The sequence below is a fragment of the Ixodes scapularis genome, unplaced genomic scaffold, assembly GCF_016920785.2.
Source record: "Ixodes scapularis isolate PalLabHiFi unplaced genomic scaffold, ASM1692078v2 PGA_scaffold1__304_contigs__length_218370807, whole genome shotgun sequence".
NCBI lineage: Eukaryota > Metazoa > Arthropoda > Arachnida > Ixodida > Ixodidae > Ixodes > Ixodes scapularis.
In genome coordinates, this window is record NW_024609846.1 from 80311854 (window position 1) to 80600211 (window position 288358).

Consider the following 288358-nt stretch of genomic DNA (forward strand, 5'->3'; position numbering starts at 1 on the left):
TGGGTTCGAGCCCCACCCCTGCCCGTTTCGATCTGGATGAGCATCGTACCGGCGTGCGGTCGTGTATCACTACTGCGTGGTGCACGTTAAAGACCCCAGGCTAGCGGCTGTACCACACTGGCTAAATTTCTCATCTACAGCTGGGAGACTCGTCGCCCCTGTGAGGCAGACCAAGTTCTAGGCTGTATAAACACACACACAACCCAATTTTTTTTTTTCACGAGCGGCCAACAGCCCGCGGCGAACCGGCGTCGCTCGCTGGCGAAACGACGCAACTGTGAGAAAAAACATGAATATAATATCTCGTTGCCAAGGTACCAGACGAGCACGAGCTCCTTGCTCAAGGGCGTGCGGCGGCTGCACGAGAGATGCCATGGAAACGAGATGTTTTAATTTGTTTTTTTCAGAGTTGTCTCGTTTCGCCAGCGAGTGACACTAGTTTGCCGCGGGCAGTTGGGCGCGCGCCTGCGCTCGTGAGAGGACTTTATCTAGTCAATCGCGTCTCATTGTTCCTCGCGCCGGGGTCCTCATCTAATGAGTATATATATAGTGTATATGCATACATATATACCTTACACCGTGGCCCAAGCATATCACGACGGCGTGATTTCTCATTTCGTTTTTGAGTTGAGGAAGACAGCTAAGGAGGAAGAAGTTGTAAACAATGCCAGAAGCACGAGAGCTCGAGGTCGCTGTTTAAAGAGTTCTTTCAGAGAGCGATCGCTCGCGCAGAAATGCATGTCTCAAAGGCAGGAGCGCGCGCTAGCTCGCGCTTGTAGCACTGGCTGCAGTCTCAGCTTGAGAGGAAACTGAAGCGGCTTTGTATTTGAGTAAAAACACTTAAATCGCCTTTATTTGACCTGCACGCAGGCTGCCGAAGGACAGTTTCGAAGAAAGGGTTATCGTGTTTTCTCGCGTTTAGTTACATCTTCGGGGAAAACGAACGTGATATTCAGATTCACGGGATAAAAATACTGTAAAAGTCACATTTAACTAGTTCTTTTTAAACGTTTTTAGTTTTTTTTGTGTTTTTTTTTTGCCATGTTGAAGAACATTATTCTCAGTAATTATGAGGAGTATTCTTGTCATATATATATCATTTTGCTCCAGAATTCGTGTTTTTTTCCGCTGAACTAGTATTATTTAAACCAATTGAAAATTGAAGTTTTTATTATTTTATTTGTACTAAAGAAATTGTAGCTCTCTTTGTGTATTAAAAGCTGTGTAACACAGAAACTGTTAGGTGCATATTTTTCATTCTAGTTCAGTAGTTTTCAACACCTACGTAGGTGGCAGGAATAAAAAAGCAACCCTCTATGATGGCAGGTTAAGGAAATAACGATACACTCTTTTTACACAATTCAGTTTAAAGTAAAAAATACAAGGCGAATAACGAACTGCAATTGGCACCAACAACCTCAGAGTGATTTTTTTTCAATAGCCGCCAGCAATTGGTAGTCACTGCTAGAGACATGTCTTCGCTTATCCGTTTCTCGCCTTGGTTGCCGGGCCTCTTTTGCGACTTGTTGTGTCGCTCGGGCCGCAAAGTATATTCGAGTGCGGTCAATCCCTCAGCCACTTGATTATTTTCCACCCAGGGTTCAATCAACGGGACCTCAAAATAGTGGCTCGTGCAGTGTTACCACAATTGAAGGAAATAACAACATCCAATGTCGCCATTTGGTTGTTTAAAACACAGATGCTTAAAATATACACACGAAAAAAAACAAAAAACGTGCACAGTGTCTTGGGATTGTTTTGGTTAAAAAAAGAAGAGCTATGCAATAATTTCGTAACTTTTAAAATGTACCTCAGTCCGGATATCCTTTTCGATCTAATGTTGATTTTTTTTTTTTTTTTTTTTATGTTTATGGATAAACAGGGAACGGCTGCCAAAAGCGGTCGTGGTCACCCGCTACTTGCTTTCGGAAAAGTGACTCCACCCCGAAATATGACTTTCTAAGACCAGTGTGACAATAAAAAATGTGAAGAAAAAATTGTAACTTTTTTTCAAATTGCAAAGAAAAAAACAACTAAACTCAATATTTTTACCTAAAAAAACAAACAACGTATAGCATGCACTAGTATAATAACCGTAAATGTTTTTCTTTTTGTTTTTTTCTTAAGTTTTTTTGTTTAACAAAGCCCCGAGACAAACATCCGCGTATATTAAATAAATAAATAAAAAAGAAAGAGGTCGGATATACCCCAGGATTGTCACGCGATCGCACTTAAAAAACAAAAGAAAAACACACACATTTGTGTCGGTTGCGTTCGCAGCAACCAAATTGACAGCAACGACAAGGTCACCTGTACAAGTGTTCGTCGTGCTCAACGTGGCAAGCGAAGCAATCATGAGTCACGCTTGTTCCGGTCCTCTGTTCGTTTCTGTTGTTTTTGGTTGGTCTAAACGAAACCGTCCCAAATGTGTAAACCAGCCTTTAGTCTGTAGTTACAGCGCAGAAGCAGAACTCGGTATATAAAAACTACGGCACGCGAATTGGAACTGGCGCGTACTGTCTATGTGACTATGTCACGTCCAGTATTAGGGAATCGCGCGAAACACTCCTCCAACCTAAAAGGCCCTTGATGATGCGCGATAACTGCGTGCCGCGTTTTACACGCAACGACAAACAACATGCGCGACGAAGCACTTTTTTTTTTTTTGGTGGGGTAAACGTTTTGGTGTTTTCTAGATCATTCTACTGCTATACACTTCGTTACCAAAAATGTCTGCACCGCTCAACCAGACGACGTCTCAAAGGACGTTGCTACTCGGAACAAGCACAGCGTGCACGCTAATGCTGAAACCCGTCCGAAGAACAGGAGTCGAAAGTCTGCCCAAAATCGAAACATTCAAAAATTGTTTAACGCTATTAAAAAAAAAAAAAAAAAAAAAAAAAAAAAAACGACTACGAGGAAATATACCGCATGGAAATGATTTGGTACAAAGGATGTTCGTGTTTATTATTTTTTTTTCTGGAGTTAATTTTAATGTTGATATTTAGTTAAGATAATTGCAGTTTATTGGAGATATGAAAGTAGCGTCTCTAAATATTTTCCCGCAAACTATATGGTGTATTTAATAATGGAATTCACCTGTACAGAACGTAGCCTTTATTGCTACATTAAGCTTTGCAATTTGTTTAATAAATTATTCATTATTACTGTTATAGTTGAGTATGACACTTAAAGGGGAACTCCGCCGATTTCTTCATGGTCCCCGATTTATTTGAAATTTTGCTAAACTCGCCAAACAACATCGCCAAAATAGTATCCCAAATATTAGGTCAAAATAATTTTTTTTCACGAAGTTATTGAATTTACAATTTTGGTCCTCACCGTGTTTTTCAAACTGAAAGTCTCTACTGGCAACAATGAAAAAGTGACGTCATTGGAAGTGCAGGGGTTCACTCTTTGGACTGTAGAATTTGTTCCCAACTGATTTGAAGCAGTTTCATGGTGTGAAATGAATGCTTTGGAAGCTCGCTCCAGTCCCCACGCTCCATCACGGAACAAATGATTGACATATTCTATTTTTTAGACTGCTCGCCCGACTGGCAAGCTGACCTTCCACTGACGTCACGGCCCTGAAAAGGGCGGGTATATTTGAATGTTTGTTTTTGCATGATTTTCATTTGCCGATTTCGCAATAACTATTATGAATTTCACGATACTAAATAGCATACCAGAAAGGGTAAAGGCCGGGGAGTCAGAAAATATAGTTAGTTGAGGTAGCTCAAAAATCGGCGGAGTACCCCTTTAATGCCAGTCCCGTAAACTTCGATTTCAAAACTCGCGACGCACATAGCGCAACCCCGTTGGCGATAGCGAATTTTTTTTATTCTTCTGTTTTTCCCATCAAATCGTAAGGTTGTCATCAAACTAACTGTCTCAACTGCAAGCAGCGAAAGTATACGCAGGCTAGCTGGTCAGGAAACATCAGAATCTAAACCCTGAGACAAGGAGAAATAAGATAACGAACAAGACGACACAGAATCTTCCCACTCCGGAAAGAAACCTAAGCGGAACATTTTGGTGTACCCCCGTACCCGGTCGTAGTAAAATTAAAAAAAAAAAAGAGGCACCTAGCTTGTCTTCGCGCCAACTGTGCCATTTCGCATGTGCAGTTTCAGCTCTTTCTTCGTCCGCCAAATTGCGTACTCTGTTTGACCCGTTAATAAACGCGTGCCGCGGAGGAATAACGTTTTCGAACGACGAAGCAAAGACCTTTTATGAGATTTTTTCTTACCTATTTTTCAAGGGCATGTCAAAGGCTTTCCGACTACATGCCTTTATATATATACAACAGGTGGTTCGGTGCTCACTGCCCCGATGCTGCTCATGCCACTCTGTTTGTGCTGGTTCGCGGATTCTATATAAAGGCTTTGTATGTACCGACAGAAGAACAATTTCTTCGAAACACGAAGGTAGGAATTGGTCGAAGATTGAATGCCGAAGAACCAGAGAGGTCTTCGGCATAAATGCCACGGTGACCAAGGTATTACTCGTCGACGACCAAAGAATGTTATATTGTCACGGATGAAGGTGACGAAAAGATGAACAGTGAACTGAAAATAAAGGTTTAATCGGCGAACTTGTGCAGAATGGCGGCACACAGCAGAGGATTGAACGGAAGGCCGGCATTTGCTTCCAGCGGATGTTGGTTGTTACTTGTAAAAGAAGTGTCAAGGGACTTTAGTCGAAACAGCAGACAAGCGGGCGGCGATTTGACGGCGTAACAGCAAACGAGAGCGATACTGACTCGACCAGGTCCAGCGCAGCTCCTTATCTATAGTGTGCGTCAGCATCTCGAAAATTCGGCCCAGAAGGTTAGAGCGTCGAGCGTTCGGGGTGACAATGAGCCGGCACTTTCGAGAACAAGAAAGTAGGACGAAATGATAAAAGTTGCGTCCCGCATAAGAATTGACACGAATCTTCTAGAAGTCCATGACCGAGCGTTGCTTGCTCGGCCCTGCGTGCGGCAATATGTATATCACGGTCGTGGTAATGTCACGAGCGGCCAACAGACTGGGATTAAACAAGCAAAGCGACCAAGCCGTATACTAATACGTTTTTAATATGGGGCTGGTCAAATAAAACGAAACAGTTTGTTGGCTATCGCATACTTGCGGCAGTACATAAATATTTCGAAGCAAACCAAAGAAAACAAACTTTTCAAAGGAGTCACCAAAAACGATCATCCTATGCTCCCCTCCCCGACAAAAAAAAAAAAAAGCGGAGTCACGTTTTCTACAGCACTACGCAGAAAGCGATTATTAGAACGGTCTGTAAATATGTACTTCGTGGAAATATATTAAATACTTTCTCTCAAGCCCGTCGCTTTGGGAGGGCGAACGCCCTTCACGTCCCAAGATGTTTGCAAAGTAGAATAAAAGCACTCTTTGAGTTGATAATCGCGCTGCCAATATTAGGACGCCGAGGGCTCGATGGAGAAACCAAATTCCGATCGGAAATCAATGCCCAGGCGTCCTCGTTGGCGAGAGTTCACAATCGCGGTTCCTCGATGTCCGAGGTTCGTAGTTTCCAAGTGGGACACTCTGTTGGACCTCGGTGATCAGTGTGTTTTTCGTTCCACTTACGAATTTACAGTAAAAAAAGTAACGTTAAACGGATCTATGGGACAATATCGCTGAAAAGAATGAAAAATAAAGAAAGGCATGGTCGATTATTGATTGATTGATCGGCCGAACGAGGACACCGCTGATGCTGTACCATCAGGACGGAGAGCGACTTCGTGCTGCGTCTCACATATGATTACTGTTATTACTGTAATCAGTCTGATAACGACGGCGAAGAGTACAGTTTACTTTAGGGGGGTATACTTACTAAACTCCGCTACACTCCATCCAATAATATATATATATATATATATATATATATATATATATATATATATATAATATTGCAGCGCGAACCCCCCCCCCCCCCCCCCCCAGTTCCCAACGCCACGAACTTCTTTATTTCAGTGAACACCGCAAATTGAAATTGCGCTGGAATTTTATTGGGCACTGACTATAGTGTCAAAAGTCAACAAAGCTGTAAACCACGGAAAAAAAAAAGAAAAAAGAAATACGAATGCGAGCACGCAGGATTGACTGTTCCCAATGGCTATAAAATGAGCTGCATAGTTTCTCAAAGCGAGGGCAGAGTTTGAACATCGCGATTCTGAATTGCAGCTCGATGCTGAAGAGCGACCTGTACTTATTTTATTTTTTATTTTCATCGTTGCCACCGAAAAAAAAAATATATATATATATATTTATTTGTTGTGTGATTTCCCGATGAATTTTGGGTTCGCGACCCACAGGTTGAGAAGCACGGCACTAAGTTTCATTCGCACCACAAAAGACACGGTGTTGGCTGCACAAAATAAATAAATAAATAAATGAGATCACTACAGAATTAATTTTGCCGACACGTCTTAATGATATTCGAGGCACATTTCCTTCATACATGTCAACGCTTCCAACATGGTTTGCCGACAGTTCTTTGTACGGCCACTGAGACATGCAGGATTACCGTACAAGAAGCAAAACACGCCTCAGACAGTACACTCTAAAAAAAAAGGGTATCACCTTACACCCTTTTGTCCCATATAATACACCCCAAAACTTCATTTCGAGCTACAGCGCCCTATAGTCGAACAGACGGGCCCAAATTTTACTAGGGGCTTGATAACGATGCGATATAACTTATTAAATTGCTAAAGTACGTATCAAAGACCAAAGAAAGAAAACACGGAGCTTTAGCAGTACGGTCAAGAAAACTCCGATAGTCTTTTTCGTTGTGAATAATACGTACATCAGCTATCTTAATAAGTTTACCACACGGCTATCAAGCCCCTCGTAAACTTTGGGGCCGCATGTTCGATTATGGGGCGCTGTACGTCGAATTGAAGTTTTGGGGTGTATTATATGGGACAAGGGGTGTAATAATACACCTTTTTTTTTCTGAGAGTGTATAGGGAGCTTTCGAGAACCGTTTTGAGCACATCCGATACGGTACGAACTGCGCATGCGCTAGCGCCGAAATCTTGCACATGCGCAGTTCGTACCGGAGGGCCCATGATACCTTGTCGGATGTTCAAAAGCAGTTTCCTAAAACTCTCTGCACACTGTCTCTTGTATGATGTATTAACAGTGTGATCGCGATTTTATGGAATGTGCGGTGTCATATGCGATGGCACAGTGAAATGCGATAGTGACTCGAACGTTAATAATGATAACCTTGTTTCTGGTGTTTTCTTCTTTTTGAGAAAGAGAGAGAGAGAGAGAGAGATAGTTGTCCAGCGATACGTAAAACATTATCGGAAATAAGAAAATTTAAAAAGAGAGAGAGATATATAATTTGCTGTGTTTACATGTAGATGTGCGATAATCTAATCGTGGCGAGTGCGATTTGATTTTGGCGTGGCCAACGGCCATTGCTGTCTTGAGAGGTTACGAAATTAGACATCGATTGGAAAAGGGGGCGCGTTTACGACGATGACGACGGCGGCGGTACGGTTTTGCATCGTTAATGTCACTTACAAAAAGTAGGAGAAAAGAAAAGAGAACTCAGAATTAGAACTGTTTGTCCCGCGTGGTGTTGCATACTTAAACGTAATCAAATGGCTTTTTTTAATTTATTTTGTTTAACTTTATTTCGATTTTAAAAGGCGGTAGTTACATGTATCTGCTCCCGCGGGCGCTTTTAAAAGCAAAGTCAAAATAATAAAGCAAGACGTGCACAAATTTACAACAACAAAAAAAATAGATTACGATAGACACTGAAAGACTTGCACTGTATACAAAAAGAGAACTCTGCACTTACCATGTTTTGAGTTCCAAAATAATGGAGAGCTAGAAGTTCCTTGGTAGTGTTAGCAAGATAGCAGACAACGGTGCAGTAATCCTGTCCCAGCACGGAGCAGATGACGACGGCTGTCGAAAACGGTCGAAAACGCAAATCAAAATAAAAAAGAAGTAGAAGAAAAAACACCTCCGCAAATCGACGACTACGACGGGTCCCACCGTTGGCGAAGACAACCAAGAACTAAAGTTAGCTTCAGTGCACTTTGATCGCAGAAACGGCCCGAAAAGCTGAAATTTCGTAGGCAAACTTTGCCCGGGACATGGGACTTGCACTGGTTGAAGTCTGGAAGAGCAGACGACGCACGCTGTAGCAGACGATCCCGCAGTCAGCACAGATCAGCGGCGGCCGCCCAGCGAGCGGAAACCGGCATAATGTCGAAACTCGGGGTTCCTGTGGGATCCTTTCTACCTTTTGTTGGTGTTGTACTGTTGTTTCTTCCCGCGGCACGGGGACAAAACAGTTCTTCCCTCCGACTGGCACCCTGTGCTCTCAAGTAAGTTCTATTTCGGTAGATCCAATTACGAAGGACCAACAAAAAACGATGTGGTGCGCGGCAGCAGAACCGCTTTTACTTTTCTTTTTTTTTTCTCGCAAGGGGAGCGATTGCGATACCGCCTTGCGGCTAACGCTACAACTGACAAAACTCGAAAACGGTCTGAAGTGAAACCGAAACTATCCCTTTTATGCCAGTGATCTGTTGCAGAGGCTTTTTCGAACGTCCGACAAAGAGTTTCATTGACGTAATGGACGTTCTTTTTTGCAGTACCATTTTATCGGCTTTTTGTAGCGACAGTGTGCCCCTTTTTAATCGATTCGGATTTACCAGTCGTAAAAGAAGTTGCATAATTTCCTTGCCCAAGGAAATTACGTCACTTCTCCTGGTGAGAAATTTCATCGGGGGTATATTTGTTGTGTTTAATGAAAATCAATGCACACTCGTACAGGTATTTTTTTTATATATATGAGCGAGTGTTTTAGTGTCATACATGAGTGTAATCGCAACTTTCAAGTCTAAGAGTAAGAAGAAAAAAAAAATAAAATAAACCCACTTTTTTTGCCCCGCAGAAATGGACCACCCTTCGTAGAAAGCTGAACCTTCTTGTGAACGTGACGCTAGCGGTGGTGATAGTACAGTGGCTTATAAATACCTCAAAAACAATTATTTTCTTTTAGTGAACTTCCAACGACATGGTTTGTGTTCGTAGGTGAATAAAAATGTGAAACTAGTAGACGAAAGTGTAGTCGACACCTGCGAATTGACTCCGTAAGTGTGACGTCATGGGTACAAACAAACCGTTGCTAGGGTCGTTGTTATGGACAAATACATGTAGCTAGGTTTCGCTACGAAAAACCCGACCGTTCAAAAATCGGGAGTAGGATTTAAACTTTAAAAATAACAGATATAGAAAGCTTGCATGTCATATATGTTTCGACAGAAGTGTGCCGGTAATCACTTGTTTCTGAAATATTTACGACTGCAACTTCCGGTCCTCAAGATGCCTGCAGCAGACGACGAATGCACGAAGTATGCCGTCTGCCACACGCCCGCCGGCCAAGCCGGCGCCGGCGTCTGAATCGTGTGAATAAAGACGATATCCTGATGTTGCATCTGTTTGAAATATAATGAGTTTCAGACGCTTATAAGAATTCATAGTGGGGTGCGATGAAAAATATGGTTTATCGAAAGTCCGGGCGTCGATTGAGATGATCGTCTGCTAAAAGATCGCATTGCACCCGTGAGAAAAGCACTTCAGTCAATCGGTCTAGATCCCAAATTTTGTTTGCGGACTCGGCTATGAGAGGGTGCTCCGTACCTGGTTGTAACCATCGCGTGGAGAAAGATTCTTGCTGTTTCTTCAGAGTCCCGCAAGACCCCAAAGCACAAAAGAACTAAAAAAAAACATAAGGTGACTTTATTACAGATTGTGCTCGCATCGCGGGTTCGATAGAGATCTTCACCAAAAAAGCACATCCACAAATTTTGATGTACACCAAGGAAAAAAGAGATACTGTGAAATGGCGATAGACATGCAATTCCTTAATAACCTGACAACCTCAATCATAATAACAACAAACGACTTACCTCGGCGGCGTACGATTTGTTTCTTATGCTGGCCTGCACTACGCCGGTAATGCACTTCAGGTCGTCGTCGTAACTGATCTCCATGGCGTGGTTTGATTTTATGGCATTTTCATCCCTCTGAACTAAATTGGATTCTTCACAGAAAAAAAAAAAAAAGCACATTGCGGAGGCCTTTACAGCCATGGCGATGCACTTGTTTTTGTCGCTCGTTTACCGACGCAATTCAATGAAGACGCCCGCTGCAACAGAGGCCAGCGAACCTATCGTGTCGTCTGCTACCAAAGCAAAACGGAGTGTAATACTTCTGAAATGGCTTTCATCGTTGCAATACGACACTGAGACGACAAAAACATCTTCGTAATTAGATATCAAGAAGTTAGGTTGCTTACAAAAAATTATTTACTTACTTGTAAGCAAAAGTCTAGCCTCAGGTGGAGTCTCCATGCATTAGTCCATAGCAACGTCCCTAGCAACGGTTTGTTTGGACCCAGACGCCATGTTGTGACGTCATCACTTACGGGGTCAATTGGCCGGAGCTGGCCGGAGCCAAGCTGACCAAGCGCTTGCAGCACCGGAACGACGGTGCTGCAAGCGCCAGCGCCACCCGCGGCCGTCTTCCAACGCTGTGCCGCTTCTCCGGTTTCGTTCGTTACACTACCGCTTTAAGCCACTGTAGTGATAGCATGTTGAAGCTTGAGAACATGACATTACCCGGATCAAGGGATAAAGCAGGAAGACGGAATAGACCATGATCAATCATCAAATTTCCTCCATATTGGAGGGTTCCCGTACCGATAATTTCGCCCGAGAGACAATGGTTCCGGCAAACAGCGGCATAGCCAGAATTTTTTTTCGGGGGGGGGGGGGGGGGGGGTGGGGGGGGGGCTGAGGTGGCTGTGATGACCATGATTTATTGGGGTGCGGATGGGAGGAGAGGGCGTCAAAATGCATGTATTTGTTGCACGGTCGGCTAGATTTCGGCTTCGGGATGCAACCCCATAAGCCTCTGAAGATGTGGGGTTCTGCCGGGCACTGTTAGTGTATGAGTAGGAATATGAAGTGAAATATGAGTGCCAAAGGAAAGGAGGAGAACGACGGTTCGAGCAAACGCCACTGCCGGCAAAGTGAGAGCCGTAGAACAAGAATATGATCACCTGCTGCGAGTACAGTACGAAACCTTCACCGCACACCTTCGATAAAGTCCATTCCCTTACCTAGATGTCCCAGTTCACTGCTTGAGTGACGAGTCTTGCGATCTAGTTGCTGTCAATTTATTTCGAGAATTTCGCGGCGGTCCTTTTATTGTTTTTTGAACCGCGACTGAACAGAAACCTGTTGAGCGGGTACCCAAATAAATTGTCCTGATATCACGTCCACTAGTACCACTACTAATGATGATGATGGCTTGCAAGAATTTTGCATATGGCCTATTCCTCTAGGAGCCGACTTGGGCCTAATATCCGTCAAGCCAACAAATGGCAAGCCGGCTATGGCCTACTCTTCGACTGGCCAAACAAAGCCGCAAGGAGGGGATCTTTTGTCGAATACTAGAAAACCTTGAGGACTTTGAAGGTCCTGCGCATGAAGCGTTCTCTGGCACAAAGAAAACAGTGACTCGGGACTTCCCCACTAAGACCAAATTTAGTAGTTACATAGCGTGCTTGAAATACCGGGGGTGTATCTAAAATGGGCTGTAAATACGATGATGGCACGTAGCAATCTAAACTTTTCGTCAAAGGTGTATTTCACAGGTGGGTTTTACCTTGCAAAATGACAAAGAGTAGCTCCCTCTCTGTAAAAAATTGGACCAAAAAATGAAAGCCGTTTACAACTCCCTGTAACGCCGAATTAGAGCGCAGCTAGCTCTTGAGGAGGAGGAAGGAAGGGTACTGAGGAGAAGATATGCCCCTCCTCCTCACCTCCTCATCCTGTCTGCTACTCCTCCCTCCAAGCGGCGCCGCCATCTCCTCACGAAGGTCACGTGACCTCACGGGGGTCACGTGACGTCACCAGGGTCACGTGACCCCTGTGAAGTTACGTGATGATGACGTCATCGTGATAACGTCATCGTCATCATCACTGATTACGTCATCAGCATCGTCATTGATGACGTCATCAGCATCGTCATTGATGACGTCATCGGCATCGTCATTGTCATCGTCACTGATGACGTCATCGGCATTGGCGTCGGCATCGTCACTGATGACGTCATCAGTGACGTCACGCGTCCATAATGCACCGCGCGGTTACGCCGACGGCGACGCCGCTCAAGCCGGAAACGGGCGCCTAAGAGCTGAGCTCTAAAAACTTGCCAGGGTCATCGGCAGACGGCGACGAAGACAACCGAGTCGAGTGGTGGGGCGCGTTTGGCGCACTTATTGATAGATGACGCTTCCTCCTTATCGAGACCGTTCGCAACGACCGTGTCTTATGTATCAGAACTGATCTTAATGTCGAGTTTCAGCCAGCTGTAATGAGCAGTCTGGCAACCTGAATAAAACAGTTCATCGTTACAAGACAAACTCGATGCATGGTGTCAGAAGGGACCAGTCCCGTAAAAAAGGGTGGTGAACTAAGAAGAAAGCCAAACCATGGCCGTGCTCAAGTTTCCCGAGGGCCTGAACTTGCGGAGAACTGGCAACGATTCAAACAACGAGTGGAACTGTGCCTACGGGCGACGGAGACCACCAAGTGAACCGATACAACACCTTTACCTTCGCACCTGAAGAAAAACAGGACTGCCAGACGGTACTGAAGAAGTTGAAGAGTACTGCATGTCCCGGAAAAATGAAACCTACGAACGGTACGTGTTTTGTTCACGAAAATAAGAAAGTGGTGAGCTGTTTGAACAGTTCGTGCGAGAGCTACAACTAAAAGGGAAATTTTGCAACTTCTTGACTTTGTAGGGACTCCATATTACGATATCAAATCGTACGTGGGGTAACAGAGAAAAAACTGCGAGAGCGTTTGTTGCGCGAAGATCTGACGTTGGAAAAGGCCATACAGCTCGGGAAGGCCTATGAGGCTCTTCAGGCACAAAATGATACTCTCGACAGTCCCCGACGTGTCGACACAGTAGACAAAAAGAAGAGAGCGGACATGCATGAGCGGAAAGTCCAACCGACGGAAAACAATTGCCTCAAGTGCGACCGGAAGCACGACCCACGGAAGTGTCCGGCATACAACAAAAAGTGCAACAAGTGCCACAGGATGAACCACTTCGCCGGGTGTTGCAAAACGATCTTCGGTAGATGAAGTAAAAGAACAGGACGACAGCGAGACAGCGACTTCGCCATTCTTCAAGTCAGCACATGCAAGACTAAAAAAGGTGACGAGTGGCTGGTCAAGGCTAGCCAACAAGGAAGTGGAACTAAAAGTTGACACAGGGTGCCAGGCAAATCTTTTGCCAAGTTCACTGTTCCGGAAGCTACACAAGGCAGCGAGCCTGAAACAAAGCATTTCATTCCTAAAAAGCTACAACGATGGTGTGATTGCACACCAAGGGAAATCACTGCTGAAGTGAGACCCAAAGGAAAGAGCGCAAACATTGAGTTCTTCATCCTAAAAAGAGGACGCCACACCATAATGGGCTTAGCAGCTTGTAAACTCCTGGGGCTGGTCCAGCGAGTGCACACAGTGAAAGAAACTATGGCCCAAGAAGGTGTAACAGAAGTTTCCTAAGTTGTTTAAAGGACTATAATGCGTGGGACGGGAAACTAAGATTATCCTTAAAGTAGGAGCAAAGCCAGTAGTAAAGCCGACGAGAAGAGTGCCATAAGCTCTCAAAGAACCACTCAAGAAAGAACTTTAGAGAATGGAAGAGGCTGGAGTCATCACCCGTGTCAGTGAACCTCCGGATTGGGTAAGCCCAATTGTGATAGTCAAGGAGAAAGGAGGTGCTCTGAGAATTTGCATGAATCCAAGGCAAGAGAATGAATGCATCAAACGGCAGCACTACCAACTGCCACGCTGTGACGACATGGAAGCAGAACTGGAAAACGCCAAGTTCTTCTCAAGGCTGGATGCACCCAGTAGTGGGTATCACCAAATACCACTATATGAGAAGGATGCACCCAATAGTGGGTATCACCAAATACCACTAGATGAGAAGGCCTCTCGAGTGTGCACGTTTGGTACGCCATTTGGACGCTGCCGATTCCTGAGGCTACCATTTGGCATTTCATCGTCACCGGAAGTCTTCCAACAGATCACGACTGAAGTTTTTGATGGTAAGACGTTGATGATGTACTCGTATAGGGTCGATCCAAGGAGGAGCACGACAAGAGGCTATGGGAAGCGCTCAAAGGAGCCCTAAGAGCTGGAATGACCTTCAACAAAGAAAAGTGTCAATTTGCGGTTCAAGAGATTAGCTCTCTGGGTGACCGAATCGCTAAAAATGGAGTGGAGCCGGGTCCATCACTAGTTGCGTCAGTGCTTTAAATGTCTACTCCTCAAAGCAAGAACGAAGTACAGCAGATGTTGAGAGTCATCAACTATGTAGGCAAGTATTTGCCACACTTGTCGCAAAGAACAATCTTCTCAGAAGCCTCATCAAGGATGATGTAATATTTGAGTGGACTGAGGCTCACGAAGCAGAATCGGATAAACTGAAGAGAGCACTGATTAACAAGCCAGTGTTAGCATTTTTTGACCCTGAAAAGAAGACAAAAGTGACAGTTGATGCATCACAGTATGGACTGGGAGCAGCACTCCTACAGCTGAATGATACAGAGTGGCGTCCAGTAGCATATGCGTCACGAGTGATGGCCGACTGTGAAGTGCGATATGCACAAATTGAAAAAGAGACGCTCGCCATCACGTTTGCCTTCGAGAAGTTCCATGATTTCATTTATGATCGCAGGTTCACACTGGAAACCAACCATCGACCATTGATCTCCATAGCAAAGAAAATCATTGGAGACATGTCACCTCGTCTGCAGCGATTGTTTATTCGTCTGATGAAGTACTAGTTTCGCCTGTGCTATCTGCCTGGAAAGAACTTGGTGCTAGCCGACACATTGTCTCGCGCACCAGTAAAAGAGGCCACAAAAGAAGTGGTAGAACTGGATAATGTTGAAGTACACGCTGTCAACATAAAGTGTCCAAAACACTGAGTCAAGCGACACTTCAGAGATAGCAAGAGGCCACGGAGAGTGATGACGAACTACAAGGAGTTATCGCACGGATCCACGAGGGTCAAGAACAACAGGGAGACCTCAAGGGATACGAGTCAGAGTTGATCCTGGTACACGGTGTCTTGTCAAAGGACTCAAGAGTAGCTCCGAGAGCTTGCCGTGCAGACATACCTATAAGACTGCATAAAGGACACTTAGGCATGAGCAAATGCAGAGCTCGTGCTAGAGCTTTAGTATTCTGGCCAAGAAGGAATGCTGACATTGACTCAAACATATCAAAGTGTGCAGCTTGTCGAACATTTGCATACGAACAACCTGCTGAACCACTCATCATGAAAGAAGTACCCAGTAAAGCGTGGGATATGGTTGGAGCTGATCTGTGCCCACATGCAGGATCGTCTTACCTTGTGGTATATGACCCCAACACCAATCACCCTGAAGTGGTGCAGCTAACAGTGACTATAGTGCTGCTACAGTGATCGACCATATGTCAAGTGTTTTTGCCAGACATGAAATCCCCAAAGAAGTTTGCACCGACAATGGTCCACAATTTGCAAGCAGAGAATTTGCAGCATTTGTAAGAAAATACGAGTTTGAACATATCACCTCGAGCCCAAGATTTCCAAGAGCGAATGGACTCGCAGAAAAAGGGGTCCAAGTTGCGAAAAGGATTCTGAAGAAAGCTCAGTATGCCAAAGAAGATTTTTGGCTAGGGTTGCTAAACTACAGGTTCACACCACTCGAGAATGGACGGTCACCTTGCGAGTTATCCATGGGGCGACGATTGAGGTCTCGACTGCCAGACTTCTCATCAGCACAAGGGCGGAAAGTGGAAAAACACAAAGTGTCAGTGCTGGCAGGCATTTGGAGCCACTGGGCACTGGACTGGCGATGCGTCTGAGAGATGACAAAAAATGGAGAGTCAAAGCACAAGTCAAAGAGCAAGTGGCGCCAAGATCCTATTTGTTGCAAGCTGAGAATGGTGCTGCGTGCAGACGGAACAGACAGCATTTACTTGTCAGCAAGGAAGCATTTGAACCCATCTCCGACTCTGAGGACACGGACGTTCCACAAGTGCCCAACGAGGACAATTTGCAGCACCAGGAAACTCGTGACCATGAAAGTGAAATATGGATGGTCTTACAGACTATCCAACGCCGGTGTCTGTGCAACCTCCCACTAGAGTGTCATCAAGACTAAGGAAGAAGAAAGTGAACCTTACTCATGATGAACACTTCAACCAAGCATGTTGTCAAGTTGTGGTGTTTCAAGTTTGTTCTTTGTTAGAAAGGAAGATGTATCAGATCTGATGTTAATGTCCAGTTTCAGTTAGCTGTAAAGAGTAGTCTGGCAGCCTGAATAAGCCAGTTCATCGTTACAAGACAAACTCGATGCAGTCTATGAAAGGGGTACGGAAACGAAATGTTTGCACTTTTATTTCTATGTGTAGATGTGGTCTGTGTTGTGCTGGCCGCCCAGAAACATTAGCCTGGACTAGTGTTTCTGGGCTGGAGGCATGAAAGTTAAGAAGTAATTTTAAAACGAATGAACAGATTTCAAAAATGCATCTGCATGGTGGCGTTCTGTGAAGCTCTGTTGGAATGCCGTCACGTCGTGAATTCCTAAGAAGCAGCTCGAGCTCGTGGCAGTATGGCTCTCTCGTGGAGTTAGTCCTGAATATGACTTGGCGGAGAACGGTCATAAGCTTAGACTGCAGCCAAAGCTACAAGTGCGAGCTAGGCCGCACTGCTGGCTTTGAGTTTGAGACATGCATTTCTAGCGCGAGTGGTCGATCGTTCTGCGGAAGAACGCTTCAAAGCAGCGACCTCGAGCTCTCTTGTTTGTGGCAAAAACAAATTGGGTTGTGTGTGTGTTTATACAGCCTAGAACTTGGTCTGCCTCACAGGGGCGACGAGTCTCCCAGCTGTAGATGAGAAATTTAGCCAGTGCGGTACAGCCGCTAGCCTGGGGTCTTTAACGTGCACCACGCAGTAGTGATACACGACCGCACGCCGGTACGATGCTCATCCAGATCGAAACGGGCAGGGGTGGGGCTCGAACCCAGGATCCCTGGGTTCTGCAGCGCGAGCTTTCGCTCCACGTGCTCCGAGCTGGGGTGCTATAGACCCTTTCAGAAATTCAGTGCCATCTGGTGGTTCGTAAAGCAGTTTAGGTTTTGCCCTATCAATGGCGGAAATGAACTTGTATCGGCACCGTCACTTTCGCAAGTCGACGGCACGCGAGGAATTGTTCAGTGTGAGTTCTTTCTCGATCACTTTCAGGTCGATGGTGACCAAGAACGTGCATTCAGAACAAAGCTCCAACCCACTGAGATGCCTCGAGAAAATTCTATACACCAAAGTGCTTTAAAGCCGATTGTGTGCCACGACAGATTGACTGAATCTGAGCAATTAGAAATAAACGCTTACGTAGCTCTTGTGTTCCAGCCCTACTTCGCTTCGTACTGACACCCGAACGTACAGGCCTCGCAATATCCGCTTAGGAGCATCTTCAACGTCTTCCTTTATCAGTCACTAGAAGGCCGCCATTCGTATGGCACAGATGCCGTTCCACAGATGATGATAGTGATCAAAGTGGCCAGACTGAATTTCGGAAAGGGTCTATTCTGGTCGCAAACGGGTATCTTTCGAGTTGTGACGTATCGAGAAAGAAGGGGCGGAGCCTCAAACTAGAATGATTCTTGTTTGAGGCTCCGCCCCAACGTTCGGGTTCACGCACGCGGTCAGCTAGAATCTGACGATCCCCCTACGTCGCGATGACGTGTCCACGCAGTTGGGGCGCAGAAATCCCCGCATTTCCCCCTGTTCTTTTTGTTCTCTTCTTTCTTTCCTCCGGGAGTTAGAATGAGCGAATAACGGAGAAAAGGCTACCTTCCGGAAAATGGAAGGAAACAGAGAAAAATAATATGATTTTTTTATAAAATACGAAAGATTATTTTAATAATTATGACGAAAAGTAAATTTAGCTAAGATATCTCAGCTTGTTTTCTCGAAGTCTTTCGCTACGGTCTTCGAAAACAAACATGGCGAAAACCGCGGTAACGACCTTGTGGTGTTTGTATCTCGTTTGCGTCTTTCGTTGTTTTCCCTGCTTCTGCACGATACGGATGGCATTACGAGGCACCGATCATCATTTGTGAAGCCGCCGTGAACATAAGCTGCAAATGAAATTTCCTGTTTGCCTGTGAAGGAGCCTTCAAATGGATACAAGGCTGACGAAGACTCTGTGGTAATATATGACAAGTCGAGATCGACGCAGAGTGGAACGGTTGTGAATATTCTGTGGATGATGCAGGAAAGTTTCTTCGGGCAGTTTTAATAATGCTTTGCTCCCTTTGCTCACTGCAGTGATTACCACGGTATAATGTCCATAAGCCATGCTCTTCTCTTTCGGCGATGAAGAAATGGACGCGACGGCATAATCTCGGGCAGTCTTTTTTACTTATTTTTATTTGCAAAATAGCTCGTGCAAAAAACAAAAGCGGCTTTTACGTTTTTACACGTCCCTACATAGGTACCTCGCTATCCCATTGGCTTCATTGCGCGTGACGATTCAACGCTATTTGCCATGGAAACGTTCGTGAAACTAGAAAGCCTCTGTTTGCCGCTAACAGTCATTTTTCGAGTTCGGGTTGTGACGTCAAAATGACGCAAGAACAAGAATGCACGGGACTATTTGCATTGTTTTAACTCGACAACCGTACCCTTGGCGAGTTAAACTCGAAAGAACATGGCCGCGATGCTCGTCGGATCGACCGCGGCTGGGGTTTGACATGCGATCGGTCACTTGATCAACGCGCACACGAATGCTTTCGTGCTGTTGGATGAGCCCATTCGGCGGCAGTACCGGGTCGAAGAGCACAGTGAGCTGGCGTTTAACGTCTCCGATGTAACGCTTGGCGAGATGCAAGACTTGGCTTCTATTTGTGCCGGTGTTATGAAGCTTGAAGGTGGTGGTGTTGTTGTGGCTCGTACGGTAGCCTTGCTGAGATTATGAAGACGGTAATATACCTTCATTCAGCGTTGCCATGCATCAAGATTCAAAACCTCCGTTTTACGCAAAGGAAATCACGTTTCCGCGAGCACGGAGGAAGCAGCCAACGGTCTGAGAAAGAATTGTGCCGCCGCCACGACCGCCAGCGATCGCCCCAAAGGCAAGAAAACAAACCACAACCTCATTGAGGTTTGTGTAGTGCTGACTGCTGATTCATCGGACGACAAAGGTGAATGATGTAAAACGCAACGTAAGTTTGCCAGCGTTTTGCAAAACTAATGCGTTTCGTTGAAAATTTAATTTGTGGAATTCGTTAACGCCTTGAACGTTTGAGGGTGACTGCATTGTGAACGCAGGCTTCACACAAGTGTTTTCTACAGTGTGTGCTTTGCCTGCACGCATATAAAGACAGAAACACTGCCTATATGGTGCATAAAATAAAGAACATTTCGCTTATCTTGATAATGTTGACTATCAATTGAGTGCTGTTGAAAGTAGTGGCGTAGCCAGGAACTTTTAAGGGGGTGAGGGTGGAGGGGCTTTGAGGTGGCTGGGATGTTTATGACTTGGGGAGCGGGGGGGGGGGGGGGGGTCGAAATTTGTGTGTATATTCTAGAGCCCGCCGGATTTGGGGAGAAGGGGGGGGGGGCGAAGATAAGCCCCCCCCCTCCCCTGGCTTTGCCACTGGATGATACCATAAGGGGAGCATCCTACATTCACAGAGTGCCATAATCATGTGCAGAGCCACTGAGCTCGTACCACAATGGCAAGATAGTTGCTGACATTTTTCACGTTACGTAGCGGTTCTTTCTTTAGTACATATGCTCGTTTTTCCTTCACACATCTACTCTGCTTCAACAGTGCGTATTTGCTCTGCATCACAGGCAAATTTTAAAAAAAAATCCAGCTCACACTACTCTATAATTTCAACGAGTTACTGTCACTTTTGAAACGACAATCTTTTTAATTTCTATGATAACCTTTACATTAAACACACGGGTGTTGAATGGAAGACAATTGTATCTTCATTATTTTTCTTGGTCATGGAGATGACGATCATCCACAAGATTGCACTGGCTAAATTTCTCGTCTACAGTGGGTAACAATGTTGCCATGCTCCGTCAGACTAAACTCCTGCTGTCTAAACAACTAACGATTCATTTTAGGACACACCTGTTCGTAGTTCATTGCAGGGCATCGAAAAGTGTTTCTTATGACTGTCCGATGACTGACATGCAATTTTAGAAGCTTGGCGTGAAAAGGTAAAATATCTAGTTGATACAATATAATGCCATCAGCAACCCATCCAGATTTTATTGCGTGATTGACAGTAGTTACAAACCGCAACAAATGGTCAACTGAAGACATAGGTACTAAGCGTGCAGTAACTTCGAAGCGGTAGAAACCCTGCAATTTTAACGCAAACTTACCACCAAGTTGTTAATGACAGAGTGGTGTTTGCGGAAAAGTGTTGGAGTCCTTCAGAACGGTGACGATCTCCTTCAGACCGATGATGATGGTGACGAAGGTTCTGTTAGATTCTAGGTTCCGTCAACGCACCCCACGACGTCGGTGTGCTTGTCGTGGTGGCGACAAAAGCCTTCTTTTGCACATGCCTCAGCTCAGTCAGCTGCCTCGGTTCGGGGTTTCGTCGACCCAGCCGTCTCTTCCCAGCCGGTTGACAGCGACACTCGCGACGGCCGTCACGGCTCAGATCACCATCCACTGGGCATTAGCTATGTGATCATCAGTGGCAACCGCGCCCTTGTAGTTCCCCGCCGCGAAAAATCTCAGTGCGATTCAATTAGTCTGCTGCTGCTCGACGATCATCATCCCTCATCGTCGCCGTCTCTCGTCGCGCAGCTGTTCACACTGCGATCACACGATGCTTTTCGACAAGCGATATTGTCGTCAGAAACAGTCGTCGTGCATCGCGAAGGCTACCGGGTGCTCGCGGAAAACCCGTCATTGTACGCGTTAATCGAGCCATCGTTGCGCAACAAGCATCGCCGCCATTTTCTACGCTCTAGAATCCTGCCCAAAGCTTGTTCCCCTTCGTGCAATAGAAACAGAAGTTAAAAGCACGAGCACATCACCCCAAACGATGCTTGCACGAACGTTGGTTTGCACTGCGCAAGCGCGCCTGCTCGACAGGGAGTTGAAAGCCCGGAGCACGTTCCTGTAGCTCCTACACCCGCACTAGCTCGCACTCATAGTGAAACAGAGAGTAGGGTGTGTCGAGTAATACCGCAGTTAATCTAGTTACGCGACTTCCGCTATGTGCTACGTAGGTCGGACGTGGTCATACGTCACTTTGTCGTCACGGTCCGAGCTCGAAGAGCGACAGTTACGGCAAACGGTTGGTTTCGTGTTTCGCGAACGTTCCCATGGGAACCGCGTGGAATTATCACGCGGGCTGTGGCCAATAGGAGCGCGCGGTTCGTAGGGGGGAGGAGTTTTCGAGAAACACGAACGTGACTGTTTGTGACCAGAATAGCACCCCTGGTGTGCGCTAGACCACTCGGCCACCGATCCCCCCTTGTTTGTGGCATTGGCTGCAGTCTCAGCCCCACAGTGCTTCTGCAACGTGCATTCCACACCATCAAGATCGCCGTTCTTTGCAGATTTTAAGTAGGAGCTTGACCTGAAGATGCGGGGATCTCTGTCAGGCCAACCATATTGCCGTTGCTGGGTAATGACGGATATTTCTACTTAACTGGTTCCCTCGAGCCACTACTTGTGCGGTGTGACGCTAACACGGTGAAGCGAACGTTCGTGGCACATAAAATACCGGCATGGCCGCAAATGATGTTACGGGCAAGATATGGACATACAGTCCTCGGATATTACTACTAGGCGAGGCTGTCACGCGTTGACGCCACCAAGGGGCAAGGCTCGCAATTACAGCACCCTTGACTGTGCGCAGTGTTGACCAACGCTACTGGAGCAAGCTTGCTCCAGTAACGTTGGTGTTGACCGTGCGAGAAGTATTGACGTCACGAGTGCGATGCGCATTGCGCCTCTCGCTTCTTAACCTATCGCGCTACGATTTTGTGCAGCTCCACGCTGCACAAAATCGTAGCGCGATAGGTTAAGAAACCGAATTTTGAGGTCAATTTAAAGAGCCTGGCCTCCCCTTGATTTCCCAGTATAGGCCTTCTCTGGAAGAAGTGCTCAGACCTGGATCGCTAGGTTGGACATTTGAGAAAAGGTACATGGAAGTGACGTAATGCAAAGGAGGAGCGTATCCTAGCAACACTCACGTGTCGGCTCTGCCCACTTTGACGCCGCTACGTCATCGCAAACTTGACACCCGTCACCCGTTTCAGCGACGTCCGGAGCCAACCACCGACGAGCGGAAGTAGCTACGCATTCCCTGAGGCGTCCCTACGCGCGGGATACCGGGTAGGATTTACTACGACGCGGGGAGCAGTTCCTGCGTTTAGCGAAGGAACGACAACCAATCCTGTGCGTCGCTGGCCGTCGCATCTGTTCTAGTACAGGTAAAAGTATTGAAAAACAATCAAAACCTTTTGGGCGTTGTTAAAACAAACCGCTTTTTTGTACCTTTTTGCAATACATTTAAGAATTAATTGGAGAGAAAGTTGTTCCAATATTATACGGGATGTGCGCTACGCGCCTTCTTCAAACCAAAATGTCGAACCACGAGGAGCCGGGTGTGCCGGGACAGCGGAGGGGTCGGCGGAACCAACGGGGAGCGTGCGAGTGACGGCTGCTTTAGTCAGAAACAATTTTTTTATCTTTCGAGAACTTGCCATTGCTGTGCTCAAATAAGAATGTTTGGCGCAACATCTGTGATAATTCTTTCAAAATGGTCCAGTGTTTATATGGTGGTATGCTAGTCAGAGAATATATATATATTTTTTTTTTCCTTTCGAGATTTAACTATTGTGCTCAAATAAGACCAGAGTGTTCAACAAGATATCTGTGATATATACTTAAGATTGCCCAATTGCTTACATGGTTCCAGTCGATGCTCAGTTTTACTTCCAAGAATGAAATATTACATTCCATGTTATCACACTTTTATTCATGAAGTCACAGGTTTTTCTTTAAGAAATAAAGCAATTTTCAAAACAAACTACATGTGCACTGTCTTGAGATAACACAATCACCTAACTTTGATGAAATACCATAAAAGAGATAATAAAATGGAGCAGAAGGCAAGACGCTTTGAAGCATTTGTAAAATGAAACAATGTCCATGACAACAATATCCCTGGTTCAATCAGCAACTAAGAAAGCAATCTCTGCAAAAGCAAGCATTTCTTTCTAGAGGTAGTCTAAATTACTTCTGAGTTCTTTGCAGGGGCAATCCAGATGACCTGTTGGTCTGGCAACTAAACCTCCGAACCTTTTCTGCCACTGTCGACTGCGTCTCGTGCCTTCTGCTCATAAAAATAAAAAAAAAGGCTGTATCGATTTCACCGCGATGCACTCGACACGTATCCGGAGGCAGCATGCTGGCTGTGCGACGAACTTCACAAGGTGTAGGAGCTGAAGAGAGTATGTAGCTTGTGGACGGCCATGACTGTGGAGCAGGAAGCGAAGTGTGCACTTTACGGCTTCCACGGGGAGGGCTTCACTGAGGGCAAGGATGTGACGGGGTCCTTGGTGGTCAGGACCTCAGTCGTGGTGGCGAGAGGTTCCCTGTCGCTGGCGGCGTCCGTGCTGGGCGCCACCGCAGCGAGGGCGCTGAGGGGCTTCCCGACGGTGTCCCTGGTGGTCGGGACTACCGTCATGGCGGCGGACCCCTTGCGTGTGGCGCTCCGCACGGGCACGTCTGCGGCGGGTTCCGAACCGGGCGACAAGGCGCTGCCTCAGAGCCTTCCCCCTGTCCGAGAGGCCGACCGGAAGGCTGACCGGAGGGCCGGCAGGAGCCAGCCTCTCGGGAGCCGACGCTGACCTCTCCGAGCTCGGCTCAGAACCGTCCGAGCTCGGCTCAGACTCCAACTCTGACTCTTCAGGGTCGGAGTCTGACTCCGGTTCTGGCTCGCTCGATGCAAGGCAGATGTTGTGGAGCACTGCACATGCCGAAATAATGGCGGTGGCTGTTGAAGGGTGGTAATACAGAGCCCGGTGCCTTTGCAGACACAGGAATTTGTTTTTCAACAGCCCGATGCAGCGCTCCACAACAGACCTGATCGAGGAATGCGCCTTATTAAACCAGCCGCAAGCGGTGGAGGTCGCGTGCTTCCCGGGGACAGGGGTGATGAGCCAAGGCTCCAAGGGATAGCCGCTGTCACCTGCACATGTAGAGGATGGAACATATTACATTCTTTACTTTTTAAAATGAAAGGCAAGAAAACAGCTGTGTGCAACTATGTCAATTATAATGTAACTTAAGTGTGACTTAAAATTGTGTTAATATTTCTGCACTACAGTATCAGTTTACATTATAATTAATTAGCACCAGCTTGCCTGCAAACTCCCTGTTATTTCATGTAACTATGTGTTTTCCTGGTGGGTTGTATGGGATGTGTGCACGATTCTTTAGAGCTGCTGTGTTGTATGCAAGTGCATTATTAGGCCCTTGCATCCGACAGATAAAAGCTCTGTTGCTTTTGGGAGTGTGGCCGTGACCTTAGGCACGGGCAGAGCAGAACACGCTGGCCTTGTCTTTGGCAAGCAAGGGGATAAGGCGCCAGTTCGACGAACCTCTTTCCTAATCCTCGGTGGAGTTGGAGATGGGGGAAAGCGAGGGGGTGGTTAGATTGGAAAGGAGTCAGGTCCTGCTGGGACACAGAGGGTCTAATAGGAGGAGCTATATAGGCAGACCGAAGAAGAAGGGTCAGGGAAAAGAATATAGTGTGTGGGACAGAGACGACCTGAGGACAGATTTGGCGAGCCCCAAGTGGCCAAGGAGGAATTGATCCCATTCCGTACAAACTGACGACCGTCAAAGCGACCAGGCGAGCCCCCAGGGATCAGCGAAAGAGCTCCAACTTCATGCAAAAACCAACCAGCAAGAGGGTACAGGCAGACAGTAACAGTGAGTGGGCCGAACCGGACAGCGACTCGCACTGCGGTCGCATGCCTTGCATAGTCTATCAATGTCGTGAGATTGGTGTAGTGTGGCTTTCGTAGCCTGCAGAGTGTGAGAGTTATATGGACATAAACAGAGATTAATGGCCAAACTTTGGGTGTTGTCTCACTTTAAGGAGTTCCAGCAACTGTGTCTGTGTGCCTCACAACAAGCACAGTACGTGTGGTACTGTGGCTTTCAAGCAGTGGGAGCCACCGTGTGCGCAAGGAATGGATTTAGTATGCTCACCAAGCAGGAACCGGCCGTCGCGTGGCACCTACCCTTGCTCGAGTTGGTTTCGGAGCCAGGAAAATTGCCACACGAAGGAGTCGTGCACCGACCCGGGATACCGTGGGTCGATGCACATTATCCGGCAGTCGGCGTCACACACCTGAAAGTGAGAGAGATATTGACATGTAATTACCTGAATCCACAAGTAGTAGATTGTACTTATGGTTCACAAAGCAGTCGCAATTTCAGAACCTTTTAAGTTATTTTGTCTGACACATGCATGTCAACACACCTTCCTGGATGCAAGGTACAACTAACTACCTTGAAACAAAAATAATGTGTTTCTTTTTTTTTTAACGCAAGCTTGCACGTTTTAACAGACAAGTATTATTTTTGGGAGAAGAGTCTCACGGCTCACATGCTACGTAGAGCACACGCTCGCGCAGTCGTGAGACCCCCAGCCCGCAGTCATAAAACGGCATACTTAAACCGTATCGGCAGTATGTTCTTTTTTTCTACAGATTTGGGGCGCGTTTTGACAACGTAACATGAGTGTACTTACCACCATCACGTTGAGGGCGTAGAAGTACTTGCGGCACCAGTACGCCGCCTTTGTGACGGTGGGGTCGTTCTTGGACGGGCCGGCGATGGAGACCATGGTCCCGTCCACGCAACCGATGACGCCGGGTATCCTGCCGAGCAACCTGAAGCCCTTTTCCGCGTCGAACCTCTCGCTCGGCGTCTCGGGGGAGTGGATCCAGCCACGCTGGACCCCGAGACGACGCACGATAGCGACGGACACGGCGCGGACCGCAACACTGACTGTCTTTTGGTCCCGCGCTACGTGTTCGTCGCTCGCCACCATGCCTTGGAAGCTCCCCGTGCCGTAGAAGCGCAGTGCACACAACACTTGAAATTCCACAGTCATGACGTGGTACGCACTCTCCTCACCTCCGGTTCCTCGCGAAGTTCGTCGCACAACCACCGCACCATGATCTTGGGCAGGCGGTATTGCTTCCGAAAGATCTCCTCCGGGAGCTCGAATGCATCGCGGTGTTCCCGATACAGCCTTTCTGGCGAAAAAAAAAAGCTCTATTAAAGAAAAAGTCGAAGTGACGAGACGGCGACACCTCGCCGCCGAAAACATGCTGCCAATGACACCTAGTTCCGAGCAAGTACCTTTTGAAACGTACTCGGTACAAAACGAAACGTCATTTTGTTGTCACGTCCGGTAGCCGACTCCGCCCACATTTTTCTAGGGAAATTACGTCACTTTTGTTTCCAACCAATCAGACGTGATGACGTCACTTCCGTGTACTAAAAAAAGGTACATGTACAATGTCGAACCTAGCTATCCTGCATACCATCAATATCGACCTCGTTCTGGAGTTTGTGAACCTAAGAAAATCTCTAAACTCAACATCTTGCATACTTCAGCCAAAATATTCGACCCTCACGTATAGTCCCAGTGATCGTTAGAGTGAAGTTGCTTTTTCAGCGACTCTGGGAGCAAGCGATAGCATGGGGTGACGATCTTCCTGATGGCATCTACAGATATTGGGTTGAATAATTGGGTTGTGTGTGTGTTTATACAGCCTAGAACTTGGTCTGCCTCACAGGGGCGACGAGTCTCCCAGCTGTAGATGAGCAATTTAGCCAGTGCGGTACAGCCGCCAGCCTGGGGTCTTTAACGTGCACCACGCAGTAGTGATACACGACCGCACGCCGGTACGATGCTCATCCAGATCGAAACGGGCAGGGGTGTGGCTCGAACCCAGGATCCCTGGGTTCAGATATTGGGTTGACTGGTGCTATCAACTGTCAAACCTTAGCGGACTAACGATACCACGCAGATACTCGAATCTAGACGAAGAGCGTGACGAAACAGTCGTCACAACTCATGTATTCTCATATGATAGACCCAAAGCATACGGTGCATTCCCAGGAACAAGAATTGGAGCAACGTCACAACCTCTTTGGTTATGACCAATTCCAGGGTACCACCTTTAAAGATTCTAAATCGTCCAAGGTTTGAATTAATGAGGTCCTTAAAGTCGATTCTCGCGTGCAGCGAAGCGCTGATTACGGTGCAAGAAATACATTTAGGTGATGGCTCTGGCCGCGCTCTTCCCGGGGGGAGCTCTAGGGGGAGCGAGCGACCAGACACTGTTCGGAGCTATACTTCGTTTCACTTTATGCTGTACCGCAGCGAAGGCTAGAAGCGCGAGCTTATAGCGTTGGCAGCTGCTCTTAAGTCACGAGAGCTTGTACCACCGCGATGTGCCCCAGAGTAAGGAGCTCGCGCTTGTAGCCTTTCCTGCGGTACATCATAAGATGAAACAAAGTATAGATCGTTCCATGCGTCATAGCAGAGAGGGTAAAAGAGAAAAAAATGCACTCCCCCTCTCACCCCGCATGTCGTCCGCTCCGCCGAATGGGCTGTAGCTAGCGCCCGGCTGGCGTGCAAACTCTGTTTAAAATAGCGTCATTTTGAAACTTTCAAGCGCAGATGCGCAGATTTTGGTATGCCAGTTATCGTGTAATACTATGCTAGATAAAAATATTCACAGGGTCCAATTCCGCTGTTACCTGCGTGCAAATAAAAAAACAAAAATAGGGAAAACTGTCAGATTGGCTGGTTTCTTTGGCGAAAAGAAAATCCGGTTGCTGTACCTTTTTTACTATACAAAAGTTCGTACTGGTGTAGGCCTTTGGCGACCATGAGTAGAAGTCTGAACTAATAAATAAAACGTGCTCTCCTGCCGCTATACAAGCAGTAGTTGAGGGTAGTACTGCCGGCTGACTCAACTGCTATTTAAGTAACGGAAAAAAGATATGCTAGTTTATCATTTAGCAAAATAGAACAACAGAGAGCTATAGGCTGATTTTGGAGTAGCCACAACTATTCTAAGAACGCGAACCACTTCACAACGGCAGCCACGAGCGAGAGTTCGATGTTCGGCAGGGCCCGCCGATACAGCCCAAAGGTGGAGAACGGCAACCTCCCGGTTTGTCGTCTGCTAGCGGAGTCGGGCGCGTGCCCTCTCTCTCGTTTTACCCCGCCGAAGCCGCTGAACTTCCCGGATGTGTGGAGAGGGCGCTGCGGTCGAACAAAATGGTGCCGCCCAGAGAGCGCTAAATGGAATGGTTTATAGCCTCGAACCAGGAGTAGTTAGTTCCGCGCCGCCGCGGGAGGCGCTGAGGTGTGAGGATCGTTAAAGCCCCTTGATAAAAGCGTTTTTTACAAGTACCGCCAACCATTGTTGTGGAAGCGCGCGAGACACGTGCCATGAGCGGGTGCTCCTCCGCCATTCGCTTCCAAGGCCCGCTCATTTCAGTGCTGCGCCGCCATTTGCCTCCAAGGGCCGCTGGAGACGTGCAATCGCGCATTTGACGCTACTTGCAAGACAAGCGCAAACACATCGAGGGGCTTTAAGGATCGTGGGTATGACGTCCCTCCCCGGCGGCCACGATGTTGACGGCGTAGCGTGCTTGCCTTTTTCGCGGTGTGGTGGTGGTACGCTGCCAGTGGCTGGCCTCGTGTTTTGCTTTAGTGCTGTGTCGATCACAGGTGCCACCATCGTGCACGAAGGTAAGCCTTAACCCGCAGAAGGGGAAGACGAAGAATAAGAAGCTACACTCACTACAAGCACAGGCACTCAGAGTTTGTCTAGGTGTTCCTAAATGTACATCCACCATAGACACAATAGCAGAGTCCCACTGCTTTTCCATAACAGCTCTTCGTACGCAGGAAACTCTTCGAAATCATATGCGCCATCTTACGAGGCACCAAGCCCATCACTTAGCGGACATCCCGGAAAGGTGCTTCTACAGCCGCATTGCACAAGAGATCCTCGATCACACGCACATTCTTCCAACATCGTTTCAGCGATACAATTTAATCTCTACTCCTCCGTGGTCATTACCTCGAATTAAGATCTACAGCACTATTCCGGGTATTACAAAGAAATCAATGCTCCCCGCTGTCGCTCTTCGACAGCTCTCTTTATCTTACATTCATTTTGAACACTTATCTTCTTGTCACATTTATACTGACGCGTCCACAACGCTCAATCAGTCCTCTATTAGTATGGTAGTTCCCGCACATTCCTTAAAAAAGGGTTATAAGCTCTCCCATAGGATGTCGTCCACAGCCGCCGAGCTGGTAGCTATTCGTGAAGCGATGAGATATATTCTAACAATTCCTCCTCGACCTTGGACAATAATAACAGACTCTAAATCATCCCTTCAGTCACTCCAGCACCCACGTAAGAAAAGCCCATACGGACAGATATTATTGGAAATCCTCAAACTACATTGGGACGCAGTTTGTCACGGTAATGAAATATGTCTTCAGTGGATACCAAGTCACTGCGGCATTCAAGGCAACGAATTGGCTGACGCTGTGGCAGCAGATGCCCAAAGCTCTATACACGAAGTTCAAGCCCCATTTACTAGAACGGACATAAATAGTACCATAAGAGTCCTGGGGAAGACTATAACTGCACGCCTCTGGGCTAACGCAACCGATCAAGATACACACTTAAGAGCTATTGATCCTCACCTAACGTTTCGCGTACCTCGCGGTCTCACCCGTCGGCGCCAAGCTGTACTACACCGAATACGTTTAAAAGTAGCTTACACCAATCAATACTTATACCGCATAAGTAGAATTGCCTCTCCACACTGCGATCACTGCAGAATCATAGAAGACTTAGGACACGTCATGCTGGAATGTCCTCAGTATGAAGAACAACGCACTCAACTGCAGAAAGAAATGCAACTGCGTTCTGGAGAAGACCTCACCGTCTGCAAGATACTGGGACCGTGGGAAAACGAAGCCTCTGCCACAACAGCAACAAATGCCCTCTTGCGATACCTATCGGCGACCGGTCTCAACAAGAAACTCTAACGCTGTGACAAGATATACACTGATTTTAATTTTCTACGTTTTATTTTTATTTATTTTCGTGCGTTTTTAACTCTTACTATATCTTTGTACCCACATCCCTTCCCCCTAACCAGAGTAGCAAGTCAGGAGATACTTCCCGGCTAATTTCTCTGGCTTCCTTTTTTCACATCAATAAAAAAAAAAAAAAAAAGGAAGAGATCACAAATTTACGGGCTCTGGCGATTTGGGGGCGGCGCGGCGGCGGTGAGGTACAACAAGAAGCAGTGAGCGAGGGAATGGCGGGACCACCGCTGGGAGCAACTACCGGAGCGGTCGGTTTGGGAGGGATTCCATACTTGGGTGCCATCTATCCCCGTGCGAGTGAAGCGCGCTCGGTGCTCCGAACTTAATGTTGTCGCCGCGTCGGACAGATTGTCATCACATAAATATGTTTCTTCCACCGTGGGTACAACAAGAAGTGGTGAACGAGGGAATGCGGGACCACCGCTGGGAAAAACCACTGGAGCGGTCGGTTTGGGAGGTACCCTTGAGGTACCCGATACTTAAGCGCCTATCCCCGTTAGAGTGCCTGTATACACGTGCGCTTTTGCTTGAGTGGTGACATCTCAGCCATTTTTCCGCCCAATCGTTTTTTATGCATTTTGAAGTGCGCGCAATCCGGTGCCACTCAGCTCGAGCGCGTAGCTTTGGCTAATGCATAGACGCCATTTTACCGCCCAAGTCACGCACCTAGTGCGCCAGAGCGTCACGCGCTGGCACATTCAGGGAAACAATGGATGTCTTCACCCTGAGACAGACATACATGTAGGCACCCTAATCCCCGAGCGAGTGAAGCGCTCGGTGCGCCGAACATGGTCGCCGCGTTGGACAGAGAATCATCACCTATATGTTTCTTCCACCGTGGCGCTTATGCAGCGCTGTTCGCGCGCCGTCAGCTACTTTTCGTCTGCCATTCCCTATTGAAAAAACCAGCAAGGATATCAAGCTGGGCAATCTGGTTTTGAAGCTGGTTCGAGCTGGTTCGAGCTGGTCTAGGTAGTAATCAAGCTAGTTCAAGCTGGTTCAAGCTGGTTCAAGCTGGTTTGAGCTGGTTCGAGCTGGCACTGCAGATGGGCAATCTGGTACTTGAGCTGGTTCAAGCTTGTCATGCTGGTTCGAGCTGGTTCTGAATCTGGCCCAAGCTGGTTCAAGCTGGCCAAGCTGGCCAAGCTGGTCATGCTGGGAGCGCGCACGCCAAGGTCGGCGAGAGCTTGTCGAACTGGTATTGCCGGGAGCGCGCTCGCCAAGGTTGGCTGGGGTGAAGACGATGCCACGTCCTGTTCTTTGTCCTCCCGTTTCAGGTAGACGACCGGGCGCTTCAGGCACGCTGCGAGCTTTCTTTGTGTGCGAGAAAGGAGAGAGAGAGAGAGTGGTAGTAACGGAGAATTTGAGACACGTTTGGCTATCTTGGGCAGATTTTCGAAGGGACGGCTGTGTGCGCGTGGTTTGGCGACTATACTTGAACGGCGGTGCAAGCGCAGCGGGATTTAAGGAGACAGCGAGCGGCAGTTCGTTCAGCGCGGGAAGAAGTTGGATGCCCCGACTGAGGCGTCGTTTTGTGTCTTCGAACATCCGTGTGCTTGTGAATGACGGTGGTGCCGGGGAGTATTGCAAATGCCATCCAAGCCACACGGATTTCCTCGCCTCTGCCGACTACGCAAGAGGACGCTTCGCCCCCATTACGGGCGGGACCCAGGTTCGCTTCTCTTATTCGTGTAGTATTCTTTTATTGTTATTGCATGTTTTGGCGTGTGTCTAGTATTTTTCGTGTTGAGAGATAAGCAATCTAGTTTTAATAGCATTGTTTGTTTTGCACCGAGAACCACTGTCTGTGCACCGGTTAGTAGTGTGTCAGCGCAGTGGATGTGTAGCATCTGAGCTCATGTGAGCAGAACGCGAATACGAAAATAATAAATTAGATGCCGAGCTAGCTTTTCTAAAGAGTTTTGCTTGTTTATCCTGTGTATTCATTTAAACTGGTTAAACTGGTGGGGAAGTACACCAGCCTAACCAGCATGAGCAGTTCACCCAGCATGACCCAGCATTTGCCCAGCATTCACCCAGCACGGCAAGCTGGGCATGCTGCAGCAATAACCCAGCATGAAGCTGGGATGCTGGGACCAGCTTGCGCTGGTTTTTTCAACAGGGTTAGCAACAGTTTTGACGGTGCGATACAAAGCTGGTGAACGCTACCGTCAGCACGCGGCTAGCGCGAGGTCACCGCCATGCTTGTAGTGTTACGCCGCATGTGTGAACAGGCCTTTTCTTGCAGCAAGGCTATATACAACGAAGCCTCCTCGACAACTTGAAAACTCTCATACATGTTGTTTTTCTTTGAACTGACTCGAATGTCGCTTGGTTCAGGATCAAGGGTTCAACGGCGAGATGAAAACCTTTCTTTGCTAATCAAGCCTTTGAAATTCAGCAACTAACGAAACCCACGCAGTGGAGAAATTGTCCTGGCTTCGAAAAGCTTCCTAATCTTTTGACCAAAGAATTTACTGCTGCTTCACTTGAGTCAATTACGAGATGGTGGGCATTTTCCGAATGGTTAAAAAGAACATCGAATGTCTGGCCTGAATACTTGATAAAACACGAAAAACCAAAGGAGACACTGTGTTCAGGAGTACATAAACTACCTTGTAGCACTCTCCTGATCGTCGAACCCCTAATAACTCTAAAACCTCATAGAAATTTTTATCGTCTTCTTCAAGAAACTGCCTGGGTCATTCGTTTTATACACAGCTGCAAACAACTGACAATGGAAAGAAGCATGTTTGACCGCCAGAAAAATTTAACAACGTGGAGACCGCATTGGTCAAGCAAACCCAGCGAGACAGCGAAGATCTTGCAGACGTCAAGGAAAGAGTACTCTTGACAAAATCTCCCCTTTGGGTTTTACAACAGTTCTCAACTCCAATGTGGTCACCCGATTCAGCGGAAGACTACAGAAGACACAACTGTATATAAAAGAAAAGCATCTTATCATTCTTCCAAGCAGCCAGGACCTGCCCTATGGGTGGGCGACCTGAGCGGTCACCCAGGGCGACATCAATAGAGGGGCGCAGCCTCGCCCCCCCCCCCCCCCTTTTTTAAATTCTTTTAGAGTTTTTTTTTTTTTTTTTTTCACACAGCGCACTTCGTTTTTGGACTGTGGCTTTCGTCTAACAGAACGCTCGTGCTGGCTCACTACTCACATGTTTACTAAAAACGTGATGTCGTACATAGTAGATAAGGGCGTATAAACAAAAGAGGGGGGAGGGGGGCACGGCCGAATTTTGCTTAGGCTGCATGATGCTGTAAAGCCGGCCCTGCTAACAGTTATAAGTTCGCTGAATTACTGATTCGCTCTACTCATGAAGGTATCTTACATGCTGGTCTGCGTGACTCGCTAACGAGTCTTCGAGAAAACTATTGTAAAGTAAGATCACGACAATCCACGACAAAGGTAATCAAACAGGGTGTATCTTACGATTGATATCGCTGCAAGCCAGCAAGTGAACCAACTCCTCTGCCGAATATGAGGGTGAACCAAGCTGATCCTTTCGAGGCTTTCGGTATGAACTTTGCTGGTCCTCTCTTCTTGTAAGGACTGCGCCAGGGATAACAAGCGCTACTTTTTTTCTTTTTTTGTTATTACTTGAGCTGTAACAAGGGCTGTGCATCTTGAACTTGTGAGTGATTTGTTGACTGAAACGTTCGTTCTAGCTTTTAGAAGATTTATTTCTCGTAGAGGAGTTTCTCGTGTGATAAGGACGGATGGCGCGCAAACATTCCACGTTTCAAACCGTTAACAAAGGACTATCGAACGAGATGCGCAGTGAGGGAGTGACAGCTATATTTGCGTCTCATCGAATCGAGTTGCGTTTTACAGATGAAAAGGCGGCTTGGTGGAGGGGAGTTTTGGAGCGGATGGTTCGTTGTATCAAAACTTTCCTAAATAATTTTTTAGGACACAGTACCTAATATTTGAGGACTTGACCACCATATTGATTGAAACCAAAGTTTTAATCAACTCCAGCTCCCTGTATTGAGAGGCTTCAGAACCGTCCCCCTCCCTCCAGCCCACTTCCTCGTAGGAAAGCGACTGACCACACTGCCTCATAAAGAACACCCCAGAACTGCAAACCCTAGTTCTATTGACTGGAAAAGTAACCGTTCACTTTTGTAGGAAGGAGGTGGAGGAGAAAATATCTGAACGAGTTGCTATCGGCTAACCATTCTCACCCCGCCTCTTCACGTGGCCTCAAAAGTCACCAGGTTCAGCGTTGTGATTGGACTTCGAAGGAACTGTATCGATAGTGTTCTGACTTCGTTCTCGTAGCAACTTGGCTGCTAGCCGCGGACGTTCCGTCCGTAGTCGTCTGGCTTACAGCCTGTTCGCTCCGTATCATGTCGGGGAGCGTACGCCACCCTGCTGGCCTACTCCCTCCCACACCTCCGCGCGTCTCCCGTTTTCGGGGGACCCGCGACAGATCGCGCGAGACAGTCGGGCGTTCCCTCTTCCGAGTGGACGGCCGTCTGGTCGAGAAGCCCTGGATTGGACTCCGGGCGACGGGCCGAGTCACGGCGTGAGCTCGTCCGACCGGCGATGACTCAACGCTAGCGATTCCCCTGGCTCTGACAGTCGGCGTCCCCTCCTCCGAGTGGACGTCCGTCTGCCGAGAGCTCTGGCCAAAACTCCTGCCACGGCGGGTAGCGGCGTGAGCTTGGCCCACCGGCAAGGACTCCGCTCGCGATCCCCTTTGGCTCTCAGGCCGGCGGGCGCTGAGGGCACTCCGTCTTCACGGCTTGCTTGACCGCAGTGTCTTGTTGAAGACCCCTGTTTCTCAATAAACGGCTTTGGATACCGGGATCATCGCTGTTGGCATGGCGTTGGCCGAACCCGGCTCGGCGACCGCCCTCGCTGCATGTAGCCGTCGGCCGCGAGTTGGGACGGGTATTGCATTCCCCTTTGAGCACCGGTACCCGGACGTAAAGGTACGTAATCCCCACAAGAACAATTTCCTTTCTCGGTTTTACGTTTTTATACGGGCAACATCTGTTTTAAAACTTTCATCACAGCGAGGTGGCGTTGCCAGCCGAACTCCCCGGAGATCTAGTTGACCTTTATACATATTTTGCCGCGTGCGCAGTTAACAACGCACGTGGCTTCCACACAAAGGAGCGGAGTTTGAACCCAACTGGACACTGTTTTCTCTGTATTAATTTTGTAGAAAGTTCCAGCGCAATCTCGGCTGTCATCATCTGTTCTGGTTCAGAACATTTCTGAACTAATCGCGCGTGTAAAAGCAGTGTTAACGAGATGCTTCTGCACAGTCGCCCTTCCGTGGCCAACGCAAGAGGCTGATACCATTCTCTTAAAGTTTTTAGGCACAAGTTCGCCTCATTAAACGTTTATTTTCAGTCTTACATTCGTTTACCTTTTTCCATCTGTGACAATATAAGGCGCCGACACCCCCCTCTCTCCTCCGCTCTCAAAGTCATAGAAATCATTGCCCCGACCCCCGCCCTGTCAAAGGTATTTCTGGCTTTCCCGCTATCACAGCGTATTGCAGAAGCAACACAGAGGTGGGTCAGGTGTAGCCATAAATCTAGAGACCTGTTTAACAGGGAACACTCCACAAGTTAAAGTAATGAATTTACTCCACACGCCAGGATCTTTACGGGATCACCAAGACGATGGGGTTGGCTCCAGAGTAATATCATCTCTCACGACAGCACAAGCAGAAACCTTCACACTCGTGGACGCAGGCCACAGAGGCGTCGCTGCAATGAAAGCTTGCGCTCGCGTGTTCTTTCGGTGGCCAGATTGGATAAGGACCTCGAACACACGACAAACACGTGCGCTCTGCGTCAACAGCACCGGCGAGTACTGCCGAGAACACCTAGTCTAGAGTGGCATCGAGAAGCAGGACCATTTGTCTAGACTTCGCTGGATCACTCAGAGGCAAGATGTTCCCGATTCTGGTCGACCAATAACGCCACCTACACTCTTATTCTTCACAGGAACCGTAGTAATAAAAAATAAAACAAAAAGACCGGCTCCTTGCTGAACATTACATATTTTTCTCCCTTAATGTGTTGAATTAAGATATATGTAGGTACAGTTCAGATGAGGCTTATGTTATTTTATCAAGACGTAACCATCACGTACGCCCAAAGCTAAGCATCGCATCTTCCCCCAACAACCAAATTCTGTAGGAACTACTTCGCGTAGCGCAAGAAAGATACGCAGACCTTCAACTCTTCTTTGTCCAGAGTACGTGATGATACTCGAATGGCACCAACTCTCGGCAATTGGACCCGAGCCCGACGCCGAGCGTCGTTCCGCTGTAATTAGATTAGTTTTATGCGAGGTATAGCGAAGAGAACGCGACTTTTAGAAAGGTAGATACATCATTTATACAGTCCGGAAGTACCGGGTTTTAGAAGTGACGCGTTGAACCCTTACTTCAAGTACATTTGAAGAGCAAGTACACACCCTTTATATATATTTTTATACTATAAACGGAATATGCCGATGAATGAACCGTACTGATCGAATGGGGATATATGTAACAAAGCTGCCGAGAGACAAACTTTTGGCAAGGCCGGGAATCGAACTCGCGGTCGCATGGTTCACGGTGATGTTTTCTAAGCTCACATCGCCATACCTCGCAAATACCTTAAAATACCAAGCGAATGACGACCTAAACTTTTGAGATAACCCTAAAAAAACTGGGTGATGGGTCCTTGTTAGGTCCAAGAGCGATAATGCAGAGAGGCAAAAAATACGTAGACTTCCCGGTTTTAAACAAAAACACCGATAAATATCCGTCGACTTGAATAATACAAAATTGGTTCCTACTTAAAGAACACAAACAGAAAACCGTTGGTGTAAAAAAAAAATACAAGATCGGTTAAAACCGAAAAACACCAATTTCTGGACAATTTTGCGCAAGCTGGTATTGAGAACGTGCACGTAACATTTGGCGCCACGTTGGCGTAAATTCTCGTTATTACATCGCAATGCAGCGGGGTGTATAGGGCTGTTTTTGACGACACCCTTTCCTCTTAGACTTGAACTCTGTTTTTCATGAAATGTTTTCACCAATGATCGCCGTTTCTAGCATCCATCCGAAACGAACCATAATAATACACCGATGTAAAAAAGAAAGGCCTAAGCACCGAAAAAACATCGGACGATTTTCTTTTAAACAAACTAAAAAAAACAATCCACTGCTTTCCTAATGATAGGGCGGGCTTCACCGCTTTGCACCGGCGCGCACGCGGCAAGCTTCTCGGCTTTGCCCTGTCGTGCTAGGAGAAGTTAGCTATCGGCTCGGAACACCGAGGCGGGCGCTGATATAGGTAATTTGTTTATTTTTCAAACGTTTAAAAAGTTGAAGATGGACACGGATGCACGCTTGGCATTTCACGGTAATGAGAAAACCCGTCTTTTGATTCCTGTCTGGTAAAAAATGTTGTATTTCGTTGGCTCTGTAACATTTACTCGATCAGTATGGTTTGTCCATCTGCATATTTCGGCTGTTTCTTTGGAACTGTGAAAGGACAACGAAAATTGTCCGTGATATATATCGCTCTATATTTACAAATAGCTAAAATTAAATTCAAGCAGTATTTTTTTAAGGGGGGGGGGGGGGGGGAAGAGATAGATTCAAAAAAGTTTTTTTTTTTTTAAAGGGGGGGGGGGGAGAGAGATTTATGCTAATATTGTCTTCAGCGTGTATTTATCAGGCTCGGCGGATATTCGATGAGTGAACAATCGCCGGGGTAAATCGCCAAATTACCTCAAATTCTTTCATTAACTTATTATATTGGTTTTAAGGGTCAGGTTGCAATTGCAGTACTGACGGTTAGGCCAGACCAATTAAAATAATTTGCGAAAATTTGATGGTTCCTGAGATCTTAAATTATCAATTTCAACGTTTATAAACCCAATCTAAATATGGCGCTAAAAAAAAGAAAAGCGCCGCAAGCACTGTTTACAATGACACTTAGAAAAGTGACGTCGTCGTTTTAGTGACTTCGTCAGTTGCATCGTCGGCGCACCCAAAAGGGACACGCTGCCAGGATGGTGACGAAATGATGGAAACGACTACGCTACTCTTCAAAGCGTAATGGTAGTCAGGACTTGCGGCACCGTTTTTGAGCGAAATTTTTTAATCGGGCTAAATACGTGACAATCGATCAATTTCAAGACTCGCATTTTTGAAAATTATTTTCATTGGTCTGGCCTCGAATAGTAATTTCCGTCGAAACTGAAATTGTAATATAACTCCTAAAACCAACAGTTAAATAGTTAATTAAACGAGCTTTAGTTACTTATCACACTTACCATGCCCATTATCTCCTCATATAATGACCCATCGAGCCCGATATATGCACGGTGAAGACGACATCTGTCTAATTCCAAACCTTTAAAAAGACACTATGTTCGAATTAAAATCGAACACTCTGTTTATGCAAGGCGCTTCATCTTAATTTGAACAAAATTTATTTTTAAATGTTTGAAATTTACAGGAATAATCGATGAGAAGATAACCGTCATTATTGGTAGGCAAATTAACTAAACTCTGGTAACATTTAATGATTTGTTTTATGGGTCATGTTGCAATTGCAGTATTGACGGCAAATACTGTTGCAGGTCACATTAATTCGAAAAATGTCCGAAAAAAAGAATGTTTTTTTTTTATATTGGGTGTTAAATTTTATTTCCAAGAAAATTTAAAAAAAAATGGTTCAGAGTTAGATTTTCACCATGCCGTTTTCAGGCTCGGCGCGAACATTAGATATGTGTTATGGTAAGTTGGCTGATTAACTCAAATATGCTAATTAACTTTGTAAATATTGGTATTAGGGGTCATGTTGCAATTGCAGTATTGATGGCGATTGCTATTGAAGATCAAACCGATTGAAAACGTAAAGAAAATGTAATTGTTTTTCTAAAATGTTACTTGATAATTTTCCACGTTTTTAAGCACGATTTAAGAATTGCGCGCAAAAAGAGCGCCGCAACCCCGCAAACTCTTTTATTTGGTATCGTCTCTAATGGTAACTGCCGTCAATACCGCAATGGCAACATGACCCGTAAAACCAGTAATCAAAGCGTTAATTAACGAATTTGAATTTATTAGCAAACTTACGATGACGATTGTCCCCTCATCTTATGTCCGTCAAGCTTAATAAATAAGGTGGTAAAAACGGCACTCGTCTAGCTCTCACAAATTTTTTTTCTAATTTCTTCGAATTAAAATTAATAATTGATCAGTTTTCGCGTTTCTTTCGCCCGATTTCAAAATTGCGCACAAACAGCAGGCCCTGCCCACGGTGACGCTTAAAAGAGTGACATGGGTACTCTTCGAAGCTCTTGAGTTCGTGACATAGCAAAGATATGTTGGAAGGTGCTCCGGAAAAAAAAAAAACATTTCTAAGGACAAACAATTTTTACCGAATAAAAATGCTCCATTCTTCTGACGTCAAAAAAATGGGACAGTAACGTATCTAGAAAAAAAAAAAAAAAAAGAGCGCGAAGAAAACGAAATATGTAAATCACCAAACCTCTCAGACCAGAGTTAGAAAAAAAAAATGATTTTTTTACGCCGCATACATAGCGTTGCTTTAAAGACACCTGTACATTGTGGCTCGCCAAAGCTAAAGTCACTGCCAAAGCTACTTTCTTTCCCGTGTTTTAATTGTGCACATCTTTTTTTTTTTTTTTTTTTTGGTTGGGGGGGGGGGGGGGGGTAAGAGAGATGTGTGTGTATTCTGTTCGAATGTTCAGTTAAAATACTGCAATAAACGAGTCCACTGAACGTATTAGTCTACAGGGATCCAGTTAAATCTATGGCAGACAACAATGCAACACCATTTCCAGCTTTTAATTATTCAATCTACAGCGTCGAGCAAAGGGATCGGTCGTTGTTTAAAAGGTCTGCATAAATCGAGGGACGTGCGTTAAGGGTATACAAATTTGACTGAACTAACCTACCCGAGTAAGGAGTCAGAAATGGTAAAGCTTGAAATCCTTCCCTACGGCGGCCGTCTGCCAGGTTTGACCCCAAGCAGGCTTCAAGTCAAACCTGCTTTTTAGCAAAGGGGGCTCCTCCCACTGCAGCTCACTGCGTGGTGACCTTTCTGTGTTTGTAGAACAGGCTGATCAGTCCACGCTATCCGCATCGGAAATGTTTGTTGTGTCTGCTTGAGCGGGCATCTCGACACACTCAGCGCCATCTTCCTCGTCCGGCGAGATAGTCCGCTCCGAGGGTGTGCTGTGCGAGCCTTGCACCAGCCACCTCCTGGACAGACTGCTGCAGGCATCGTTGGGACTGAGCGGTGTCTGTGGTGGTGGAGGAGCGACTCGGGCAAAGGCACCGGACTGGATCTCAGCGGGAACGACGAGGAGCTCCGTCTCTCTCGAAATTTACACTTTTTATTTACATGATGTATACTGTACAGTTTGTTCAAAAGTCAGAGAATATTCAGCAGTAATTTGCTGCCCCTTTTCAAAGAGATACTGAAAGAAAAAAATGAAAGCCGTTTACAACTCCCTGTAACGCCGAATTAGAGCGCAGCTCTTGAGGAGGGAAGGCTACTGGGGGGGGGGGGGTCAGTCGACCTCGGAGGTCCTCGGAGGGGGGGTCAGCCGACCTCGAGGGGTCACGTGACCTGGGAGATCACGTGACCTTGGGGGTCACGTGACCTGGGGGTCAAGTGACAATGACGTCATCATCACTGATGACGTCATCAGTGACGTCACTGATGACGTCATCGTCACGTGACCCCCCAGGTCACGTGACCCCCCCGTAGGTCCTCCCGAAGGAACCTGAGGTTCTCCCGAGATCCTCCCGAAGGAGCACGAGGTACTCCCGAGGTCCTCCCGAAGGAACCCGAGGTCCTCCCGAGGTCCTCCCGAAGAAACCCGAGGTCCTTCCGAGGTCCTCCCGTAGGAACCCGAGGTCTTTCGGGAGGACCTCGGGTTCCTTCGGGAAAATTTACCCATAATGCACCGCGCGGTTACGCCGACGGCGACGGCGACGGCGACGCCGACGGCGACGCCGACGCCGCTCGAGCCGGAAACGGGCGCCTAAGAGCTGCGCTCTAAAATTGGAATACACCTCTCCCGTTTATAAATAAGTTAAACATAATAAACGAAATCTGATAATAGCAATCGCACATTTGTATATTGAACTGATGGCTGTATTTTTCGTTCCAAATAGCCCGTTCAAGCGCGCGCTCGAAGAGTCGTCATCGGCGAGCGCACGATGTGTCTCGGGACTCGGGAGATCCGGCGTCTTCAACCAACGTTGTCTCCAACTAAACTCCAACGCGTTCGTGACGCCATGTTTTAATTCCTTCTCGTGGAAGCGTGCAAGGCTACAGGAAGGCTGGCGTGGTTGTGAGCTTCGCCATTTGGTGACGTTACATTCTAGCAGACGACGCGCCAAGCAATCGCGCAGTGCGGTTATGCTCGCTCGTTTGTATGCCAAATGATAACGGTTTATTTTGTTTTAAAAAGGTGTATGACGTTTTGGTAAGTTCTTTCCGTTGTATTACAGCGCCAACGAGCCGCTTTGTTTAACAAAAACCTTTAAAATGTAAAAAAAAAAAATGTGAAAGCCTGAAAAGCCGAATAGGAGCGCAGCTCTTGAGGAGGAGGAGGGAAGGGTACTGAGGGGAGGGTAGACCCCTTAGTACGGAGAGTAGACCCCTCAGGGGAGAAGGAGTCTGAGGGTAGACTCCTGAGACTCCTTCTCCCCTCATTCTTGAATATGCTCGGGGGGGGGGGGGGGGGGGGGGTCACGTGACCTCGGGGGAGGGGGTCACGTGACCTCGGAGGGGGGTGGTCACGTGACCGGGGGGAGGGGGAGGTGGGGTCACGTGACCTGGGGGAGGGGTCACGTGACCTCGGGGAGGGGTCACGTGACTTGGGGAGTCACGTGACCTTGGGTGTCACGTGTCCTTGGGGGCTACGTGACCTCTGGGAGTCACGTGACCTCTGGGAGTCACGTGACCTTGGGTGTCACGTGACCTTAAGGGGTCACGTGACCTCGCGGTTACGCCGACGCCGCTCAAGTCGGAAATGGGCTCTGCACGAGAAGTGCACTACACGTTTTGCACTATTATTCGGGTCCGAAAAAAAAAACAGAAACGTTAGTAATACATAGCAGCCTTAGCTGCTTAATACGTAGCCTTAGCTGCTTTAGTGCCACAAAACCCCAATGTACTACTACTACTAGCCTTCTAACTCGGGACGTGCTGAAGTTTAACCGACTTGTTATATATTACATGTCTCGATCGCGGAGGACCTGAGGTGGTTTCGCACGTTTCTCGTCAATGGGGCGAATAAATGGGCAATGAAGCGACTCCGGGAGCCACCCACCGCCACTTACAGCCATTTGTTTCGGAGAAAGAGTTGTTTACTGGTTTACAAAATGTAAAAACGAATTCGGAACTAATAAACAACTAGCACTAAAAAAAGAAGAAGAAAGAACAGAGGGGTTAGGACACGAATTCACTTTCATCAAAAGGCTTACTACACACGCGAGATTGTTTTTATTATTATTATTTTATTGCTGCACACGCGAGGTTCTTGAGTTTGGCCGGCCAATTTTCAACCCGATTAACCATTACTTCGTAACTTTCCTCTCGTTAAGATAATAATAAAAACTATACCATGCTCACCGTTTTAGGTGTTCTACTGCGCTAAAATGCCGAATCTTCTTTCTACATTATCCAGGTCTCCGTAGTCACAGGAAACATTATGCCTGCATTCCGGAGCTTTGGCATTAAAACAACAGACATGTTTGAATGGCACGATTACTAGGCGTAATGAATAAATTTATTGCGTCAGGATGGCTCTCTGGTCGGTATAGGGAGAGGGGAAGGACGGTGGGGGCAGTCTGTAATTCATGCTCTGCTGACAAGGTGGGCCTCCTTGGCAAAGTCCCACAATGCAATCAGCGTTGCGTTGGCGCGGTCATTGGGATATATCCATTCGTGGAGTGTCTGGACTCCTGGTGGCTTGTGCTTGTCGCGAGTGGCTGCTAGAGCCGGGCAGGACCATAGTAGTTAAATGACCGTTGGCGGTTCCTGTCGACACTGCTTACGAAGTAGTAGAGCTGAGGGGATCTGCGTAGTTTTGTGTTGCTAATAGTATTCCCATCTTGTGATAATGTCTCCTGTAAGGGCAAATCCGGAGCAGGCTTTGGTAAGGAGAACTTGTGCCCCTCTGGGGATGTTGCAGGGTATGGGGCGTTGCAGTGGGCGATGGCGTTTCGTAGTTCCTTGTTTTCGTATCTTATTACCATTCGTTGCTCTTCTGGAAACGGCTTGTATTGGAAGGTGGGCGTTGCCGACTCCGAGGGGTGATTGAGAAAAGTCTACCTCGCGAGTCTGCGTGCCTCCTCGTTGCCTGCGTTCCCGCTATGGCCGGGTATCCACTGCACTTAGACCACGATATTGTAATTCCTATGGATTTCTTTGCAGAGTTCCTTGATGTAGTAAGGAGTAGAGCCCCGCCATGCTGGGCCTCGTAGTGCTTTGAGAGCCTCTAGGCTGTCCGTGAGAGTGGTTGCTTTGGTCACCGTGTGGGGTGTCTGTTCCATCAGTGTCCTTATTCCCAGAAGGATAACCTGCAACTCTACCTCCCTCGGAGAAATTTTGATCCTCGTGGAGAGGCACTGGGTGCGTGTCACGCCGAACGAGTCCGTGGCAGCTAGAGGTTGCCGCCATCCTGTCTTGCTCCGTCTGCGTAAATCTGCCTGTCCTCTGGGCTAGCAGGAGGGGCTGCTTGTGCGTGCATGTCCCTTTAGTGAGCGTGTTGAGTGGTGGTTACTTACACAGGTGCAGGCTTCGTAGTGGTCACGAGTATGTCTTCCACGGGGGGTACCATGGGGTATAGCGTTGTATAGCGTGGAACGTACGGTCGTCATATTCCAGGAGACGTTAACCTTTCGGGGTGAGGAGCCGTCGTGCCTGATCATTGGTTGCTCTGGTTGAGATAACGTCCTTTAGTGCTGGGAGTTCACGGTACCTGTAGAGTTCTTCCGTGAGCGTGTGATAGGGGAGGCGTGTAATAACCCGCAGGGTTTGTTTATAGAGGCTTTCAAGTTTCTGTAGTTGCACTCGAGTGAGCTGGTAGTGAATAGCCCCGTAGCACACGCGTGAGACCAGGACGGCTTGCACGAGCGCATGGGTGATGTCCTGCGTTGCTCCTCCAAGCTTGTTGGATATCAGTCTAATTAGATGCAGGAGCTTCTTCCATAAAATGTCATTCCACAAGTCTCACTCCACCGAAGAAAATACAACGCGTGAAATAGGTTTCGTCGCGTTACCCGAACAACACGTGAAGCGAGCTGACGAGCCAAGGAATTTGTGCCATCGTCTGCCCTCCCTCCTACTTGTTACGTCACAAACGATGATGAGGATACCTAGAAGAGCGCCCCCTGTAATTCGCTCACGCCACCGCGGAGGCGAAAAAGTGATTCACCGCTGCCTGAAACTCCTACCCCCCCCCCCCCCCCCTCCCCCTCGCCACAGGAATTGAATAGAAGGAAAATCCGGTTCGGCCAAGTTTGACAGACTACACGCGCTCAAAGCTCGGCGCCGTACTTCCGCGGAGCGGCGCTGCTTTTATTGTAACTGGGACGTCCGAAATAGCTTTGGGAACATTCACCAGGTGCAATCTTGTAAATGTAATCGGTTTATTCGTTTTAAATAATGTTTCCGTGTCTTTTAGGACGGATGGATCATGGATGGATGTTAATGGCCATAAGCTTTGCAACGAGCGGCAGCTTACGCCACCTAGCGTAAATCTAAAAAGACAAACATGTGATTCCTCCCGCTTAAGCAGTCTGGGATATCACCATAATAACCTTTAAAAAATTAAGCAAAAAACTGTTTTCCGTTTTATTTATTTATTTATTTTTTTTTTTTGGTGAGGGAGTCGCCAACTTTCCTATGGTCAAACCTTGTCGCATTTAGCCCAGCACCGGGCCCACTGGGAGACAGAGTTGAGACTATGGGCCGGAGCCACATGGGAGGGAGTCTCAATATTCCTCTGTCCCGCCTGTACCCAGCTGTGCTAGTTAGTTGTGCCCCTTGGGGCCTTGAGGGTAATTGTAAATAAATAAATAAATAAATAAATAAGTATCATTCAATTTTCCATAGATAATTTCCACCAATATTCTAATCGCCTCTTTGTGACTGCAATCTTTTTCTCTTCCGTCTTTCCATCGTCGCCAGTAAAACCCAGGGCCCCGGCCAAATCCATTACCCTTCAGGGGGGCAGGGCGAAGCCCCGCGCACCTCAAAACCAAGTGCTCTACTGCCTCGCTATCATTATGGCAGGCAGCGCATAATGTGTCTCACTCCTGAAATTTAGCCCCCTATACGTCCTCGTCCTCAAAACTCCCTTTCTAGCCTCAAACAGTACATTACTTCCGAGTGAATTGTCAACACACATTTTCCTTTCTTATGCATTATTTTTTTGTCCTGTACATTGTTAGAGCTGATTTGTCCTGCATTCTTACTTCTCATAATTTTCTTTCTGCCTCTTTCACCTCTTTTTCTACTGAAGTAGTCTGCTGAGCCCCATCACAAGTGTGCAGGTATTTAAATGTAAGATTTCGGATTCGGTTTGTTCATTTTGTGTTTAAACGTTTCATGTATAAATACTTGAATACCTTCCGTGCCCACCGCGTATCATCTACTTCGGTCAACCTTCGTTCAAATTTCAACTCACTAATTGCCTTCCTGCTCTCAAAGGGTGACCAGCCTATGTTCCCTTGTACTCCCTCATTTGGTATCTTCCCATGTGCTCCCAGTGCCAATCTGCCCACTTTTTTTTTTTATCATGATTGAACCTCCGATTTCATTCCCAGTACCCCATTGCAAAAATACAGTCCTGGCATCATCACTTCTTTCCAAATAGCCCTGACCACTTCATATCTATTATAGTTCCATAGTGCTTTGAGCTTCGTAATAGATGCATTTTTTTCCCTTTTTTATTTGTATTCTCGTCATGTTTCTTTAGATATTTCCTTCCCTCATTGAGCCAGACTCCCATATATTTGTATTTCCCTACATGGTCAAATACAATGTCTTGTATACTTACTCAGGGGTTTCCTCTTTTTGGCGTTAAACAGAATTATTCCTGACTTGCCACTACTAAAACTCATGTTCAATCTGTCCCCTTCCTCTCCACATATTCCAGCTAGTTCAAGCCACTGTACTATCCTGGTTATCTGCCATAAGTACTATGTCGTCTGCATACATCAGGCCTAATATTACCCGTACTACATTTCTTCTTCCTTCCATATAGCTCACATCAAAACCTCAGTCGCACTGCTCTAATTTCTTTTCCATTTTACTGAGATATATCATGAAGAGCAGAGGTGCCGTGCAGTTATTACATTCATGAATATGTTCTGCTATTTCCGAGTTTTGTGCACTGTTCTTTACATTTATTTTAGGTGACAGGAGCCAACCCTGCCTGAGCCCTTTTTTTATTGGTGCGGGCTGTGTAGATTCTGCTTCCCATATTATAACTACCTTATTGTCTGTGTGCACTTGCTGAAAAGACCTAATCAAATTTGCATCTAAGTTATAGAGCAAAACATGGTGTCTTTGTGGCGTAGCCACTGTTGTCGCACTTTTCGGAGGCGCAATGGGGGACAGCGGGACTCTGGGCGCCGGCGGCGTGTACTGGTGGGTCAGGTGGGTTAATATTTTTTAGTTAGCCATCTGCAGACTGTCGCCGCCAAGCGGCGTAAACGAGGGGGGGGGGGGGGGGGGGGGGGGGGGGGGAGGGGTACATGCGCCGGTGTGGCCAGAACAGGGTTTATTTATTGAAATATTTATTGAAATAACCCCACAGCGCCCGTGAGGGCATTATAGCGGGGGAGGGGCAAATACAAAATGAACATGACGACAAAGAACACTTAAATTGCTTAAACAGTCAAAACTCAAAATGTGACTTACCAGGAGAAATCAACATGAAAATAGAGACAAACGTAAACCCAAACCAGCGTAAAACTAGACACTGCACTCGTGAATATATATAGAAAAAGCTGAAGTTTGTAGAAATAACAGGTTTTAAGAATCTGACAATGCCTGATAAAATTGATAGCTTACGCTTGTTGAGACGATCTCTTCAGGTAAATTGTTCCAGTTGAGTATTGTACAAGGAAAAAATGAGTATTTGTAAATGTCTGTTCTGCTGGAAAAAGGCCTAATTTTTCTGCTATGATCCAGGCGCCGAGAGATAAAGTGAGGTGGAAGTAAATAACGCATTTTGTCAATTCCACACTGATCGTAATATATGCTGTGAAGGAGTTTCAGGCGGAAGCATTTACGACGATTCAGTAGAGGCTGCCAGTTAAGATCGCGTTTCATGGCAGTTACACTTTGACCACGCGAGTATGTATTAAGGACAAATCTGGCGGCTCTGTTTTGTATCAGTTCTATACTATTTATCAAGTACTGCTGGTGGGGATCCCAAACTTCTGAAGCGTACTCTAGAATGGGCCGAATATTTGTGAGATACAGGGTGTTTTTGACCTCTTGAGGAGAATTTTTGAAATTACGTTTGATGAAGCCTAGCATCCGATTAGCTTTAGCAGTCATATACTCAATGTGAAAGCGCCATGACAAATCGTGGGAAAAGTAAACGCCTAAATATTTTACTTGTGGTGACATGTTGATGGGAATGTCGTTAATCTGGTACATGGTGGTGATAGGGTTACGCTTTCTAGTTACACGGACAAAGTGACATTTGTTAACGTTCAAATCCATTCCCCAAGTACTACACCAGTTTGCTATGCGGTCAAGGTCGGCCTGCAGAGTGATACAATCGTTGACCGAACTTACTGCTCGATAAATTATACAATCGTCAGCATACAGGCGTATACTAGAAAAAACGTCTACAACAATGTCATTGATAAATATTAAAAATAAAAGCGGCCCCAACACCGAACCCTGGGGTACACCAGAAGTGACGGAAATAAAATCAGATGACTTGCCATTAATTAACACTGCTTGAGTCCTGCCACTTAGGTAATCTGCTAACCACCCAAGAACTTTACCATCTATTTTTAAGGACTTCATTTTATGCAGAATAAATTTATGTGGCACGAGATCAAAAGCTTTCCGGAAATCAAGAAAAATACAATCTGCTTGAAGGCCTTTATCGTATGCGTTTGCTAGGTCATGGTAAAATTCTACTAGCTGAGTAGTGCATGACAAGCCTGGGCGGAACCCGTGCTGGGATGGAGTGAAAAAATTATTTGACTGTAAATGTTGAGCGATACTTGTGTAGATCACATGTTCCATAAGTTTAGAAGACGTGCTTAGCAACGATATGGGCCTGTAATTTTCAACTTTGTTTTTGGGGCCGCTTTTATGCACAGGCACAACATGAGCTTTCTTCCAGTCAGAAGGCAAAATACTATCTGATATAGATCTGGTAAACAGGACGTGCAAGAACATAGCGAGTATACCTGCGCATTCCTTAAGAATCTTGTTAGGAATGCCATCAGGACCTGGAGACTTATCAGTTTTAAGTGACCCCAGAAGTTTAACCAGTCCGTCAGAGTGGAATTCAATTTCCGGCATGTCACGGAATTCATTTACTGCGTTTGGCAGAGCCAAGTGCACCGCAGTTATTGGGGGAGAAAAAACTGATTGGAAGTATCTACTAAAGTATGTAGCTTTTGCTTGGTCATCGTGTATGGTCTGTTCAAGTTCTTCAATTGGTGGTATGCCAACCTGGTCCTTCTTGTTGCTTTTTACCAATTTCCAGAATTCTTTAGGGCTCCTTTTAAGACGGTCACTTAAAGTGCTCTGAAAAACATTTTTAGCTAATTTAAGTTTTCTTTTGTAGAGTTTACTTAGGTCGCGTAACCGATTAAGGGACGCGGCAATAGAAGTCCTGCGGAAAGTTAAGTATGCGCGCTTCTTTTTCCTCAAAATTTGCCGTAACTCTCTATTTATCCAAGGTTTGTTTTTTTGCTTTCTTGGAGAGAATAGCTTGTGTGGGATGTAAGTGTCGATTAAGGCAGTAAGCTTAGTTTTAAAAATGTTCCACAGGGTTTCAACGTCCATCTCATAGCTGTGCATTTCAAAAATGGCAAAAAACGCTACAAGTTCGTCAGCAAGGCTAGCGTAATTGCCCTGGTCGTAAAAATAAATCCTGCGTGGGGACTGCAGAGCCGATAGCGGACGTTTACACTGTATACTTGCTGTAACTATGTCGTGATCGCTAATGCCCGGAAGGTTTGTGACTGCAGAAACAACTGTTCTGGAATCGCAAAGAAGGAGGTCTATACTTCGTTTCAGCTTCCGTCCGAGCGCGGCAGGTGTTACGAGCAAAAGGGCCAATCAAACAGCGTAAAGAGCGCAACGTCATGGCGCGCGCTCTTTGCTTGATAGGACTAGCCGGCGAAGGAGCACGCACAGAGAGCACGCTGGTCCTATCAACTGCAGAGAGCACGCCGTGACGTTGTGCCTCTTTCGCTGTTTGATTGGCCCTTCGGCTCATAACATCGGCCGCGCTCGGACCGAAGCTGAAACGAAGTATAGTGTACTTGATCTATTGAAGTCCACTCTGGTTGGTTCAGTGACGTATTGAGACAACCCAAAGCTTGAGACAAAGTGAGAAAATGCCGTGTATAATATCGAAGAGCCGGTAGTTAACATTTGCTTATCGTGCCATGTTATGTCAGGCAGGTTAAAGTCACCCCCAAGTACAAGATAATCACTTGAGATGGAAGACAGCTCATCAGATAGGGATAACAGTGATTCATGGGTTGCGCTGGGGGGCCGGTAATATGATCCGATAGCTAGGGTTTCCCCGGAATTTAGATAAATCTTATTATTGACATTTGACAATAAAATAGGCAACTCATGACGGTAGGGCGAGGGAAAGGAAGGTGGGAGAGGAGGAAATGGACGCAACGCTGGCAAAGGGGAGGAGGAAACTCCCTCCCCTTGCCAGCGTTGCGTCCTCTTCCTCCTCTGACCTTCTTTTCTCTCGCCCTGGGACTGGGTTCGAGACTAGCGCGCAGGGCCTCTCCCACCTGTTCGACAACCAAAACGTCAGCTACATCCTGCTTGCCCATTGAGCCACTGTGTCCTAGATACAGCTCCCCCATACTTTGCTTCGCCTTTGTCCCCATCGTAAGTTATCTTCGACCCCGAAGTTGATACAAAGACCAGAAAAAAGAGAGGGTGGGTACCAAATTTGTTGATACAAAGTTGATACAAAGGCCAGAAGGAAGAGAGGGTGGGTACCAAATCCATTTACTTTAGAACCAATATTTCTGCAAAACGACATTTTACCCACGTCCCTCGCCTCTTGAGGAATAGCGGCTAAGTCAGTCTCAAACCGCTCAAACGTTCGAGCCCCGCTCATAACCTTTCCACAACGGCACAGTCGACGACCTTGACGTGTTGGCGCCGAGAGCACTGCTGTGCCAAATTTGTCGTTTGGTAATGCGGTGTTGTGCATGCGATCAGAGGTTCAGAGAGGATTGGAGGTCAGACAGAGGAGTGTGGGTAGTTTGGCACTGGGTGCGCATGGGGAGACGCCAAATCAAGGGGTACAAGGAGACATGGGCTGGTCGTCTTTGAGAGTAGAGAGGCTATCAGCAAATTGAAATTCGATCAAAGACTAACGAAAATCGAGGACGCACGATGGGTGAGGAAGGTGTACAAGTATTTATACATGAAGAGTTTAAATACAAAATGGACGAAGCGAACGAGAAAACTAAAATTTAAATAGCTGCCAACTAGGGAGGAGACTGAGCGGAACACAACGGTGAAAAAGGGCGTAAAAGAAGCCGAAAGGAAAATGTTGAGGGGAAGAGCGAAATACATTAATTTTAAATTATGTAAGTGAACTCCTTGATTGTGTCTCCTGTCTTAACTGGTAACTTTAATATTGACTTGTTATCATCAGGCTCATCATGCCGGCGTTTTCGTGACGTCATAAATTTTTTTGGCTGCTCAAATGTCATTACTATACCAACAAAATTAGCGTCAGAAAGTGAAACTCTAATGACTTGTGCGTTACCAGTCATTTTTATTTTTTTTTTATTTGTCTTGTGTCCAGAAACAGATTGGTACACACTCACGCACAACATACACTTTAAAAAGAAAAAGAAAACACGTACAAATAATGGCAGAACACATATAAAACCCGAACACTGATGTTAGTAAATGTGAATGGTTAGTGCGCTTTTAAAATTCCCACTTACTCCCGAAAACGTCAACCACCGCGCTCAGGGCATTAAAATTTCTCTGAATTTGTAAAATTGGGGAAATGAACATATGCCTTGCACGTAAAACGTGTTTTGGTGTCGACAGTTTACTGGGGGGACATGTATAGAAAGCTGGGAAACAATAGGGCAACGTAATCTACTATGCACTAGTACATAATCACGAGAGCTGCGACGAGCCTCCAGTGATTGCAAGTTTAGTCAATCTAACATTGACTCGTAGCAAAAAAAAAAAAAAACGAAAAAAAAAAAAAAAAAAAAACGGCGATTGTAATAACGGTTGTAAACAATGCGTGCCAACTTTCTGTGCACACGTTCCAGTCCATAAGAGTTGGTCACACCCAGACAGTTCCAAACTACAGAGCCAAACTCCAGTTTGAGCGCACAATCGATGTGTAAAGCCTGACGAGACAGGACGGCTCTTTAAAATGACGGGTAATACCTGAACACAAGCCTAAAAGTCGCAAGCAAGAGCTATTCGGATTTGACTCGTGATTTGTAAAACTAAGGGATGAATCAATATACACTCCCAAGCCACGTACGCAATATTCGAGTCGCAATGGTTGGTTGTCCAGCTCATACAAAAAATTAAGCGCACACCTCTTCCTTAATAAAAATATAACACATGTTTTTTTGGCGTTCAGACGTAATTTATTTTGAAGACACCATGGTGAAATAGCAGTAATATTTTCCTGTAGCAGAACGCAATCAACATGTAATTTTATCTGTTTGAAGATCTTAAAGAAACACTGACACCTCCCAAAAAAAATTTTTTTATTTTTTGCCAGGCGCTTCATTATGGTGTCGGAGGACTACCCAATTAATATTTTGCAACAGAGTAGCGTATTTCTTTAATAAAGCCAAAAGACGCAACTGCTCGAAACCGAAACCGAAACCCGACGGAGGTCGGAGAAGTGGAGAGAAGAGAGTGAGTGGCGGAAGTCACGTAACTACACCCGACCGTGCGGTTTTTTTTTTTTTTTTTTTTTTTCTCCCTCCGGTAGCAGACGACACGACATGCGGCGTGCGATGCGGCGTGCGGGAACTGCTTGCCGTGCGATTATTTTGCAGTTATGTTTGTTCCGCTCGTTGTTCTGTACTCCGAGATGAGTTGTTTTGTACATTGAGGAGTTGGAGATGAGTAGTGAGTGCCCGTGGTGAATTTCCATGATCGGCTCCGAAAAGAATACACCCAAGATGTTGCGTGAAGAGCTGGCTCACATGTCTTGCATCCGAAAAAAAGTGGCATTGTGCGACAGAGTTTCCGAAAGATCAACGGTATCGGGACCAACGGCTGGCTGCAATTCCTGTAGAACATTTACGGGCACCTCGGAAAGCGGACGCTACCTGATTTATATGCTCCTTCCATTTCGTGGAAAGTGATTACATTGAGTTCGCAGGTGTCAAAACGGAAATCCCATACCGTTTAATTCAGCGAAGTATCGTCCGCAACATTTGTTTGTTATTTTTTTTTTGTTCGTTTCTTCAGAGATGATTGTAAAAAAAAGAAAAAGATATGTAAACATCGGAAAATGTCTGAAAAAAAAAAAAAAAATTAACGGGGGATCGAACCTGGCCCTACCGCGTGTGAAGCGGACGTCTTTCCCACTGAGCTACTGGGGCAACTCGTTTCTGGTGGATCTCTTTCCTTAGTAATAATTCAGCCGGTAAACTGTAAGTTGGAAAGTTTGCTGTCGATTTTTCTCTAGCAAAAGCACTCCCGGGTCGAAGTCGGGAGGCACCACGCTTTGGGGACATTCGCACCTAGTAAAGAGATCGTACGCGTACATACTCAACTCGAAGTAGACACGTCGTGCTTGACGTTTGCGCGAGCGTTGTCTTCAGCCACGAGAAGGGAGCGACGGCTCGGCGACGTCTTCGTGCAAATCGGCTTGGTGGCCGGGCGTGTCGTGCGGGATGAATACCAATTCTTTTGATCAGTCCCAAATTTCTCTTTTAACGGTAGACAGAATTCGCCGGTACCGCGAACGACAGTTCTGAAATAGAGGTCCCACGCCCGTCGTCCGCTGCCATCGCCGTCCCCGCGAGTCCCACGATACGCGAAACGACGAACGCACAGAATACTTCCGGTAGTCTGTGGAACTTTTTTTTTTCAATCAACGTATTTACAGCTTTTTAGAAGCCACAAAAAATGGGTTTCATGTTTTTTTCTATTTTTAATATTGAGTGTGTGCCTTCAGTGACCCACGACTTTGATTAAATTTGGTGGTCGCATCGATACCTTAGAAAACGGCCCGTGACCGCGAAAAAGAGAGTGAGCGAGACTCGAACCGGCCAATTCTTGATCGGCGGTTTGCGGGCGGAAAGAAACCGAATTTCGAGCCGCAAATTCTGTTCTGGGTAGTTGAGCTCTCATATGTCACCTACAACTAAAAACCTCTGCGAGCATAAATACCCTGTCAGTGTCCCTTTAATATCATCAGCGAACTGCAGCAGATTTGAATGTTTTACGCAAAGAGAGACGTCGTTGGCAAAAATATTAGGGAGTTTTAGAATAGCGCACGCTAAAGCTTTGCGCACGCAAAGAATAGCGTGGTCGCCACTGCGCATGCTCCGAACGCAAACCAGGTTTTGCGCTTTGCGTGCGCAATTTTAGCGTGCGCTATTTCTCGGAAATAGCGTGCGTACGCAAAGAGTCTTTGCGCTTCTCCAAGGAGGATTCGTGATGAGAAGTTGGCTAAAGCCAAGACGAGCAGAGTTAAAATATGGCGGCTTCCAGGATTATGTCGGCGGCTGCTTTGGGGCCGTCGTGAGTGCGAGGTCGGCGGCATCCTCGCGACTGCGATTTTCAATACGGGACGGCATTGTACTCGGTTCGGCAACGATCACCGGCAACTTGATGCTTGCGACGTGCGAACATTTCTCGGCGAAGGTACGGTGTGCGAAGGACAGTACACGAGACCTCTCTTGCCGAGGCGACGCAAGCGGACAGGACCGGTCAACTGCTGGCGTCGCATTCTCATGTTTAAACAAATCTAAAATGCTACTCTGGACCAAAAAACTTGTTTTTTTCCTAAAGTTACAGCATTTCGTGTGGGAAATAAAAATTGTTACTGTGTCTTGGTGGCGTTGCAAGCGCGAGATGCTTGGGCTTTTGCGTCGCGACGGAGAAACGCTATTCTAAAACTCTCTCGCGTCGCGTGCGGTAATACAAGCGCTAAATTTAGCGGTAGCGTGCGCTAATATTGCGTACGTTATTCTAAAACTCCCTATTAAACAGCAAGGGTCCTTGAATAGAACCCTGAGGAACGCCGGATGATGATATGTATGATCTCGGCAAGACACCGTCAATACGAACATTAATATTAATGCGCCCGGACAGATATGACTGAAACCACAAACATAACGGCAAGAACACTCCATATTCCGATGCTTGTGCACTAATAGGTCATGGTGCACAAGGTCAAAGGCTTTACTCAAGTCAAAATATATGGCGTCAACCTGCCCATGGTTGGCAACAATGGGCCAACGTGACTCAAATACTCAGCTAAGTGAGTTTCAACACTTTTAAATTTAACAAAACCGTGTTGAGATTCATTGAATATTTTTTTGTAATAGCTAGAAAGGCGTACTTCTACCGCAATCGCAAACAGTTTCGAGGATGTGGTTAGTAAGAAACGGGTCTATAATTTCTAACATCTGCAGAGTCCCCTAATTTGAATATAGGCACCACCAGGGATGGGCAAAATACATGCAAATATGTATCGAAATACAAATACAAAATACTTCGTTAAAAATGTATTTAATTACAAATCTAATTACATTTCCAAAAAAGCATTTAATTACAAGATACAAATACAACAAAATGTATTTGGTCTCCTCTAAATACTTTTCCAAATACATTCCTCAAAGTTTACGTCAGCGACTTCAGGGCACCTGCAACGGGTTTCTGGGTATCTCATTTTAATTTTGCATTGCACACTCGGGAGTTAGTGTGCGAGGCTCTAGTAACGTAGTAGAAATATAATCACACAAAAAGAGGTAATTAGCTTGGACGTAATAGGTGAAAACAAATACAGAGCTTCAAGCAGCTTTTTTTTTTTTGTCGATTACATTTTGGTATAGACCTACAAAGAACCGAGACGACCAAGACGCGCAGCACTAGCTAGAGAATTTTTCATTATTGCAACTCGCACCAGTTACGAAAATCTGGACGACCCGCGCGTTTAGAATGTTCCAGGCAAAAATATGGATGGAAATCAGGCTGGAAAGCATCACAAGTTGTCACAGGCACTTATTTAGCCAGTCTGCCTGTGAACGTCGATTTCGTCTCTAGTCTTGCCCTGGACTAACACCGTAATCACAAAGTCACTAAACGCTTGTGCTTAATTGAGAGACACTGCATTCGGTGCAGAACATAGTTTTCTTTCTGCTCTGGACAGTGACAATAAATTTGAGGGATGTATTTTCGCCCACAAAGTTGTATTTAATTACAATTGTATTTGAAATACCCACGTTTTAGTATTTAAATACAGACGTCAAATACATTACCCAATTTGTAATTAAATACAAATGCAAAATACACAAAGTATTTGAAATACGTATTTTAAATACTTGTATTTGAGATACTGCCCATCCCTGGGCACCACAATGGCTGACTTCCACTTTTCTGAAAAGATACAGTTTTGAATAGACAAGTTAAAAAGGTAGGTAAAGACCGGCACAAACGCATCGGAGCAACCTTTAACAATAAACGCTGGTACGCTTTCGGAACCCGATGAAAGTTTAGGTTTCAAACGTCTAATACAACCGTGCACTACAGAGTGATCGACACTAAACGGGACGAGAACACTCAGTCTTCGCCATGATTAAGCGGTCGTGGCTCTGAGCTCGCAGACTGCATATCACACAAAAATACACTTGAGAAGTATGACGAAAAAATTTCGCCGACAACACGGGGTTCAGAACGAAAATCGGAATCATTTGACAACGTAACGGACTTGGCTTCTGTGCTCAATATCTTATTTTTGTGCTTCCAAATATTGTTAGGATTTTTTCAGCAGTTCGTTCACACTGTTATTCCTGAAGTTTTCTTTATCTCGCTGATAAAGAAACTTTACTTCGGCCGGCCCTTGCCCTACTAAAATGCGCGTACCAAGCGTCACCGTGGCCATGCTTATAATGACGATGAAACCGTGATTTTTCTTTCATTGTACGCTTCATTTCAGATGAGAACCGCCATGGAAACTTCTGCCTTTTACTCGTCTTAAGTGGAACAAAAAGCTGAATGGCCATCTGTTACAATGTCAGTGAAAGCATTTCAGGCTGAATTTATGTCAGTGTTTGTTACCACCGGAGACCAATCTATGTTCGTGAAATGGTGGTAAAGACACAGGTAATTTCCCTTTAAAGTCGATAGACACATGGCGGGCTTAAGCTGAAACGGCAATTTTACGGTTGCTACAAACGGATCGTGCCAAACATCAGCTGGAACCACTGAAGTGTCAACCTTCGAAACTACAATGAAACTACAACACGACACGGGCCTTTTCTGCCGTATCGTTGCTCGTGGAAGATTAGTCTCCTAAAAGAAGAATGCGATAACGGCAGGGATCAAGTTTTGCCTCAAGTATACTAAAAGAATGTTGGAACTGTGAAGCGCTGAATCCTGGTGGAAAGTAGTAGTTTCCAATTAGCAGATCAGTTCGACCCTCCATCGGCACCTCAACCCACACGCATTCTTGATCATCTTCAAAGTATTCTTGGCGAAAAGAAATAAAATCGATATTTAGAGCAGTCAGAACCCCGCTTTTAAAGCGTTTGCCGGATTTAACAGGGTCCCTGTCATGACGATATACGTTATAGTTTTCACTGAAAGATTCAGAGGATGGAATTTCTGTGTGCAGCCACGTTTCTGTAAGACAATAAAGGTCATAGCTATTTGTATTCACGTTAGCTGAAAGTATTTCTGATTTACTTCGAAGACCGCGAACATTTTGGTAGTACACGGTCGCACTTTCGTGGCAGAGATGTGGCATGTTCAAATACCTTCATTGCTCAATGGAATCGAAGTGTCATCCGGTCTAGTTTTCAATGCTCAAAAAAAAAAAAAAAAAAAAAAAAAGGCCGAAAGAGACGCCTAAATGGCCAGACCTTCGAATCATGAATTAAGTCAAAGTGGTCAGAGTCCACACAGACGTGGAAAGATGTGTAGCTGTCGTACTTGTAGGGGTTTTGTGCACCGAACTGACTTGCCTTGCACGGTTTCCTCGATGACCTCACAGACGTCATATGTCGTTGTTGTGGGGGACAGTCCTGAGACGAAAAGAGCACGCTTCCTTGGCGGACTAGGGACAACACTCAGCTTGCTCTCTGGCCTGGACCCCTCAAGCACTTTCACTATTTCTTTACGACGAACAGGTGTGTATCGTTCATTGTCCACAGTCGGTCGACGGCGGGGCAACAAATGCGCCTTTTCAGGTCGAGGTCCCGATGCATTCTCCGGGGTTTTGTCGTAGCACCGATGTAGCTGCCTCCGCCTCTGGCTGTCGAGAATTAGGCACACAACTGATGAAAACGTTTTCGAAGAAGAGCGACTCGCGGCCTCAGGGACGTAGGGCACAGATTTCCGCAGCAAGGCATTGTTTTGAGCTAGCTGCACCCGGAGGAATTCGTTATCGACCTTCAGTGACTTGACATCGGCGGAAAAACCATCAATCTTGTTCAGAAGCATGATTATAAGTTCACGAAAGTCACCTTCATTGCTGCCGTCACGTAGAAATTTAGCACTCACAGGATCGAGATGGGAGAGGAAAGCACTCTGAGCATTGTCCTTGTCACTCTTCCGTTTCGTGGAGCATGAACACTTGTACGTGCTTGACCCATCTTTCATGAGCAAGTCATAGTGCTCTTGTGCGACGTTGATGCACCGGCAATGGAAGCGCCGACCACAGATGCCCGAGCAGTGCAGGAATTGTTGTCTGACAAAAAAACTTTTTGGAGCAGCTGCCGCACACGTCCTCGTCCGTCGCCATCAGATGCCAATCTGATGGCGGACTATCTACAGGCGCGATTATACAAGGATTTTTTTTTTCAAGACGGTTTGTTATGACGAGATGTGGATTTTGTGAATGGCATGTTACGTTAATGATAATTTCTGTGTTTCATTTCATTTAATTAATTTTCGACCCAGGAGAGACCGGGGGGGGGGGGGGGTAAAACGTAAATCCCAAAAGCAAAAAAATAAAAAAAAAATGGGGGAGAGGGGGGGAGAGGGGGAGATAGAGAGTAATAACAACTACTATGTACACAGGCGCAAATGATTATGGTAGCGAATGGCGGAGGTGATAGTCACTTCGCGGCGGGCGTAAAAGTATAATTTCTTCCCGTGACGTGGGCGCGCGCTCAGGGTGAGGCTAAAGTCCCTTGATACTTTTACAAGTAACGACAACCAACACAGATGACAAAGCACATTCCGCTGGAACAAAATGGCGGCATTCGGTTCAAACTTCTGCCGTGCGCCTCCTAAAACCTGCACCGTCACGCAGTCGGCGGTGTCTCCGTTCTGGCAAACACAGGCTGCAAAGGTGCAAAAACGGTTTTGACGCAAGGCACCAGGGAGCACATCCGGCTGCATGCTTAAAATGTAAAATGCATTCTTAAAATACATGATACAAGCTTCAATTTGTTGGTTAATACGGCAGGCATTTGTCCAGGTGTGCTGCGTACGATAAGGTTGGGATTAGGTACTAAGTGCCGAATATGCACGGCGTGCGGACTATCTAAGCAAAATCTTTTATTTGTGACTCAAAAGTTGCCCTTGCGGACTAGAGTCTGCAACATACGGTACTTACAAATAAAGTGACCAAGCAACCTTACTCGTTACTCGGACAGAAAGTAACGAAAATGCGTTACTCAAATGAAGCCCGAGTTCGAAGTAACTAAGTTACGAAATGTAATTTTTTAGAGCCTTACATACAACTCCGGTTGTACTGCGTTTCAGCTTAACGTGGCGAACGGATAAAGCTATGGTTCCAGTGAACCAGTGAGAGCGTTTGAACGAAGCAGGTGGGAACTATCCACAGACGTTCACCCACCATCCAGCAATTTCTTTGCCTTGCTGCGGCGGTCTATAGCCCATCTGCTTTCACCATTTCCCGAGTTATGCTCAAACGTGCTTTAATTAAAACGATGAAATGTGTATATTACGTATGACCATATATCGGTTCCAGATGGAATATGTCGAGAAACGACCTGTGCCAACGATGGGAACCCCACAAAAAAGCGATATCTCTGTCTCTTTTCCTATCTCTGTACTTTTACGTTTTCGGAGTCAAAGCTACACTCAGCGGCACCTTTTCTTGGAAATACAGGGGAGAGGAGGAGAGCCCGCGCACAGCTTTATTCAGCGCTCAACATGGGAGAGGGAACGCGTGCCTATGCCCTCCAATGCATTGCCAAGAAAAGTTGTCGCCGAGTATGGTATCATGCGCCAACTAGCTCTACTGAAACCACCTACAAAGAGGTTCCGAAAGTCGCATAGTGATCCTGGGGTTGTTGAGGTAACCGCAGTCAAGAAGGTCGAGAAAAAGGTAACGTGTTTCCTAAAGACAGAAAACAAAGAAATCGTTATGAAAAAAAAAAAGGAAAACTTTTTTGCATTATATTTTGTGCGTTTTACTTTTGTCAGCTATTATAAAACATTTTATACGCTATACATTTTATTCTTGACTTCAATGAAAAGCAACCACTGCACACAAAAATTAAAAACCTACTTCGCATCATTTTACAAAAAAAAAAAGCACGGCTTATTATTATTATTTTTTATTACATGAGGGGGTTAGTTTTTACTTATAATCCTTTCAAATCGGAGCCCATGGAGGTGGTCAAAGGAACGCTGTAACTTCCAAAAACAGGAAGTAACGTCATCAAAGTTGGCATATTCTCATTATATGAGAGCGTATCAAAAAGTAAGTTACAGTTTTGAACAACTTGAACATAACGAAAATTATGAAAGGTACATGTTTATTTTCTTACGATTTTTTTTTTCTTTTTTCGACTGAGTGGTTTAAGCAATCCAAACACTTAACAGAACGTGTGGATAACGTTTTTCATAACTGCAAAGAATGTTTCCTCTCTAGTTTTCTGATGACACAAGTTAAAGGACAGCGGTACGGTTTTGACAATATCGTCGAGTGGGCATCTTCGTCCACTATGCTAGTTTCTAACTGCATCGAACAAATGGTGGTGGCATGATGGTACGACGAGGCGCTGAACTACACACGTTGCCACATCTCCAGACAACGCTCCTGAACTGCACGGTTGCCAAAAAAGTGGAAGGCACTTTTTTTTTTTTTTGTACCGACAAGCGCTAACAGTATTTAGGCGACTATGCTGACAAGTGAATAAACGTTGTACCTTGAAGGCAATAAACGCGACGTAAAACTATTTCTCTGTTGCTCAAGTTGAAGCTCGGGCGGGTTGCTACATACCTGAGAATTAAAACTTTACAATTAGTTCGAATTAACTCGAATAAATTAAATCAAACAAGCACACAAACAAAATTATCTATATATATTTTTAGAAGTGCCTATAAGTTATTTTATGAAACGCGTGTACTATATTGCGCCCTTTCCAAAAAGGTTAGCGATTTAGCGCGCCGTCCAAGGCAAGAAATCCAAATGGAAGGCGACCATTCCTTCATACTTCCGTTTTTATTTTTTTCTATATAGATATTATACAAAAAATAGCAGGGCATCACAATTTGTTGACGCTTGCTGTACAACATAGCGACGTAGCAGACAGCTCAAACAGGCAACGGCGCTCACAAACACGCGTCATCACCCATGTCTCCTCGGCTAACGTGTTGTCGCTTCCACGTAGCTTAAAATCTAAAATAATAATAATACAAATACAAGAAGAAAAAAAAAGAAAAAAAAATTAAACAAGGGAGCAATATTACGATCCCGTGCAACATTGCTTAAATATCCGATGAAATCTGCGGTTCGATTCGGCGCTTGCACCACTTTAATGACGAGCAATCTTTCGAAGTAAAAGAACCCCCTTTTTTTCAGAAAGATAGTTATAGCAGACAGTAAATCGAGTGATGCCTCGCCGCCATTTTTGCATACAGTGAATCGCTCGGCTTTCTTTCTGCGCGTTGCGTTCAGAAAGGGGGGAGACGAGGATAAGTATAGGTATAAATATAAAGTAGTTGAGTATACGGTCCCCCGTGCCTTCCCCCATTTTTCTCCTCTCCACAAGTCCCTTCTTTCTTCTCTTCTCTCCCTCATTTTTTCCCTCTCCTCGCGTTGCAGCTATCTGTCTCTAAATATCCGGTCCTCCTCCTTCTCCGCTACCCGCTCCCCCACTAAGAGAGAGAAAGGGAACCAAGAGAGCAGACCGACGCAGTTGTTGGCCAAAAGAACCGAACAAATAAAAAAAAAAAATAAAAAACTATATATACGCAAAATGTGTAGCAATGGTTGACGTGTGCCACTAACAGCTGCTGCGCTTGTTTTTCAACGTAATGTTGATCGAATTTGATTATCACTTATCGATTACGATCGTTTTGTCAATATAACAGAATAATTCCGATTGATAAAATATGCTGTGCGCAAGGATTATTTTTTTCTGCAGCGCATTTCTTAGTGGGCTCTCAGTTTCTCGCGAATGCAAAGCGTTCTCTAGAAGTGGCAGAAGCAGGACATTAATTATCTCGAACTGTAGACCTAGGTCATGTAAAATTTCGTGATCTTGGGCTTCCGCGCGATCTGCTCTCTTCAAGTGTTTGGGAGATGTGCGTGAACGGTAGGAATCGTAAGATCGCCTTATGTATTCCATCGTGAGTAGAGAGCCCCTGTGACTATGTCGACGATTTCAAACGTATCCCGAACCTGTGAATGACAGGTGCCTATTCAGAAAAGTTAATGACCCCACACATTTTATAGGCCAACAAAAAATAACAAAAAAAGAAAGAAAAAAAAAAATCTCGCTTTATTATTGTATTATTTAGACGAAAACCGGAACGCGTATTGCTAGTAGCCATGATTCGTGCTTTTTAAAACTTGATTTTTAAAGAACCCGAGTGATGTTTAAGTTCGCGACGCAAGTACTGTACGCTCCGAGGCGCCTTCCTCAAAAAGAGGCCTATTATTATTTCTAACTGCAATCACGTGATTCCTTTTCTTTTCTTTTTTGTATTTTTATATTTGTTTTTACCCCCCTCCCCGCGGTGGGGTTATCTGATGTGCGTGACGTCACCTTCGCGCATGCGCAGATCCAGTTTTCCGACCCCCCCTCCGTTTTCATCCCCCCCTCCTCCCTCCTCCACTTTTGTAGCGAGGAAGGAGCGGAGGGAAAGCGAGAAAATAACGTAGACATCTTTACGCCGATAGTCCTGTGTTCGGCGGCGGCTGCGGCTCCCCGGCCCCACGAGAGTTTTTGGACAGAGGTTTTTTTTTTTTTTCTCGCCACAGTGCTATGCCCACGCCGCCCGGACGTGACGAAGATCACTCCGAAGACCAAGAGATGGCCACCGAAGAAGCAGAAGACGATTCTTTAGCCGGTGAGCAAGCCTTTCGCACTCGGGCTTTTGTGTGTGTGTGACCCGACGAGACGCTGTCTGCGCCTGCCCTACCTGTCGAAACGCTGGCGGCTTTTGATGGGGAGCTCCCCGCACCCCCGACCGCGGCTCGCGTTTTCTACCGTCGAGATCGCCGTCCGAGCCTACTTTGCCGGCCTCGCTCGAATCCGCGGACATGTGCGGACGACCTGTGCTCGATTTCGAGCCCAATCCGAGCGCGAGCGGTTCGTTTGAAAGCTCTTTAGCCGGGACGAAATTTCGCGCCAGCGCCGCGATCGCGCTAGGCCTAGTCGCTCCCGGCGTTGTGCCCCGCAACCTTTTTTTCACCGGCGCCGCTGCGAGCACATGGGACTGTTGTTGTGGCCTCGCGTGGTCGTCCCGCGCCCCTGTCTTAGCCCCGGGAGTGTCGGTGAGGTTCGAAAATGCAGTCAGAGTCAAGATCGGGGCCTCTTTTGAGACCCGGGTCTAATCTTTCTTTTTGCTGCTGCGGATCGTCAATGGAGGAAGACGGCGGCGGGGGGATAACTATCCGGATATATATATCTCATTATCATATTGATTCGAACCCAGGAACGAGGCTAGGAAAGCTTTTGTCTGTTTTTGTTTCAAAATGGCTGTTGCGTTGGAAATAAAATTTCAATTTCGAAAGTGCAGCGTCAAGCTGGCAACCTATTTCTAAATTTGATTTTTCTTGGCAGGCAGACTTTGTGTCGCTGGTGGCGAGGTTGCCAGCTGGGACGGGCGTTCTCTGCGATTTCGCTGAACTGTCGAAGCGTCCAATCTCTAGAAGCTTCTACATGCTATGATCGTCTGCTTTGCGCGGGTCATCGCCAATCAGCCAGGACTTCACACGATATTAAGATTTAGAAAGTTTAAGACGTTCCTGAGTCATACTTCTGGGTTGAGAGCTGTAGTGTTTGGAATCAATGAATGACTCTCTTGACATTACTGACGCTGTTCGCCGTCGACATAGACTAGGATAGGACAAAAGCCAGTAATTGCTTCACCGACTAACAAAGAAAGCGAATAAACGTGAAACTTGTATGAACATGACCTGATCTCGCCTTTTCCGTTGGTATTTCCTTTTTGCTTACCAACTATGCAATTTCTAATTTGTTTGACAACGCTTACAGATGTCCTTGAAGAAAGTGAATGTTGTAGGTTTTGCATGACATTATAAATCATGTCAGATGATACTAGGCTATAACAGTTGATGATCACACATAGATGTGTTTTGCAATGGCACATAGATGATCCAGACTCAATTTGCCTAGGATCTTCAAGATTGTCTTGGTCATTCTAGGCAGACTGCAGTTTACAACAGCAGCATATCTCAGGAATTGAGGTGCAATACAAAGAAAGTGCCAGTCATACAATAAAAACATTCAAGGGAACTAATCACATGGTATTAAAAGTCAAACGAATTTGAGGCACATTCACAATCTGTTGCCGATTGGGTCTTAAGAATATTTCCTGACTGAACGTTGCATGGCTTGAGTAAGCAATTTTAGGAGGCAGGCACCTGCAAATGTGACACGGGTGACATTTGTTTTGGGGGAGCTTCTTTTAAAAAAATTAATCTCGAAGGTTCTTGTTTATCGGATACTAGCTCAGCAGGGTTTCTATGCCTCATTCATTTTTATGCAATAACACTACTGTTTTCTATTTAAAATAAATTTAATGGAAACTTTTAATAGTTACTAATGCAATCATTGTAGGGTTGTGCAAATGAAAACTTCCTTTGGGTAGTACTTTTATCGTCTCTGACCCCTTCAGTTCAAAGACTACTGTAAAATTCCAATCACATTTAGCTAAAGGACTCGATTGCACTCTTATTTGTGCGAGGTGCAAGACTGATGGCAGCCAATCACATTAGTGGTGTGGCATTTATTTGGGAGCGTCCATGGGCTCATGGGGAGTGTTATATGCGTGTAACCATTCCTTCAATGACAACATAGCAATGTGAAATCACCTAGTGTTTTAACATTTCATCATAGGGTATAGCTACAACTTACGCACATGAGCAAAAAATAAGACAACATACTAATTTATATTTTCTTAAAATGGAAAGAACAAAAACATTGAAGACATTCACAGACAACCACAAAACATCCTGTTTTTTTCTTTCTATTTTAAGTATTCATAATTACAACACTCGCTTTAACCAATTTATCTTTTCCTTCGCAGAAAAGCATGAAAGTCTTTATACAAGAGCACATAAAAAGAAAAAGGTGGTTTCTCTGCCCTGAGCTTATCATATCACTATGAGAGCTTGGAGATTGCTGGTCTTGCCCTCACATATATCAATGTGCCCAATGCAACACTACTGATTTGTCTTACTGGCTGTTGTCAATCTAGCACCAATCTGAAGTTTTAGTGGCCATGTGGTTTGGTTAGCTGGGTTTGGAAACGTGCATTGGATGTTTTGGATAACACAGTGTTTTTTGTTTTAATCTTTGGCACAGCATCGTCTATCTAGCCTTCTACACCATTAAGCACTTAATCATAATAATAAATTGTTTTAATCTATTGTTCCTACCCTTTGTTTTATCTGCCTATCATCTAGATCAGGGCTGCAGAACTCCAAAATGACGCTGGCCAAACTAATCCTTATTGGGAACTATGGAGGTCTTTAATAACTGGCAGACACGTTTCCAACATCTGGCATCATCGCACAGGTTGCCGCCTTAAGCATATCTCGCAGTGTAATGTTCGCGGGCCACACAGGAAGTGTCCGCGAGCCAGATGCGGCCCGCGGGTCGCATGTTGTGCACCCCTGATCTAGATGGTTGCAGAAGGTTAGGAAAAAGCCTTGTCTGGGAACCATTATGTTTGTTTTTGTGCTGACCAGTGCAAACAGTTTTTAAAAATTTTGTGATAATTTGTTGAGTTCACACATATCTGATACTTTGATACATTCCTGCTGGATAAGCCATGACATAACTTACTTTCAACGAATAATAATAATTTTTTTGTTACCTACCTTTGGAACGTTAATGTAAACAACCCGTCTTTTAGGAACCTAATCTTAGAATTGTCAATCTTAAGTGTGGCTCAGCAAAACATGATTCGTTGCATATGTGACCTTTCTGCATCTTTGCTTTTGTTCAATTTACTGCCTTCAGAATGCCCAAAACGTTAGTCCGGGTTGATTCCTCATAATATAGAGTTTATGAAAATGAGGCCCTTGACAGTATTTTTTTTCTGTTTTGCACATAGTTTGTGTGGAAAACCCTATTCCGATTTACAATAATACTGATTCCAGTGTAGTCTGTTGTGATGCTGACCATGCACAACCAAATGGTACTGTAGTCTTTTCCAAATTTGGCTCTAAACAAAGCAGTCACGCGATCAGAACAACAGACTTGCTATTTCGAGACTGGTTTTCATTGCCTTGAATCCGATGCCGCGCCAAAACCAAGTCAGATATTGCACTCGTTCCATGTACCACAAGGGTTGCAGAACAAATTTTACACTGGCTTCGTAATGCCAGAGTCCCAAAAGAGCGACAGACAAACAGCCGACACCGATACCAACAAGCCTCAAACACTATACTAGTTTGCACGTTTCCCCGTGTGTGTGGACAATTAAGATATATGTAGGTGAATTTTAGATTAGATATATATGTTATCTTATCAAGACGCACAGAAGTGCCAGAAGCATCGCCTCTTCCTCCAGCGACCAAATCCTGTAAGACATCCTTCGCATGGCGTATGAACAACGCACAAAACTTGCATTTTGTTTTTGAGGTGACAATGAGTATAGCATCACGCATGCTAAGGCATCTTTGGCAGGCTTGCAATCACTCATGCTTACTTCAAGAGCACCGAGAGACTGAATGCCTGTCAAACATGCCTTCGCTAGCATGCTGCGCGTGCTTTAGGCATGTGGGCATCTGTTGCTTCTGTTTGCCACTCTAGTAGGACTCCGACTTAACTGACTGACAAGTTTGAACCAATGGATCGGTGATCTTTCATGTCTTGATTAATTGGCCTAGGTTATCTGGAAGCTGAGGTGGAATTGCTCAAGTATTGTGGAATTATACATTTTTACATTTGGGGAACAGATTTGCTGGGATTCATGTAGCCTGAGCAATGTGGGGACAGTGTGTTTTTGATTATGCTGTTTTGTTTTGTTTAAAGTGGTCTTTGGAATGAATTGAAATTCCGTGGTCAGATGTCAGAGGTAGAGGACAGCAAATCTTTATGCTTCTCTACTGATGTCAGGTTGCCAGCTACAGTGTTTTTATACGGATGACGGGGCACAACGCCAATAAGAAGTGCTGTCGCACAGGAAGCTAAGCAGGATTTATATTCCTTGAGTACATGTCTGAATAATAAAATGTGCAAAATGACTAGCTTATATGGCTGGGCAAGATTGACAAGTCAAGATGAATTACACTTTCACTGGTTGTTCATCACAATTGTAATGAATAACAGTACGAAGAAGCAGGGCATTAATTTGAACTGTTAATTTGCTTGCACCTTATTTTGCCAGTTAGATAAACAGCAGTTTATTTACATTTGTCTGACATTGCTAGTTCTTTTGTTTTGTAATTTATTTATGTTTTCAAATACAGCAGATTACTGTGTTTGTCAACTACGAGTCTTGTGCTAAACACTGTTTCACGTGGCGAAGGTGGCTGAAATACTTGGGATTTGTGACAACTTCATTGAAGCTTCCACCTTTGGCCAGTTAATTGGGGTCATAAGAAATCATTTAGCTACTAATGCAATAATCATTTAATTGGTAGGTCAGTCAGATTTGCAACCCTACTGTCAACCCCCCTGAGCAGCTTGCCTTCACTGATCTCAAGCAGAGTGTTTATGATTTTCTAGTTTCTGTTCCAAGAAGCAGTAACAGTTGTTGATCACCTAGACTAATTTACTCTAAACCAGTGGTAGCTCCATTATATAAGCATCCCATGCGCAACAGTGTCGATGCGTGTCCATTGGCATTGCCTGCTTCATGTTTTTTTTGTTTGATTTTTAATGGTGTGCTTTTGTTGTAAGGTATCTAGTGATATTTTGTTTGAGGGATAGAGTGAGCAACTTTGGTTTAGCTGAACCTCACACATTATTTTTGAGGTGACAATGTCGGCCCAGTACTTTCTCGGTCTGTACCTCAAGATTGGTAAGATTGGTTCCTCTTGTCAGTTCCATCAACTGGTGCCACTTGAGGTTTCTTTTATTAAGAAAATGAAGATAGGTGCGTCAACACGCCCATCAAAATATTAATCCAAGGGTTTAGTCGACTGTTCTCCCAAACGATAGATAAGTGCTGGTCCTTTAAAAACTCTTGTCTAAAACTGATTTTTCAGGGTAACCGGTACTGACAACAACTCAGACTTCAAATTGGGCTTATGCTGTGGTTATGAGTACACGGATAGTTCTGCAAATGTTTGCCTTTGAAGCTTGCATTGTATTTTTACATGATTTTTCTTTTTTTTTTTTATAACTTTAGAAATAGGGAAGGCTTAGGAAAAGGGGTAGGCTTTTTCTGAAAAGTTGAGTGCAGTGTTGTTGAAGGCATAGGAATAACTGCGGCTCATTGAAGTGTTTTCGTGTGCACAAGTACAAGGAAGGCATTTTCAAAAGCCATTAACTCATGCTCAAGCCTCAAACAATAATGTACAGAAGTCCTTTTTTTGGTGTTTGGTTTATGTCAGATGACACTGGTTCTCAGGATGAGACTGTAGCTTCTGAAGCAGCCCATTTCTTTAAGGGAAACGTGGACGTCCAAATTAACAGCTTTCTTTAATCAAGGCACCACACATTACATTTGGACTCTCGTGTTTGTATTCAGTGAAGTGTTTTGCCAAGACCTACCTCACTTTCCAAACATTCACCATTTGGTGGCGTCGCACCCAAATGCCTTGTATCTTTTATTGGTATTGAAAGAGTTGCAAATTGTGTTCCAAAGAAGCTAAAAATATTTTTAAATTTGAATAGAGTACCATAGAATACCATGCATCTGTCCATTCCGCACTAAGCGCCCACCCCTAAAATTGGAAACATCTCGGTATTTTACGGTAAGTGCCGAAAACGTGCATACAAACCAAGCTAGGCTTTCTTGTATTTTCATAAAAAAATGTATGGGACATTTGTCCTTGAATTTTGGCAACTCGCTAGCTTCACTATGTCCAAATTTGCATTGATTTCATGCAGCAGCAGGTTCAGAGCCCAGTGAGAAAATGGAACACTGCAGTTAATAATAATAATAATACTAATAGCTTTATTTACCATGTATAAGCATGGTGGGGGCTAAGGAAAAAAGTTGTTCAAGCAGCTTGACATTACAAAAGATGAATTAGAGTTTTAGGGGTGAAACATGACTTTTAACAATATTTAACAGTGTTGGGAAGTACTTTAAGTACATTGTACTTAAAGTACTACTTCAAGTAGGTTTGGAAAACTTGTACTTTACTCGAAAAATGTTCTTTGAGTGCTTGTACTTTATTAAAAGTATTTTTTCTGGTACTTCCTGAGGAAAGTATAACTTCCAACTTCAAAGTACATTTCCCAAATTTGGTCTCGGTGAAATTAAGCTCTTTCAAGAGCCATGCGCTCAAGTCCTTGGCTTCCCCAGTACTATACACAACTTCTGAGGCCGGGTATAAAAATTCACCAACCTTTAACAAAAAAAAAATAAATAAATAAAATAAAGGCATATAGTTATGTGGAAACACACTTTCGTCTTCTAGACAACATCTGATCATTTTTCTTAGTGAAGTAATGGTGGCTATAAGACAGATACAAATAAGTGCCTTATAAGTTGATTGTGTTAAATAGTTTGTATGCAAGAGTAAACAACTATTCTGTGGCCACTCAACTTAATTCAAAATTCGCCGCCATTTCCTGCAATAATTGAGGTGTCTCCCCTTCCCCCTCAAGGATTGGAAGGACACCATGAAAGATTGTGTTAAAAAGTACTCATACTTTAGTTGTATTGGTAGTTATTTACTTCAAGTATGTTACGCCTGGTGCACTTACTTTATTTCAAGTACATAACCTCTCGTTTACTTTCCACTTTACTTCAAGTACTTTTGAGATGCACTTCACCCAACACTGCTTTTTAATAGTATCTTTACGCGACAGGCAGATGGGATAAGACATTCTACTGATCATCCGGTGTAGATACTAAGTAATGAAGGTTGTTTTTGCTATTTGGTTCTATTTTCATATCCTGCTCATATGTTAACAGGTCGTGTTTTTTTATGGCCCCTTCTGCCATCCATGTGTCACAACTCCTGACCTGTACACCTTTTCTTTTCTTCTTTTGGCGAGATGTTTTAAAACATTGTATTAGAAACAATATTTTGATGGGCCAGAGGAAATTTTTTTTTTATGCTTTTTTCCACAATTGTTACAACTGTGTTTTAGTTGCTGTTTTTGATAGTTTGCATTTAGTAGTAGTTTATTGTTCAGAGAGAAAAGAATACAGGAGCATAGTCTGTCTAGTAGGAAGGGTCATCTTCATCTTCCTGTGTTCGAGAAAATGGAGAGGCATTTTGATTTTTTTTTTTTTTTTTGTGCTGCACCTGTGTTATTCGTCTCAACTCACTCACTTTTCTTGTCATTCTCTTTCTCTTTTTCACGCTGTTTTATCATAAAAGGTACTCTTCAGCTGCACTTTCATACTTAAAGAATCACAAAACGTCTCTCAATTAAAACCTCTGCTGCTATTTTAACTTTTATCCCTCTGTCTGACTTCCCTGGCGAAGAACATTTATTGGTACAATGCCAGGGGGTCTCTGCATGGACCCCCAGTGTTGATACCATTACACTGTTAAAAAGTACTCTTCAGCCGCACTTTCAGAGTTGAAGAACCATAGATCAAGAGCACTGCACGGGCCTACTTTTTGAGGCCCGGCCTGGGCCTGCTGACTCTTATGTTACTTATCTTACCCGACCTGGACTCGGCCCGATGGGTAGCCTACCTGATCAGGTCTGGTCTGGGCCTGGCCCGGGGAAAGGCCAAAGCGTGCCTCATCTCAAAATCAAAGCTGCCCTGGGAAGGTGTTGGTGCATTTGATTAAATTACTAATTTGCATGAAATATGGTGTCATCTTGCAGTCCATGTGGTGAGCATTCGAAATCTTGCACAAACATAGAGGGCATAACTTATCTTTGGTAGCCAGAGGGCTTTTTTTTTTTTTTTCTTCCCGAGTTTAAAAAGAAAAGTGAAAGACAATCACACTGGCCCCTGTGACCAAATTGCCCTTCTTGCCTGCTGGTAGTTGTCCCTTTATGCTGATGGAATCCCCAGTATTCATCTGTTTATTTCTTTCAAAGATTTTTTTTTTTTTTTGAGCACAGCTTTTAGGCACTTGTTTTTGGTTTTTTTTTTGGCGTCGGCGTAACCGCCCTGCCAAATTGAGCGGGGAAAATGACGTCGCATGACTTCGTGTCATGTCACCCATGAACAAATTCAGTTTCTCCGCTAGATTTAGCGGGAATTCCGACGTCACGTGACCTCAACACCTATATGAGTTGTACGGAGGAGGAGGAGGGGCATACCCTCCCCTCCTCCTCCTCAACAGCTGCGCTCTAATTTCGCGTTGCAGAGATATGTAATCATCTCATTTTTTATTGGCGTCGTAACAAGATCGCATTTCGGCTTTTCATTTTTTTTCAAATTAGACAATTAATGCGTTTGTGTTTCCTTCCCAACGTTTTAGAAAGTGCGCTTTTTACCATTGCCCAAGGGGAACAATTTGTGCCACCCGGCCCGGGCTTGGAAACAATCCTTGCTACCCAGCCCTGGCACGGGTTGAGCCAGGCTTTCAGGTTGGCCCGGCCTGTGCAGAGTTCTAAACAAAACGTCTGTCAATGAAAACCTCTGCTGCTGTTTCAAGTACATTTTTCCCTCTGTTTTACTTCCCCATTGAAGAATATTTAGTGGCCCAATGTTGGGGAGAAGCTGTCCCTCTGCGTCGAGCCCTGACGCCGTCGCAACTTTCGTCGTTGCAGGTTCGGAAGCGGCGGAGGAGGACGAGAACGACGAAGACCCGGGCGGGCGCGGGGGCGGCGGGGGGGCCAGCCAGGAGTCTGACGGGGCATCGACCAGGGCTCCCCCGACGCCGAACCTGGGCAGTTCGGGTGGCGGGGTCGAGGAAGACCCCGAGGGCCCGGGCGGGGGGCCCGACGAGGACGAGGAGCCCCCTGAGACTCCCCCCAAGCCCAAGAAAACCAAGGGCAAGAAGCGCAAGGGCAAGAGCGGGGACGGAGAGCGCAAGAAGGGCAAGAAGAAGAAGAAGAAGCGGGCTGCCTCTGAGGAAGACGACGTGAGTGGACCGCCGGTCGCGGTTTTTCGGTCCGACTCTTCCATCTGGTTTGCGCACTTGCGACTACACACGACTGAGCTCTCTAAAGAACCTTTTAAAATCTCTTAATGATGGAGAATGTGCTGGCGCCATCCGTCGGGCGGAACACTCGCATTTCTGCATATTCCCTATTTTTTGCGCATCGTTCGTTCACCATTGCCACAAAAAACTTTTGGCGACAATATAAACAACCATTATTCATCGATGTTACATACATTTGATCTCGCAACAACCGCTAAACTTTTACTCTGGCGAAACGCAGTTGCAGGGTCGTGTCGTTGACGGCACCAGCTTGCCAACGTGTTCGCTCGTCGTAAGACATCGCAAGAACTTGGTCGTAATGAAACACGTGTGTGGACGAGGCTCGAGCGTGGCCTTCTGGTGGCTCTAGTCTTGGCGTCGGAGCATCGTCATGCTTGGTGTTGGCACTTGTGCACTACTTTGTCGAGCCCGTCGTAGTTTTCGTACTGCTGCGGCCCCGCACAGCATACTGCGCGGGCATGTGGCTTCTTCTTGTGGTTCGTTCTCCCGCGCTCATGCAAGTGGCATTGACAGCATTGCGGAAACTATACCGACCTTGACAACGTAGCGCAGTAAGCTGACGCCAAGTTTAGGGACACTTAGAGCGCCTCAGAGAGGCGGTGAGCTCACAGCCCTCGCCTTTAGAGAATCGACAGAGTAGCCTAGATACAGATGCGAGTCCGAGAGGGTTGAGCAAGGTGGGACGAGGAGTAGGGGATGAGGGATCCCCGGGAAACTTTAAAAGGAGCAATCGAGTTTCACCTTGTGTAGGAGAGAATTCAGAGAGACTGAGGACATTGTGCGCAATTAGGTAAACCTATTCGAGTTTCTTTCGGATGGCGCCCGTTTTGCATGCTCCAGCTTTTTCTAGCTTCTCTTACGTGCATGCAGTTTCTCTTAAAAGTTCTATACATCCCAATATTTTTTAGAGCGCAGCTCTTAGGCACCCGTTTCTGGCTTGAGTGGCGTTGCCTTTGGCGTAACCGGGCGTTGCATTATGGGAAGTTTCCCATAATGACGTCACACGTGACGCCACGAGGATTAGCCTTGCGAAGGTCACGAGGGTTACCCTCACAAGGTTATCCTCACGAGGGTTACCCTCACTATTGTCATGAGGGTTACCCTCAAGAGGGTCACGAGGGTTACCATCGTGACGTTGCACGTGACGTCACGTGTCGTCATTATAGAAAGCACGGGACGTATGACGTCACATGTGACATCGGGTGACTTCACATGCATCTAACATTGCCAATATTCCCGCTAAATTAAGCTAAAATTGTCAGAAAAAATTCCTGCTACATTTTTTCTAGTGACATCACGTGTGACGTCACGAGGGTAAGGTATTCCCACTAAATGTATCGGGGAAGGAAGAGGGGGCATACCCTCCCCTCCTTCTCCTCAAGAGCTGCGCTCTAATTTGTCGTTACAGAAAATCGTAAACCTCTTTATCTTTTTTTTTTTTTTTACATTCCTACTTGGCGTTTTAGTTGTTTGGAGTGAAATGCAAAACTGTATCGGAGCTGCTCGTGTTTCTTTTTTCGGGGACAGCAGGACAGTGACAGTCAGCTCCTGGGGGCCCAGTCGGATAACGACAGCGACTATGTCATCGACAGGAAGACCGCCAAGAAGCCCCGCATGGAAAAGGTGAGGGCCCGTTTGTCCGACTGGCTCCAGACCGAAGCCCAATTAGACGTTTGGGTTTAGATGGTGCAAGGTCGGTCCAACTTTGAGGTAACGCTGTCAGGGCTGGCTCTAGGCTTGGGTGACTTGGGCGGTCGCCCAGGGTGCATCAAAAGGAGGGTGCCTCCGCACATAAAAAAAAGGGAGGGGGGCATTGCTTCCCATAAAAAGGTGAGGGAGAAGGCAAAGGCACCACGGCCAGAATTTTCCCAGGGTGCTTGGTGGTGTAGAGTTGGGCCGTAGACGGGAAATTTAGCCAGTGCAGCACCACTGGTACCTTGGAGTCTGACGTGCGTCACGCAGTAGTAATACACAACCACCGGTACGATGCTCAGTCAATCTATGGTGCCTGGAACGCGTCTCAGACCGGTGTGTTTAGCGTCCTATTCTGCCCTGCATCGAAAGCAGTTCTGAGGGGGCAACGAACGATGTCTCTGAAGCCAGAGTTTTTTTTGTCAAATGTTGCGATCCTGGCAGTTGGGTATAGAATTCCTGGAAATGAGCGCGAGGAAACGCAAGCAGCGGCGTCGTCGCGGCATCTCCCGGCTACCAAGGCTTCCGTGGACTGTTGAACTGGAGAGCGATGTGCAGCAGAGCAGGCATCTGCAACATTCACCGCCGCTGCTGCAAACACTGCCAGGATCGTGGCCGGCGACACTGTGATACTTTTATGACGTCGTTGGGCAACCACTTTTCGGACGCAGTAAGCGCACTAGTAGGAAACGCGTTTGAGGCACCGTACCATTCTGCGCCTCAACCTCTGTTGCCGTGGTGCAAGCGTCAGAGTCGAGGCACCGCTCGTCACTTACTTGAAACGAGCGTGATTTACTCACGCATGTCTCGTTGTCGGGACGCGCGTTCCAGCAGGCTCCGGAGCCCCCTCCGGCTCCCGCTCCGGAGCCGGAGCAGCACAAGAGCTCGACGGAGGTGTGCGCGGAGCTGGGCCTGCAGGACGTGCCCATGGAGTACACGGACGCGGACTACCAGAACCTGACGAGCTACAAGCTCTTCTCGCAGCACGTGCGTCCCCTCGTCACCAAGGTAAGGATGCTTTCCCACCTGCGTTTCTTACTTGTGGCAACGCGGAGCGCAAGTTCGCCTGCTTCTTGCACAGGGGTTGTTGCGACGTCGGAACGCCAAGTTGTGATTGACTCCGATTGGAGGGATGGTGTGTAGCCCTCAATGCTAGCTGCCTTGAGGTCTACCCACTATCCTTCCGGTCAGAGCCAATCAGAGCTCGGCATTCTGACGTTGCCGCAATCTCTGCGCAGCCGACAAACTTGCGCTCCGCATAGGTAGGGCACCGAAATGACGTCAGTGCCTCGTCCTCGGCCACTCTCCTCCAAATAGCACTGATGGTCTTCTGGCTACTCCACAACGTGGGTTCCCCGAGGTCTTGAATCTTTTAGACTGTCCCTGCCCCTAGCTAAAGTGATCTCTCTCTAATAATTTGGCCTATCTAAGCCATCCTTCGATCGATGCTTGGGATGTCGCGAACCTGGCAAGGCTCGAGCTCAACCAACTTCGACTTCCTTGAACTTGCAATGTGAAGTTTGACCGAAGTTCAAATTTCGTGCACATGCGCGAAAATTTCAAAATGATTCGACACCACCTGGCGGAGGAAAAGTGCAACATTTGTTGGATGTGTTGCTTCACTAGTTCGTATTACTAACTAACAAAAGTATTTATTTTTGCTTTTATATCGTGTAATCATTGGTAATCATTTTATAAAATATAAAATAAGCTACTTTCCAAATTTCTTGTAATCCAGAATTCGAAATCTTGGGGTAGAAGCTGGGCATTGCTGCCCATAAGTTGAACTTCATTGAGCTTTTTGCGAAATGTTTGAAGGTTTGACAAACCAGTGGAACCTAGAGGTTCAACGTGGAACCTTGGGTTCTACAGAAGTTTGCGACATCCCTAGTCCAAGCACGTCGCCGGGGGGGGGCATTTTGTCATTGGCAGCTCCCCCCCCCCCCCCCCCCCCCCCCCAATCAAAATCCTGGCTGCCTGCCTGCCCTACTCGATGCATAACTCTGAGCAAAGCACTCCATAGTATCATTGTGTGCAAACTCTTTGGGTTCCTGAATATTTTTTTACTGTATCAGTGTCAAGAACGGAGGGAAGTTGGAGAGCCCCTGCTCAACCAGAAGATAGACTCTGAAGCTTCATTCATGAGTTTCTCAAGCTACTACTGTAGGATGTTGCAAGGACCGGGACTCGCTCTAAAATCAGTCGGAAAAATTTTGCATGTAGCGATCTGAAAATTTGGTCGAGGCGTACCTTAGTTGGGAATCTTCCCTTGTGGAATTTTAGGGCGTAACTCTGTGCTCTTGAAAAACGAAGTCGGCACTCTTGATGCGACCAACGGAGGACTCTGCTGCAGATGACAGAGTTAAAGTGACCATATTTCTCGGGCCCCAAAGCTGGACGCGTATCAGAAGGGTGTTGTGAGACTTGAAAACTTTAGGTAAAAAATATCTCCTTTTTTAATTACCTATTTGTATACACCGCATGCATTTTTTTTCCCTTGCAGTTCGCTTACTGTTTAGCATGCATATGTAATACATTCGGTTTGAATATTTCTTTAGCACTAATGTATTTATTCTTGTAGATACTATGTCTATAGTACTGTTCACATCTCATACTTAAGTTAACGTTCAGTATCAGCATCGGTTTAAAGCATATCTTGTTTATTGATCAAAGAAAGAACCTTTTCCACTGTATCACTTCGTTTAACCACATCTTTTATCTATTCGGGGTTCGGGGGAGCCAAAGCGGGACAAAACACTGTCCCACAAGCACGTCAGCAGGACGACGGCAGGACCCGTCACGCCTAAATCAGGATGTCCGGTTACTTTAGAAAGAGTTAACCAGGGGTTGTGGCCTGTGGCACCATCTCCCGGTAGGCAAAGCAAACGGACGACGGCGTTGTCTTGCGGCGGCGTCAACCATGCCAAGGGGGTTGGTCTCGTTCCTCACAGGAAGGTAGATGTGCCGCGAAAAATTAAGTTTGAGATTGCCGAGTGCAGGCGCCGATTTATTTTGACCAATTTTAGAGCGAGCCTTGTCGTCGACGGTGCCTTTTGTATGTGGGACAATGCGCGCGATGGTCGTCTCAGCTAGGATTTGTTTCGCGTCGGTGTTGGGGCAAGTTCGAACTTGCGGTGACCCTTTCACGGTCCTCCGTGTGGCAGGCCAACCCCAAAATCGCGATGGCCAAGATCGTGCTGCTCATCTCGGCCAAATGGCACGAGTTCCTGCGGGACAACCCCAATGCGGACGACGCGCTCGACGAGGACGACCGCCCCGTGCGCCAATCGAGGGTGGCGCCCTCTGCCGCTTCCGCCGCTTCCTCCTCCAAGGACAACGGTAGGTGCTCGTGCTTTCCTGGCACCGGGCTGCCTCAGGGTGCTACGGTACAGTACCTGGAAGGTGTCTCTGATTAGTTTGTCTAGCATCCTATCTTGCCCGTGCGTCTAAAGTGGTCCCGAAGTGGCAACAAATGACGCTGCATAGGCCGGCGCGTCGCGCAGTGGGACGTCGCGATCTCGGTAGTTGGGGGCTAGGCGTTCCGGTAAAAGGCACGAACAAATGCGAGCATCACCATCGTCGCGGGGCCCCGGCTGCCGAAGCTTTCGTGGATCGCCGAGACGGAGCGACCCACAGCATAACGGGCGTACGCCGCCGACCCGCAATGCCACCAAGATCGCGGCCGGTGACGACGCGACGCTCCTGCGACGTCGTCCAGCGGAAATCGAGGAACCGCTTTTTAGGACGCGGTAAGCAGACTGGTCGGAGACGCATTTTAGGCGCCATACTTCCGATTGAAATGCTAGGTTAGTGCCTCCGTTGCGGCAGAAATGTTTTCCCGAGCACCCCAACCTCTGCTGTAAAAAATAGTAACGGAAGATGCGGTGGAGGTCTTTCTTTATTTCTGCAGGCCGGGTTTTTTCTCGGTTTATTATCGAGCAGTTTACACATTTTAGGGAGATGGCCTTATATGGGAACCTCCACAGACCTTGTTTGTTAGCATTGGTTGCACCCTAAGAGGAAGGGAGGGGGTGAGTGTTAGCACGTCACTTGCACTCTTCCTTCCTCCATCCCTTCCTTTCCTCTTACGGTGCTGCGACCAACGGGAGTGAACCCTGTCCCGTCAACTCCATGAACTGGTATCACCTTAATTACACTTGACAGAATGTCTCAGCCTGGCAACTTTTTTTTTCGTACATGTTAGTAATTTAAGAAGTTCTGCCCCGGTTTCCCCTTTGAACAAGCTGGTCGGTAGCGAAGGTTCTTTGCTTTTTGTTGCCACTGGGCTGCTTCCTACTGAGCACTTGTCAAATTGCGGCTACCATACTTTGTTTTACGTGTTGCATCATAGACAGGAAGTGCTACAATATGGGTGTATAGTAAGTAGAGTAGAACTTCTTTGTCGTCGAGCAAGTTGGTCAACACAGTTTTTGTTGTCTGTACACTAAAGTGAAATATGGGATTCTTGTTTGGCATTTACAAAAAAAAATGTGTACTAATGATCTGGTTTCAGGTATCTTTTCTCTCGGTATTTCGGCTTCTTGGTATAACATGCTGACATAATAACCTGTACTGCTTATTGTTCACTTCCCTCAAACCACCAACATTGTGTCGCAGCAGGGTGTTGCATCTACTACTTGCTTTTCAAATACAGAGCCATCATCGCCCATCCCGCTTTGACTGTTGCAGTGTTTTGTGTGGCATGGGGGGTGGATTTTTAATTGGCTGAATCCCGGTCTAGCCAATCCACTGCTTATGCAGCATATTGTGTTCTGCTTGTCTTTTCCAATTATAATGAGCCGACATGCTTGATCAGTCATGTCTTTGACAAACTGTTCTGCTTGATTGAGGCCCTAGTAGTGTCCTGCCTGCTTTGTGTCAGTGAGAATGTACTGGCATGACGCCAGGAGTCTTGCATAGTGTCATCTTAAGGGTCAGTGACAGATGAGAGCTCATTGCATATTTGCTCCATCGAAAAGTTTATTTAGGGAATATTAGAGAGTCGCTTATCAGTAAAGTGATGTTTTTGAAGTACATCTGAGGAAAATAAAACTGAACTGAACAGCCCTTTTTGAATATCCTAACACACTTTGGAGGGACACGATCTGGCACATGCCACCGGGCAATCTTTGAAGTAAAAAATGTTGCAGTATTCAGGTTGGATATATCTCTATATTTCACTCTTGCATATCTTCTTATCATTGTCAAGGTACACAACAGTAAAGTGGAGACTAATTTAGAGAATGAGGTGCCATACTTTGTTGATTGTCTTAAAGGGACCGTGAAACGATTTTAGAATTTCACTGACTGTATATCGTTTGTGGGATCAAAAGAAAACTAGCGCACAAGATTAGGAAGGCGATATCCTAATTTCTGGCATCAAATTTTGGCAAATAAACATGCACTATATCTTACACTCTTTCCCTCAAATGCTTACAACAAAGCTGAGTGTATGAATGGTTAGATTAATAAACGAGTTGTGGTGAACTTTCTGTAGTGGGCGGTAGCTTGCGCCACCTAGCAAAGTGACCGCATAATCCACAATGATAGAGTTTTATATTTTTCCTTTTTCCAAGCATGGCAGTTGAATTTAGCTTCCGTTTTGAACACGAATAGTGTGTCACTCGAACTGTGCTTGCAAACAATGAAATTGTCCTTGAAACACCCTCCACGGAAATGACCGAGTTCAATATTCGGTTGCATTAGCCGCAGCTTCAACGAGAGCATGGGAGGTTTGTTTCTAACGTTTTGTGTTCTCAGCCGAAATGTGAACCTACCATTTCGTACTGAGTAATCGCCACTACTCTGCAGCCGGTTCCGGCGCCAAACTTCTACAGCCTTCGTTGGGCGAGTTCTCGTTTTGCCGTCTGGGCGTCTCGGCATACGGAACAAAAACCATACTTTCACTATACCGATAGTGCCGGATATATTGTTAATAAAGTTTGACACCACCACTATACCGAAACATTTTAAGCTGCACCTTACTCAGCTGTGACACATCTATAGCCATGAAGTTGATTGCACAAGCATCGAGGACCTACGAGTCCTATGAAGCAATCCGCGTTCATAGAAACCTCAGCAGGTGGGATCGTTCCGACGTCCTCGCGTCAAAACGTTAGAAAGGCATACTTTACGTCATGGCCACGTGATTTCACATGTTGGGGGCCGAGTCTGGTTGATGAACCTACGAACCCGGAGCAGGGTTCATAGAACCCTGCTCCGGATTTTATGAACATTAAAGATTAATTAGGGTCTTAATTTGAAAAAACGCTGGAAAATCCTTTCATGGTCCCTTGAAGCCTCAGCACAGGTTGACTGTTTACAAAAAAGTAGGCGTACATTAGTAACAGGCTTTCTGCCTGTTGCCAATGTGCACTCTTATGTTCCCATCTGGTTGCTTGGTGCGTGCATGGTCCTTAGTAAGAAGCACTCTTTTGCTGCTGTTTGATGTTTTATTTTTGCCTTCTCCTCCCCCCCCCCCATCCATTTGCTGCCCCGCTTGATGCTCTGCCATTGTTTTTTTGTTGTCTCTTGCCAAACTTGGCGCCCCTTCTAGTGCGTTGTGAAACGCAAACTCCCACGGAGCGACCTAGGCATGAGCGCCGACGAAACACTGATTCTGCCCGAAATGCTGATTCTGAGACTCCCAGTACGTTGCCTGCGGAGAAGCCTTCTCCTTTTTGGGTTGCACGAAACATCTCGGGCACTCTGCCTGTCTCTGTCTCTCTCTCTGACGCGCAACTGATGCCCTGCTGGAATCTTCCGGATACCTCGTGCACTTGCTCCCCGTCGTCACTGCCCAGTTCGAACTGGCGTACCGCAAACTTCAAGAAAAAGGGTCGTTGTTCTGGACTGAAGTGAGCGGTAGAAGGCTGGGATTATGTGCCTGTTTGACATTGGAGCTTAGGACTGTTAATAGGATGTGCACAAGTGTTTAGTCTTATTTCATGAACTAGTATGGCAGCACGTCACTGCTAAGCGACAGACACCCATCCTAGCATCTCTCCCTGTTAGAAAAGTAGGAGATACAGTAGAACCTCCTTGATGCGTTTTTCAGGGGACCGCAGAAAAAAGGTCATTTAGAAAAACGTAACAACCGATGACGGACTTAGGGGGGTTCTACAAGAGATAGAAAGCAGCTCTTATACAATGGTTTTTTTTATGTGTACTTGCAGAACTGTTGAGGACTCAGGCACTCAAACTTTGCGTGTTCTGTCCCCCGAGCCTGTTTAAAGCTTGGTTAATAAAAAGGAGATTTCGCCTCAATCTCCGTTTGGGGACGATGCTGTTCAAAGTTGACGGCACGAGTGCGAGGTTTCTTGCAATGTCAGATCTCTTCCGGTTGGGATTGTGATGCACCATGTGAAGGTATATCAAACTTCTCTTTAAAAGAGTGCCTTCCTTTTTCGCGATGCCATGACCGTCGTCAATGGGCGCAAAGCGCACATATTCCGAAACGCCACGGTTCACGCAATCGAGCGGAACAGAAACTAGAAGCACAGCGTGCATGCGGGTGCACTTCATGCCAGAAAAAGAGAAGGACAGATGAAAGAGAGAATGAGCGTTTGCCGCCTCTCCAGCCTCGCTCCCCATCTGAGCGGTGCTCCAAGGTCACACCCGGGCAAGATGGGAAGGATGGGAAGCTGCGGCAAAGCTCAGCAAAGCCCAGCGAGGAGGCGGAAAAGAATGGGAAAGGAGTAAAGGGAAGACAGGCGTTTGCGTGCCCACACGTGCCGTGGGAAGCACATTGCATGGTTCGGCTTTGTTTCGCTAGCTTTGCTTCGAAGCCAGCGTGGCAGCCTGGCGCCCAGCGTGCCGAAGCGCCACAATGCCGACACTTCTGGATGTAAAAACCGGGAAAGCAAACGTAACAGGCGGGAAACTAATACATTTATCTCCATGAAAGTAAAACAGGACCGTCGTTTTTGAACGTAACAGCTGGGAAAACGTATCAACCGAGTATCAATGAGGTTCTGCTACATTAATAAGAACATGATGCAATAGATCCTTTGGCCTTCGCTGTGGGAATCGTCCCAGTTCCGCACTGGGGCTCGACCACTTTTCTAATATAACAGTCCTCTTTTCAAGTGTTCTTGTCATATGTGCTGCAAGATTGCGCCGTGGCAGTTTCATCTTAATGCTAGAGCACGTCTTGGGAGCCGGCACTTTGCACATCCGTCCATACATTCTGTTTTTTAATCGGGTCCTTGTCTCGATTGGCAGAGGCAAGGAATGCCGACTTAATGACTCGTACATAAAACTGGTAGAAAATTTAATCTGGGACAAGAAGAAAATTGGGAACTGGCAATGCTTCGAAAGTAAAATGCCTTCCGATTGACTTGGTGACAGTCACGTGAAAGCAGCTGGCAACGCCGTTGTTCAACTCGCAAACTAACTTGTCTCGCATTTGCACGAGGCTGCCGGAAAATTCCTGCAGGCTGCTTCTCTGTTTTGGGGGTGTGGAGATACACGGCATCCCAGTATACTTCATTTTTTTCATTTGTTTGGTGCAATTGTTTCATTCCTTTGTTGCGGTTGTGATGGGACGTAGATGGAGAGCGGTCGAGTCGGAGCAAAACCAAAAAGAAGAAGTCGGTGCCCCTGCTTAAGATCAAGCTAGGTGGCATCGGCAAGCGCAAGAAGCAAAGCTCGGTACGTACTTCCACATTTGGGTCCTGCGTGTGCCGTTTGCTAGCTATGCAAGCAGCCTTTTGTGGTGGACGGTATGGGCGGCACACCATATGGGCGGCACACCATTTTTTGTTAATGGACCATGTTTTATGTTAAGGTGCATCACATCATTTGTGCATATCAAAATTAGCTGACTATACCTGTAGAATGTGGCATGCATCAACTCAGATGGTTGTGTCACTCATAAAATGGCAGCTCAGTTGTCTTAGTTAGCGACTGTACAGAATCATTACATAGCCAAGGAGCTTTTATTTGGGTAACACAGATAATGAATGTCAAGAAGAGGGTTCTCTATTATCCCATGAAAGTTTGATTTGGCCAGTGTAAAAAATAGACTTGTTTTTTGTTTTTAACAACTTTCGATTACATTTTATTCTTAGATCTGGGCCCTGCATAACACTAATGAGTGGTAATTAGGTAAATATAGTTGCTCAGCCATTTTTTCTTAAGGTGAGGGCCTTTATTGCACTCTGTTGAGGAGAAATTTGACTATAGTTTAGTAAGCTGTAGCGAGCATGGTCCAGTGTGCATTGATAGTAACTCAGCGATGTTCTTTTGAAAGACAGGGGCCTGCAGTGCACTTTTTTTAGGGGAAATATGGCCATTTTTGATAACCGGGCTGCTGCCTTCAGATCTCTTAGTTCAGCCAGCACGTCCCTGTTCGTCTGAACGACAAAGGCAGAATTACCCATTCTCTTGTCCGCCTAACCTAGGTTGGTGCAGTATGGCCTAATATGCCCTTTTACCAGAAAACCCGTAATCACTATCAAGTCCACCTGTTCCGCCTTCACTGCTAAGTTGACAGTTCAGCGGAAGCTTCGTGCTCGGTGGACCAGTCGTACGCCAATCTTCCGCCACACAGTCGCACTCTGGCCCACACACCCACGTGCAGAAAGTGGGGTCGGGCGACGAAGGGGAGATGGTCAGTGGGTCCGGCGAGCTGCGCAGCTCCCACCACACCGTCAGCCTAGGGGTGAACGGAGCATGGGAGACGGTGGAGGTCGGTTGTGCGGCCTTGCTGACAATGCGTCGCTCGTGCCGCAGGAGGAAGAGAACAGCGTGAGCGACCAGAGCGACGCTGACTTTGAGGCTGCGCTGGAAGAGGCGCAGAATATGACTCCTCCCCCTGCCAAGAGCGACAAGGCCTCCTCGTCCTCCTCCAAGAAGGGACGCGCCAAGAAGGCCAAGAAGAAGAAGAAGACCAAGACCACTGCGAGCTTCCCAAACTCGGACGCCGAGAACGACGGCTACGAGGTAACGTGCATACCCCTCCTCCTCCCTCTCCTCCCCCTCCTCCTCCTCCTTCACCTTTTCCTCCTCCTTCTCGCAAAAGGGGGTTGGGGAGATAGATTTTGTTGTGACAGCGATGTAGTGGAGTGCTCAAATTGATTTTTTAACCTCACTGTAGTTGGATACAAGTTAAGAACACGTTGCCACTGTAGTTGGATACAAGTTAAGAACACGTTGCCTGCTGGAGCTAGAGCTCGTGCTGGAGGAAAGGTTTTCTGGCACATTCTTGACTTGTATCTGAATATAGTTGCATTTAAGGTTACTGTAACTAGGTGGTGAATGCACATTTTGTAGCGTGGGCTACACCGGCCGAAGTTGAGCAGTTTCGCGTGGCTCCCAAAGAGCCTTGCTGCGCATGCGCGAGGAACAGCCGCCGTCGCAGCAGCTCGCCTTTCTGCGCATTCCAGAGGAGTGACATTATAGCCGCGGCAGACGCACTGGCACCGCCGCGTGCCCAGCTGTGCGCCTTTGTTGCGCAGTAGCCAAGTCTGACGCTGCACCGGAGCCGCTTGATAGCGCCTCTCATTTTGCGCGCATGAGCTCATGCTACGTATATCCTGGCATGGCCGAGCTAAGCCACTGCAATTTTTTGGAGGCATTCTTCATTGCATAGGTCAAATAAAAGTTAGATGTGTTTTTTTTCTATGGCTTGGTGTTTTAATTTACACCAGTCGTGTTGACTTTGTTTTTATTGTTTTGTCAAAACAAACACAATTAACACTTATTTTTTAAATTTTTTTTAAAATTTTGCATAAAGTATTTTAGCAGGGATAAATAAGTCTTATTTTTAACTTCCTGTCCCAGTCATAAAATTTGGTGCAGTTTAAGATCCTGTGCTATTTGCTCAGCTGTATGTTTCTGAAAAAAAATTGCATGTGGCAAAAGAAATTCTAATAAAACAAATAACCTTGTAAACCTTTCCATTGAAAGGGGACCTCAGAAATTCTTTCTTTTATTATTCTTGATAGCCGACTGAAAATTTGTATAGAGCTTTATATTTTCTCTTCAAATCTGTAATTAGTTCCGACATAGCTTGTTTCGTTGCTGTTTGTGATGTTGTGCCCTCTAAAGGGGCATAAACCACCTACTGCAATAGTCTGTTTATGGTCATAACTCAATCTCTGGGCTCTAAGTATCCTAAAAAAAAAATGACATTAATGCATTGCCAATTTTTTTTTATTAAAATAGCTATCAAAGATTGATTACCTCGGAATAGACGGAACGCTAAAGAGAGGAGGAGGTTTTTCCTCTCTTCTCCGGCGTTCCATCTGCTTTCTCCTCCCCGGCCCGTCTTACCCTCGCCTTACCTTCTTGAGTTGTGAGTTGCAACAGACTATAAAGGGTGCCCTGTGGTGTCTAGATTTTTTATACCGATTTTAATAAATAAATTGGTCATGCGGGAGCCCATAGATTCAATTACGGCCATAAGTAGACTATCGCAGACAGTGGTTTAGCACCCCTTTAAAGGGATACTGAACCGAAATTTGTAGCTCGCAAAACACGGCTGGAGCGATATGCAGGATGCTGCAGTACCCAAAAAGACCGCTCGTACAGCGATACCTCGAACGGATGGCCGTATTTTTTGGTAAAAATTGTGCGACTGAACGCGGCCGACGAGGCGGACGAGACATGTGACGTCACGATTCTCATTCCCTCTCCTCCTCGCTTCGTCCCGTCGAGCTGGTGAACAGAAGTGAGGAGGAGAAAAGTGAGGCCGTTTTCCCTCATCCTCAACTTTCTCAGGAGGATCATGACGTCAGAGTCCTCGCTTGATCGCACCCTTCTTTTCCAAAAATAAGGCCCTTTGTTTGAGATATCGATGTATGAGTGAGGTTTTAGAGTTCGTAGCCCCCCCATTCAACGCTTCTGCGGCCTTATTTTTCAAAATCCAAATTTCGGTACAGTATCTCTTGAAAGTTGTTTTGTGCACTTTGGGGCGTAGCGTGAATACAAAAGAGCATCGTAAAAGAGTCCACTATTTTTTTTTTTTTTTTTATTATCCACTGAGTGCAGGATGCAACACAAACAACCTATGTGTCTATGACCTGTTTTATGGTAAAAAAAACAAAAAGAGAAACTGGAAATGTTAAAAATATTGTTGTTAGAGTGGTGACAAACGTTGCTTCTTAAATTTTCGTAACTGTAATAATGAATGAGCATTGCTGTCAAACTTGAAGGTTGCATTCTTGAGGTTGCGCATGCATTCCAAAGTTAACACATCAATAGGGGAAGGCAGCAATGCAGAGCTCAAGTTTGTCTGCTTCTTGCGGTGACATCAAAGTGCCTAGCTCTAATTGGCTCTATTGGAAGGATAGTGAGTAGACTTTGAGGCTGCTAGCATTAAGGTCTACTCACTCTCCTTCCAATCGGAGCCAGTCAGAACTCGACGTTCTGACGTGTCACCGTGACCTCCGCTCAAGAAGCAGACGAACTTGCACTCTGCATAGACCCACATAAAGATTTCTAGCACGTAGGATGCTTTCCCAAGCGAAGACGTCTGCTTGGATTCAAGAGCAGACGCAAACGTCTCCTGCGTTTCGGCGCGAATTCGCCGTACCCCGTGCATTCCTCTTGAACCCGTCTGGTGCTTCTCCCCGCAGACCGACCATCAGGACTACTGTGAGGTGTGCCAACAAGGGGGTGAAATCATATTGTGCGACACGTGTCCACGTGCCTACCATCTGGTCTGCTTGGAGCCAGAGCTGGAGGAGCCCCCCGAGGGAAAATGGAGCTGTCCCCATTGCGTGAGTGGACCCCTCCGGCGCGCCCCTCCTCCCGGGGACGAACCCCTCCCCCGGGCTCAAAGTCTAGCTCTGCTTCGTTTAGTGCAGAGGTAGACGGCCAGGGCGGGTACGTTCCGCTCGAGGACATCTTTCTGTGCCAGTTTTGTGGAATTGGTAGCTGAGCGGCGGCGACCTCTGACGTTGGGCACTTTCGGGATTGCGCTTCAAATCTCGGAAGGCGGAACGGCACAGCCACCATGCAGATGCGTCATTCTTGTGTGCAGTGTGCGTGCGCATCGGTCGTGTGCTCTTGTCACGCGCAATGCGTGCATACTACTGTGCAAAGGCAGTAGTGTGCATGCGATAGACTGGACCGTTTGCTTTCTTTTTTGGGAGAAGTGGAAGGGCAGTGAAAGAGTGGCCTTGTGTGCAGTTTGGCAGATGATCGTGCTACGCTTAAAAATTGGGAGCTTCAAAAGAAAAAGAAAGAAGAAAAAAAAAAAAAGAAGAAAAGTTTTTACATTGCCATTTTGTGGTGTATTGGAGAACCAAGTTGCCTCTGAAAGTTGTCCTCGAGTTTATTTGAACAAGTTCCATTCTCAGCAGCTTCCGCAAGCTCCACAATTGCAGTGAAGCGCACATTGGTGGCGGTAGTTGTAGGTGCAATAGCAGTGGAACGATTAAATCTTAACTTTTTACTATTCCAGAACCCTGGAGGAGCTTGTGCTAAGCATTTATTGATTCGATTAGTGACACGCCCGAGTAGAAATATAAGACCAGTTTTACTCCACTATACGTTCTATCGAGGCATGTGGTGTCTTGCAGTTATAAAGCGGCAGCTTTTACAGGCCTGTTCCCCAATTTCGCGACTGCGTGAGTGTAATTGAGAGATTTCCCCGCTAAATTTGGAGGCAAATTTGATATCACGTGACCCGACGTCACGGGACCTACAGACAAATTCATGTTCACCGCTAAGTTTAGAGGAAAAATTGATGTCGCGTGACCTATGCACCAATTCCGTTTCCCTGCCAAATTTGGCAGAAAAATTTGGCGACGGCGGGAGCATGAACGAAATAAAACAAAAAGGAAATTACAGCAGGAGCTGTTAGTGGCGCATCTCCCGGTTCACGGTGGCGTGAGCATGAACGAAAATAAACAAAAAAGCTGCCGCTGTTTGTGACAGTGCCTGATTGGTTATCCTGGTTCTAAGGATGATGAGTTCGGCTAGGCTTGGTTGGGGCTAGATCAGGTCAATGGGTCAATGGACACCAACAACGTGTTCATGCTAGCCAATATTTTAACCCAAACACAACGTAGGAAGGTCCATCTACCCAGAAAAAGAATTAAAGCATATTTGCGGTTCGAAATTTGTTTTTTCGCCACACGAAAACTGCCGTTCATGAATCGAGTGTTCAGGATCGCTCTAGCTCTTGAATCCTCGGTTGCGCGCGGTTATAGCTCGGAACCTGAAATATTGACGTTCTAGGCCATCCAAGGCATACATTAAGAATTGAAAATAATAAAACCTACAAAAGACAACTTTATGGCCACTGAGATACCGCAAACACGTTGGTTTGAAGCAGGGATGGGCAGTATTTCAAATACAAGTATTTGAAATACGTATTTCAAATACTTTGTGTATTTTGCATTTGTATTTAATTACAAATTGGGTAATGTATTTGACGTGTGTATTTAAATACTAAAACGTGGGTATTTCCAATACAATTGTAATTAAATACAATTTTGTGGACGAAAATACATCCCTCAAATTTATTGTCACTGTCCAGAGCAGGAAGAAAACTACGTTCTGCACAGAATGCAGTGTCCCTCAATCAAGCACAAGCGTTTAGTGACTTTGTGACTACGGTGCTAGTCCAGGGCAAGAATAGTGACGAAATCGACGTTCACAGGCAGACTGGCTAAATAAGTACCTGCGACAACTTGTGATGCTTTCCAGCCTGATTTCCCTCCATATTTTTGCCTAGAACATTCTAAATGCGCGGGTTGTCCAGATTTTTGTAACTGGTGCGAGTTTCAACAATAAAAAATTCTCTAGCTAGTGCTGCGCGTCTTGGTCGTCTCGGTTCTCTGTTGGCCTATACCAGGGGCGGCCAAGCTGCGGCTCGCGAGCCGCAAGCTGGCTCTTCGCGTCTGAAAGTGCGGCTCGCGGCTCCCTCCCCTACCCCCCCCCCCCCCCCTTCCACGCCTCCCTCCTTGTCACACAAGCACTTCCCCAAATAGAGAAATGAAACGCGTTTTAAATCGAAAGACAGGTTGCGGTTTGGTAGTCTTGCGCTACTGCTACCTTACGTAGAGTTGGGCCGCTTTTGACTCGGATAGATTGAAAGTAGTTCGAGTTTCGTTTATTGCTCTGAACAAAAGTTTGCGCCCCCTCCCCCCTCCCCTCCCCCCTTGCGGCTCTTGGAAGTTTCGTGATTTTGTTTGCGGCTCTGAGACCGGGTCAGCGTGGCCACCCTTGGTCTATACCAAAATGTAATCGACAAAAAAAGCTGCTTGAAGCTCTGTACTTTTTTTACCTATTACATCCAAGCTAATAGCATTTTTTTTGTGATTATATTTCTGTTACGTTACTAGAGCCTCGCACACTAACTCCCGAGTGGGGGATGCAAAATTAAAATGAGATACCCAGAAACCCGTTGCAGGTGTCCGGAAGTCGCTGACGTAAATTTTGAGGAATGTATTTGGAAAAGTATTTGGAGGAGACCAAATACATTTGGTTGTATTTGTATCTTGTATTTAAATACTTTTTTGGAAATGTAATTAGATTTGTAATTAAATACATTTTTGACGAAGTATTTTGTATTTGTATTTCGATACATATTTGCATGTATTTTGCCCATCCCTGGTTTGAAGAAAACTCTCAATGGGCCGGGCAGTTGCGGGAAGTGATCACCCGATGTCAAATGTCATTGAATCATACTTACTAGGCTCGTTCGACTTGGCAGCGAGCTCTGAACCAGTTCAGACCCCTGGTTCAGCGAAGTGCAGGAGCCGTGCAACACGAAAGCCAGCTAACTGTAACTTCCAACCAAATCAAACATACCAGTTCCCGAATTGCACGAACCAGTTTGGCCGGTTAGGCAGGTCAAATGAACCCGCCTTCAATTTGCTCGTACTATTGTCGCCGACAGAACGAGAACAGGAGGGTGTCTTTTTCAAAGAATGTCCGGCCTCCGGCACGGGCTCCTTGCCTCCCGTCATGCTCGTTCTCGTTCTGTCAGTGGCTATAACCGGGGTTCCGTGTTTTCGGTAAATACCGACAGACCCCGAAAATTCGCCCCCGAGCCAGTCTTGTCAAAATCGGGGAAAACCGAAAAGCCTAAAATTCGAGCCGACCTTTGAAGAGGAAAAAAACCGAGCTTTGCAGGAAGAGATCATAACCTTCGGCGTTGTTTTTGGCTTGCCCTGCCCACGGGCCCTAACAAATTCGCTTCTTTCTTCGGAACCACTCACATTATTTCGTTTTCCTCTATTGTAGATACGGAGACATTTTCCAAGTGTTCGGGCGGCGTGTGTGTTCCTCGAAGGTTCCGAAGTCTATATCTGTGCCCTATTTACTTGCATGGAAGTCCTGAGAAACTATTTTTGTCCAAAAATTGAAAAACAACGAATCCATGAAAAAGATGAAACCCGAAAAAACACCCCCGTATTAAACCCCGAAAACACGGAACCCCAGCTATAACTGCTTGGTCAGTTGCGTACCGTGCAAACCATGTTGCGGGTGCGAGGGGGAGACCAGGTCGGTCCCCCCTCCCCCTTTGGCTGTGTTTCCCTTTCCCCCCACCCTCTCCTCTCCCCCAATCTGGTTGCACTGCAGGAAGGGGAAGGCATCCAGGAACAGGAGGAAGACGAGCACATGGAGTTCTGCCGGGTGTGTAAAGACGGTGGCGAGTTATTGTGTTGTGACAGTTGTCCTGCGGCCTTCCACACCTTTTGTCTGAACCCCCCTCTGAAAAACGTCCCCACCGGAAAGTGGAACTGTCCACGCTGCTCGGCAAGTGGTCTCCTTCTCCTACGCCTCTCTCTCTGTCTCTCTCTCTCTGCCCTTGTAATGAGGAGAGTCGCCTGCTTTTGGCTTTTCACTGTCTCTCTCTCTCTCTAACACACTCGCTACTCTCTTAACGCACTCCAGTTTTCCCTCTTTGGTAACCAGAAGTCGTTTGTGTGCTGTCCGTTTCTCTCATCTCGAATAAATAGTAGATAAGGTATTGACGACTTCTGTGCGAGGTTTGGCACGGGGTGTTCCCTTTAGAGTCTCTTTTTATTTCATGAAATAACAAAACGTCCAAGTAAGCAGTCCTTTTTTCTTTTTTTTTTTTACCTATGTTTTTTGGACTTGCGGCTTTAGGGTTTGTATTTGAGGCAATGTGTCAACTGTTCTGCCAGTGTTCTAAATTTCAAAGGGTACTGGGGGTTTCATCGAACCTTCAAAAAAATTTTGTATTTCAGCAGCAATATTAAATTGGAATGGAGTCTCATTGATTGCAGTTTTGTAATGTAACAGTAGTAGAATGTTTTGTTGTAAAACTTTGTAACACGCTAAAAGGAACACCCTGTGCAAATATGTCGAAGGATCGAGGCTATATATTGGATGCATTTGAAACTGGAACAATGCAAACTAAATGGCAGTGAATACTGTTTTTGTTACCAAACGTTTAGGACGGAGATAGGGAATCATAACAAATGGTGCAGTCATTGTGGTTGAAAAGTGACATGTCTTATGCTGTCTTACAGGGGTTACTCTATTCGGCAAAGCTGGTGCCGAGTTTTATAACTTCAAGCCTGAATAGGGGTACTAAATGTTACAAGGTTGCTGCCAAACCAAACTGGAAAAAAAAAAAGAAAAAGAAATCTTGTTTACTGTATGGTTAGGTGTTTGTCTTTTGTTCAAGGCTCTACATCATTCAGATCATAGTTTTCCTAAAAACAACTGCTTAGTCCTCTGAAGCTGTAGTAGCACCTCTGGATGTCTAGGTAACACTATTTTTCTTGCACCCACAACTATGGGGTCATTTGCATGTGCATACATAGTACTATTGTGATCTACCTTTGTGCAAGAAGTCATAGATGTTTTAGGCCTGCTCCTTCTGGTCCCGATTACATTTTAGTGGGGCTGAAGTTTTCCAAGGTCACATCGCAGTGTTTTGCTCTCATAAATCTGGGATGGGAGTCTGACAGTGGTCAGACACAAAATGGTGCATTGCCTGCCTGCTGCTGACTGCACGAATGCCCAGAGCTTCCTAGCTGCTTTCTTTTTTTGCGCAGATAGCACTCTTTGCGAGAGTTGTCGTGGCTGAGTTTTGGTTTTGTTATTCTCCGCATGCCACGCTACGCATGTTCTTGGTCAATATTAACGCCGCTATTGCGAACTGCCTGGTCCTGTACTTTCACCTGTGAAAGCCTCTCCTGCTTCTACTAGAGCTTCAAGTATGCCACAAATCGTGTGTTAAATTTTTTTGTTTTTTTTAGTGTGTTAACATTATTTAACGCTTGGCCAACAGGGTGCAAACTGACAGGTGAAATGGGGTTGATTTACCTGTCTATGATCGGCATAACGGGACGGTAACAAAGCATTTTGTCCGTGTTCTTGATCGAGTTGACCAACTGTTGCCTCGATGTAAACCGGCCTTTACTCTTCTGTTTGTCTCGCTTGCGTGTGTGTGAACGTTTTCTTTTTTTCTCTGATTCTTTCGGCCTCTACCCTTTCGTATTCTACGGGACAAGGTTTGGACGTTTGGGCTTCCTCTTTCTGACCCTTTCTTCGTGTTGTCTCCTTTGCTCCTTACGTCTCCCTTTCTCTGTCCTGTCGGCCTCTTTTTTCTTTCTCATGTCTCTTTCTCTTTCTGTTCCTTGCAACTGCAGGAAGAGAAAGGCCTTGCAGTCAGATGAAACGGTGACAAGGGACAGTGTCGAATTTCGTTTTTCATTCTCTTGAACTGTGCCAGTGGGAAGCGTGACATCGCAATGATTATGTCGTGGGATTTCTCGACTTCTCATTGAGAAAAAGAAAAATAATTGCGGCACGATTTCTTGGGCTTTGCTTCATGGCAATGTGGAGTTTCACCGATATGTCAACGTACGCCAGTGCAGTCATCTGCCTATGCTATTTTATGAGTAGCCACTTTATAGGCATGGCAGGCAAATTATTTTAATATTGCGTCGTTTATTCATTGTTTGGTACTGCAAAATGTAGCAAGCTTGTGTTTTAACATAACCTTGTTGTTGAGATTCCTTGTCTCTTTTTCTTTCTTATCTGTGCGTTCACTGTCAGAACTTAGTCTAGAAAGTAAAATAAAGAAATAAATTTTTGGCTATGTTGGTATTCTTTTTAACACCGTATTTGCTCAAGCAATAGCCGTGCTGCTTATGAACAAGACCTCTGGGTCGGATTTCTGGCGGAGCACAGGTATAGTGATTCACCACGATCGGCAGAAAAATGGCAGTGGTTTATGGGACAGAGATGATGTCTTCACGCGAAAATGCTATCTACCCTGATCACATTCTTACAGAGAATTGTGTTTTTGACCTCGTTATTCGCTGCATTTTTTATGCAGAATGCGATGATTGGCTGTATGTGTGTTCTGCAGAAAAGTAGACGCAAGGTCCTTGTTCATAAGAAGTGTGGCTATTACTTGAGCAAATACGGTATAAGAGAAATGTTACTTTAGTAATTTAATAATTATAATAATTTATCCCTGTAGGCACATACCTTTGCAGTGTATCATGAATTGGAGAGCGAAAGCTGGATCAGCTCAGACATTTTGAAACAATACAATGAAATCTCATTGTTTTACTTTCTATTTTCTTAGATGGTAAGGTGTTTGGGTAAAAATGACTGCACAGCAGTGTTTTGGTTTGCTTCATGTGCCTGTGAAAATGAGAGAAATTATGTCTATAAATTATGAAGCTTATAGCATTGTTGCAACAGACTACTGTTAAGTTCTTTTTTTCTTTTGTTGCTCAGAAAATGCCAGTTCCAGTTTGGTTGGCTTCATTCTGCTGTCTTACTTTCTGCATGTGGTGCATCAATACGAGTGTTGAAAGGGGGATCCAGTAGCAGATACGTCCAATAAATGGTCTACTAAATTGTTATGGCCATTATGGAAAGCTGTAGCTAGGTAATTCAAGGGGGGAGGCTGGTCTTTAACTTTTTGTTTTTTATTTTTCATTTATCAAGCTGAAATTCAGTATACTGATGTATTTCTCAGTGGTGATTTCAAATATGCAATTCATTTTTAGATAGCTTAACTAGATCCTGAGTTATTAACAAATTTGTAATTTTAATTAGGTCCTCCTTACGGGCCGTTACCATAAGATTGTTCAGAATATATCACAATTTTTTATAGAATTACATTCACCAAGACATGTTTTGTGCGGTGATGCTATTTTAAGCCTAATCTAATGATATTACATTGGTAGAAAACATTTAAAATGAAGTTGCACAAAATGGGAGGTTATATCTTTTTTAGATTAATTAATTAAAATTATTGTATGAGATATAAAGCGACAAAAATAGCATCACCGCACAAAACATGTCTAGGTTAATGCAATTCTATAAAAATTTCTGAAAGATTCTGAAGAATTTTACGCTAACGACCCGTAAAGAGAACCTAATTAAAATGGCAAATTTATTAATAACTCGTGATTTCGTAAAGCTATCTGAAAACTAATTGCACATTTGAAATCACTACTTATAAATACATTAGTATCCTGAATTTCAGCACGATAAATGAAAGATAAAAAACACAAAGTTAAAGACCAGCCTCCCCCCTCAATAAGGGACTTGGGAGGAAACAATTTGCTATTGGCATAATGCCTTGAATGCTGGAAATGTCTGGAATAATCTAAGAATAGGAAAAATGTAAGCATTCCTTTTTGGTTTGGCAGCATTGTTTCCTTTTATGTATGTGTGTGTATTGCACCAGAGAAATTTCGTGATCTGTCAGCTTTTGTGATATATTCTACTGTGAGCACTGCAATACGGCTGGCTAAAGTGCAGAAGAGCTGGTACAGCGACAGTTCCCCCCCCCCCCCCCCCCCCCCTTTTTTTTTATCAACTTTGTCTTTCTTTTGCTTTAGCCTCGGGGTAATTAGTGATTGCGGTGCCCAGAAATATTTTTTTTTGTTCTCTGTTGTACCATCTCTACTGCTCATTTGACTTTGACCAATTTCAAACGCCTCTGATATGCAACAGAAGGGTCTCACAATGCAGAGTTTGGGAGGCACTTTTGTTGGTTTTGCTTGCACCTGAAACAAAAGTATTGTTGGCCCTCCTGGGGTTGTGCAGGAAGGGAGATTCAGGGATATAAACGAGGACCAATGCCACATTGTAGGGGGATACAGAGGTTCACTATATCTTTCTTTAGGCCATGGATATTGTGTAGTGGCAGCAGTCTTTTTCTGGATTTGTAGATGCTGTTGCCATCTGAGGTGCTCTGACCACACCTGCATATAATGAACCTCTTTTTTATGCCCGGGGACACTTGTATGGTGTGTTACAAATGAAGGGGGCACGCCATAGAATTAACTGGAAAAATTGGCACCTGCGTGTAACGATTACAATCTTTCACCAAATGTGTATTTAGTGCTGTATTACACCCTGTGAAATTTCAGGAGTATCTTCATCCCCTTTAGTCCCTCTGATTGCACACCTTTCAGACAGCATTATTGCTGCTATCTACATAGCTGTAAAACAACTTTGCCGTACATTCATCAGTGTTTTCCATTATCTATTGAAAACAAGAGACATTAATTATCGTCCGTGGCATGTGTATCTCCTTTGTGTCCCTGAATCGCTCGAAAGCCCCTCGCCGGGTTGCCGCCATCGCTTTTGCGTTCGGCTCAAAGGGTGGCAACAGCGTTCTCGCAGCATTCCACAACGCCGGTCTCCTCCTCCCCTTTTCCCCCGTGTCTCTCCCCTCCCCCCGCGACCGCTGTCCCCCCTGTGCGGCGGTGGCGTCACCAGGTGGAGCCACTCAAGGGCAAGGTTCAGAGAATCCTGTTCTGGCGCTGGGCCGAGGTGAAAGGCGACGCAAGCGGCCCTGACGTCAAGAAGGAGGAAGGCGGGAAGGCCGAGGACCCCTTGACCAGCACCCCCTCGACATCGTCTGCGGCCCCGCAGCCGTCGACGAGCAAGAAGCCGCAGCCCAAGCCGCTGCGCGAGTTCTTTGTCAAGTGGCACGACATGTCCTACTGGCACTGCTCCTGGATCTCGGAGAACCAGGTGGGTGGGCGAGGAATGCACGCGGCGTCCGAGCCCGCGGGCTCTGCTTGCCGGGGAAGGGTTGGGGGGATGCCTTGGTGAGGAGCGTTCCCACCAAAGTTATTAAGTAAGTATTTAAGTATTTAGGTGAGTATTTAGGGAAATTATGGCTGGTAACTATCCCTGGTAAATCTGGGAAAAGTTGGGGAAGCCTCGTGGATAATTGTAAGGGACCTTTCCTTCAAACGTAGTAAGGGTAGAAGGGGGAGAAGTATTTATAGGAAAATTGGGGAGGTTGGATAGTCTGAGGAAAGGACAAGGAGTTTTATTCCCCAAAGCTAGAGAGTTGGGGAAATTTTGGTGGTAACAGCTTCCTGGGAAAAGTTGAGCAAGGGTCAAGAGAATAGTTAAAGAGGTTGGCCCAAAAATAATTAGATTTAGGAAAATTATTGGTAAATATTCCTGAGGAATCTGGGAAAGGTTGGGGAAGCCCCATGGAGAATTTGCCCTAGAAAGTAGTGAGAGTTAGTGAGGTGTATAAAGTTTGTTGAAATCTTGGGGTAAACTTCCCCTTCCCCAGTAATGAGAGTGAGGCAAATCATTGGTGGTAACTGTTTCCTAGGAAATGGAAGAAAAGTTAGGGAAGTCTGCGAGGAGATTGTTTGGTAGTTTTGCCCTAAAGTATGGAAATCATTGATGGTACATATAACTCTTCCTAGGGAAATGGAGGAAAGGTGGGGAAGTGTGAGGGAGGATTGTACTTCGGAAGTTAGGAGAGAGTTGTAGGAGAGTTTTCTCCCAAAAGTGGGGACAGTTGGGATAAATCATGGGGATAACTATTTTCAGAAGAATGGGGCAAAGTTGGGGATATCTCTGGGTGGATTGTTTGGAAACTTTACCTCAAAGTAACAAGAGCTAGGCAAATCATTTATCGTAACTTTTTCTGAGGAAGTGTGGGGAAATGTTAAGAAAGTCTGAAAAGGGACTGTTGGGAACTTTTGCTTGAAGTAAGGAGTTGGGGAAATCATGGGTGGTAACTTAGAGAAAAGTTGGGGAAGTCTCAGTGGTGATCGTTAGTGTTTGCCTCAATGTAATGAGAGATTGGAAAACTATGTATAAAAACTACTTTAGGTGAAATGGGGGAAGTAGAAGATTTTATGGAGTCTGCCCCCCAAAGTAACAAGGCAGTTGAATTGTAGGTGCTAACTATTTTTGGCAAAACTTATTGAAGATTTGGGGTTGGGAAAAATGAAGAAAAATGGGTCCGAAAGTGCAGTTACACGGGTCATTTTTGTCTTCTGTTTTGAATAGATAACCCTTAATATTGCTGCCAAAAAGTTGCTTCACAAACTGCAGTTCCAATTAACTCTTCATACTTGAAGGGACATCCATTTATACCACGTCTGGCGTCCAAACCTTACTTTTATGTCAGAAGAGGTTCCTATCGATATTCTGCGACCACCATGCCTGACATTATATAGAGAGGAAGTCTGCCGTTGTCAATTTGGCAACGGTAGAGCAAAGCTGTCCCTCTGCTAAGGTTACCTACTGCCATATTGCCAGTAGGGGCATGCGAAAGCGGGCGTTCAGAATATGCTGTAACGACCGTGGTGGCGCGCAGCTGGACGTGTACCACCCGGGGCTGTACCGCAACTACTGCCGCAAGAATGACATGGACGATCCCCCACTGCCGGACGATGGGAGCAACGGCAGCAGCGACAAGAGCAACCGGGAGGAGAAGCACTCGGGCAGCAAGAACTACCAGAACCTGGAGGAGAAGTACTACCGCTACGGCATCCGGCCCGAGTGGCTGCAGGTGCACCGGGTGATCAACCACCGCACCCTCAAGGACGGCTCGACCCTGTACCTGGTCAAGTGGCGGGAGCTGTCGTACGACCAGTCGTCGTGGGAGGCACCCGACGACCCCGGGGAGTTTGAGATCCCGGATCTCCAGAAGGCCACCCAGGATTACTGGGACCTGAGGGCCTCCATGGAGGCACAGGACGCTCCCCCCACGAGCAAGAAGGCCTCTGGGTGAGCACCTCCCCTTTATATTGCCTCCTTATTCCCCCTTTAGCCCCTGTCACTGACTCCTTCCTTTGTACATTGAGGTCCTCGATGGACCTTGTGGACCGAAAGAGTAGCTAGAGAGGAGGAAACCATCCCTCGATTTCCGTTCATTCTGATCAGAGACCCCGCTTGGGAGCAGTAATTTTTTTTGTGGGTATGCTTATACAGTCACAAGTTAGTCAGCCCCAATTGTCTCCCAGCTGTAGATGAGAAATTTAGCCTGGGGTCTTTAAGTGCACCACACAGTAGTGACACACACCCGCTTGCCGCTACGATGCTAATCCAGATAAAAGCAAGCAGGGGTGGGGATTGAACCCAGGATTTCTGGGTTCTGCAGCACGAGCTTTTGCTCAACGTGCTCCGATCTGGTGTGCGCTCTAGCCCGCTCGGCCACCGATTTCCCCTTTCCTTTTAGGAGAGGAGAACAGGTTGCGACCAGGAAGGGTTTTCTGCTTTGTAGAAGGAGATTCCGTAGATTGGCCTTCACAATCTGACCTTTAAGGTGCTGTACTTCAGCTTATCATAGGTCCGTAATGCCAATGCCATAAAAATTGCGAAGATAACCTCTCTTGTTTTTACTATCCTCAGCCAAAAGAATCAGTCACAACAAAAGCACCTTGACCTTGCATTTTTAGTGCGTATGTTTCTGTTTGTATGCCTACAAGTCTCCAGCTTTGCTCTGCGCTACGGTTAAAGATGTATAGATCTAATGATCAGTCTCAGCCATGAATTGTTTGTACTTGAATACAAGTTTATGTGAAAGGCGGTGCCAGAACTATTTTTGAGGCAAGATAATTCCATAGCATGGCAATTTGTTAAAATTGGTGTTTCCATAAGGGTGCTTGACTCGTTGCGAAACACCCTTAGGGAAGCATCGATCTTACAGCACATAAATGTGATGCAAGATAAAATGGGTGACTATGGATGACTGCAGATACAAAGCAGATATTTGATGATATTCTTTACACAGGCCTACAAATCATAAACAGGTATGTCGCACGTAAAACATTGGTGAAATGTATGGGAGAAGTCTATTAATTCCTCAAAAATGTTGTCTATCGTGGATTGTTTAGGCTGACATGACAACCCTACCCAAAATTTCGCTCATCTAGCAAAAAAGTTGTCCATTGTGGACTATTAGCCCCGTTGAGCGTGCTTCTTACCGAGGACCGGCGCACTGCAGGGCACCAGTGCACTTCTCTGCAGTGCACTGGTGCACTGCAGAGAAGCAACACCCGCGGAAGTGAGCTCCGTGGTTGTCACTCCCCCCCAGTGCACTGATGCTGGGAAAGAAGTGCATTCAACCGGGCTGCCAGAAGAAAATGTATGAATTACACAAAAAAAGGCTGTTTGAATAAAGCGGCATCTACGTTCATTAAAAACAGCAGGACAACCAAATTTGGATTATTTCTTCGAATTAATCGGTTGTATGAAATATCCGAGTGAATTATTGCGAGCCTTCTGTAGGTGAAAGTGGGACCCTACTGTGGGTTTGTTGATTGCAGCTTGCCGCAGCAAAGTCTCTAACCATTAACATAAGGCTCTTTTTTTTTTTTTTTTTCTCTCCTGGATGTGTTTTTAGGGGGAAGAGCAAGTCTAAAAGCAAAAAGTCTAGGGATCTCCGGGACGAGGACTCCCGTGGAGGGGGCCGGGGCTCCCCGATGCCCGAGCGGGCCCCCGTGGACCCCAAGAAGAAGTATGAGGTGCAGCCCCCCTTTGTGGTGGAGAACGACAATGAGCTGCACCCGTACCAGCTGGAGGGGGTCAACTGGCTCCGCTTCTCCTGGGCCAACCACACGGACACCATCCTGGCCGACGAGATGGGGCTGGGCAAGACCATCCAGACCATCGTGTTCCTTTACTCCCTCTTCAAGGAGGTACGCCCATTCTCTCTCTTTGCTCCCCTGCTCCAGGAGGACAGAGCAGTGGCGTAGGCATGAATTTTTCTCGGGTGGGGCTTGAGATGGCTGGTATATCCATGATTTGGGTTAGGGGTTTAGAATGCATGTGTAGTATTATAAGGTCGGCTGGACCTTGGGGGGTGCGGGGGGACTGGTGCCTCATAAGCTCTTTCCCTGGCTACGCCACTGGGACGGAGTAGGGGTTTTGCTTAAATTGGGGACATTCAGGCTTAGTTCCCAGTTACCTTAGTTTCCAGATACCTTAATCCTAGCCATCTTAGCACCCGGGTATCTTAGTTCCCATGTAGCTTAGTCCCCAGCTACCTTAGTCCTTGGCAGCCTTAGTTCTGAGGTGCCTTAATCCCTAAGCACTTTAGTTCACAGGAACCTAAGTCCTCAGATATGTTTGTCCCCGAGTATGTTTATCCCCAGATATGTTATTTCCCAGATTCATTAGTTCACACACAGGGACCTTTGTCCCCAGGAACCTTAGTCCCCAGTTATCTAGCTCCCAGGTATCTTAGTTTCCGGGTTCCATAGTCCTGGACCCCAGGTGCCTGGGTTTCCCGGTGCTCGAGATGCACGCTTGCCTCGGACTTCACAAGTTCAAGCAGTTCTGAGTAGTTACTCCTTCAGCTTGGGCGCATCTTACTGAGCTGTGCATTGGTGGCCCAACCTCTGTCGCCATCGTATACATCGCTGTACTAGAGCAGACTTTGTTTGCTGTGACCGCTGCAATACTACCAGTGCCGTAGAGCAGGCGCTCTCGGAAACACCGTGCGAGAAGCAGGGAGTGTCACTTTGACGTAGAGGAGCGCTTCTCGTACGCCGGGCATGTGGTGTTTCAGCGAGTAGCACCTGTTGACTAACAACTACAGCAAATAAGCTGTGCCATAGTGCCTGGAACAAGCACGACCAGCAGGAAGTGTTTACATTTGTGAATATAAACAATAGTTATGGCTCTGTCTAAGGATTACACATTCAACCTCGAATTCAGGGGTAAGTATTGTCAGTCTAAAAATTAAACATTCAGCGTTGGATTCGGGGCAAGTATTTTGCGCCACCACTTCCAATAAAAAGAAATTGAGCGTCGTCAAAACCTGGCCAGTGTGTCGAATCAGTTGGATCGACGTTGGTAGATCGACAGTTTGTGGCGTGGTTCGTGCGCCTTCGTTCTGCCTCGTGGCGGCGGTCTGAGCAAGCGAGTCCCCCCGTTCTCGTCCCCAGGGCCTCTGCCGGGGCCCGTTCCTGGTGAGTGCCCCCCTGTCGACCATCATCAACTGGGAGCGAGAGTTTGAGCTATGGGCGCCGGACTTCTACGTGGTGACCTACATTGGGGACAAGGACAGCCGGGCCGTCATCCGGGAGCACGAGTTCTCCTTCGACGAGAAGGCCGTTCGGAACCCCAACAAGGCTTGCCGCATGAAGGTGGGCGACCCTCTCTCCGCTCAGACATGCTCGCCGCATGGCTGACTCCATCCTTTGAAAGGAAAGTGAAGCGGTTCTGCATTTGACTAGAAACACTTGGAAACGTGGCAGTTAAAAATAGTTCCGCTATTTATGCACCAAATTGAATGAAATTTTGTACAAATACAGTCAAAACTCGATTTGACGGACCCCGATGTTACGAATTTCCCGATCTAACGAACAAATTGTGTTTCTGCTGAAGTTTTCCTACAGGGCTTAACCCTTGTATGAACTCATAATAGCAAAGTAAATTGACTCCCAAACCTGAGTTAAAGAAGTATTCCCGAAAAAACTGTATGCAAAAAGAAAGCTATTCTGCATTTATTTCACCCAGTATACATGGCTTGCATTGACGTCACATCAGCCGCCATTGCTCCGTACCGTTCTCCTGTGCCGTAAATTCTGCAGCCTACATTTGACACCATCGAATTTGTTTTTCTGGTCAAGGCTTGCCGACAAGAGCAGATTCGATGGTGCCAAATGTATGCCGCAGAAGGCTCCGTACAGGAACCTGGTACGGAGAAATGGCGGCTGGTACGGTGCCATATGACGTCACGTGCAAGGCATGTATAGGTCAAAGTTTGCCGTTCGTGTGTCAGCGGTAGTATCGAGGTACCGGAGGTACCCTACAAAACGAAACTGCGCGGAACACTGATTCTCCGCATGGCTCTGAATCGACTACCCAGACTAGATGGCACTAGCGGCGGCGACGGTTGCTTCGTGTCGCGTGCGACAGATGGCACTGATAGTCTTTGTCTCTCCGCTCTTTGTTGCTTTGTTAGGATTTTCGTTTTCTTTTGTTGCCTGTCTCTCCCCACGACCGGTTCTTTCTGCATATGGTATCAGTTTTACTGCGTTCTGCACTGCTGAGAAATGGAGCTCCCAAAAGAAGAGTGCTGACCCTTGAAGAGAAGGCGGATATCATTTGTGCTGTCACGAGCGTACGGAAGTAATGTGAAGTTGCTGCAGAGCATGTCATCTCAGCCAGCACGCTTTTGACAATCTCGAAATCGAAGGACGTTAGTGTAACACCTTTGTGGTGTGACCCCTTTGAGGACTTTTCCGTGCATTTTTAAAATTTTCAGTGCGTGGACACAAAGTATTGATACTATGGTAGTTCTATCGATGCTGCTGCTTTAAAGACTTCGCATTTACTGAATGAAATGTCAGAAAAATGACTTTCTCGATTTTACGAAGTTCTCGATTTAACGAAGGGGCGATTTTGAAAACTATAATTTTCTTTTGAACTGCCAAGGTTATTATTTTGTGCATCACTATTTGAGCCATAATATCAATTTATAATGCCCATGCTTGCTGAAATTGTACTGCAGTTGATGCTAGAACAGTCCTTTCTCATGATACAAATTGTGGACTTTGTGCAAATGTTTAGGAAGGACATCTCGGTCATCTAGGGCACATATAAACAAACTTTTTCTGCAACATGTAGCTAAATGTGCAGAGCTTACAATGTTGAGAGCAGATGTTTTAGTATAGGTAGGTGTAAAATTACTTTTTGCTGATAATGGTTCAATCCATGAAGTACTTTCAATATTGTATTCTTCATACTTTGTAGATCGTAGCCATATGTTAAAATATGATCTTTTAAGATAGTTTTTTCCCTGTTGTCTTTGCAAAGAATGGCGGGTGAGTAATAATTATTCCAAGGACTAATCCACAGATAGAAAAAGAATTACCAGATATTTGAAATCGGCACAAACATCCAAACAAGCTTGTGCAGTTTCATCAGGTTAGGTAAAAAAAAATAAGAAAAAAGGTCCTAGAGTAGTTTTTTTTTTGGCTGGGTACCCCTTCAGTGTCTACCCGGGAAATAAAGCTTCTTGATCTGAATTTGATATAGTCTGTGCAAATTTTTTTTTATTCAAAAAGTGATATTTCTTGGATATTTCATTTGCGCTGCCGTGCAGAAAGACGCTTCGGTGAAGTTTCACGTGCTGCTGACTTCATACGAGCTGGTGTGCATCGACGCCACCATCTTGGGCTCGGTGGACTGGCAGGTGCTGGTTGTGGACGAGGCCCACCGGCTCAAGAACAACCAGTCCAAGGTCGGCAGCCTCCTTTTCTCCCGTCTGTCTTTATCTCTATCTACCTGTGCAGACTTCGAGTTGGCGGTGCCGCCTTTCCGTAGCTGGTGATGGAACAAGCCCTGTATTATGGGCCTGCTCATGTGCACTTCATACCGTACTTCGAAGTGGTTATGTTAGGCTAGAAGTGAGGCCATTGATAGAGTGTGAACATTGTTGAAATAACACTTTTATGTTTTCTAGTTAAAACGAAACATTGTTGCTGCATATTCTTGCGAGACTGCTTTCATGACTTTGGGGTTCTGGGCTTGTTTGCATATAGGCATATCTTTTTGTCTTTTTGAACAAACTGAAACATAAAAAAAGTACCAACAAGAGTTACAAGAACCATAGAGTTGCAAAGGACGATTCTGAAGAATTTTTTAATATATAATTCAGTAGGATGTTCGAATCATGGACAGTGTATGGGAAACATTAGTGAGTAGGATGTGCTATCCCAGTTATATGTGTGAAGCAATCCCACAGAAGTGTTTACAGTTTCAAAGCACTGTATACCTATGAAGCAAATATTGTGTCTCTTACATTGTCCACTTTCCCTGTATGGTACGTTGCAGTTCTTCAAAGTCCTGAACAACTACAAGATCAACTATAAGCTGCTGCTCACAGGAACACCCTTGCAGAACAATCTAGAGGAGTTGTTCCACCTTTTGAACTTTCTCAGTCCACAAAACTTCAAGTGAGTTTCGTATACACTTCGTTGTTAGTGCCATCTATACTCCCACCTCGCGAGTTGTGCACAGTGCTACAAAAGGCGCTGGCGTCGCAGCGCAAAAACTCTTGCGACGAAAGCACATTCTGAAGCCATGCACTCATGCCTGTGCCTCCCACTACACTGCACATAACTCTGGAGATGGGAATGTAGCGTTGGGTTGGCACGAGAAGAGTTCTGATGATCTCGCGTTTTTGCAGTGACCTTCAAGGCTTCTTGAACGAGTTTGCTGACCTGGCCAAGGAGGAGCAGGTGAAGAAGCTTCACGATTTGCTGGGATGCCACCTTTTGCGGCGGCTGAAAGCAGATGTGCTGAAGGTATGCACGCTTCCCCACAAACTCTTTGTTGGGCGTCACGGTGGCAGTGTGTCACATGATGCATGCCGCAAATAGAGATCGGAGCTAGGGAGAGTTCTTGGGTAAACTAGCATACTAGCTTTCTGGACGCTACGTTCAAGCACATTACTTACGAGCCCCTGCTTGTCAACTGCCAAAATTACGACCTCAGTAGTGTGCGATTCACATTGTGTTAACGTTAAACGAGCTTTTTGTTGGCATGCATTCAGCAGCAGTGAACTGCTATGGTTGCCAATGTGCCAATGAAAATTGCCTTTGCACGTGTAAATGTGCATTTAGATTGAGCTTTGTAGCCAAGCTTCGTTTAGCGCCTCGGCCTTGACCTCTGAAGTCGGCTTTGGGCTCGTGTGTACCTGATGAAATCTTAAGATAAAAAACGGATTGTTTCTTCCTGTACAGAGACACGGGCAATGGCTTTACACAACTCCTTATGTCTCTGCATTCATTCCTTTACCAAGCAATCTTGCTGCGACACTCAAACGAGGCACATTATAACTTCCTTTCTCCTTTCATTCTCCCGTCAGGGAATGCCCTCGAAGAGCGAGTTTATCATCCGTGTGGACCTGACACCACTCCAAAAGTGAGTTTGCCTGTTCCGACGTCACTCTTTGCACTTGAGGGGTTGCCCCGCCCTCGTGAGGTCGACCTTGCGGTCGAAGAATCCCGTCTGCGACGTTTTTCTCTCGTCAATCCTTTGATTGAGCATGGCCCTCCCTCTCCCTGTGCAGGAAGTACTACAAGTACATCCTGACGCGCAACTACGAGGCCCTCAACGCCAAGGGGGGCAGCCACTCCGTGTCCCTCCTCAACATCATGATGGACCTCAAGAAGTGCTGCAACCACCCCTACCTCTTCCCGGCTGCCTCACAGGTGATGCCTTCGGTGGCTGTTCTTATCTAGAATTAGAGAAATACGAAGATGCTTATCAATCTCGACGAATTGGAGCAGGGATAAGTCGGAAAGCTACGTATAGGACGTTTTGTACTGTCTCCATCATATACAGTCGCCGACCAATTTTTCGGACGCTAATAATTCAGACTCGTTCAATATTTCAGACCTAAAGGAGGAACTGTGACCTACCTGACAATACTGCATATTCACAACAAATGTTTCGGACAGCTTGAAGACCGAAAGTTTGATTTTTTAGGCAAAATCATCTCGAGTGATTTGAGGGAAACACCACCGAGAAGCCGCTATTTTAGATTTGATGTTGGCTGTACATGGATTGGCTTAGCCAATCTATGTACCCGCAAAGACCTAATTAACAGAAAATGAGAGTTGGACCAAATTTCAGTCTGTAAAAGCTTGGGAAACTGTCCAACTCTGCTCTTCACCTGCTCATGACTATGCTAGCTGCCCTAAATCCAAACCAGGAGCATCTCAATGTTTAAGAGACTAGGAAGAACTATGTGTTTTCTCTTGTACTTGCCCTGGCGTCACCATCAACGTCAAAACCTTGTTCGTCCGTCCTGTTTGTTCAAATTTCACAAATGCATGCGACACAATTTGTAAAATGCTCTACCTTTTATGACTTAAAAAAAACAAACAAACAAGAAACACTGAGCTAAAAAGAAAGCTAAACAACTAAAAAAATATATATATCTATTTTTCGAAATTTAAAATGGGGTTTTGGGTGGTTCAGGGATGAATCGAAACAATTGCAGACCTAACAAAATTTGAATGGGTTAGACTACAGTCAGCCATTATGAAGACATTTAGAACAGACGGGAAGAAGCAAGGTGCATGCACGACAGATGGGCACCTTCGTTTTTGCTTCTTTTACTCTGATTAGAGTTTGTGCGAGCACACTTGGCAGTGGCCGGTGCTCACCGTCTGCGTGTGTGATGCAGGAGGCACCGCGGATGCCCAATGGCGCCTACGAGGGCTCGGCATTGACCAAGGCTTGCGGCAAGCTCATCTTGCTGCACAAGATGCTGCGCACGCTCAAAGAGACTGGCCACCGGGTTCTCATTTTTTCACAGGTGAGTTCCCCGAGATTCCCTGGCGTCTCTCCTCTCTTTGCCCCTCGTTTCTGGTGCCATACTGTCGAGGATCAAAACGTAGGCTCGTGTAGAAACTAAGAACAAACGTCAAGGAACTAAGAACAAACGTCAAGGAAGGCGAACCTGGGCCTACAGACTTGATGAGAAAGGTACCAGCATCTATCTTGTGATGGTGGCAAAAGGGGGACTGTCCCAAAGCAGCGTCTTCTTGTGCTCTTGTACACTTCGTGCGTTTGGGAACGTTCTGAAACAACGCACGATGACAGCCGGAAATGGGCTGAAACTTTCCAGAAAAATAATGTTTGAGAAAATAACTGTTCCTCTGCGTGGCAGCCGCTTGCGTTGCCAACTCTGCCACGCACACAGCAATATTACCATGGTAGCCTTTGCATTTTCTAAAACACCAGTCATTATCACTCTTTACTTTGACAAAACAACCTAATAAAATTTAGTCTCACATTTTTTTTTTCTTTCTTGCGGTCAAGTTGGGAACATTGGCGTCCCATGGGTTAATGCTTCTATGTACTGCCAGCAAAATCGGCCTTGATACAATCTCTTACAACTGAATTCTGATTCATACCAATAACTTTCCAATGTTGTTATCGAGTGTTATTATTGTATTGAGAAAACTAGGTAATGTGAAATGCATTCATTACAAATGACCTTGTAGTTTAATATCCAGCTTGGTGCAGACCCTCTAGATGTTTGTGTGTGTGCACATGAACTGATGCATACTTCCTTGCCTGTTGCTCTCCAGATGACCAAGATGTTGGACATCATGGAAGATTTCCTGGAGGCAGAGGGCTACAAGTATGAACGCATTGATGGTGGGATCACTGGCAGTCAACGGCAAGAAGCCATAGACCGTTTTAATGGTGAGGTTCTGCGTTCGGGTGAATTGAGTTTTCGCATTGCTTTCGGCCTCATCTTTGAAGCCAATTCTTTTCTGATGTCGTATATATAGCAGTTCTTAAATTGCAAATTCGTCATGAAAGATGGGGCTGCAGGTTCACTGGCTTTTCGACGCTGATTCCCGAGAGACTGACGATGCTGCTTAATATTTTATTTTGCCATTCCATTGCCACGACAGGGCCGCAGTTCGTGTTTTTTATCGATGCGACTGCAGGAGCCAGCACTTGAATTGAACTGCAGATACAATTTGGGTCTGGCATTTAAATGCAAACGGCGGTCAGAGAGGACCGATGTACGGTCACAATCAATGTGAAAGGGGACATGCGATTGACTTCTCCACACTAGCAGCATCGCGCCTGGTTGGTTTGCAAAGCACGTGTGCTGCCATGGCCGCCGTTTGGCGGTGGGGTCACTGCTACATAGTGGTCGACGACCGCTTGCGCACACTTATATGGATTGCGACTGTACGTTATCATCGTAGGTTCACACACAATTTAGCTACTATATCTTTTCTCACATCAAGGCCAATCTCCATGTTCTTTACACATTGGAACAATTAGAAATGAACCGTCACTTTTTTCCCTCCCGTTTCTAATGGTGCCCCTTGTTTACACGAGTTTCCAACCAAGGAATCCTCGAACCAAATCTCTGACGGGGGGTGGTTTACCAAAATTGGTGTGTTAAGAAGATAAGTTCTTCATTATTTGGCGACTCTAATCCAATGATGGGCAGTACGAAAGACCCGTTTCCTAACAGGCAGAAAACGGTGTCATTTTTAAAACCTGAAGTAATCGGGAGAAGTAACGGTTGTGTTTTCAAGTAATGTCTGATTCTTTTTCTTGTAGAGTAATCACATAGTCGAATTGAACATGTTTTAAGTGGGATTAATTGTAATTGGGACAGATTACTTTTTTCGAGTGACATGTACCAGACTGACTTTTGGACTCCATTTCACCTTGTGCCGAACTCGCGTACGCGCCGTAGGAACAAATTCACTGCCAAACGAGTGTCACATGAGCTTCAGGAGGGGCGCAGTGACACGTGGGTAGCGTAGTTACACAATATCTTCAAAGCACCGGGTCGGTCAGAATGGCTTGGTAACGTCTGCCGCGGTCCGTCGCGAGGCAAAACGGAGCGTAAGCGCAATGGCGTCTCATTGTTACTTTATTTCCCGTCGCAGCACCCAATGCTCCCCAGTTCTGCTTCCTCCTCTCGACGAGGGCGGGCGGTCTGGGCATCAACCTGGCTACAGCAGACACAGTAATCATCTACGACTCGGACTGGAATCCGCACAACGACATCCAAGCGTTCAGCCGTGCCCACCGCATTGGGCAGGCGAACAAAGTGATGATCTACCGGTTTGTGACGCGCGCCTCGGTCGAGGAGCGCATCACCCAGGTGGCCAAGAAGAAGATGATGCTGACGCACCTCGTGGTGCGGCCGGGCATGGGCAGCCGCTCCAACACCATGTCCAAACAGGAGCTGGACGACATCCTGCGCTTCGGCACAGAGGAGCTCTTCAAAGACGACGAAGGCAAGGAAGACACAATCCACTACGACGACAAGGCCATCGGGGAACTGCTCGACCGCACCAAGGAAGGCATCGAACAGAAGGAGCTCTGGGCCAACGAGTACCTCGGCTCCTTCAAGGTGGGCTTGCCCTTTCTTTTGGGAGCGCCACGGTGTGGGCGGTGGATTGAGTTTTTATGGCGCAAAAGCATCTAAGGCTATGACGCGCCGACCTGCTGTGGCGCCCATACGGGTGCGTTTACCACATTTTCTAAAGTTGTCCCTCGATTTGTGCTCGATGACAAAAAAGTGTCACGCTTTCGCCCGCCGCGGTCGGCGACGGCGCGGCGGCTAAGGTAGAGGTGGCAGACGTCCGTTTGCTCCGGGTCGCTCCGTGGCCAAACTGTCGACGGGAATAGAAGCGCACGCAAGACGGGACACCACGACGACGGAAACCTTCGCATCTACGCTTGCCCTTTTTGCCTGCGCTTCTACGACCGACCGCCAGAATCACGGCAGCACAACGTGCAGGCTCCCGCGACGCCATCTGTTGACACTTTGGACCTCTTCGGATTTATGGGCGAAATGGGACAGTCAGCCGTAGACGCATTCCTGGCAACATAGCCACGCTTATTGAGGGACAGTCCGCGGGCGGTCGATTAAATGAGAAACTTTCCGATCTCTATTGGGCGGCTTAGGAACCCCTCTCGGTCGCGGCACTGATGCAGTAAATTGGAACAAAAGCGTACAGACCTTGTAAGCTGTACTGCGCATACTACAGTAGACTCATTATTTCAGACTGCAGGAAGCCACAAATTTCATTTCAATTATCGGAAGCTGGAATTATCAGAAATCTAAAATACTGTAAAGCAAGATAAAATTGTTACTTGCCATATGAATGACGGCTTCACACACAAAGCACATATTTGATGATTTCCTCTGCATAGACGTACTGATCAATAACAGACATGAAACATTTGTGAAGTGTATTACGTAAGTTACTTTATCCCTGAAGATCGTTGTTTATCGTGGCCTGTTTGGACAGCACATGACAACTCAAAACAAAATTAAGTTTGTTGATCAGGCCGAGAAGTTGTCTAATTGGAACTAGTATTAAAGGGGCCCTCCGGAGCGCTCTGCGATGGTCTATTTATGGCGGTAACTCAATCTACGGGCCCTAAGGATCCTAAAGATCAAAAAATTACGGTCATGCGTGGCGGATTTCCCTATTTAAATTGCTATCAAAGTTCCCGGCACGCCCCCCTTTCTGAGATGACCCCGAAAAACGGGAGGGGCATCTCTTTATGCGTCAGCCAAAAGCAAGCGAAGGATTCCATCGTCACTGCGCGTCATCAACGCGGCCAACCGCCGACCCGCGGAGGAATCTCTCGAACACGCGCGGACCGTCGTCAAGGAGCCCGGACTTTGTGCTCGGCAGTCGTCGTTCGTCGCACCGCACCGTCGCGCTGCTACTGCAATACACAGTCTCATTCCACAGATGACAAGGAAAAGTTTGACTTGTTGATGTGGAAGGATTGCAAAGCTGGCTTCGGAGTCTGGATCCACGGGAAGAAGGAACACGTGTCCCGCAAACGCATGCCTACTGACGCCCCGGGAAGCAAACGAGCCGACGCGCCGGCGCATCACCCCCTAGCAACAAGCTTGCGGGGAGAAAACATAGTTCGCTGGCTTTGGAACGATAATTGCAAACTATGTTTCCCGCACCACAATCAGTTTACGTTTTTCTCACACTCGAATTTACAACCAGCTTAAAAAGTGTTTCATTAATAACGTTCGCATTCACCGCGTGATGCAGCATTTCCATTGGTCAAGTTATAGCGATGGGCAGGGAATGGGGGATTGTCTTCCAAGAGAAAATAGTCCCGATATATTTCTTCTGCCATCTGCTCAATAAATGGTTTTGTAATCTAAAACTTTGTATACATATTAACTTGCACCTACTACGCAATATAACAACATAAACAGACGGTTGCAGAAAGCTCCGGAGGGCCCCTTTAAGCAGGGGACTCATGAGCAATGAAAACTGCCACCGTGCGGCATTTTTTATAGCAACTGTGCAGGATGCTGTGACATGGACCTATCCTATGCTGTCACGTTACAGTGTTCGCGCAAGTTGATTTGGGAATTTCCACGTGGTGCCCGTGTTTTCGTAACTAATGAGTCCTGCTCGAGCCCCATTGAGTGCACTTCTCACCAAGCAAGCAAACTCCCCGGGTGTGGAAGGGGGCAGGCCTTGTATTTTAGGTGGTATCGCCCAAACACAGTTGACCCACACGTTTCGTGGTTCCCCCAAACACGAAACCGAGTGGCACTGCTAACCCGAGGACGGTATGTGCGGATGAACGCAGGTTGCGGCATACGTGACGAAGGAGGCCGAGGAGGAAGAGCCCGAGACTGAGATCCTGAAGCAGGAGGTGGAATCTGCGGACCCGGCCTACTGGGAGAAGCTGCTGCGGCACCACTACGAGCAACAGCAGGAGGACATGGCCCGGTCCCTGGGCAAGGGGAAGCGGGTACGCAAGCAAGTCAACTACACGGACGCCATGGGGCCCCAGGACGACGCCACCTGGCAGGACAACCTCTCCGACTACAACTCAGACTTCTCTGTGCCCTCGGGTGTGTTGAAACGTCTTTGTTTGCTCTCTGTACCCCCTCCTGCCCTTGTGCGCGGACTCTGCAACGTTTCCTCGCGGTTGGTCCGGCTCGTTCGAGGAGTTAGCCTTTTGCCTTTCTTGTGTTTTTGCACTTCTTTTGGCTCTTCGCTGCGTTAAAAGTTTGGCGTCACGTGTGCAACTCTAGCACTCTTTATAAAGTAGAGGCTCGTTGAGAGCCTCTACTTTATCCTGGGCTTTAACTTGGACGGTATGAGTTTACATACAGTAATCCCTCGTTATAACGAAATCATTGAGACGGCAAAACAATTCAATATAAGTGGCAATACGATAAAAGCGACAGAGACAAAAAACTGCCAGTAGCTTTGAAGGTGGACAGGAGCAGTATGGTACACTCTGACCGTATAACTAAGGTTTGATCAAACAAATCTTAGTTATGAACATCTCACGGCAGCTTTACCGTGTAAAAAAATAATTAAGTGGAGTTTGCCAATAATCTCATTTTGGCATCAGTTCTCCTCGAACTGATCCAGGCATCGCAAGAACACAGTCACCCGCTGCTGCGCTCGACTTCGTTTCGAAGCAGCCGTAGGATGTTTTGCGTCTTCGCAGTTGTCGGCGTTTCCCGAGGTGCCTCTTCGACGTTGCTTCGTGTTTACCCTGGCCGCAAGCAAGGTTTACGATCGCAGCATCCGTGGCAGGAGCAACAACGGGAACGTCCGCATCGATCGACAAGCGCGAATTAAACAAAGTTATCCTCAGTGGCTTTGCCAACGTGTTTTTACACACTTTTGTTGAGATCGTTGGGGCTCTGGAAATCGTGCACCGGCTCGGCAAGCATTCTCGCAAGGAAAAATCCGACAATCGCAAAGCAGTTGACCATCGTTCATTTTCGGGTCGCGGCGCACTTTCTCTTGGATGAGAAACTTCTCGAACCCATCCAAAACCTTGCTTGTTCTGCGATATGGTGGACAGTGTCGAACAGTCATTGCCGGAATGTCGAATTCTTAGGCACCTTTGGACTTGGGCTGGCCACTTACTTAACCTTGCAGATCTAAGTGACTTTCGGTAAACACTCTCAATCTCCCATACGACGCACGTTTGAGTGTAGTACTCTGCAGGCGCACGTCTCGGGGGGCTCTTGAAGGGGTGATCACCTCCGGCTCCATCGCTCCCTTGACGCGATTCCGACTAGGAGTCGGGCGGCGTCGGCCGCAAATGCCGTGAGTAGCGCCGGAATGTGGACGCTGCGCCGCTGCTGCCTACGCGTGTCCTTGCGTCGGTGCCTCAGGAGCAGCGCTCTGCACGCTTTGCCATGCATCATCCGTTTACTTCGTTTTCTTGTTTGCCGTTTTCCTGGTTTACCGTTTGCCTTGGTGGAGATGGGGGAGGGAACGCAAGGGTCTCCGTGTTCCCCCGTGTATGCTTGCATGCTTTCGGCACCGCGGCCTTCGTAATATGCGTGGTCGCCTGCCAATACGCCTCGAATAATTCAGTTAAAAATCTGTGCATTTCGGTCGGGACCACGTTGAACTGCGATAAGAGGGATAATTCAAAAAAATTGATTTCGTTATAACGAGGAAGAACTATACATCAATGCAGTCCTTGAGCCAAATGTAAAAAAGTAAATGTTGCGTTCGTGCCGATTAAGCCCTGCAGTGTGCAGCCTCGGTTTTATGTGAGGAAGATTTTCTTTGTGGGTCCTCCTCTGGAACTGTCAAGGGTAATGAAGAAAGGAAAAAGGAGATTGAAGGGAGGTGGACAAAGCATGCCCTGCAATCAAGAGGAAGGGAATCAAGCTCTTGCTAAGAAGGGGCAAAAAGACGAGGGTTTGGGTGCTTGTCCACCTCCATTACATGATTTGACGTCTTCCTTCTAGCACGATAAGCTTGATTTCTCCGTGTTGGTTTTGCCATCTGCCTGGAGACATTGCAGAGTGCATGGTGCCTGCTTCCTGTGGCTGACGGCTCTCGTGGCTCCTCTAGGACGTTGCATTAGGAGCGTGGCTTTTCTATGTATGATCACATTTGCTCATATACACATTTTTCTAAAAAGAAGTTTAAGTATTCCACCGTACACTGTAAACAACATAATTTTCACGAGGACCAGTGGCATAGCTAGGCCATCCGGCACCCGGGGCCCAGGCCCCTTCCCCCACCCACCCCCAATGCTATGCCACTGTTGAGGACCTAATTTTTGCGGACTTGGCAGCCTGAAAAATATTTCAAAAACTTGATCACACATATATTCGACCCCATGGTAACAATTTAATAGCCTACAACTCCCAATCAGAAAAAGTTTTGTGCCCGCAAAATATTTCCGGATGCAACACTTCGTAACCACAGTAAAGTAATTCCAAGAAACTATCACAGCCAGTTCACCACAGCATAGGCTTACTTTGGTAACATGGGAAACTAAATAGACATCTTGCTATGCTTTGTTTATTGAGAAAGTTTCATTTACAATATTTCCACTTAGTGTTTCTACTGCCTGTTTACACTGTCATGTGTTTAACATACAGACTTTTCTATGTTTCATGTTTATTTCTGCAGGTATTCCGTAAGATACTGCTTTTGTCAAGGTGATGTTTGGAAGAATTTTGAGTTTAGTGGAGCTGGTTCGAGCTTGCTTTTTGTTGCAATGTGTCACGCACTCGCAAGTAGCTGGTGGCATTTGCAGAGGAGGGCAAAAAAAAAACTGGCACTCTGGGGGAGTGAGGCATCAAAGCATAAAATGGAATGAAGGAAGGGAGGGTTTAGCTGCTTGCACGGTGAGGGATGCCCACTCCTTCTCTCAGCTGAACATGTGCATCCTCTGCACATGCCACCGCCTCCACGTGGTGCGCATTACCCGTTCTTTTGAACCCTGATTCTCATTTTCGACAGATGACAAAGAAGATGATGACGACTTCGAGGAGAAGAACGACGGTGAGCAGTGGGGACGCCCGGACCCCTCTTTGTGGCCCCTCTTTTTCTGTCTCTCTCTTTTTCCTCTTTTTCTTTTGTTTCGGTGCAACTTTCCTTGGGGTGAGAGGAATGCGGACGAAGATTTTTGTCAGCCTTTCTCCAGAGGTGTCGGATCTTAGCATTACACACATTCGGTTGCCAGTGTGCATTGAACTGCGGGAGTGGACGTGGTTCACTTGGGGGCAACATTTTGTGGCTGTGAAGTTGAAGCTATGTGCGTGCATGTGCACCTCGAACACTGATCAAAGCTGGGCACGTGCACCGTTGGCTTTCGAAATGCCACAGAAAGTCGTCTCCGGGTAAAGCATCTGGTCACGAAAGTATGCGACGTACGAGGGTCTCTCACCACGTTCCTGCATCCCGAAACTCCTCACCAATTCCACTATTATCGTTGGCACATACGTTAGACTACGCTCCTGCACAGTGACCTGCTTGCTTCTCTGTCCAACTGGGGGGACTTGCGAGCGTGGGCTTGTAGTCTCCAAGAACGACTCTACTGCACGGGTAGCTATCTTCAGTTGGACAGAGATGCAGCATACGTAGTCGGTGACAGGTTAAGAGCCCAGTAGTCGCCGGTCTTTGGGTCTGCACAAGATGGAAAGCTCGTTCTTGAGGCGGAGCATCTGTTGGGTTCTTAGTCTGTAACTGGCTGCAACATCTCGCGCGGCGACCTCCTCTTCCATCTGGGATCTTCTCTCGGCTCTTCTGGTTCTTCCGGCGCAACGGGGAAGGGACTCATCCTTTCTGCGCACTTCCTAACCGTGCACCGTCGTGGTGCGGGGCGCGTCCCCCCTCTTCCTCCTGTCTCTTTCAGGGGCCATGGGAGAGAAGTCTCGCAATCGCAAAAGCAGGGGTGGCAGCGAGAAGGACAGGCCACTGCCGCCGTTGCTGGCGCGAGTGGGCGGAAATATCGAGGTGGGTACACCATCATTTGTTGGACGGGCTCTCGCCCGCTGCTTGTTCCGATTCGGTTGTCGTACGGCCCGGGTTTAACCCCACTCCTGCACCTGGCTGGGATTGCCGACAGGATGGGAGCAGCAGGGTGTTTCTTTCGGACGCCTAGTCTCCGAGGCGCGCTCGCTCTGCATTTTCTGCATATGCACGCTCGAAACTTTTTTTGAGATGCAAAGCCTTATCATAGGTAAGGAGCTCATGCTGGGGACAAAACAACACACAGACCTCATTGACTATTCATGCTTAAGGGGGGACATGGGTCTTTGGAGCCAAAACTTCCTAAAACCGCATGCTTTTGAAAACGGCGATGGCTGTTGTTCTTCTGAATCTACCAAGCGTCTAGTTTCGTGGATGAATATTTAAGCTATAAATTAATTTATAATGTCTATGCAGGCTGAATGTGCATTAAAGTTGACTCTAAAACATTGTTTTCACATAACACAATTTTGAGACTCGTTGAAAATTTGCAGGAGGGATATCTCAGCATCTACAGCTGTCAGAAATATAACCTTTCTTGAAATGGGTTGCTAAATGTGTGAAGCATACAATGTTGAGAGCAGATTTTTTATTATAAGTCTAGAAAAATTTTTATTTGATCTTTTGTTTTATTACTTGTTAGCCATGCATTGAGCACTGAACTTCAATATGTTGTAAAATCAGTAATAATGAGTTTATCTTAAAAGTACTTCCAACATTGTATTCTTTACACTTCATAGTATATGACCATGTGTTTAAAGGGATATTTTGTTGAGCAGTTATTTCCCTATCATTCCTCCAAACAAAGGCCGGCAAGTTTTAATTATCTTCAGGACAATTCTACTGAATGAAGAAATTATCAGATATATGAAATCAGCAAAAACAGCTGAACAAGCTTGTGCAGTTTCAATGAGTTTGGTTATAAAATAAGAAAAAAAGCTCCAAGACCAGTGTTCCCCCTTAAACCTGACAAAGGGCGAAGGCTAGAGCTCTTGGCAACCAACTAGGGTTACAGAGCAGGCAGTTGGCTTGTAAGTTGTTGTGAGGCAAGTGAAGACACAATGTATACATGCTTAATGTTTGATCTGGTTTTGCTTCTCTAAGTATATTTTATTTGAACCTGACAGTAAGTGGAAGTTCAACTGCATTGCGGATTTCCGATGATTTTTTTGGATCAAGGTTGTGACAGGATTGATGTCAAGGCGGGGTTGGGGAGGGCAAGTGATGACGCCTTACTCATCTGACCAACGTACAGGAATGTCCACTGCTGTCGAGTGAAAGACCTTGCCAGTCGACGACGCCTGCCGAGTGGTGTGGGCGACGTTTAATCAGCGTGGACGAAACAATCTTGTTGCTTCCTCCCTCTTTGCTTCGGCAAAGGGGGGGAGAAGCGGCCCAGGCCATTTGGGGACTCGGGCAAAGCAATCCCGCAAGTTCTAAAGGAAGCCTGGAACATTTTTTTTCCTTGTCGTCGTGTTGGCTGATGGAAACAAGCAACTGTGTCTGATGCCGGGGGGGGGGGGGGGGGGGGGTTTGTTTGTTTTGCGCTTTTTGAAACTGACGTGCACCCAAGAACATTCAAACAGCTGAAGAGATGTCGAACCTAACCACAATGTCAAAATCTAGTCGATTTTAAAATTCAGAAAATGGCAAAAATGCTTGAAATAGTTTTCAGTGGTCCGCCCTCGAAACTCTTGCTCTGTGAAGATTGCAGAATGAGATGGTACCTTTTTCAGTGGGGTATTGTGACTGGATGTGATTTTGTGGTATGAATGAGCACAGTATTATGCTGACTACTGTGGTGGTGGTGCGTCGAGTCACTCTGCACCATAGTGGTAATCAGTGTAAGGCATGACCAGCTAGTTGCTGCAGGTTCTGAACTTTGGAAAAGTTAAACTCCAAGTCTTGGATGTGCAGGAGGTGTTGTGGCCGCACATCCAAGACTGGGGTTTCAGCAGTTCGGAAGCTGTCTGAACGGGAGCACACATTTCCTTTTTTCAGGTTCTCGGATTTAACGCCCGACAGAGGAAGGCCTTCTTGAACGCTATTATGAGATATGGCATGCCTCCTCAGGATGCTTTTAACTCTCAATGGTGAGTGAGGCCGCCGCATGTTTCACTTTAGGACTCTAGTGTGCATGCTTGTTGCCCGAAGATGTTTTCCGGATGATGACCGGCTCTCGATCTGGCACAAGTTGGGTCTACAAGGACGGTAAGGGGAAGTATCCGCGAGGCCATGTTTTGTTATCTTGTACTCTTGCAACTTCTCCAGGTATAGTATATGATTTGTGCAAGAATGTTTGCAGTATCTCGTCTCATTGAAGATTACCGAGAGGCGTGTCTTTAATGGGGATTTGCAGGTCAAAATAATTGTAGGTCTGGATTGTCAAGAACGCCACATACTTGACATTGAGAGACGATGCGTTGAATGTTTCGAAGTTGAAAAATTCAGCATTACCTCGTCGAGTGTCATTGTTTTGTCGCTCAATTGACCATGCTTTGTTTTGATGGAAGTGATGTGCCCGAATGTGTACCCTCTCTGCTTGCAGGCTGGTAAGAGACCTGCGTGGCAAGTCTGAGAAGAACTTCAAGGCGTACGTGTCGTTGTTCATGCGACACCTTTGCGAACCCGGGGTGGACAATGCGGAGACGTTTGCGGACGGGGTGCCTCGCGAGGGGCTCAGCCGCCAGCACGTGCTCACCCGTATCGGGGTGATGAGCCTCATCCGCAAGAAGGTGCGTCCGCCTGCTCTGACATTATGTCGCCGTTCGAGAGATGTTTCTTTAGGAGTGATTGGGGAGGTGCAAGGCGTACCTAGGACGAGGCGTGGGCTAGGAGTCATCTGTGTGAAGAATGAAGCTTGGAGGAAGATAGGCTTCTGGTCGTACAACTAACTCTTGAGGCTTTAAGTAATCGTGGAGGAGATGGGACGCGCTCAAGAAAGGCAGTTAAGGGGTACGGTACGACCAGACTGGACGGAAGACACCGCATTCAGGAACTTGGCAAGCGTGGATACCTAGAGATTTTGGCAAATTACTCGGAAATTGCGTCGAAACGTAGGGCCCACTTTGGATGGAGCAATTTCTCCCTACTCGACGGAGCAACACCGGCAACACGAGCCCCCCCCCCTGCATTAGCATGCTGCGGCCGAATTGCTACAAGGTGTTGCGCCGTCAGAGGTTGCAATCCCAGTGGTCGGTCAGAGAAGTTCCGGTAAAAGCACGAGCAAATGCAAGTGTCGCCATCGTCTCGGCGTCCTAACTCCCGGCTGCCAAAGCTTCGAGGGCTGTCGAGCCGAAGGTCACAACACCGCCGATCCACACACACTCAAACTCAAGCGTGCGAACTAGCCTTTTAAGGTTGTAGACCCTATGGTCGCCGAGGAGGTGGGGACAGTTGGCAAGCACGGTTGAGGCTCGCGAGGTCCCGAAGGGTTTTGAAGTTAGCAGGCTCGCGCTAAAGGCTGTTCTCGTCTTGTTGGTGGCTAGGGTGGCTCCCCATGCGATAGGGGTGCCGTCGAGGCCCGGAACGAGTCGAAAGGCTGCAGAGAGCCCTTCCGTCTCTCGCAGGTGCAAGAGTTTGAGCACATCAATGGCAGCTACAGCATCTCGCCTGAGGAGCTGGGCCTGGACAAGAAGAAGACTGCGGTGGCAACTGCCGAGGGAGCGGTGGACGCGGACGGTGCGGCCGCCGGCTCCGAGGACAAGGACGGCAAGAAGACGCCGCCGGGCGACTCCAGGGACAAGGAGGCGGCCCCCAAAGACAAGGAGGACTCTGAGGTGAGGGTTGTCATCCCAGGAGTTGCACTCCCAGCCGCGGGGTTTAGCATTGCAGTCGTTCAGCATGTCGACTTCCGATTTTCTAAGTAAATTTCGAGATTTGGGAACCTTTCATTTGCCAAAGGGGGGGGGGGGGGGGGGGGGTGCAGGGAAGGGAGGGAAAAGTGTTGATGCGTGTATGGTCATCTTTTAGTTGTGGTCAGCATAATCGCATAATCAGCATAATCGTGTATACCACGCGAGAGATCTTTATAATTATCCTGACTATGAAGTTCAACTTCGAATTGTCATACAGTTTTTCTTATTGGGCAGGAGATCGAACTATAGGGGGCGCTCTGACCCGTTTGTTTTCCCCACGCTCGGTGTTTACTCAACACAAGGCCTGTGCACATGCCGACAAGCCTTATGGGCATGGCCATGTCATCTTCTACAATAGAGCGCGGGGCGCAGTTTAATGTAAAAAATACTAACAATCGACGAAGCGACGTTAAGTGCCGGATCTCTCCTCAGAGAATGCGAGCTTGACCCACTTCGGCTTTTGTGCTGAGCTGGAATCGTGCATGCTGCATTATTCATGCAGGCCGTAGTGGAAACAAAACAGCCCCTCCTCCCCCTCGCCGGAGAGCACGAACTCCAGCCGAACGCTGACACCACGTTCGGTTATGTCGGCCGAACGCTGCGTCATTGTATTTGTTGTCCCCATCCGTGTAGTTGTTAGGTTAACCGCTTGGGGCGTCACGGTCTGTCCTCCTCCCCAATAGGCTTACATACGATTGTCAGGACTGCAGCCGTGCTTTGAAATAACTGACAATCGGAACAAGGCAACTGATTTACCGAGTGTCGACTAGACTACTATTGGAGGCATCTAATCGGAAGCGGGTACTGTAGCAAGTACAGCACAGTTGACCCAGTATGTGACAGGACTGGCTTGCTAAAGACTAAGGAATCTGCTTGTAAGGGAAGTAGTGGATCAAGAAGAGCTAGGGAGGAGCTTTTATCAACTCCGAGACTTGTGTAGGGCATGCACTCTGCTGGCACAATGAAACCGAAACAACATGGAGGGTCTGCTTGCTCCATGCTCATTGCTTTGGGCAAGCTTGCCCTGTTGTGGTCCTCTTTCCCAACAAATTCAGAAATTACATTTAGTCACACCGGTGGATGTAGGTTGTTGGAGTGTCGATCTAAAAGCAGTCCCAGCTGCGATACGGGGTAACAGCCAGTTTCCTAACAAATGAAGAGGGGATTGTCCTTTTAATTCGGGGCGGGCCCACGTCGCCGCACGCGCAGGCTGCTTCGGCGACAACTTCGGAAGAAGTGGACAATGGAAAGGAGGGGGAGAAGAAGGACGAGAAGGCTTCTTCGTCGGCCGACGTGAAAGCAGAGCCAGATTCCTCCGAGCCCACGGAGGGCAAGTCTGCTTCGGAGAAGGACAAGAAGGACGCGTCTGAAGAGGTGGACAAGAAGGAAAGCAAGGAGGGGGAAGCCACGGCCAAGGAGAGCAAGGAGGCTGGTGAGTAGGTGACACGACAAGACGACAAAGGCATCTTGCCGGTCTTTTAGTGCATATGTGCTGATCCTAAGCCAACATGCCAGTGTGATATGCTCAACGTAACTTGACTTGATTCGGTTCCCCATTTGCACCAATTTTTGTGTTTGCGAAGAAGATGGGAAGAGACTTTTGAATAGTTTGGCAGTGAAGAACATAGGGCTAAGCTGTGGTCTTTTGTTTGCACTTGCATGCCATGAAACACCGACTTACTGTTGAATGTGTTTCTACAGTATGTGTGGAAGCAAACACTACGTTCTGCACCGGCAATGCTGGGTTCCTCAAAGCAGCTCGTGAGCCTCTTGTACCTCCTCTGCATTTAGATGCGATGCACGGGCAAAAGTATGCATACACTCTGTGTCACCTGAAAAAAAAAAAGCAGTTTTGTGTGTTTCGATAAACCGACAAATATAACTGGTCTGAAAAGCACATAGGAGTTGCGTCGCCAACAATATGAGCTATACTGGCCCTCCGCATATTTTTTTACGTACCTGCGAGTCTGACGAAAAACATTTGATTTAGGTTGGGGCTAGAACGAGAGTTTAGGTCCATTCTTTTTGACGAGCCTAGATATAACACATCTTGTGGGGCTGCAAATGTGTCACGGTGCCACATAGTAAGTGTTGCGGCTCATTTCGTTCAGAAGGGGCATCTTAATTCGCTGCATGAGGGAGAAATTGGTAAAGCTTTGCGTAAAGCCATTTTTCTTTCTCGAGGTGAAAACGAGAATAGTGTCACCGTTACTGTCGCCGACAGAACGAGAGCGGCAGGTCGTTTTGCCTCCAGCGCGAACTTCCTACCTTCAATAATGTTTTGGCGCTTTGCGAGTCTCAAGCACGCATGCGCAGCCAAGACACTGCGTAGAGCAACGAGTGCATGCTGGAGGCCAGGCTTTCGCTCTGCCGTTCTCGCCCTGCCATTCTCGCCCTGTCGGTGCCTACGGCCAGGTACAAATCTACCCGCAATGCAACCGGTTTACGTCTCGACGCCGTTCATCTCGCAGTCACGGTGAAAAAAGAGCCCGCGGAGGATGCCGGGTCTTTCTCGGAAGCCAAGGGCGCCCGGCCCGAGGCGGAGGCGGAGAACGGCAAGAAGGCCGAGTCCCCCGCCCGGGTTGAGGAGGACAAGAAGAAGGAAGGGGAGAAGGGGGAGGGGGTGGAGAAGCCCCCCGGCCCCATTGTGCCCCTGGCCAAGCGCAAGTTCATGTTCAACATTGCGGACGGCGGCTTCACGGAGCTGCACACGCTCTGGCAAAACGAGGAGCGCGCCGCCGTGCCCGGCCGCGAGTACGAGATCTGGCATCGCCGCCACGACTACTGGCTGCTTGCCGGCATTGTCAAGTATCCTTTCCCGCACCGTCTCAGGGTGGATGTTTGGGGTTTTACGTCGCGAAGCGACTGGGGTTACGAGCGATGACTCGCATACCCATCGGGGAAGCTAGCACCCGGGGTTCGAACCCTCGACTTCGCCTACTGGAGGTTTTGGTGGTCTTGCGAGAAACAATCCGTCGGCACTCCTGTGTGTGCACATCTGCCCATTTCAGTCATCCTGCAGATGTAGGGAATTGTGCAACGTCGTGTTATACCTCGGATAGTGTGGTTTCAGGGTAAGGGCAGGATAAACATGCTATGTTACAAAGGTTAAAACGGTGGGACGGTGAAGCAAAGGTGTGAGCTCAGGTTTAGGACATTCCGACCGCAACCTTTACCCAAAAGAATAGGTAAGATTCTGTTTAGGCTAGGGCACTTTTGTGCGAGAAGCACTGGCACACGTTAGATACTATCAGTGTGTGGTCAAGATACTGCTTCTTTGCTGTGGTCAAATGCCTTTATTACGAACTCTGGCAGAAACATTTGTCCTTTCCTGGTGCATCATTCTTTGCGCTACCCCCTGGGTGCTCTTGCCATTTGCAACTTTATGTTTAGTGCTATGTACAAAGAAAGTGTCTTCCCCGTGTTGGGTTATTTGTCTGTTTGTTCCCCACCTGCCTCTCTCTCGACGGTTGCGCCTTGACCCCGAGCGTACCAGGCACGGCTATGGGCGGTGGCAAGACATCCAGAATGACCCGGCCTTTTGCATCATCAACGAGCCCTTCAAGATGGACGTGGGCAAGGGAAACTTCCTCGAGATCAAGAACAAGTTCCTGGCCAGGAGGTTCAAGGTGGGAACTAGAGAAATGCCTTGCGTCACTCTACGCACCACTTTTTTACATGTTAGAAAACGACAGCATAGGGGGACAACACATATAAAACAAACATTGTAAGATAGTTCTGTCTGTGTTGTCTTTTGATGCTAGTGTGTTTTTCTAATTTGTTTCTTGTACTAACATGCCTGTAAAGAATTGGCGTTCTTTCTCGTAGGTATCGTGTGTAACACATATCTTTCTTAAATAGGCGAAACAGGCAAAAACAGACGAAGGGCATGAGGAACTGAGTGCACTTACAAGGTGTTGTTTTTAGTGCCCTTCGTCTGTGTTAGCACTGTTTCGCTTTTGTTCTGAATTGGTTTTCAATACCATGCCCATTACAGGATGCGTGGTTTCGCCTATGTATTTCGTGCAGCACGTAACTATGAAGCAATTTTTGAATAGCCTACATCCAAAAATCCTTGCACGCAGCACTGCACGCGTTGCATTATGGGGCCTTTTTGGCCGTGGAGAGGAGTGCCGTGGCTTCAGCACGCCCGCCTATACACTGTCTCACCTGCCAGTGCACTCAGACTTTTAGTAACACAACTATAGTACTTGGGAGATTTCGAGATCGGACTGCCCGCGAGATATTCGAGGCTTATCATATTAAAAAAATAGGACAGCAATGCGTGAGCCATCCTTCTCTGTCGTTGAGTGCCAAAAATGTGACATTCTTAGCTAACGCCTACGGCGAGTGAATTTCGTCTGCCGGAAGTGAAAAAGTGCCGTTTTCTGTATTTTTCTTTTCTTTCTATTCTTTTCCTTTTCTTTTCTCTTTTTTTGTTTCACGGGCATGCTTTACGGTTTCTTCCTTTTCCTTAGCCAAGATCAATCAAGCATGTTTATATTTTTGTTTTCTTTTTTCTTTTCTTATCAACTCTCATGTGGGGCCCATTCCTAAGGCTTCTTTCTTCTGCTCTTTAAAATAAATCAATTGCGAGTCAGCACTTTTTCGTTCTACCTGTCCTTTTCTCCTCCTCCGTGTTCTGTCTTCTACATAGGCCTACTAATCATGAGCAAGTATGCCACACGAGACATTTGTGAAATGTATGACATAAGTTTATTTATTTCCCCAAAATGGTGTTTATTGAGGGCAGTTTAGACAGCACATCACAACTTAAAACAAAAACTAAGTTTGTTCATCGGGCCAAGAAGTTTCTAATGTGAACTAGTAAGCAGGAAACCCATGAGCGATAAATCGGGCACTGCACAGCAGTTTCCATAGCAACTTGCGAGGATGCTGTGATGTGGACCTACGTTGTTCTGCCCCACCACAGCGTCCATGCAAGTTGCTGCGGACATTTTCCGCGTGGTGCCTGTTTTCATAACTTGTGGTGCCCTGTTTGAGCCCCGTTGAGAACGCTTTTTACCGAGCCGGTGCACTGTGCAGGAGCAACGCCCACGAAAGCAAGCTTCGTGGGTGTTGCCTCTCTGCAGTGCACCGGTGCTCAGAAAGAAGCACATTTAACAGGGCCACGCAAACAAAAAGTATGAATTACACAAAAACACACTTTGAATTAAGTGGCTTCGAATACATTAAAACATAGTGGGACAACCAAAAGTTGAAAATTTGTTTGAATTAACTGGAAGTATAAAATATTTGAGTTTAAATTTGATTGTGTATTTGATCGTGACGGAATGTCGTAAAGTGAGGTTGGAAGATAAAAATTGAAACGGCTGCCAATGGGATCCCAAAATGCTTAGCATGGCATTACGCCACCAGGATCAATTTTGCAAGAGGTCTAGTGGTATGCTTGTTTCAGTCTTACTTGGCTCTTTTATCTTGATGATTCAGAGCTCGCAGAAACCGTGATATACCTCGAATTAAGTGCATTTCAAATTAAGAAAACATTCGGACCATGCTGTGCCTTTTTCATATGTTTGTCTACAAGAAAAATGTGATTTTTGCCTGTTTTTGTCGCTGCAGATGTGCCCTGTAGGCATTCTCGTTACTTTTCGATTGCCCCTCAAATGTACAACTGACCAGAATTCGAATGAAGTGACTGAATTGGCTGTGTAGTGCCCAGAATTGTGTCTGTGTAAGGGAACAGCATTGGCTTGAGAGGATGGGTGCTCTCTGTCCTGTCCCTGCAGCTTCTGGAGCAGGCCCTGGTGATTGAGGAGCAGTTGCGCAGGGCAGCCTATCTAAACCTCACCCAGGACCCAAACCATCCGGCCATGGCGCTCAACACCAGGTGAGGCAAAATGGAACAACAAGCAAGCGGGCGTCATCCACTTTCTCCTCAAGCACCAGAATTGTCCGGAACTTGTGTTCTGCCCCGTACTAACGTCTGCTCGTAGCATCTAGAGACGTTGATGTACAGGAGCTTTGACTAAGTTGCGATCTTACCACATTTGGCTTTTCAATTTTTGCAGCCTAAGGTATAGTGGGCCAGTTTACTTTAGACGCATGTTCTTTTCTATGTTATCGAGTGTTTGCTTTGCAGCGAATGTGTGTCAACTTTATGCACCTCGGTTTTTATTGGAACAAGGATAACATGTTAGTGTTATCGGCTGTCATATGCACCATACAACCCAGTTATTCTGAATACGAAGATAGCATTTTGTTGCAGCTTGCATGTGCAGGTCAGCATCAAATGCCATACATTGATTACATTACTGGTGGTGGTTTTGAGGCAATGTGGTGAATACGCAAAAAAAAGTGTGAGTGCTTGTTCCGGTGAACTGTGTTGTATTCTGTAAATGTGATCATTTTGCTATATTTGAAGTCGTAAACGTGTTTCATGGTACAAGTTAACGAAATAATTTTTTTGTAATTATGGTGACGAAAATAAGCTGTCTCGGAGCGGAACTGTGACCTTCAAAGCTCTCGGAGTAAACAGACTGTTGGGAATTTCAGGTTTGCGGAGCTCGAGTGCCTTGCGGAATCGCACCAGCACTTGTCGAAAGAGTCCCTGGCAGGGAACAAGCCGGCAAATGCTGTCCTCCATAAGGGTGAGGCTTTCTTTAGTATTGCAGCTCGCTTTGCGGTCCTTTTGCAATACTCTCCCGGGACCACAGCCGATTACCGGCTGGCTTTTCGTCTACCTTTATTGGTCTACACTGGTGGCGTCCAGCTACTGTTATACTTCCTCACAAAAGGATTTGTGTGTCTTGCTAGCTCAAGTGTGTGCCTAGATGCAATTTGTCACTTGCCAAGTATCTGACGACGCAAAAATTAATTTCCGTTTAAATCTCAGTGTGCCTGCACGAGTTGATACAGTACAACCTCGTTATAACAAAATGGGATATAACAAACTAATGGATATAACAAAGCAATCGTAATTCCCCTTGCTTGCTAATAGTGGGAAGAAATGGACATTGGCTATAACAAACTAATGGTTATAACGAAATAATTACGACCGCTCCTTCAACTTTGTTATAACGAGATTTTACTGTGCTTTATAGCAAACAGACAAGAAGGTGATATTTTGGTGACTCGGGGGTGACACGCTGGACGATCCTGTGTCGTCGCCAACGGACCTATTGCAAAACGTAGAGTGCCACGACGGCAAGGAAATTTTGGGAACCCTCGGTACAGATTGCATGCTTTCTCGTTGCACCTCCTTGACTGCTTACACGTTGCGGCAGCTATTGCCAGCAGCCATCGCAGCCATCCGCTATCCCGCCGGAACGTCTTAAGTCGTTGGCAGCGTACCATAGCTGTGGCAGCGCAAACGCATCGCTAAAGGTAATTTGAATACAGTCGAACCTCGATATAACGAACTTCAATGTAACGAAATCCTCGATTTAACGAAGTATTTTATTTTTCATAATTTCTTGCCCATAGACCCCATGTATTTTTAGTCCCTATATAACGAAGTCTATTTTGCTGCTATTTCAATATAACGAAGCGCCATTGCCATAGAAGGCAATAAATAAATCAACTCTAAAAAACAACTTCGCAAAAAAATTGTGGTTAAAAAAAAAAAATTATGCGCAAACGCGAGCACTTGATAGGTTACTTCACGGGGACAGGCCTTCCAACGTTCCTAGGCTGCCCGAGGATGCGGCGCCGGTAGCGCCGGCGAGGCATGCGGCAAAGCGGATTTCGCGAGGCTGGCCAGAAAATGCCGAGCAAAAAGTTAACACGGCATTACAGCATCACCACTGACATTCACTGATCATCATAGTCCACTGTACCGCGTGTAGCGCGGGAGCCAACTTCAGCAGGGGAGCGACGTGCGACCGCGACCGCGCGATCGCACGGGCAGTGCCATCTAGGAGAAGACCGAGAAGACCGATTATCGTCTTGCGAGCGTGATGTAAAGCAAAGGCGCAAGCACACTGTGGGCGCAAAGGGGCAAGTAAACTGTGCGGGCAAGAATGCTGTGTCGGTTGGAAACATTGGCACCGCCTAAACTAAACAGCTCTATTTTTCAACTGGGCGGTTCACTCACGTGCTTGCTGCCATAAGGAAACGTAAAGTTATTTCTTTGGATGAGAAAGCAAACGTTTTGGACGCCATCCTGAAGCAACTGCCGAGATCACGAGCACTCGGGAAGTGCTCGACGCAATGGACGTACTGAGGAGGTACACGGCGTCGCATGGGCAGCAAGATGCCGTGCAAGCGCTCTGGGCGCTCGCGGACTACTTTGCCCCTAAATAAATGTCATTTTCGGTGAGTTTTCAAACCCGTAAAATGTTTCGGAATTTTTTTTTTTTTTTTCGCATGCTATAGCTAAATTTCGATTTAGCGAAATTTCAATGTAACGAAGTAAATTGCGAATTTTACCGACTTCGTTACATCGAGGTTCAACTGTACTGTAAACGACTTAATTTTTGCGGGCTCAGATTTTCGCGAATGAGGCCAAAGCTGAAAATTTGAAACCATTCGCGGGTTCTCATTTTTGTGAATCGAGTGTAGCTTCTGCAGCGTTCACATATTGCCCGAATTGTTGGCGGGTTGTATTTTCCGCGAATTGTAGGCGATTTGCGAAATTCACGAAAATTAGGTCCTCGCAAAAATATAGTTGTTTACAGTGCATTATTGGTCGTAACTTACCTTCACATCTTGCAGTCTCACAAAATCCACTTATTTTGCACCGCGACCGTGGCAGGGTTCGACTAGGTTCGACAAAGCTTTGGCGCAGCAGAGGACAGAGACTGTGTGGTACAAAGGAGAGAGATAAAAAAAAAAGGGGGCAGACCCTCTCCTCCATGCTCTCGTCGTTTGTCCGAACGACTCGGCTCTGGGGTGCTGGAACGTTGTTACTATGTAACCTGTGCCTGCTCGCGTATGCCACGTGGTAGCGGGAGGAAAGACGATAACAGGGGCATACCGAGTACTCCCATTATTCGTCGCGTGGCGTGCGCGGGCTTTTGGGATTTTTGCATGGGTTTATTGCAGGTCGAGGGTTATGAGAATTTAGTATGGTAGGACAACAGGATGGTACGAGGATTGGTGCTAAAGCGGAGAGTTAAATCTGATGCGGTGCACATTATCTGGTGAGTCTACATTACAAGTGGCACGGGGCAACGTGCTCTCGCTGCATTAATCACCACAATTTGTAAGCACAATTAGCAGCGCTGCAATACCTTGTCGTAAATACGAAAGGAGGGTTTCCGCCCCCGCTTCTATTGTCGTAGGCTCGAAATGGGGTTCTGCTGGTCTGGGCTCTGGTGTGTACTATCGAAGAAAGAGAATTAGATGTTTGTTTTGACAGTGTAAGGCCGGTCTGTCTTTGAAGTGGTGACTCCGGTTTATGCTGTTGATGAGAAAATTAGCCAGTGCAGCACCTCCGCTTGCCTGGGATCTTTAGCACGTATCACGCAGTAGCGATCAGAGTGTTGAATTGGAACTGAACCGAAAATCAGAACCAAACCATTACTTTTTGCCGAACCGGAACTGAAGCGAACCAATATCTTTGCCGCCATCTTGGAGCTGGACCGGAACTGAACTGGGAAAAATAGGACGGTAACTGGTTCAAAAAGGTTCACGGTAATTGCTCTTTGTATTACAAGATGAATGTATGAGAAACGAATATTGGCAGCTGTACTTCAATGTACAGTCAAACCCAGTTACTATAGTGATCCCACATATAACGACCCATCGGTTGCAACGACCAGCTTTTAGAAAATATATGAATTCAAGGCCGCACCTATTAAAATTGCATCCAGATAAAACAACCATTTTTCAAAGCATCATACTGTTAGAGCATACACTCAGAGCCCGCTTTCAGAAAAAAAAAAAAAAAAACTCCCGTGCGCAAAAAAGAAAATAGAAAGTGCTGCGGGAGATGCTCAGGTCATTTCCACGGCTGCGTGGCATATTTCCCCGGGGAAGAAACAGAACTACAAAAGCAAAAACGCCCTCCCAGGTCGCATAGTCCTCCGATTGTGCGTGCGCGGTAAAGGGAAGATGAGAAGAAAGAGAATGTTAACTCTCACCCCTTCCTGCATTTGTTCGTTCTATGTTTGCAAACTCTGTATGTACTCAATGACGTTACATAGCTAACTCTGACACCTCTGAGTAGCCCTTATGCCCCACTCTTTGCTGACTTTTATGCGAAGGAGTGACATCATGTTAACATTTTTGTTTACGAAGAGTTAACTCTCAAGTTCCCATCGGAAGAGACATGGAAATAGCGCAACGTCGTTCAACAAAGGTGCCGACTGGAAACAGCTGCAGTGGCAGTTTCTTTTGGTTTTCAGTACGTCTCGGTCGGCACAATAGGAAGTTTTAGTGGACCGTTTCCGCAGCCCGCTAAGCACGTGGATAGCTCTCCGTAATCCGCCACAAGACCTTGAATTATGGAGACAAGGCTGGTGGCGCGCATGCGCAGCTGCGGCGTTTTCTTTACAGATAACCATAGCGTAGCGGAGGAGAAAAACAATCTACTCCTATCGTCTGAAAGTGGAGGCTTCGTGCCCAAGAAACGGAAAGCAATTGAGATAGGCACAAAAGTGAGCATACTTTGCAACATTCGCTCCGGAGTACATCATGGCCGTCAAGGACCTAGTTTTTGCAAGAGGAGTTCCGGAGGAATACGCGTGCCACCTGGACAACCTCGGACAGACAGTCGAGCGCACTACTTTACAAAAGCAAGCAGCGATCACTAGTTTCTTTAAATAAAGAGCTGGGATAGTGAAACTGCCAATACCAGCTTCATAATCCTTATTTGTAATGTGTTTTAAAGGTAAGTCCAGATATAGCAAACTACTGATAGAACGACCACCTTTCGCGGAACTATCACATTCGTTATGAGTAGGTTTGACTGTAGGGATCAAATTGTCATATACCAAATTGCAGTTTATGAGAAATTGTGGGTTTTCGTTGCACTTTTGATTCGGCACTATGATCAGTTGTGTGTCACATGGTGATGTGACATCTTGGTGTCAAGACATGTTGTCGAGTAATGTCACATGACGTGGCCCCGTGACGTGGTCACGTGATTCACTGCATCAAGTTGGCTTAAATTGAGAATGTAACTTTATTTATTAGCGTTGTTGACACCGTGACATCACATGGCATCACGACTTTTCACCGCAAGTCACGTGACACTGTGACATACTCGATTGTCATGAGCCTGAGTCACGTGCTTGGGTTCATGACAATCAGCACTGCCAACCGTACCGAAAAACCCAGTATAACTTTTAACTATCTGAAAGGTTATACTGGGGGGTAAACGATGCTGGTCAGGAAAACAAGCATTGTGATTGCCACTCAATGTTTCTACCCAAAATTTAGACTGAAAGGGCTTGTCCTAAAGCCTTTGTGACATTTTGAAAACAATAATGCTTTCAGCTCAGTCGCGTCGTCATCATATGTATAGTGAAACATGTTTCGTAAACTGGATTTCACAATATATACGGCGAGAAGATGCCCATTCCATGATATTATGCACTGTAATTAATTCCCGAGTTCAAGAACACTACTAGAATTCAGCTTTTAATAGTGCGACTGAAAGTTGTACCAATCACGGGTATTTTAGGCGACCTACCAGACTGATGACATTTCAATTCAGGTAAAATAGAGTGAGGTAAACGTATAGATGTTGAGTCAGATAAACACAGCATTTTGTATGTTGATCTAGCTTTTCGTTTACTGTTTCGTCCTAATTAAATAATGCAATTTCTTATTTTTGGTACTTCGAAATAAAAGTGGATAGTACAAATGATAAAAAGCTATATAGTTACTGATTTCATGGTTGAACTAGTGCCTATTGCCAAAACAATGTGAAAAATATATGATCAATTTAATGGTTCAAACTGGATCGAACTATTATTTTTGTTCCCCGGAACTGAACCGAAAAACTTGAACCTGAACCAAACCAATAAAACTTTTGCTCTGACACTCTGGTAGCGATACACAACTGCAAGCTGATAAGACGCTCATTCATATCGAAACGAACAGGGGTGCGGCTTGAACTTGGGATCCTCCCAGCCACGGTGTGCCGACACGTTTGGCCGCCGATCTCCAGCTGTGTTCCGTTGCCTTAAGCTCACAGGAGGGTCTGCCCCCCTCTGTTGCCCCCAGTGCTGAACCAGCTGGAGGAGCTGCTGAGCGACATGAAGTCGGACGTGAGTCGGCTGCCCGCCACGCTGGCGCGCATCCCGCCCGTGGCCCAGCGCCTGCAGATGTCCGAGCGGGGCATCCTGTCGCGCCTGGCCGGACAGCCGGGCACTGCCCTGGCGGCCCCGCCGCCGCCACCGCTGCAGGCCGCCGCCACCTCGGCCGCCAACGCCGCCGCCAGCGCCCAAGGCACCGCCCCCTCCTCGGCCGCCGCGGCCGCTGCCGCAGCCGCAGCGGCTGCCGCGGCCGCCGCCTTCTCGAGCCAGTCGGCCCTCGCCCAGGCCTCAGGTTTGTTCCCCAAGAAATGAGACGGACGGAAGACCACTAACACCGCAAGACGCTGCTCTCTTTGCCTTGGCCTCCTCTTCCTCCTTTCTCTCATCCTCCTCATCCTCTTGATCTGGACGAACCTCCACATTCTGCCCCGTCTGCTCATTGCCCAGTTCGTCGCTTGCTCCCGCGTGCGGCGAGTCGTAAAACGGATCAGGAGCGATCGCGGTGCGCGGCGAAGCGGCAAGACTTTGCCTGCGAGTGGTGGCTAGGGATGCTAACTCTGAGCTGGTCCTGTTTTTAGCTTCGTTGTCTTCGACTGTGACGACATGCTTCCCCTTTGCTCTTGTGCTTCGCAGATAAAGATCTGCTGGAATGTGTTTTCTTTTTTTTTTTTTTCTTTTTGTTTTGTGTTTTATGATGTGGAAGGACACTTAACCTCACCTTGCTCCTTCCCAAAACTTGATGCAGACTTTTTTTTTTTGGTGCTAAATGTTGGAAGTTTTGACAGCTATTTCATGAATGTGCGTCCTACCAATTTGGAGGCGTCGGAAGTGTTTCTCGTGGCCCGTGTTCCGTGCATTTGTTTGTGTCAATGCTCTGCAGTGGTGTTTCTTTTTTTTTTTTTTTTTTTGTCATTTATTTTTTTGGGGGACAATAGGCATGCTTGCTGGTTGCTCTGGCACCTTTTTATTACTGCATGAAAATTATTAAATTTTTTTTTTCTCCTAATGCAATACTTTATTTTTTTGTGCTTGTATTATATTGTTAGGTGTAATGTGGTCTGTTTCTTGCATAATAGCGACCTTATTTGATGGCAGCTTGTTTGAATTATTATTCTCGCTTTATTTCAAATTGTGTTGCACTTTTTTTTTTTTTTTATCTTGAAAGTGTTAAAGTTTTTTGAAGAGCGAGGCAAAGGACAGATGTGGAAGTTTAACAACTATCAGAACTTCCTTTCTCTTTCTTTATTTTTTTTTTTACTAACCTTTTAACCTTTTGCAGTTACTTGCTGCTTCTGGTTCTTATTTTGCCTTGTCTCTTTGCTTAGGCATGGCTGGTGCTTGTGCCTTGTCGGTGTAGCCTGCCTGTTACGCTGTTTGTGCATGTTTGGCGGGCACCTTTGTTGATCACCTAGTAGCCTCTTGTGAGGAACTAGCAATCTAATAACCTTTGAGCCTTCTGTGAGGAACCAGCAAGCTAAGAACCTTTGTTCATAGGTCATGATCCTGGCATGTCAGTCTAAACAGGAAAAACTGGTTTGCGCTTGCATTTAGTCAGACTGTACTTTTTTATCCGATAGGTAGCTCAAACTATTTTTTTTTTTATTACTGCAATTGTCAAGAATCTCTCAGAGATGCAAAAATTACTGAATTTCTAGAATTGCAGCTTAATCGATCGTTCCTGGCTACTGTTTTGCCATTTCATTACTGACAGTATGCCCTTTTTTTTTGCTTAGCTTTGTGAGTCAAAATTAATGTTATTTTTTTCCTAAGAAGCACAATTTTCTGTCATATTTTCTGACACCAACGAGCACCCAGTGTATTGTACAGCTTGCTTTGACAAGAGATTCTGTTTTCTATAACCAATAATGGCATTTTGAGTTTTCTGCACATTCATTGTAAAGAAAAGAGATTCACCAAAGAATTTAATTAAAGATTTTCTAAGAGGTGGTTTGAGTGTTGCGTGTTCATTTGTGTGTGCATGTTCGCAAGGCTGATGCATGTTTGCCGTGACTTGCTAGCCATTTGAAACTGCCGCGCTATGCAGCACGAGTTTTGTTGTGTTCGTTTTGCATGACGACCAGATAACCCTCTCGATTGCTTTGTGCAATGCAAGCTTAAAGCATCTCCAGACAACGTTGTAGAACCAATCAGCTGGTGGGTGTAGAGGGGGGGAGGGGGAAAGGAAAGGGAAGGGGGCAGCACCGTGATTTTGATTTTTGTATTTGATAAATAGGGACATGGTTTTGATAGCTGGGCTTCTGTGCTGCTCGTGCTGGCTTGGCTGCTGCATTTTCATAGCTTCATTCTCTTGCCAAAATCTGACTACTAGTAGCCTAGCATAGTATTAAGTTTGCTGTTCACTAAAATTGGAAATACATATGCTGGCTCGTAAAAAAAATGTTTCAAGCAGCCACTGACAATGTAATGCATAGGTTTTTTTGGGCTTTGTAAGTGGCAAGTTTTCAGTCTGCGTATATTTCTTATGCTCGGTATCAGTTCAATGGTTCAGTGGTTAAAAAAAAAAAATACATACATATATTTTTCCAGTGAATTTGTTTTTGAGGGAAAACAGCCCTTCACTCTTTCGAACCTTGACCCAGTGTTTTGCAGACCGAAGTGCCATTGTTCTTTCGTCGTCGAAGTTGTGCAGCAGCCGTTTTTTTGTTGTAAATGTTGCTTGTTTTTGCTTTGTAGACACTGTTCCTCACCTGCTGAGCAGGTTTCTTGGTAAGAGTTCTGAAGCATGCTCATTTCATTTCGCATGCTTGAGCAAGTCGCACAACCAGCCACGGTTGCTTAATACTCCTCTCACAGTGGCGTTGTGGTGCTGCCTCCGCGGGCGACGCAGCGGCACGTCTCGCACTTCATATTTCTGTCATTTTGGAGATATGTCGGCATATATTCATGCCCATCTCGTGCAATACTTTTTATCACTCTTGTCTCGTATTGAGCTTCGGTGAATGCAAGAACTTGCAAGTTTAAACGTGCACTTTGCACCGCGTGAGCTGATGCTATTTCGGGCTCTAATTGCAGCTGAACCAGAGATCAAACGAAAGTGAGTTGCAATGATTAGAAGCATGTCTCATAAAGTTATTAGCTCCGATTATGTGTCGAAAATGAATTTAACAATTTGTTCTATCGACAGAAAGAGAACTTTCCTAAATTACCTTCAGTTCAACTTTTGTTGTTCTTGTACATCCAACGAGCAAAGCTTCGTACCTACAGCTCACTGTGTTGAGTCATTTCAGTGTTAGAAAGTTGCTCAGCCGAGAGGCAGGTGGACAACCTAGTTGGTCGACAGATAATGCTATAGGCATGCAGGTTTCAGTAGAAGTGTGAGGCCTCGTGGATAAGGATATATTGCCAGCTGCATACCACGTGCATGGCACTGAGCTCAGCTTGATGTTCAACTTCTACCTGTTCTACTACTTTCTAATTCGCCTGATCCATCACGCTTTAGTAATTTAGTGATATTGGTGCCGTAAAACAGCTTTTGGTTGCGTGTTAACCATAGGCAGTCTAAATAAGACTAAGACTTTGTCTTTCAGTGGGGCATGGTTGGTAAAACACTAAATCTATCAAATTTACCTTTTTTTGTCTATTATTCGTTCGGTCTACTTGGTTACAACACCAGCTTCGCTCGACTGTAGGCTAGTCACAACTGGTGTATTGCCTCCGACCACGTCTAGTAAGCGCATCGTCGTGCTAGAAAAGAGTGCAGCAAATGAAATTCAAGCCTCAATGTGATGCACATTTCACTGCATAGTTTGATTGCTGCACTTGTGCTGCTACTCCTAAAACGGTCGCTAGTCTTCACCAGTTTTCACGCAGTCACCAAAAGTAAGGTCTAGAACGTGGCTCCGTGCAATGCTATGAGGCATTGAGCAACTGTGGCTGCGTTGGCGATCGTACAGACGTAGCCATAACTCTGTCCGCCCTCGTGGCTCCACTAACGGGGTTCTTTCCGAGCGACGGACCTTGCGCATAACCCGGCAGCATTTCGTCGAGACGACAGGGACCCTAATGTGGCTACTGACCTCGCGTAACTTGTTCTAAAATATAACTTTTTGTTGGACGAAACTTTTTTTTTTTTTTTTTTTTCTGGGTTTATAGCGGCAGAGGTGCGCGTTAGGGGCAGCGTAACTAAACTAGTAATCGTATTCAATAGCAGCCTCAGAAACACCAGGCGTGGCTCGTCGTGTTCGCACTCCTTGCTTTGTTTTTTGTCGTCCTTATCGGTTAATAATACTGCGGTCTCGGTTCCATAACGAAAAGTGGAAAGTGTCGCACCAGCAGGGGCCCACATTACAACCAACGAATTGTAACACATAGGAATTGGATGTATCGCTGCCAGCACTTGTGCGTAAGGTCCTCTCTCCGGACAACTGCTCACTTTCATTGAGGCCAGTTCAAACTAGCAGGACACTAGGTTAATGCATAACATAGCACAGCGTAACACCAAACGAGCCGGCTTCGACCGTTTCGAAATGTTTCTCGCTTCAAATGCCAAAATGAGCGGGTGAAAGCCCCGTCCGTTCACTGGTGTGAACTGAAGCCTTCGTAAAATGAGCACGGTGATGGGATGTGTAGTGGGCGAGCAGGTCGTTTGTTCTCCGAACTTAATGTCCTCTCTCTTCTCTCTTCCCCCTCTCCCTCCCCCAACGTCCCATGTCGACCGTTGCAGGATATTCCAGTGGAGCTGCGTCTTCGTTGATGGCCGGCAACTTCCCGCACCCATTTCGGGGTCAGTACTAGTCGTAATCACGGCTAATCAGGAATGTAAGACATGCTTTCGCTTCTTCCCTTTTTTTTTTCTTTTTTTTTTTTTTTTAATGGTGCTGCACGGCATGGTTGGTTCTGCCGCCTATTCTGGCGTACTGAACGGGGTGGGGAATTGAGTATTTGAACCTCTAGCCCTGCATTTGGATGGAGAATGAGCATTCTGTGATGCATGGTTTATTTTTGCCGTGAAGAAGAATGGCGTACGAAAAAATTTTGCGGGGCACCCTATTACAATTATTAGTAGCTACATTTTTGTCATACTGATAAGCACCTCACTGTCACCTGTACAGAATGAGACACAGTTAAAAAGAGCAAGCAAGCACTGTTTTCTTGTGTTCTTTTGCAATTTAAAGACCATAATGAGAACTAGTTGTATAGCAAAAACTTCTCAGTCGGGGCGCTTAGCCAAGTAATAAGGGCCCCTTTGCCTTAGTAGAATGCAAAAAAGCATCAATGTATGAATTTTAATTACTATTTACTTAAGTCGTAGCTTCTGTTCTCTTTTTGTATTACTATGCTTCCATAGTATTTATTTGATCATAGATGTTGGAAGTTGGAGCTTAGTCATATCTTCATATTTTCTGAGCTTATTTGGATCTTTCATGGGCACTTTCATCATAGTTTGTGCTCTTCAAAATATGCGAATGAATGAACCGTATTTTATCAAATGAAATGAGGTCTACGAAGCTGTTGAAAGACAAATTCTTTGGTGGAGCCGGGATAGGAACTCCAAGCCTCCCAGTATCAGGTCAGTTATGCTAACTACTAGTGGCTAGTTTACCTGTGGCAGAGTGGTGTAGTGGTTAGCATGCCTGGCTGGATATTGGGAGGCCTAGTGTTACACCCCGCACCTCCAAAGGGTCTGTCTTTCTGCGGCTTCGTAAACTCTGTTTCATTCAATAAAGTACAGTTCATTCATCTGCATATATTCTGTAATTTCTTAGATCTGTCATACACATTGTGAAAGAATGTTTCATTTGCCTTCCCAGAGATTGTGAGGCAGTAGGCTAAGCAAATTTTAACAAAATTTTGGAGGTGCCTTTGATCCTCGATACACGGTCGCAGAGTGGGCACTGCATCTTAACGTAAACTCAGTTGCTGGAACTTAATCATCCTGGCCCATATTTGAAGAACCATTTAGTAGACTAATTTTAGGGTGCATTATTCCAGTAGATAGATCTGTGATTACCCTAGATTTTCTCAAAAGGCACTTGATAATGACTGCTCTTGTAATTGCAACTGCTTCTGAGCTTGCAGAAGAAAATTTGTAACGTGCTACTGTAAAGTTCCAAAAGAACGCCCACTCAAAATGAAGAGATAAATGGTGAAAAGGGGTGGGCTATCTTTGGGGATGCCACAGCAAAACTTTATCAAAAATTAATGAACACCCTGGCACCGGTTACAAACCACGTGACACGGGAACTGATGCCGCAGATCGCGGACGCCGCATTCGCGTTTCACGGTGCGTTAAGCACGCGGGAATTTGCTACGAACTCCAGTGTCACGGGAAAGGATACCGCAGGTTGCGGACGTAGCAGATTTGACGGTGTGAAGGACCCGCGGAAACCCGTCGAGAACTCGCATCTCGTGAAAACGGGTATCGCGGATGTACAAGGTTACACTTTTACGGTGCAATAAAGATGCGGGAACCCGCTACAAACTTGCCTCTCACGGGAACTGATATCGCACGTGCAGATCGCACACAAAAATGGGGGAATCTGCTACAAACGAGTGTATTTTGGGAACAAACACTGCAGATCACGAACTCAGCAGAATCATATTTCACAATGCAATATACACGCTAGTCTAAGTCGCGTAAAATTGAGATTGCGGACAAAAATGCGGGAATCCTCTACAAACTTCGTGTTGTTGGGAACGGATACCCCAGATCGCGGATGCAGCAGATTCACATTTCACATTGCGTCATGCACGCGGGAAAAACTCTCGTGTTACGGGAGTCGATATTGCACGTGCAGATCGTGGACAAAAACATGGGAACCCGCTGTGAACTCGCTTGTCAGACGTGCCGGTACAGCGATTGCGCAATGGGTGTGATTCCCGTCTGACATCGCGTGATGTCAGACGGGAATCGCACCCATTGCTGCATGCATTCATTGGGGTAGGGCTGTGTTTAGGAATTTTTATGTCGCAGAACAGATATTTAGCCAGGAAAACGGGATAGGCGATTTCTCGGAGGCGGCCATTGTCTCGGAACTTTACGGTAGACATACAGACAAGAATACACCAAGATGCATTAGCAGTTCTCTTTTTCTAATTGTGCAAACATTTTTAAATATCTTACATTTTTGTTAAAACATTATTAAAAAATGTGCTTCATTTTTTAATATCTTTTTCACCAGTGTTATTCTAAGTGAAATATAAATTAAAGAATGATTGTTTTAGTGCAAAAGTAACTACAACATCGTCTTATCTCTGATCGAAATGTGGGGACAAGTTGCGTACAATATGTATTTGCGTCTTTTTTTTTTTTACTGGGTGCATTTGTTGGCTCGCGAGTCCATGTAAGGGACCTCATAAATCCATATATTAAGATACCACAAAAGCACCCTCTTCGTTCAAGCGCCCACGATTAACATTTCCCAAACTTGGGAATTCTGCAAATTATTTGTTAAGCGGCCGATTTGATCGGACACGCGCCTCTGCTTAGGGTAACCCGATTTTCAGTGAAAGTTGGGCGGTTATTCCCCCGGTATTTTATGATATATGGCACTACGATTTAGTAGAGCTGCCCATAGCCACATTTAGTAGAGCTGCCATATTAGAGCCACTAAATAAGCTACGCTTCAGAGTAACGACATTTATCCTTGGAGCTTAAGATCATGGTTGCCAGTTACATGAAGCTTTGTCTGAAATCGAAAGAAACTCATTTCTGTCCTCCACAAATGTTTAAACAGTTCATGACGGAGCAAAGAAATATTGCCTGAGCTTCCCAACACCGACTCTAATGCTGAGGAAGTCCCACTTTTGAATCGTGACGATTGGCAGTTGCGTCTGCTCTGCACAAGCACCAAGATGGCGGCGCCCACAACCTAATCAGGGAACAGAGTGCCGATACTCTAAGCGTAGCTCATTTAGTTGATCTAGGTAATGCATTTGATGTATCAAGATTTCAAATAATAAAATTCTAATTAAAAAGTGGCAAAAAATAATGCTTGTTCGTACCTATAGCATCCGTCTGCAAATGACACGCGTCTGATTGGTGTAACAGATAGCAGCAGCGGTCCACAAAGGGTGTTTGCATAACCGAAATAAGCCAGCAAACTATCTTTTCCGTTTGGATTTGTGTCTATTCAATGCATTTTATTAGTAATATAACACAATCATGCACTGACAACTAACACCGAAACATGAATCCTGTTTATTCAAAAAGATTGCCTCCTTTGGCGAGAACGCTGATAGCTTCCTTTGAGCGTTACGTCAATCAGACATGTTATTTGCAGATAGACACTATAAGTATGAAGAGAAATTCTTAATTCTTTACATTTTACTTTAGAAAGTTAATTCTTCGTAATTTTGATACATACGCAAAATGCACAAGTTGCAGGCATTTCTATAGTAAATCATAGTGTGATATATGAAGAAACCATTTCTGCTGCCAATTGAAAAGGCCAATGTGCCATTGGCCCCACTCGTTACATGAAACATTTCTTTTGCATTAAATGCCTTTGAACAGGTTGCAGTTGCAATTTTGTGGGCGCTTTATGTGACCTCTAATGTGAGAAAAACATTGTTTTCACCAGAGATTTCTCTATAACTATGTTTCGGTCTCTGAAAGTATGTTTCCACCTCTCTGTCTCTTGCAGAAAAGTGAGCTGCGAATGAAAGGACCTTGTACAGTTCCAACGAGAATCAAACAAGCCTCCTTTGACGAATCGGCGGACAGGCATTGCCAGATTCATCGCATTTCATTCGACTTTGTTCCTTTTGTTGGATGCAGCCGGCCTTCATTTCTCACTATCCCGACCAAAACCCTCGTTTTCATTGCGGCCCACCGAGCCGCCAGCGGGTCGCTCTTGGCGGAACCAAAGTCCGGACCTCGCTTCACACACACCTTTCGTGCGCTTCAATCTGTTTTCAACGGTTCCTCTTTTTCTTTTTCCTCTCTTGGCAGTTGGGATTATCGCGACATAGGCACAACTGCCAACGACAGTTGCTTGTCAAAGATCGACGAAGAGTAATTTTTTTTATATCTCGATCCCTCTCTCTTGCTACTTTCCTTCCTGTTGTCGTTATTCCCCATCTTCGTTTTCTCCCTCACTGTGCCATTGTGTTCATTCAAAGTGTTTTTAAGGTGCTTTCACGCTCTTTCCCGGCGCTTCTCGGACTTGCTGAGAAACCCCGACAAGTCTCGTGGACTTACGAAGATCTGTTTTATCAAGGTTTTAACGAAGAGAAGGAAAAAGAATGTAACGTCCGCTCAAGTGCGATGTTGTCTATTTTGATACGAAGCCAGCGGTTTGGAATGCCCGCGAGGCTTTCGGACAGGTTCCCGTTTTTCGTTTTCAGTGCACAAAGGTTTTCCCGCAGCGCAATATCAGTTTCGCGATTGTGATGCCAGCTTTTCCCTCCCTCGTCCTCTACCTTTTTTTTTTCCTTGCGTTTTTTTTTTTTTTTTCGAGTGGTCGTGCTTTAGGAGTCGTTAAGCTCTGGCTATTGCAGGAGAAGACCCAATACCACAGTGCCGCTGAATCATCAATTTCGTTGCAGGTCTGTGTTGTAAGAAATGACTTTTGATAGCCTAATATATGTCGGGAATCCGCAAAACGAAGGGCTAAAAAAAAAAAAAAAAAAAAAAAAGTCGTAGGGAGTACTGCGAAAGATTGCATGCATGGACCATCAACAACTGTTGAGCTATTTAAGTGTTGCGAATGAGCTTTCACATGTCTGGGAGACTCTTTTTCACAAAGCTGGGGTCTGAGTTGTCGTACCTCGCAGATGGAGAAGTCCTTTCCGTACCCGTGAAAATTAGTTTCCTTGGCCAGTTGTGGTAGATGAGTTGGAGCGGGGTCTACAGGAACATCTTTATTTTCACTGTGATCATTCTGATTTTTTTTTTTTTTTCACACATTATTTGCCGTTGATTTGTCCTTTTTATTGTGGCAGTGTAGGTGATACAAAGCTCTTCTAGGTGTGCAGGTGTCTTTCTGTACCAAGTTTTTTTTCTACCTGGTTTGGTACTTGTAGCAGCCATTTTCCCGTGTATAGTCGTCAAAATAAATCATCATTTCTACCAAACTATGCTTGCAAAGTTTATTTTTTCCTTTTTTTTTTTTTGTCGGGTTTTACTTGCACAAGAAAATTTCTTTCTTAAATTGCAATATATATATATATTTTTTTTTCCTGTGGGTTTGAAAACTTGCTAGTAAGGACAGTTGCATACTATTTCTAGCCCTGCTTCTGAAGGAGTTCCAGGTGAAACCTTCAGCTACTTTTAAATTTTCAGGTTGCCCAAATGACAGAAATGAATTCGTGTATAGTATTTGCAAAAAAAAAAAAAAAAAAAAAAAAAACATTGCTTGTATGGCGGTAATTACATTCCTTTTGAACTTCATTTCATTTCATTTCATTTATTATACCCTCAGGGCCCGAAGGCATTACAGAGGGGGAGAGCAACAAGAAGGTTAATGCAAACAACATAATACATATTTAGACACACTCAGTAATAAAGTAATTAGTTATTGTACTTTTAAAGAGCTCAGAGTCCGTGATAATGGCGATCGACCGGGGAAGGTGGTTCCACTCCTGGGATGTACGGGGAACGAAAGATGAATAAAACGTGGTTGTGATAGAGTTAGGAATGCCCACCTTATGTTGATGATCAAGACGGGAGGAAACATAGGCAGGCCGAGCAATTATTTTGTCGCACAGGAAAGAATTATGGTGATACATTTTATGGAATAGGGAAAGACGAGAATTTTTACGACGTAGGGATAAAGGTGGTAAGGAGAGAGTTGTTTTCATAGAGGTGACGCTAGCGGTGCGGTGATAGTTTGTGAGGATGAAACGAGCGGATCTGTTCTGAACGGCTTCCAATGTAGATACGAGAGTGACTAGTCCGGGATCCCAGACAGAAGCTGCATATTCTAACTTGGGACGAATTAAAACTTTGTAAAGAGTTAATTTCAGTGAGACGGGCTAATGAAAAATTTCGCTTGATGTAACCTAACATGCGGTTAGCGTTAGCTGAAATATGCTGAATATGTGTTTTCTATGAAAGGTTAGAACTTCACGGCCCCAGCGGCTCTCCGCAGCGGTAGTGAAGGGCATTGGTAGATTGTCGCATGCCTTGCTCTAGCACTGGTTGGCTCAGTATGGCCGTAGCTTTTGCCATTTGGCAAGTCAAAGCTGAAACTGCACAGAAGGGTTTAAATGGTGGAGGGGAACTTGAAGCCTGAAGATCGTGAAATATTGCTCAATTGTGATTGAGCAATATTACCTAAAAAACTGTTGTATCCTGTAAATCGGCTATATGCGTCTGTTGGACGGAGATATGTTCAAAAATAAACAACTCCGCAGTCTGTCTTTCTGCAGTCAGCTTAAAAAAAAATTTGCAATAAAATTGGTTGCTTTTGAGTTTTTTTTTTTATTTTTGTTTGTATACTTTCAAGTTCTGGAATTGCAAGTTTGTAAGAAACGTTTTAACTGCATCAAAATCGAAGTAAAATAAGAAGAAAGAAAAAAATGGTGCGCGGTTCTGTGGAACGGCAAGCATCCGATGAGGAAAGCCACCGGGCAGTTACATTCGTTGTAGGTGATTTGCTTGTGCTGTGGTTGCAGTTCCTTTATTTCCTAAATGTGTGGGATATGATTTGAAACACATTTGGTTGTGGAGCTCAGCTTTCAATGTACTGACTGGCACAATGTAATCTCGGGATTCCCAGCTTTTCACATGGTCTAGGAGGAAGAATAATTGTAACAATAATAATATAAAGACAGGGGGTCAATAAAGGTGCTCATGTGCTTACTGTAACGTGCTTATGTAAGGCATATGATGTAAATCAGTAAATAATAATCAAATATTGTGTGTGCTGCGTTCAGACAACTCTGACTGCCAAAAGCAATATTAGCCCAAAGTCGTGAATGTTCATAGATGTAAGATATAGACGTCATGATAGACGTACAAAGAGTTGAAATATAACTTAAAACGAGGACGAAATTATCGAAAGGGAGCGCGATTACGTCCGTACCCATTTATCGAACTACCGTATCCTAAAACTAAAACGGGTTTGTTTCGGTTTCGAAACAAAGTACGCAAGCGCGTTATGTGTGCAACGTCACTTCCGGCTTTTCCGGCATATAAATTTCCCGGTTTGAGTCCCTCCGTGAATCCGTGAATCTCGTACATTTTGTGCGTCGCTTCCCGCCTCGTCTCTTCCGTACAAGAAAAAGAAATATGAGCTGCTGTCAAGCTAAGTAAGTACGACATCAAATTACCGCTGTTCAAGCTACGTGCATTTGAAAAGCAACAACAACGCGGTTTGAGGTACGAGGACCAATCGATCACTTCATCCGCTGATCCGCTGTGATAGAGCCGGGTCCGGATCGTGGCGCGGACTGTGTGGCGTGATTCTGTGACCATTTGATATTTCCCGCTTGACTTTGACCTGTACGGACAAACGTAGAACACTATGGAATTTCGCGTCTTTTCTGTATTTCTTTTTTAGAGGGGGGAGGGGGGATTTATTGTGTACAACGTCGGCGCTGCTCTTGTTGAGATGCAGATGCATATCTATCAACGAACTTGCGGCGGCGAATTCGTATTTTTGTAATGCAATACCTGTAGCCGCAAAGCTCGCCCACAAAACGTGCCATCTCGTCGTGCAGCTGACGCGAAGGTATATTATTATTTCATTGCCGTTTAATCGCGGGATGTGAGAAGACCGTGCTCGTGCACAGTTTTTCGCTTCCGCTCGATTTGTCGTCAATCCCAGTAACGCACGGCGGTAAGAGTTGTTTACCCGTACATTAACTATAGAGTATAGCACTACTCATGAATCGATGTTTGCCTGTTATAAGTGGGCTTCATCGGAAGCTTGAGTTCTTTTTTTATTTTTTTCCGCTATTTATATAGGTCTTTAACGATCGTTCTACGCGTGCTCTCGCGTTTGGGGTGTTTTCTGAAGAGAGAAAATTACGTTTTCCTTGATTGATTTTATTGATTAACGTCCGATCAATGATGTTCCTGGCCCTTTAAGCTACGATGCGTCCTGTGAACACTTATCGTCACTGTATGTAAGTTCGGCTTCTCTGCATAACTCCCAAGTGAAAACTCCTGAAAAAAAGGAATAAATCATATCACCGATTGACGTAGAAGGTACGGACAAACTGGCATGTTTTTCTTTGCCACGGATATTTGTAGGAGTATAAAGTTCGTCTTTTCTATTTTTATTTTTGTACTTTTCCTGCTAAGTTTGGTGAAGCTCGGTTTTCCCCTGTGTGTTTTCCACCTGTGGTTTGTTTCAGCATACGTGAGGTGTTCGACTTCTCTCATTGAGCTAAACACATCAAAACGGTATTGCCACACGATCGCTGTCTCGATTAGCCCACAAGGCGTGGAAATTCACACTGACTGTGCCAGTAGAACTTCATGCCGTTTCCTTTCAACCGCGATTTTTTTTCTTTTTTTTTTCCCCGTTCGCTCCATCCGTCTGTGTTTTCCGCTTTCTGTCTTTCTTAACCTTGAACAACGACACGAAATAGAGGGGAGAGGAGGAGGCAATACGACGCACGCAAGCGTATCCTGCTCGTCTCTTTTTCTTTGTCTGTACGCTTTCCTTCGTTTTGTGTCCCGCGCTACCTCCGCCGACGGACGGCACAGTTCCTTCCTGCATGGCGGCTGCTGGTGTCCCTCACCAAGGCAGCATGTCCTCTGAAGCTGTGGTGGCCCAACCATTGTTTTCTTGCGGACCTTTCGAACTCCGACTCGCCGTCCTCCGTAATTGCCCTGTAATTATGGAAATTACACCGGTGGCAACCAACTCTTGGTGCGCGGTGGTGGTGGGGCATGTGGTCGCAGCACTACCGTGTTCCTTCTTTAGAATATATTTTTTTACGAGCTGCTTATTATTGACTTATTATTATTTCTTTTTTACGTGTAGTTTTGCCGTGGGTGTTTAGCGGTTCGATTGATCCCCGGAGAACAAATGACCTTGTTTGGTATAACTGTTATTCCTCATGGGCACATGGTTTGGGGGGGGGGGGGGGGGGGGGGGGGGGGGGTTCAAGTAGGAAAGCACGTGCCGCTTCGTAAGTGAAGTGTGGCTTATTAGGTAGATAGGTGACACGTGCATTTACCTCCCAAACTGTCATCATCCATCCCATGGTCTTATCAGAGTTCCAATCGTTACATGATTGTAACATGCACTAGATATAAAAGAGTGTAAATATCACCGAACGCCATTTTCATGAACGTTTTTATCCTGGCAGGCAGTAGCATTTTCAAATAAAGCAAACAATAAAAACTTAATTTTTTTTTTTTTGCGTTTTGTGTTATTTACTGGCGCAGGAGCAAGGTCCATGGTTTAATAATGTCCATGGCAAAATGCACACGAGACGGGTTGTGTCAACGGAAGTTTATTTATTTATTTAAAAATACTATCAGTTTTATCAGGAACTATGATATGAGGAAGCATATGCTCACTTTATATATATATGTGTGTATATATGGGGTGGTTTCATTTGAATTCGACCAAGCTTGTCGGGGTCGGTCCTCAGAATTATCTGTAAAAAATATATGTGAAATCCCAATCCCTGCGATGAACAAAACTGCCTTTCCAAAAAATTTAGAAATATGTAGTTGGAGAGCAAAAAAATATATATATAGAACGCTGCCGGGTGAAATACGTGGAAATCGCGATTCCATTTCTGCTCAAGTTTAGACGGTCTTCACAAAATATTGAGCTATCACTTACTCCTAATACTTCTTATACTATAAGTATGCGACGTGTGCTATTTTTAGAGATAAATTATATTTTTGTACCATTTTTAGTTATTTTTACATAAAATCGCAAACATGCCACGGAGAGCAATTTCGACTAACATTGGGATAGCTATATCAAATGAACGGTATGGAGCTATGTCATGAGACATACGTAGTTATTTAAATAACCTATCGATTGGTATGTGTTTCTTGTTTATCGATTTTATTGAACACTATTGATTTCACCCTAAGTATGTACAAAAATTGAAAATCTACAAATTTCGAAATAATTTTTTTCAAAAAGGCCATTTTTTTTATTTTCTTCTAACTTCTTTGCTTCATAGCCCATAAGGTGTAGAAATAGTGTATACAAGTCTTGGGTGTAATATTTTTGTTGTATTTTGGTGACAACCAGTTAAATAAGCCAATTTTAAGCCTGTCACTCAATCCTTGGTTCAACTATTCTGGCTTCACCACAATGGTACTGGCGGCCTCAATAATAACAATCGGTTTTAGAAGCCAGTTCATCATGATCAGTTTGCCATTATATATGCTCATGACGAATCCTGGAACATCTGACATGTTACGGAGGGCAAAATTAACCATTCATGTTAACAGTAATGCCACCTGCAGTCTGAGAGCGGGACGAGCTAGACGTTATATTTCGAGATTTGGCGGGCGAGTGTTCTTACCGATTAAATCGCTGAAGCAGAGTGCGGTTAAGTGAACTTGAATATGCAGCCTATATGTTACATGCGATAGCCCGGTTTCTGAGAGAAATGAAACCCCTTGCTATTATTACAAAAGCCGTTATAGCTAAAAAGACAATGATTAAAATTTTCTTGTTGCTTTGTAATTTTGCCTTCAAATCTCACGGCTAAAGGAAGCTTCTTGCCATTTCCTTTACTTTGAAACACGAACAGGAGCGAAATTGGTAGGAATTAAGAACGTAGAGCTTCCAAAGCGGCAGCCAGCGTTTCACCAAGAGTTGGACATATGGTTGTAATTTGTTTACGTAGTTTAACAAATCATGAACAAAATATTTCTGACAGCCACGTAGAACTTGAAGACGACTCGTCTTCAAGATAAAAATAATAAAACAGACAGTTTTTTTTTTTCTTGCATCAAACGGGGTGCGTAATCAGTTCGATGAAGCACTCTGTTCTTCATCGAACTGACTCAAACGCCGGTCCCTTTTGATGAGCGCGAGGGAGCGCAATGATTGTCTGAGACGATACACCTGAGACAATCATTGATAAGCTTAGTTGACCTCGTTGACCTACGATAAGCTTTGCTGACCTCGTGCTTCCGACCGAGCTCGCTGTGTATCGGACCGGTTCGCTGTCCCCAACTATTCTTCTCTCACCAAAGGACCTCACTGCGCAAACTTGTCTGTTTCCGTCTAGTCAAGGTTATCTAGAGGAGGAGACGAACAGAATAGAGTTTTGACTTTATCATGCCGATCTCCTGAGCCCGCGGAACTTTGTTTACGCAGGGGTCGCAACTAATCTTAGTTATGATCGCTATGATTATTGATGTTTCGCTTTACGTTCTTTGACGGACGGCACACACAGACAACCTTTCGTGCCGGACTCAGGCTGAAGACTGACTTTTCGTTTGTTAAATATTAAACGAAATAAAAGAAAGGCGCCTCTAGTACGGGGCGCTCAGGTTACGCGCGAAGCGGACGAACGGATGTTTAGATCTCGGGCTGCGCGCGAACGGTTGTTCTCGTTTGGTTGGAGCTCGCTAGCGTCGGCGCCCCTCTTCCTAAGGGAGCTTCGAAGAAGTGCCGAAACGGTGTGGCTGGTGTGGCTCTTTTACACATCGGCCGTGCCGAGAATGTTTGTGGGAGGTGTCGGCACACGTTTCCGCGGGCCTCGTGGTTGTTTCGGGGAACTCTTCGATGCATTGTTTATCTTGTTGATCGGGGAAAGGAATTAAATGCGTGCAATTTCTTCGGATCTCTTGACCCTCGGACGTTATCCAGTACGATCGTGGTGTATGGGCCTTGTTCTGAACACGGCTCTCTCATACACCACGTTTCGACGAGGAATGAAGTAACGTTCGAAGTTCTCCATCACCTTCTCGAAATCTTGGGCCTCGGTGTCGGACAACTTGAAGGTCTGAAAGACGTCTTCAGCTTGTGGTCCCATGATGTAAATGAGAGCGTCGACTTGGTGTGATGATGGTTGAGATGCCAGTCCTGATGCACTGTGAAAGCGCTTGAATCTCTTCTTCCACGCCGGCCATTCGTTAGGTGTTGTAAAACTGAAGGCTTCGGGTGGCGAGATGCGAAAAGTTGCCGTGACCGTTTGTTCGGTAGCACCGTTGTCGACATAACTTGAGGGCTTGTCCATTGTTCCTTCGTTTGTAGTTGGTCCTGCGCTTTACTAATTATTAGTAGACTCGCGGAGAGATCCCACTTCTGACACCATGTTTCGTTTTACGTTCTTTGACGAAGGGCGAAGGGGACGAAGACAACCTTTCGTGCCGGAGTCAGGCTGAAGACTGACGTCTCGTTTAGTCGTTTATTAAATGTAAGACGAAATAAAAGAAAGGCGCCTCTAGTACGGGGCGCTCAGGTTACGCGCGAAGCGGACGAACGGATGTTTAGATCTCGGGCTGCGCGCGAACGGTTGTTCTTGGTCGCTTTGGACTTCGGTTGGAGCTCGCTAGCGTCGGCGCGTCGGCGACCCCATAACAATTGACAGTTGCCGGCAAGACCAGTCTCGGGCACGCAAGCACCACACCAAAGAGGAACTCTCTGTCGGCGTCTATCTCTTTTAAGTTGGTCTATCTGATTTTGTATGTGTTTCCTAAAGTTTGCAGTCCTCATTTATCCCGCGATTTTATTCTCGTCGTTTTTCGCTATTTATTACTTCCCTCCCCTTTAAATTAAAAGACATACAGCGCGCTCTTTCTCGGTAATGGTTTTCAGCGATTATATTCACACAGTCGTCGATACTAAAACAATAAGAAGGTAAAATCAGAAAGAGAGAAATAATAAACAAGCAAAAGATCACGGCAAGGAATAACACACGGGTTTGAACTTGGAATTAGGTGGCCACTCGTATTTCTCACGTCCACGTTTCAGTCATGGCTGCAGTTTTCAACGTCAAAGGGAAGTCCTGTGCCGACTACTTTGAAAGACATAAGCGAGTGATATACCGCAACCGACGTTTTCGACCCGTAACCGACCTCAACGTAGAAGCATTGAAAAGAATCCTGTCTCCAACCAAAGCTTCTCTTGTTCTGTCGACGGATATGCTCTGCCAGAACTGTTTTCGACGCACCGGTGAGCAACTTTCAGCCTGTGCGGTGAGTGACCCATCTTCAAGCTCTCCGGCAAGCTTCATTGAAGAACATAAAGTAGTAGATGACATTAAAGAATAAATATCTGCTAAAGGGCTTGAGACAACTCCCTTGCAGATGCCGTCTGTCGCAAACCCGAAGAGCCGTCACTCCTACGCGGCAGGAAAACAGCGGGAAATGGAAGTGTCGTACAGCAGACAAGTACGTAAAAAGTTGGCTACAGCATATAGCCTGGAAATGAGTGACTCAAACTCTGGGATTAAATCCTCCTGCCTTAACTGTGACGAGTGGTGGGCAAACCTCAGAGAAGCCTCTGTCAAGACACCGTCTTACCAGGAGAGATGCCAGCTGCTCACGCTTGTGCCTGCAAGCGTAACTGTTAACGAGGTCGCACGTTTAATCCCGGAGGCATCGAGCTACATACTAAAAAGGGCCAAGCGACTTCGTGAACGTTTTGGTTTATGGGATCGTCTCGAGCCATACCAAGGCGCTAAGATAGGCGAGGACATCGTGCAGTCAGCTACGCGGTTTACACCGACGATGATTTCGACTGCTGCCGGCAGAGCCCCAACAAAAAGGACGCTGTAAACATTATGAAGGATGGGGAACAACAAGCCGTTGTCCAGCACTACATGACCAGGTCCATAAGAGAAGCCTACTAGCTGTTTAAGAAAGCTAACCCGGACTCCAAATTAGGATTGACCAAATTTTATTCGCTGCGACCAAAATGGGTTAAGCTGAACCCTGACCAAACCGTGTGTGCATACGTGTGCTGCACAAATTTTGATTTGTGCTTATCCGCCCTCAACAGCGTACGGGAAGAAAAAATAACGGCTGAGGATATGGTCGCTCTGTGCGTTTGCCCAGACTCAACGCTTAATTGTTTATGGGGCAAATGCAAGAAATGGCCCTAGCATTGATCGACTCTCCTTACAAGAATTACAATTGGTTCCAGATGAGGAGATTAGATTTTGCACGTGGGAGAACGGCAATTTGGTTAATAAGACTGCGGACTCGGACGCCTTTTTGAAAGAGATGCAAAAATGGGCCACAAGGTTTTCTACTCACGACTTCATCCGTAGAAGTCAACGGAAAGCTGTTTTCGGATTGAGAAGAGCAAGGTGACCACAAGGCATATTGTCATGAACTTTGATTTTGCGGAAAACTGGACGGTGTCCCTGTCACACGAAATACAAGAGCATCACTGGCACAAGCGTCAAATCTCCGTGTTCACATGTGTTGCGTCGACATCGCAGGGTCCCAAACGTTTCGGTGTCGTGTGTGAAGACCTGTGTCATGACACTGCCCACGCGGTACTCGCTCTAAGGTGCATCGAGGACTGGCTGGAGAACAACATTTCAGTCTATAAGTCATTAACGTATATATCTGACCGTGCACCAGCTCATTTTAAAGAATAGATTTCAGCTCTACGAGTTCCAACGAGCCGGTCTTCCGAAGGTGAATTGGGTTTTTTCTGCCTCAGGGCACGGCAGGAGCGCCTGTGATGGAGTAGGGGGGCTACTGAAGCATCAGGCGACGGTGCACAACCTCCGTTCGCCTGTGGATGAGGCCATACAGAAATTAGCGGACTTTGTGCACAAGGTGAGAAAGTGTGTAAAAAATGTGACTCTCCTAAATTTAAAGAAAGACGACGTGATTTCCGCAAAACCAAGAGAGCCGAATGGGGATCCATACCGGTTCAAAAAGGCATCCGCCTCTCACACGTGTGGCGACTTGAAGAAGGTGAGGTGCGTCTTCAGCGAACTGCATAATCGGTATTTTAGTGCCTACATGGTGTTTCAAAATGTGTGACTTTGTTAACTATTTAGGCAAATTGCAGACGTTTCGTAAAAGCCTCTGCATGAATAGACGGGGGAGTGTTGTGCACCATGATCAATGTCTATGTATGTGTATTTTATTAACGTGAATACATTAGTATAGTTAAATCGAGTGTCTTTTTGTGTCGTGATACCAGCGTTTTTTTTTTTTTTTCATTTTGTCAGCTGAACTTTGCATATTACGTGTGTAAGCTTATAAGCAAAATAAAATTATCTACATAGCTCAAACAGTTCAAGTTTGTGCAAAAAACAATGTCCGTGCGTTCATCAGTGGAAAACATAATTTCCATGATCACAGAAGATAGGTACTGAGCTGCTTCATGAGTGATTATTTGGTGTTTATATTTAAATTAAACTTATTTATGTTACACTGTGCGTAAGCAATTTTTAAGATGAGAACGTTCACCTGCCAGAGCTTTGGACATGTCGGCTCGTCTCACAAATAGACTGAAAATGGCATTACTGTTAACGTGAATGGTTAGTTTTGCCCTCCGTAATGTGTGTCAGATATTCCAGGAGTCGTCATGAGCATATATGATGGCAAACTGATCATGATGAACTGGCTTCTAAAACCGATTGTTATTATTGAGGGCTGCCAGTACCATTGTGGTGAAGCCAGAATAGTTGAACCAAGGATTGAGTGACAGGCTTAAAATTGGCTTATTTAACTGGTTGTCATAAACATACAACAAAAATATTACACCCAAGACTTGTATACACTATTTCTACACCTTATGGGCTATGAAGTAAAGAAGTTAGAAGAAAATAAAAAATGGCCTTTTTGAAAAAAATTATTTCGAAATGTGTAGATTTTCAATTTTTGTACGCATTTTGGGTGAAATCAATAGTGTTTAATAAAATCGATAAACAAGAAACACATACCAATCGATAGGTTATTTAAATAGCTACGTATGTCTCATGACATAGCTCCATACCGTTCGTTTGATATAGCTATCCCAATGTTTATCGAAATTGCTCTGGGTGGCATGTTTGCGATTTTCTGTAAAAATAACTAAAAATGGTGCAAAAATATAATTTACCTCTAAAAATAGCACACGTCGCATACTTATAGCATAAAAAGTACTGGGAGTAAGTGATACCTCAATATTTTGTGAAGACCGTCTAAACGTGAGCAGAAATGGAATGGCGATTTCCACGCATTTCACCCGGCAGCGTTCCATATTTTTTTTCTCTCGAACTACATATTTCTAGAAAAGAGTCAAAGTACAGGCTAGCTGGTGGAAGTCAACCATTTCGTCGTTTACCCTGAGACTGTTTTTTTTTTTTTTTTTTGAAGAGCAGAAGTTTTTTGAAGAGCAGTGCTAGAACCTTTTCACTTGGAAATGTTGGGAGTGTCCGCTTCTTTTGTGATAGAGTGGAACCTGTAAAGTCACGGTGCAGAGGACAAGTCGTATGTGATTGGTTGATGACAACGAGAACGAACTATATAAGAGGAAGTTGTTGAAATAAACTTGTAGCTGAGTTTGAAAAAAAAAAAGTTGAGACCTGTCTGTTTTTCTGTTACTTCTGCTCTTCAAAAAAGAAAACCCCAGTCTCAGGGTAAACGACGAAATGGTTGTACATATTTCTAATTTTTTGTTTTTTTTTGGAAAGGCAGTTTTGTTCATCACAGGGATTGGGATTTCACATATATTTTTTACAGATAATTCTGAGGACCGACCCTAGCTGACAAGCGTGGTCGAATTCAAATGAAACCACCCATATATATATATATATATAAATAACTGAGAAGAAAAAAACCCTTAGTGAAAACAGCAACAACGGACGATTTAATCTTCGACGTTTCGGCCGGAGTCCGGCCTTCGTCAGGAAGAGAAACCACCCATATATATATATATATATATCTGGGTGGTTTCATTTGATATATATATATATATATATATATATATATATATATATATGGGTGGTTTCATTTGAATTCGACCAAGCTTGTCAGCTAGGGTCGGTCCTCAGAATTATCTGTAAAAAAATGTATGTGAAATCCCAATCCCTGCGATGAACAAAACTGCCTATATATATATATATATATATATATATATATATATATGTATACACGAAGGAAGGGTATGCCCCTCCTCCTCCTCTGTACCCTCTCCTCCCCTCCTCTGCTCCTTCCCTCCTCCTGCTATCCTCCTCCTCCATTCCCTCTACTCCCCTCCATACCCTCCCCTCCTCCCGCAGTTTCCCCGCTTAATTTAGCTGAAAAATTGACTCCATGTGACCTCAACAGCAATTCACTTCCCCGCTAAATTTAGCAGGGAATTGAATTGCTGGTGAGGTCACGTGACGTCGATTTTCCTGCTAAATCTAGCGGAGAAACTGAAGTTGTTCATAGGTGACGTGACACCAAGTCATGTTACATCATTTTCCTCGCTAAATTTAGCGGGCAAGCTGAATTGGTGTTGAGGTCACCTGACGTTAATTTCCCCGCTATATTCAGCGGTGAACTTAACCCGCTACATTTAGCGGCGAAGTTGACGTCATGTAACCTCAACACCAATTAAGTTTCCCCACTAAATTTAGCGGGGAAAATGACCTCACATGACTTCGTGTCAGGTCACCCATGAACAAATTCAGCGGGAGGAGGAGGGGCATTACCTGGCCTCCTCCTCAAGAGCTGTGCTCTAGTTTCGCGTTAAAGAAGTCTGTAAACGTCTTTAATTTTTTTTTTTAATAATTAAAAAAAAAAAAAAAAAGTCCGAACAAAAACGTACGCTAAATTCATAAGAAACTCACAGAAGATACTTTTGCAGCTCCATTTGGCATTGGCGTCCTTGCGATTGACAGTGCTGATAGTCCCACGACAAATTTTGAAAGCAAGCGTTACTTCAATAAACGTCGGTACTTCGTAATAGCCAACACGTATCAAACCTTCAGCTAGCCTCTTCCTCCTATGCAGTCTACAGGTTCACGTTTTTCACTGTTATAAAAACACAACCCTTCCTTCCCCTAAGAAACACAAATACTATGGTCCAACCTGGAAACCACAGGCACATCCCTTTTTCAAAAATGATAATGATAATAATAAAACAATTTAATTTTTTTTTTTTTTTTTTTTTTTTTTTTTTTTAGGATCAAAAAGCCCCGGGCCCGTGCTCCAACAAATTTTGTTGGTAAAATACCGTTATTTTTTATTTTTAGTTTGCCATCGTGACTTCGAAATTGTGATCATTCCGGATTACCGAAAATTTTCCTGGCGAGTGTTTTTCGGAGTTTATAGGATTTACCGAAAACGCGGAACACTCGATATAAATAATAATGACACAAACGCTGCTGCAAACACATGCGCACGCGTATTAGCTATAATAACGTTAGATTTTGCCGCATAATCAAAAAAAAAAAAAAAAAAAAAAAAAAGCTAATACGGCGTGCAAGTTGGTCCACCCCTTGCCTGCCCTCGTGCGTTTGTTTACCCGTCAGACGCGCCACGTGTTTTTGTTTACCCCCGACCTGAACCAATGACGGTGCTCGCTGCCCCGTCATCTCACGTTCCCCGCGCCTTCTCTATGTTGCCCCTGATTGGCGTGCTCCTTATTGCGGTCCGATGCGTTAAAGACGCATCTCAGAACACTTGCTCACCCTATGGCTAAATGACTTATAACGCAGATCCTTAGAGGCCTCGTAAGAGACAAGGAATGAACAAAACAATTCAGGCGAATGACATATGAGACAGCATCTTTTTGCGAGTAATTCTAGATACATCAGGAGGGTAGTTAAGCTGTTTTATCTGTCTGTAGAAAGTAGTCGAGGATCATGTAAAGGAATTTCAATATTTTTTTCATGCATTAGTGCCCACATGAAGCGCGAGGCACATATGTGCGACAAAGCTATCCGATCCGACGTACGAGCCATGGGAGAAATGGCTGCTCCGACTCACGGCTCACACGAAGACAGTTCGAGACTAGGGATGCCGCGAACCTCCCGAAGTTCGGGTTCGAAAGGTTCGAAATTTGAGAACCTCGCTAAGGTTCCAGTTTTAAAAGTTGTCAACTTCAGAACCCCGCTGAAATTCGAATTCGGATAATTCGATAACGTTACGGCGTCTGAAAGTTCGAGGTCGAAGATATCGATTCTTTTTACTGATAGTTCGAAATATTTGAACGCTTCGAATTTAATAAGATTAAAGTTCGAAAATTCGAATATCTCTCATTTTTTCGAGGTACAAGTTCGAAAAGGTTGGATGTTTCGATTTTAAGTTCCAAGTCTGAATTTCACGGATGGAAATCAAATTCCGCAGTTTCAAACTAAGTTTTCATGAATTCACTTTAAAAAAATTCGCGAACTTGTGCTACATATTTTACTAAAAACATTGTCGAGACTATTATGAACTTATTTACACCAGCTCACTTGCATTCTCACAATACTCCTTCCTTCTCAGTGCTTACTGACGGTGCCACCTGTATTACTCGTTATTTGTCCTAACTTTTGAAACAAGCCTTGATCTGGTTGAATTAACTGTTCATCGAAAAGCCCTGAGCTGGTCAGGTGAACGCACTTCCTACTTATTTGCGAACTAGTAGCAATCCGGTGAAACGTCGCCTATAAATGCAATGCTGACATAAGGCAACTAATTATGCGGGGCAACACATTCACATAAAGGCATCCAGGCTTCCCGAAACTTTTTAGTTGCTACGTTTATTTTCGGCAGGGCAGGATGAGCCGTGGGATGGAGAAAACACTGAACACAGGCACAGCACTCGACACAAGCCAGGGTTGGGGAGAATGCAACCGGACTAAATTAGGGGACCACCCAGCCTAATGCGGCTGGTCAGGCCACGACCGGTTGTTATCGGGATAACCATGTTGCCGCTGCTTGAAACTTTTCTTCTTCGACGAATGGAGATATTGGCCGCTCTAAAATGCAGCTCATGATAGTGAAGTAAGCGCCGATCCAGCGTTCGGAAGCGCATCGGCGTCGCTCTCCGCGCGCGCCTTTCCTTAACGCGAGGAAATCGAGGTACTTGCGTTCCAAAACAACTAATGCTATAAAGGACGCTCCCAGCGAAGCTCCCTGGTTGAATTTCGAGCCTGCAGATCAGGGATCTGTTGGTTTACAGGTTACCTCGGGGCAACCTACGGAGTTGTGCGCGGGAGATCTTCTGTGCGGAAGTCGAAAGAAAAAGGTGCGACGTACGCCTCCGAGGCCACCTCAAACTTCAAAGCGATCACTGCGCAAGAATTGCGGAAGTTCGAAAATCGTCGAATTTTTTACGTAATAACTTTGACGTTTCGAAACTGGAAACCTTTCGAACCCTTTGGTTCGATCTTCAAACCGCAGGGCCGCAAAAAGTTTGTAGCCTGCATCTCTAACCGTCACTTTCGCGCGTCAATGGCAGACGAAAATTGGTGCTTCGATCACCTTATAACATTTCTTGATTTGTTTCAGCTTCAATGCTGTGAACATAACTGACCACTACAAAGCGGCAACCCATTCGCCCCCTTGAATAAATTTCTGCCATTAAAAAACTTCAGAGCCCAACTTGTTCCAAGAGATTGATTGAAACCCACTCCGAAATAAATGCACACCACAGCGAGCGCTCCTCCAACTCTACCAATTGAGGCTTGCTCGTTTCCCGGCTTCATAGTTACACCCTGCCATTCCTCAAAACATTGCTCTATGCAGCTCTTCAGAAATCGATTGAAACATTCCATCGAGTGGCACTGAGGCTATGCGTCGGTCTCCTGAGTTACACCGGAAGCACCTCCACGCTCGAATAGCAACCGACGAGTGGCCTGTCTGCCTTCGGCCCGATGAGCGCACCTTGTGGCACCTTTTGCGAACACGTGGAAGAAACGTACTTGCGAACCTTCCCTATCGACCTAATGACATTACTCCCGATACCAAACGAACTTGTTCGAAGTCTCCATTGAATCACCTGGAGGTATTTCTGCCACCTTCGACGAGCCACAGTCCGAGCTCCTCCCTCTAGGTGTTTCTGGTATTGTAACCCATTTACTCGCCCACGAGTACCTGATCAGTACGACGGACGGCTGGAAGTTTGCACAGAAGCATTCACAAGCCTGACAAGAGGGACAGCCATCGCAGTATACGCACCTGCCTATAAATCCTTGGTTGCAAATCGGGACAATTCCGCCACGAGCTCAAATGCGGCGGACGATAGCCAAACGAAGGGCATTGAAATGACTAACTGGAACTCAAAAAAAAAAAAAAAAAAAGGATGTGACATTGACAGACCCTAGAACGGCTTTGGATCTTCGATCCTCCTGAGCCGGTACTTTGCTCGCAGTTGATTGCACACAAGAAAATATTTCAAAACTGGAAGGTCTAATGTTAAGTCAAACTTTTTTGACATCATGGAAAACAAACCACACGGTAGCAACAACGGTGACTGCTGCAAGGTTGCCCTGAAGATAGGTTAGCAAATTGCCTTTCAGTGGCGGCCGACACATATTGGCATTTTAGGCACCGAGAAGGCACTTATATTTGGGACGCCTACCATCGGTTTTCCTTCGGTGGTGCAGCGAAGCAGATCGCTTCATCCGCGCACACTGCCTAAAGCGTCACACTCACTGAAGACTTTCGGATGGTCTCCCCCATCTGCGATTTCTCGAAAACCCGTCAGAGATGCTTAAGGTCAGATCCCGCAAACGCCCGACCGACGTTTTACAAAGTCAAATAAATTAATGACTTCAAACTGCCAATGCTATGGGGAGAACATGAAGATATCGGGCACGTGCGTGGTTCTTTCTGCTCGTTTAATGCAACCAAGCGGAAAGACTCCGTGCCATCGGTTTGCCATCAGTGGTCTGGCCTGCTTGATGGTCGAAGATCTCCCCCTCTGCACCACGCAAAACTGCGGGACCCCTCAAGCTATTCTGAAGTTTCTGCAGGAGACGGGCCTGTGAACCGTCTGAGAAAAAAACATCCCTAATGCTTTTTTTTTTCTTCTAGCTTTCAATTTTATCACGAGAGTGCGTTCTATTTTTTTTTCTTTAACTTAATTATATTATTTATTATATTGCTCTCTTTATGCAACTTCTTCGAAAGAGGGCCGTTAAAGTAATTGACATGAGGAATCGAATCAGTTGCACACCGCTTGATGTCTGTCACTCTAAACCATAACACCATAGCGATATAAAACCATAGAACCATAAAACATAGAACCATAGCAGTAGGCCCGGGAATCATAGTTTCGGAAAACAACAAACAGGAGATGAGTCAAGTGGCGTGGCACTTCGAGCAGAACATCCGCCTGCCTGGTAAACATTGGGCAATCACATAGCAATGACAAAACCTCGGGAACTAGTAAATTGACTTTCCAGGACTGATTCCCTAACACATCGTCACGAGGGACCTATCAGAAAGTACTTTACAGCTGGTCACGCAGAAGTGGTATCTGAGAAAACTGCCGATGACGAAGGTACGTTGCAGGTTATTTGCATGCCACACAAAAAAGTTATAAAACAATAAAAAGTAAATAAAACGTGTTGACTTGGAGATATTTTCAATACATCTTCGCATGCAGCTTGATGCAAGTCGCTGAACGGATGTTCGAAGAAAGCAGACAATCTGTATCAACCTCCTGGCAATCTTGTTACGATTCGGGCGATGTCTTTTTGCTTTAACGGTAGCTAAATGGCATTTCTTCAAATGTTTGTCAGAAAAGAAGCTCAGAAACGCGTCCCGCTTACTCTAGTTCCAACATCTACCATCTTCGAAGTTTCAGAATGAAAAGTGTGGACGTGGACGTGAAGGGCGACGGGTACCTTTTGGTGCTGCATTTAGTAAATTTTTTTCCGGCAACTACTACCCTCTAATAGCTTAAAAACCTGCCTATGGAGAAGAATTTCACGAATCAGAGCATGTTAGTAAACTAAACTAAATGGAAAGCAACATAAAGGACGTGGACATGACAAAAGCATCTTTCGTCCTATCCTCGTCTTTTTTTTTTTATTCTTGTAGAAGGGTGATGTGGTTTACGTACTTAGCGACGCCTTTTACGTGGGGACGACTTGGTAACTGGCACAGATGCCAAAGAAGAAGCCGTTAAGTTATTCAGTGATGCCGGGTCTATTATGCTATTATTATTATTAAGGAACTTTATTTTCCATTTGGATACATAAATGGAGGAAACAAGAGAAAACCTTACACGACACATAAATTATGTCAGAAAGTCCAGCGAATTCGGAAGCCCCGAGAGAAGTTCTACTTTGAGAAGAGCAGCTCGGAAAATGTGGCGGCTATCTGTGAGTAATTAACAGCGAAAATTCTGGGTATCGTTTGGGACCCAGAGAAGAATGTTGTGAAATTTTCGATGTCAATTTTACTGAAATTTCTGGAGGCTAACGTTAGCAAAAGATTTTCGATCCACCGGGAGCTTTATCTCCCTTTATGAAACTGTGTTTTTACGTTTTTTAAGGCATGCTTTTCAAAACTATGAGACGGATGAACAAATTTGGGACGGTGCCCTACCCGGAGATTTGAAGAAAGTGTGGCAAGGCTGGTGTAATGACTTGCCCGATATTCGTTCAGTTGTCATCCCTGTAGATGGTCGAGCGTTTTGGTGTCTATAATTACGATAACGAAAGAGGGACATGCAAGACAAACAGACGACATGGGCTTTCGACTTGTAACAAAACGTTTACTACTTTCACAGTTCACTTTGCCTCCCGAAACTTGACGGGGGAGCGGGGGAGTGTCGCAGAGGGAGGGAGGGAGGGAGATAGGGTGGTGGTGGGCGAGAGAAGCTGGAGCCATGTGGCCTTGCCAGCAGCTATGCGTTCACGGCGAAAGGTGAAGGTCTGCTGCGTGTCATTCGGCACGTCACCGTTACGGCACGTCGCCATACCTGAGGGCCGGTGACGCCTTCTTGGGAAAGGAAGGGAAGAGGGGGAAACGGAACACCTCCTAGTCTAGGAGGTGTTGTGAAAGGACACGGAGAAGAGGAGAAGAAAAACCCTCTCGCCTCGCAGGAACCAAATCTCTCGATCCGAAATAGAAAAGGAAGGCCTGCCAAATGGAGATTGGTGCCCTCCGAGGATTTTGGTCTCCGAGAATTCAAAGGTGCACGAGGGGCAGTTTTGGGCGTGAGCCACGACTGGATGAACAGAGTCCGGGGAAGGAAACGAGATCTTCTTGGCGTGCTCACGGAGACTGTCATTAGGGAGTTTTCGTAGACCGCGTTTCCCCTTCCGCTAAGCACTCCGCAATGAAGCAGCGGCTACTGCGCCTGCGCGCCCATGGCCTTGACTGTAGAATTCCGGCTAGCGTAGTGGGTTGCGGAGAACGTTGCGGGACAGCCAGAAACGAGCTACAAAAACTCCTACTCACGCAACGCCCCGTCTGACCGATGTGTCTGCTGCTGGCCGGTTTCATTTTCAGTGTTCGTGCGTATCGCGCGGGATTTGCTCGCTTTCCGAAGCGACGCACACGCGCGTGCTGAGCTGTGGAGATCGCACGCTGAGCTGTGGATTTGTAAACATTGGAAAGGTCTATACTGTAAACCTTCTCCCTCGTGCAGGGCCGGAAGCACTGCGCGTGTTTTTTTTTTTTTTTTTGTGCACGTGGGTGGGGGTTCTGGGTTGGTGACTCGCTTGCACATGCCTCCCAATTTAAATTTAGAGGTGAAAAGGACTCTGGTGAAAAATCGATCTGCTTGCGCTCCCAATCGGTATGCCGTGTTATGAGTGGGAAATGCACGGAGGGCGGGAAAACCGGGACCCAGAGCCTGGGACCCTCTTTGTATGGCTCCCAGTCTACAGAATGAGTTTCTTGCTGATGTTGCCTGGTGGCCTGCAACGACAGACTTCCTCTGATCGTGTGACAGCAGAACTTTTTGCAAGAGGAGAAAAGGAAAGACTGAAGAATTCCGTCCTTGACGGTTTTTGAATGGTGGCTAGAGAAGGGGTTGACAAGTTTCTGGGAGCGCTGTTGAAGAGACGTGCATGGACCGTGAAATGAGTGAGTCAGTTGAAGGTTAAGATCAACAAATTGGAGACCCTCCTGAGTGGTGTCTCCTTTTGCGAAGGTGAGACCCCTGGCGTTAGTTTCAAATGCCTCAAGGATGGAAGCATCTGAGATGAAGGCAGGATGAAGACCCAGGCAGTCGTCAACGTACCGTAAGATCTTACATTCAGTGCCCGAGCGAGCAACATGCTCCTGTACCGCGCGATCCACGAAAAAAAGAGATAAATCTCGCTGAGGATCGGCGCGAGGCAGAAACCGGTGCACACCCCCGACCTCTGAATGAAGACTCCTTCCTCGCGCTCAACCGGGGTGGAGCCCAGGTAGAGGCGTAGGAGACCGAGGAGGCCTTCGACCGTGGTTTCGGACGCGTTCTGGAACCTCGTCATTCCATGCAGGTCAACGTGCAGGTACTACAATCTCGACCTCAACATTCTTCTGAGCTCCGTTTTCCCAGGAACGTGGGATCGGTGTGGGAAATGAAACTGGGAGGACTACACGCGAGACCAGCGAAGGATCTCTGGAACGCCCTAGCGAAAGTCTAAGTCTGCGATAAGCCCCTCGGATTACGGACACCTCAGCCGGAATCGCCGGAATTCGATCCTTCCGACGGCCGGTCTACGGATTTGAATCCGGGCGCATGTACTTCGACCCACCGCCTCGAAGGTACGAAGGTAGTTTGACAAATTTCTTATGAGGATAATGGTGTGTGTGTGTGTGTGTGTGTGTGTGTGTGTGTGTGTGTGTGTGTGTGTGTGTGTGTGTGTGTGTGTGTGTGTGTGTGTGTGTGTGTGTGTGTGTGTGTGTGTGTGTGTGTGTGTGTGTGTGTGTGTGTGTGTGTGTGTGTGTGTGTGTGTGTGTGTGTGTGTGTGTGTGTGTGTGTGTGTGTGTGTGTGTGTGTGTGTGTGTGTGTGTGTGTGTGTGTGTGTGTGTGTGTGTGTGTGTGTGTGTGTGTGTGTGTGTGTGTGTGTGTGTGTGTGTGTGTGTGTGTGTGTGTGTGTGTGTGTGTGTGTGTGTGTGTGTGTGTGTGTGTGTGTGTGTGTGTGTGTGTGTGTGTGTGTGTGTGTGTGTGTGTGTGTGTGTGTGTGTGTGTGTGTGTGTGTGTGTGTGTGTGTGTGTGTGTGTGTGTGTGTGTGTGTGTGTGTGTGTGTGTGTGTGTGTGTGTGTGTGTGTGTGTGTGTGTGTGTGTGTGTGTGTGTGTGTGTGTGTGTGTGTGTGTGTGTGTGTGTGTGTGTGTGTGTGTGTGTGTGTGTGTGTGTGTGTGTGTGTGTGTGTGTGTGTGTGTGTGTGTGTGTGTGTGTGTGTGTGTGTGTGTGTGTGTGTGTGTGTGTGTGTGTGTGTGTGTGTGTGTGTGCGCGCGCGCGCGCGCGCGCGCGTGCGTGCGTGTCTTTGCGCGCGCGTGTGTTAGCTAAATACTATTTAGAGTCACTCCGTGGCATAATAACCGAATAAGCTTGCCTTAGCTTACCTTTCTAGGCAATGGCAGTCGCCAAAAAAATTCGAGAAATATGAGCGTCGTTCATCCCCTCAACTCGGAGCAAGAACAAGCGGTCACGTGGCCGGGATCTAGGCGCATGCCGAATGGAACCAGTCAAAAATTACGAGCGGATTCGTCGTCTCGTCCGAGTGAAGTAAGCAGTTGCCAATGTGCGGTTCCGCCTGACCCAGCTGGGGCGTCGTACTAAGGATCTACGAGTGTCTCGAAATTGCGCGCTAACGAGAGGAGGAAGTGCTTTTCCCTACGTGCTCTGCCGCGCTGTGGGAAAGCAGCATCCGCGATTGCGGCGCCATGGGGGTTGCTTCACCGCAGTTAATAGAAGCGACGGGGAAAGCGCACTCAACGGAGCTCCCATCTTTGGGTGCAGCTTGGCGCAGTTTGCATTGAGCGGAATATTGTTTTTGTGGGCGGAGCCTTTTTGTAGTTCTTATGTTTGAACAGAGGATACGTCTATTTCTAATTCATTTCTGGAACTCAACCACACGCCTTGATATTCAAGAAAGAAGTCAGCTATAAAATTTAGTACTGTTTTTTCTGTTTGTACTAATTTGGTCGAGGCGTCATGTCGCCGAAACAGTTTGTATTGGCAAGTAACGCATGTTTATTTTGCACGTTTAATTTAACGTGACTCTTTTTAGAACGTTCAGACGATGCATCAGAGAATTCGCAATGTATGAATTAAGAGTGGTGGTGATTCAGTGTGTCGTCGTGGGTCCCACCGTTCGAGTATTTTGGTCCAATATAAATTAGGAAGTGTGGCGTGACCCTGATTGCATAGTTATTTCATACCGGAAAAGGGGGGGGGGGGGGGGGGGTCGGTCTTGTAAACACAGTGAAATGAAATCGGGTCCAAACTCTGCTCGTTTCAAATATGCGCGATATAATCATACAGATGTGAAATAAATAGCAGCGAAGGTTCGAACTCAACAGCTTACGGTACTGAGCCAGAGCCTTCATTTATCGTTCTATAGACCCCTTTCGAAAGTTACCTTCCGATTATTAGAAGGTAGGAACCACCCCAGGAAGCACAACAAGTGGGGCTCTCGTGGGTAATGGGGACTCGGGCAGCCCCTAGGAAACCCATGTTGGTCCCTCGTGGGCGAAGCGTGGGCATGCCGAATCTGGGCCGCCCACGCAGTGCCGCGGTGGGCCCCACCTCGGATATGTGAGGGCAAATTTGGGCGCAACATGGGCATGCCCAACCTGAGCTGCCCATGCAATACCCCCGTGGGTCCCACCTCGGCTCTGTTGGCTTGAGGGAAGCTCAGTTCTCCGACGATGATGATCTTTGTACCCATCATCAACTACGTTGGTCAAAACCGGGAATAAGTCGACGCCCGCGACTCTCACGTTACTATGCCTGATGTGACGTCACGATACGAGCCATGCATACTTGCGAAATTTGGCGTGAAGTTTCGTATTAATGTTTATAATTGATCTAACGAATATTAGGGCGTCTTTTAATGAAATAAATATCGCCTCTGACTGTATTTGGGCCCTCTCTACGTGACCAGCGCAAAAACTTAGTAACTTCCGGATATCGCCGGATGGCGAAACGAATTGTAACGATAAAAAATAATTATTTTCTAGCTGAAGGGATTTAGAACATATTTAAGTCAAATCAATCTCATATAAGCCAAATAAACCTCAGTTATTAGATTTTTTTAATCATAATTTTTTTAATTGGTCTATTTAAGATACCTTATACTACGCCACCGCTCTTGCGCGTGCATCGTATTGTTATTGGGTATCGTTATCGGGGGTATCGGAGATACCGAAACGATCCACTAAAACTCTTTATTGTTTCCTTTTGTTCCGATCCATTTTCTTCGTTATACACACGATCGAGTGGTTATCGCCTTCCTTCACACTGTGTTGTTCAACTCGCCTGAGTAGGCCTTGTATTCGCTGGTCATTGCTGGTTCCTCCTGGGGTTCGGGACCTCGACGAGACCCACGAGGGTCTTTCATGGCGGCACGAATTTGGCGCGCTAAACAGCGTCGATATAGCTAGGCGGCAATAGCCAGGCGGCGCCGGCATACTGAGAGCTTACGTATACCCTGCCCCGTTGTAACTTGGCAAAGGGTAAACGATAAGCCACGCATTGCGTGCCGACGGCTTCGATATGCGCTAAGTAGACGAGCGCAACGCGCTCATATTGAAGCATGATGCAGCGAAAAGCCCGATGCTTGTTCGCGGTAAAAACGCACTCTGGTGATACGTACGTTCCGAATGGCCCGCCAGGGCCGTAGCTTCCGCCGTACTGCCATGTTATGCGATTACGGTCGATCACGCCTTCCTGGCCTACTTAGCATTTCTTGCTTCAGACACTATAGGCTAGGCGGCGCCGCCAGAGTAATACCTCACGTTTGAACAATGCAGTCGCCACTCCCAGGCATACCCAATGTTTCTTGCTTCAATCGCTTGATAGCGCCAGACCAAACAGCATTGTAGGTTGACTACATACGCTGTCTTATTTAGACCTTTCCAGCGGCAGTCTCGAACGAAGCAATTTACAGCGCGCGTCCGTGGTTTTGAGAGTGTACGTCAGTGCCTCGCGACTGCGCTGGGCTGTGGAGTTTCTCGTTAGCGGGCTGTGGCAGCCTGAGTAGGCACAATTCCGGAAGCTGGTGGGCGGTTAAATTACCCCAATTTCTTTTTTTCTTTTGTGTTCTGTGGCGAATAGATCTTCTCGGTTTTCAAAGAAGCACTGTACTACATTTGGGAACAGAAACAAACAAATGTTGTTTATTTTGGTAGGTCCATGCGCGACAGAACAAATGCAACTGAAATGCTTGCTTCATCTTATGTTGATATTTTTTACGGCACCGTACACTTAGCCGTGTCAATCTACAAAGGTCTCAACTGTCGAAAATATTTGAGTACACAGGATATCCGAAATGCATGGGTATTTCCCGCTCACAACATGAAACTCAACGAGCCTTTTCAATCGAACAGCATATATTGTACGCACCCCACAGTGCCGCGTTATGCGAAGAGGATTTGAGAAAGGTCTCCAGTCCCGCAGCATATCCAATCTACAGTGTCGACGACAGTCACTCCATGACGATCGGACGGAGTCCGGCTTGTTTTAAAGGGACACTGACACACCCCAAAGAGTTTTAGAGCGCAGCTCTTGGGCGCCCGTTTCCGGCTTGAGCGGCGTCGCCGTCAGCGTCGGCGTAACCGCGCGGTGCATTATGGGTAAATGTCCCCGCTAAATTTAGCGGAAAATTTTTCCCGCTAAATCTAGCAGAAAATTTTCCCCGCTAAATTTAGCGGAAAATTGTCCCGGCTAAATATAGCGAAAAAAATTCCCCACTAAATTTAGCGGAAAATTTTCCCCTCTATATTTAGCGGGAAAATTTTCCTACTAAATTTAGCGGAAAAATCTCCCCGCTAAATTTAGCGGGGAATTTTTTCCGCTTAATTTACGGGAGATTTCCCCGCTAAATTTTGCGGAAAATTTTCCCCGTAAGATCTAGCGGAAAAAAATTTTCCCCGCCAAAGTTTAGCGGAATAAATTCCGCGCTAAAGCTAGCGAAAATGTTTCCCCGCTAAAATTAGCGGGGAATTTTTTCCGCTAAATTTAGCGGAAAATGTTTCCCTAAATGGGAGGCGAACGGAAGAAGAGGAGGTGCATAGCCCCCTCTCCGTACCTTCCCCCCTCCTCCTCAAGAGATGCGCTCTAATCCGGTGTTACAGGGAGTTGTAAACGGCTTTCATTTTTTTTTTTTTTACATTTTTTTTGGGCGATTTACTATGGTGTCAGAAGACCACCCCATCAATATTTTACTACAGAGTCACGTATATTTTTAATAAAGCCAAGAAACTCAACTGCTCGAAACCGAAACCTGCGCACCGAGGTCGGAGGAATATAGAGGAGAGAGTGAGTGCCGGAAGTCATGAGCTACACATGACCGCGCTTTTTATTTTATTTTATTTTGTTGTGTGCACTTAAGAATTGAAAATGAGTTGTGAGTGCCCATGGTGAATGCCCATGATAGGCTCCGAAAAGAATGACCCCAAGATGTTGCGTGGGGAGCCGCCTGACAGCTAGGTTCTGCATCCGAAAGTGGCATTGTGCGGCAGAGCCTGCACAAGTTCCCGAAATATCAACGAAATAAGGACCAATGGCTGGCTGCAGTTCCGGCAGAACAGTTACGGGCACTTCGGAAAGCGGACGCTACCCGATTTATATGCTGCTTGCATTTTGTGGAAAGTGACTACATTGAGTTCGCAGCTGTCAAAAAGGGAGTCCCATCATATTTAGTTCAGCAACGCTTTGTCCACACCATTTGAATGCTTTCAGTGATGAGTGTAAAAAAAAAATTGTCAATTTCGCGAAATGTAAAAAAAAAAAAAAAAAAAAAAAAAAAAAAAAAGAAAACGGTTTGTTTATGCTTTGGATTGAACCTGGATTGGCTGCGTGTGAAGCGGCCATTTTTCCACTGAGCCACTCCACAGTTTTAAATAGTCGTTTTGACAAATCGTTTTATACGAGTCCCAGTAGTGGGACAACTGCCCGAGCGATGTCTTCAGCCACGAGAAGGGGCGACGACTCGGCGACGTCTTCGTGCGAATCGGCTTGGTGGTCGGGCATGTTCTCTTTCGAAGGAAGAGAAATTCGCCGGTACCGCGAACGACAGTTCTGGTAGAGGTCCCACGCCCGTCGTCCGCCGCCATAGCCGTCCAGCCCGCGAGTCCCACGATACGCGATACGACGCCATGTTGAGAATTACGCAGTGAACGCACGGAATGCTTCCGGTTGTCTGTGCAACGTGTCAATTTGCCGCTTTTTAGAGGCCACAAAAATGGGCTTAATTTTTTATTTTTTTTTTTTCAATATTGAGTGTGTGCCCTCAATGACCCACGACTTTCATTAAATTTAGTAGTTGTGTCTAAACCTTAGAAAACGGCCCCTGACCACGGAAAAGGGAGTGAGCTCGACTCAAACCGGCCAGTTTTCGATCGGCGGTTTTCGGGCGGAAAGAAACCGTATTTCATGCCACAAATTTTGTTCTGGGTAGTTGGGCTTTGATATGTCATGTACAACTAAAACCTCGGCGAGCACAACACCAAGGACAATAAACGAACGTGTCTATTCCGTCCCCGTACGCCGGAACCGACACTATCAGCTATTTTTCGCGAAGGCCCGAAACATAGCCGGGACGGCTTTTCGGAAATTATCTCAACGGATATATTCCTCGAAAAACGTTGAACGGCCGAGCAGGCTATACAAGCCCTGGTATAGACGTTTTCTGTTTCTTGTCGTTTCTCAGTCACGTGGGTTCCGTATGCGGGACGAAAAAAGAATAAACCATGCAAGAAAATATAGGGAGGCAAAAAAAGAAAGAAAAAAAAGTGTGTGGCAATAACGGATTTTGCGTAAACACATTCCAGCGGCGTGGAGAGATCAAATACCGCATATCAGAAGTGACGACATTCAAGATGGCTGCGCCCTTGTGGAAAAGGTGCATATCTTTGTTTTCAAAGTGGAAGATAACACGAAAATAGTAAGCATCTTAAACGGGCAAATAAAGTAAAAACTTTCAAGAAAAGCCTGCGAACTTTGAACGCACAATGTAGGTGGGGAGTCGCGCTGACCTGGTTTTCACAGCTCAGACGCGGGTGGTAGAAATCTCTGGGTGATAGGGGTCGCTCGAGTCGCAAAATGGCGGCGGTCAGCGAGCTCTTTTTGCAAACGTCCGGGGAAAATAGTTACAAACAATACACTAGAAAAGCGGTACCGGTGAGGTGACTTTACGTTTTCTTGATCAGACAACCTGACACATAACCAAAGAAATTGATTTAGATAATAGTAGCCATTTCCCTTTGGTCGGCACCTTTTTAAGAAGACTCACGGACACTGGGCTTTGGAATTAATGATACCCGTTCCACACGGGCAACTTGAATGCCATTTCCAACGAATGACATTTGTGTGATCGGCGAATCAGCTCGCAATCTGTCGCGTGTGGAATGCGCCATGCCCGGAGTGTCGCGCGCTGATTGGCCGTCCGCTCAAATGTCATTCGTTGTAAATGGCATTCGAGTTGCCCGTGTGGCACGGGTATAACTCGCTAGGCAGAGAATCGTAAGCATTAATATGGCTGCGAACATCTGTGCGAAACAAGAAGCGAAGATCGCAGGAAAATTGAGCCCGGACATACGTGTTCTGCACCATATTCGGAAAAAGCAAATCACGCGAGGGTATTTTGTACAAAAAAAAGACGCACAAACACACACACACACACACACACACACACAGATGTAATGAAACCGCTTTTGCGATTTACGTGTAATAAATAGCCCCCCCCCCCCTTTTTTTTTTGTTTTTGAAAATGGTGTAGAACAGTTTTGGATGTTCCCGATTATGTGCGTTTTTTTTTCGCACAGGTGTTTAGTTTTTTTATATATTTACACATCACAGCCCATGACGTGCCAAATATAGCAACGCGCGTAGTTTGCCCGAAATGGCAAGCAAAACAAAGGGGGCGAGGGGTACATCTAGGATATTTTGGGAGTGAACGGAGAGGTTAACGCAAGGGAATCGGAGTCCGAGTGGGCAAACGCGTCTCAGCTCGGAGCGTGGAGCGAAAGCTTGCGCTGGGAACCTCCTGGGTTTCGCACCGACACGCGTTCGTTTAATCACTACTGCATGATGCACATTAAAAACCCCAGGTTAGCGGTTGTACTGCGCTGGCGAAATTTCTCATCTACAGCTAAGCGACGGGTCACCCGTTGAGGCCATAGAGTTATTACAATAGAGAGTTTTAGTAGATCGTTCCCATGACTCCGATAACGATATCCCGATACTTCGCCACCGCCTCCCTTGCGCATGCATAGTATCGTTATCGGTGCTATCGGAGATATCGGAACGATCTACTAAAACTTTCTAATAAACGCTAGAGGCTCAGCTGGCGCTAGTGTCTACGAGACTTCCGGTTGCAAATTGAAGCAGACAGCATGCAGTCTACATTTCCATCCTCCCTGTGTATTCCTATGGGAAAACGCGCGTGAATTTTGTCTCTTCGCCGGAAAATGACATGAATAACTGTTGTTATTTTGGTTGTACCGGGTAGTATGTACCTTTATTGGTATTGCGAAAGTGTAATTGCTTTAGTTACAGCATTTTTCTTTATCACTGAACGATGTTAAACTTCGCTCTATCTCAGGCCCAATCCTCTGTTTCAAGGAAGGTATGCGAAAACGAGCGACGATTCTAAGCAAATTAACGATCGAAACGAATGTAGAGTGTGTTCAAGGTTTGCTAGCATTTCGGTGGTGCTTATATATTGCTAATATGCCCGTCCTGTCATTGGATGAAAATGACTCCGTTGTGCACCTTTACGATCGGTTAAAGAAACATTTGAACGCAAAAAATAAAGCACGTGAGCTACGAAAGGTGTCTTTTCGGGCAGTTTTTATCGGGCACCTGCTCTCTGGCTCCCCCTATTTGCAAAGATTTGGAGCGTGCGGGTGATGATTTGAACACAGAACAAGCATCTTCGCACATATTCATGACCAGAAAGAATAAAGCAGTACTTATTTATTGCAAACCTGACTATATTACGTGACTTTCAATTTATTTTGATCGTCTGCGTGCACAAGGAGTTACTTATTCGGTGTTACTGCGTAGTTCTTGCCGTCTCTCTTGGTTTTCCGCATGTCCTTCGATCGTTTGCCGTGTTCGCGCTAACAGTGTCCGACAGTGCACATAACTACACGTACGAAGCGGTTTTAACACCGTTTTTCATACCACGAATTTCAAATAAAAATACTGTAACTGACCAATTATTTCGTCTGCGTGACTGAGAAATGTTACAAAGTGCCTAGTACGTGCAAATTATTAGTGATATTTGCTCTGATAATCGAGCGAAGAGAGAAAATGCACTCGCTTTTTTCCATAGAAATTCGTTACCGGAAGTCAATTTCTGACTGCTTGCTGTCTGCTTCAAAATGCAACAGCACACTAGCGCCAGCTGAGCCTCTAGCGTTTATTGTAATAACTCTATGGTTGAGGCGTACCAACATCAAGGCTGTATTCACATACAGAGGAAGACAATTTTTAAGTTTAACGCGAGGCGATAATATTTCGTAACAATATGAGGTGGCGCCACTGCATCCGCCCAAAGCCTGGATGGCACTTTTTTGCCGCTGGAACAACTTGTCTCGGTCGCGTGATCACTACTGCGTAATGCACGTTAAAAACGCCGGTTACCAGTCATATTGCATCGACCAAATTGCTCGTGTATAGATTTTTTTTTTTTTTTGAGCATGAAACGCATATTGGTTATTTGTTCGGCATTACATGAATCCCAGGTACACGCGTGGCCGCGAGGCTCGGCACTGATTGGTTGACGGGTGGGAGAGGAGTGAGGTACTCGACGCTGATTTGTTAAGGGGGAGGTAATGTGACCAGAGGGGTGGTTGAGTAGGAGCTCGACCACCTGTGCGCACTGAAGAAAAGGAGCTCGAGGGTATGGAAGCCTCTAACGGATCGCCAGGTTTTTTTCAGCCGCATTAGTGGTAGTATATCGCTTCATCCTAGGAACAGCTATCAAGCTTACAAATGGTACGCGTTAAACCATCCGAGGAAGAGCGCCGCTAACGTAAGCGTTCGGCGTCTGGAAACTCAGAGTATCGCTAAGCGTTTCATGATAATAGAACGTTTCACGTGCTCAACACATTTGCCATGAATGGTTTAACCAACCACTCGCCGCATATTTATTCACAACGTCCAACTTGCCGAACTAATGCCGAACGCAGCATACGCACACCTGCAGGGTTATGGCATTATATTGTCACTGCCAGGATTAGAACGGCAGCGAGGCCCTTCCGCTGTCCCGCCTCCGGCACGAGCATTCCCTTCGATATGACTTGAATAACGCTTCGGCGTTTTGTGAGCCTGGAGCGTGCATGGGATAGCAGCCGAGGCAGCAGGGAAGGCAACTGGAGCGCGTGCTGAAGGCATTTGGAAGAGACGCGGTTCTCATCCTATTAGTCACTATGTTCTAGCTACCGTCGTTGCGATCGCGCTGAGCGAAACGAGCGAAACACTCTGCGCCGAGGAGTGCGTCAGGCAGAGTCAAAAGCGCACCGTCATGGTGTTCGTCTTGTTTAAAGAGAATAGATACAGTGGCTTTTGACGTGGCTTGATTGGTCCCCCGCAGCTTGAATAGCGTGGAGCGTCTGCGTGCGAGTCGGGTGTGTTGCCACTCGGCCATGCACTCGGCAATGTGCAAAGAGCATAAAACTTGCTGCGCTTTGCGCAGAATAAATATAGAAGAAAAAAAAAGTTGGGGCTCCAATCTACGCTTTGAAGGTGGTTGGCCAGCGAAGCTGTGGTATCACGTGCAACGATTATAAATGATTGACAAAAGCAAAGTAAATGAGCTGTACCAAAACCTTTCCAAGTCAGCCAACCACCGAGCGTGGGTCATGCATTGATCTAACGTTTGCTTAGAATCTCTCTACTGTGAGAACGGAAAACCTCACCGTGTACCACAGTGATCACAAAGCAATTATCAATGTCGTTTCAAAATAAAAGTTGGTACAGTGCATGTAGTTGGTATTTCGTCAATCATTTGGTATAGACAGTGCAGTGGGCAATCGTTGCAGGCGACACCACAGCTTCGCTGGCCAACCATCTTCTCAGCGTGGATTAGAGCCCCAACTTTTTTTGCTGTGTTACGAGAAAAAGCTCGGTTCATTGCTAGAAATAACATATGACCTTTTTTTTTTTTTTTTTTTTTTTATCTTGTGAAGTGGGGAAATGGAAAAACAGGACAAGTTATATCTAAAAAAAAAAAAAAAGGAAATAAAAAGAAACTATGCAACTTGGCTTTTCCGCTTTGTTTCAGAGGTCATGAAACCAAAACGTCGAAAGCGCAAGTCACACGCACAGATATATGCGTTTTTGACGTAGCCCCGGCTGCGTCTCTGAAACGAACTAGAGTCGCAAGGGCTTTGAGTCGTTGATAAAGAATTCACATAGTTGTACTTGCGTCCCTGTTTTTTCTTCTTCTCTTTTTACTTTTACAGGCGTCCATGTTTTGCTTCCGGACGTGCGTCCGTCTACGTAACGTGACATGGCAGGCCTCCCCTCCGGGTTACACGCGAAGATCCGAGCCCTTAATTCCACAACACTCGCCTATCTCTCCTCGACACGATGATAGATTCGTTATGCTGCCCCTCTCCCCCCTTCCCTCCTCCACCACTTCTGGAACTGACAAAGCTAGTGGAAACGAGCAATCTACAACGAGAACGCATAAAATAACACTTTTCCGGCTTCGTGAGCTTGTCAATTTTCCACATTGTGATTTCTTCCTCTGTGTAGCCGTGTTTGTCTTTACATTTATTTTGGACGCTTTATTTTTCATTAATTTTTGTTTTGTTTCTAACAGTATGATTGGCCGTTGGCCGCGAGCGTTGTTGTAAGCGCAGTAAAAAAGAGTAAAGAGTGGAAAGATTTATCTCTTTTTTTTTTTCCTTCCGCTGCTGTCGTTTGTTTATGTTGTTCGCGCATGCGTAACGAGAAGAGAACGGGTTCCGGATTTTTCTGCTTTCTCTTTTGGTCGTTTGGCGGCTAATTCGTCGCGGCCGCCGCAGCTAGAAAGAGTCCCAAGTCGTCGAAAGTGGCACACTCGAGCAGTACGCGCCTCCTCCGCAGCCTCGTAAAGTTTCCAAGCTGCTCGGGTCGTCAGTGTTGAATTCGTGTGCTGCGGTGCTACAAAGAAAAAGCTTTACAACCAAGGTTTTGTTTTAATGCGACGCGTTATTACGCCTTCCACTCTTTTAAATTTCGGAGATCACCACCTTTGGATAAGCAGACGGTGCTGTGTGTGCTAGCAGACGGTTGGAAGACGGGCCCCGTAACTGTCGTCTGCTTCTGACGCGAGGAGTGTTTTTTTCTCTGTCGTGCGTGTTTTCCGTTGCCTGCTCGTAAGAAGTTGCCGGTGCCCTCTGTCCCGTTCTGATACTCGGGTGCAACCGTCATGGGCGCGAACTTGTGCAGCCGCTCGGCGAAGTGGCAACCTGGCAAAGAGTAAGTTATGCTTCAACTGTTTTTTTTTTGTTTTTTTTTGTTTTTTGTTGCGATGTCGCTTGTTTGCAAAATAATATTCTCACGGGATGGGGGGAAGCTCGATACCACGGGCTTGCTTGATGTCTGTGCTCGGATGACACTTTCCAGTAAGGCCCTTATTTTGCCCACTATTCCAACTTTTAGGGGCGAAGCCGTATGTCCGTCCGCCGTCGGGTGCACGTGCTCCTGCTCGTGAGCTCACGCGCTCATGTGCTCCCGTGCTCGTGTAGGGCAAAAACAAAAAGCAACCGCATCTCCGAGTGGTGAATGATGTTGATTGGGGCGAAGCTCTGGTGGTGCTTGTCTGCGTAGACGGTGAGCCGCAGCATGCCGAGCCTTTCGTTCGTTTTGATCGATGTCAGAAAGAGAATGTGTGGTATGGAACGTAGTTATATACGCATTTGAGCATTTGACCGCAGCGTGACATGGATGAAAACGAACGAAAGGCTCGGCATGCTGCGTCTCAGTGTCTACGCAGACAAGCACCACCAGAGCTTCGACTTAATCAAACACATTCACCACGTGGAGATGCGGTTGTTTTTTATTTAGCCAACGTTTGCTTTAAATTTCCACTGAACCCTGACGCTTTTTCTAAAGTTTGTACCCTCGTTGAAGCATTTTGGTATATGCTTCATCAAATTCGCGCCGAGTTTCAAATCTTTTTTTATACGTTTATAGGTCGTTTGCTGCCAAGTTCTAGGGGCTGTCCTTATTTATCACTTTTTTTTGTCGTGTAGAACAGTTTAAATTTATTAGTAAAGGTCGAGAAACCGCATCCGGTCTGATGCGTTCAAAATGTAACGCTGTTTAGTAATCGGGCACAGTGTGAGGGTGTCGCGCTATTTCTTCTGCACCTTTCGGTCGTATGGTGTGGAGTGCTGTTCAAGAATGAGGGACGCGAACAGGTGTTTCGTACTAGACGAAAAGAATCATGCGGTTACAAAAAAACAAAAAGCCTTTAAAGTTATCTGATGCGAGGGATGTGCATCCGATACCTGAGCATTGCTGAAATCTCACAAACCGTGTGCTGCTGGGAGGCAGGGATCCCAGAGGGTATAGTTCAGCGAAAAACTTTAATTTGCGTGGGCACTCTCGCGACATTTTCATTTTCTTAAAAGCATTTCTGTTTTGTTTGAAGTCATGCGCCGTGCTCGAAAGTTATACTCCATAGCACCATCTATTTTCTTCTTCGGGAGCTATATTATCTCTCTGAAGTAGAAAGGTAGGGGGGAAAACTAGTTCGCGAATCTTGCCGTGTCCTTGGAACTGCATTCGCGCTCGAACTTCTGGGGTGGGTGTGGTGGGTTTTCCTGATCACTATACCAGCCACTTTATTATTATTCGTTTCTGAATCCGATTCCTTTTTCCGCGTGTGGAATCTTAAAAGGGTTATTTGCAGCGGTTCGTGCGAGCTTTTGGACATCTGAACGTATAATAAGTAACTATAACGTTTAATTTCGATTTTCACATTCTAATTTTGAGCCGAGAAGGTTTGCTACTCTCGCCGCAGTCGCTCTTTTCGGAACCCCAAGTGACGCTGGCAAACGGTCAGTAGTTTACCAAGTTTTTTGCGTCAATGTTGAGCGCGATTAATAGGAAGTTTTCGTGGACCGCGTTTCCTCCTGCGCTAAGCCCTCCGCAACGAAGAAGCCGCTACTGCGCCTGCGCGCCGGTGGCCTTGGCTGTAGAGTTCGGGGTATCGTAGCGGTTTGCGGAAAGCGTTGCGGGAGGGCGAAAACCATCTACGAAAACTCCCTGAAGACTTCGCGCGGAAAAACTGGGTGAGAGGAGGAAGCGAGAGCGCGCGGTGACGTTAGTTGGAACGCCGAGCCTTGGTTTAAACGATTAGTCCTCAAAATCTCTGCTTTAGTCTCCAATGCACTCGTCGAACGCTGTCGCGCTGGTCAGCCAAAATGGCGGACGAAAGGAGGTCCTTTTTGTCGTTCAGCACGCGGGCGGCGGACCACCTTAAATTTTGTGCACTGCAGCGTAAAATCGGTGTTATGTGTGAAAGCGAAAGCAACCTTCCGCCGCTTTGTGGAACTCCTGGGGCGATCACGTAATGCCGCCGTCTCGCCGCCGCGGCATCCGGTGGTCGGGTTACCCGAGCCGCCCGTGACGTGAGCAGGCTTGGTTAGCTTGGCCGTAGGATTATCGTGGGAATAAAAGCAGTTCATACACAGCCACCGACTGTAGTGACTCCCTCTACATATGGGCTGAAATGCTCTACATAACATTGAGTGGCGCCGTAGGAATTCCACAAAGCGGCGGAACGTTGCTCGTATTATACACAGCACAAACCTTCTTCTAGTCAGTGCGTAGGAACGACACGGAGGAAGCCTAAAATAAATTACTGGAATCGATGCTTGTCTCTATGCTGCCAACAAAAACCAAGCAGCGAAAGCAGAAGACATAGTCGAAACGACCTCCTCTCCTGAGCTTCTCGGTGTTGCCGCTACGTGGCGTTGATTTCATCGTTCGAGTATCTAGGAGTATGGATATGTGATGGTGCAGAATATCTCAGAGAGCATGAAACGTATATAATAGGTAAGGGCAACAGAAATGCAGCTGTAATGAAAAATAGAGCACTTAGGAATTAAAACAGGTATGAGGTGGTGAGAGAGATTTGGGAAGGGGTCATGGTGCCTGGCTTGACTTTTGGAAACGCAGTGCTATGCATGAAATCCGAAGTGCATGCGAGACTAGAAATAAAACAGCGCGGAGTATGTAGACTGGCTTTGGGGGCACATTGCAAAACGCCAAACCAGGGAGTTCAAAAAGACATGGGATGGGCGTCATTTGAGAGCAGGGAAGCGGTGAGCAAGATAGAATTTGAGGATAGGTTGAGGCAAATGGATGGGGAGCAATGGGCACGAAAGTTTTTCAGCTATTTATACATGAGGAGTGTAGACACAAAGTGGAGACAGCGCACTAGGAAAATAAGGGGAAAGTTTTTGGGCTATAGCGAAGATGCGGAAGAGCAAGTCTCAGTTAAGAAGAAAGTTAAGACAACAGAAAGAGATCGGTGGCTAGAGGGAGTGCAAACAAAGACGGCTCTGGAAAGCTATAGATTAAATAAAACAGTTATTGCCAAAGAAAGCATTTATGACAATTCTAGGGGAAGCTCATTGTTGTTTGAGGCGAGGACGGGTGTTCTGCGAACCAGAACATACAGAGCGAAGTAGCAGGAAATGGATACAGTGTGCACTGCTTGTGGAGAGGAGGACGAGACGGCTGAGCACTTGATATTCTACTGTAAAGGGCTTCACCCTATGCCTACCGAAGACAACATAGATTTAATAAAGTCATTGGGTTTTAGAGACAGCGAAGGGAGAGTGGATTTCAAGACTGTAGAGATTACCAAGCAAAGATTAAGTGAATGGTGGCAGAAATCGAGAGAAAACTAGGTATTTTCTTATTCACTGATGGCAAGGGGCTTTCATACCCTCACTTTCTTTGCACTGCGGAGTGAATATAGATTTCACATTTAAATATTCTAAGCTTAAATGGTAAAACAAAATGGCTAGGTGGCGTAAGCTACCGCCCGATCAAAGGGCTCAGCCGTATTCATCCATCCACCCATCCATCAGAAAGCAGGGAAGCGGTTATCAAGATAGAATTTGAGGATAGGTTGAGGCAAATGGATTGGGAGCAATGCATGGGCACGAAAGATTTTCAGCTATTTAAAAAAATGAGGAGTGTAGACACAAAGTGGAGACAGCGCACTAGGAAATTAAGAGGAAAGTTTTTGGGCTATAGCGAAGATACGGAAGAGCAAGTCTCAGTTTAGAAGAAAGTTAAGGCCACAGAAAGAGATCGGTGGCTAGAGGGAATGCAGACAAAGACGGCTCTGGAAAGCTATAGATTAAACAAAACAGTTATTGCCAAAGAAAGCATTTATGACAATTCTAGGGGAAGCTCATTGTTGTTTTAGGCGAGGACGGGTCGTTCTGCGAACCAGAACATGCAGAGTGAAGTACCAGGAAATGGATACAGTGTGCACTGCTTGTTGAGAGGAGGACGAGACGGCTAAGCACTTGATACTCTACTGTAAAGGGCTTCACTCTATGCCTACCGAAGACAACATAGATTTAATAAAGTCATTGGGCTTTAGAGACAGCGAAGGGAGAGTGGATTTCAAGGCAGTAAAGATTACCAAGCAAAGATTAAGTGAATGGTGGCAGAAATCGAGAGAAAACTAGGTATTTTCTTATTCACTAATGGCAAGGGCGTTTCATAGCCTTACTTTCTTTGCACTGCGGAGTGAGTATAGATTTCACATTTAAATATTCTAAGCTTAAATGGTAAAACAAACTGGCTAGGTGGCGTAAGCTACCGCCCGATCCAAAGGGCTCAGCCGTATTCATCCATCCACCCATCCATCAGAAAGCAGGGAAGCGGTTATCAAGATAGAATTTGAGGATAGGTTGAGGCAAATGGATTGGGAGCAATGCATGGGCACGAAAGATTTTCAGCTATTTAAAAAAATGAGGAGTGTAGACACAAAGTGGAGACAGCGCACTAGGAAATTAAGAGGAAAGTTTTTGGGCTATAGCGAAGATACGGAAGAGCAAGTCTCAGTTTAGAAGAAAGTTAAGGCCACAGAAAGAGATCGGTGGCTAGAGGGAATGCAGACAAAGACGGCTCTGGAAAGCTATAGATTAAACAAAACAGTTATTGCCAAAGAAAGCATTTATGACAATTCTAGGGGAAGCTCATTGTTGTTTTAGGCGAGGACGGGTCGTTCTGCGAACCAGAACATGCAGAGTGAAGTACCAGGAAATGGATACAGTGTGCACTGCTTGTTGAGAGGAGGACGAGACGGCTAAGCACTTGATACTCTACTGTAAAGGGCTTCACTCTATGCCTACCGAAGACAACATAGATTTAATAAAGTCATTGGGCTTTAGAGACAGCGAAGGGAGAGTGGATTTCAAGGCAGTAAAGATTACCAAGCAAAGATTAAGTGAATGGTGGCAGAAATCGAGAGAAAACTAGGTATTTTCTTATTCACTAATGGCAAGGGCGTTTCATAGCCTTACTTTCTTTGCACTGCGGAGTGAGTATAGATTTCACATTTAAATATTCTAAGCTTAAATGGTAAAACAAACTGGCTAGGTGGCGTAAGCTACCGCCCGATCCAAAGGGCTCAGCCGTATTCATCCATCCATCCATCCATCCGAACCAGAGCTCGGCGTTCTGACGTCACAGCGCGCTCTCGTTTCCTCCTCTCCCTCATTTTCTTCCCGTACAGTCGCTGACGGCATGAGAACGGCAGGAGGAGGTCTCTCTCGGACGCCAGACCTCCAGCACGCGCTCCTTGCCCTTTTGTCGTGCTTTTGGGCATACGCGTGCATGTCAAGGCTTGGCGGTATAAGTGCAGTTCCAGGGTCACCGCATAGATGGCGCCAGCGTGTCAGTGTGTTTTCCCGAGAAATTTTAAGAGGGTTCAGTGTACTCGGTTCGAAGGAGTCGCAAGTGTGTGAACGGGACTTTACTTTTTGCGCGAGTGCAGTCAAAGGCAAACGACAGCGTGCAGTGCTGTTTGGCGCTATGTAGCGACTGAAGCAAGGAACATTCATGATGCCTGGGAGTGGCAGCTGCATTGTTCAAACGTGAGCTATTACTCTGGTAGCGCCACTATAGCCTAGTGTCTGAAGCAAGGAATGCTGGGTAGGCCAGGAAGCCATGATCTACTTACATGCAAGTACGGCGGAAGCTCCGGCCTGTCTCACCGGAGTGCGCTTTTACTGCGAAGTAGTATCGGGCTTTTCGCTGCGTCATGCTCCAATATGTGTGCGTTCCGCTCGTATACTTAGCGGATATCGAAGCCATCGGCGCGCCGGCTTATCGTTCACCCTTTGCCGAGTTACAATGAGACTGAGTATAACCGTGGGCTTTCACTCTCGCCGCCTGGCTCATACCGGCAGGCTATACTGTCAAAAAATTAAACAAAAAAAAAACAAAAAAGTCTCGTCGCTGAAAAGTTGGAGCAAAATTTTTCGCACAAACACTATGGGCCCATATCTAGGGCGAGGGTAATTCTGAACAATCACAAAACCAAAATCTATTATCTATGAAAGGTTTAACAAATTTGTGCTACAAAACAAGATGCCGAAGGAAAGTCTTATTTTTGCTAGGGCCGCTTTATTTTGCAGCGTGGTCCAAAGGCAGCAGCGGCATATCCTCGGGGCGTTGAGAAGTTGTCAGTCCGAACTCGTCGTTCCGTCACTCGGAGAAATGTCATCACACGCAAACCACACGCCGAACGTGGAAACGAACTTGAGTATATACCTTTGCGCCACCGCGTATAGTGAGAATATGAAGGCTCTTCGGAGTTTCTGATGTTCCGTCCAACGAAAATATTAGTCTAATAAAGAATTGCATCGGATGTCACATCGACATGTAAAGCAGAAAGCAAGACGGACTTCACCGCAACCGTGAGCGACCATCCAGACGGGCGTCTCGATGGAAGGAAATTTCACTTCGTCAAAAATATGGAAATTTAAGGCGCTGAATGAAAGAGGGAGACGCGTGAAACGCCCGTCACGTCTGCGGTCTCCCTCTGTCCGGAGGCCAAACGTCTATCGTCTCCAAGATTTCACCGACTCTGCGCGTATACAACGGCAGAAGCTGAGCGCTCGTTCTCTTCGCTACGACGGTTGAAAACCTACCTGAGAGCGTCCACTTTCAATGAGCGACTGCTCGGTCTAGTGCTTTTGAATGTTCACCGCGACTTCGAAGTTCGAGCGGTGGACATACTGAATATTCTTTGCCGTGGACTCAGGCGGCTGCATCTTAATATGTAGGCGCTTTGCATAAATGATATGATGAAGAGAGCCTGTAAATTGCTTTTTGAAATAACTAGTCAGTTACTTTTTTATTCGCGGTAATGTCTAGTCAAAAGCACGTACTTCTGATGAAAATAATCCCTGGAGAAGGGGAACAAGAGGGACAAAGGACAAACACAAATCTCCAAACACAGCTAGTTGACTGGTGCGCGACCGAAAAAATTCGCCTGGTCCAGCTCGCCTGCACCTTTGCATTTAATTGCATTATAATAACACGTACTTCTCATCAGTACACAGGTGTGCGTGAGCGCAGCGCCACCCGTTGCTTACAGTGCAAATGTTTTAACAATTTATTTATTATTCCTTACATCACTGACATTGTTTTATATTATCACCATGTGCGCATTTTATTATGTCCACTTTAGTTTGACTTAACTATGTATTTCACTGAGGATAGTTGATTATACTTTGCCTTGAAATTGCCATCCTTCACCCCACAAATGTTTCGAAATATTCGTTCTTTTATATCTGAGATCAAGCTCCGCATCCCATCAAATGAACATGAACGAAGAAATGTTGACTATTCTATATATTTGAGCATTTTCTACCCCACAAACCTTGCTCCCGAAAGCATATAAGTTGGAGATAGTCCGCGCTCTGCCTTTGCTGCGTGCCCCGTGCAAGACCGACTGTGTGAGCAGGGTAGCGAGGGGGCCGATGGCGGGCTCCCGGGCAGGAAGGGGGGAGGAGGAGGAGGAGGCGGAGGCGGCTTCGAGCCCCATACTCCCCCCCCTCCCCCCTCCCCTACCTACGCCACTGGTGCAAGCCATGTGTATCTCGCCAACTTTTACACGACAAAAATAAGCACCGAATGTGCCGAAACCCTGTTCGATGTGCGAAACAAGTAGTGTTCCAGTACTCCTGTCGTAGATTAGGAGAGCCCTTTAGGTGGAGGCGATGGGGTGCCGCTGCTCGACGAAGCAAACATAGCCTTGGACGCTGTGTAGACAGTGTTAAACCGAAACGACGCACTGCCCTTTTACGGAACTAATCACCGCGTAGAAATTGCGTGTGCAAGAGGCTGCTGGCCACAGCATTACGCTCGGAAAGCGAAAGGGCGGAGTGCCGCAAAAACGATGCAGTCTGGCGCTTAGTTCTGTGGGCCTTTTTCGCCGCCAGCGGCGCCCGCCTGTTTTCTGGGACGAGGCCGCGAGTGCGCAACGCGCCCGACGCACGCTTTCGTGACGCAACGTCACGCGACGGATAAGCCCGCGATTAGCGCCCTTGTCGGGAACGGACTTGAGATGGGATTGTGTGGACCACGTTAATTGGCAGAGCGTGGTGGAAATTTGATGCGAAAATCTACCTTTTGGAAATATGAATGTTTGTAGAAGCTTGAATGCACTGATGATTACGAACCGTTCCGCCATTGCTCGTCCAAGCGTGAACGTGCGCCAACTTAAATTCTCGTCTTTTTTTTTTTTTTTTTTTTTTATACACGAGAGTGGACGACATTGAACGCTTGTCTTTTGTAGATCGTTGAGTTCGTTGGTTCGCTGCCAAGGTAAACAGTTGGACGTCATCCAAACGGTCGTCGATCGAATGAATCTTTGCAAATCATTCCCTGACACGTCCACCTGTGCACCGTATCCCCTTTTTGGAAACACTTTTCGTCGACACCGCAGCGTGTCGTGGACACCTGCTCCCGCGACGTTTCGCGCACAACGTATTTTCTTTTCGACTACACGGGTCGGGTTACCGGCTTCGTTTATCGGAAGCATGCCGGAACTAAAGTGGACTTACCCTCCAAGCGGCTACGATAGGGCAAGTATACAAATTTGCTAGCGCTAATCCCAGGCTTCTAGGCTGACTGACCGCGCGGTCACGCCTCGCTTCGCTCCGCTTGGAGAAAATTTAATACGATCTCGAGGGAACCCGAGCTTGGACCAGGCCTCATCCTTGGCAAACCCTTGGCAGTTCGCCGAGGGTTTGGCAAGCTATTAGTGTCACTCGAAGTCCGAATGCAGCCGCAGCTATAGACCTTTGCATCGCTTATCACCCGGGCGAAAAATGCCGAGTCACTGAATTGTGGACGCATGCACAGCGTCTCGTATACCCCACAACAGAGCTACAGCGCGTGCTCAGAAGGCTCAACCCATCAGACAAAGATGGCTACGCGCAGAAGGCGATTTTTGCGAGTGTAGCCAATCGAGCGGCACCGTGACTATGCACTTTTGGTGCCGCTTGATTTGGGGCCATCGGATCGTCAGCTGCGGTCGAAATGTCCGGATGCCGGCGAACGAGGCCATGTGCGCGGAAAGACGCTTTCGACGAGACGTCACAAGGTGTCAATAGAGAGTTTTAGTAGATCGTTCCGATAGCCCCGATAACGATACTATGCATGCACAAGGAAGGCGGCGGCGGAGTATCGGGTATCGTTATCGGAGTCATGGGAACGATCTACTAAAACTCTAATGAAACGAACGCGGGAACCTTTTGATCAAATGAACCGTCGACGAAACGTCCCGCCTCTGCCAGTGGCTCTCCCCGGAGGCATCGTAATCAGCACGTCCGTGGTTAAAGGAAAACTGCGAGGGAATGCGTGCAACGGTTTTGACTGCTCGGTTGCGGAAGCGTTGAAATCTCTGTATAATACGTCACGATTCCCTCCTCGCACCGAACGCGACAGAAAAGAGAGGCTTCAGCGCTATTTTGAAAGCGCTGTTATGGCTACTCGGCGTAATATTATTTTAGTACGCATAATCATAAAAAACGAGTTAAGTGTTTTTTTTCTTCTTCTTCTCAAGTACAGAATTACTTCAGTTTCCTTTTAGACATGCCGGCACTGCATTCCATGACGCGTCAGAATCGATTCCATCTGACCGGCGATTGGTTCGTTGTTTCGAGTCTGCCATTGGGTTAAGTCTCAAATTAGATGCGTATTTAACTAAGGTGATTAAAATGAGCCACATTTATCTTTCCTTTTCGATAGCTTCGCGCCATTTGTGTAAAAATCGAGCCTCGATTGGAATTTGTTTGCGTTACTCTGTGAACGTATGCGCGGAGTGTATTTCTACGAGTATGTTTTGTCGCTGCGATCAATCTCTTGGCTGCAGCGGCGGCCCGATAGTCGAGCGTCGCTCCGATCTCGACGCCGCTGAGGTAAGGCATTTCATTTGGCTCACGCGAGTGCGCCGTTTCTCGGCAGAACAAAAGGCGGAGCGATTGCCTCGACGGCCTCAGCGAGATCTCAAGTGCGACAAGATGGAAAGGACCGAATGCTCGCTCGCTCGTTTCGCATCGCTAGTCTTTCGACGAACCCCCCCCCCCCCCCCCCCCCCCCTTTCCTTGGTTGGTTTCTTTTTAATTTCGTTCCGTTCTAATCTTTAGCGTACCGAGTCTGCTTTTTATATATGTATATATTAGTAGAATTGTTTATTCGTCCGCTTTCTGGGTTGGCTGTTGTACGTGGCCTTCGCCGGATCAGGTAGTGTCAGCAACTGTAATGCGAAGTCGTCGACCGTCGGCTCTCAGTACCGTTTCGACGCTTTTACAAATCCACTGCCCTGCAGCGTTCAATCTCCACGGCCCAGTACGCTCCTGTTAGTTGTTTTGGAATGCGAGCAAAGCTAGCAAAACACGAGCCCTATACGAGCTACCAGAACGTCTGGGCTTGCCTCGTCTCGGCTGCTTTGGAAGGCACATGCCACCACCACCTTCATTGGCACGGTCCTGTGTCATGCCATAGCCTTTTACATAAGGGGTGTTCGCTGGATGCCATATTTGCGGGCGTTGTTTACAGCGCATGCTCAGAACGATCTCGCATTAATAGGCTGCTAAGATGGGCAATCTTGATGGTACGGAATGCACGTTGCAAAAGACCGCGGAAGCTTGCCATCAGCACGCGCTCAACATTTGCGCACGTTTTTTTTTTTTTTTTTTTTTTTTTTTTTGCAACTTGCAGAGTAAGGATATTTCAACTTTCTCCGCTGGTGCACGCACGTGCAATGCCACGGAAGCCTGTAAGCAATATGAAAATTAAAACGTAACCGCATGGGTAGCACGTGCACTACCGGTTGAGGAAGACAGAAGCGCCCCTCGCGAGCTTCTCAACGCGAATAGGAGGCTATGGTAAGGCGTGCTCCATCTCGAGAGTTTTTATCGAATCGCACGTCCAGCGGCGTTCGGGTTTGACCGGAGTGTCGTCAAGGGCGCATCGTATCGGAGTCGCCGGTTTCCGGTGGGGAGTGGCTCGCGTTTAACGTGAATTTAGTCCGCCGTATAGACTGCTGGCTCGAGTCGCGCTACTCGTACATGGTATAGAAAAGACGCTTCTGCAGATACTGCCTGAAACGTGTTTCTTCCTCGTATGGCGGCCATATTGGTCATTCAAGAACCCCTTCTGCAGACGTGTTTGGTGTATACATATAATTCTGTCACGTCTTCTGCGAAACACCGTGTCGTTTGTGTGATACATGTCCAGTGTCGCTGCGGCTTTACATATACTGCGAATGTCTACTCTCAGGAAAAAAAAAGGGTGTATTATTGCACCCTTTGTCCCATATAATACACCCCAAAACTTCATTTCGACGTGCAGCGCACTGACGTGGATCTGACGGTACTAACTTTCACGAGAGGCTTGATAGCCGTGTGGTACAGCATTATTAAAATAGCTGATGCACGTGTTACTGACCACAAAAACAATAATCAGGGTTTTCTTGGCCTTATACTGTAAAAACTCGGTGTTTTCTTTCTGTGGTACGTACTTTAGCTATTTAAGAAGTTATATCGCACCGTTATCAAGCCCCTCGTAAAATTTGCGGCCGTCTGTTCGACTATAGTGCGCTGTACATCGACCTGAAGTTTCGGGGTGCATTATATGGGACAAAGGGTGTAAAGTGACACCCTTTTTTTAGAGTATAGAAGGCTCGTAGCGTTTCGAGGTCGGAGTACCAGCGCGCTCTGTGTTGTCGTATCTTCTCGTGCGACACGTAGCGACAAATGCGCCAATGTACGAGGCCCGTTTTCCCCCATAGAAGCAACTGACGGCGCTGCACTGAGATGATCTATCATGACGCCATGTTGCTCTTCCAGCGACTGCTCGTGTCTCGCGCATTCGCACGACGGTGGTTGTCGATACTTGCAAGCCGCTCCTTTGTTCTGAGCTGTGTTGTGAGAAACGCGAAGCCTGAATTTTGTCCAGGGGCTTTGGGCGCAGGAAGGCGTGAGAGGTTCATTCGCATTTACGATGATATCGAGTGGCCTTACGTAATAAAGCGCGAGCATGAAGTACTTCCGAATCGCTTCTGGTGCATCAGTTAGATCTTGTCACGATGAGTAATGCGATTGCGAATGCAAACTTTTACGCCTTACACTAGCACAGACTCACGAGGAAATCCCCTTCTTGGGAGTGACTTGGGTGCCTTTGATTTTACCCTGAAACACCAGGAGTTTTTTTTATCTAAATTCAGAATTGAAGTTGTTGTTCTAATTTTTCCAGCGCGGGACGATACGTTCTAGCGGCGAAGGTGACTTGATCGAATCGGCATCGCGTTTTTTTGTTTTTTTTTTTTCATATTTATTTTGGGCTCATGGGAAAGGGGGAGGAGATGTGAGTCTTCATTGAAGGGACCAGCTGGCTTTCTGGGAAAAGGTTAACAGAGGAAGAGACAAAAATAATAATACAATGGAGTACTAGCTGTGACTGCCACCAGATGAGTCTGATTCTTGAGACGGGTCCGTGTTCCTGGACAAAGAAGAAAACGAGGTTCTAGGGGGGCGGCTTTCGCTGTCGGCATGGTGGATCGTCGGCCCACGGCGCTCCTTCGCCGTGCCCCAAGTTGCTGCCTGTGCCGCATCTGCACGACCGGCGGCCATGAAGCTGAACCGGTGGATGCGAAAGTAGGCCGCCTCGAGTACGCCTTATGACCACAATGTCGACGGGCTTTATAAATCCTCGCGCTCGCTCTATGCCTTTTCTTTCCCTCGTTGGTTCACTAGGGGAGGTGAAAGTTTGGTGTTACGCGTTCGCAACAACTGACCATGCAATATGAATTGAAACATTCGATCTGGCCTTTTTCGGAGCCTGCGGTCCCCACAAGCTTTAGATAACTCTCGATTTGTCGTAGCCCCAAAGAATGAGATCCCGACTTCGCACTCCATTCGTAATTTAGACCACCTTTCTCTCTCTCTCTCTCTTTCTCTCAAAAACTCGCAGTTGGGCCAAAGAAACATGGACATGTTTCACCCCGTCGTGTTGTCCGCGATAGTACGTCATTTCGCCAGCTATGTTCGTCACGCAGTCCATTCTAGACTAAGCTTTCAGCTCTGGACCGGCAATGGACAGGAATATGATAGAATGCTGTTCCAACTAGGACCTGTACACAACTTGCACTGGCAGCTCATCAGCAGCCATTGTGAAGGACATTGCTGCTGCGCGCGTACCTTCTGCAGCATATATCTCGCGCCTCCGGATTTGTTTTTCACGGCAAGAACAATAAGGAATCAATGTATGCATGGTGCAGTGCCGTCACATGCCATGTATAAGGTCTAGGTTGCTATTCAGAGGAGCTCCCCTAACAAACATAACATTGATCTGTGCTTTATCTATACAAATTCTTGTGGGTTCTTTTTTCTTTTCCCTTAAATATTGCTGCTTTATTATCTCTTTGCAGAGCAGACATTGGCCTGATTGGCCTGGCAGTCATGGGACAGAACCTGATTTTGAACATGAATGACCATGGCCATGTGGTGAGTGTATTTATTCTATCTGTTAGACGAATTCGAGGCCGAGTTGATCTGTTGTGGTAGCTCAGCAAACAGTACCTGCTTTATTTTAGACTCTCATGCACATATATTGTAGCCTGATGGAATTTTACAGTGCCTAAGAAAAGGATAAGGCTACAGACTGCTGCCAGCGAAGCGTTCAGACGTTCAATGCTATCACTCTCGCACTCTTAAGGGTGTAAATAGTTTTGACGCAGGGCTAGCACCCCTTTATGCAGAAGGGAAGAGGGGGGGAGGGGGGGGGGGGTTTGGGCGATCATTGTGGCTTTCTATAAATTTTTCGGTCCTCTTTAGGACTGCACTGCATACATCATCATCATACTCAAAATATGGGTGCTGAAAGGGTGTAGCCATGGGTTTAAGTCTGGAACACCCTTTTCACACCCTTGGGGGGGGGGGGGGGGGGGGGGTAAATTTTTGCATGTGCATGCCCCTTTTTAACTGGTCTCTAATCTCGTGGTTCTAATTATAATATCGTATTGTTATGTCAGATATGTGTCAAGATTGCTAATAATTCAGCTTTCTAATTGTGCAACCAACTTCATTACTTCTTAAAGAGGTACTTCGCCGTTTTCTTCAACAGTCCCAGATTTGCCTAAAAACTTGCTAAACACATCAACAAACATCGCTGAAGTAGTAACTCAAATATTTGGCCAAAAAAACTTTTTTTCGTGAAGTTATAAAATTTACAATTTTGGTCCTCATCGTGCTTTTTGAAAGTGAAAAGCCCTACTGGCAACATTGAAAAAGTGACGTCATGGGAAGGCAGGGATTCACTCTTTGGGCTGTAGACTTTGTTCCCAACTGATTACAGTTTCATGGTGTCAAATGAAGGTTTTGGAAGGTCGCCCCAGCTCCCGCGCAGCACCACGTAGCAAATGCTCGGCACAGTTCATTTTTAGACAGCCCGCTCGAACCGCAAGCCGGCCATCCCGTGACGTCATGACAATGAAAAGCGCCGGCATAATCGAATCTTGGTTTTGACGTCATTTATTCCATTCCGTCAGGGAATGGAATAAACTGTCGAATGAAACGGTGACGTCATCATCCATTACGACCTTCCTTCACTGCATTGAAAACGTTTTGATATGTGCGAGTAACTGAATGAGTATCGTGTGTATCGTCTTGATTACGTGCCAGCACGGGAAGTTATCTATGAAGTGTCAGCATTTTTTATGAAACCAAGCGAAAGGCGAGAACTGTGTGTATTTACATCTTGTATCTTTTTGCTTTTTATCGTTTGTACCTTCCACTCCTGTAATGGCCCTGTGATAGGGCTAACAGTATCAATAAATAAAATAAATAAAATTTTCATTTGCCGAATTCGCAATAACTATTTTGAATTTCGCGATACTAAGTAGCATACCGGAAAGAGTATAAGATGGCGATTTCGAAAATACAGTTAGGTGGGGCTGCTCAAAAAATCGCCGGAGTTCCTCTTTATGTATTGAAATTACAAGTGTATTGTAATCATCTCTTTTTGTTCAACAACGTAAATTATCTTGCCAACATTATTGTTTGACAAGTTACATACCCGTTTTAACTACCTTTCATGCTCAAAACATAGGATCTAAAAGGGTCCTGCAAAGGCAACCAAAATTTCAATAATTGATCCTCTATGTTTCTGTCAAATGTGTTGTTGTGCCTATAAAATAAGTTTTACTTGCTTCCCAGAAGGCTCTAATAGCAGTATTTTACTTTTTAGATGTCTTATACCAAACCATATAATTCTGTCATTTAAAAAGACAATAAAACTGGATGGCAGTGAAATGGAGGAGCAAATCCTTGTAAGCTTGCAGACCTCCAGGTGGATCCACACACTTAACTGTTGTACAGGGCTTCCATGATCTAGTCACTAAATGAGCTGCGCTTAGAGTATCGGCACTCCGTTCCCCGGCATTGTTGTGGGCGCCGCCATTTTGGCTCGTATGCAGAGCAGACGCAACTGCCGATCGTCATGATTCAAAAGTGCGACTTCCTCAGCATTAGATTCGGCATTAGGAAGGTCACGCAATATTGCTTTGCTCTGTCACGAACTGTTTAAACATTTGTGGAGGACGGAAAGACGTTTCCTGTGATTTCAGATAAAGCTTCAGATAATTGGCAACCATGATTTTAAGACACAATATAGCCAAGTGTCGTTACTCTGAAGCGTAGCTTATTTAGTGGCACTACCATGATCCTTCTTGGCATCTTTTTGTATGAATCTATAATTTTCTTAGATCGTTTTGAGTTGCATTGACTCATGAAGCTTTGCAGAGTGTTCTGAAAGCACCTTATGCACCCCCGTACCCTCAGGTGTGTGCCTTCAACAGGACGACAGAAAAGGTAGACGAATTCCTCAAGAAGGAAGCCAAGGGGACCAAAGTTATTGGTGCCCACTCCCTCGAGGAGCTGGTCTCCAAGCTCAAGACGCCACGCCGCATCGTCCTCCTTGTCAAGGGTGAGGGGCTTCCGAGGTTCTCGTCAGCTATTGGCAGGTTTCAAACATATAGTCTCATAAGTTGAGGCACATATTCTCAAACCGGGTTCCTAGAGGTGTTTGCTCAAATTTTCTCACCCTACCCCAAATCGGCTGTTTTCCCATCTTGCACACTGTTTAAGAATAGCGGAGCTATTCATCAGTGTGTTGCATATAGAGTGTGGTGTTTATTGCAGGCTAAACTTCATTTGAGAAAACTATGGGCATTGCACAGAAAAGATGGCTAATGTATTAGTCACTACCAAAGGAACCATCTATTGAGGTGCATACATTTTGGAGTAATTGTTTTATGAATTTTGTCTGAATGTTTTAGTTATGACAAAATAGTTTCATATTAAAACTTGCAGGGCATCCTATCAAGGTACTAATTAAGTGGCTTGGAAAACTTGTGTGTATCATTCTACTGTGTCTTCCAGAGGAAGCAATTTGATTACATGCATAAGCTTTTGGTTTCCTATTGGCTTGTGGAGGTATATTATAATGGCGGCATATTTCCTCCAATAGGGAATAGAACACCAAAACCATTGCAGTTGGTTTAGATTTAAACCATATTCAACTTTGTTCTGCCATATCCACAATTTAGCACCTAGCCAACATTGCATCACCACCATATTCCTCCTTGTTATTCTGTATCTTTGCTGGCAATGCATTGAGCTAATAGCACTGGGGAGGTGGTCAAATTTTTTAGTAAGTGTTTCTCCACTTTTTATCAGATGTTCTATCATACTATAGTTGACATGATATAAACTATGTGCACAGTAAGTACTCTCATTCAAACTCTAGGATGCCGGAAATTTTGTTTGAATTATCAGAATTTTGAATTGTCAGAAAATTATCTAAATAGAATTGAAGGTAAAATTATGATTTGTTTTATGGATGGCTGCACATACAGTGCAAATATTTGATGATTTCCTCTGCACAGGCGCATAATCATAAGCAGGTATGCCACACATGAAGTATTGGTGAAGTCCATGAGAACTTTATTCATTCCTCAAAGATGTTGTCTATCGTGGACTTATAGGCAGCACATGACACTTTAAAACAAACAAGTTTCTTTATACAGTAAAAAAGTTATGTATTGAGAACTATTAGCCTCATTGAGTGCGGTTCTTACTGAGCACCAGTGCACTGCGGAGAAGCAACACCCGCAGAAGTGAGCTCTGCGTGTGTTGCTTCTCAGCAGTGCTGCGATGCTCAGTAAGAAGCATGCTTAATGGGGCTGCGAGAACAAAAAGTATGAACCGCACGAAAACTTCGTTTGAATGAAGTGGCCAATAGATATATTGGAAACATAGAGGAACAACAAAAGTCTTTAAGATGTTTGAATCAACCAGAAGTATGAAATATCCAAGTTTAAATTATTCCGAGCCTACTGTATGTTCCGTAGCTTCTTCATATATTTCCGATTAACTGTGGTAACATCTTTGATGACCTGATTGTGTGGTGTTGCAGCTGGACAGGCTGTTGATGACTTCATCAACAAGCTGACTCCCTTGCTCACCAAGGGGGACATTTTGATTGATGGCGGCAACTCTGAATACCAAGACAGCGAGCGCCGCTGCGAGGCACTCAAGGCCAAGGGCATCCTGTTTGTGGGCTCGGGGGTCAGTGGAGGGGAGGAGGGGGCTCGCTATGGACCCTCTCTCATGCCCGGAGGCAACAAGGAGGCCTGGTGAGTATGGCTCTCTGGGTGATGTGCTAGCTTTACACATTCGACCACTGATCACGAAGGACTTCTGTCCGGAGGCTCGTTTCGTCCTTTTATTGTCAGCGACGTCCGGGTTGAACCACTTTCTGTAACAGGGGAAGTCTGTGCTAACAATGTTAAGGCGAGCGTTATCAGTCTTCAGTGCCAATAACTCTGACATCAGTGTGTATACCAAAACGTGTGCTCACTGAATGTGTGCTACCAGTATGTCTGCATAGTGGAATGTCTGCACAGTGGAATGCCTAGATAATGGAACCACTCTGTTTCAGGATGTGCCAGGAGACTTATTGTTGGTAACATTTTATAAACCCCATTTTCTTCCAAGTTGCACACACATTAAGACATACAAGCTCACTAATGTCCATGGGCCAGTGGTGCTCGCCTCTGCACTAAAACTTTCAGTTGGCACCAGCTTCCCGTCACTATGACGAAGTGGCAAGTCCTACAAACTTTGAGGACATGTTCTACAAGCCTACAATTTAAAAGGGGTTGATCAGAAATTGTGGTCACACTCCCGGTTGACACAGCACTTTTATGTCCTGTCACACTTAAGCTTTTGTGTTTTTTTTTTTTTTTTGACACTGCCCCAGTTTTGCCATTTGGAATGAACTTGGGGCAGCCTTGGCGGTCTTTGATGCACTGAGGTGGGGGTGTATTTCATACCATGTACAGTGTCTTGTCGCTCACTTTTTAGGCCCCATATCAAGGACATTTTCCAAGGGATTGCAGCCAAGGCTGATGGAGAGCCCTGCTGTGACTGGGTAAGAGCATGTTAAGCAACTTCACCATCTTAGCATTTGGCATCAACTTCTTCAGTAAAGCAATAAGCCTTATCCTTTGTTCACCTGTTCCACACAACCAGAAAATATTTTGGATTTCAAAAGAACTTCAGAAGGATTATAACCATAGAAATTATGCTAGAAATGCCTATTCTGCTATTGGTCTGCTAGAAATGTGTAGTGGCTGGTATTAAATAAATTTGAAGTAGGGGACGAGTATTTTTTACTAATTTGTAGTGCGTGCTGGGATTTTATTTCCTCTGAGGAAAATAATACTTGGTTTCCTTTCTAAGAAATTGGCATTGCTAGGTTTAACTTTTAAGTCTATTTTTATACAGCAATTCTGTTCCACACACCTACTTACGGGCCAAAGTTTTGAAAAACTCGTTAATTTATCGGTGATTTTCACCCAGTACTGGTTACGACCTACTGTGCTACCTGACTTTACATGGCACTTTTCCCTTGTCTCTATTGCAACAGATATACTAGGTGGAAACAATTTGAGCGTTATCTGTACTTCATTCCTTTTGCTTCTGTTCTCCCACTCATCCTCTGTTCCTTTTGGTTGATAGATTTTTTTTTCTCAAAAATGTGGCTTGTAAGCTACATTTTTCACACTGTAATTTTTTAGCATTTACTATAGGACATTTTAATTAAACTTTATCGACTTCTTTTGGTCAGCTTACCTAGTGCATCAGGGCCCGTGTTGCATCTTGTGCCATAAACACTTAATCATCCTCACCTGTTGTCCTGGGTAAAGGATAACGTGCCATCCCTTGGTTCCAGGTTGGTGACGGCGGTTCCGGCCACTTCGTCAAGATGGTGCACAATGGGATCGAGTATGGGGACATGCAGCTGATTGGTGAGGCATACCACCTCATCAAGGATGCAACGGGCATGTCCCACGACGACATGAGCAAGGCGAGTTTATGTCAGGATGGTGGTGGAACTCGGGAAAACAGCCAAGTACTTGTGGTTGCCTGGGAGGTTCCCTATTTTGCCACCGCTGCTTCTAGAGAAGCTTCAAAGAAAGTGACTTATAGGTAGTGCTCGATAGTACTCCATTGAATTGTTAAACCTGCGAAGTTTATCACTTTGTAATTTTGGCAAAGTGCCATTCCTGCAATTTTGTGAAAACTAATATTTTTCCAGCAGAAATTAGGCATCCAGGCCCTCGTAGTAATCATGGCAAGCTATACACGCTTTGCAGCAGCTGTGCATGGACGCCGCCATAACTGACCTTCAGTTTTTGTTTCTTCATATTTCGTTTATTTCACTTCATCATTACCATAGCAGGCCAGGTTATTGCCATATTAGATTCAACTGTGTCCTTTTTTAAAGCGTCGGCCTTTGTAGAGGATCGTCAACTACCGTTTCAGTTGCTCGGCATCTCGGTAAGACAAGAGGAGGTCAGCAATGGCGGTTGTAATTTGGCGCGTGTGTAAAGCGTCTATATATTGGCACGGTAAACACTTTGCAATAATTTTCACTCTACAAAAATATGTTGCCATAACATTTTTTGTGGGTTGCAGGCTGTTAAATGTTGAATTGGGCATAATAGTAGTTGCATATTTGATCTCGCTTATACTTTTTATTATTATTCATAAACGTATAAGCCGAACAATAGCGTTCGTTGCGCAATTTGTCTCTTTTTAAAGTCTTTTCTTGTCTGCCCTTTTGGAAGTTTGAAGCTGGGTTTCATTCCCCACGCTCGTTTAGAGCCAAAAAGTCTGGATGCGGCTCTATAGTCTTTTATGAACAGTACTTTACGCTAGGCTTCGAAACACAGGGAAGTCTGAATCTGGTCAGTCGAGGGGCTAAATTTTCTATGCTTAGGAAGTTGATGTTTCATATTTTGCAATATTTTAAATTCCAAAACACTTGGCCTGCATACTAAATGGTTTGCATTTCGAGCAGGTGTTTGACGAGTGGAACAAGGGTGTGCTGGACTCCTTCCTCATCGAAATTACGAGCAACATTCTCAAATACAAAGATACCGACGGCGAGCCGCTGGTGACCAAGATCAGAGATGCCGCTGGACAGGTTGGTTTAATCAGTGTCTGGTATGCTGCATGTCTGCTGCGGGGAACTGTGCCATTTCCCACGTCAACTGCCGTTCTAAGATTCACTCATTCTTGAATCGCAGAAAGGCACGGGCAAATGGACGGCGATTTCTGCTCTTCAACATGGAATCCCGGTCACTCTGATTGGTGAGTCCCAATGTGAAAAATATTGCAGTTTGTAACATTTTAACAAGGCAACACCGACAATTGAGAAGGTAAACATCTTTGGATACAAGAAACTCTTCGCTGTGACGATACAGTAGTTTGTTGAAACTAGTTTTGCTTTAGGTGGTCATAGGGAAGATGGAAAGGTGGGATTTTCAATCTCCAGTTCTTTTGGAAACCATGTGTAAAACAAACGACCATCGTGGATCTTCCTGTGTATGTTTGGGGTTTTTGAATACTCAATAGAGGTCATGTGACACTTGGTCAATGGAGGTCATGTTAGATGCATATCAATCATTCTAATGGCTTGATTGCTAGGCTACAAGGATCAGGCAGTGAGTGCCAAGAAAGCAAAAAAGTAAGTAGCATTGTATAATGGCAGGCATGCAAGTGCTGCTGCTGCACTCTTTGCTTGAATGTTTCTAATGGTGTAAACAAGGTGAAGCTGAACTCTTACCCTGTATTTTTGGTTGCATTTATATTAGCAAAGAGAGGTTGCGGTGCAGGCCTAGGGGTGCAGTGAGAGCGAGGCTCTCCTTTGCCAGTATTTCGACAACGAATCACCAAAATTGCGACAACTACTAGCAAGAGCCGTTGGCTTTCATGACATATTCTGCTGCCACTTCGAGGTTGCTTTGAGTGGTATAGGATGCTTGGATACTACTATGCGTGTGCACCATACGTGGGTAAATTACTTTCAAAATGTAATTTAATTAGAATTACTTAGCTCTCAAAGTAGTTTAACTGCAATTACTACTACGCAAAAGTAGTTCATTGCAATTACAAATTACTTTTTAAAAGTGATGCAATTACTTCACAATTACTTATTTCTGAGAGTTACCCACCTTGGGCCATATAACTGTAAACGAGTTATATGGCCGCTGTATAAATGTCACGCATTGTACTTTCTTTTTTTTAAATTTGTTAAATGGATTATAGAACTTAATAGTTTGGAGTAATGAACTCCTGCGTTCTTATATTCTAAAAAAATAACAATAAATGGCGATCAAATTCACAGGTGCAAGGTGAATCTCCTTAGACCTTATGCAAATGGTGTCCAAGTCAAACCAACAAAAAATAAACTTAAAAATAATACAAGGAAACAAATATGCGACAGTACTGGTATCATAAAACTCACGTAAAGTTGGCTAATAAGAGAAACTTGTAAACGACGTCAAACATTTAAAGAATACGACAACTTATGAAAACATTTCAGCCACTATGATTCGCTGCCTCTCCCTGTCTGTGGACTAGTAACATGCCAGATGTGGGTAACCGTAGCACGCGAACTGTGGTCGCTTCCACAAAACTAGTATCACAATAGCAGCAACTCTATTGCCTGGGATTCTGGGTTAATCCAGTGTACGGTAACGCCCAAAAAGCTACTAAGATAGATAATAAATTTAGGATTGTCATGTAGCTAATCGTTAGGATAGTAATGATTGTATCTATGTTGTAGGTCTCATAAAGAAGACCGATTTGAATTTAGCATGGCAAGAACAACCTCGAAAAATGCATGATACGCTGCAAACGACTTTATTTTCGCGAATTTTGCGAATCGCCTACAATTCGCGAAAAATGAGTCCCGCGAGCAATTCCGGTAAAATGTAAACACATTGAAATCTATATTGCGACCCCACCGCGTTGTGAAAATTAGAATCCGCGAATTATCCCAAAACTGCGGCCTCTTGGACGCCTCGATTTCATGATTTACTTCAGCGTGTTTCAGCTGGAAGATATAGACGAGCCATTATTATTTTTTTTATAACTAAGTATTATTGAAAGTGACAAAAAAGTTGCCCACCTGCAAATGTTTCCGCAAATTGGAGGTCGCCTTTTGGTTTGTTGAATTTATTTTCAGAGACGGTGCGGAGAGTTTGCACCTCACGATTATATTTTTTACATTGCTGCTAATCTGTTTAAAGAATGTTTCGTAACGAGGCCCCGGCAGCCTTTCCTTTTCCATTTTCGATAAGACTGTTGCAGGTTCTCAATGCAAAGCAGCAGTGCGCGCCTTGGGACGGTTCCACAGGCCAGGACGAGAGGACAACGCGTGGGGGGTCACGATAGAGATGTAAAAACAAAGTGCAAGCCAAGCCCTCTATAAAAAAAAGAAGCCTTCAACGAACAACAAATGTAAAAACAAGCTCCCTACAGTCTAAAGCCGCGGTTTATAAGTTTTGGAATCTCGTCCAATCAAGCTGACAAACGGTTGAAAGGGTTAAATAGAGCGATCAGTAAATAATGATTTATACAAAAAGGCAGACGAGGATTGGGAGAAGGAAGAGCAGTGTAGCAACAACAGTTGGAAGTAAGGCAGGGTGAGTCGTGTTAATGAGACCTGCTGCTTCTTTGCTTCTTCGCCTCGATGTTAGAATAGCACGACTTACTGTTAGTAGTGGTACCAACATACAAGATAGAGGAGAAGGACATGAAAAACTCATAAAGAAAAGAGAATAATTTCGTGAACAAAAAGTCCCCAAACTTGACTGAAATGTGTAAGCGAATATGCCGGCGGCGAAGACGCGTAAGGAGAACCTCGAACCTCCCCGCCTCGACCGGATGATGTGATCGGAGCCAACCAGCTCGACTTCGACCCCAGATGCCCCCGTGTGGGAATGATAGATAAGAAAGACTCCTAGAAACAGGAGCAACAGGAAGCGAACGAGACGAAGAGTCAGATTCAACTACGACAGGAACGAAAACGGACGCGAATGTAGCCCTCATTTATCAAATTATTTCTCAAACTCTTCATTAAATCGTTTTACACTCTACAAAATCCTTTATCCCGTTCTATCCCAGCATCTTTCCCATCCCTCTATTCCCTTTTTTTGAGCAGGTTGGGAGACAGTCTCTCCCTTGTCGCTTTGGCTGTGCTGCCTTCTCTGTGGCCAGGGGGGAAAAGCGCCGCCGCCGCAAAATCTTGCAAAGTAATTGTAATTGTGCCTGAAATTTAGCAATTACTGACGCTAGAAAGTAATTAAATTACAATTACAATTCCTTTTGGCCAAAAGTAATTACTACAATTACAAATTACCGGGAAAAGTAATTAAATTGCAGTAATTTAATTACTGTAATTGAATTACTACCCAAGTATGGTGTGCACAATTGTGGCAATTGGCACAGTGAAAAGTGCATTCAGACTGAGGACACGAGTTTTCTTTGTGTGCAGGGGAGGCCGTGTTTGCACGCTGCCTCTCGTCACTCAAGGACCAGAGAGTGGAAGCAAGCAAGATCCTCAAGGGCCCCAACGGCAAGTACGAAGGACAAGCTTCGGATTTCGTGGAGCATGTCAGGAAGGTAAGGTGCACTTCGCAACTGACGATTAATAAATACCCCAATGTCTGTACCTTTCTCCTCTTTGTAACAACCTGTCCTATCATGACCATTGTAGAATTTGTTTTGTTTTTTAAACTTTTGCATGTTTATTTGCAGGCCCTCTATGCCTCCAAGATTGTGTCCTATGCACAAGGCTTCATGCTGCTTCGCAGTGCAGCCCAGGAATACAAGTGGTCCCTCAACTACGGAGCCATTGCCCTGATGTGGCGAGGTGGCTGCATTATCAGAAGGTAATGCAATACTTGCAAGAGACCAGTGGTGCTCCTCGAGGATTAGTGTGGGGGGGTGGGATATATTTTATTTCTAGAGTTTGAAAGTGCTTACATTTATTAAGGCCAATAATAAAAAATCTCCACGTATTAATATATGGTTACCGATATGACAATGTCAGCAAGCAACACATGCACATTGTTAACAGGACAACATATTCTCTGCAAACAAGGCTTCATAGAAAGATTTGAAGCTGTGAAAATTGGAAAAAGATAACACTCGGAGCACTTGGGGTCAAAGGACAGGCATATACCACATCTATGTCACCCATGCCAATTACACAGAATTACTTGGCTCTACAGTTATTAGGAACAAGACAACGTCGGCAACAACCAGTAACTTTTTACAGGTCTGTAGAAGCAATCCCAAGCTGTCATGCGAGAGGACCATACTAGCAAATGGGTTGGACCAGTTGCATGGTTGAACCTTTCCTTGCTGACAATCCGATCTGATGCTTACAAAGTGGTTCAGTAAGCCCTCTCATAGTGTACTAACAGGTGTGAATGAAATGAATGAAGTGTGACTGACAGCCTTCAATGTTGCTGTTCTACCTGGAGGAACTGTGGAGTGAAAGGGAGGCTGCGAGGGTGTGCACATCGAAGTAGACGCGCACCCTTGCACCTGCTTCATAGCCTTTTTCTCCTCTCCAGTTGGTAACGTTCTGTGCTACCTGATAGTGCATGTACTTATTTGCTCTGTGGGACTATTCCAACCTACCTTGTTTTTGCTCCTTCTACCAACGTGTCTCCACGTCATGGCTGCGACACACGTGTGCCCTGCAGCGCCTTCCTGGGCAACATCAAGGCTGCCTTTGACAAGAACCCCGAGCTCAGCTGCCTGCTGCTGGACTCGTTCTTCGTGGATGCCATCCAGGACTGCCAGGCGTCCTGGCGTCTGGTGGTGGCCTCTGCAGCCCAGCTGGGCATCCCCGTGCCGGCCTTCAGCACTGCCCTTGCCTTCTACGACGGCTTCCGCGCAGAGAAGCTACCCGCCAACCTCATTCAGGTGCGCTCCTCCTGCAGGCCTTATTTATCTTTTTTTACGGCGGTAGCGGTTGTTCGCGAGGTATCGCAGTGGATCCCGTGTCTGTTTTGTGTATGTACAATTTGGCCTGCTAAATTTAGGGGAAAATTTTATCCGCTAAGTCTGACAGAATTTGTGTCGTGACGTTGTGACTTCATGTCAGTGTCGCAAATTTCTGCTAAACTTGGCGCACAATTTCTCCGATAAATTTAGTGGAAAATTTCTCCGAAACATTTTGCGGGAAATTTCTCCGAAACATTTTGCGGGAAATTTCTCCGGTAAATTTAGCAAGAATTTAGTGTCTCAGGGTCTTGGCGCCATGTGGTGCCAGTGTCACGTGATGCCATGGTGTCACCGGGACGCAAAATTCTGTGAAATTAAACACAGCAGTGTAACTGTATGCAGCAGTGTGCAGTGTCTTGGCTGTTGCCACAGTTCATTCGTTCGCGGGTTACTGCTAAAAACCACAATTTTTTTTTTTTTTTTTTTTTTTGTGAGCTTATTGGTTGATGTTCCTCCGCTACAGTGTTTTCGGTGTGCGGTGATTGTCGATTGCATAGGCATTGGTGCCTGCAACACCTCTTTATTTCCGATCTGTCGATACGGGTTGCCTGTGTTGATTGCACTTGTCCTGAATTGGTTAGTAGTTTAAGGGGTCCAGGATCCCTATAAGAGCTTGTGAATGTTCATATTCGGACAAATTTCAAAGCGTGCACCTTTGTTTTTTGTCCAGCTGCATAAAGTATGTTTAAACGTGTCTTTAGCAGCTGTCCATCTCGCTGGTGTGACAATTATTTTCGTACTGAGGGGGTATTCTCGGAGCGTTCTTATACACAGTGGGAAAACCCCCATCAGCTATCCTTAGTCAGCTCCATTGGTCTGTTGTAAAATTTGTTTCTCGAGACTTTAAAGGACCCTGTATCCCCCCTTCGCTCCCCTCATCATTTTCTATTCATCAATTTGTTTTTTACTAATATTTTCGGTTTCCTTTGGTCGGTGTACCTGTTCCGACTGCCAGCTAAAAGAAGCACTCGCTGAGCGATAGTCTAGTAGATTCCTTAAACTAAAAGGGATATGAAATGATTTTTCAACTTCTTCTTTCTTGGCTTTCCTCCTCATCTCACAAATTGCGCAGCGTTACCGAAGGTACAGGGGCGAGAGTATACCGTTAGCAGTTTAAGAAGAGGTAGAGGAGGACCTATCCTCTTGCTCAGACCTCCCTTTGTGTAACGCTGCGCGATTTGTGAGTTGAGGTGAAAAACTAAGAAAGAAGCTGAAAAATAATTTCGTGGCCCCTTTAACGAAAGGTGCGGTGCAATGACCTTCGAACTCTGACCAATTAACTGCGGGGATTAATCTGTCGGGTATAAAACGAAAAACTGAAAACCGCATTTTCTTGCGCGCGCTAGTTGTTTCCCGTTGGGTTCTCTCTTCAGAAACCCCTGCCGCTTCCTCCGCGATTGACGACTTTTCAAGGATTAGCATCGTCGAAGGTCGATGCTAATCGACCTTCGACGATGCAATAAATTGACACAGAGGACGTTTCGCCACGGCGCTGACGGCGAATGTAGCGGCGGAGGGAGACAGGTTTTGTTGACCTGCGCGTGTTCCCCAGAGATGTGTCACCGTTGTTTCCGTAACCACCACACGTGGCTGCAGATCGGCAAATAATCCATTTTTTTCCTTTCTTTGCGTTTACGCAGCGGAAAAGCTTTTTTTTTTTTTTTTTTTTTTTTTTTTTGGGGGGGGGGGGGGGGGGGCAACGTGGCACGTTTTTTGTCACTTGTCCCTGGATACAAAACCGTAAAAAAAAATACGTACTGCAAATTCTTTGACATTAAAATCGTTGCACTTTTGAGCTGAACGCGTTAGCAGTACACCGACGTCAAATACGTGAACAGTGGACCGACATGGATGTATCCTTAAACAATTGTTGAGTCGACTGTAGTCTTCCTCCACTCGCGGACAACTTTCTGTGAAATTTCTTGAGGGAGGGGAGTGCGTGTGCACATGCTCCCGTACCTTTGACTGCAAAGCCATAGGAAGTGGTTCCCGACTCCGAGTGTAATATATGTTGGGTCCATGAGCTGACGAAATGCATTGCCTTAATTCCAGGCCCAGCGAGACTACTTCGGGGCCCACACGTACGAGCGACTGTCCGAGCCCGGCAAGTTCGTGCACACCAACTGGACGGGAACCGGAGGAAACGTGTCTTCGAGCTCCTACAACGCCTGATCACTCTCTTGTCTGGCCTCTTCGAGGCTCGTCTTTGTGTGCGAGAGATGTCCCTTTTTTACTAGTAACTGAGAAACAATTTATTTTTTTTGCACGGAATAAAAGTTTACACTATTTACTGTTGACCATCCCTTGACCTGACTTTCAGTCTTGTTCCCTAGAAACTTCTGGGTGAGAAATGGTGCAAACTGCTTAGAGTCGCTCTAGTACGAACTATGGAAGGCATTGTTCATAGTATTTGCACGCCGGAGAAAAGCGCCGTCGGAGAAAAAAAAAATTGAGGTTTTAGCACTAACCGTTATTTTGCTCAAATGTAAGTGATTTTTTTAAAAATTTCAATTGGAAAATGGCAGCCGACGAGCTCTCGAACGCGTGGAACTCTATGGCGCCAATTACCGAAAACGAAAAACTGAAAAATTTTAGCGAATTACTTAAACTTTTGAATAAAATAACGGTTAGTGCTGGAACTTTGGCATCTGGTTTGGACCGCTAGCGTTACGTGTAGTCGGAGAATGAGCGTTCAGCGATCCATAGTTCATTTTTTGCAGTGAGCAAACACCAATTTCTTTGTAAAAACCTTTAAACTTAAAGCGATTTGTTTGTGAATATTTCGTCGTGCACGTTGACGTAGTGATATTGTTTGTTTGTTTATTTCTGGGGTGACGGGAAAGGGTGGACACCAGGAGATTGTGGGCCTCCGTTGATGGAGCGAGTCACCACCTGGTGGTTTAGGGAAGGGGATGAAAAGGGGAATAGGGGAGAGTAAAAGAAGGAGAAAAAGGGCAATCTTTGCATACTGTGAGTGCTACGCAGAGAGGCTCAAGAAGGTTGTTGTTGAAAACTTTATTGAACCAAACAATAGACCGAAGTCTAGTTTACGGGTTCGAAGGGTTGGGGGTATGGGACTGTCTCATGCATAGGCGTTTCTTCCACTTGTCTTCGATTTTCTGCGCCCTGGAGATGACTTCCAGTTGCGTGCCGATGTCTTCGGCAACCAGTAAAGTTTCCCATACCGGTAGGCCATCTTCTACCTGGAGGGTGGCAGGTAGCGGGTTTGCAGGGCATTCCCAGTACACGTGCCGCCAGGTTCCTTCTTCCTGGTTGCCGCAGTCTTCACATTTGCCACTAAAGAGGTCTGGCCAGGACCTCTTTAGTATGTGGGGAGTGGTGTTTCGAAGTTGGAGTCTTCTCCAGGCACTTTCTTGGAGTCGGCTGAGCTTCTTGTGTGGAGCTGCCAACGTCTGTCTTCGTAGCCGGAGTCTCTCGAGGATTTCACCATAACCTGCAGGCCCCATTGTGTTTGTCGAGGCGCTATAGTTATGGTCCCCATGTGTCGTGGGGAGGCCCATTCTGCCAGTGGTACGGAGATGAAGACCGCGTACCACCAGCATGTGGGCCGTTTCGTTTCCTGTGTGCCCGGAGTGTCCGGGCACCCAGGTTAACGTATGGTTTGCTTCTTTGCTGATCTGGGCTCTGGCGTAGAGCTTGTATGCTGCTAGTCCAACTCTTCCCAAACTTGTATTGGTGATGGCTTTCTTGGAGTCGCTTGTGACGATGGCGTACATTTCTCCTCTACTTGCTGCTTGTACTCTCGCAAGGGCGATGGCTGCTTCCTCGGCTTCCTCTATCGACTTGGCGCTGATTGTGGCCATTGAATCTTGTCTCGCATTGTGTACTGCTATTACAAATTTTCCTGGCCTGCCTGGATAGGGTCCAGCATCGGCGTGGAAGATGTGCACCTTTCCTTCGTGCAGCTTGTTCAGAGCTTTGGCTCTAGCTAGCCTTCGTCCTGAGTTGTGCGCCGAACTCATATTCTTCGGAAGGGGAATACTCCGTACTGTGTCAATCCATTCTTGTCGTATAGAGTGTTTCTCCTGCATTTCCTGGTCCATTTGCAAAACACCTATGTCCTGTAGGACCCGCCTTCCAGTTCGGGTTTGTGATAATCGCTGGATTTGCACCTGTCTTTGTGCTTTTCTCATTTCATCGAAAGTGTTGTGTATCCCCATTTGATCGAGTCCATCGTTGGATGTTTTCTGACTAATTCCCAACGCAGCCTTGAAAGATCTTCTTATAATGACATCTAGGGAGTCTTCCTCTGCCTTCTTTAAGTTCATGTAGGGTGCAGCGTACATTATTCTACTTAATGTGAAGGCGTGCACCAGCCTACACGTTCCACTTTCTTTGAGTCCGTAACTTCTTTTGGATGTGCGCCTTATGAGTCGCGCGACATTATCCGCCCGCTTCCTTAATTTAGTGAGCGCTTCTCTGTTTCGATCCTCGGTAGATACTATCATCCCCAAAATCTTTACTTGATCCGCTCGTGGGATGTCCATCCTCTGTAGTTTGATGTAGAATTCTTCGTTCTCCCTTAACTTGCGATTCTTTGATGTGCGGACTAGTAGCACTGATTTATCGGTGGCACATTCGAGTCCAGCCTCTTTCGCTTCTTGTCGTACAATCTTTATGCCAGCGTTTATAACGTTGTTTCTAGACGGTGACGGCAGAGCAGTCCAGAGTGTTATATCATCGGCGTACACTGCATGTTTGAGTCCTTCAACTTCTTGAAGCTTCCTTGACAAGGGGATCATTATCAAATTAAAGAGTAGCGGCGATATTACCGATCCCTGGGGTGTTCCTCTTCCTTTGTTGACCTCTAGTTCGTCGGTTAGCTCTCCTTCTAGTTGTATTTTGGCCGTCCTGTTCTGTAAGAAATCCTTGATGTAGTTGAATGTTCTCTCGCCCAGGTTGAGTGCAGACACTTGTCGTAGGATTGCGACGTGAGAGACTCGATCAAAGGCCTTTCTAAGGTCGAGTGCAGCTAGTGCTGTCCATTTCTGCTTGTGTACACCTTCCTTGAGTTGGAGAAGAACATCTTGCGTGGATAGCTGTTTTCTAAATCCAAACATGTGTTCCGTGAATAGGTTGTGTTCTTCCATGTGCTCTTGAATCCTTGTTTGTATGATGCGTTCTAGTACCTTACCCACGCACGAGGTGAGTGAGATTGGTCTTAGATTGTCGATGGTCAGAGGCTTGCCGGGCTTGGGGATGAAACACACCGTCGCGTGTTTGAAGGCCTTTGGAATGACCCCTGATGTCCAGATTTCGTTAAAGTAATTAGTGAGGCACCCCACTGAATTGTCGTCCAGGTTCTTTAGCATTCTGTTGTTGACTTTGTCTTCTCCAGGGGCAGAGGAAACCTTGAGTTTAGCTAGTGCCCGTCTTATTTCATGTTCCTTGATTGGAGCGTCTAATAACGGGTTGCTGTTTCCTGAGTAGCTTACGTCATTTGCCCTTGCTTCCGGTGGAGCGTCTAGGTACCTGGCGTAAAGGTCGGCAATGAGGTCTTCCGTGTTTCCCACATAGTCTCTCATTAACTTGATGAGAAGTTTTTGCGTTTCCGGCTTGGTGTTTTCCGGGGCCAGTATCTTGCGAAACAGATGCCACGGGCTCTTCGTGTGGAGCATGTTCTGCGCTTCATCGCATACTTGCTGCCATTTCTGGTGGTTTAGCTGTTTGGCATAGTCTTCAATATCTTTATATAACCTTGACGCTCTTTTCCTCAGCTTGCTGTAGCGTTTACCAGTGCTCTTCCATCTGTTGTATGAAGAATAATACGCTTCTAACATATTTCCGAGTCTGGAGTCGATGGTTTCTGCTTGCGTGGGGTTTTCGATCTGCCTCGTTGCGTTCGCCGCGTCTTCTACAACCGTGGCGCTCCATTCCTCGATGCTTGTGAAGACTCTGTTTTCGCGCTCTCGTCGGAACTTGTCCCAGTCTACGCAGGGTTGTATTCTTGCCTTGCGTGGAGTGTAGCCCGGAAGCGTAGCCTGAACTTCAATGATATAGTGGTCGCTCCCTGAATTCTCTTGCGTGTTCTTCCAGACGACATCTTCCAGGTTGACCGAGAAGGCAAGATCCGGCGTAGTATTTTTTTGCACGCTGTTGCCTATTCTTGTGGGGTACGTTACGTCGTTGAGTAGGACTGCGTTGTACCTGTCTGCTGCATCTATGATTGCTTTGCCTTTGACTGAGTCCGTTCTATACCCCCATATTGTGTGGTGCGCATTAAAGTCCCCTAACACTATGGCGGCGTTATCTACAAGCAGTGGATTGAGTGCTTTGAAAACTTGCGCGCATTCCGCAGATGCGTCTTTCGGGCTGGAGTACATGTTGCATATGAACAGACTTCGTTGCTTTTTGCGTTTGGGGAGAATTTCGGTGACTATGAGTTTAGTGGGTCCGTCCATCGAGACTGTGTGCTTTTTGACGGCCAAGTCTCGCCTGACGAACGTGCAAATGTTTTTCCCCGTTGTGCCTTGTTCCGTGTCAAACCTGTCGTATCCGGGTATACTGCCGTTCGTATCCGTTTCTTGAAGTGCCAGTACATCGGGTGGTGATTTGCTGTTCATCAGTATCATCTTGAGCGAGTTGATCTTGGTACCAAGACCACCCGCATTCCACTGCCAGATCTTGAGTCCGCCTCTACCTTCCATTTTGGGCGTGTGACGCTGACGGTATCAGTCCTATGTGCGTCTCAATCTTGCGGAATCTTTCCTCGCACGAGTTCTGTAGAGCGATCACAGTGTTCTTTAGAGCGCTCACGTTGTTCTGCAGAGTGCTCACACTGTCGTTCAGAGCGGACATTCCCTTGATCACGTCTCGCATCATTGCGTACAATTCGTCCGTCCTCTTGCGTGTGTTCGAGCCATCCTCTGCATCCGTGCATACCGACACGTCCGTGCTTTCGGAGTCGGCTCTGCTTCTTCGTTTCTTGGCAACACGTATTTCGGATTGTGCGTCTTCGGTTTCCATTTGCGTCACTGGTGCCGCCTTCTTTCTCGGGTCCCGTGTCACTGGCTGCGCCTGCATTTCAGATGGTCCGGCTTCTTGTCGCTGCGGGGTCATGGCTTCTTGGAGCTTTTGTCGAAGTTCCTGGATTTCCCTCTCCGCAGCAAGCTTTTCCCTCTTTAGAGTTTGATACTCTATGCGCATGGCGTCGAATTTCCTTTCCATCTCCTTGCGGAGCTTATCCAATTCCGTTTCCTTCTTGTCAGTCTCTTGCTTTCGGAGTGCTTGCGCATATCCCTCCTTGGGTTTGGGCGCAGTTTCTCCCTTGGGTTCTTGGCCTGGCAGAGTTGCAGTGAAGTCTGTCTTCTTCGGTAAGGTTCCTCCTCTCGCTTCTCGTGGCGTCTGAAATTCTACGTATCTTTGCTTGCATTCCCTGCAGGCAGTGTAATGCTGACCATCACATATGAGGCAGCGAGGAGTGCACGTGTATTCCGTTCTTACACCTCTGACTCTTGGCGGGTGTTCGTGAAATTCCCCACAATTGGGGCACCTTCCGTTGTCCTTCTCGGGGCATACGTCCATTCTGTGTCCTAATCTCCAGCATTTCATGCATGCTCTCTTGGTTTCTCGGTAGATGTGGAAGGGGAACACTCCTCCGAAGAACTTAATGTACGCGGGGAGCTTGCTTGTTCCCAAGGTAATCAGGATCGATCTTCCCATCCGTTTCACGTCTACGATCACCGTGTGCTTGTTGCAGTTGACCATGTGATTCAACAGTTCGGCTTCGTCGACTACGTCCGACGGGTAGTACACGTTAGTCAGTACTATTCGCTGAAATTCGCCCGGGATGGCTCCATGTCCATGGACTTCTATCTTCTTGTTGTTGCTTATGATCTCCTTGATCTCGACGTACCTGCCTGCTCGCTCAGAGTTGTCCGTGCGAATGGAGATTGTGTTGCTTGCGCTGTTTATATATAGGCTGTCCTCCGCGAAAGCTTCCGCAACCTGCACTCCTGCAGCTTTAGCGATTTCGCCTAAAAGATGTCCTCTCGAGAGGCCGTTGACGTTTATTTCACGTACCCTCAGTATGATCGTGTGAGTTCGGCTATCCTTTTTAGCCGCCGCGGTGAACTCCTTCTTCAGCTTGCGGTTGTACTTTCGACTCCTGGCAGTTTGCCATCCCGCCGCTTTAGCTGCGTTGTCCGCATCCACTTCTTCCTTTTTTTGCTTCGCTAGGTCCTCAAGATACCGGCGAATATTCTCGTCGTGCATTCTAGAACGATCTTCGTCTCTAGCCATATCCTCGTCCTGTTGCGGCTGCATGGCCGCGTTCGGCCTGAGCGTTAGGCCTAGCTCCCACCGGTTTCTTCACTCGTTTGTGCGATATAAATCAATCGATAAAACTTTCCTGTCGTCTCCGAATATTACAAAGAGACATGCGTTTCTCACCCAGAAGCTTAGAGGATATTCTGGCCCAGCAGTCCGTCCGTGCCAAGGCGTCTTCCACGTCGAAAACACGGAGCGCCCAAAAACACGACCGCACTCGTCCAATCCAGCCTCGGAATCCCAGGCTCAAGAAGGGGCATAAAATGTTCAGCAAAGCGCCACCGCAATAATGTCACCGTCTCCGCCACGCCGGGAGCAGACCTTGAACCGACCGCAAGGAAACGCTCCATCCTTCCTCGGTGCCCTACTGCCCGGGAGTTTTTGTTCCAGCTCGGTACCCACATGACGGCCGGCCAAAACGTCGCCCCTCCTCCTTCTCCGGTGCGGCCCCAGCCCTGCCCCGGCAACGCAGCAACAGAAACGGCACCGCGATGTTAAAACTCTGTAGTCACTGATTCGCTGAAAACGTGACCAAATACCGGCATCTGGCCGACTCCCTAGTAAGGTCAAAGTCTGTCTTCAAGACCTGTTTCTCGAAGGAATCTCAGAAGTGCACGGAACGCTCTTTCTGTCGCCCCTCGGTGACCCTCAGGATTCAATATGTCGCTGACAGTGGCATGTACAAGTCCTGCTTGGGCGTAACTCTGAAGAAGCGTCCTTCTGGGTTCTTCATGAGCAGGGCACAACAGGAGCGCGTGCTCCGAATCTTCTGGATCCCCACAGTCTGGGCAGTTGGGGTCTTTTTTGCGGCCCATCATGTGAAGCCGCTTTCCCGTGTATGGACACCCAGCCCGGAGTCTGTGTAGCAGTGAGGCGTCGGCACGTAGAAGGTTCCGAGGAATCGGAGGCGGCTTGCCAATCGCCACTCCAGGATGTGGGTGAAATTGCTGAAGCTCATCGTGAATTAATCGATGCGCCTCGTTGAATCGGTCGAAGAGAAACGTCGGCGGCTGATCTTCAGCTAGAGACGTGCCTTTATTCGCAACTCCAACGCCCTATAGATGGTGGGTCGGTATAGTTCCAAGATGGCGGACGCTGGTCGATGCTCTAAAAATAATTGATTTGTCTACAAATGCGAGCGGTCAGGGCAGGAGCATATTGCAGGTGACAGACATGTTCATGTGCGTTAGGAAAACGAGCATGTTGATATTTAAAAGTTGCGGAAACCTCAACTTGGGAAGCTTTGTGGAGGGCGAGCGCGTTTTGGGCACAACTCACGTCACTGTTTGTGGTAAAACATTTTGAGGGTGATGAAGATATAGTTGTGTTTGCGCTTTGCCTGGCCATTAGTGCTCTAAAAAGTGAGCAGCGCACGGTGACCGTCAAGCTCCGGAAGAGAAGCGTTCACAGTATACTGATGTCTTCGTGTCACATGTGATCACAACTTGCTCTTCACCGCCGCGGTTTTAGTGTATTGCAAAACGTAATCAAACTGCGTTATGGTTACTAATATGAAGTTTCAGGATAGGTGACCGCAGGCTATTTTACGGTGCAGCACTGCAACCGGAAGGTCGCGCTGCGCCTTTGTAGCATAAGTTTCAGCGCGCGCCAGGAGCGTTGCCATGCTCACGGTAGCCTGCGGTAACGCTATGCTAAAACTGCCTTTTAATAAAGGTTTCATTTATTGCTTTATTAAAATTATTTTAACGTACCGTATATTTGTGTACCGTGTTATTTTTAACGTTGCGACCCGCCTCGCCAAAACTGCCCGTTCTAAGCTCTCGTCACGAACGGCTGGCTAACACATACGGGCTTAAAATGCTTCGAGCATTTCTTTGTTTGCTTTTGTAGTTAACCTGAAAGAAAATACGTGTATTCTATGTTTCGAAAGGGCTTGAACCAAATGGCCATGTTCCTCCTAACGGCCTTAAAAGGGATACTGAACGAAAGAATTTAGTGTCCATAATAAGTGGCGCACGTTCTTTCCACGAGCCAGCAGCCGCCGGTGTGCGCGAGCACACGCAACGAAAATGACGTCAAAGACCTCCATTCGCGGTTAAGATGACAGTGAAATGCATCGGCTTCGGGACTAACATTTCGCTGTCATCTTAACCGCGAAATAAAGACAGGCTTTTCATCTCTACAAAGCTACGTGCTTGTCAGCCCAATTAATCGCTTACCTTTTACACCAGACACCACTGTGTAGATGAAAAACTTGTCTTTATTGTCCTTTGGCCCGAAGCCCCTACCTTTCACTGTCATCTTAACCGCGAATGGAGGTTTTGGACGTCATTTTTGTTGCGTGTGCTCGCGCACACCGGCGGCTGCTGGCTCGTGGAAAGAACGTGCGCCACTTATTATGCATATATGGACACTAAATTCCTTGGTTCAGTATCTTTTTAAAACGCGAACCTATTCCCGAGGTCTATTGCTCGACATACCGTTGCGCGACCAGTTTTCTCCTACTTAGGGGAAAATATAGACTTTTCGTTGTCCGTACGCTAGAGCTCTACACTACTAGCGGGAGCTTTTGCCGTCACGTTGAACACAGATTGAGCATACGACCACAACAATGGCGACCATAATTATACTAGACATCCCGTCATTTTTGTGCAACGCTGCTGCGAGGCGGAACACAAGATTCCTATTTTAACGGGCTCACTTTTTTTCGTTAAAACTGCTTCCCACACGAACACGCCGACTGGAACCATGCGGTAGTACCAGCACCGATAGTCCCTGTCACCGTCTCCGCGCCGCCTCCGCCGCCGTCCCCGCTCCTCTGGTTCTGCGTTCGTCCGCGAGAGGGCGAGCGGCAGGCTGGACTTGCGAATAATGCAGTCGTTGTAGGGACGTCTCAAGGCTGGTTTATACATTTGCGTTTGAGTGTGATCAACTGCGTTGAGACCGCTTACGCGTATCACTTTTAAACGTGTTATTACATTATGGCTGCTTGATAAATATCATCTAGACTTGACGGGAAGGGGTGAATAAATGATTTGGGTAGAGGAAGAACCGAGTCCGATAAAGTGAGAGAGGTTTGCGGAGCGTACGTAGCTCAGCAGACAGGGGAATATCTGTTTCCTTTGGAGGTTTCCATGTCTTGGATTTCTCCATTCACTGTATTATTTTAAAGAAGCACTGAAGTCATATTTGAAAATAAAAGGTCGCTTTTGATCTTGTATTGTTTAAAATCTGTTAGTTTCCACATATATCAAGTCCTATATTGCAAAACCGCCTATTCATCTCAGGGCAATAGAAAAACATGCGGACTTTTTTTTTTTTTTTCTCGCGGACTATATATACATTTTGTGGACCAATGAAAGCCCTACAATACACGCAGATTCCGAATGATTTTATTGTAACTTGTTTCAAAGAGGGTCTGATAGGTACACATTCGGATAAAACTCCCCTTTTTCTCCCCAGGCGAAGCCATCGCTTGCAACTCGCCGACAAGCCCCCTTTGTCGACCACTTCACTCGGAAAAAAATTCTTCCCAAAAAGGGTGTGTCGCGATCTTTAAACACGCTTTTAACGAGGAAATAAGCTACGCACGGCTGTGGTTTCGGCTTGTTGCTTAGAGTGTCTAGATTGAGTTGTCACCACAAAAGGACGATCTCAAAATCGACTTCAGTGCCCCTTTAAGTTTTGCTTCTGGGGGCAGCTCCTGTAAGGCCTCTTGTCTCTGCTTTCTATAGTGCCCTGGCAGTCTCAAAGGAAGTAGGGTGCCGGCAGGTAGTTGGCACCCTGCAGGTCCTGCAGTGCAGGACTGCTCCGGGACCGTCCGGCGACGTGGGTTTGTAGAACCTAGCCCTCCACACTGGAGTGATGGCTGTGCGTGTTTGAAGTCGACGGATGCATACCCTCTCCCACTTGGAGAAACCTGGTAGGATGGGGCAGTCGTCCGTTGGTAGCAGGGAGGCGACAACGTAATGCGAACGCCTTGTCTTCGACATCTTGTAAACCCTGAGATGGGGAACGATAAAAAAACGGACGAACACAACAAAATCTTCGAGCTGGCGAATGTTTGATCAGAGATAACGATTGGAATGAGTCAGTAACGATTGCAATGAGACGCAATAACGACGTCAGTATTTATTTCTTGTCATTTTTATGCAACGTTGTATTTGGCATATTCAAGAATGACCGCGATCGGCAACATACTGGCCGTTATACTATAAAACATTCAAACTATCACGGTACTTTTAACGTACATGTATATAGATAAAAAATATAGATAAAAAAAAAAACTTGACTTTAGGGTAATATTTTAGTAGACGTCGCATTTGAGCTCCGGGTTCATCGGGGATCCCAGCGGACATCCGAAAGCGAAGCCGAATCGTTCGAAGTTCATCAGGGACAGGTTGGTCCTGCGAGAAAGCGGCTGTTTTTACTTTCCGCGGGGCACACGTGCTGTTCCCAACTCCTCGTGCTGGGATAACGCCAAACCAGCCAATACCACCTCAAATAACCAAAGCCCGCGAAAATCTTCCTCTTCCCCACATAGAACGCCATCGCCGTCGGATGGCGCCAACTCAGCAATAAACTTTTTTTTTTGTCTTCCAAACCCCGTCAAGCAACAATGGCGGTCACCATTTCGTGAGCACGAAGCTCCTGATTGGATCCGAGTCCTCGTTAAACGCCGACGTAACCCTCATGTCCAATACATGTTCAGTGTCCGCGGCCAACCAACTCGGTCACTCGGATAATTGGCGCAGCAGCTTAGATGGCGCGCACTTTTGAAAAGGGTCTCTTGGGCACGAAACGAGTACTGTGCAAAGCGTCCTTGGACGTGTTAACTGGACACGAGGCACAGCCGAACGATGACTCAACACTCGTATCCCTTTCTGTGTCTTCACTCGATCTCAACGTGACGGCATCAAAACTTCACTGCACAGGCTTTGACCACAGTGGCGTTGCCCACCGGGCCCGTCCGTGTCTCAGCCACCAGGAGACGTATACGAAGGCGAGGAGAACGGGTTGGCGTCAGGTGCCCCGACTTACCTGTTATGATTGCTTATCCCGCTCTTTGGCCGAAGGTAGTGGTAGAGGGAGTGGCGACGGAGCTTCTCGCACATTGTCTGCGCAGACGGAACAGTGCACGCGCGTGACTCGCCCATCTTCGGCCGGGCAGAACGCAACCGCCACTCTCAGTGAATGCGGTAATTCGTTGGATGTATGTCTACGTGGAATGTATACGTGTTCGATGTACGTAGTTGCTCGGTGAATATAGTTTCCCGATGGGTAGAGGCTCAGCCAAAGTGTCGCCCCCTCAACTCCCGCCATTACACCCATAGCGAAGAAAACACATCACTCGAGCAATTACATCAAAATACGAGTTACGGCGTCCGCCCAGTCGACTAATGAGCAAAATATTTAACAGACCCAGTGTGGGACTACGTGTCAACGCATTCAACGAGGCATTATCCTCCATCACTGGATGTGTTTGTTTGGTGAATGCATATACTAGCTCCTTTGATTGGTTGAAATGTGTTTGGATGTCGTTTCTCTGGGAATGCAGTTGCCCGATGGATGTCTTTGCTCGTTGGATGTAACTCCCCGCGTGTCATTACTTCCGTCGCGCCGTTATATTTATAGTGCAAAACCCTGCATCCATTAGGCAATTACGTCGAATTATAGCTTTTTTCATCCACTCAGTCGAAAAGCACACAAAAGAGCACACCTATCATAAAGATTCGAGATATAAACTGGATGTTCACACTTAATATTGTCTAAAAAAAAAAGTCAATGTGAATCGGGGCATCTCACGATATAGCAAGCATTTCGAACAGTGTTTAACAGTTTTCATGGCACTATGATTATACATCAATGCATGTCTCCGATATGACACGGCGACGGTAGAACGAAGCGCTTCGAATAACGATTTTTTGAACCTAGCGTTGCCATGCCGTACCATTGCGTATGATATGAAGAATATTTGGTCCTGATTATACGTCTCCAAGCCCTGGATGATTATGAGACGGTACAGCTCTTCGTACCTTGTCGCGAAGATCCGATAGGCCTGAAAAGTATGCGTCAAAATAAAATGACTTCACTCAAAGATAATTGGCAGTCCCGATTTTTTTTTTTTTAACGTAGAAAATACGTTATGGGCGTTATAGTACGGTGCCTAAAAGCTGTCTACGACTGACGTGTTTACCGCGACCCAAAAAATGGTCCCTCGATTTTTTCCTGATGAAGTCATAAAAGAGTCACACTGTCGCCGGCCACGACCCTAGCGGTGTCCCAGCAGCGGGGGTGAATGTGGCAGACGCCTGTTCTGCTGCAGGTCTTTCTCCAGTGTGGCAGTACACGGTAGCTTCGGCAGCCAGGAGTTGGGACGCCGCGACGACAGCGACATCTCACGTTTGCTCGTTCTTTTTGCCAGCACTTCTACGACCAACCACCAGGATCGCGACATCCGACAGTAGGACACTCCGACTTTTTTGACGTCATTTGCTTCCATTTCGGGACAACTTTGGAAACATCGGTGGAATAGTACTCAAAACACACCAGTCGGAGATGCGCAGGCTCCGTAGTTATGGGTAAGGGTATGCAATATAAAACGAACGCAGAATAGTGACACGAAAAAGCGACACGAAAGTGACGTTATCAACGTGACAGTGGTCACGTGACCACTATTTGCTAAATGTGCCGGGCGGGTAGGGAAGTTTGGTTGATTTGGTACGTCAGGAAATTTTGGTGACCCTTGCACTTGTGCGATTGCTGCAGCAAAGTTCCCTTGGAGGTGGCATCACTATCTCCATGACTGACGTAAGCGATCGCGTGGCTATGGCTTCGGAAGTCGCGGTGCGAGCCTTGGCCCCACCCTTGGTCTGTGTGATTTTGAACCAACAGATGACGATGGCATTGCCTTCGAGACATGAACATTAATGCTATATATCGTGTGTGATGGCGCTTCGATTCAGTGCGGCATTTCTCTATATCCCGAAAGTGGCATCCCTAGTCCTTCAAATGTTTTTCTCTACGCAAGCTTTCTGTGGAACGCGCATGCCGGCACAAGTTCTCGCGCAAAGGGAACTATAGTTACCTCTGAGGTCAGATCTCCAGCAAAAGTGCATGGTCAGAACAAAAAGCGCAAATCGTCCTAATAGCGAGTCACATTCACGACAGAACAACCGACGCGTCGAAAAATATGAGATTGCAGGCGCGCAATTAGCAGACCGGGAATTTCAGTGGCCGATTCCAGATATTTCAATGTGGTCAGATTTGTCTGACGGGCCGGTCATTTTGTCGTGCAGGTGTTTGGATCTTTAGGACTTCCAGAAAAACGTGATGACGTGATAGACGTGGGTTACGAAAATTCTTGCTAGAGGAAATACCTCAAGAATGAAAACAAATAAACTATTTTATTTTGGTCGTGTGTCTCATTTAAGTCACCGTGGTGTTTATTTTGACCAAAATCATATGACTGCAAAACACGAAAAATGACTCGCAGCTGGAGATATTGAGTTTGGTAAACCCAAAGCACGACTGGTGCGGGAGTCTTACGCTTGCCACATATATGAAAGTAATCCCATGGTTAAAAAGTCACTCGCAGCATTAAATGATCAGAATTAATTTTAGTACGAGTGCAGTGGTAAATAAAATGACTGACCAGTCAAAGATTCTGGTTCTGTGGATAGCTATTGCACAGAGCTTAAGCAATGTAGCAGTCTTCATTTGGTGATTTGAGCGGGCAAACTAGTGGTGTGGAAAGAATTAAAAATATGCAAAGGGTGGAGTGTGATTCTGTATAAAATATGGTGAAAGTACGCACATCTCAAGTTAATGAACACTGAAACAGCGCTACGTTTTACACAAGCCTTGAGCGCATAGAAAGGCAAGGGGTCATCGAAAGCTAAAGCTTTAATCAACACGTACTGCTCAGGCTCTAATGTTGGAGCGTTCATGGTATTACCTTCAGGCTTGGTGCAATCTGTCTCCTGATTGCTCACAACAGAGCAAAGGGAAATATACCTTAACTCTGGGTCGATAGGAAATCTAAATCTGCTGACAGCTACCGATCTTCTCGGCGCCAATAATGAGTATTCACTGGCTGCCAAGGGCTTGCGACAGAGCGCGTGCTGACAGCAAGCTTTTGCCACGTGATTTCATACAGTCGCAGTTGTTCTTGAGAAACAACATTGTTTACCTACGCGAGCGACCACATGTGAAGTTGTAAATATTCTATGCACTGGCACAAATGCTACTGACACACGTTGCTAGTAGCATAGGTTTTTGTGCATGTCGTACACAAAAGAGCACGAGCTGAATCACAGTGTGGCTATATATAAACGAAAACAATAACGATAAACAAGCGGGATGTCCCATGAAAACTGATGGTACCGCACATATGCAGACGGCGAGCTTTGATTTATCAGATACTTTACTAGTATAGTATTTGGTTTCACCATAAGTGCGAGCGAAGCGGATACAAGCGCGAGCATGCTGCCCTGAAATACCTTTTCACTGAACAAGCGCACGTGCTCGGTAGAACCGTTCAAAGCATGGAGATCACTTTTATAGTTTTTGCTACGCTCAAACCTAAAGTGACTAGGGAGTTTTAGTAGATCGTTTTCAAAGGCCCGCTACCGCTACAAGCGCGCGCTTCAGAGCATGCATCAAATAGGCAGCGCGAGCTCCCGCTACGACTAGCGTGGCCTGAACACGCGATCTACTAAAACTCTTTATTAACGAGTGAAATTTTATCGCATTTAAAGACAACTGTAATCACAGCTCCAATTTCCTACTTTCTTAAATAAAATGCGCCGTTTTTTGTTCTGTATTGTTTTTTGCATAAACGTGTTATTTTCTTAGTTAAATCATAATTTCCTGGAAATTCGACAACTATATTCTCTTTAATCATAAGTAAGGTGTAAACAAGAAAAATTACAGGATGATCCATTGGTGGATTCTTCGGGTATGCGTTAGCATAACCCTTGGAAACGCCACAGACGTCCCCCTTTGGGAAATGCCAACCTTGACCGCTTCCCTTTTTTCTTTTGGCTTTCACTCTTGCTTTTTCTATTTTTGCTGCCTCTTTTTGGCCTCGTTACCGGGTCAGTGTTAGCGTTTCCCAAGGGTCATGCTAACAGAATCCCCAAGAATCCATCAATGAATCTTCCTGTAATATTTTAACCCCCTTTTTTGTTTGTTTTGTACTCTGCCTGTCAGAGGACGTCGACACCCTTGGCTCAGGTTTATTGGCTTCATTGGCCCGTAGCTTTGACTGCGCTCTCAACTAAGGCAAAGCGAGGCAATTGTTAAGATCTTAGGGTTTTATAAGAAAAAAAAACAACAACAACGAAGGTTATCTGGCACGCCCCACTGAAAAAACCGCGGGTTCATTTCGACCACCTGGAGATCTTTTGACGTGCAACCGAAATCTCAGTTTGGGTCAGATGGCGGGCACCTTGGCTACCTACGGTAGCAGAGTTGCGCATTCAGCCTCGGCGCGTGGCCGTAGCGCCGGCTTTCCCGCACGAGCTGGATGCTTTGCTCCTCATGCGACTAAATTTGGCGAATAGCGGCGCCGCGCGCGCCGCCGCGCATGGAAAACAGGAGAGGAGGAAAAGGAGGCGGAAAGCAGGGAAACATGCGCCGGGGCAAGAGAAACGTCGGCGGAGCGACCGTAAAGGTGGCTTTCTTGCACGTCACCGGATGCTTTGCTCCTCACGTGATGGATCTCGGCGAATAGCGGCGTGGCGGCGCGGGGAAAACAAATGCGCAACTCTGGCTCCCGTAGGGAGCCTATACAGGAACTCTACCGTACCCGAACCCGCCAAATATAATTCGTAGGCCAGCGCCTTGGCTCAGAGCCACTGACACGTTTTTGTGTGTGTGTGTGTGTGTGTGTGTGCGCGCGCGTTATTTTTTATATTATTAGGGAGTTTTAGTAGACCGTATTTCCCCTCCGCTAGCCCTCCGCTACGAAGAAACCGCCACTGCGCCTGCGCGCCGATGGCCTTGGCTGTAGAGTTCCGGGTAGCGGAGGGGCTGAGCGGAGCGGGAAACACGGTCTACTAAAACTCGCTATTGCCAGTTAAAAGCCACCGAGGTCGTTGTGAAACAAAATATACTCGATCCGTTTCGACGACTGTAGAGCGCACGACACAAGAACACCGACATTAGAGCGCCGACAGTAGAGCCCCACGACGTTAGCGCGCGCGACACGAGAGTGCCGCGACGCTGAGAGCGCGCGACTCGAGAGCGCTGCGACGTTAGCGCGCGCGACTCGAGAGCGCAGCCACTTTAGCTCGCGTGTCATTAGGGAGTTTTAGTAGACCGTGTTTCCCCCTCGGAACCCTCCGCTACGAAGAAACCGCCACTGCGCCTGCGTGCCGATGGCCTTGGCTGTAAAGTTCCGTGTAGCGGAGGCGCTTAGCGGAGGGGGAAACACGGTCTACTAAAACTCGCTATTGCCAGTTAAAAGCCACCGAGGTCGTTGTGAAACAAAATATACTCGATCCGTTTCGACGACTGTAGAGCGCACGACACAAGAACACCGACATTAGAGCGCCGACAGTAGAGCCCCACGACGTTAGCGCGCGCGACACGAGAGCGCCGCGACGCTGAGAGCGCGCGACTCGAGAGCGCTGCGACGTTAGCGCGCGCGACTCGAGAGCGCAGCCACTTTAGCTCGCGTGTCATTAGGGAGTTTTAGTAGACCGTGTTTCCCCCTCGGAACCCTCCGCTACGAAGAAACCGCCACTGCGCCTGCGTGCCGATGGCCTTGGATGTAGAGTTCCGGGTAGCGGAGGGGCTTAGCGGTGGGGGAAACACGGTCTACTAAAACTCGCTATTGCCAGTTAAAAGCCACCGAGGTTGTTGTGAAACAAAATATACTCGATCCGTTTCGACGACTGTAGAGCGCACGACACAAGAACACCGACATTAGATCGCCGACAGTAGAGCCCCACGACGTTAGCGCGCGCGACACGAGAGCGCCGCGACGCTGAGAGCGCGCGACTCGAGAGCGCTGCGACGTTAGCGCGCGCGACTCGAGAGCGCAGCCACTTTAGCTCGCGTGTCATTAGGGAGTTTTAGTAGACCGTGTTTCCCCCTCGGAACCCTCCGCTACGAAGAAACCGCCACTGCGCCTGCGTGCCGATGGCCTTGGCTGTAAAGTTCCGTGTAGCGGAGGCGCTTAGCGGAGGGGGAAACACGGTCTACTAAAACTCGCTATTGCCAGTTAAAAGCCACCGAGGTCGTTGTGAAACAAAATATACTCGATCCGTTTCGACGACTGTAGAGCGCACGACACAAGAACACCGACATTAGAGCGCCGACAGTAGAGCCCCACGACGTTAGCGCGCGCGACACGAGAGCGCCGCGACGCTGAGAGCGCGCGACTCGAGAGCGCTGCGACGTTAGCGCGCGCGACTCGAGAGCGCAGCCACTTTAGCTCGCGTGTCATTAGGGAGTTTTAGTAGACCGTGTTTCCCCCTCGGAACCCTCCGCTACGAAGAAACCGCCACTGCGCCTGCGTGCCGATGGCCTTGGATGTAGAGTTCCGGGTAGCGGAGGGGCTTAGCGGTGGGGGAAACACGGTCTACTAAAACTCGCTATTGCCAGTTAAAAGCCACCGAGGTTGTTGTGAAACAAAATATACTCGATCCGTTTCGACGACTGTAGAGCGCACGACACAAGAACACCGACATTAGATCGCCGACAGTAGAGCCCCACGACGTTAGCGCGCGCGACACGAGAGCGCCGCGACGCTGAGAGCGCGCGACTCGAGAGCGCTGCGACGTTAGCGCGCGCGACTCGAGAGCGCAGCCACTTTAGCTCGCGTGTCATTAGGGAGTTTTAGTAGACCGTGTTTCCCCCTCGGAACCCTCCGCTACGAAGAAACCGCCACTGCGCCTGCGTGCCGATGGCCTTGGCTGTAAAGTTCCGTGTAGCGGAGGCGCTTAGCGGAGGGGGAAACACGGTCTACTAAAACTCGCTATTGCCAGTTAAAAGCCACCGAGGTCGTTGTGAAACAAAATATACTCGATCCGTTTCGACGACTGTAGAGCGCACGACACAAGAACACCGACATTAGAGCGCCGACAGTAGAGCCCCACGACGTTAGCGCGCGCGACACGAGAGCGCCGCGACGCTGAGAGCGCGCGACTCGAGAGCGCTGCGACGTTAGCGCGCGCGACTCGAGAGCGCAGCCACTTTAGCTCGCGTGTCATTAGGGAGTTTTAGTAGACCGTGTTTCCCCCTCGGAACCCTCCGCTACGAAGAAACCGCCACTGCGCCTGCGTGCCGATGGCCTTGGATGTAAAGTTCCGTGTAGCGGAGGGCCTTAGCGGAGGGGGAAACACGGTCTACTAAAACTCGCTATTGCCAGTTAAAAGCCACCGAGGTCGTTGTGAAACAAAATATACTCGATCCGTTTCGACGACTGTAGAGCGCACGACACAAGAACACCGACATTAGAGCGCCGACAGTAGAGCCCCACGACGTTAGCGCGCGCGACACGAGAGCGCCGCGACGCTGAGAGCGCGCGACTCGAGAGCGCTGCGACGTTAGCGCGCGCGACTCGAGAGCGCAGCCACTTTAGCTCGCGTGTCATTAGGGAGTTTTAGTAGACCGTGTTTCCCCCTCGGAACCCTCCGCTACGAAGAAACCGCCACTGCGCCTGCGTGCCGATGGCCTTGGCTGTAAAGTTCCGTGTAGCGGAGGGCCTTAGCGGAGGGGAAACACGGTTTACTAAAACTCCCTGTCCGTCACGGGAGCGCACAGCCGGTCCAGAGCGAGTGGCCCGACCCGACCGACCACTTGTTCGGACATCGCGTGATTTATGCGAAATTGGCGGGGATTTACGCCGTGGCATTCAGCAAGGACATTCCGAAACGAGTCGACGAAAATGTTGCGTGTGACAAACGAAGAAGTGTTACAAAAAGCTGACAGCAGAAAAAAAAAAGAAGAGAATGAATATTTGTGACGTCCATTTCCGCAAAAAAAAAAAAAGAAGAAAACACTCCAGCTTTATTAGTTCTTTGATTTTATATCTCACAGAATTGCAGTGGAGGTTTTCCTGTATCCGTCAGAAGGCTGGAAAGCTCTGCATCCGATAAAATGGCGATGAGCTTTCCCTCGATGAGTTTTTTACTGATACTTTTATTAGCGGTGAGCTTTCTTCATTACGGTCATGGACGTCACAACACTCGTTAAAATTATGTAAGGGACGTCTAAATAGCGTCCAAATAGATCGCAGCCCAAATGCCTGTCAGGAATAGACCAAATATAGCAAAAAGAAAACTAATTGTAGACTATCAAAGAGGCGCACCGCAGCACCTTGAAGAAGTTTTAGACTCGCTGCTCCACCCAACTGCAGACATTCCCGGGCAAACGCTACAATCACATTCCGCATAATTTAAATAATATATAAGGCTAGTTTCTTTTTTTTTTTTTTGCTGGGATTATTGCGGGGGAAACATCTTAGGTGACTTAAAAATAAACCCTTCAAAAAAAAAAAACAAAAAAAAAACGTTATGTTAGAGAGATGCGTCTACGATGTGCCATACAACACTCGTGCCTATTTTCAATACTTGCCTTGAAAGCCTCCTTGACGGCTGCGCTGTCGGCCACGAGACTGTCCTGGTATAAGGTGCTATTTATCTGAGCGAAAAAAGACCGAATTAGAGTTAAAGCCGTTTGCACTTTTACTTCACTCGTTATTAAAGTTACGGAGGACGTATTAACACACGCGCATGCAGGGCGGAACCTATCATGGACGTAGTGCTTTTGTGTTATACGATAATATACGATAATAGGAAGTTTTAGTATAAGAGCTAACGCAAGGGCTGTGCGCGTTAACGTTGCGTGGTCCTCGCTGCGCATGCGCGTCATATCGCCAAGTGTCATTCCAAGACCGTATAGTTTGGGCTCCGCGCACGCGCAGTGTGGAACACGCAACGGTAACGCAAACGTATACTGTGCTTGCGTCTGCACGTACACGCGGTACTAAAACTCACCGATAAGACGCTAGAAAGACGCGCCTTACGTTTTAACACAGATTGTTTTATCGGCCGATTTTTATGGAGATGGAGAACGTATATGGGGCTGTCCGGCTGCAACGGCGGCCGGCTCTAACGGTTTCCGGTATTTATCGGTGACTATGGAGTTCTGCCCTCAAAAATATAAACATGACGAACCCTGCAAACTCGCGGACAAGAAATTCACCATCAAACATGAACAACCATTAAAATCACACAAATTTTTGCTTCGTCGTCGTCATCATATACGTGTTTTTAGTATGCAAACATTTTAGGAAGGTAATTCGAAATAAAGATAGATATTTTTCAGGGATAGGGTTATTGGTTGCGACGGACGTGAGGCCACGAGTGTGACGTGGTGAGCCAAGTAGCTCGAGTTTATTAATACTATAGCACCTGCCCCAATAGAAGATTCGTAGCTCGGAGTTGTTAAACGAATTAGATAATGCAAGAACATTAGACTGCGCTCCGCTCTCATAAGTACAAAATTTGGGCTCAAGCATCTGAAACCGAGACTGACGAGAGTGACAAATACTAGAGACTGTTAGCCATACGCTTGACGTCTCTAGCGGGAGCTCATGCCATCACTTTGATGCAGAATTGAGCACTCACCCGATATAGTCCCAGAATCCTTAGCGTATACGGCCTACTAAAACTCTCTATTAACATAAAAAACTCCCATCATAAAAAAAAAAGAAAAAGCAACATTTTTTTTCTGCTTTCCGAGCGTGATCGTGATCTTTGAGCAAGGCTGGCGCTCTCACCTCCTCCCCCGTGAAAGGGTTCGGGAAGTCGATCTGAATCTTAAAACATCGGGCGAGCTGCACGTATCTCCGCCGCGTTGCAGGGGTCCACACCTCCTCCCGGTCGCCCCTGTAGTTGTAGTGGGACCCTGAAACAGGACGAACGACACTTGACGTGACCACGTCCGATCCACCTCATGCACAATTAGTTGTATAACGTTCCGCGACCCTGACAGTATATGTACTTGGCGTCAACTTATTCACCTGTACCTCCCAAGAAACGTCCGATTCCGAGGGCTCTATACTTCGTCTCATCCTGCGATGGACCAAAAGCAAAAGCTACGAAGCGCCGGATCAAGTCACGAGCCATTTAGAAATTGCATGGCATTTCGCTTCGACGCACGTATCACAGTGCCTGCGCCTCGGATCACTGATGGAGATGGGTGGACATTAGTTAAAGAAGAATAGCACTGAGTGACTGGTAAAATTTACATTGCAAGGAAAGCCATGACATACAGGCTCTTTTCAGCGTTGAAGCAATTGAAATGATGCAGCGCTCTTTGGTTCGAAGCGTTATTCGTCCATCACTAATCAATGTTAAAGGGGCGGTGCAACGATATTCAATTGAAATGTTTTTCACTTTACACGAGCTTACTGGTACTAGTGGGACTCAAGGATACTCGCACGCAACGCCACTGACCAAGAGACTCCTTTGTTGCGCTGTGATTTCGAGGACAAAACTGTAGTGTAGGGCGGTTCAGAGCACGACCATCGCAGGCGGAGTGTCGTGGGGAACTGATTTATTCGGACCAAACACGGAAGAGGTAAAGAAAGAAGATGTATTGAACAATAACGCGATAGATCGGACAACACAAAGAAGAAGAGGTGAAAGATAAACATAGTAGGACACAACAAAAACCGAGTGTTTTCCTTCAATCTCTCCTTCGCAAAAGCTGGTCACGTAGCTTGGCGGTAGCGGTACCTCCCAGTGACGATATTTGAATGCGGCTCATAGATTGGACCCAAGCACGGTGTGGACACTCAATTTGGGCTCGTGATAATCGATAGCTCGAGAAGCATTCGGGTAGTGTCCTGCGTCCAATCGCTGCAATGACGACAACAGCCGAACCATAACAATGTCTGGAACTCAACGCGTGTCCTAGCTGTGCCTTGCCAACCCCAGCGCATGGCTATGATCAACATTGGCGGCATATAATCGGCTCCAGATCACGTGGCCGCTTGTTCTGGCTGCGAGTTTAGGGTGTGAACTCTGCTCGTTTTTCTTTATTTTTTTCTGCGACTTCGATTGCGTGTGGTGAAAAACGAACGGGTACTTCACTGGTCATTAACGTCAGGGATCCGTTCTAAGCGGTATTTGCGCAAAATACCAAAATCGTATCGCCCCTTTAAGCATGTCATAGCTTAGCTTGGAACGTGATTGGGCCTGACGGCCCGTGGCATTGGCCTTTAGTCCATCATTAGCGCCGAGATCTTTCGGTGGCGCCCTCTTATGGCTTCCCTCCATGACGTCACGACTGGGATTTGCCTCGCCGTGACGTCACCAGTTGTTATTCTGGCTACTTAACATCGGGGGCGACGACGAGTTCGATGGTGTGTTTAAAGAGCAGAGTAGAAGCTAGGAGCCGTCGCAATCTGAAACTAACACCGTCAAAGTTGACAATCTGACAAGGCTCATAAGTAAGGCTCCGTGTTTTCGGAGTTTATTTTTCGTGAAAATCGGAGGGTGTTTTTCGGAGTTTATTTTTTAGCGAAACGTCGGTGTTTATCGGAGTTTATTTTTCACATATCCCCAATTCTCCGAAATTTGGAGATTAATTTCGCAGTGTTTTCTATTAAAAATAATAAATAATAACCTGATGCAAACGTATGCCAGATAAAAATGAAACACGCTTGCAGCAATTAAGATTTCTTCAGTTGAATTTGACATTGGTGGTCATTGACAGTACTAATTTGCCCCACGACAAAAGTCGCACAGAAATGTTGCTTTGATAAACATCGATACCATAAAATCAATAAACTGCCAGAGATAGTTGCAAGAAAGCTCGTAGTCATCCCATCAATCTATCCCGCTGCCGCGCGAGGTGGATGTAATATAGAAGATTCAACTGCCCCTCTTCCCTATTTTATACAATCTCTATGGTCCATAGCTTTCACTGTTACCCCCAGAAACATACTATCTCCTTTCTCTAAATCCCACATCCCATGGCCCAAACTGGAAACCAAAAGAGTGGCTTTTGTCGTGACACGAATGGTACGATGACCTGTTTCCCTGAACCAACCTTGACGAGACAAGCCGTAAGACCCCCTTTTGACAACAGTCCGAGGCTTGAAAGATAATTATGGTGTCATTTTCCCAGGACCATTGAACCTGCGCTGCCGAAAATGTAAAAAAAAAAGTAAAGAAACAGAAAAAAAAAAAAAAAAACTTTATTGGGGGGGAGGGGGGGGGGGTGGCATGGGCACATAACAATTCGGAGTTTATTGGATAAATCCGAATTGCCAAAAATTTTACTGGCGGGTGTTTTTCGGACTTTTTCGGATTTATCCGAAAACACGGAGCCCTACTCATAAGCCTATGGTTTGGCCAATCGTGGAAAGCTGACCACAGCGACGCTTTTGGCCGCGCACATCGCTAATAGGATGAGACAACGTATAGTCTGGACACTTGGCAAAAAAGTTGGCGAGGAATTCGGCGGCCGTGATTGACCGGCGCCAAGGTCAAGCGCGGCGCCCGCCAATCACGGCCGCCGAATTACTCGCCGACTTTTTCGTCAAGTGTCCAGATTAGAGCCCCTGCTCTGTAGCGAGAACCCAGCGCGACACTGTTAGCGCGAACAAGCGATCCCGTCTTAATTTCTTCCAGTTTTTCTCTAAGCATTTAACAGTGTCATTAAAAAAAAGCAAAAAAAAAAAAGAAGTGAAAGCCGTTTACAACTCCCTGTAACACCGAATTAGACTCTAAAGTTGAGGCTTGGGCGAGTTGGTACATACTTCGGAAATTAAAAACAGCGCGGAAAGACGAGGACCAGACAAAGAAGTGACACGGACGTAGCGCTGACTTACAACTGAGTTTATTGAACGCAAACTCGCAATATTTATTTGCGGTGTCACGAACAAAAGAACATAAAAAATTTAGCCCATGTGATGTATCACCAATAAAAATAAAACAATGATAAAAAAACATTGAAAAAAAACATTGAAAAAAATAATAATGAAATGCGCCATGACACAGCCGTACAGAGTATGTGCTAAAAATCGAGCAAGTCACGGAACTAGAAAATTCATCTCTTTGCCTGATAGGGCCACAGAAGGACTGCTTACACATGCTGCACCCAGCCTCGCTATCTCAACAGCCTCTAGAATTTCCCGAGTAAGCTGGTCCCTATGACGCTTAACAACCTCACACCGTTGGAAGTCGGGAAGGCAACCACAGTCGCGGCAATGAATGCCCAGGTGACCAGACACGGTTGTGGAGACACTGTAAGCGTGCTCTCTCAACCTGTCGTTGAGACAGCGGCCCGTCTGGCCAACGTAGCGCCTGCCACACGTCAGAGGGAGAGAATAAACAACCCCCTCCGAACACGGGACGAAGCGATCTCGATGCCTCGTACTGCAAGCCGTGGCCGCCCTCGAAGAAGGGTTAACAGCTCTGCACAACCTGGACAGCTTGTCCGGGGCAGAGAATAAAACGTCGACGTCACACCTGCCAGCAATGCGTTTTAGGTTGTGGGACAGGCCGTGTACGTAGGGAATAACCACAAACTTTCTTCTTTCCCTTCCCTTTCTGTTGTTGGCCTCTTCTTCACTTCTCATAGGGCTGCTCTTGATATCTTTCAGCAAAGACTCGGCGACCGTTGTTAACACGTGAGAGGGAAACCCAGCATCTGCGAGGCGTTCAGTTTGCCTGTCAAAGCTATGTTTAATTTTATGATAACAAGACCTACGCAGCGCATGTGTATAGCAAGTCCTTGCAATCGCCCGCTTGACAGTTTTTGAGTGAGCGGACTCGAATGGCAACAATGGCTTTCCAGCACGGGGTTCATAGCTCCAACAAAGATGACCTGGACATATAGTTAAATTCAAATCCAAAAACCGGATGCATCCTGCCTCAGGCATTTCATGAGTCAGAACAAGTGGCGAAAGGCAATGACTAAAAATGCCTAAAACGTCAGTCACTGACGAAAGAAAGGATACGGCATCGGCATGAAACAAAATCAGAAAATCATCTACGTACCGGAAGACCTTTGCAACCTTGGTTCCCCCAAGCCGTTCAAAGATGAGGCGGTCAAGGCTCGCTAACAACAAGTCGCTAAGTACGGGGGCAATGCAAGAACCAATACATACCCCTTGCCGTTGCAAATAGATGTTACCCTCCCAAGTCGCAAAGGTCGACCTCAGATACATATCAAGGAGTTCCATGAAGCCTTCAACTGAAATTCCCGCAGCATTTTGAAAGGCAACTACACCAAACACATCGATGCAGTCACGAATGCAGGTAAGGAGTCCATTATGTGGCAAGGAGTAATACAAATCCTTAATATCGAATGAACAGGCCATAAAGCTAGTGCGCTGGTTGTCTTTAAGAAAAGAAATGACATTATCGGAACTCTTCACGAGAAAAGGATCGTGAATCTCAAACAGCTTCAAACTCTTTTGCAGGAACAAGGCAACCGACTTGTGCCAAGTACCGGCCTCCGAAACAATGACACGCAAAGGGCAATCTACCTTGTGCGTCTTTGCTGCGAAGAAAAGCTCCAAACTAAGCTGTTTCCCAGCGTCAATTTTCTTAACCAGCTGTTCGAGGTTCAGCCTCTTACAAAGTTTTTTCGCCTCAGATTTTTGTTTAGTTAGGGAAACGCTGTCCTTAGGCAGGAACACAGACGAAATAGCCACAAGTGCCTTGGATTTATAAAGGTCAATTGGAAGGACAAGGAACCCCCCTTCTTTATCTGAGGCTAATAAAGACAGAGTTGTCTTTGTCTGGTCCTCGTCTTTCCGCGCTGTTTTTAATTACCGAATTAGAGCGCAGCTCTTGAGGAGGAGGAGGGAAGGGTACTGGGGGGTGAAGTGACCTGGGGGGGGGGGGGGTCACGTGACCTTGGGGAGTCACGTGACCATGCCGATGATGTCATCAGTGACGTCACTGATGACGTCATCAGTGACGATGACGATGCGGATGCCCGTCACGTGACCTCGGCGGGGGTCACGTGACCTGGGGGTGTCACGTGACTTCGGGGGGCATCCGCATCGTCATCGTCATCATCACAGATGACATCATCAGTGACGTCACTGATGACGTCACCGACATCTGCATCGTCATCGTCATCATCACTGATGACGTCATCAGTGACGTCACTGATGACGTCACCGGCATCCGCATCGTCATCATCACTGATGACGTCATCAGTGACGTCACCGGCATCCGCATCGTATCATCACTGATGACGTCCTCAGTGACGTCACTGATGACGTCATCAGTGATGACGATGACGATGCGGATGCCGGTGACGTAACCGATGTCATCGGGGAGGTCACGTGACCTCGGGGGGGGGGGGGGGGGGGGGGGTCACGTGACCCTGGGGGGTGTCACGTGACCGGGGGGGGGGGTCACGTGACCTCGGGGGTCACGTGACTTCAGGGGGTCACGTGACTTTGGGTGTCACGTGACCTTGGGGGTCACGTGACCTTGGGATGACCTTGGGGGCCACGTGACCTTGGGATGACCTTGCCGACGGCGACGCCGACGCCGCTCAAGCCGGGAACGGGCCCCTAAGAGCTGCGCTCTAAAATCTATTGTACCGTGGCGGAAAATCCTCATATAAGGCATTAGCCTAAGCGATAAAGACTGTAGTGCCCGGCAATGCTGGCTTTGAGAAAATGGCAGAAAATTTCGCGTTCGCGCTTATACAATGTCGAGCAGTATATATATCTCCGCACAGGCACGTAGCCAGGATTTTGATTCGGGGGGGGGGGGGGGGGGGGGGGCCGCCCATGACAAATTGCTGTATGAGGGGGAGGGGGGAGAGGAGGTCCCAGCAAAATGAAAGATTTCGGGGGGGGGGGGGGTGGGCCTGGGCCCCATGGGCCTCCCCCCTGGCTACATGCCTGTCTTCGCAACTGTGGGGTTCAACTGCACGCATTTTATTTCTTAAAACTGCGAACCAAACTTAGGGTTTGTCATCATCAGGCTGTACCATCTTGTCACGCATCGGTCAATTTAATTCGATCACGTAAGCGTCAACTTTTCTGTGCTAAGGTGCTGCGGCGGCCCCGAGCACTGCTGTGCAGGCTCCAGGCTTCCTCTCACGTCTCCTTCACGTGCATTCTCGTGAGCATTTATCTCTGGCAGCGCTGCAGCAATTCTATATTAGCCTCGACAACGTATACCACGATTCCGAGTATAGTATACTATATATATTACCTTGAATGGTAAACCCGTGCGTAATGTAGCGGCCGAGAACAGACCCCAGGGCTCCGAAATTCACCGATCTGAAACGAAGCAGAGCTGAGCTTAAAATAACGCACAGCATATAAAAGGTCTCCAACTTGGTGGTCGTGTTTGCGTTTTGCTCTCTTTCTGGCGCCAACGTGACGTCTTGGACAATGTACACCGAAGTGACCAAGTGACGACTGTTAGGTGAGCCCGCCCCAACACGAGAAGGAAAATGCCGACGAAAGCGCTTCATTAAACACGAGTGATGTGTCAGTGCTCCACTCGTGTTCGGACAGTGAGAATGCAAGACCCAGCCGAACGCTGTCGCAGCACTTGTGCCAAATTCATGCGCAGCGATTTTATCACGAAAAAAAGGGGGGGGGGGGGGGGGTGCATAGGGACAAGGCGTCAAAAACGTTTTCGTTGAATCACGTCTTCAATGTGACTGCGCGCTATCACTCGAATTCACAGCGGGTATTGATGTCTAAACGTTAGAGCCGTGCGAATACTGACTTGAAAAGAATAGCGCAGTGTCATCCTTGGCTTCAACAGTGCAAAAAAGCCTATAAAATCGGTCTTTCTAGCGCTGGGAATTCAATGGAAGAAACAGCGCTAGTCGATTTTAACCTTTTCTCGCACACATACACCAAACGTGAGATTTCCGGCATTGACCAAAGTATGGGTTTTCCTAACCAGGCAGTGGGCTGCCGAACGTTTATGTGTGCTTACGTTGGAACTTGGAAGCAATTAGCGCAAGGGACAATTGCTAGACGAAGATACGAAGAGCGAGAGCTTGTTCCGTTTGCATCTTCGTCTTGTCCTTGTCGTTTGCGCTAATCGCTTCCACCCAACAGTTAATTTTGATTCAATACTTACGGACTGGCCGTCATCCGAAAAAACGGTTCTTGAGCATAGGCCTCTGGCAGCACTGAAAGGAAGTTTAGTTGAGCCATCCGTATTCAAGCATGTCTTTATATCTTTAGGCATGAAAGTAAAAGTATCGAAATACAGCACGCGCGCTGACGGCGAGCTTCCAGGACGCTTCCGCAACGTTCGTCTGCCAACCATTCCATTCAGAGCTTAGCTGACCAACGTTATCGGATCAAAGTCAGTTGACAAGCTTACCAGAACGCCTAGCGCCTTCTCGTGGCACGCGCGCTCGGTGGCGCTTGTCTATCAGCGGACAGACGTAGCGGAACCGGTGAAACGTTGGATGCACACTGCCATAGGACACTGCCGGCTGTAGAAAGTGATCGTATTTTTTTTGGTTTTTTTTTTGTTTTTGTAAACGGAAAGTGAGCAAAAGTTCTTAAAGAAAAAACGTCGGTCAAAAACTGTCCTTCTCCGCTGCCCGTGGAGGCGTTGACGTCGGTGGCATTGAACACTATCCGCCCAAGTACTTGCTCGCGTGCGGGCAACAGAGAAGATTTAACCCTTCATCGAACGACGCTCTTCCATAGAGCTTGTTAATTGACAGATCTAAGGACGTTGAAGCTGACAGGGGGGTGTAAGGTAAAGTCACTAGATCCTGGGAAAGTAGCGCGATTGCCTTCCCTGCCTGCTTACCGGACACAAACAGATACTAATATACAGACCCCACAAAACAACTAACTAATCGCTTTAAGAGAAAAAATAAAATCTAATTATACGTCCCGAGGCGACACCCGCCCGAAGGCGGGCGGACAACGGTATACTCGGCTGGCATTGACCTGGCCACCGCGGGCTAGACTTTGATCTTAGCCAAAAGGCTGGGTTGCAGAAAAAAATATTGACACTGTAAACGGTAAGACATAAATCACACCGGGAAACGGGTATACAATAGACGCGTGGGACGTCAGTTGCAGTGGCAATCACCGCGTCGGTCCATTCAAATCTTCGAAGCTTCGAAAGGGTCGTTCTGAACCAGTTGCACCAACATCGTTATGGAGAATCATCGTACTGAAACCGTTCCTCGCCAATATAAGCGTCTTTGGCGCTGTGCATGCAATCCACGTATCAACCATGCTTATCCCCACAGATCTCTTTCATTGTTCTTGCGTATTTAAAGACGGCGAAATTATTTTTCCATGCCACCAAACACCGGCGCTGCATGTGGTGGTAGTGTGAAGATGTGCGCTTGTTTCGCCGGTGTGTGGGTAACAAAATGTCGGCATTCAAGAAACGTCGCTATAAAGCTGCCCGTAACCAGCGAATTTAGAACGGCTCACCAAGAATTGAGAGGTAGGGGGAAACTGTAAAGACCCTTCATGTTTCAGAAGTAGCGCAAGGTGCGTCGATGCGAGAGGGACGTGCAACGTGCAGCCCTTGGGAAGATCATGGCGGAGCAGCGCAGCACTAAGCTAAATTTGAGACGCCATGTTCTTCCCAGAATTGGCGCGCGGCACGTTTCTCGGGCATTTCCACAACAATGAATGGTGCTACGTCTCCCAGGATAGAGGGGCTTTAGAAAACTTTTCATTCCATGAACCAAAATGGCGACGCGGGATGCTTGGCGCTACTTTTCCCAGGATCCAATGACATCGGTGTTAGGTGTTTGGGCCAGTCAACCATGTATCGCACCATGAATGTGGTGCATGCTCTCTGCGCATATATACTCATGCGCAGAGAGCGGGACCAGATGACGAAAGGCGGGCGATTGCTTGACTTGCTAATGAGTAACTTACATCGGCTCGTTCGATCAGTCGTAAACAGAGCTCAAAAGGGTTCGTAGCTAGCAGAGGTAACTCCGCGGGCCACTTTTCCGGCAATTCACTCGCGAGCCGTGGGCATCTGGCACACCCATTTCTGTTATGCAGCTTTCAGCGCATGTGCACTGGCCGCATGTTTTCAAGCGAGCACACGCTCCTTTATCAACATCGAGACGGTGCGTAGATAGTCACTCTTGGGCGATGATATACGGACCATCCGCAAAAAGTTCCAAAGAGGCCTAGTTCGCGTGCGAAGCGAGCAACCAACTATGAAAACGTCCTGATGGCAGCCGACAAACAGCCGCGCTTTGAAAGCTAGTCTGACCACATTGGAAGGAAAGCGCTTTGTTCTAGCGTCGGTCTGAAAACCGTGAGTGCGGCTCAGCAATTTTCGGCTATCAGACGATCTCCCCTACTGATCTCTATGTCTAATTGCTGGATCGCGTTTGACCGTCTCCGCCTGTAGACGGAAATGTGGCCACGGTCGGCCATCTTTTTGGTAAAGTTATATAACTTTACCAAAAAGATGGCCGACCGTGACCCCGCTGTGGCGGTAGGCTGCATAAAAATAGCCGTGGGTCTAGTCCACTGAACCGTGGATGATATTTCGTGCTTTATGGAAGTTGTTCGACGAAGCAGATTCTTGAAACCCGGCGTGAACGGTAGCCCAATCTTTAAAGACCCGGCGAAAGTTCTACGAAAGCGCAGCACCGCGGGAAAGCAGCGCAGCTCGCATCGAAAGCAGACGCCGTATACCGGGAATGGGCCCCTCCGCGGTTCGACATTGTTGACAGGTGGTAGTTTTATTTCGATGGTGGTGAAGTTTTGTGCTCCCAAACGCTTGGATATTGATCAAGAGACGCCGTGGAGGTGCTCGCGATCATTTGGGGGATTCTCTCGAGTGCATACATTCACCGGGATATCTCCACAAACTTGTGTGCCGATGTGCCCGTGAGTGATTTATATATATATTTGTGTACCATATATTCGGCCTGCAACGTTCTAAATAAAATGCATTTGAACGAAGTGAATTGATGTCTTTTCCCGATCATACTGGTCAAAGGCAGAGGCCCAGAGCGTCCTCCGCTCGACCGAGAGAGCGCAGACAGGGCATCGTCAGTGTCGTGCGAAATCAGCTGTGTGTCGGCTGGTGTCGTGTGCAACCAGTTGTTGTCCACAGGCGTGCCAGCAGATGGTAACGGCCTATCAGTGACGGGGGGCCCCTTTGCTGAAGGCGCACTAGTGCTATAAGACATAAGAGGAGCCGGAGATACGCAAAAGCGTGTGTGCGCCCCTCCATTACCCAAATCCGCTTTCGAAGCGAGCTGTGCTGCTTTTTACCGGTGCTGCGATTTCGTGAAACTTTCGCCGGGTCCTCAAAGATCGGGCTACCGTTCACGCCGGGTTTCAACAACATGTTTCGTCGAACAATTAAAATCAAGCACGAAATATTACCCACGGTTATTTTTATGGCACCATGCCATTACAACTGCCACAACGCTGTCTGCCATGGATGGATGATAGTGGCTGCAGAGCCATGTATACAGAGTGTTTGGTCAATGGGAGGCGCGGGCAGAGCCAGGGCGTGCACCAGACACAGAAAGTAGGCTTGGCATGCGTTCTTGGCCAACTAGAAGTCTAAAAGGATCCCCTAGCGGTGGTAGCGAAAAACTGTTTTAATCAAAGATATATGTCCGTACATAGTTTTAATAAGCACGTAAGAGTGAAGTATAGTAACCCTTAGTGGTTGAAAATAGGGTGCACGTGATGTTTCGATCATGATCATGCAGAAATATGTAAGAAGCGCATGCGCCGCTCAATTGTGTTTTGCTCGCACGGAGTGTGACCGCTCGGACGGCAGATTCCCGACCAAACTATAAGGCTGGAATTTCACGTTTACGTTCCAGCCTTTGAACTCTCCGACAACTCGAGAGATAATAAAAAAAATACAAAAAAAAAAACCATCAGTCATACACTCTACAAAAAAGAATCCGTTTTTGAAAAGTTTTTTTGACTCCCCAAGACCTCTTTCAGCGCATGAAGAACGGTTTCGCCTCAAGCACTAGCGCCCCCTGGTGTAGTAGAAAAGAAACTAAACAATAAACTTTTTCGCGTCAAAATAAATAAATAAATAAATAAAAAGCTTAAAAGAGCACAGGCCTAAATTTCACCTTTTATTAGAGCGCAGCTTTTAGGCACCCGTCTCAGGCTTGAGCGGCGTCGGCGTCGCCATCGTCGTAACCGTGAGGTCACGTGACCCCCGTGAGGTCACGTGACACCGGCGACGTCACGTGACGTCACGGTTATGCCGACGGCGACGGCGACGCCGACGCCGCTAGTAGGCAGGATGAGGAGGTGAGGAGGAGTGAGGAGAGGTATATCTTCCCCTCAGTACCCTTCCCTCCCCCTCCTCAAGAGCTGCGCTCTAATTCGGTGTTACAGGGAGTAAACGGCTTTAATTTTTTTAATTCATTTTTTTTTATTTGAGAGTTTTGTTTTAGAAACTAATTATACATCCTTACATTAAATTTGATAACCATACGCCAAATAGTTACGCTTATATAAAATATTTTCAACGTATTTTGGAGCAGTAACAAAGTAAAGGAGTTCGATGTTTTAATGCATTTTTCTCAATTCCACTTTTTGCTGCAAATTTCACACGAAGGAATCCTTGTTCGACGGTAAAAGTATTCTGATTCCACGATCAAGATGTTTCTGAACTGAAATTTACTGGAAGATCGGTCTATCTATTTTATTTTTTTTTTAAATTAAAGTTTTCATTAAAAACACACAACAAAAAAAACAATGTTTTTAAAAATTGCCCTAGGACAGATATGTATCTTATATTTTGAGGTATAAACCCTTTTTGATATATTTACATTTAAATTCTAAAAACTGGATAGCCCAAAGTCCGACATCCTCAACTTTATATTTCAGCAGTGAAAATGGTGCTTACTATCTTCAGTTGCATATCATAAATGTCTTGACGAAGGATGACACATCTTCTCATGCAGGTATGTATAATTATCCCATAGAGCATAACGTTTGCACGATACACCAAGGCCAGGATTTTTGGACATCCCATCTTAGTTGTAACGACCGTCGCCACGTGGCGCCTCGATCGTAGCAAGGCCGAGCGAAGAGAACCCTTTCTCGCAGCCTTTCCCCTTTTCCCCCTTGCCACCTTAGGAGAGAGAGAAAAAAGAGGGGGAGGGGAAGTGTCCTCCTAAAAATATAAAGAGGAAATCTTTTCTTGTGCGGGGTGGGGGGGTGGGGGGGGGGGGGGGGGTCCGAGATAATACGAGCTAATCCTGCCCAGTGGCAAAATTTGTCTGCTCAAGCGACATGTCAGAGATCGAACGCAGGACCTTGGGAAGCTGAAGTCAACCACAAGCACCGTTGCATCTTTGGAAACCTAACTGGGTGTTTCTGGATATTTAGACAGCGCAATGCTTGTCGAATATTCAAGTGGCGACTGCCGCTTGTTAGTTGCCTCTACGATGTTGATAAGAAATTGAACCATTGCTGTATGACTTATAATCCGTTTCACCCTAAAATAGACCGCAGCGGGCGCTACACTCTAAGAAATGCCTGCGCGTCAACTTGCCCGCAAAACACTCAAAGAGCCAATCTCTGTGATCTAGGAAATCAGCTCAGCGAATGATAAGGCGGAGCATCCGTTTAGACCTAAAAATGAAGTCTGCGCTGTGGCATTACGCAATGCAAAGCGTCATGATTGCATTGCGTAATGCTACAGCGCAGTCTTCATTTTTAGGTCTAAACAGATGCTTCGCCTCATCATTCGCTGAGCCGATTTCCTAGATCGCAGAGATTGGCTCTTCGGGTGTTTTGCGGGTAAGTAGACGCGCAGGCATTTCTTAGAGTGTATGATCCATTGGAGCATATTGACCGCTGATGACGTGTCACTGGCATCCCGGCTTGGCAGAACGACATGGAGAGAGCGAAACCGCGTGTCCCACCGATTGTGCTCGATTGACCGAGACGGCTCATAGTGTCCGCTGCTGACCAGCCCAAGAGGGTATAGACTGTATTTTGTAACGAGCAGTAACCAGTAGTGATACACAACTGCACGGCGGTACGAGGCTCATCCAGATTCAAACGGGCAGGGTCGGGACAAAATGACTAAACTCATGATCTTTGGGTTCTGCAGGGCGAGCTCTCGATACGCGCTCGCTTCAAGCGCGAGCGTGGGGCCCGGGACGATGCTTGCTCTGCACGTGCGCGTGCTTGGCAAGCACATTCAAAGCGCGAGTAATACTCGCTTTCACTTCAAGTGTGAGCGAAGAAACTACGAGTGCGAGCTCCCCTCTTTAAATTTGCTAAGCACGCGCACTCGTGCAGCGCAAGCACTGTTCAGGGCAGTGTGCTCGAGCGTCTAGCTTCGGTTTCGCTCGCACTTAAAGGGATGCTGGATTTCAGTGTCTATAGTAATTGGCTCACGATCTTTCTACGAGCCAGCAGCCGCCGGTGTGAGCGAGCATACGCAACGAAATTGACGTCATAGTCCCCCTTTCACGCTTAAGATGACGGTGAAATGTCTGGGCTCCAGGGAAACGGAGAATAGTGACAAGCTTTTTATCTCCACAGCGGGGTCTGGTGTAAAAGGTAAGCGACTAATTGGTCTAACAAGCACGTAGGTTTTACTTTTGGAGATGAAAAGCCTGCCTTTATTCTGACTTGGCCTAAATGCCCATACATTCCACTGTCATCTTAAGCGCGAATGAGGTAATATGACGTCAATTTCGTTGCGTGTGCTTGCGCACAGGGCGGCTGCTGGCTTATGGAAAGGTCGTTCGGCACTTATTATAGACACTAAATTGTTTGGTTCAGTATCCCTCTAAAATGAAACAGTGTATAGCATCGCACCCGCATCTGGTCGTGTTTCACTGCTGCGCGAGGCACGTTAATGTCCCCAGGCTAGCAGTCGTACTAAGTCGGCTAAATTTCTATTCCACAGGTTAGAGACCTGTTGCCCCTTGTATGCTTGAAAATAGTCGCGCTATCTAAATAGTCATACACATGAATTAGAGGCATTAGTTTTGTAACTTTTAACTTCGATAACAGATGCTTTTTCCGCGGCACCAATTTCAACACAGCATTATCCTTCACTCTAAGAAATGCCTGCGCATCTGGTTACCAGCAAAACACTCAAGGAGCCAATCTCTGCGAACTACGAAATCAGTTCAGCGAATGATGAGGCGGAAATTCCGTTTAGACTTAAAAATGGAGCCTGCGCTGTGGCAGTACGCAATGCGAATTGCGTCATGCTTGCAGCGCGTAATGCCACAGAGCAGACTTAGTTTTGAGGCCTAAACAGATGTTCCGCCTCATCATTCGCTGCGCTGATTTTGTCGATTGCAGAGATTGGCTCTCCGAGTGTTGTGCGGGAAAGCAGACTCACGGGCTTTTTTTAGAGTGTGCTTAAGAAGCCTTGCCTTATGGCGAACTCCACTAATTGTTTTGGAGCGCGCCGGTGTCGACATTTCTGGAGCCCGCCTATTTCACTGGGCGATCGGGATCGAGACGGACGTGTTCCGCTCGTCCTTTCGGATCAGCTCCCATTCCAGCTCTTGGTCTGAATCGGAAAAAAGTCGCTCCTCCGATTTCTGCGGATTCGACCAGGCCAGCCTTCGGCGCGAACACGTGGCTTCCTTTCTCGCCGGGCATCTCGCATCTCGCCTCGAAAGAATTGGTGATGGCCGCCCGGGAAGTGCCGCCCGCTTTACTGCTGCTGCTGCTTGATTACAGTTCGTCTTCAAGTTTCTCGAGCAGCTCCTCCAGCAGCAGCGGCTCGAGTAGCACGATAACAAGGAGTGCTGGTGTGTCTTGTATGAACTCGATTGCCTTCTCGGACCTCCGCAGAAGACGCTGAAAATCGTGACGTACTTGGACACCGTTCACGAGTATTCCGATAATGATGCAAGTGGGCTGCGCTGATGCAGATGGCTTATCGACACGCATCTTTCACATCGTGATGAACGTCGTTCGTGCGTTGAACACGTGTTGTTAGCGCCGCGATTGCGAAAGCATGTTCGTCGACATCAGGGACCGCCGGAAGGGTACTCCCGGGAAAGTGAATGACGGGGAGGCATCCGCCCATCCTGGAGGATTGGTCATGTTCCACTGGGGATCCGGAGGCGAAGCGACTCACTTTGGATTGCGTGCTCCATCTCGGATCTGGTCTACTGATCCCGGCGAGCTCCAAAGCGATGAGTGGAATTCGCTATAAGTGGGCGCGTTAAGTCCGTGCTCCGGAGAGCGAGAGCTTGGCGCTCCTTTCAGTAAACAAACAGGAGTGAAACCAAAGCCTGACACTCGAGCACGCTCTTCGTGCGCCGAGAATATCTCGGAGCGCGAGTGACTTCTTCGCTCCACGACGTCACGCAAACAAACAAGATAGCTGCGCTGCTGTTGAGACCGTCGAGACGAAAAGCGTAGCCAGACCGCTACCCCTTTTCACTTGATTAGTGCTTAATCCAACAGGTAAACGATTTGATTTGAAAGCCACAGCAATTAGCGTTCCAAAAAAGGTTTGTTCGTGCATCTCGCCTAAAAAAGAAATTCATCTGTCAAACGGTAGCGTGCCGATAGCACTGCGACAGAGAAATAGTCATGATGAGGAGACATTCGCACCCCTCTGTCTCTTTTATAATGCTTAGCCAAGCGAATAAAGATACTTCGATTTCAAAGCCGAAACACCAGTGAGCGTTGAGGAAAAGGTTTGTTCGTGCGTCTTGTCTGAAAACGAATTGATCTATCGAACGAGCGCGCCTATTAGCTCGGCGACAGAAAATTTGTGATGAAAGGACGGTCAGACCACTGCCGTGTTTAGAATGCTTAGCCCAGCCGCAGCGAATAAATATACTTAGATAGGAAAACCGAAACACCAGTTAGCGTTCCGGGAAAGGTTTGTTCATGCATACCGCCTAAAAACGAATTGACGTGCCATCGAACGACGGTGTGCCGGTATCGGCGTGGCTTCCGTCTCGCTGCGAAACGGAACCGACGGAACCAGGGAATGAGAAATTTGAGGGTTTTTGCGTCGACGAGCGAATTCAAGAATGTTGTCTTTAATTTAAACCGGAATAGCATGCATGGTCAATAAATAGATCGGTCAAGATAACCTTCCACATACGTGCTCGAAGCGAGTCTTCAAACCTTTCAGGAACATTAAAACGTTCGTAGAAACTTCAAAACGTCGCCGTCTCTTTTGCTTTAGACTTTGCCACTCCACACGGGCCAATATATTTATCTTCGAAATATTTTCGGCCTCTGCCATCCGTAACCACGGTCGGAAGGAGCTCGTGTGGCCCGTCGATAGTTTCTGGCAGTGTTACAAAACTTACTTGATCTAACTCTAGGGTAAAGGTGGTTATCGAAAACCTACCCGCGTCCAGCGTATCTCTAGTTTTTGTTGTCACGTGACATAATCCGCCAGTGTAACTCGGATCCATTCGAGTAGGTTTCGACCGCAGCCTCGGTGTGTCGCGCTCCTGTACGCTATGCGCCGTTTAGTTGCGGCGCTCGGAGTATGAAACTCGGAGCGTCGGAGTAGGAGTGAAGGAGCGCCGACCTTAACCCGCACAGTAAATCCACATCTCCGCCTTCCCCACGCTAGGCGGAAATGAGCGCCCCATGATTTCTGAAGACTGCACGCTTGGTGTTTTAGAGTGACCACGTAGTAAAATTTCCAAAAAAGTAGCGCTGCTTCCGGCTGTCTGTCTTCCGTCTTGACTTGCAAGCTTTTGTGTTTGTAGTATGAACGATTAATTTCAATCAATGACTGGCGTGCTTCTCGAGGCGAATGTGGCACACTGGAGTCATTTGTTGACGGGCGTAAAATACAAACACAACCAGCAAAAAAAAAAAAAGTTTGTGCGTGAATTTTATACTCTGCGTGATGTGATTCTAACAAAATTTGGATAGCAAGAAAAATATGTCTTTGATAAAATAATAAAAAAACTCAATATAAATGCACGTATAAGTATCCTCCTTCACTACTCAAAGGCAAGAAGCCAAGCCAGGTTTTATTGCGGTTTTACTTGTGCGCTCCCTATATATTTCCCACAAATCTCCCTATATATCTCCCTATATATTTTCTATATTTTCCACAAATTATATTTTTTACTGTCATTGTAAGATTGAAGTTTACAATTGCAGAGGGTGCATCCGGCAAAAAGGTGTGCAGTTGGATTGCGCCTCAATTTTGTTTGACGACAAAAAATAGTAATTTTATTTATTTAAATGAAGAGTGAGAAATCGACGTAGTAGTTCATGACGCTCAAGGTGTACATGTCACTGGAGGTAGGAAAATTGGATTAGAAGAATAAAAATTAGAGACCAGACAGGGGGCGTGCTACCTTGGCAGGATAGACCCACCGTTTAATGCGAATATCTCGGGGAGTAGCGGTGAAAGGGTAGAGATGCGCCCGATACGAGGAATCACGAGAACAATGCTCAAGCACGAAAAAAGTTATGTGCTGCAGCAACGGCGTTCCTTAAAGCTCACAATCAGATGTCGATGTTTTAGTGATGTTCTTAAAAAGATTCGGCGTAACCGGTCTTCGAAAAAAATATATTAAATAGTAAAAAAAATTCCTTTTTCTTTTTTGTAAAGAAATGTTTATATAAAAAAAAGGTCAGAACTGTCCTTTTCACGACCATAAAGGGGGAAAGGGGGGATGCAACGATTTCCGGACTTCAGTCAAACATTTTTGGGAAGTCGCCTTCAGACACTTCTAAATAAAGAACAAAAAACCGAATTCGCCTGCGTGTCCTGGTTGTTGTGTAAAAAAAGATAATATTGGCATTTTTCGCACCCGTCAACTCACTCCCAGCCTTCAGGGTCACACCTGGTCGCCCTTCTACTGAGGTAACTCAAGGTGCCGTGTAGCTTCCCGTGTGCTCTCTCGGAGGACGCTTCCTCCCCCTCTCTCTGCTGACATTAGCGGGCGTTAAGCTGCAGCTTAGAGGCGAAAGCGAGGTCACGTAACCTTTTCGCCGTAATGCCTTCGGCTGCCACTCATGGCTCCAGGGGGGGGGGGGGGGGGGGGGGCAGCTCGACATTTGCTTTGCGGTTAGGCAGCGGAATCGCGACGTTTTTTAATGAAGGAGATTTTTTTTCTCTATTCTCCGGCACCCAAAAATGACAAGATGCAAGTTCTTTTAATCTTAAAATCGTTGCACCCCCCCCCCCCCCCCCCCCCCCCTTAACTGAACACTCCTTGCTCCGTGATCAGGGTCAGCTTGCTAGGAACCGGAGGAGACGCAATCTTTTCCAAAACGCTGCAAGAGAAAACACAGTGGCGCCAGGTAGCTTCCTCCAGCGGCCTCTCGGAAAAGATTATGTCTCAGCTATAAGATCTTAAAAAAAGCATTATATATAAACAAAAAAAAAACGAAGCTTTTTTTCTGCTCCCTCCCCCGCACGCGGGAGCACACGAAACAAGCTGCAAGTTTGACTCAAGGCCAGTGCGAAAACAGCACCGCCGTTTTTGACGGTTGGCTATGCAAAACCAGAGATGTAACATAAAACCGCCAAACTTACAAACTTGAGTTTCGCGTTAAAATTGCCATTTTTCTTTCACGAGAAAAGTAATAAAAGCATAATATTTCATGCGTGAGCGTGGGCTTCTCGAGTAGGTCGTCGAACCGGACCCACACAAAACCGAAAACAAGGTAAAGACCGTTTCTTTTTTTATTAATTCAGAACGAATCGAAACCAAACTGCATTCTCATATCATGGGTGCGGGTGTTTCGGTGACAACCTCGCTAAAGTTAAATCAGAGCGATACAGAAGCTTTAAGGAAATTATTGCGTGAAACAACAATGTGTTAAAACATAAAATATTAAAAGATGGAAATAAACCATTCACGCGCCTTCAAAAACATGGATCAAATATCTTCCTGTTTGTAAGTCGTGTGCAAACAAAACTTAAATGCCCCACACGTGACACGCGAGTAATTAGGCGATAGAGATGATTGCTCTCAGCGGTATGCCAATATAGAGGGATGAAACTATCCTAAAATTTGGGTTTGATCCGAGTCGGGGTTCTAGTCTTTGGGCAGAAGACATGCGCGTTTACTTGAAAATCGAGCTTGGAGAGGATAATTTCGCTGTTGTAACCATTCGGCTCCTCTTTAATGACGTGACACGCGAGTAATTAGGCGATAGAGACGATTGCTCTCAGCGGTATGCCAATATAGAGGTATGGAACTATCCTAAAACATGGGTTCGATCCAAGTCGGGGTTCCAGTCTTTGGGCAGGAGACATGCGCGTTTACCCGAAAATCGAGCTTGGAGAGGATGATTTTGCTATTGTAACCATTCGGCTCCTTTTTAATGACGTGACACGCGAGTAATTAGGTGATAGAGACGATTGCTCTCAGCGGTATGCCAATATAGAGGTATGGAACTATCCTAAAACATGGGTTCGATCCAAGTCGGGGTTCCAGTCTTTGGGCAGGAGACATGCGCGTTTACCCGAAAATCGAGCTTGGAGAGGATAATTTTGCTATTGTAACCATTCGGCTCCTTTTTAATGACGTGACACGCGAGTAATTAGGTGATAGAGACGATTGCTTTCAGCGGTATGCCAATATAGAGGGATGGAACTATCCTAAAACATGGGTTTCATCCAAGTCGGGGTTCCAGTCTTTGGGCAGGAGACATGCGCGTTTACCCGAAAATCGAACTTGGAGAGGATAATTTTGCTATTGTAACCATTCGGCTCCTGTTTAATGACGTGACACGCGAGTAATTAGGTGATAGAGATGATTGCTCTCAGCGGTATGCCAATATAGAGGTATGGAACTATCCTAAAACATGGGTTCGATCCAAGTCGGGGTTCCAGTCTTTGGGCAGGAGACATGCGCGTTTACCCGAAAATCGAGCTTGGAGAGGATGATTTTGCTATTGTAACCATTCGGCTCCTTTTTAATGACGTGACACGCGAGTAATTAGGTGATAGAGACGATTGCTCTCAGCGGTATGCCAATATAGAGGTATGGAACTATCCTAAAACATGGGTTCGATCCAAGTCGGGGTTCCAGTCTTTGGGCAGGAGACATGCGCGTTTACCCGAAAATCGAGCTTGGAGAGGATAATTTTGCTATTGTAACCATTCGGCTCCTTTTTAATGACGTGACACGCGAGTAATTAGGTGATAGAGACGATTGCTCTCAGCGGTATGCCAATATAGAGGGATGGAACTATCCTAAAACATGGGTTTCATCCAAGTCGGGGTTCCAGTCTTTGGGCAGGAGACATGCGCGTTTACCCGAAAATCGAGCTTGGAGAGGATAATTTTGCTATTGTAACCATTCGGCTCCTTTTTAATGACGTGACACGCGAGTAATTAGGTGATAGAGACGATTGCTCTCAGCGGTATGCCAATATAGAGGGATGGAACTATCCTAAAACATGGGTTTCATCCAAGTCGGGGTTCCAGTCTCTGGGCAGGAGACATGCGCGTTTACCCGAAAATCGAGCTTGGAGAGGATAATTTTGCTATTGTAACCATTCGGCTCCTTTTTAATGACGTGACACGCGAGTAATTAGGTGATAGAGACGATTGCTCTCAGCGGTATGCCAATATAGAGGGATGGAACTATCCTAAAACATGGGTTTCATCCAAGTCGGGGTTCCAGTCTTTGGGCAGGAGACATGCGCGTTTACCCGAAAATCGAGCTTGGAGAGGATAATTTTGCTATTGTAACCATTCGGCTCCTTTTTAATGACGTGACACGCGAGTAATTAGGTGATAGAGACGATTGCTCTCAGCGGTATGCCAATATAGAGGGATGGAACTATCCAAAAACATGGGTTTCATCCAAGTCGGGGTTCCAGTCTTTGGGCAGGAGACATGCGCGTTTACCCGAAAATCGAACTTGGAGAGGATAATTTTGCTATTGTAACCATTCGGCTCCTGTTTAATGACGTGACACGCGAGTAATTAGGTGATAGAGACGATTGCTCTCAGCGGTATGCCAATATAGAGGGATGGAACTATCCAAAAACATGGGTTTCATCCAAGTCGGGGTTCCAGTCTTTGGGCAGGAGACATGCGCGTTTACCCGAAAATCGAACTTGGAGAGGATAATTTTGCTATTGTAACCATTCGGCTCCTGTTTAATGACGTGACACGCGAGTAATTAGGTGATAGAGACGATTGCTCTCAGCGGTATGCCAATATAGAGGGATGGAACTATCCTAAAACATGGGTTTCATCCAAGTCGGGGTTCCAGTCTTTGGGCAGGAGACATGCGCGTTTACCCGAAAATCGAGCTTGGAGAGGATAATTTTGCTATTGTAACCATTCGGCTCCTTTTTAATGACGTGACACGCGAGTAATTAGGTGATAGAGACGATTGCTCTCAGCGGTATGCCAATATAGAGGGATGGAACTATCCTAAAACATGGGTTTCATCCAAGTCGGGGTTCCAGTCTCTGGGCAGGAGACATGCGCGTTTACCCGAAAATCGAACTTGGAGAGGATAATTTTGCTATTGTAACCATTCGGCTCCTTTTTAATGACGTGACACGCGAGTAATTAGGTGATAGAGACGATTGCTCTCAGCGGTATGCCAATATAGAGGGATGGAATTATCCTAAAACATGGGTTTCATCCAAGTCGGGGTTCCAGTCTTTGGGCAGGAGACATGCGCGTTTACCCGAAAATCGAACTTGGAGAGGATAATTTTGCTATTGTAACCATTCGGCTCCTTTTTAATGACGTGACACGCGAGTAATTAGGTGATAGAGACGATTGCTCTCAGCGGTATGCCAATATAGAGGGATGGAACTATCCAAAAACATGGGTTTCATCCAAGTCGGGGTTCCAGTCTTTGGGCAGGAGACATGCGCGTTTACCCGAAAATCGAACTTGGAGAGGATAATTTTGCTATTGTAACCATTCGGCTCCTCTTTAATGACGTGACACGCGAGTAATTAGGCGATAGAGACGATTGCTCTCAGCGGTATGCCAATATAGAGGTATGGAACTATCCTAAAACATGGGTTCGATCCAAGTCGGGGTTCCAGTCTTTGGGCAGGAGACATGCGCGTTTACCCGAAAATCGAGCTTGGAGAGGATGATTTTGCTATTGTAACCATTCGGCTCCTTTTTAATGACGTGACACGCGAGTAATTAGGTGATAGAGACGATTGCTCTCAGCGGTATGCCAATATAGAGGGATGGAACTATCCTAAAACATGGGTTTCATCCAAGTCGGGGTTCCAGTCTTTGGGCAGGAGACATGCGCGTTTACCCGAAAATCGAACTTGGAGAGGATAATTTTGCTATTGTAACCATTCGGCTCCTTTTTAATGACGTGACACGCGAGTAATTAGGTGATAGAGACGATTGCTCTCAGCGGTATGCCAATATAGAGGGATGGAACTATCCTAAAACATGGGTTTCATCCAAGTCGGGGTTCCAGTCTTTGGGCAGGAGACATGCGCGTTTACCCGAAAATCGAACTTGGAGAGGATAATTTTGCTATTGTAACCATTCGGCTCCATTTTAATGACGTGACACGCGAGTAATTAGGTGATAGAGACGATTGCTCTCAGCGGTATGCCAATATAGAGGGATGGAACTATCCTAAAACATGGGTTTCATCCAAGTCGGGGTTCCAGTCTTTGGGCAGGAGACATGCGCGTTTACCCGAAAATCGAGCTTGGAGAGGATAATTTTGCTATTGTAACCATTCGGCTCCTTTTTAATGACGTGACACGCGAGTAATTAGGTGATAGAGACGATTGCTCTCAGCGGTATGCCAATATAGAGGGATGGAACTATCCTAAAACATGGGTTTCATCCAAGTCGGGGTTCCAGTCTTTGGGCAGGAGACATGCGCGTTTACCCGAAAATCGAGCTTGGAGAGGATAATTTTGCTATTGTAACCATTCGGCTCCTTTTTAATGACGTGACACGCGAGTAATTAGGTGATAGAGACGATTGCTCTCAGCGGTATGCCAATATAGAGGGATGGAACTATCCTAAAACATGGGTTTCATCCAAGTCGGGGTTCCAGTCTTTGGGCAGGAGACATGCGCGTTTACCCGAAAATCGAGCTTGGAGAGGATAATTTTGCTATTGTAACCATTCGGCTCCTTTTTAATGACGTGACACGCGAGTAATTAGGTGATAGAGACGATTGCTCTCAGCGGTATGCCAATATAGAGGGATGGAACTATCCTAAAACATGGGTTTCATCCAAGTCGGGGTTCCAGTCTTTGGGCAGGAGACATGCGCGTTTACCCGAAAATCGAGCTTGGAGAGGATAATTTTGCTATTGTAACCATTCGGCTCCTTTTTAATGACGTGACACGCGAGTAATTAGGTGATAGAGACGATTGCTCTCAGCGGTATGCCAATATAGAGGGATGGAACTATCCTAAAACATGGGTTTCATCCAAGTCGGGGTTCCAGTCTTTGGGCAGGAGACATGCGCGTTTACCCGAAAATCGAACTTGGAGAGGATAATTTTGCTATTGTAACCATTCGGCTCCTTTTTAATGACGTGACACGCGAGTAATTAGGTGATAGAGACGATTGCTCTCAGCGGTATGCCAATATAGAGGGATGGAACTATCCTAAAACATGGGTTTCATCCAAGTCGGGGTTCCAGTCTTTGGGCAGGAGACATGCGCGTTTACCCGAAAATCGAACTTGGAGAGGATAATTTTGCTATTGTAACCATTCGGCTCCTTTTTAATGACGTGACACGCGAGTAATTAGGTGATAGAGACGATTGCTCTCAGCGGTATGCCAATATAGAGGGATGGAACTATCCTAAAACATGGGTTTCATCCAAGTCGGGGTTCCAGTCTTTGGGCAGGAGACATGCGCGTTTACCCGAAAATCGAACTTGGAGAGGATAATTTTGCTATTGTAACCATTCGGCTCCTTTTTAATGACGTGACACGCGAGTAATTAGGTGATAGAGACGATTGCTCTCAGCGGTATGCCAATATAGAGGGATGGAACTATCCTAAAACATGGGTTTGATCCAAGTCGGGGTTCCAGTCTTTGGGCAGGAGACATGCGCGTTTACCCGAAAATCGAACTTGGAGAGGATAATTTTGCTATTGTAACCATTCGGCTCCTTTTTAATGACGTGACACGCGAGTAATTAGGTGATAGAGACGATTGCTCTCAGCGGTATGCCAATATAGAGGGATGGAACTATCCTAAAACATGGGTTTCATCCAAGTCGGGGTTCCAGTCTTTGGGCAGGAGACATGCGCGTTTACCCGAAAATCGAGCTTGGAGAGGATAATTTTGCTATTGTAACCATTCGGCTCCTTTTTAATGACGTGACACGCGAGTAATTAGGTGATAGAGACGATTGCTCTCAGCGGTATGCCAATATAGAGGGATGGAACTATCCTAAAACATGGGTTTCATCCAAGTCGGGGTTCCAGTCTTTGGGCAGGAGACATGCGCGTTTACCCGAAAATCGAACTTGGAGAGGATAATTTTGCTATTGTAACCATTCGGCTCCTTTTTAATGACGTGACACGCGAGTAATTAGGTGATAGAGACGATTGCTCTCAGCGGTATGCCAATATAGAGGGATGGAACTATCCTAAAACATGGGTTTCATCCAAGTCGGGGTTCCAGTCTTTGGGCAGGAGACATGCGCGTTTATCCGAAAATCGAACTTGGAGAGGATAATTTTGCTATTGTAACCATTCGGCTCCTTTTTAATGACGTGACACGCGAGTAATTAGGTGATAGAGACGATTGCTCTCAGCGGTATGCCAATATAGAGGGATGGAACTATCCTAAAACATGGGTTTCATCCAAGTCGGGGTTCCAGTCTTTGGGCAGGAGACATGCGCGTTTACCCGAAAATCGAGCTTGGAGAGGATAATTTTGCTATTGTAACCATTCGGCTCCTTTTTAATGACGTGACACGCGAGTAATTAGGTGATAGAGACGATTGCTCTCAGCGGTATGCCAATATAGAGGGATGGAACTATCCTAAAACATGGGTTTCATCCAAGTCGGGGTTCCAGTCTTTGGGCAGGAGACATGCGCGTTTACCCGAAAATCGAACTTGGAGAGGATAATTTTGCTATTGTAACCATTCGGCTCCTTTTTAATGACGTGACACGCGAGTAATTAGGTGATAGAGACGATTGCTCTCAGCGGTATGCCAATATAGAGGGATGGAACTATCCTAAAACATGGGTTTCATCCAAGTCGGGGTTCCAGTCTTTGGGCAGGAGACATGCGCGTTTACCCGAAAATCGAACTTGGAGAGGATAATTTTGCTATTGTAACCATTCGGCTCCTTTTTAATGACGTGACACGCGAGTAATTAGGTGATAGAGACGATTGCTCTCAGCGGTATGCCAATATAGAGGGATGGAACTATCCTAAAACATGGGTTTCATCCAAGTCGGGGTTCCAGTCTTTGGGCAGGAGACATGCGCGTTTACCCGAAAATCGAGCTTGGAGAGGATAATTTTGCTATTGTAACCATTCGGCTCCTTTTTAATGACGTGACACGCGAGTAATTAGGTGATAGAGACGATTGCTCTCAGCGGTATGCCAATATAGAGGGATGGAACTATCCTAAAACATGGGTTTCATCCAAGTCGGGGTTCCAGTCTTTGGGCAGGAGACATGCGCGTTTACACGAAAATCGAGCTTGGAGAGGATAATTTTGCTATTGTAACCATTCGGCTCCTTTTTAATGACGTGACACGCGAGTAATTAGGTGATAGAGACGATTGCTCTCAGCGGTATGCCAATATAGAGGGATGGAACTATCCTAAAACATGGGTTTCATCCAAGTCGGGGTTCCAGTCTTTGGGCAGGAGACATGCGCGTTTACCCGAAAATCGAGCTTGGAGAGGATAATTTTGCTATTGTAACCATTCGGCTCCTTTTTAATGACGTGACACGCGAGTAATTAGGTGATAGAGACGATTGCTCTCAGCGGTATGCCAATATAGAGGGATTGAACTATCCTAAAACATGGGTTTCATCCAAGTCGGGGTTCCAGTCTTTGGGCAGGAGACATGCGCGTTTACCCGAAAATCGAACTTGGAGAGGATAATTTTGCTATTGTAACCATTCGGCTCCTTTTTAATGACGTGACACGCGAGTAATTAGGTGATAGAGACGATTGCTCTCAGCGGTATGCCAATATAGAGGGATGGAACTATCCTAAAACATGGGTTTCATCCAAGTCGGGGTTCCAGTCTTTGGGCAGGAGACATGCGCGTTTACCCGAAAATCGAGCTTGGAGAGGATAATTTTGCTATTGTAACCATTCGGCTCCTTTTTAATGACGTGACACGCGAGTAATTAGGTTTTAGAGACGATTGCTCTCAGCGGTATGCCAATATAGAGGGATGGAACTATCCTAAAACATGGGTTTCATCCAAGTCGGGGTTCCAGTCTTTGGGCAGGAGACATGCGCGTTTACCCGAAAATCGAGCTTGGAGAGGATAATTTTGCTATTGTAACCATTCGGCTCCTTTTTAATGACGTGACACGCGAGTAATTAGGTGATAGAGACGATTGCTCTCAGCGGTATGCCAATATAGAGGGATGGAACTATCCTAAAACATGGGTTTCATCCAAGTCGGGGTTCCAGTCTTTGGGCAGGAGACATGCGCGTTTACCCGAAAATCGAGCTTGGAGAGGATAATTTTGCTATTGTAACCATTCGGCTCCTTTTTAATGACGTGACACGCGAGTAATTAGGTGATAGAGACGATTGCTCTCAGCGGTATGCCAATATAGAGGGATGGAACTATCCTAAAACATGGGTTTCATCCAAGTCGGGGTTCCAGTCTTTGGGCAGGAGACATGCGCGTTTACCCGAAAATCGAGCTTGGAGAGGATAGTTTTGCTATTGTAACCATTCGGCTCCTTTTTAATGACGTGACACGCGAGTAATTAGGTGATAGAGACGATTGCTCTCAGCGGTATGCCAATATAGAGGTATGGAACTATCCTAAAACATGGGTTTGATCCAAGTCGGGGTTCCAGTCTTTGGGCAGGAGACATGCGCGTTTACTTGAAAATCGAGCTTGGAGAGGATAATTTTGCTATTGTAACCATTCGGCTCCTTTTTAATGACGTGACACGCGAGTAATTAGGTGATAGAGACGATTGCTCTCAGCGGTATGCCAATATAGAGGTATGGAACTATCCTAAAACATGGGTTCGATCCAAGTCGGGGTTCCAGTCTTTGGGCAGGAGACATGCGCGTTTACCCGAAAATCGAGCTTGGAGAGGATAATTTTGCTATTGTAACCATTCGGCTCCTTTTTAATGACGTGACACGCGAGTAATTAGGTGATAGAGACGATTGCTCTCAGCGGTATGCCAATATAGAGGTATGGAACTATCCTAAAACATGGGTTCGATCCAAGTCGGGGTTCCAGTCTTTGGGCAGGAGACATGCGCGTTTACCCGATAATCGAGCTTGGAGAGGATAATTTCGCTATTGTAACCATTCGGCTCCTCTTTAATGACGTGACACGCGAGTAATTAGGTGATAGAGACGATTGCTCTCAGCGGTATGCCAATATAGAGGTATGGAACTATCCTAAAACATGGGTTTGATCCAAGTCGGGGTTCTAGTCTTTGGGCAGGAGACATGCGCGTTTACCCGAAAATCGAGCTTGGAGAGGATAATTTCGCTATTGTAACCATTCGGCTCCTCTTTAATGACGTGACACGCGAGTAATTAGGCGATAGAAACGATTGCTCTCAGCGGTGTGCCAATATAGAGGTATGGAACTATCCTAAAACATGGGTTCGATCCAAGTCGGGGTTCCAGTCTTTGGGCAGGAGACATGCGCGTTTACCCGAAAATCGAGCTTGGAGAGGATAATTTCGCTATTGTAACCATTCGGCTCCTCTTTAATGACGTGACACGCGAGTAATTAGGTGATAGAGACGATTGCTCTCAGCGGTATGCCAATATAGAGGTATGGAACTATCCTAAAACATGGGTTTGATCCAAGTCGGGGTTCTAGTCTTTGGGCAGGAGACATGCGCGTTAACCCGAAAATCGAGCTTGGAAAGGATAATTTCGCTATTGTAACCATTCGGCTCCTCTTTAATGACGTGACACGCGAGTAATTAGGTGATAGAAACGATTGCTCTCAGCGGTGTGCCAATATAGAGGTATGGAACTATCCTAAAACATGGGTTTGATCCAAGTCGGGGTTCCAGTCTTTGGGCAGGAGACATGCGCGTTTACCCGAAAATCGAGCTTGGAGAGGATAATTTCGCTATTGTAACCATTCGGCTCCTCTTTATTGACGTGACACGCGAGTAATTAGGCGATAGAAACGATTGCTCTCAGCGGTGTGCCAATATAGAGGTATGGAACTATCCTAAAACATGGGTTTGATCCAAGTCGGGGTTCCAGTCTTTGGGCAGGAGACATGCGCGTTTACCCGAAAATCGAGCTTGGAGAGGATAATTTCGCTATTGTAACCTTTCGGCTCCTCTTTATTGACGTGACACGCGAGTAATTAGGCGATAGAAACGATTGCTCTCAGCGGTATGCCAATATAGAGGTATGGAACTATCCTAAAACATGGGTTTGATCCAAGTCGGGGTTCCAGTCTTTGGGCAGGAGACATGCGCGTTTACCCGAAAATCGAGCTTGGAGAGGATAATTTCGCTATTGTAACCATTCGGCTCCTCTTTATTGACGTGACACGCGAGTAATTAGGTGATAGAAACGATTGCTCTCAGCGGTATGCCAATATAGAGGTATGGAACTATCCTAAAACATGGGTTTGATCCAAGTCGGGGTTCCAGTCTTTGGGCAGGAGACATGCGCGTTTACCCGAAAATCGAGCTTGGAGAGGATAATTTCGCTATTGTAACCATTCGGCTCCTCTTTATTGACGTGACACGCGAGTAATTAGGTGATAGAAACGATTGCTCTCAGCGGTATGCCAATATAGAGGTATGGAACTATCCTAAAACATGGGTTTGATCCAAGTCGGGGTTCCAGTCTTTGGGCAGGAGACATGCGCGTTTACCCGAAAATCGAGCTTGGAGAGGATAATTTCGCTATTGTAACCATTCGGCTCCTCTTTATTGACGTGACACGCGAGTAATTAGGTGATAGAGACGATTGCTCTCAGCGGTATGCCAATATAGAGGTATGGAACTATCCTAAAACATGGGTTTGATCCAAGTCGGGGTTCCAGTCTTTGGGCAGGAGACATGCGCGTTTACCCGAAAATCGAGCTTGGAGAGGATAATTTCGCTATTGTAACCATTCGGCTCCTCTTTATTGACGTGACACGCGAGTAATTAGGCGATAGAAACGATTTCTCTCAGCGGTATGCCAATATAGAGGTATGGAACTATCCTAAAACATGGGTTTGATCCAAGTCGGGGTTCCAGTCTTTGGGCAGGAGACATGCGCGTTTACCCGAAAATCGAGCTTGGAGAGGATAATTTCGCTATTGTAACCATTCGGCTCCTCTTTATTGACGTGACACGCGAGTAATTAGGTGATAGAGACGATTGCTCTCAGCGGTATGCCAATATAGAGGTATGGAACTATCCTAAAACATGGGTTTGATCCAAGTCGGGGTTCCAGTCTTTGGGCAGGAGACATGCGCGTTTACCCGAAAATCGAGCTTGGAGAGGATAATTTCGCTATTGTAACCATTCGGCTCCTCTTTATTGACGTGACACGCGAGTAATTAGGTGATAGAAACGATTGCTCTCAGCGGTATGCCAATATAGAGGTATGGAACTATCCTAAAACATGGGTTTGATCCAAGTCGGGGTTCCAGTCTTTGGGCAGGAGACATGCGCGTTTACCCGAAAATCGAGCTTGGAGAGGATAATTTCGCTATTGTAACCATTCGGCTCCTCTTTATTGACGTGACACGCGAGTAATTAGGTGATAGAGACGATTGCTCTCAGCGGTATGCCAATATAGAGGTATGGAACTATCCTAAAACATGGGTTTGATCCAAGTCGGGGTTCCAGTCTTTGGGCAGGAGACATGCGCGTTTACCCGAAAATCGAGCTTGGAGAGGATAATTTCGCTATTGTAACCATTCGGCTCCTCTTTATTGACGTGACACGCGAGTAATTAGGTGATAGAAACGATTGCTCTCAGCGGTATGCCAATATAGAGGTATGGAACTATCCTAAAACATGGGTTTGATCCAAGTCGGGGTTCCAGTCTTTGGGCAGGAGACATGCGCGTTTACCCGAAAATCGAGCTTGGAGAGGATAATTTCGCTATTGTAACCATTCGGCTCCTCTTTATTGACGTGACACGCGAGTAATTAGGTGATAGAAACGATTGCTCTCAGCGGTATGCCAATATAGAGGTATGGAACTATCCTAAAACATGGGTTTGATCCAAGTCGGGGTTCCAGTCTTTGGGCAGGAGACATGCGCGTTTACCCGAAAATCGAGCTTGGAGAGGATAATTTCGCTATTGTAACCATTCGGCTCCTCTTTATTGACGTGACACGCGAGTAATTAGGCGATAGAAACGATTGCTCTCAGCGGTGTGCCAATATAGAGGTATGGAACTATCCTAAAACATGGGTTTGATCCAAGTTGGGGTTCTAGTCTTTGGGCAGGAGACATGCGCGTTTACCCGAAAATCGAGCATGGAGAGGATAATTTCGCTATTGTAACCATTCGGCTCCTCTTTAATGACGTGACACGCGAGTAATTAGGCGATAGAAACGATTTCTCTCAGCGGTATGCCAATATAGAGGTATGGAACTATCCTAAAACATGGGTTTGATCCAAGTCGGGGTTCTAGTCTTTGGGCAGGAGACATGCGCGTTTACCCGAAAATCGAGCATGGAGAGGATAATTTCGCTATTGTAACCATTCGGCTCCTCTTTAATGACGTGACACGCGAGTAATTAGGTGATAGAGACGATTGCTCTCAGCGGTATGCCAATATAGAGGTATGGAACTATCCTAAAACATGGGTTTGATCCAAGTCGGGGTTCCAGTCTTTGGGCAGGAGACATGCGCGTTTACCCGAAAATCAAGCTTGCATTGCGTAATAACGCTATATTATAACGATTTAGCTCCGCTTTAATGACGTGACACACGAGTAATTAGGCAACTTAAAGGATTTCTCTCAAGGGTATTTTAATTTAGAAGACAGAACCATCTTTTAGCTCGGGTTTGACACAAGTCGGGGCTCTAGCCTTTGGGCAAGGAACATGCGCGCTTGTCGGAAAATTGAGCTTGGAGAGCGTATAATTTCACAATTTTAAAGAATTGGCCCATTTTTAATTACGTGACACACGTGTAATTAAATGGAATCAACAATTGCTTTCATTGGCATGCTCATTACACTTTAACAGTACTGTCGTCCAACCGTGGTTTGAATGGATAAAATCCCTATTGATTTTAAACCCGGGTTCGAACCTTGGACCTTAAGACCTGTGTGCAGGTTTTGTGTTTATGCTGATACTGCTTATGTACGGTGTGAATATTTTGTGATTGCACCTATTACGCATAGAATGCGCTCATTTATGCTTTTTCTAAACCTTTAAATACACATGCCGCGCTTCGTTTAAATATCTGAAATGCTTATGGACCATCGTAATATGGACTGATCAAAGAAAAAAAAGCGTCATAGTTTAGTTGAGTTCACTGTGTACCCGTTATCGATGAGAGCAATTATGTATAAGCGACAGCTCTTATCAGGACACGGTTCTTGTATGAAAACACGGTCTTTTTTTCGGGTGCTCCCATAGGCGCAATGAGAAAGTTTTCGATTGGCCTTTGGCTAAACTTAATATGGTCAAACGAGTTTGGAATTTTGTCTGCAGATGTAAGTATTCCAACTCGATAGAACTCCAATGAGAGCAAGCTGATTATTTGCGTTGGTATTGAGCAATTAAAAATAAACTGGTTTCGCCCATTGAGTTACGGTCAGTCCCGTTCCCGGAAGCCGAGAGATGGCGCTAGTCGTGAGGACGCGCCCATGTCCAAAATTCCTGGGGTTGCCTACATCTGATGTTAAATCTTCCCTGTAAATTTCATTCCGATCACTTGAGTAATTCAGAAGTTAATTTCTAGCCAGTGTCCCCCCCCCCCCCCCCCCCCCCCCCCCTTTAAAGGGATACCGACAGGGTGTTTATGTTCGCCAACGCTTTTATCTGTACATGACATATGAGAGCCCAACTACCCAGAACAGAATCTGCGGCTCGAAATTCGTTTTCTTTCCGCCCGAAAACCGCCGATCGAGAACTGGCCGATTTGAGTCTCGCTCACTTTCTTCTCTGTTGTCACGTGCCGTTCTCTGTGGTTTAGATATACACACGCACCACGTTTAATTAAAATCGTGGGTCCTCGAAAGCCCACACTCAATATTGAAAATATAGACATATATGATACTTTTTTTTTTCGGCTTCTAAAAAACTGCAAACACGTTGCTTAGAAGAAAAGTTGCAAAGAGGACAGGAAGCACTCTGTGCATTCTCAGTGTAATTCTCTACATGACGTCGCATCGCGGGAGTAGCGTGCTGGACGGCTGGACGAAGCGAACTAAACGATGGCGGCGGACGACGGGCGTGGGACCTCTACTTCAGAACTGTTGTTCGCGGTACCGGCGAATCTGTCTAGCTGCGAAGAAGAAATTTTTACCGATCAAACACTATAGGCATTTATTCCGTGCGACATGCCCGACCACCATGCTAAATCGCACGAAGACGTCGCTGAGTCGTCGCCCCTCTCCTGGCTGAACACATCGCTCTCCTTAGGAACACGAAATGGTAAGATCTTGATGTCAATGTCAATCACAAAGTGCTTGACTTTTGCGTCGTTTTGTGTAAAGTGCGACGTGCGCGTTTTCCGTCTGCTTCGCACGACCGGAAGAACGAAAGAAAAAAAAAAGAAGAAAAGGAACGTGGTCGGATGTAGTCACGTGACTTCCGCAAATATCGCCTCCTTTACATTTCTTCCTTTTGTCCAGTTCAGTTTCGGTTTCGAGCAGTTGCGTTTCTTGACTTTATTAAAAATATACGTGACGCTGTAGCAAAATATTTGTTGAGTAGTCTTTTGACACCACGCAAAAAAATAATTTTATTTTTGTTTGGGGTGGGGGGGGGGGGGGGGTGTTAGTGTCCCAGAACCCCCTTGTTTTTCACGAAGATCCCCTTAAAATAACTTTTTAGGGTACAAAATATAGACAGCCCGAAGAACCCCTAAAGCCGGGGTCACACTGCTCATATTATCATAAGAAAGACAGTCTGCAAACATGACTCACCGCAACATCCGTGGCTCGAATTCCGCTTGTCAAGTTTCTCCTTGAACTCGTTACAATGCGGCATTCGAAGCACGGAGCTCGTGGTGACTAGCGTTCGAATCTGCCTGTAGACTGTCTTTTGTTTGATGTATAAGCAGAGTGACCCCTGCTTTAGAGGTTTTTTTTTCTTTTTCTACAATTAGGTTTTTTTTTTTTTTTTTTTTTTTTTTTTTAAGAGTGTAGCAAACTTGCAAATGGAGTGGTGTCGCTCGTATCATTCACTACTGTGCAGAAGCTCCGCAACTGGATCAAACTTAAGCCCGGTTCAGACAGTTGCGTTTGACTGCGTTGCGGCAGCGAGAAACCAGGACATCCCTGCTGCTTATATCGCGTGCCAAGCTATTCCTTGAATTGGATTCCACGCTTCATACGAAGCACAGATGCGCCGGTGACTCGCTTTCGGTACTCGATGCAACGCAGTCAAACGCACTCAAACGCAACTGTCTGAACCAGGCTTTACCCCCCATTCACACTGGAAGCGGATCCGCGTTCGCGAAGCGGTTGCGAAAGCGGTTGTATAAAGATCCAGTGCAATTGCACGCGCATTTGATGTCATCGTGTGCGCGTGCAATTGTACTGAATCCTTATACAACCGCGTTCGCAACCGCTTTGCGAACGCGGATCCGCTTCCAGTGTGAATGAGCCCTTAAGGCCGGTTCAGACACTTGCGTTTGAGTGCGTTTGACTGCGTTGCGTCGAGAACCGAAAGCGAGTCACCGGGACAACTGTGCTTCGTATGAAGCATGGAATCCAATTCAAGGAATCCTCTTGGCACGCGACATATTCCGCAGGGATGTCCTGGTTTCTCGCTGCCGCAACGCAGTCAAACGCAGTCAGACGCAACTGTCTGAACCAGGCTTAAAGCCTGGTTCAGACAGTTGCGTTTGACTGCGTTTGACTGCGTTTGACTGCGTTTGACTACGTCTGACTGCGTTGCGGCCGCGAGAAACCAGGAGGTCCCTGCTGCTTATGTCACGTGCCAAGATGATTCCTTGAATTGGATTCCACGCTTCATACGAAGCACAGATGTGCCGGTGACTCGCTTTCGGTTCTCGCCGCAACGCAGTCAAACGCACTCAAATGCAAGTGTCTGAACCGGCCTTTAGAAACGTTAAAGCGTTCCTCTTAGCATATACACTCTAAAAACTGTCACGCTGAACCTCACGCTAAACGCGAGTTTCAAGCGTGGAACCGACGTCAATACGACGGGAATGACGTTTATGCCCCACGTGATCGAGAATAAGCGTTTGTTTTCTGTGTCCAAGCGTTAAAGCAGTCCGAGGAATCCCGCTCGGCCTTTTCTTCGGACGTGATCAACAGCGTTAGCGTGACGACCGCAAAACACACGCTTAGATTTTTGGAGAAACCCGCGCGCCTCCATTGATCGTCACGCTAATATATATCCGAATGGGTTGACCCTCCTGAACATGCACCAGCGCGTGCATTTTTGTTGATTTTTTCTTGATGTAAGCTTCTTTTTTTTTTTTTTTTTGGAAGCACGGAGGGCGCATGCGTCCTCTTTTTTTGGCGGGAAAAGCGAGAAAGCCGTTGCGCTGTTCCCGTTGCTCCCTGGCTCGCTCATTCAGTTCCCGACACACCTTGTTTGTGGCTGGGGCTGGTGGCTGGACCAGCTTGACTGACTGCGACTTGCGAGATTTAGCGGGAGACGGCGCGTGAGTTCGGGCACAGTGTGCCATGTTTACCGCACTTGACGTGCGTGGAGTGCCGCGGGGTCGCTGCAAACATAGCGAGTGCGAGTGCCCCGAATTCATGCGGGAGACGTATCTGAATGCCAGCCAAGGAAGGGGCTTCCCATTTGGCTGGTGCCTTTACTGCGGCCATTCGCCAGCTATTCATGAGCGAGTACAATATTTGGGTAAGAACCCTGTTTTTGTTTGTCCCTCATTACCGTCTTAATCCGCTCTTTTTTTTCTTTTGTTGTGAAAGCGCAAGTATCAAGTAGCACAATCTCCACCGTGTTGCTTTTCTCGAAGCGACGTGCTTTTCAGCATAACTGCCACATCTAGGAAACAGTTTTTGCTGCAGCAAAAACTGTTTCCTTAGATGTGGCAATTGAGCGCAATTCCGCGCTCAATCACAAGCATGCTTGTGATTGAGCGCGGAATTGAAACAAATGTTGTTTATTCGAAAAGGTGAAGGAATGAACCGTGCATGTTGGGGCGTAGTTGAGGTAGTCGGGCGGGTTTGTTCTCGGCTGTAGACACTGGAGTACATAGGTAAACTTGTTATTCCAGGTGTTGCATTGCTGTCGCAAAAAAACTCCAAAAGCATATTTTGCCGGAAGTCCCGCCTCTGCGTCGGTCTCTCGTGTTGAAAGTTTACGGTTCGGAATCGACGAACACCCAGAATATGGGTGAAGGAAAGAATGGGTACGTGGCAATGTGGCAAGGGAAAAAGGGTGGCAGCAGGAAAGAAGGAAAAGGGTACGGAACGTTGCATTGTAGGAGGAAAAGGGTCGCAGCGGTGAAGGAGTCGCAAAGAATCACAGTAATGAGTACATCAGAGGCAGCCGCATCAATCTTTGCATGTTCCGATGCTTGCAGGCATCTTTCATTTTGGTTTTAATCGGCCTCAACCCAATCGTTTCTTTGAGATAAAGCTTTGCAGAAATATCGAGTTAGCTTGAGCGGCGTCGCCGTCGGCGTAACCGTAACGCGTCGGCGTAATGCTTTTTCGTGACGCTCGCGAAAAAAAAAACGCACTGATTCCAACAGCGAGTGGAGCGCTTTCGCAATAGAGAGAACACTTCAAGCACGCTCATTGCGCACTTAATGCTACACAGCTTTACAAACTAAGAACAGCCTGTTATGAGCGCTTCAGTTAGTGCAACGTGGACAATGTTAACGTTCAAGTGTTTATACTCATTCTTGTAATACTAAGTTTTTTAGGCCATAATATCCTAATCTTATTGTTAACAGGTTGCACCGAAGGATGTTCTGGGACCCTGCATTGTGTGGGGCGAGACGAGACGGCTGGTCTGCGGCAACGAACCACGAAATGATATCGACCTGCAACCAGACACGTCTCTCGAGAAAGGGCTGGTGCTATGCCTCTGTGTTTACTACTTAAAGAACGTAACATACCCAGCAGCATTTGGGCAGATGCTTGGTTTTTGTACAGAAAGTAGTGAAACCAGCAAGCAGGTCTGAGGTAGCGTGGGCCCAGAAAAGGTTGCGTGATCTTCTCTCAAAGTTGCACTTTCTCGCACAAGGATTTTCTTTTTTTTCATATTTGTTTTTGAGGAATGATTGGAGGGGAGTTATGTACATCAAAATATTAATAGATCTAGTCAAGTGAACGAAAGGGCCCTTAATAATAAAAAATCTAAGATATGTAGAAAAAAATTTCAAGTGCCACGTGGTCGAATACTCCAAAACTAAATCTAGTCGTTACGCCAATTCAATTTTTGTTAGCAAATTTTGACTTTCCTAACGGAGTCAACACTTTGCTCATTTGAACCCATTTAATATTTATGCCAGTTTGACCTTTGTTAGCGAAGTGATGACGTTGTTTAAACTGGTTGTGTTTCGTTACGAAACATTTTTAGAAGGAAAAACCTCCTCCTTATTTTGTGGTTAATTTCTTTTACAAAATCACAAACTTGCCATCAAGCACAATTTTTCTAATATACCAATTGTTGTATGTTGTAGAAAATGAACCGTAAAAAAGTATGACACGACACAATTATCACTGCGTAGCTGCAAAACATATGGTAACGAATTATATATTGATATTTTTACTAACATTTACTGAAAAATATATCCTGAATCAAACCCGCTAAAAATTCAAAATATTGACATTTGTTCATAGTTGTTTTATGATACTCATAGTTGTTGCAGTTCTTAGCAATTAGTGGGCTTTATACTTTTTAACGGCTTATTTGTACAAAAAAAAAGATTTTCTAATAAAGAGTTTCGCCCCGAAGCTGAAATTTGTTTGCCTTTTTCTATTTAGTTCCTTTTGGACTGTTCCTTCTTGTAACTGGAGCCTAACGAGACCTTTCTCTCTCTTTCTTTGGGCTTTTAGACGCCAAAAATCAATTTCCTAAAATCTTTATACAAGTTGCACAGCTGGGAACAGCTTGCAGCTACTTAGCGCAATGTACCAGGCGTAAGATGATTCACAACTGCCATTCGTATATGTGCGTAATTATACATGAAGCCGCACGTTGATCTTTCTTGCACTACTAAATTCGCCCAAAGGAGTACTTAGAGAGATTTGGTAGATCGTTTTGGAGCTCCTATAACGATATCCGATAACAATATGATGCCTGTGGGCCCGTGTGTTCATACGCTTATTACGGCGTGCGTTTTCTTCACTCTCAAATAATGACGCCTCCTAGGCGTGTGAAATGTGCGTCGTGGTTGAAACCTCTGGCCGCTGACATTGGGCTTTTTCGCATTTAGTATATCGTCCCAATAATCTTCGTTATTGGGACGATATACTAAATGCGAGGAAGCCCAATGCCCACGGCCAGAGGTCTCCACCGCCACGCGCATTTTACACGCCTAGGAGGCGCCATTATCTAAGCGTGGAGAAAACGCACGCCGTAATAAGCGTATAAACACAAGGGCCCCCTCACGCCTGCCAAGCGTTAAACCATAGCACAGTTCACGCTTAGGGAGCGTGAATTCTAAGCGTTTAAAAACAGCACGCTTGGAACAAGCGTGTAAAAAAATCGCTTTGCGTCACGCCTGCAAGCGTTAAACCTATGCTCAGTTCACGCTTAGGGAGCGTGAATTCTAAGCGTTGAAAAACACCACGCTTAGAACAAGCGTGCAAAACATCGCTTTGCGTCACGCTTGCTCTGCGTGACCATTTTTAGAGTGTACTCACGGATAAAGTTTCCTAGATACTGGTAAACTGGATCAACTTGTGGTTGGGTTTCCAGCCATCTGCACATCAACAAAGAGAGTTATGTCCAACTTCTATACCCGTGTTTGAATTTTTCAATGATTCTGATATACGTGTGTAAGTAAGTACTGTGAATATGTACAGTTAACAAAGTCAGCAAATTACAGAGATTGCTTTACTCTTTTAACACATTCAATAGGTAATCTTGACTACTGTATTTGCCGTACGCTCATGCGCGTAGGGCAAGTATGCGCGTATGGCAAAACTTGATTCACAGCGGACGCTGAGGATGAATTCACGCGTATTGTTTTACAAGAAGAAATATCGTGGTGATGATACGTGTACGTTGCAGAAGGGATGTGGAAGCTGGCCACCAGCACTCGCTCAGGCAACAGCAACAGATCCAGCTTAGCTTAGACTACAGTTTATTAATTCTACAGTAATAAGACGCTCACTGGCGCCCGACAGCGTAACTTCCGCTCTATTACCAGAATAATCCTGGCTTCAATATAGCACGCGGAAGTGCACCAGGTGCAAGCCATGCTGCTGAGTGCTTGGTACCTGCGAGTTTCCACATTGCACTTATGGACATCCCCACACCGTCAAGATTGGTCGTTTTAGCAAACGATAAAGTGGTGGCTCGATCTCAGCATGCGCTGGGAACAGACGCGCACTCAAGTAAGATGAATCTATTCGGGGTATTCACTGGGCGGTATATTTGAGGGCGCTATTAAGAGCACATCCTCAGAACGACCCTACATCAATAGGCCATACTAAAACCGGCTATTTTGATGGTGTCGAATGCACGTTGCCAAATAACTATGGAAGCTCGCTATCAGCTCGCGCTCAGCAGTCGCGCACACGGCTATGGCCGCCAAACCCGCATACCAAGGCGGCCGCCCATCGGCCGAAACGTCGCGCTGACCACGTCCTGGCGGATGCACATCGTCGGGGTCGCCGTATTTCCAGACGAACGACAGGTGGTCCAGATTGAAGATGAATGACATGATCCTCTTGACTGCGTGGGGAAACACGATGGACGCCACGACCGTGAGCACCGTCACTGTCACAAAGACGGCCAGCAGCACGTTCGTCCACTGGTACGAGTCGTCGGTAGCCAGGTTCTTAAGCGTCGCGCTCTGGTCCTTGGCCGTCGTACTGGTGGACGAGTGGGTTGACTTCTGGCCGTCCTGCGTTGGGACCTTTATGCAGCCCTTCTTGCTTTTGGAGTCGGAGGCGACGGACGCCATGTGCGTCGCGTGAGGCAGTGCGGAAATGATTGACGGCTTCGTTGCCTCCTGTGGTGGCACCGTGGCGAGCGACGTCGCTACCGGGACGCTCGTGACGGACGTCTTGGAACGCGGCTTGGAGGTCCCGGGTTCGTCCAGGGGCTTGGACAGCGCCTTGATCCGCCTCTTCTTCTTTCCTTTCTTCTGCTTGGCCGCCGACGCGCTGCGAGCCGCGATGGCTGGCAGCGGATTGCTCGTCGAATGCTTGCGCTTGTTCTTGGCGATCACTGACGGCGACGAGCCCCGATGCTTGGAGGTCTTGCGGATGACGAACTTGGGCGGGGCCCTAGGGACTTCGTCGCTGGATGCGTCGATGGGTTTCGCCGGCTCGTCGGGCCAGTACATGACTGGTCGGTGTCGTCGTCTTCTTAATAAAACAATCTTTCTTTCTTTTCTTTTTTTGCCAGCACACTGCGCGATTTGGCGCGACTGTGTGCCGGTCGTTCTGCTATTATCATTGGTTACGTTTCCATGAATGCGATCGTAGCGCATCGAATCGAGCAGGGACCAATCAGACGCAGCCTGTCTTCTTACTTCTTCCTCTTCTACCCAACTGCTACCAATCAAAATCGTGAAATCTCGACTCGATGCGCTACAGTCGCATCCATGTAAATGCAGCCATTGATTGTGATGACATCTTAGCTCGACGACTTGCCTCGGTAATTGTGAGCGGTGATCCTTACGACAGCTCAGTGGTTGTGACGCTCCTCCAACATCTTCCTTATTGCTTTTTTATAGACCACCAGCTGATGTTCCACTACCTTGCGCGAATACAGCCTAGGCGAAATGGTCTGAACGCACTTTATACTGACCGCATAAATTGGTTTCTTAACTTATCGCGCTGGGATTTACTACAGAGGTCCCTGAAGTTAGTGGAAGCTTTCGCTAAAGATGTGTGAAGATTGGTTCACCTAATATTACACAGCGCACAATACGTCGGTGGAAGAGAAAAGGACAGTAAAAAGGTAAGATCGCTGATGGCGATAGCGCTTTTTCGTTCCACTGTCCTTTCCTCTTCCGCCGACGTTTTGTACGCTGTGTAATATTAGTGATGCACCAACTAGCTCAAATTACCACTTTACTAATATTGGTTCACTTGAGTAAAAATAAAATACTGTTTTTTATATTTTGCGTTTACACAAAACAAAATATTATGTTTTGCTGTGGCGCTTATTTGGGCCAAATAAAGTGAAGAACAGGCAAGCGAATTCTATTTTCTTTCCATTTCACAAATTGTTCAATCGCAGTAATCTCCAGAATAGCCCACAATGATTTTCTGATGATTTTAGTAGAAAAGGCTTATAATTGTTCCATAGACAAAACCAGTTTTTTTTATCTTTATTTCTTTTGACTCCGAATGTTCTACGTATTCAAACTCTGTATTAATGAATGCACCAACTTTGAGCACCTCTGTAGTAATTTCCAGCGCGATAAATTAAGAAACCGGTTTACGCGGACAGTTTAAAAGGCGTTCAATCCATTTCGCCCGCGCTGTAGTCCGCCACCGAGGCGCACGTTTCGTTGACATCATATAACTTGTCATAGCTGCTGTCTATTTGATCTGGCTCGCAGTGAGATTCGATGACCTGGCCAGTACGTGGCTTTTATTTAGCGCATTCCTATTTGAATTCGGCTTCAGAGCTTCATCAGTTGCTAACGACGAGTTTGCGGGCGAATATAAGAAGCACGGCGGAAGCTTGTAGTGGTCGCGTGCTCAACGGCCACGCCGTTAACGTTTACGTTCTGACATTTGGCTCATTCAATTTGCTTGTGCCTCCTGCGCTTAAGGTGCAACTCCATCGTGCATGACATTTTGCAGTTTTTTGACGGTTTACAACTTTCTTTCTATGTATCATACAATTATGAAGTTAATGTCAAATTAAACATCTGGTTTTCAGCTATACTTTAATGTCTCGATATTACGATTTTATTTGGTGGATAGCTAATTTTTCAGATTTTAATGCACCACAGTCTCTAATATTGAAAAAAAAATATTTCTCGAGTTAATGTCCTAACGTCCACGATATTTTACGTGAGCGTTTGGTTGGATTTAATAAATAAAAAAAGTAAGCAACGAATTGTACAGATAATGTAAATGTTAAAATATAAAAATAAAGTTTAAAATTGTAATATTTTATGGCGCTATAAAAACGGAATCACGTCAACTAATCAAAATTAGGAGACAATAAATATATGAAGCATCCTTCGATGTTACATTTTCCAGAACTTCCATATTGACATATGTTACACGTTATGAGTGTTAATAGACCTCAAACTTTTCCCTTTCAGTTACGGAAAATTGGAGTTTCTTATTATAAAATACAGATGGCGACACGCGTTCAAAAATAGCTTGATGTGCATTTTCCGTCGTGTGCCGCTTGGAACGCCACGTGAAAGACAGAAAAAGCGCCAGATGTCAGGGTGTCAGATGCCTGGATGCCCGCAGTGAGCGAGCCAGAGATGTCAGAACAACAAGCGCGAGGCTGCGGGTGCAACACAGCTGCTTTAGCGCGCGTTCTATTGTGCGTCGGTACACATGCTTTACGCGATCCAAGTGAAATGGGCACCATGAATAGAATTCTGCAATTTGAGATTCCGCCACATATGCGAAAACATTTGAATGTTTTATCACTTCCAAAAAAAATTTTCTCAATCAAACTATGCTTGTCAGAATGGTTCGACTATATTTTGTTTTAAAAACTACCTCGGTGGCTCTTAAGTGGCAATGATATTAAAACAAAACGCAAAACATTAAAACGTCTCAGTGTCTCTAAGACAACGCGCTGGCCCATGAATCCATATTCGTCGGGTTTAAATATTGGCCGACGTGCCCGCAATCTGGCGGACGTCAATCTGAGATTTTGGTTGCACGTCAAAAGATTTCCAGTTAGATAAAATAAACCAGAAATGTTTTTTTTTTTAATGCGAAAGCAATACCTGCCTCATAGAGCGAGCCTACGTCATCAGCTTTGAAACCGCGGCAAACGATTTTTGAATCCTTCTCGCCAGCTCCCAGCTATGAAACCACGCGCAAAGCTAGCCAACGGCACCTCTGGCGCGCGTCGACTAGATTCGCCGGAAACGCAGCGCCCGGTCAGCGCCAGTCAGCGCGCCACCACGCAGAGAGCAAGAACGATGTACATGCTTTCGCATTCACAACTCAAAAGAAGCGCTTAGATGTGCCTCAAACCGTTTTTGGTTTGGCTTGTAAAACCCTAAGATATAAATATTTTCTTTGCTTTACCTTAGTTCGGAGCGCAGCCACGCAATTTCACGTAACACAGAACTTCGAAAACACCACGTCGCCCTTGCTGCGCATGGAGAATAAAAGGGTAGGAGAGGGCATGACGTCGGCCGCGTAGCCTCCACAAGTTATGCTCCTTGACGCCTCGCCTCTTTCTCATTTTCCTCTTTACTCTCCTCACTTACCATGCCAACGTGACCACATCACGTGACCGTAGCTAGCCTTCGTCTTGCTATGGGGTACTAGAATACACCACAGTCTAGACTTCGATCTGATAAAACCTACCGGACGGAGCGCGCGCAAGCCTGCAAGGAGTCCTTCTACAATCAACCATCCATCTAACACGTGACATGTCACGCGCATTAATCGCCAGAGAGATCTGCGGTCACGCTGGGCACAAAATCGTTTAAACTTTTTATGACTAGGCTTCACCAATATTGCAACGTGCCCCCTCCTAGTACTTCTAACCTCCTTGTTGCTGCGCCAGCCGAGGAAATCGCCATCTTGAAACTGGCGCTCTCGTTGGGTCCGAGATCTCTCGAGAGCGTCCCGCAAGGCCTGCTAGCCAGCAAGGCAAAATCCCCAGCGTTGCGTGCGTACGCAATACGCTAGCCCTTCTATTTCGTTCCGCGCATGCGCACTCACGACCCGCAATCTCCTCGCGTACGCAAAGCTATAGCGTACGGTCCACTAAAACTATCTATTATGTGAGCTTCCTAATACCGAAACCGAAACCACGGGCGCGAGGCCCATGTTTCGAACACTTTTTATAGACCATTCCATTTAGCGCTCTCTGGGCGGCACCATTTTGCTCGACCGCAGCGCCCTCTCCACACATCCGGGAAGTTCAGCGGGTTCGACGGGGTAAAACGAGAGAGAGGGCACGCGCCCGACTCCGCTAGCAGACGACAACCCGGGAAGTTGCCGTTCTCCATCTTTGGGCTGTATCGGCGGGCTCTACCGAACATCGAACTCTCGCTCGTAGCTGCCGTTGTGAAGTGGTTCGCGTTCTTAGAATAGTTGTGGCTACTCCAAAATTATCCTATAGCTCTCTGTTGTTCTATTTTGCTAAATGATAAACTGGCATATATTTTTTTTCCTTTACTTAAATAGCAGTTGAGTCAGCCGGCAGTACTACCCTCAACTACTGCTTGTATTGCGGCAGGAGAGCACGTTTTATTTATTATTTCAGACTTCCACTCATGGTCGCTAAAGGCCCACAGGCCCACACCAGTACGAACTTTTGTATAGTAAAAAAGGTACAGCAACCGGATTTACTCTTTGCCAAAGAGACCGGCCAATCTGACACAGTTTTCCCTGTTTTTTTTTTTTTTTTTTTTTTATTTGCACGCAGGTAACAGCGCAATTGGACCCCGTGGGTCTTTTTATCTAGCATAATATTACACGACAACTGGCATACCAAAATCTGCGCATCTGCGCTTGAAAGTTCCAAAATGACGCGATTTTAAACAGAGTTTGCACGCCAGCCGGACGCTAGCTACAGCCCACTCGGCGGAGCGGACGAGATGCGGGGTAAGAGGGGGAGTGCATTTTTTTTTTCTCTTTTACCCTCTCTGCTATGACCTTAATGGAACGGTCCCTATTTTTCGCTTCATGTCTACTCCTAACCAGGCAGAGGGCTGCCGAACGTTTTCCTTCAAACCATTGCTGAGGAAGTCGCACGTTTGAATCATGGCGATCGGCAGTTGCGTTTAAATTGTACTAACCACAAAGATGGTGGCGCCCGCAAAAATATTGGGGAAAAAAAAAAAAAGAACGATTACTCTAAGCGTAGCTCATTTGGTTTAGCTCGCAGGCTAAACCAAGTGCGGTGGGGGATCGTTGGCCGAGTGTGTTGTGGCACCGCAGATCAGAGCACGTGGAGAAATGCGCGAGTGCGAGCTCCGTTCAAAGCATGGAGCTCACGCTGAAGAATCTGTAGGGACAAAAGCCCCTCGATGTGTTTGCCTTGGTATTTCAAGTAACGTCAAATGTGCCAGTGCGCGAGGCCCGTGTCTAGATCGGCCTGAGGAGGAAAATGGCGGCGCAGCACTAAAATGACTGGCCCTTGAAAGCGAATGGCGATGGAGTACCCGCTCTTGGCGCGTGTCTTGCGCGTTTCCACAACAGTAATTGAGGGTACTTAAAAAAAAAACAAAAAAAAAAAAAACGTCTTTATTAAAGGGCTTTAGCAGGGACCCTGGGTTCTGTCGCCCATCTGCATCCTCCCGTCGTGCGATCATGTACCACGTATACTCTGTAATGCACGTCGCCCTATGAAACTCCTGCTCTCTAAGAAACTAACGACTAATTTTTAATGCGGCGTTACATTGCATTTGTAAAGTGCGTTCGCGTGTTCACCTCCCTTTTTTTTTTCTTTTTTGTTGTTTACATCTTTGACTATGCGGCTTTTACTTATGATGAAACAGACTATAGATGTCGGACTTTTGGAAAAATATTATATAAGCAATAAAATGGCACGTAAACGCAAAACGCAAAAAAAATGTGCATTTAATAAAAAGAAATAGAATAATATAATTGATTCTAATTGTGTTTTAAAAGGTCTGGGCTCACCAAAAAGCTATAAAAGCGAGCTCTATGCTTTGAACGGTGCGCTTGATTACTGGAACAGTAGTTCAGAGCAGCATGCTCGCTCTTGTATATTCCCGCTTCGCTCGCAGGATAAAACCAAATACTTTATTGGTAATGTAATTAGTGAAACAAAGCTTAAATTCTGCATACAATCAGTTTTCTTGTGATTACACACTTGTTTTCGTTTCCCACTGCGATTCAGTTCGTGCTCTTTTGTGTGCTACACGCTCAGAAATAGGGGTTGTATAGGGGTACACCACTTGTCCCAAATGTAACACCCCAAAACAACAATTCGACGTTCAATTCACAGACGTCTAACCGGCGATACCAACTTTCAAGAGCGGCTTGATAGTCCACCCATACAACTGAATAAAATAGCCATAACGTACGCATTAAAAACTACAGGAAGAATATTAAGTTTTTTTGTTTTTTTTGGGGGGGAGAGGAAATTTGTTTCAAAACCTTAGTTTCTTTCTTTTCTAGTCTTTCGTACAAACATTAGCTATTTCGTACGTTATATCCAACAGCCATCAAGCCGACCGTAAAAGTTGGTATCGCCAGCTCGACGTCAGTAGACTGAACGTTCAAATGTAGTTTCGATGTGTTACATATGGGACAAGGCGTGTACCCTCATACACTCCCTTTTTCTAACAGTGTACATGCATTAGAAACCAGGGTAACCCTGGAACATTCTCTTTCGCGGATTGTAAAAAAAAAAAAAAAAGCTTATGCTGCTTGCCACGTTTGCCACAATAAACACCAAATATCCTAAATTTCACATGTGGCCGCTTGCGTGAGTAAACAATGTTGTTTGTCGAGAATAATTGCGATTGTATGAAATCACGTGGGAAAAACTCATTCTAAGCACGCGGCCGTCGGCATTCAGCGAATACTCATAATCGGCGCCGAGATGATTGGTAGCTGTGAGCAGGTGGAGTTTTCCTATCAGCACAGAGTTAATATGTTTCCTTCTTTCTGTTGTAAGCAATCAGGAGATCACTTACACCAAATCTGAGGGTAATGGAGTACTATGAACATTCAAACATAACGGCCTGAACAGTATATGTGTACAAGCTTTATCTTTTGATGCACCCTTAACTTGCGATCCGCTCAACGCTGGTGTAAAATGTAGCGCTGTTTCAGTGTTAATCAGCGTATACCATGTGCGTGCTTGCACTATATTCCATACAACGGTGACTCTACCTCTTTTCATCTTTTTCGTTTTTGCACACCACTACTTGCTCACGTAAATCACCAAATTAAGACTGCTACATTGCTTAAACCACGGCCACTCGATCGAGTGGCCGTGCTTAAACTCTGTGCAAAAGCTATCCACAGACACAGAATATTTGCCTGGCTAGTCATTGCATTTATCACTGAACTCGTACTAAAATTAATTCTTATCATTTATTGCTGCAACTTACTTTTTAACCTCGGCATTTTTTTTTTTATTATGACTCCCGCCCCAGTCCTACTTTGGGTTTAGCAAACTCAATATCTAAACCTGAGTGCCGTTTTTTGTTTTCCCAGTCTCGTTGTTTTGATCAAAATGAACACCCAGCTACCTAAATGAGACACCTGACCACTCAACAAATAGTTCATTTGTTTTGATTTATTAGCTATTGAATTGTTCAAGCTAGAATTTTGAAAACCCAAGTCTATCACGTCATCACGTTTTCCTGGAAATCCACAAAGAGCTAAACTAATGCACGACAAAGGGCCGGCCCGTCATATAAATCTGATCGCATTGAAATATGTGCAATTGGCCTCCGAAATCCCTGCGAGGTGCTAATGGCGCAGAATCAGTTTTTTTTTTCTTTTTTCAGCGCGTTGATTGTTTTGTTGTGCATGTGTCTCTCCATTTGGATCAGGACGATTTTCACGTTTTGTTCTGACCACATTTGCTGGAGACGTGAGCTCGGAGCGTAGGCAACGGTCCCTCTTGCACTAGAACTAGATACGGTCATCCACATAATTCGTGTGAAGAACTACATTTATACCACCCGTCCATATCACTCGTGGAGGGAACCGCATCCATCGCTTTAACTACACACGCACATCAGAAACCACTCACCGCTACTACGGAAACTCAGAGCGAAGAACAACAGGCGACGGAAGAGCTGCAACTGAGCCAGCACCTCCTAGATAAGGAAGCCTAAGTGCTAGATTTTCCTGTGCCACTAAAAAAAGCCACCACAGGCCACTGATTGGAGACGAGTGCTGTGATAATTTAGTGAACCAATCACAGAACCCTAAAACGCGAGGCAGAACTTCCCGATTCAAGTCTACGTTTGTCACGACCCTGTGACTTACCCATAGTCTTTATCGTGGCCGTAGTACTTCAGCTTCCTCAGGCCATTCCTGATAAACGCCTTTATGACCAACAAACTCGAGACGAAGAAATCCTCTTTGCGCAGGTCCGGAATCTACAACGACATCGGGTTCACAATGATGACGATAATGATGATGATGTCATTGGGTTTCTTTTTTTATTTATTCAAAATACCCCTAAACGCTCTCTGTATGGAGGTATTACAAAAAAAGGGGAGGGGGAAGCAAATATATCATAGTACACACAGAAAAACACAAAATGCATACATGCATTTGCACAAAATCACTCCGGATAGTGTTGATCATTCTCGAGAAAGATGAAAGTAACGTGCAAATATTTCACGTCCATCGCCGATTTCTGTTATACCTTATAAAAACTAATAGACACTTAAAAGACCAGAGCACAACTGGCTAATTGCTCAGGCTACACCTAAAAAACTAAACGCATTTTAAAAAAAAAGGGGGGGGGGGAGATAGAGAAGCAATTACGTAAATCCACGAATTGCGTACACATGCCCGAAATACGCGAACCGAGATGCGGATATGTTTTTCTTACGTCCTTGTAGTGCTCGTTGAGGTCTCCGTCACTTTTGATCCAGAGTGGAAATCCGGGGTTTATTTTCATTTCACTTAACTAAAAGAAAAAAAAAAGAAAAGAAAAGCCAACTTAAAGGGAAGAGCAAAAATATCCAATTATTAAAATATATAAATATTCACAGTATCCAAACGTCTATAGGTGGCATTTTACGACTTTGGCAATCAACGACCTTTTATGCACCGCATGTACCTATGTCCAATCTGACTGAAAGAAACGATCGCACATACAAGTGGTTTTGGTGTGTGTCTATTAAAGTAAAAGAACATTATCTCGAAACTGCAGCCGAACAAAAGGTTCATCTAAAAATGTTACTTTCTTTTTTTTTTCAATAAAGCCTGTTATGAAAACATGTAATTTTATTCCGCAGATGTTTAAAAGAAAATTTAATATAGGACATCACATTCGTCGCGATACAAAACAACCCGAAGTCTCCAAGTAACTGTTTTTATTATTAACAAAGCTGCGATTTGTTTTACACAGAATAGTGTAGGGTACGTTACGTCTGGTGGTGATGCTGGTTATTGAATGGAACATGCGAAATAAAAGTAAAATGACTTTGAATTCGCATTATATTGGGACGCTTTCTCCTTTTGTGTGCTATTAATACCAGGCCAATTGAGTCAAAACAATCCACATTCCAAAGACGTTGCCATGCCGACAAATATCGCGTTTATTTAGACTTAGAAATGGCCAGTATCGAAAGACTATCTAAAAATGCGGCGAGGTCATTGCTCATGCTTTGAGATTTAAGTGAGGTATGACAAAGCGAAATCGTCCTGCACCATTCGTTGCTGACTCACGCGCCCGATATTGCAGCTACAACGACATATTAGTTTTAAAGCGAGCGGCGCTCACTGACCGGGGCACGGCCATGTTTCCCCGCAGCCCTATCGAGTCAGTCACGTGATTTTAAAATCCCTCTCCTAGGTACTGCGGCTAACTTTTAGCGGTGGTTAGCGCTTCCAGCAAACGGGCCCAGGTGTATCCACTATCCTTCAGTCAGAGCGAATCAGATCTGCTCGGCGTTCTGACGTCACCACAGCCCCCGCGAACTTGCGCCACGTCGACAGCAGCCCACCGTAGCTGTCTGAGGTTAAAGCCGCGAGTTGGTGTCTAAAGGCTGGCTCACGCTTGCGACTGCCTACGATCATGTGCCTTGAAAAATCTTACAAGCGCCCACGACGAGGCATATGATCCTACGATCATGTGCCTTAAAACCTCTTACAAACTCCCACACACTGGCGCCGTCTATCGGTTAGCCGTGGAACACTGGGCAATCCCGTATATGTTCTTCTTTTCTTTTTTTTTTCTCCTACCAAGGTGTAACCGTCAGAGAAGTTTCAATAAAGTTCGTTCCACTCAACTCCTGTTTGTTTCACATTAATTCGTTTTTTCTTGGCTCGAAGAAGTTTTGACAGTGTTATAAGCGACACTTTCTTATAGTACCAGGCACGTAGCCCGAAATATGCCATTTTGCTGGGACCTCCTCCCCCCCCCTCTCCCTCATACAGCATTTTGTAGTGGGCAGCCCCCCCCCCCCCCCCCCCCCCCCCCGAAACAAAATCCTGGCCACGCGCCTGGATAGTACGCATACATTTCATCTCGTAAGTACTGCAAAACCTTCGCTCTAGTGACATGCATTTCCAGGGTCACCTCATGGATGGCGCCAGAGTGCCAGGGTGATCTCTTGTCGTAAGAGATCAGACGGGCTCGGTCGTAACCCAACACAAGTGTGTGAAAGGATCCTTAAGAGGTAGATCAGTGATAGATTGACTACCGTATCTCAAAAGGCCTATTTATTTTTGTGTAATCTTTTCAAAATACTTAGACACGGATCTTGCCTTGTACTGAGAGATGTCTCTGATGGTCCTGTTCATCCAATCAGAAATGTCCATTAAAATGGAGAAAGCACTCTTCAGCTCATCGGCCACGCGTAGGATCTGCGAGCAAATATTATTATGCACATTTCCGGTTCATTACGACCGGAAATGTGCATAAGGTCAGTGTACCAAACCTGAACTGGAGACCGAATTATTTAATTGAGTTAGTTCGTTGATTCTGTCACTGTAAAAATTCCCGCACATATAGACCAGTGTCTGCTCTGTTCCATGGGCTCCGCCATATTTGTTTATGCAGACGCCATGGCACAGTAGGGGGGCTAAAGTTCTTGCAAAAATTTGTTCTTTTAGAAACCTTCGCACATATCGTAGTGCAAGGACGCCAGAAATGCAGTCACGAAGCTACAAGAACAACACCGATGCCAAGAGTGCCGTAAAAAGTAAAGATGTCGTTTTATGCGCAGCCCCTCTTTTCACAAGAGCCTGCATTTGAGGTTATTATTTCCCATTTTTATCGCTGGGGGCTAGGATTTTGGACACTGGTTTATATAGACCGTGCATTCCAGTAGTCGTCTTCTTCGCGCTTCCTTCCATTCTTATCGTCTGGACTGGGGAACGCATTCTGGGCATGCGGAGCAGTCCTCTCCTGAAGAATATCAGGGTTTCTGCCTGGGGTTACAAGCCCTGAAAAGGTGTAAAGGTTTCCTCAGAGGGCGCGGAGGGTCAATCATTGCGATCTACAGCGAGAGGACAACGTATACAATTTCATAGAAAAATAGTCTTTGAAGTGATACCTAGTAAAAAATAATATTGCTAAAACATGGCCCCGAATTTTCTACACAGAGTACGCAGACCTATCGGAGCCCTTCCCAGAAATTTGCTACAAACACATCATGGATTGACAATCCTGTATGAAACCCTGAACCTTGCGTGATAGCCCTACTATGGGGATCCACGCAGCGCCGCCTAGCGATTCCGTCAGTATCTCCGTCAGCGTGTCCAGAAGCGTCTCACAACGACCGCGACGCCACCAAGCGCCGGCGCCAAGATGCACGCGTCTGCCGCTTTGTGGCTACTCTGGTGGACCTTCAGCGTGTTCGCCGCTTGAGGGGGGTCGGGGGTCCACTAGCGATGACGTCATAATCAGGCCTTGTCTTCTATACTTGGTGTTGCGCATCTCAGGGGGCACTGCATGAATTTTACTAGAGTAATTTTATACGCTCTACTCTACACACAACTAGCGCGTCTTCATGCTGCAGCGCCACCAGGGCGGAGACACCCATTGAGACAAACATCTGGCTGCTTTCGTCGGCGCTATCTTAGGTCAGTGTAGGGCAAATTACGTTGAAAAACAGGTTTTCAGCTTACGAACTTTCAAATGTACATGCAGTCTTCTAGCTGCTGCGCCAATTAACCCGAGTCCGCCATCGTTTTGGGCACGTACATTAGGCATCTTTTTCTATTCTTTTTTTTTTTTTTTTAGGGGGCGGGGGTAGGGTTGTTGGTGTTGCTTTAGTGCACGGCGTGAAATTGGTTCAGCTTGTGCTCAAAACGAGACCGGTGTCAGTGCTCGGCGAGCACTCGGATCCACGGGCTTCGTGCCCAAGAAATGACGAGCGTCAATGTTGCTCGATGGGGTTACGAAAAAGATGTATTACATTCCGGCACTGCGAAGCAGCGAGAACCCAATGTGGCCCCGTCACGTCAGGTTGACCCAATTGCGTTGGTCAATAGGTGACCACAGTACTGGTGATGAGAGGCAGGGTGCTCACCTTGTCTCGCCTATCGAAGGGCCGCTGCTTATCTCGGTCGTAGAGGAGGCGGCCCAGGGCGAAGCCTATGTAGCGGGCCGCCAGGGCGTAGCAGTGGTGCGAAAGGGGCGACACTTGGTGCAGGGAGTAGCGGTACCGGTCGAAACGGAACTGCGCCATGCGCATTCGCTCGATAGTAAACGGAGCCATGGACTGGACGACGCGCCAGCCCAGGTAGTTCACCACCACGTACCTGTGGGAACATAGGCAGGGATATATCCATGACTGTGATTCGAGGAAAGGGGTTGTAACATAGGTCTGTGTAGTTTGCGTAGGTTATTAGACCTGGTACCTGTAATATTTACGTATTCGTGCCTTGCATTCTTATATAATCGAAAGTCTATGAAATAGACACGCCAAAAAAAAAAAAAATTTGGTCCCATAAATGGTGTTTGAACAACCCATGACTATCATCTGTGGATTGTCGACCAATCCTCGAGCCTCCTCTTGGAGCACGTCAGGCAACTTCGTTCTCTCGTGAACCCCAGCGCCTGCTCAAGGTGCCGACGCCTGGTGTAGGCACAATGGCCGAGCACTAAAGTAACAAATGCGGTACTGTACTTTCCGAATCGCCGCATGCATTGCAGAGCGTGTCCGTCACGTTGGTGTCGTACCTATAGGTCCGTATAGGCGGGTCCTCAAGGCACGGCCAGTAGCCTCTATGAGAAGTCGGCTGCTCAGCGCATTGCTACAAAAGTTGATGGGGCCGATGTCTGTCTTGAATGATGCGTGCATGTGAATGGTTGTGTGGCATTGGATTTCACTCCTCCATCGGTCCACCTCGACTGTCTTTTCTTTGGTGACCGAGTCTTTCTTAGTTGGAGGTTCGTCGCTCAGAAATAAAGCACCATACTTAGTTCCAAGTCGTATGATACATCTTCTCCATGTTGTTTGTGCGTTTCCTAGATGGATGTAAACGAATGCTCTCCTCGCCCAACGTTCTCGGTGCAGTGTCGCAGTCGGGCGCAGTACTCCAGCTTGCTACTGGCCTCCCGCGCTTTAAAAAAGGACTGTCCATGATCTTCCTAGATAAGTTGGTTCCATTGACATCATATTCCATTGACATCATATTGCCTGTCGTCCGTTCTCTCTGTTGTCGCTCGAGGTATTCGCGAATCTCGCTGGGGACACAAGTAACAGCACTGGCAGAAGTTAGTCCAGGTACTGCGACATCTTTCCAATGTTCTCGGGTGACAGTTCAGCGGTCGCAGCTTGTCTTTTTCGACGCAGCACGTTTCGTTTTATTAGTTCTTATGCCTTGAGGTTTTCGTGGTGTTGTGCCAGATAATCTTCAGAATTAGTCATTGCCACCGAAAGGTGTTTGTACCATCAGGGAGCACAGTCTTCTAGATGCTAAGTCTATTAAGGTTTTCACCTTGCCCGGAAACCAGCACCACAGCGAATTTGCTGGTATTGAATTGTAGTTGGAGCCGACTAGCTTTTGCTTCACATGCAATCAGTAATACCCTCATGTCTAACGCATTGTCGGCCATCAGAACAAGGTCTTCAGAGAAAGCGAGGCCGGGGAGCAGCTGTTTTATCACATGCCTGTGCTGCATATGTTGTAAAGTGAAGCCAAAGCCAGTTGGTTCGAGCGCTTCCTCCGTGGTGGTTGTATAGCATGTAGAGAGCGCGAGAGAGCGGGCATCCTTGACGGAGTCCCCTGCACACCGGAACGTCTGCAGAAGAGACTTTGTTGAACGTTGCCATCACGTTATTGCAGTCATAGAGCCGCTAAATACCCGGGCTTCCGGCATGTCGAGCTGTTGAAGCTTTCCGAGTGTCAAGTAATCGGCGACACAGTCGTACGTTTTAGCCACGTCCAAAAAGCAACATACTAAATTCAGTTTTTCCACCCGCGCGATATGGTGCACTGCGTCATGGTATACAAGCTATCACCCAACCGCGACCTTTACGGAATCCGTTTTTGTAGTTCTGTGAGAACCCTAGCACCCTCATTCCTATACTAGATGCGCCAATTGAATATAGTTTAAAACATCTTCTAAGCAGCGGTCGCGACAGTGAGAGGCGGTAGTTACGCAGATGTTCTTTGTTGCCGTCATACTGGGGAATGAACGTGACTCGGCCATGCTGCCAGTCACTGGGGATTTCTTCATCTCCGCAAGCTATGCGATAAACAGGTGGGTTATCTTATTGTCTGGAATTGGGTCTCAAGCTTTTTAGAACATAACCGAGATTCCGTCTAAACCCTGAGCAATGCTTCCGTTCAAACGCGCGAATGCGCAGTCTACATGCACGCGCCACATTAGGGTTACGAATTCATCGGCCGCCGCTGATGATTGGAGTTCTTCCAATCTCAGACTATGTCCGTTGTTGTCTTCCACAGAGTTCTCCATGTGTGTTGCACCAAACAGCGTGTAGAGTTTTTTCAGAAATTTTCCAACAATTTGAATAGGAGATCCCTCCTCGGGATCAAGCACTGTCCTTGCCATCTAGTCAACCGAGGTATCTCCAGAATTTTTCTCCTGCTCTTCCTCCGCCATCCCGGATGTTCGCCATCACATCACAGTGCGTTTTTTTTGTTTTGCTTCCATGGCGTTTTGCGTTTGGGCTTCAAGCCTGCGGCACTCAGCTTATTAGTTGTAAAGTCACAGGTGCCTTATTATGAGGGTCTTTAACGTTTGTTTGTGTTGCCGGCTAGCCTCTTGCCGCACTTCGATGTTGCGCTTAATTTTACCATCTCACCACGATAAAAGCCTTCGTTTTCTTGCCTTCCACAATGGAGTATTAGTAATGGTTATTCTAAATTCTGGTCCGTAATAACAACAGCAGGGGGTAATGACACGCCGATAATTTTTGTCAAATGACAGGACCTTATCTCCTTCGCGTAGTTGAGTCGTAATTTTGCGTTGTGAAATATTCCCAGTTCTGTGGACAATACAAAAGTGCAGAAAAATGCTGTTGTGTCACTGGCGATGCTAATCTCCCCTTCTTTATCGACGACTACTTTTTCGAGTAACGAGCGCCGCCTGGAGGTCGTCTGCGAACTACAAATGGAGGGCAGCCTAACATGACTCCGCCCGTCAGAACACATTAGCGTCGCGAAGTTACATCCGTTTTAATTGTTTCTTTTTTATGCTCCATACTAACAGCTAAAAAAAAAAACATAAAAAAGGCGAATTACGCGAAAGGATATATGTGCTGACAATACGGACTTTTTAGCAAACCGTTACCGGGTAAGCGCGCGCCCATCACTCCGGCGCGCGCTTAAAAGCATGCTTCAAAGATTCCGGTAATGCGGTACACGGAACACGGTAAGTGTTTGCAAAAAGTCTCCAATGTTGCTCGTGGTACCCTAAGAAAATGGCTACAGAGGGAAGCAGGGCCAGGATAGAGGGTGAACGCATGCGCAAAGTGTTACTGAAAAAAAAAAAAAGACCCATTCTGGAGGGCGGGAGGATGTTGGACCAAACATGGGGTTGTGTTAGGAATGTGTGTTAGGGGTGTGCGTATAAATCACTGAGGGTGTGACACCCTTACCTAGTTTCGTTGTAGGTTTCGAAGGACTTAGATTTAGACAGCCTATCCCGGCCGTCGCTTATTAGGAATCATAATGTAACGCCCGAGATAAATTAACAAACGGCCGAATGCAAGGAAAAGACAACTGTAGGATAACGTCTCAAACGCAGCTGCATTTGAGACGTTCCCCTGCACTTGTCTTTTTTTTTTCGACTTGATCGTTTGTTCGTTTTTCCGCACCACAGTCTCGGGTGTTACATTATGATTCATTATCACCTGCTCGTACGTGTTCACGGTTTTTGGCTTCGTCATTCGTTCTTCGGTGTTTCATCGGTTAATGCTACCATTTTGTTACCTGCGGAGCGACAATAAGTAACGATAACTACTATATACACGTTGATTCACCTTACGATGGACCACAAAGGACGCTACAAGCCATATGAGCACAATCATTGCTGGGAGAGCGTCACTGTCAATCCGGTTGGGCGGAACTATGGGGGGAGCGCGAACTGTCCTTGAAAGTTGCTTCCCTTTACTATTCTTTAATATATTCGTACATTTGCTTAATATTTTTCCCTACAAATATGTCCTATTCTACACTTCTCTTTTTAACGTGGCGTCGGAAGTTATATGCGGATTTTATTCATGTATTTTTCTTATATCGATAGTAATCCACCCCCAAAAAAAAAAAAAGCACAGTTTATCGTACGTGGATTCCTCTTGGAGAAGCTGCGACAGCGCCCTGAGGTAGCGTTGGTTTCTGAGCATGACTTTGTCGGTCAGGTCCAGCATGACCGGAACGTCTCGGAGAACTCTGTTCAGGAAAAACGTCCACTTGATCTGGAACGAAGCGCGTACTTTTTGGTGGGCGTAGTTTGAGGATAAAACATTACGACACTCACTCAAAATAATCACGCGCGTCTGTTTTTTTTTTTTTTTTTTTCAAAACACTTGGGAGAACTAACCGCTGCATTCGTGAAATTGTGTGTGCGTGTGTGTGTGTGTGAGGGTGGGGGGCGAGTTTGGCGAGCGTGGAGGTAGGAAGCTTTTGAAGGCGACTGGACGCCACCCGAGGTGAAGCCAGAAGTGTGGTAGGACATGCCCCCAAAGATGACCAAAACTACAGCTGTTTTGGTCGCCCGAGGGTGACCAAAACAGATGTGGTTTTGGGCATCGTTGGAAGCGTGTCCCTCCAGACTTTTGACTTTACCTTTGGTGGCGTCATGTCACCTCCGGAAGCTTCCTACCGCCATGTCGGCGAATATAGTATCTGCGATGTGAGACCAAACACGGCGTTTCACGTATTTACTTCATGCTCAGAATCATAGTGCAGACTATCTTTTTTAAAGTGTCAACATATTTCCGGACTGGTTGTTTCCCGAGCTTCCTCCGTATATGGCTCCAACTGACTCATTCCAAGTGCTTTACGGAAAAAAAATATAGACGTACTGGATTTTTCAGAGTATTGAAACAGCCCTTATGCCCATGCCCCACTACAGCGACAAACAGAAGCAATCGACACCGACGAGTCCCATGCGCGTGAGGCATGCACGTGAAGGTACAACCCAACTCTGTTACGTCACGCCGCAATGGTGGCGCGTCGGGTGCACTTCCGGTCTGGGGCGGTGGGCGGAAGCGACCGTATGTGACATGCATTCCTGTTTTTTTGGAAGAAACCAGACAAAAAATCTGCCTTCTCGTCAAAACGCCGCGAAGGGGACTGTACCAAAAGAGTCGGGAAAGGTTTGAAGGTCAGTTTTCGTGTGTTTTCTGCCTGCTCGGTTCGTCCGAGAACGTGGATAGGGGCTGTGAAAAGGGCAAACCAGACGCTGTCCAACTACAGTTGCATGTGCGGGCAACACTTTGAGTTGAATTGACAGATACATGTGGCCGCCAGATGTATTTGCTTTGTTCCAACATGATCGAGCGAAAACCGCCGAGTAGTCCAGGACCATCCGCGGGTTCAGTGCGTCTTCGAATTCTAACGGCCGCTTGATCGTTCGAACTGTCGTCTGCTCTTTCAAGCTTGTCTGCATTTTGTCGATTGTTCGTTCAAACAAAAGTGGCCCGCAGACCAAACTTTGACCCGTTGATTGCGATAAGAAGTAATTATTGTAGGCTTCAAAAGACTTATAAGTAGGCTCGGTGTAAACAGTAGATACAATATCTTGATCACTGGTACCAGTGGCCATCACCGGCTTGTTACGCCTGATTCACTTGGTCTGTTCCCGCTTCCGATTTGCAGTATCGACGTCGATCATTGCCGCTAGCCTCTACACTTTTACAGCACGAGCGACGTCGCGAACGAAAATAGTTGGAAGAATCTGATCATGGTTTTGGCGTGCATTCGGCGGCGTTCACGCGAATGAATCGCCGCACGTCAAACTATACATACGCAAAATTTAGCGGCGTAACGAGCCTTGATCATTTCGCTCAGGTGACTAAAGTGGTAAGACATTGCTATGAAGACGTAGAATCGACAACTCCAACTCGAAAAAGAGTACGCAGGCTGACATAGACGCCGACAACGTGATATTCCAATGGTCTCTTGACGCGGAGCACGATGCTTCTTGCCCACACTCCATTGCGCATGCGTTCGAACTGTCGTCTGCTCTTACAAACGTGTCTGCCTTTTTGTCGTCTGCTCGTCCAAACCACAGCGGCCCGTAAACCAAACGATGACACGGTAATTGCGATAAGAACTAAGTGCAGGTCTCAAGACACTTTTAAGTTTGAAGGTTGGTGGGGATAAGCAGGTTTGGTGTAAACAGTAAGTACAAGGAGATGTTGACCATTGTTACCAGTGGCCATCGTAGACTCGTAATGTCCGATTCTACTTGCGATTTTCAGTATCACCGTCCACCATTTCAGCTACGGCCCACGCTTTTGCAGCCCGAGCGACGTTGCGACGGAAGATAGCGAGCAGAATCTCATCGTGGGAGTTAGACTTTAGCGCCCACTCTGCGGCGTCCACGTGAAATGAATCGCCGCACGTCACATTTTTCACGCAAAATTTTGCGGTGTATCGAGCCTCGTTAATTTTTATGAAGCCGCTCAAGTAGTCGGACATTGCCAGGAGGACGTAGAATCAACAATTCTAACGCGAAAAAGAGCACGGGGACTCACACCGACGCCGACAACATCGCATTTCAATCTTTATTCATAAGCGACGGCGAGCTTCTTGCCCGCCCTCCATCGCGCATGCGCGGCGCCGGTGGCGTCCGCTAGGGCGTTCCGGTTAGTTTGTAAACATGAGTTGATGTATACTCGTGAATGAAGCAAGCACGAATGACTGCTAGCCTGCCAAAGATACCCTCGCGTGCACGCTGCACCTGCTTGGGGCTCTTCGATGTCGGCTTTTCGATGTCGGCTTTTCCCGTTCGTCGCTGTAGTGGGACTGGGGCCTTGTAGATCATCTACCCCATGATGCACGATGGAAAACTTGATCAGCGGTTTTCTTCTAATGAAAGCAGCCAGTGAGAAGGGCAGGCGCTATCAGCATCCGTGGATCACGTGGCTTGAATGGCGAAGGTGCTGAGGACCTTTCTGTATACCATGGGACTGGACGACCATTGAACTATGAAGTGCGATATCGGTCGCCCTCTTTATTAGCTAGACTGTGTAAAGGCATGTCAATGACTAACGTTCCAAGTAGACCGTGGGGAAGTATGCGTTGAGCAAGTATTCCAAAATGTGTTTATGGCGCATAAAAAAACTCAACGAGAAGTGTACGTCAGTCAATGGGAAACAAACGTCCTCGCGAAGGGAACGCGCGATGACGAGCCAGCCAAGCGCACGCCATCATCGGTTGAGGTATCGAACACACGTGGGTGCATCTGGAGGATAAACAAGCGCACGAGGTGAGCAAGGAGCAGGCAAACCGGCACGCCGCATACATACGTAGACTTAAGTAGGCGCAGTTGAGTCGAACCTAACTGGGGACCGCAGAAATGACCGTTTGCGCTCCATACTATGTTTTGTCAATGCTTTTTTGAAAGCTGAGACCACGCTTTTACTGCGGAATTCCATTCCGAAGGATACTAACTCGGATCTCTCTACTATGTAAAGCATGCGTGGCATCAGACAAGGTAGAAAGCAGCAGAACTGGCTAACTGCCGAACACCTGCTCTGCCAACCCCCTGCGCGTATCGACGTCAATTCAGCATGCAATGAGTCACCCTATTCACCTCAAGAGTGAACTTAGCGGAAGCGTGCTCTTGTTTATCCATGTTTCTATATGAGGCACGTGGTGATTCCCTCTGCCAACAATGTGGGTGAAGACAAACCATCCATGCACGGCGCAGAGCACGGGCAAGGGTACAGAGCACGAGCTCTCAGCAGTTGATTCCAGTGAACGAGGGCTGCATTGGTGCCTCCCATGGGTTCAGCCTCGCATCCGTAGCATTCGTTTTGCTCAAAGGAAGTGCAAAACAAAGCGTCGTTCTGCTTTTCACCACATGAGCCGCGCCGATTGCATCTCGAAGTGATATACGGATCTCTGTGATCTGAGTCGCTACATTTTCTGTGTTGTCGCCAGAAAGAAGAGGTAAGAGAAAATGACGAGGCGGCGCTTTGAAAATGCCCGGCGACGCTTTGAAAAGACGCGGTGGCTGGGGCGTGCCCGGAAGGCGGATATTGAACACGAGTGCCGGCTTTGATGCCACAATTCTGCTTGGGATGGTTTGATCAACAGATCAGAACACGGCTGCATTTTTTTTTGTTATTGTTAAGTGTGTTATAAAACATTTCCATTGCGTTTTATTTGGTGTCAGTGCTCGGCGTCTTAAAGGGCGGGACTCCGCCCCAAATAATACGACTAAAGTAATAAATTCCCCCAGTCAACTAAGAAAGTAGCGTGTGGAACCCTCACCAAAGGTATGGCCATTTCCAAGGAATCTAGCGAAATTGTTTCGTACGTCCTTTTGGAATTTTCCACGTCTTCTTTCTCGCCAGCGATCTGGAAGCACAGACATTTCAACCTTTTGTGAATACAGTACGTTTGGGATAAAAGAAAACTGTGTTTTGCTCACCGCAAGAAGTAGCTACACAGCAACCGAACACTCACTTTCCGCGCAAATGTCGCACCAAAGTTCCGGGCCAGAAAACTAAGTTTCGCAACATACATTTTTTTTTTTAATTAAAAGTTATACAACCTAACTTTCTTTACATCCAAAGTTAGAAGTGATTTAAAACAAATTTCAACTCAGAAATGGGGGCCAACAGAGCCCGCGAATACATGGACAACACGTGAAGATAAAAGGCATTTTTCAATTAAAAAGTTATCGTTTTCTTTTTGAACTCAAGCTGGTCAATTTCTTTTTAATTTAAACATTAATGTGTAATTAAGAAAAAAATACCAATAATCCGAACTATTCAAAAACGTAATTATATAGTTCTGATCAGCTCAGTAACTTTTCTAATGAGACATTTATTCGAGCTAATTTTGAGTCACATTTAGGTCTATCAACGCGTCAATCAAACTTGCACAGTTGACGTTTAGACATTGAAAACTTAGTATGCATTGAAATAAAGTCTTGTCTCGGTTGTGGATGGGCATTTTGGCCAGTTCACAGCGACTGCTCGCCTGAGGTGCTTACACGTGTGTCGGGCAATAGTGATTACTATATTAACAAAAGCACATACAGAGCTATTGCACAGAGATTACTGAACCGCGCTCCGGTGCGATGCTCTTCTAGATCGACTTGGGCCGGGACCGAACTCAGGAATTATCCCTGAGTCACGGCCCCTTGGTCACTGCCGGTTTACTATCCACTTTACACCAAAAGATGCATAGAAACAGTGACCCAACGAAGTTTCCCAAGTTCGTCGCTGGAGGCACCGCCCAGTGAACACGAACTATGCTTTTCCGTTGCTCGGACCTCGCCCGCCGCTCCCGTTCGTTTGCCGCCAGCTACGGTGACTAACTGCGACCAATACTCATTGCCAGCAGGCTCAATAGTAAACCCTTTCCGAAATTTTAAAATGATCCATAGGTTATGCGCAGCCACCATTAGTTGGTCTCATCGCTTCCGACGTGAAGCCCGTGAACGGTTCCAAGTTCGCGGCGAGCACTGACGCAGTGCTCATCCTTCGTGTGGAATGCGTTTCGGTCCGAGTGCACTCCGAATGCTGACGAAGGGCTCGTGTCGAACGCGCGCTCAGAGTGCATGACAACTAATGGCGGTAGCGCATAATATATGCATCATTTCGAAATTTTGAAAAGAGTCTCTCACTGCGGCCGCTCTGACCACCTTCGTTTCCCCCGACATTCGGACACCGTTCCAAGCGGAGCGGAAACAAGAATTAGCAAGTTTTAGTAGACCGTGTTTCCCCCTCCGCTGAGCCCCTCCGCTACCCGGAACTCTACAGTCAAGGCTATCGGCGCGCAGGCGCAGTGGCAGTTTCTTAGTAGCGGAGGGCTAGCGGAGGGGGAAAACACGGTCTACTAAAACTCCCTATTGCCGTGCTTGGGCTTTGCAGCGAAACCTTTCGCTTCACGTGATCCGAGCTAGAAGTGAGGAGAAGGATCGAGGAGACTACATTCCGCTATATTGAGCAGCAAATTTGGCGAAAATTTTCCGCTAAATGGGAAGGGAGCAGGAGAGCAGGAGGGGAGGGTACGGAGGGGCATACTCTCCCCTCCGAACCCACCCCTTCTCCTCCTCAAGAGCTGCGCTCTATTCGGCATTACAGAGAATTGTAAACGTCTTCCATTTTTTATTTGCATTTTTTTTTTCTTGAGGGACGTACTTGGGCAAGTCTGATCTCGAAGCCGACGATCTCGTTGACCAGGTCGGCAGCGGCCACGGTGGCGCCGAGGAGGAGAGCGCACCGGTACGCGTAGAGCTTGTAGCGGTGCAGGATGCGGAAGTACGGAGACCGGTAGCGGGCACGCAGGATCGCATACTCCACGCCGAAACTGGGCTGGTCCAACTGAGCACGTTCATGGCACAAAATAGGCGCGTCCGAACGATCGGTATCACAGTGATCTATCGATTTTGTTTTAACAATACTTTTCTTAACGATACTGCTTTAGTATAGAAGCCCTCTATGGTAAAAACAGGTGCCTTTCCGGTACCTCCGAGATGCGAGCGAGGTCTAGAGTTGCCGTGCCACAGCACCACTACCTAGAATAATCGAGGCCTACGAACGTCCTCCTCCTCCTCCTCCACGGTCGGATGGCGCCAACTCAGCAATTGGACACGAGTTCAATGCGGGGCGCCCTTGGACATGTTGGTTGGACCAAGGCCCGGTCGGACGCTAACGCAGCCTATCTTTGTCTTCGCACGATTTCACTGCGATGACGTCAAAATTCTAATGGACAGGCTACGATTATTCTAAATGGTGCAGGCCTCAGTCCCATGCGAGTCCTTTCCAACACCGTATTGTAGGCTGGGACATTTGCGTTTCAGTGTGACCGTCTGCGGTACGACTCCTTGCGTTCCACTATACGACGGCGCGTTGTGCGGATCTTAGTTGCCATGGCAACAACCCGATGACCTCGTCGTAAGCATTGCCAGTGACAAGCGGTCTTAAGGCAGTGTGTCACACTGAAACGCGTCTGCGAGCGCCGTTTAAAGCGCGCAACAAAGTGCATCGGCATCTCGAGGAAGTAGGCAGCTTGTTACGCGTGCACAGTAAGCGCACCCATCGCGTTGTGGTGAACGCATTCTCCGTTAAAAGAGCAGACTACGTGCTTACGTAGATGACGTTTCTCCGGTTGTTGGTCTGTTCGGGGCCGACCCTGAGAGTCAGGAGCGCGCCGACTCCGATCTCGCGCGTCACGTTGGCCAGGATGCCCATCACGTCCGCCTGGAAGTTGCTCTCCACGATGGGCCAGCGAGGGATGCCCAGACGGGCCAGCAGCTTCTCGAGTGGCTTGGTGCCCTTGCTGTTCCGAAGCTCTGCGTGCCGTTGAAACAGGGTGGCGCACATGCGCAATAACAACTAAACTTTCAGCTACGACACAATCGTAAGATTAGGACGCGCATGTCTCGTTGCCTTAATGTTGGAAGCGAGGTACTACCAATATCCTGCTCGCCACTATAACTACATAATCGTCTGACTAGCATGACTTATATCTCATTAGACGGAAGCAAAGTAACGATTACCGATGTTCACGTCGTTTTAGGCAGGAGGGTAGCCGGTACAATTAGGTAAAATAGCGATATCGACAGTCCAGGGTGTCGAGCGAGGGACAAACATGTGCTTGTTGACATTGAGCAAATAAACTAGGCATTTAAATAAAGTTATACACGGAAAAAGGAGTGTATAGAGTGAGTGGTTCGCATCTTACCCATGTTTAGACAGCCGAGGTAAAATGCAGCTGCTTTTTGCTGCGCATTCTGATTCCTGTATGATATCACGGTGTGATTTAATTTATCTGAAATTCGAGAAAGGCAAAACTGTTGTTATCTCCGCACACAGAGTGTACAGCAAAAGCAGCAGTCGACGGAATTAGGAGTTTCATCCCAGAAGCACTACGTCGAAGAAACGATAACGTGCCGCACGTGACGCTGCGCTCCTATAAAATTTCAGAGTCGATTGGGGTTATAGTTTTACGGAGTATGCGCTTAAACCCGCAAGAGTGTCTTCACTTCCAAAAGTCTCTATCTGCATACTACACTACCGTGTACTCAGAACACCATTAATCGGTTTTGCTCCAATATTATTTAGCTCTCCCCGTTGGCACGAAATATTTCGAAGCTCGAGACGCCCCTTGCCGGCTGTGTCGGGTGCACAGCAACCGTCTACTGGCATTCTGAGGGAGTCGCGGGGAAGCATATACTCAGAGACCTCTGAGAGCGAGCTCGCTTGTCTTAAATATACAACCCAAAGCGCGCGAGCGTCATGACGCAATGCCTGAGGTATATGGGAGCGGATCCTTGAGAATCCACGCAACAAATCCTTGTGTGATTTTACTTTAAGGTGTTCACACAGATAGGATGATCTCATACCATAGGCGTAGACTTCGGGGGGGCATCAGGGCTCGTGCCCCCCCTAATAAAATCCGGGAATGGGGGGGGGGAGCTCTGCCCCCCCCCCCCCCTTGGATTCGGGCCATGATCCTTACCGAGACGCTGTTTACGTGCCATGTAACGAGCTTCTATAGTAGTATAGTAGTGGCATGTAAACAAAATAACGCCCACGTTGCCTTTATTGACAAAATGCACGGGAAATAGAATCCCAGCGTGCTTTCGTTAGCTTCAATCTCCAGTTCTGCCGAAAAGGTAATGCGCACCAACCCCCCCCCCCCCCCCCCGCCCCCCCCCCCCCCCCCCCCCCCCCCGGGAAAATGGAAAGTCTACGCCGCTGCCTAATACCATCCCTAACGCCTGTTTAAAATATGAATCCTTCCCAAAGTTTTGTACAAATACACTCGAAACACACATACACACATACATATAAGTAGATATATATTATTATCACGATTAAAGACAGTGAACTTGAATAGTGCGCCTTGTTTACTCAGCAGTCGACTGCGTTAAAGTAAAATGTACTGCATACGAAAATTGGTAGCTCCCGTCTAAGAAACGTTTAGGCATTAGCTTTTTAGGAAGTTAATACAAAGATCACAATAATCTCTGCAAGATATAAAAGGGTTGAAAGATGCAGGAAAAAGGCCTGCCAAAAGTAAACAGTGCATGTGCGCGGAGAAACTGCCAATTATGTATCCCGCTTTCCGCCGCACACACGAGTTAATCGGCTATGCCAGTGGATGCCAGCTCAGTAGCATATACATCCGGCTATTTGGTAAAGGCAGATTCGCAACGAAAGGAAAAAGGGGACTGTTAAAAAGAATCAAGTTTTTTGGGTTAAGGGCCGGTGGCTGAACAAAGACACGCGGACGACGCTACCCTGGGCTTGCTCATTCCGTCTTTTTTGGTCTTCATTCGATTCAATCTCTGTTTATACTGTGAACTTTCTCCCGTTTTCAGGGGTCCTCTGAAACCCTTATGGAAGCAGTAGAATCTGCCATGAGCTGTATCCCGTTGTGTTTGATAATAATAGTCCATGCTGCTTCTGACGACGTTCAGTGTCGACCCCCGAAATAATTCACTTGATTAGCAGGGACTTTCCTTCAACCTAAACATGTTATAAATTTCTAGTTCAAGTGAAATTTCACTAAAGTTGATAACAATGCGAATAACAGATTCCCCTTTGCTCGCTTACCCATGACCTCCAGGTTGAGTGCCCTCTGTGC

General features: G+C 46.4%; 3 protein-coding genes and 1 pseudogene across 20 annotated transcripts in view; 2 read left to right on the forward strand and 2 right to left on the reverse strand.

Annotated features, from left to right (window-relative positions):
* Positions 1-8462, reverse strand: part of LOC8034870 (calmodulin) — a 130101-nt gene extending 121639 nt beyond the window's left edge. The window contains exon 1 of the mRNA XM_042290808.1: positions 7837-8462. Within this exon, the coding sequence (XP_042146742.1) occupies positions 7837-7839 (3 nt within the window). The 5' untranslated portion in view covers positions 7840-8462. The remainder of the gene's footprint in view (positions 1-7836) is intronic.
* A 54385-nt stretch (positions 8463-62847) lies between these two features.
* On the forward strand, positions 62848-141770 carry LOC8053486 (chromodomain-helicase-DNA-binding protein 4). Of its 17 annotated transcripts, XM_029983216.4 has the most exons (36): positions 62937-63145; positions 72136-72449; positions 74058-74153; positions 75054-75230; positions 77387-77561; positions 82774-82874; positions 83958-84167; positions 86804-86947; positions 90765-90941; positions 95913-96170; positions 97771-98183; positions 99802-100096; positions 101348-101548; positions 103513-103650; positions 104244-104365; positions 104599-104716; positions 105280-105335; positions 105484-105625; positions 106606-106737; positions 107516-107633; positions 108851-109320; positions 111549-111816; positions 114698-114739; positions 115593-115693; positions 117710-117801; positions 118257-118443; positions 119278-119487; positions 120775-120997; positions 122037-122373; positions 123062-123194; positions 125316-125416; positions 126082-126176; positions 131701-132024; positions 134427-134459; positions 136417-136476; positions 140339-141770. In XM_029983216.4, the coding sequence occupies exons 1-36, from the start codon at positions 63061-63063 to the stop codon at positions 140344-140346; spliced, it is 6156 nt and encodes a 2051-aa protein (XP_029839076.2). In that variant the 5' UTR covers positions 62937-63060; the 3' UTR covers positions 140347-141770. The 17 variants fall into 17 exon arrangements, with proteins under 17 accessions (XP_040361101.1, XP_029839073.2, XP_029839074.2 ...); XM_040505167.2 differs by lacking the exon at positions 140339-141770 and having other exon boundaries at positions 62848-63145; positions 74061-74153; positions 75057-75230; positions 136417-136511; XM_029983213.4 differs by lacking the exon at positions 140339-141770 and having other exon boundaries at positions 62883-63145; positions 136417-136511.
* A 2046-nt stretch (positions 141771-143816) lies between these two features.
* On the forward strand, positions 143817-201896 carry LOC8034678 (6-phosphogluconate dehydrogenase, decarboxylating). 2 transcript variants are annotated; one of them, XM_029983228.4, is made up of 12 exons: positions 143817-143948; positions 187603-187678; positions 190013-190157; positions 191649-191868; positions 192599-192665; positions 193470-193604; positions 194601-194726; positions 194830-194893; positions 198084-198211; positions 198347-198480; positions 199303-199525; positions 201659-201896. In XM_029983228.4, exons 1-12 carry the CDS (start codon positions 143929-143931, stop codon positions 201776-201778), a joined length of 1458 nt encoding a protein of 485 aa, XP_029839088.1. In that variant the 5' UTR covers positions 143817-143928; the 3' UTR covers positions 201779-201896. The 2 variants fall into 2 exon arrangements, with proteins under 2 accessions (XP_029839088.1, XP_040361098.1); XM_040505164.2 differs by having other exon boundaries at positions 143837-143948; positions 198084-198480.
* A 5074-nt stretch (positions 201897-206970) lies between these two features.
* LOC121835762 lies at positions 206971-207892 on the reverse strand (annotated as a pseudogene).
* Between the last annotated feature and the right edge of the window lie 80466 nt (positions 207893-288358).

Bases quoted from the DNA above. Each gene is read 5' to 3' on its own strand.
- LOC8053486 (XM_029983213.4), top strand. From the start codon at position 63,061: ATGCCCACGCCGCCCGGACGTGACGAAGATCACTCCGAAGACCAAGAG. The intron at 103,651-104,243 runs GTCGGCAGCCTC...GGTACGTTGCAG, and splicing joins TCAAGAACAACCAGTCCAAG to TTCTTCAAAGTCCTGAACAA. The intron at 106,738-107,515 runs GTGAGTTCCCCG...GTTGCTCTCCAG, and splicing joins GGGTTCTCATTTTTTCACAG to ATGACCAAGATGTTGGACAT.
- LOC8034678 (XM_040505164.2), top strand. From the start codon at position 143,929: ATGAGCTGCTGTCAAGCTAA. The intron at 143,949-187,602 runs GTAAGTACGACA...ATCTCTTTGCAG, and splicing joins ATGAGCTGCTGTCAAGCTAA to AGCAGACATTGGCCTGATTG. The intron at 190,158-191,648 runs GTGAGGGGCTTC...GTGGTGTTGCAG, and splicing joins CATCGTCCTCCTTGTCAAGG to CTGGACAGGCTGTTGATGAC.